This window comes from Jaculus jaculus, chromosome 2 (assembly GCF_020740685.1).
Source record: "Jaculus jaculus isolate mJacJac1 chromosome 2, mJacJac1.mat.Y.cur, whole genome shotgun sequence".
Lineage (NCBI taxonomy): Eukaryota > Metazoa > Chordata > Mammalia > Rodentia > Dipodidae > Jaculus > Jaculus jaculus.
This window is the reverse complement of record NC_059103.1, coordinates 161,518,133-161,806,490: the sequence shown is the minus strand read 5'-3', so window position 1 is coordinate 161,806,490 and position 288,358 is coordinate 161,518,133. Positions and strand designations below refer to the sequence as shown.

The following is a 288,358-nucleotide window of genomic DNA, read 5'->3' as shown; positions in this document are numbered from 1 at the left end:
AGCTATCAGCATTATTTGGTAAAGTTATGGTACCTTCAGGAAGTGGAATATCACTGAAGGAAGTGGCTCACTGAGTGAAGCCCTTGTAGTTTTATAGCTTGACCATGCTTCTTTCAGCTTCCCCTTACTGCTTCCTGTTCTACCAAGATGTGAGGTGGTAAGGAGTTCCAACTGTGTACTTCTGCCACCACAGAGTAGCTTGCTGCCATGTCCTCTGATCAATGATGGACTATATTCCCTCAAACTCTGAGCCAAAACAGCAATGAGAATGGTCATTAATACAAAGACATTAGGAGATGCTAAGCGGTTTCTTTATATTTATTTCTACTACTTGTTTCTGACAGCAGCATAGTTAATTGGTTAGGTGTTCTGTTTTTAAATGTGAATTGAATGCTGCGATAATTCAAGCTAAAGCACACCAGGGAAGAAGGGCAAGAGACCCAGACCAGAAGTTGTGCATGATTTGAAGCTAGAAAACAGAAAATATTTGCATTTTAAGAGGCTTGGAAAAATATTACACATGAACTTCTAATTTCCCAATGTAGGCTGGATTTTAAAAATATAATCTGCAGTTATATTTCAGAGAAAATGTGCACCTTGAAGGCCAGCTTTCCATTTTCCCGAATACTTATTCAGAGAGAACTTTATTTTTTTTTCATTTTTTGTTTATTTTTATTTATTTATTTCACAGCAACAGACAGAGAGAGGAAGAGGCAGAGAGAGAGAGAGAAGAGAGAGAGAGGGAGAGAATGGGCATGTCAGGGCCTCCAGCCACTGCAAACGAACTCCAGATGCGTGTGCCTCCTTGTGCATCTGGCTAACATGGGTCCTGGAGAATGGAGCATCGAACCAGGGTCCTTAGGTTTGACAGGCAAGTGCTTAACCGCTAAGCCATCTCTCCAGCCCTATTTTTCTAATGTACAAAAAACACAGATTTTGGCATTAAGTTCTGTAGTTCACTGGGTCTGTGTCATTAGTCCAGTATGTGATCTACTTGGAACTTCTGTTGCCTTATCACCTGAAAGGACATACAATTTGTGTCAGCTCCCTCTTACTGTGAAACAGATTATTGCAGTCACCAGTTGCATTCAGAAATCTATATTTATATTTAGGCTACAGCTGTAAGAGAATACTTGTCTCTGTGTAATGCAGCATCAGATAGGTGAGAGGAGCTGAGCGATATCTTGATACCTGAGACTGGGGCCATGTAAGAATTATGAATCATATGCAGTGGCTGCTGGGTGATGGTGGCTTTACAGTGCACATGCGGGTCCCTGTCCACACAGGTGATACTTGAGCTACCCAATGATGTGGGTCCCATCTCCAAAAGTAAGTTCTTCCACAAAACTATGCAAAAATGGGTATTTAAAAAAATAACTGTTTGCTATAGATGTTATATAATTTCTGCCACAGTCAGGGAGCTCCCCAGATACAAGGAGGAAGCATGCCTACCTTCTCCTTGGGAGAAATACACATTTGAAGAAGTTTTTGAGGGATGAGTATTATTGCTCTGATGATGATGATGATGATGATTTTTTTTTTTTTCTAGGTAAAGTCTCACTCTAGCCCAGGCTGACCTGGAATTCACCGTGTAGTCTCAGGGTGGCTTCAAACTCATGGAGATCCTCCTACCTCTGCCTCCCGTGTGCTGAGATTAAAGGCATGTGCCACCATGCCCAGCTGCTCTGATTATTTTTGCAATATACAATCTAACACAAAAGTAAATTCTATCATATAGCACAGATTGCTGTTCCAGTTTTTTTTTCTCCCCATGGAAAAATTGTTTACATGCCTTTATACATATTTTCAAACTTTTTTTTATCAGTTTCTACAAATAACAAATAATTTTAAACCACACTGAATTTAATTTCTAGTCCTATATCCTTTAACTTTTGAGATAAAAGTGTTATGCAGTTTCTTTAGTGCACTCTTATGCAAAAGGGGGAGTGACAGGAAAAGATCTCATCTGTTGTTGTTAGCTTAAAGTCTAAGAAAATGCTGTTCAATAAACTTTACTAGTGGGGCAAGGGGTGCAGTCTATTTGCCTAGATTGGGGATAGAGTTGAATGGGAAGCTCTTGACTAGCTTGTGTGAGGCCTGAGTCATATCTTTAGGAAACAGGATTGTTAAGACTATTTAATGAAAATATTTTGTGAATTAAACTCTGTTAAATCTTTCTTTCCTGAGTTCTTTTGTTTCCCATAAAATAAGACTACTAAGCAAGGGTTAGGGAAGCTGTTCTCTTGGGAAGGTATTGTCATATTACAAATGCCAGTGTGTATGAGGATTCTAGGGGTTTGACTGATAAAGCAACTATTTTCACATATAAAAATCAAATATCTTGAAATTATTTAAAAAAAAACTAAATTTATCAGTTGGTGTGTCAGTGATGCAACATTAATTTTTCATCTTAACAACTTCAATTCTGATCAACTGTGTCACATATAAGACCATTTGGAAGAAATACAAAGCTCTGGCAGAAACTTTCACCAAATGTCTCCAACTGTTTCCCCAAATGTTATAGAAAACCTCCAAAGAGAAGTTCTTAGATGTTTGTCTTCCTTTCAAAAAGCTGTTATAAAACTTAATGCCAAATATTCAAGCAATATAAACTACCAAACTTATTTATAATCTTACAATTTCGAATTTCCCAGCTACTTAATATCACAATGACTCAATTAAAATATGTTTACCTCCAAGTTTGGTTTTGGCATTGACTTAACTTAAACAAGAAACTGAGAAAGTCATTGAGAATAGTAGCAAATGAAGTGTATTATTGAACTGTCAGTAAAAACTGCCAGGCATAATTTCCAAATAGAGGAAAAGGAAATGTGAATAACAATGTAGTAGACTGTTTCTGAAACTTCCCTTGAAGTGTTGTGATTGTTGTTGCCAAACCACACTCCATGTGTGCACTGCACTGCAGGAGGGACAGCAACCTAGAGGCTCCACCTGGCAATACCTGCTTCACCCCACGGTGTAACTGCCTGCTTCCTTTCAGCTAATCTTTCTGACATGGCCATACCTACACTGTGTTGGGCTTTCTGTTGCTGTCAATAGAAATATCCCTAGAAGTTTACATTGGATCCTGGAAATAAATTTTGGTTTTGCAAAATGCATTTCTGTGGTAGTTTGAATGTGAATGTACGTCACCCACAGACTCAGGTGTTTTATTTAAGCTTGTAAGTTGGGTCTCCAGCTGTCTGCTTGGAGGAATGTCAGTGGGGGTGGATCTTTGGGGTCCAGCCCAAAGATGTGCTTGGAGGCGGATCTGATTCCAGGCCAGAGAGGTAGAGACCACTCTAAGCTCTGGGCCGCCTGCTTGCTGCCGGTTTGAGTTTGCTTGCTTCTTGTTCGTGGTGTTTGCTTGTGGCTGCTGGTTCATGTCTGCTTGGGTCTATGATGGGGGGGGGGCAGTTTCTTCCACTGTTCATGAAACTTCCTCTGGATCTGTAAGCTTGAAATAAATCCCTTCCTCCCATAAACTGGCTGGTTGATCATCCCAGCAATGTCGAACTGACTACAACAACCTCCAGTAATGAAAGGAAAATGAACCAGTTACATGCTATGTCTGTCATACAGTTTAGATAGCAAGACATATTTTACCAGTTTAAATATTACTACTGTGATGACAAGGCAATTAGTTAATTAATCTCTGTAAATATTTTAAATCACTAGATTAAAGATGCCACTTAAATGAACAGATCCTTATCTGGAGAGGACATGATCATAAAATAAAGTAGCTTTGGGAAATATGGCATCTGAAGGTTACCTCAATTTCTTTTTTCTTCTACTTGATATTTTCAAATCAGTTTCTGTGCCCCCTGGCACAAGTTAATGATGTGTGTTGATGGCTTCCGTAACTCAGTATTGAGATTGGGAATATGGAAAAGTGAAATGCAAAGATATTCCAAGATACCTCCTGGGGTTCTGCCTCTTGGGAAGAAGTTGATGCATGGATGCTGTAAGGTACCAGCTTAAGTCTGACCTGGGCTATGCTAACTGGTGCGTCCATGTGCCAGAACTTGATTCACATGAAGAGCAGGGCTTCTGTTAAGAGGAGGGTTAGCAATCTACTGCTGTGTAATAAATTACCAGAAATGTAGTGGCTTAAAGTAACATATTTAATTTAATTGTATGCACGTATGTATGTCTCTCTCTCTCTCTCTCTCTCTCTCTCTCTCTCTCTGTGTGTGTGTGTGTGTGTGTGTGTGTGTGTGTGTGTGTGTGTGTGTGTAGGTACACACATGCCATAGATATCATGCAGAAGTCAGAGGACAACTTTGTAAGCTGGTCCTTGCCTTTCCACCTTATGTGAGGTGGGGTTTTTTTCCCTCTGGATCTTACTCTGCTGCTGTACTTTGCTGCATATAACTGCAGAAAATTCTCCCATCTCTGCTTCCCAACTTGCCATCAGCCTGCTGGGACTACTAAAGCTCACCATGGCTTTTGATATTTTAAGTAGGGTCTGAAATGCTGGAGTAGCCATCACTTTACCACTAAGGCATCTTCCCAGTCCAAAAACACATTTATTATCTCTCATTTACTGTGGCTCAGAAGTGTTGGCTTAGCTACCCTAAGTCCTCTGTTTTGGGGAGTCTCACACAGCTTCTATTATAGCATCAGGCAGACCTGCCATTCAATCTTCAAGCTCAGGCTCAAGGATTGTCTGTCTAGTGGCTGGATTTTGTTCCTTGCATGTGGTCAGACTGAGCTCTTTATTTCCCACTGACAAGAGACTAATCCCATTTTTTGTTGTGTGGACCTCTCCACATGACAAGTTGCTTCATCCAAGAATGTAAGAAAAAAAAAAAATAGCAAGATGGAAGTCATGATGTTTACCATGGAAAGAATATCTCATTCTTTGTTATGTTCTATTGTTTAGATACAAGTCAATGTATCCAGCTCTCATTCAAGGGCAGGATATTACATGTGAAACTACATCAAGAGGTAGGTGTTTTGACACCATCTTAGATGTGTGCCTGCCTCAGAATGATTGTGGACAGAGGGATCAGTACTGAAGCAGTGTCTTGGACTTGATGTCAGACTTAGCAGGCTGAAGTTGGTGGAGTTTTCACCTGAAAAGGCTCAATATAACATCCCAGGTATGGCTTTCTCTCCTACATGATAGCATGTGAGTGGAAACCAAGTATGTGTCCATCTTTCTGCAAGCACAACAACATCACTTAGTCCTCACAGAACATGCGCTCTCTGAACCCAACTTGTAGTGTTGCTTCTTCAACAATGAATTACTGGGGATTATATTCTCTCTCTATCTCTTTCTCTCGCTCTCTGTCTGTCTCTCTCTGTCTTTCTCTGTGTGTATATGTGTATCTCTGTGTGTGTGTGTTTACAGAGCAGTAAGAACTGCAAATAGAAAGAATAAAGGTGAGGGGAGCAGCTCTGTTTTGCATAAATGTAAAAGAGAGTTTTAAACACTGCAGAAATGTAGTCTAATCCAAGCAGCTCTGTGCATACTAGATAAATGGGTTAATGTTAAATGGGTTATTCTAAGGAATGAATATGCTCTGCCTAACAATCCCTTTATTTTTTTACTTAGTTCCTTTGACTCAATGAACAAATTTTCTGGTCTCTATAAACATTCTAATGTATATGCAAAAAATAATAAGGAAATTTACATGTAACCTAATTCTCTAAGCTTCACTGCAGAAGACTAGTGGTCTGGGGATGGGGAGGACTCTGCATCTGGCTATGCCCTAAGATATGTTTGTAAGAATGTGTGAGGTATTGTCACGTTATTTTGAAATGGCAAGCGGGCATAAGCACATTAATTCTGAACTTTAGAAAGAACTTTCTGGTCACTGAAATGTGTCTCTCTAACCAGACGCATACTAGATACACAAGGAGAATGTTGTGTGTGTCCGTCAAGTCTCAGTAATCTAAAGAAGAATGCTGAGAAAAGAAAATAAAAAGAGAGAGAACAGCGGAATGAAAATGTGATAGAAGTATTTTTTAAATAAATTTTAACAGATTTCTTCTGAAAAAATATATTTCAAAGACTATTACATAATTTTCAGACATTTTTTCCTGTTCTCACTGATATACCTCAAAGTCTTCTCTGAATGAAGGGAAAGCCAATAGGTTGTATCACCATATCAGCTTTGTCTACTGAATTGGCACCACTGCTCCCTGTGTAAGTAGTTTCATAATGAGCTAAAGATGGGCTATTTGCTTGGAACGATTTAGGAACTTGAAGATTGTGTTTCAGTACCACCTTGTGTCTAATATTTATCAAAACTGTAGAGACTAAAGGATTAAGATGTCTAAACTTTATCATACATTTGTGCCTGCTGGCAAGACTCTAGAACAGTTGTGAATATTGAAAATGAGATGAAAGGTATTCTAAATTTATCTTATCAGCACTGTCTTTCAACATAATGAGAGTTACTTGACATTATCACTTTGTTTTTCAGCCAATTGAAGCTAAGTCTAAAGAGACACAAATTCATCAGAAGTCATGGCTCAGAAATATGGACTGTTGCCAAATGAAACAGATAAGTGTTCATTCACCTGGGAACCATATTTTACCTCACATAATGACACAAGTTGAAGAAAAAAAAGCTATGTTCACATCAACTAGACAAATACACTTAAAAGACCTCAGATGGAAACTATATATATTTCCAGTACCCACATATAAATTAATATGCACCATCTGGGTTGCATCTGGCAAAATAAAATGTTGTCTTATGAACACTCAAGGTGTGAGAACCACCAAGAAGCTCCAAGTTGATTTGGCATATTTGTTCACAAAGGATACAATAATTCATGTGGTAATATATAACCTAGACAGTAAATAGAAGTTTAAGAAATTCCAATTATACATAATTTTAAAAAGTATAAAGGTTGTGCATTAATATTGATGAGATATACATGCTACATGCTGTACTAGAAAATTACAAAGATAAAAAATGAACTTTAAAAGATACAATCTGGGGCTGGAGAGATGGCTTAGTGGTTAAGTGCTTGCCTATGAAGCCTAAGGACCCCGGGTCGAGGCTCAATTCCCAGGACCCATGTTAGTCAGATGCACAAGTGGGCACAAGAGTCTGGAGTTCGTTTGTGGTGGCTGAAGGCCCTGGTGCTCCCATTCTCTCTCTCTCTCTTTCTCTCTCTCTCTCTCTCTCTCTCTCTCTCTCTCTCTCTCTCTCTCCCTCTCCCTCTCCCTCTCCCTCTCCCTCTCTCTCCCTCTCCCTCTCTCTCTCCCTCTTTCTCTTGCTCTCAAATAAATAAAAGTGAACAAAAAAATAATAAAAAATACAATTTGTATTTGGATCTTTTTTTTTTTTTAATTCAGAATAGGCATTGATGGGCTGCAGGTATAGCTTAGTGATAGAGTGCTTCCCTCATATACATAGTATGATTCCCAGCACCACATGAAAAAGGATGTTGTATATATTGTGTACAGAAATTATGATTCTACAAAATGGGAAAACCCAGATTTTACCATCTGTTTGTCTTCAGACCTATACCAAGTATTCTGTAAACATTAAAAAGCAATTGCTATAGTTTGAGGATTACATAGACCCAAAAGCCCATATTGAGAAGGGTTGGTCCTCAAATGGGTCAGTACTGTCAAAAAGGAGGAAAGTTCAAGAAGTTAGGCAAGTGAGAAGTCTTTGGGTTATAAGGAATGTGCCCTTGAAGAGAACTGTGAGACCTATGAGGTTTCTTTTTCTTTCTTTTCTCCATGTACTTTTGACACAAGAAGCTACCTCACCTAAAGCAGTGGAATAATCTGTCATGAACTGGGACCTCCAAAGCTGTGAGTTAAATAAATGTACTTTTTTTCCTTTTCTTTTTTTTTATTAGTTATGTACACAATGTTTATTCAGCCATGTTGGTACCATCATTAGCCTCCTTCTCCCTCCGCAGGGACCCTTCTCTTTGGCAAGCATGGGCCGTGCATTATGGGTTAGCCATCAGTTATGGAGAAGAAGCAATGTCTCTATGCATAATTACCCAACTTGTGACTCTAACAGTCTTTCCTGCCTCTCTTCCACAAATTTCCCTGAGCCATGTTGGGTTAGTTTTAGGTTTACCTCAGTAATGAAGTCTTGGGAGCCTCTGTGTCTCTGGATATCTTGTTTAGTAGGAGTTGAGTGTTCTCTGGGTCTATCTCCTTCACCCTTGTGTTGGTACCAGGTTCACTAAGAAAGCAGTACTCTTGCTCATTTCCCCAATTACTCTTGGTTTCAGCTGAGGCCCTGGTTTGGTGTGATGGGTTGATTCTCTCCTCAGGACCTAAGTCCATCTGACAAAGTGAAGCAAATTCTCCAACAGAGAGTGAAGTCAGCTCCAGACAAATCAGATAACCATTATTATTGTAGAGAGAATTTAATAGGTGTAAGCCCTTTGTAGCCCACCATTGGTGGGAGCTTGATAATGGAGAGTAGGCTCATTTTCTGGATAAGGTTCTGACCTGTTTCCCAGCTCCAGCTATGGGTTCCATTCTACTGAGCAGATCAGTTAGCCAAATCAAGAACAGTAGGTTACCTACCATGGTTGTGTGCCACTATTGCACTTGTGTGAGCATCATGTCAAGTTATTTTCTGCTGAGTAGCTTAGACCACAAGTTGCTTGGGCAGATGTTGATCATTATCACCCAGTCATTCACATAGCACCTTATGGCACTAGACAAGTTAGCTGTCTTGGGAATGACTCTCTTCTTACAGTGTTGGTGATAGAACCCATAGCCTTGTGCATGCTAGGCAAGTACCCTACCACTAAGGCATATCTGTACCCTTTAACCTTTTCTCTTTATAAGATGATATCCACTGATGTTTGTTATAGTACCAGAAAGTTGACTTAGCTTCATATTAACTGACATTTTGTATGTTTATAAAAATAGAAAAAGCTCTACTTCCATCTGTTGCTTTATTCCTAGTACCAACATTAAGCAGTGTTTAGTATTAGGAAAGCAGAGATAGGAAGATCTTGGAGACTTGCTGGCTAACTAGTCTGGCTGAATTGGTGAGCTATAGGTTTAGTGAGAGATCCTATCTTAAAAAATAAGGTAGCAAATGATAAAAGACACAAAGCACAGATCTCAGTCTACCAGATGCATATGAAATCATGTGCGTTTGTGCCTGCATACATGTGTATTTCATAGTTATAAACAAACAAACACACATGCTTACCATGTACAATGCAAAAGAAAGAATCAAACAAACATAGGAAAAAAGAAAGACAAGTAAATAAAATTCTTTCCAAATGATTTCCTTGTCCTCTTTGTATTAATTTGGACATGGTTGTGCTTAACTTGGTGGTTTTATCCAGCCTAATTAAAAAATTAAATAGAGATAAACATGTATTTGATTAGATAAACAAATAAAATGGACTGAGCTAAAATGTTATATAATTCTGATTATTCCAGATTAGTGTGATTATTATGAATGGGGATATACTGGACTATACATAGAATAGCAAAATGGTGACCATAGTTTTAATTAGAAATTCTTTTTTTTTATCTTTTTTTTAAAATTATTTATTTATTTATTTGAGAGCAACAGACACAGAGAGAAAGACAGATAGAGGGGGAGAGAAAGAATGGGCGCGCCAGGGCTTCCAGCCTCTGCAAACGAACTCCAGACGCGTGCGCCCCCTTGTGCATCTGGCTAACGTGGGACCTGGGGAACCGAGCCTCGAACCGGGGTCCTTAGGCTTCACAGGCAAGCGCTTAAGCGCTAAGCCATCTCTCCAGCCCTAATTAGAAATTCTTATACTGTAGAACTGGCCAAATGATAAGAACAATATAAGAAGTTAATATATTCTGCTCAGTTCATCAAAGAAAATCACCTTCAGTGTATGCCTTAGTATTGGCCTCAGGATGTTGAGTGGCCAACTGGAGCTGTGCTTGCATTATGGGAGTGGAGTGAGGAGTAGAGAGAGCAAGAACCAACAGGTCTCAGGGAAGGATGGGAAACATAGTCCCTAGGCTTCCATAAATTAATGTTTATGGCTACATGGTTCTCTAGCCAGTTGGCCCTATAGACAAGGGCATGAATCATCCCCATGTACTTCCTTCTCATTTCTGTCACCTTAATTATTATTATTATTTAAAATATATTATTTATTTTGAGAGAAAAAGACAAAGAGAGTGAGGGAGAGAGAGAGAATGAGAATGGGCACACCAAGGCCTTGAGCCACTGCCGACAAATTCCAGATTCATGTGCCCTTTTGTGTGCATGTACAATGTTGCATGTTTGTGTCACTGTGTGCCAGGATGCATGGGACCTGGAGATTCAAACATGAGTTCTTAGGGTGTGCAGGCAAGAGCCTTAACCATTAAGTCATCTCTCTATCCCCCTAATTATTATCTTTTTAATTTATTTCAGAGAGAGAGAGAGAGGGAGAGGGAGAGGGAGAGGGGCAGATAGACAGAGAGGGAACAGGTGCACTAGGGCCTTCAGTTGCTGTGAATGAACTCGAAATCCAGATGCATGCACCCCTTTGTGCATCTGACTTATGTGGGTCCTGGAGAATTTAATCTTGGTCCTTTGGCTTTCAATTCTTCAACCACTAAGCCATCTCTCCAACCCACCTAATTATTTTCATACAATTTAAGTCACTTCAATGTATCATGGAAACTTTTTATATTCCTATTTACTAATTTTTATTTGCACATATGTGTGGGGGAGTGGGTATAGATGCATGAGGGTCTCTTGATGTTGAAAATGAATGTCAAATGGTTATACCACTTTTTGTGTCTGGTTTCACATGGGTGGGTGGAGTATTGGGCCAGTGTTCTACCCAATTGCTTCTATGAAATGACAAGTGTTGTATTTATTTATTTATTTATTTATTTATTTATTTATTTATTTTTAATTTTTTATTTATTTATTTGAGAGTGACAGACACAGAGAGAAAGACAGATAGAGGGAGAGAGAGAGAATGGGCGCACCAGGGCTTCCAGCCTCTGCAAACGAACTCCAGACGCGTGCGCCCCCTTGTGCATCTGGCTAACGTGGGACCTGGGGAACCGAGCCTCGAACCGGGGTCCTTAGGCTTCACAGGCAAGCGCTTAACCGCTAAGCCATCTCTCCAGCCCAAGTGTTGTATTTATTATTGTGCTTTCTTTTATTACTTTCCCTATTTTTTTCACCACATGCTGCTCATGGGACTGGGCCAGCCACTGAGAGTGTAGCCCTACTAAGTATATGTTGTACGTAAGGCCATTCAGCAGGAAGAGTAATACCCAGTAACAGATCACCTTGACAACACAGCCAGAGTGCTCTCAGGCACCTTGCCAGCTAGCAGCACTGAGCAAAAATGGCCATCATCTCAAACCAGCAACAATAATCCTGCCTTTCAAATCCTGGGTCAGGCTTTACCATTAGAAGAACTATCTTCTGAGATAGATTCACATGAACTAGATTTACAAACCTAATGACAGTCTTCAGTTCTTCTCAATAGTTGACACTGTTTTTCACAATGAACATTATTTGTTTGAACTGACCTAATACTTACCTTCCCCTGGCACACACACTGCTTGAATCAAGCTGCCCCCATGCTCTTCCTGAAACACACAGGCTTGCTTGCTCTGTTTGTCTTGAAATTGGTCCCATTCATTTAAGCCACATGTACCTTTGGCTCTGTTTAAATTTCTCATTGGCAATTTATTCACCTCTCTGTTTGAAACTCAGTATCAGAATAATGATGTCAGAAATATAATATGAAGTCTGGGGTTTCATTGCCTATTCCTTTCACTTTTGCTGAGTCACTCCTGAGTCCTTTCCTTCTGCCCTTTCAACCAATCAGCCTAGTGACTTATATAAACTATTCGCTAAGGCCTGTGTTTGCTGTAACAATTAAAAAGAACCAAAGTCAGACATCCAGCATTCACAGGACTGAAAGACGCTTCCCAGGAAGCTACTCCCCACTTGTATCATAGAGAGTACTAGGGGTAATGGCAGTACTAATCTGGCTGCAGTTTATTGTTCTGAAGAATAAAAGCATAAGAGTTTTGGTACTGACTCTATGCTCCTGCAGGAGAGGGAAGCATCCCAACAGATGGTAGCCAAGAGCACAGCTCAAGCACAAAGACAAATTGGTTGCTCTTGGAAACGTGATGGAAAATGAATTACTAGACAGCTAGCCTCTATAGTCAATATCCTGAGCGTACACCCCAAGGCTCTGCAAAGGCAGGGAGATGCAGGATATGCTACATTTCTGTAGAACATAGGAGCTAGACATGTCTGGCTTGGTAGTCTAAGTAATGAATTGACTCACAGTCTAAGACTTCCAAAGACCCGATCCAGGAAATGCCTGTGATGGTACACTTTTACAGACCACAGGGGTTAAATTTACCACACTTAGTATGCCAACCAGTGGCCTAGCCCAGCCTCAGGGCTTTTGTACGAGCTCAGGGAGGGAGATTGCAGCTACCATGTATTTCTTCAGAATATAAGGACTAGGTCTGCCTGGAACTCAAGTTTTCAACTTTGCTGTGACTGAGGTCATACTCCACAGCCCACTTAGGCAAGGAGAGAAACACTCATTTCTACAACAGCATAATCTTTGGACTCTTGTCTATGAGCAGCAATGCCAGTTATCCTTGGAATCTAGCCCAAAAGCCTTGACCGCCTAAAGAATTCAAACAGCAACACTGCGCAGAAATGGAATATAAACTCTATTCAATCAGAAATGATCATAGTGTAGAGCTTAGGAAATGGCTTACCAGGTAAGAGAACTTTCTGCACAAGCATGAGGACCTGAGAAAAGTGATCATGTCAAGCCAACAGAGCATCTAATTGCAAAGGCCAGACAGCAGACTTCAGCTTTTATAGAGAGAGTAGTAGTAAGTTCTGCTTGCCTAGTATCTTACCAGATGCCACATGTAGAGCCACAGTAAGACTTAGACATTAGACTTGAAACTAGAAATACCAGAAGAAAACATTAGGGCAAAGTTTCACAACTTTCATCTAGGCAGTGACTACTTCAGATTCATTCACGAAACCTCAGGCAACTAAAACAAAATTAAACAAGCAGGATCACACTCAGTGATACTGTGTCTGCACATAGTAAGAAACTACTGGCAGATTGAAGAGATAACTTCTGACAAAGGAAAAAGTATTTGCAAGACATACATCTGACTAGGTATTAACAACATCTCGCTTGTGTAAGTAATTCAAGCAACTCAATATCAATAAAAAAAAAAAAAAAAAAACTCATTCAAAAAAGCTCAGTGGTTAAGAACACTTTCCCTGCAAACATGAAGGCCACACACATACACAACACAGGAAGGCTGAGACAATCTGAGTACAAGTTCCCAACTCCCCAGTACCCATGTAAACAGCTGGGTGTGACTCATACATCTGTAATACTTGTCCTGTGGGGAACCACTGGCTCTTGTGAAAACAGAAAACTCTTACATCAGAAACTGTATGTCAGGGAAGCATGCAGAAGAATGAGAGGAGAATAGCAGTGTTTTCTTGTTTCTACATGCGTGCTCAGGGTTCATGAATCTGCACTCATTTTTGCCTGTAACACATATACACATATGTGTGAAGCAAAAAAACAGAATTGTGGTTATGGGTGGAAAGGGTAGGAGTTGTTAGTTTGGGACAATAGTAAAATGATCTGTCAAAGACAAAGTTTCACCAGAAAAGAGGAGTGAGGGCTTAGGGAGACCTACTGCTCTTCATGGTGACCACAGGTAATAATAACTAATCAGGTATTCTGAAATTTATAGGAATAAATTACAAATGCTGTTAATCACTGAAGGTACGTACTTGAAATATTACGTAAATTATCTTGACTTAATCATTACACATAGTACACCTATAATATCACTTTGCACCCTACAAATACACAAAATTTAATTTAAAATTTATAATAAAATTATATAGCATATAGATAATAAATAAAATTTAGTGTCTCCCATCCCACTCCAACTGATGATATGTGAATAGTTCTTGCTAATTTGATATGAATGAAAATGATATGTTTCATTTCTGTAGTATAGTACATAGTCCCTTATTCTATGATTTGGGGAATATCAATTGCCTATCTATTCCCCAATTCCCAAAACACTAGCTTCTTTGGAAGACATTTCTTCTATTTTGGTTTAGTGACTATATCATCTTTCAGGAAGCCAGCTAAACTCTCCCTAATTTGAAGAAGCAAAAATCTCTGTAATTATATACCATACATTCTCTCCAGGACTGTTGTAGAGACAGATAGAACGATTGTGTTTATATGTTTTAATAAATAAAAAACTTTAATAGTGCTGGAGAGATGTCTTAGTGGTTAAAGCACTTTCCTGTGAAGCCTAAGGATTCTTGTTCAACTCTCCAGGTCCCACATAAGCCAGACACACAAAATGATGCAAGTGCATAAAGTTGTACATGTATACAAGATATCACACATACCTGGAGTTCCATTACAGTGGCTGGATCCTGCTGTACCAATTCTCTCTCTCTCTCTCTCTCTCTCTCTCTCTCTCTCTCTCTCTCTCTCTCATTCTCTCTCATACAAAAATGGATATAGAGAATGAGGATCATATGCTGAGTACCCTGGTTGTAGAAGTTTTCAGGGATAAGGAAATATAAATAAATTAATATTACTCAGTATAAGGGTTCAGATAGGATAGTAAGAATTCAGAGTTCAGATCATAAAAGACATTTGTATTGGATGTTTGAATTCAAAGACCAAATTTTGGGTAAAAAGAGGTAATGCATTTCCAGGTTCTTCTGTGTAAGGGATGTAGTACATTTGCAGTTGATTAAAGAAACACTAAGCATGTTAGTGGTTATAGTATCTAAAGTTTTCCTATTCACTGGGAAATTGGAAGTCAATATAAAGTGCTAGGATTATCCATTTGTGTGCAAGATTAAGCAAATTTTAAAGATTGCCCACCTTTTAAAATGAGATATATTTCTTTCATTTAAAACTGGATGGAATTGCCTCACATGTGAAACTAAGACCCAGAAAGGTAAAACACTTGCCTAGGGATATTTTTCTTTGTACACAATGAAAGGAATATAAACAAATTCATAACTTCTAGGAAAGGACTATGAGCCAAGGAGCCACTGTCAATAATGGGAAATTTATAGTTGTTATAGCACATTAGATTGCTCCCCCAGACACATATGCACATACTTACATACATACATCACACAGATTTCTGCCCACTGGAAGGATATAGACATTTCTATCCACCCAACTCCCCCAGTACTTCATTTGACATGAAGCATATCAGGTCCCCATATAATAAAATGCATGAAGCATACTAGTTTTCTTTATTTTTAGAATGGTATTTGGTTTGGGTAATTTTGATACATGTTTAGAGACCTCAACAATTGAACTACCTTTTATATCAAAAACAAGTGAAAATTGAGACAACCAAATACACACACACACACACACACACAGTCTAAGCACTTTGAACATTCAATTAGAAAGTAAAAACAGCATCTGGGATGTTCATAGAGTGCTTGCCTAACATGAGCAAAGCTCTGGGTTCAACATTCAGCAACACGTGTGCTCACATATGTAGTCCCAGTACTTGGGAGAGTTAGGAGGATTAGGTTTTTTGAGGTCATCCTCAGCTAAGGCTAGTCCAATATACATGTAATCCTAGTTTTTATATATATATTTTTTTAAAGTTTAAATAATAACAAATTAAACTTATAACAGTTGTTAGTATGTTCAAGGTTTTGGTGCTCACTGAGTTCTTAAACCTGTGGTTACATGTCAATGCCGTCAGTAAACTTAAATAGTAGAAGTAAATTGAAATTCAATTTTGTTGCCCCAAATCCTCTCCTCAATATAGCAGTTACCACCTTAGTTAGCCAGTTACTGTCAAGGAATATAAAGAACCAGACAAGGCCCCCAGACTGAGTCTGCTGACAGTCTATTGGCTTGTACGCTCTTCTCTTGCCCACATTTCAGTGGTGCCATTTGCTTCTGTAATGTAGGATCAATATTACAAACTTTGGTGGCTAATCATGTGAAAGAAATGGCAGCAAGACAAAGAGGACCCATGTGAAATCATGCAAAACAAAATTCATGGTCCCAGCACCATGGAAATATCAAGAACCACACAGTAATGTCCAACAGTCCATTTCTTACAAGCATTCATGCTTTCCAGATGCCAATGTGCTCTGAAAGATGAGTTCAAAGGATACACGTTTATCATTATTAAATAGCTGTAGGAAGACTACTACAGACAGGCTGATTTCCAAGTATGATTTGATTCCTTCTCTCTCACCATCAACTTTAATTATGCCTGTCAACCATTTACATGGTACTTTTCATGCAAATGTTCTTATTAGAAGATACTGTATCACTACAAGAATGGATCCCGTTTCCTTTTCTGCCCATAGACTGTAACTTTTGACTTCAAAATGCACACTTTTCCCCATCCACATGTCACACTGCCTCCCATCACCATGAAATAAAATCTCTGAGCACATGAATGTCAAAACAATGTGCTAATGTGGAATCCAGCCACCCCAGTTTGCTCTCAGCATAGCTTTTGCAAAATCCAATCTATTTTATCACTCTGTCTTCACACTGGGTTTAGCAGCTTCATAATTCCACACCTCTGTCAACGATACCCTCATTATGCAGGCTTCTAAACATTTTACTGGAGGAAAGAATAAACAACATATTTAGTACTAATGAGGTGAGATATTGCTTTTATATTTGCATTACTGTTTAATGATTGTGATATCTCCAGCACTCTGAGCTCAGTTTGATTGATGTGGGTTTTCAGCAAGCAGCTCTCACAGACAGCTAGTCACTTGCACAGTGTGGCATGTCACATGATCTGTATGTATGGCTTCAGAAGAGTGGTAAAATGGAGTGCTCACCTTCATCTTTCTATGGAGGCATAGGTCACAGAACTCCTCATTTTTTTATGTTTCAGCATTAATAGTTAAAAGGAAGTGTTCTGTAACCATGGGAATTTTATCATAGCATTTTCCCAGAATTTTTCTCCCATCTTCCGCTGGCTTCATCATGTTGTATGACAATGATTTTAAATGTCTCCTGTGACCGTAATTCATTCTGATTCTTCCTACCATGGTGTCTTTCAGAGATCATCAAGAGCAACAAATGCTATGTGGCATCATCTCAACTTCTATTCTCTTACTAAGGATAGTTTGGGAACAACAGAATAATTACAAAGAGAATGGCAGCCTGGGTCAAATGCAAAGGCAAAATGACAAGAAGAGAATCTTTGTGGCTCGACAGTGATAGATTGAAATCACACCCATGCTACTCACTAGATTTGTAAGTTTGAGCTACTTCATTATTCAGTGCTCAAATTTTTCATCCATAAGTAGGTATTCGAAAACCTTAACTTCCATGTACTTAGCCAAGGATGATCTTAACCTCCAGATCCTAAGCCAAGTGTAGTGGCTCCTGTCTTGAACCCTAGCTCTAAGGAAGCTGAGGAAGGTGAATAACCATGATTTCAAGGCCAGCCTGGGCTACAGTGAATTCCAGGTCAGTCTGGATGACAGTGAAACTGCCTCAAAAAATCAAAATAGGCCAGGTGTGGCAGCACACGCCTTTATTCTCAGATCTCAGGAGGCAGAGGTAGGAGGATCTCCATGAGTTTGAGGACACCAGGAGACTACATTGTTAATTCCAGGTCAGTCTGGACCAGAGTGACACCCTACCTTGAAAAATCAAAATAAATAAATGAGAGTCAAGAATTGGTTGTGTGGGCTGGAGAGATGGCTTAGCAGTTAAGTGCTTGCCTATGAGGCCTAAGGACCTTGGCTCGAGGCTCAGTTCCCCACAACCCACATTAGACAGATGCAGTAGCTGGAGGCCCTAGCGCACCCATTCTCTCTTGTGTGCTCTCTCTCTCTCTCTGTGTGTCATTCTCAAATAAATAAATAAATAAAATACTTAAAAAAAGAAAACCTTAACTTCCTTAAGTTCCAAGGATAAATAGGATCATGTATAGAAAATGTTTTTTGTGCACGGCCTGTATCTTACACACTCAGTATACATTTGCTCTTGTTATACAGGTCTTTGCCACCAAGCAAGGCAGATACAGGCATAATGATAATCCTCTGTGGAAAATGGAAGTGGTCCTAAAGCCTGATGTTCACAGGATGACTGAATAATTTTCCTTCTTTTTAAGTTCTTGACCTTTGAAAACGAAGTTCATTCTCCAGTTGAACCTAAACCATTTGCACAACCAAGGGATATTGAAAAGTTTCTAAATTATTCCCATGACAGTGAGGAAAGGGTCAATTATGATAGGTAATCCTCAAACAAGAAAGTTAGATTGTCAGTGCCTTACAACATGCTAAGGTTTTAATCCATAAACCACATTATAAGCCACACTAGCTTCCCTGAGATACTCTTCCAAAGGGAGAAGTATGAGAGTCCTCAAACCAGATGGGAAACTCTGTGGAGATATTCAGGGTTTTTTCAACAGATACCTTGACTGCCCTTACTCAGCTTTGGAGTCTGAGTAAGTGGATGCAAGTTCTGAATCTTTTCTGATTTTTTTCAAGATAGTATTTCATTCTAGCCCAAGCTGATCTGGAACTCACTCTATCACACACTAATCATAAGGGAGAACACTGTCCCATTCCCTTCTAACAACTGTTTCAACAGTCATCTGGGGGAACTGCTGAGCAAATCCCAAAACACTTTAGATATACTGTTCTATACTCTCTAACTGAAAAGGACACAGAAAGATATAATTAAACATTCAATTTAATTTTACCTGTGTGTGTGTGTGTGTGTGTGTGTGTGTGTGTTTTGAAGGAATGAAAAAGTTTAGTTTTTGGCTTACTATGTCTAGGCAAAAGCTCCATGATGGTGATAAAGCATTGTAAAAGCTGGTAGCCTGTGTCATATCTTGATATCAGTAGGGATAAATTTGATAAGCTTTTTTCATTTTGTTGAACTGATGAATGTAGGTCTTAAAAGTAATAAATGTGGTTTTGTTTCTTTTGCACATGTGTGCCATGTGATGGGAACATCAACAACAGTCAGTGGTCTTAGGGCAGATGTTAGAGTGTACAAAGCATATACATCTGTAGATCTCTTTAGTGGCATTTATTCAAAACATCTCTACATCCCAAAACTACCAAAAGAGAAGAAAGGTGCTACTAATTGTACCTAAGATAGGTTTCACACTGCATTAGTAGAGTTTCTGTTGTTTGTTTGTTTGTTTATTTATTTATTAACTTTCCAGCGCTGGGACTCAAACCTAAAGTCTTGTGCATATAGGCAAGTGCTCTACCGTGAGTAACACAGCTAGCTCTGTACTAATCTACAAGAACAAGACTTGCTATGTTTGATGTCAATAAGTCCTAAGACTTCTTTGAAAGAAATACATGGTATACTTATAATACATGTTTCCATTTTCAGTCTAGAGTCACTCTGTGCCTACTTATTTGTGAAAGGAATATCCTCAGCTAGAAAATATTATGTAATGAAACATGCCAATCACCATTGCTGGAATAGAGCTCACAAGTATTTTTTTCCCTTTTTCTTGCTCAGCCATAACACACTCTTTGATTCAAATTGTTCATTGTAAACATATGAATCTCAGTAAGTTATCATACAGCACATTCTGCTTTTAGTTTTAAGTCACTATTGGAGAAGCACTATCAGAGGGAAATAAGAATTCCCTGTGAAATATTTTTTGGCTTTAGAAATTTAAAAAATATATAGTTGAAATTCTTCATCTGGTTAAGTGCTTAGTTTCATCATTAGCACATGATCAGTGAATCCCTTTTATGTTCTAGGCACTATGGAAGGTCTTGCTGATACAAGTCAGGCAATGTTGCTCTTGCACACAGACCCACCTGAGTACTTTCATGGACATAAATCATGCATGTAGTGTGAAGGGAAAGCAGCAAATGAGTTTAAAGTTTTGAGATTTGGTGTGGGTGAGCATTGATAGACAATGGGGACCAAAGGAAGAAATTGAAGAGGTTTGAGACCCCTCAAATTGTCCCTGAAAAGAATTTCAGTTGTCACTTACTTTCCATAAATAAATGTTTATAGGTGAACTTTACATTTTTATGGCTCCAAGGAAATGCCAAGTTTAATGTTTCATATTATGGAATACACAGTGAATTGTTCCATTAAAATAAAGATTGGCTGGAGATTTGAAGTTGTAAGAGTCTGTTTTCACATCTTTATTATGTTTTGCTATGTAGCAGTCATACTGCAGTGAAACAGGGTAAAACAAACCTTTCATAAAGCAGAATTAAATGAAAATTTTGGTGCTCAACTCTATAATTACAAAGGATTAGGTAGGTATTTGAGCTTGGGCACTAAGAAAATTATTTTCATTTATGCTTTGTTAAGTGCATGCAACTGCTACAATTTGTTGTGATGATAACCAATATGGCTGTAAGCTAGAAACATAGGTTGAAGTACCACTTCACTAGAATCTTAAACCTTTTTTTGAGTCAGTGAAAATGTGTTGTCAATTCTTACTTAAAGCAAGGTCAGGGGCAGGAGAGATGGCTTAGCGGTTAAGCACTTGCCTGTGAAGCCTAAGGATCCCGGCTCAAGGCTTGATTCTCCAGGACCCAGGTTAGCCAGAGGCACAAGGGGGCGCACACGTCTGGAGTTTGTCTGCAGTGGCTAGAAGCCCTGGCACACCCACTCTCCTCTCTCTCTCTCTTTCTCTCTCTCTCAATTGAATGATATTACTCATGCTTTATTTAATGTTATTGTGTTAAAAATACATCTTAGACATTGACTCATTGTATGGAATTCACTTTCTTTCTCCTGCAATGTTAGTAAGTTGCACAGACAAAATTTAGGCTGCTTTAAAGAAATATTATGAGTATATCTACAAAAAATTGGAAGAGGCTTAAAAATCAACTTTCTTTTTTTTTTACATTTTATTTTATTTTATTTTTTTTAATTTAATTTATTAGTTTTCTTTTCAGTAAATACAGGCAGATTGGTACCATTATTTAGGCTCATCTGTGATCTACCCCCTCCCATTAGACCCTCCTTGTTATTGAAAATGGGTCGTGCATTGTGGAGTTAGCCCCCAGTTATTAGTATGATAAATGTCTCTGCAAATCATGACCCAACATGTAACTCTGACATTCTTTCCGCCCCCTCTTCCGCAAGATTTCCCTGAGCCATGTTGGGTTCATTTTTGGTCTGCTTCAGTGCTGAGGTGTTGGGGGCCTCTGAGGCTCTGGCTCTCTGATTTGGTAGGAGTTGATTTTTCTCTGCATTGATCTCCTTCCCCTTTGTGCTGGTATCCAGTTCACAGGATAACATCACCCTTGCTTATTTCGCCAGTTGTCCTTAGTTTCAGTTGGGCCCCTTCTGAGGTATGTTGGGGCAGCTCTCTTCTTAGGATCTGCATCTATCTGGAAAAGAGAAGCAGATTCTCCAACAGAGAGTAAGTTAGCACCCGGAAAATTGAGATAACACTTACTTTTTTGATAGACAGTTTGATAGGTGTAGGCCCTCTTATACCCCGTGATTGATGGTAGCTTGATATTGTAGAGTGGGCTTGTGTTTGGGTATGGTTCTGACTTGTTTCCCAGCTCCAGCTAAGGGTCTAGTACCACTGAGTGGATCAGTTAGCCAAATCAAGAGCAATTGATTCCTCACCATGGCTGTGTACCACTATTGCACTTGTGTGGGTATCACATCTGGTTAATTGTTGCTACTTAGGTTAAACAATGTGTTGCTTGGACAGATCTTGGTCACTTCCCCCAGTCGCCTATGTAGCGCCTTCTGGCACTAGACATGCTGACTGTCTGGGGACTGACTCTCTCCTGGCTTCCAGCCATGTCATTCCATTTTACGTGTCAGCTGCGTATGGAGTCTTCAGCAATAGGGTCTTACCACTGGCCTTTGGTGGGTCATCAATTACTCTGACAGAAGTCTGTCATTGTTTTGGGAAACCTTGTAGGTTTCTCTGATCAAAAGCTCATTGTGGATTGTAGGCCCAAGCTGGAAGTGGGGGTTACAGGTCAGTGTCCACTAAGAAATTGAGGAAAAAGATAACTAATATACAAGTGTTAGAGAGGAGAGAGATAGAGGGGAGAGGGGGAGAGGGAGGGAAGGAAGATGTAGAAGATTTAGGTCAGTCTTGATCCTACCCTCTCCAGTGTCTTGTGGTCGTGGTGGCGCATGCCTTTAATCCCAGCACTCGGGAGGCAGAGGTAGGACGATCGCTGTGAGTTCAAGGCCACCCTGAGACTACATAGTGAATTCCAGGTCAGCCTGAGCTAGAGTGAGACCCTACCTCAGAAAAAACAAACAAACAAACAACAAAAAAAATCAACTTTCTTAATAGTACATTGCTTTTAACCTCCTCAACTTTCCTGTGCTGTCCTTTTCATTCATCATCTTTTTGCCCCTGTTTAAGGCTGCATCACAGAGACTGGGCGACTTTCAGAATATTTTTCATCTTACACTTGAATCTTGACAAATATGCCTACTTATGTCACTAGTGTCTCACGTCTTCAAACTGCTGCCCATTTTCTTTTCTTGCCTAGAATTCTCTGATCTTCTTTTTACCAACAGTGCTTACTAGGGCATACTTCAAAATGCCCATTTAGACTCAAGTTTGTGATACAAGCTTTTATTCATCCCACATTCTCTTTAATTCTCTACATACTTGAATACACATTGCATTTTACTTTAGGGAGAATGTAACCAAATAGTGAAAGGCCCATGGAGAAATGACAGATTCCCAGTGAAGTTAATGCAAAATCTGTTTGTCGATTATTACAGCCACACACTGTAAATGTGGAGGAAATAACAAATCTTTTGGGAGTTGGTAGTAATCTTTATAATACGCTAAATGTACCATGAATGTATTTCCACAAAACCATATATCATGCATTGGATAGAAAAGTGTATATTTTGCCATAATTTCAAAGACCAGTTTGTACAGGGATATATAGTTCCTTATAATTAAGCCAAGAGGGAAGAAAAACAGAAGTAAGATATAAAAGGTCATTTTGTTATGCATAGTAAGGGCATCATAAGTCTGAACCCATGAGGATTTCATCTTCTAGTATTTTCTCATACTGTCCTGAGTCTGCTGTCTGCTATTTCCATGACTCTTCTACTCTCAGAGGTCAATTTTCACAATAGTTATTCATTTCGTCTAGATTTGGGTGGATGTGAAAAAGTTTCTACATAGAAAATATTTGTAAAACCTGAATGTGAAGTGGGCATAATGGACCATGCCTGTAACTATACTTTAGAGGCTGAAGTAAGGAGATTGCCACAAGTTAGAGACTGCCCTGAGCATCATAATGAGATTCAGGCTATCCTAGGCTATAGACACCCTCTATCTGGAAAAAAAGAACTATAACAAAGAGGTGAGTACATATTTCTAGCTTTTTACTTTAATAACATTTAACAATATACTCAGATCTTGATTGAATTTTAAGACTTTTACATGAAAATCAATATATAATATATATGCACCATTGCATCCTGTTTTTTTATTTATATTTATCTTCTCCATCTCCTACTCACCTTATTTATTATTCATTCATTCATTCACTCATTTGAGTGAAAGGCAGAGAGAGGGAGGGAGAGGGACAGAGAGAGAAAGAATGGGAAAACCAGGGCCTCCAGCCTCTACAAATTCCAGACACATGTACCACTTATGCATCTGGCTTTATGGGGGTACTGGGGAATCAACCCTCATTCCTTAGGCTTTGCTGGTAAGTGCCTTAACTGCTGAGCCATCTCATCCTACTCCTCATATCATTTTAATGCTCAACTGATATGCAAAGGTGGATAGAAGAAGGCTTACTAGATATGGCACTCCAGTCATAAGCCATGGAAATTGGGAAATTAGCACTGAAGTTGTAATGGAGGGTTCCTACTTAAATAACACATGTTTCTAATAGTCATTTATAAGCAAAAGCCACTGAGATGTTTCACTATTGCATCTTAACATTACTGCATCTAAATATCTACAGATACAAGAGTATCAGTGTGTTATCACTGAGCCAAGGTGTCATATTGGGTAAAGTGGATTCAGAAAGACTAATACTATTGAGACAGGATATGCACGCCTTCAGGAATGTACTGCTGATATTCTTGGCACCCCGTAGCAGCTTAAACTGTAGATACTGTTTTCCACAGACTATGACACTGTCTTTGCATCCACCACCCAACATACCTAGAAATTAGAGCTAATATCATTCTTAGATTTGTCTACCTTGAGGTTGTAGGGTGAAAGCCAAATGGCCAATTAAAGAAAACAATGTGCATTAGATTTCATCTCAAGAGTAGGTATTTCTTATTTTATTTCACTGGGTTTTCAAATATTATTATTTTTATTTGCTAAGAGAGAGACAGAGAAAGAGAGGAGACAGACAGAAAGAATGGGCATGCCAGGGCCTCCAGCCACTGAAAATGAACTACAGATGCATGTTTAACCTTTTTGGGAAAAATGGAAGTAAGTAATGGATGGTTGTTTTAAGAATAAGACATTACAAAATGAAGTTAAGTTTCTACTCATTGAAAATTATCCTTTATCATATTGATTCATTCTGCCATGTGTGGGAGGGATATTCTGGGGCAAGCACAGAAAGGATTCAGGCAAGAAACAACATCAAAACAGAGATTTCTTGTTCTCTGTTTCAGGGAAATATAAAACATACCACCCCACAATCCACATAGGAATAACTGACATGCCCCTCAAGGAGGGTCCCTTTGGAGGGGAGGAGCAGGGATGAAGGTCAGGATGGTACCAGTACGTGCTGTTCACACACTTAGTATTACATAACTAAACAACAACAACAAAGAAAATAACTTACTATCTCTACTTATGAATCACAAAAGGGATCACAGATAGCTCAAAGCCTGGAGGGAGCTTCCCAGGACTTACTGCTATGCCACAGGGATTCTACATTTCACTTGGGATCTTCTGACCTGACATCATAATTACATCCCAGAGACTTAACTCTATTTTTTTTTTGTACCAATTCCTTATCATATTACTCTTAGATTAATTTGGTACCTTTGGTCATTGCTTGTTTGTTGTTGTTGTTGTTGTTGTTTCTTCCTTAGTCTCAGATGTCTTCAGCGGTCCTCAATAGTCAGAGAATAATGTTTTTGAGAGTTCTAGTTCTCTAGTATAATCATAGAACAACAATTCATATGTACAACGTTTTCACTTTAGGAAACACTTGGCAAGTCTGAACATTAAATATGCGATTATAGTTGCCTAAATCCCAATAGCTAAGCATCTGCAGAATGCCCACAAGATGAATGTGGAGAGCAGGTATGTAAACTAGGGTACCTACCTGCCACTCAGATATGCTAAATCAGAAACTCAGGATGGGGGTGGGCATTCACAAAGAACAAAATAATCTGTTTTGTAAAAGTTATCAGGTGGGTTTTATGCATAATTCTAACAGAATATGTGAAGATGGAAAGAACCCCACCTTCAGTAGCTTCTAAAACCTCACCAGAAACTCCAACATGCTTATGGGTTATTCTCTTTAAAGGCCAAAAGAAGCTCAGAAAGTGAATTACAAAAACCTATAATGCAAGACAAGGGCAAAAAGAAACTCAACCTATGGACATTGACTTTGTAGGGTTGCCTGGCTTGGTTAGTACCTTAATGTTTTCTTTTACCATGTACTTATACATGGGTTCTAGAACTTAATAATACATTTTTGATTGAATTGTTTTGCCCAATGGTTTTGAAATTTTAGTGATATGCTTCAGAATTATTATTAGCAATACTTTATTCTGACAAACCACAACCACAGTTCTACTTCAATAACCATTGAACTTCCCCAAATAAGTGGCCTTTGGAAAGAAAAAAAAAAGATACTATCAAAAACAGATAAGCAACAATCAATAGTGGGTGAACACTTTTAGTTTGAAAAGAAAAGAGTAAGCGCCATCTCTCTATTAAGATTATCGGGTAACCTATTATTTATTTTGAAAACCTGGTTACTAGTTGTATAATTCTATCAGATCTCCCTAAAAGTATTTGTGCTCTCTGTGGAAGCAGTAAGGGGCGTCTCCATGTTTCTAACACCCCTCTTTAATTACACAGCAGGCTGTTGTGTGCATCACATTCACCCACAGGCACCCCAACTAGTCCAACCATTGTGCTGAACACAGTGTGAAGCCTCTTCATTCCTGCCAAATAGCTTTCGCTCAGAAATTTCGTCTGTAGACTAATGGTTTTTCACTACAGATTATCTTCCACAAGTAGAAACACCACATTTTTGCTATAAAACACATTCTTCTTCCCTTCACCTAGGCCACAATCCTTTCCTCTGCAGGGAATCCCATGGAAGGAAAAAACAACAACAACAAACAAACAAACAAAACCCCAGCTGCATTACTGGAGCAGTAACCTCTGCTGGTAAGAAAGCTGCCACCTATGCTCACTGCATGTATCAGAAATGCCAGAGCATTTATGTTGACATCAAATTTTCAGATTTTATGCCTTTCAAGACCCTTTTTAATTTAAAGTATGGGAAGTCTTCTAGGATTTGCCTTTCTCACACATGAATTTATATTTAGATTTATTTAGGCTTGCAATCAAGTCTGAGTCAGTATTTTTATCATGAATTTATGGAAAGGAAACATTTTTTTTAAAGCAATTATCAGGCTGGCTTGAGTAAAAAAGAGTAACCTGTTTTAAGAGTTTTGTTCAACTCTTCAGTTTATTATCGGGAAAGATATTTCCATATTAAATTAATGTTTGGTCAATAAGTCATAAAATGGCATGCTGCAAGTGCCTGTGGGCAGTATAACATATGTAGAACCTTGTTTCTGTTCTCAGAAATGTACATGTTGTGGGAGGAATGTGAAAGCTCAGTAAAATAATGACATCAGAGTATGATGAATATCATAAGGGGCACATAACATGTCCTAGGGTTAATGGAAAAGAGAGCAAGTGCATTTCATTAGTATAGCTAGACTAAGGAACTTTCTTTTTTACATGTTTAAAATCAACAATCACATCTTTCCTCTTGAATATAGTTGTTGCAGTTACTCTCCCACTGCTGAGACAAACACACAACCAGAAGAAGCTTATGGGACGAAAGAGTTTATTTCAGGCTTACAGATTCCAAGGGAACATTCATCATGGTGGAAAAATTGGGTCACTTCCACATGTCCATAGCAGAGAGATAACTACCAGCACCAGCCAGTAGGAAAAGTCAGAGCTCACTCACACTGGCTGTCTACATATCTACTAGGACTGGACTTGAGATCTCCCTGCAGTGGCATACCTGTAGCAGGGCTCTGCCTGCTAGAGACTTAAGTAATCATAGTCAAAAGTACCTTAGTCTATGGGTCTATTTACATTCAAACTACCACAATAGTAAATAGAATGATTCTTCAAGTGGCAGAAGTATTCATTAAGTGTACTTCATAATTATTTTTCTTTGGAAGAAAATTAGCTTCCCTCCATAAAAAGTATAGGGCTAGAGACATTTCTCAGTGGTTAAGGCGGTTGCCTGAAAAACCTAACAACCTGGATTCAGTTCTCCAGCACCCATGTAAGTCCAGATGCACAAAGTGGCACATGCATCTGGAGTCATTTGAAGTGGCTAGAGGCTCTGGTGTGTCCATTCTCTCTCTCTTTATTTTCTCTCTCTTTCACACACTCTCTCTTTCTCTTCTGTCTCTCTCTGCTTGCAAATAAATAACTAAATGAATAAATAAAATATAAATAATAAGGTGAAAAACATGGCTACTTGGGTTCAGTTTCTCAAGTTTCTGAAGGAAGGACATGCATGGTTCCAGGAAGGCCGACCTACTGGTCTTTGTGCAGTACCACCAAGTAGCCACACAGTTTCTTGAACCTTTTAACATCCTTCCAGTAATCCCAAGAAATGAAGAACCACAAATTATCCATAGCAAATTAAATTCCAGCCTTATAAAAATAGGTAACTAGAGCTGGAGAGATGGTTATCAGTTAAGATGCTGGCCTGTAAAGCCTAAGAACCCACATTCCACTCTCCAGATCCCACATTAGCCAGATGCACAAAGGTGAGACAAGTGCAAGGTCACACCTGCCCACTAAGTGGAGTGTGATTACAGTGGCTGAAGCTATGGCACACCAATTTTTTTTTCTCTCTCCCCCCCCACCCGTTTCACTAAAAAGTAATTAAACACTATCCAAATTGTTCCTTCTATATTTTCCATACCACTATTAATCACAAAAAATTTCAACCAACTTGCTTTTGAAATCTGAGGGATATTTCCTATACAAATATATCCTTAGATCTCTCAAATTCACATGACTATATGAACTGATATTACAAAAGTGTACGCTATATGCAATTATGACAATTACTACTAATAGTAATCCATTATTTTGAATAACTATACAATTTGCCATATATTTTGCCTTTATTTTCTAATTTGCTTCTCTGTACATTTTCTTTTTAATTTAGAAAGAGAGAGAGAGAGAGAGAGAAAGAGAGAGATTGAGAATTGCCACACCAGGGCTTCAGACACTATAATCAAACTCCAGATGCTTGCACCACCTAGTGGGCATAAGAGACTTTGCGCTTGCCTCATCTTTTGTGCATCTGGCTTACATGGGATCTCAAGAGTCGATCATGGGTCCTTAAGCTTTGCAGGCAAACACCTAAACTGCTAAGCCATATCTCCAGCCCTACAGTTTTTTAGTCATGTAGATACTGTAATCTGTATTTCACAGTGGGGAAAATACACTATAATGACACAACAAGCAAGTGTGGTTGCCATTAATCAATTTTAGTCTTCTGATTTCCAATAACTGGACACATAGATAATGGTGAAAGGTTACTCATTTGGTCCTAAGAAAGATATCTAGAGGTTTCTCCAGTTCTTGAAATAATAGACTATAAGAACAGTAATTTATTTAATGGTCACACTTGGTGAACCCTTAATTAATTACCAGAGATATACAGCTTTCTAATAATTTATTTATACTATAAGTCTACTCTTTGTGCTTCAAAGCATTAAGCTGAGAAGAAGAGGAAACAAAACACTGCACAGAAAACCAGTATTTAAAATGCAAGACTGAAGAAGGATTTGGATGAATTAAGGGTGCCAAGTCCTATCTGCTGATACCCTTGCTGTCACTTGGAAGTTTTCTTAGGATCCTCCTACATCAGAAAAACAAAAAAAAAAAAACAAAAAAAAAAAAAAAGGAAAATGTCTAAGTTTAGCCAGAGCAGGACCAATGATGATTTGGAGTGTCAGAGCTTTCAGTGCATGGGATACAGTTTAGCTAGTTCTTGCTTTGGACTCCCATAAAACACATATGGAGCATTTAGTCTATGAATGAACCATGTGTGATGTGCAGGGAGAGCCGGCCAAAGTGCTAAAGTGCATGGATTTTAGATAAGTCACTGTGAACATGTGGTACTGTGTGAACAAAATGTGATAGTGCCTATCAGAATGAGCCTACATCACATCCTCCTCAGCACAGTAAGCAGAGCATTCAGTGCTGAGATCACTGATGATGGGATTTTGTTCACAATTGTTTCTGAGTGGCTCATTCCTGATTTTTAAAATGAGAAATTGTCTTCCCAATGGTAAAGTCTTAAAGGAAATGCTATACCTTTCTAGAGATTATGAATCATAGTTCTCTTTAAGCTAAAGACCTCAGCCTCACCAGTATTATAACTTGCATAGAGAACCTTTCCTTTATACTCTCCAATAAAAAGCCTCAGATCTCACAATCATATAGTTGGCCTGTAGCACCATAGTTCTGAATTACAATTCTTTGACCAGCCGAAATAAAAAAAGTGATTGTATATATGTGTTCAACAATGCATTTGTTCATATAAAGTGGAGAAGATGTATGTTTAAGTTTGTGCTTGCTTGATTATTTTTATTGTCACTGTTATTTTTGTTCCCTAGAACACAGAATGCGGAACAAATCACCTGTTCTAACTTAAAAAGTGTATTTGGAAATGAGAGACAGAAGAGTGCATTAAGTGAAGGAGAAAATAAATAAAATGATAGTGTCATAAAGTGGGGCATAAGAAATGTTTTTGTTAATTAAATAAGACTTTTTAAAGGACATTATAAGATATATTTAGAACATTGTTGTAAGTGTAAACATGAAGGAAGCTTCTACCAAGACCTCTGTCTCTCATCAAACATTTGTCCTTTGGAATACTTGCAGGTTGCACTTCAGTGAGTTAGACCCAGGAATATAAGGTGGTACAGGAATACATCTGATATATTTTAACATCCCTGACTCTTAAAATAAGATGATTCTTAAAATTCATTTGAAAGTCTATCATATGAATATTCTACTACTCACATTGGCTATTTTTCTACACCCCTCTCTCTATATAAAAACATCTAAAAATGTCAGGGTAATTCTCAGAGGCCCATTCCATCATGTAGATAAAATAGTATCATAGTTCAGTGAAGAAAACTTTTGGGGCAGGAGAGATGGACTAGAAGTTAAGGTACTTGCCTACAAAACCTAATGACCCAGGTTTGATTCCCCAATGCCCATGTAAATCACATGCACAAGGTGGCACATGCATCTGAAGTACATTTGCAGTAGCAGGAGACCCTGGCACCCATTTCTCTTTCCTCTCTCTCTCTCTCTCTCTCTCTCTCTCTCTCTCTCTCTCTCATAAATAAACAAAAAGGAATGTGGTGGGAAATATATGCATAATATATCATTTCAGGTAAAGATGCTGTTTAGGATCTACAGTGCTTGATAGGCCAGGCTAAGCTCAGAAATGTCTTCTTGCTCAAGTATTTCTGATTTGATCGATACAACTAGTATGAAAAGAGAAGCAAGAAAGTAAAGATCTGAGGGTGAGGAGTGGCAAAGGCAAGAGTTTCCTCATTGCTTTCTACTGTGTTTTGGAAACCCTCTTCCTCTCCTGGCACTGCCTCATAGACATCATGGGGGAAAGGGTTTGGAGGGAGGGGAAGAGAGGATGGGAGAGATATATACAAAACTAAAGCCAACATGAATTAGTACCATAGAAACCTTTCTCCTGGATAGCAAACTAAAAGATACAATCCTTAGTAGGAGTTGGGGAGGATCGTCTAGGCAGAGAAGCATCCACAACAGCAGGAGAAAGCCTAATCTTAAGAAACATTGGTTCTGGTTTGTAACTCTTAGTGCCAGAAATGGGTTATTCCCCACAGTGAGACCTATGAGGTCCCCAAAACAAGACAGGCTTCTGTCAAAACACCTGATTACCCACTTCTGCTAAAAGGTAAAATCCTATTGCTGAAAACACCATAGACTGCCCACACATAATACATAGAGGTCATACTGGAATTTGGAAGGAAGTCAGCTCCCTGATGGCTAGACCTCATAGCACTGGAGTAAAATGGACAGCAGCATTGTGAACAAGCAGGGAATCTTGCTAGTGATAAAATCAACCAGCTTGACAAGATGTACACACCTGTGCAATAATGGCACTTAGCCTAGGTGGGTTACTAATAGCTCTGTGATTGAATAAAAGACCTGCTCAATGAGAAGAAACTCACAGATGGCACTGGAAACCAAGTCAGAATCCTATGGATAGGAGGATTCATGGAATCCATTGAGAAGCTCCCACTAGTCTGTGGCTAAACTAGAGCACATATCATCAAAATCTCTCTTAATTAGCTATGCTTATTCCCTTTAACCTACGTGACTCTGACTTTCCATTGGATAATCTGCTTTCTTTTGTACAGAAAGCAGCAAAAACTGGGGCGGGGGGGGGGGAATACATCAACATAACATATCTTTCTCATGAGATGAGCCACCTTTTGCACATGAGCCAGAATCCTGGTGAGACCACAGAACTGGAGAGTTAAGTATGAGTGCTATTCTCACAATGAGCCTAAAATCCTGAACCTGGGAGATAGCAATAGACAATGAAGGTATCCAAAACAAATCTAAACAAAAATACAGAAGTTGCTGACAGCTTTATACTAAAGGAGACTTATAACACACCTGCCAAGGCTCAGGGAACAATGAGGACAAGGGGATACAAATATTATTAGATCCACAGGGTACTTAGAAATATCCAGAGGCATTTCCTCCTTCTAAATGACTGTTTGCTACATAACTTTTGACCCCATGGTGAATATCCCCACTAAGGAAGGCCCTCATTGAATGGTTGTGGCGAGCAGGGGAATGGAGCCAATACATGATATGTCCATACAACAAAATGTCTAATTAATTTTAAAAAAATTCAAAAAAAGACATCAAAGTAGAAAAGGCACTAGGTGGCAAGAAGGAGTTCAGTGGGAGTAAGGGGGTGGTAATATGAGGGGTATATGACAAAAATATATTACATACATGCATAAAATTATTAATAAATAAAATTAACTACATTTTAAAAGCTCTAATATTGTTGGGAAAGTTGCAAATCCATGTGCATAGCAAGGATTATTTGCATGCTCTTGAAAAACCTAACAAAGCCCTAGGAGATCACTTACATCTCATATGCAAGCTGTGCACAAGTTGGAAGTGAAGACTAAGCCCAAATTGTAAACTTTTTAGTTGAGTGTTGAAAATGTGCTGCCACATACACACCTTGAGAGCTTATCTACAGATACTAAAGGTAGGGAAGTTTTGAGTTTTTCCAGATATTTTATGTAATCTCTGTTCACATAGTTACTAACTATGCACTACTAAAGTAATGCCAATCCCCTCAACAAACAATTATGACTTCATAAATTTCATTCAAAAACACAAACACATGGTAATAACTATAATAAGCAACAAAACAAACTAGATAGGGTATTTTTCTGGAGTTTTCCTTCATAACTGCATAGTGTAAGGCACACAAATAAAAATATTTGACCAACGTGCACAGGAAAATCAATAGAATCTATCTCTGAGGAAGCCCATACAGATAGTTCTAAGAGACACCCCTAAATAATATATTTACATATGCTCAAGGGACTAAAGAAAACTGTGTCCAAAAAACTGTAAGAAAAATGTATCACCAAATAGAAAATAACAATAAAAATAAAATATACATAGGAATCAGACAGGAATTACTCATTTGAAAATTAAAAATAAAATGAAAAACTCTAGAGAAACTCAACAACAAATATCAGTTAAAAGGAAAGAGAGAGAGGCAAAGAGCAGCAAATTAGGTCAATTGAGTTTATTCATTCTGAGGAAAAGGAAGAGAAAAGAATGATGAAAAACCCCACAAGGCCCTGTGGGATAACACTAAGTGCACTAACATACATAATGAAGTTCATGGACAAAGAGGAGAGATTAAAAGAACAAAATGACTATTTGAAAGAAAAATGGCCCAAACCTTCTTAATCTTGAAGGAAAATCTTTAATTGGCACATACAAAAAGGTCAGTGAATTAAGAGATCCACACTGAAATATATTGTAAATAACTTATTGAAAGATGCACATTCTTTAAGTGCAGTAAAAATAAAATAACTTCTCACTTAAAAGGCCTACTCCCTATGATAACTGATCTCTCATCAAAACCAATGGAAGTACAAAAGCATTAGAATAACGTATGCAATGTTCTAACAAGGAAAATATTTGCCACATTCTATGTTTGACAAATTTGCCCTTTAAAAAGATCCATACAGAGTAGTATATTCCTGGGAGCTGCTCTGGATACTGAGTTTGTGAAAGGATCACAAGTATGATTCCTCCATGGGCAACAGAGTGAGATCCCATCACAAGACCGAGGACGAGGAAGAAATGAGGTGAACTTAGGAGGAGAAAAATGAGCAGAGAGGGAAGTGAGAAAGAGAGGTAAGAGAGAAAAAAATGATGATAAGAGAGAGAAGTAAAAAGCTAGATGTATTATTACTAGATCAACCCTACACAAACTGCAAAATGGACCTTTCCACATAATAGGAAAACTTCATGTAGAATAATGTAATTCACCACTAACAAGAAAGAAGACTGGTAAAAGTAAGGTCAATATTCAGAATTAATGTAATTCTCACTTTTAAGTCATCTTTCTTATATCTGATTTAAAACAGCTTCATAAAACAGTTATAATACATTTATCTTGATAGGCACATAGTGTACAAAGATGTAATTTGTGAAATAGGAAGACAGACATATTTGAGAATACGTTTGCATAGTATTGGAAATTAATTGGTAGACATGTGGATTAGATTGCTATGCATTAAAATGACAACTGAAATTTCTAATATAATCACTAAGAAAATAATTTATAATATCAGAGAGGAAATGAGAATAATAATGTGTTAGAAAAATATATTTAATGCAAAAAAGACATTGCTGAATAAATTTGAAAACAAAATGATTATGAATATAGAAAATTAAAATAAAATGACAAAAGTAAATATTACTATATGAGTAATCATGTTAAATTTAAATGTATTAAATTGCTTAAATAAAAGCAAGAGAGTTTTTAGAGTAGGTCAAAACTTTTTCAACTATTTTCTGTCTATAAGAGAGACATAGTAGTTTTGAAGATTCATAACACACAGAGGTTTAAAAGAAAATGATGAAAAAAAGGTATTGTGTGCAACCAAAACCAAAAGAGAGTGAATTTGTTAACTGTAATATCAGATAATGTAGACTGTTCAAAAAATGGCAAGCTATAAAGAAGACATTAAATAATGGTTAAAGGCTCAATCCACAAGGATGGCAATTTCAATTGTATATTTACCTAAAAGTCAGGCCCCTAAATCCATAAGCAAATACTAGCTTGAAGAAAAGGGATATTGAAAACTGATTGATTTGAAAATAAACAGTGCAACAATAGTAGTTAAAAACTTCCATACCTCACTTCCAAAAATGAATAACTCAAACTATTAAAAGGACTAAGCTGCTTGAAAATTATTGCAAACCACCCAGACCTACCAGCCAATATGGAGCAGTCCACCTCAAAACATATTCTTCTCAATTCACATGGAACATTCTCCAAAATAGACTACAGTTGATGCCACAAAAGTATCAATAAATTAAAATCATTCAACAAAATATGTTCTTCATCAAAAATGGAGTGAAATTAGAAATCAATAGGAGGAAGAGATTGAGAAGTTTCAGAACTATTAAAAACTGTTATGGTACCATTGTCATTTGGGTCTAGATTTGGGTTTTCCACCCCTCCGTTGCCCCCCTCCCTCCCCACCCATCCTATTGTCTAGTCCACAAGATGCATACTGGGTATGTAAGACATCTTGGGTAGATTCAAGTTAGGTGCTGTAGATGAGTGAGACTATGTGGCGAATATATTTTTTTCGGTGATTGGGTAAGTTTACTGAGAATGTGAACAAGAAGACACTATAGAGGGTATGATGAAGATTAACCTTAATCTTCCACAGCTTCCCTCCTTCCCTCCCTCCCTCTCCCTCCCTCCTTCTCCCTCTCTCTCTTCTCTCTAATTCTTGTATATTAGTTAGCTTTATCCTCCTTTTCTTAGTGGGCACTGACCTATAACTCCCAGTACCAGCATGGGGCTATCATACACAGTGACCTTTTGATCAGAAAGACCTACAAAGTTTCCTAAAAGAAAGACAGATTTCTGTCCAAATACTTGACGACCCACCAAAGGTTAGTGGTAAGACCCTACTGCTGAAGACACCTTATGCCATCAACAAGTAAAATGGAATGGCATGGCTGGAAGCTAGAAGACAGTCAGTCCCCAGACAATCAGTGCATCTAGTGCCAGAAGGTGCTACATGGGCGACTGGGGAAAAATGACCAAAATCTGTCCAAGCAACTCATGGTCTAACCTACTTAGCAGCAAATAGCCTGTTGTGATGCCCACACAAGTGCAATAGTAGCACACAGCCATGGTGGGGTACCAACTGCTCTTGAGTTGGCTAACTGATCCCCTCAGTGGTACAGGACCCATAGCTGGAGCTGGGAAACAAGTCAGAACCATATCCAAACATAAGCCCACTTTCCATTATCAAGGTACCATCAATCGTGGGCTACAAGAGAGCCTATACCTAATAAATTCCCTATAAAAAAGTAAGGGTTACCTCATTTGTCCTGGTGCTAACTTACTCTCCATTGGAGAATCTGCTTCTCTTTTTCAGGAAGATGTAGATCCTAAGGAGAAAGCCACCCCATCATACCTCAAAAAGGCCCTGGCTGAAACTAAGAAAAATTGGCAAAACAAGCAAGGGTGCTGTTTTCCTGGTGAACCTGATACCATTATAAGGGTGAATGAGATCAACACGGAGAAAAATCAACTCCTACCAAATCAGAGAGGCAGAGACTCAGAGACCCATAACACCTCATCACTGAAGTAGACCAAAAATGAACCCAACACGGATCAGGGGAATTTTGTGGAAGAGGGGGCGGAAAGAATGTCAGAGCCACACGATGGGTCATGATATGCAGAGACATTTATCCTACCCATAACTGTGGGCTAACTCCACAATGCATGACCCATATACCTCAACATGGAGGGGCCAAGGGGAGGGGGTAGGTCATGGATGAGCCTAATAATGGTACCAAACTGACTGTATTTGCTGAATACAAACTAATCAATTAAAAAAAAAATTAAAAATGAATTGTGCTGGATGTGTTGATGCATGCCTTTAATCCCAGCATTTGTGAGGCAGAGGTAGGTTTTGGAATTTGTTTACAGCAGCAAGAGGCCCTGACACAACCATTCTCATTCTCTCTTCTCTCTCTGCTTGTAAATAAATGAAATTATTAAAAATGCAACTGCATTTTCTTATCAGAATTATACATAAAAACCACAAAGTGCACACAACCAGGCTGGAGAGATGACTTAGTGGTTAAGTGCTTGCCTGTGAAGCCTAAGGACCCCGGTTGGAAGCTCGATTCCCCAGGATCCACTTAAGCCAGATCCACAAGTGGGCACATGCGTCTGGAGTTCTTTTGCAATGGCTGGAGGCCCTGGCATGCCCATTCTCTCTCTCTCTCCCTCTCTCTCTCTCTCTCTCTCTCTCTCTCTCTCTCTCTCTGCCGCTTTTTCTCTCTGTCTGTCACTCTCAAATAAGTAAGTAAATAAACAAAAAAAATTAAAAATTCATACAGCCTAACTGTACAAGGTAGGTAAATGGGAAAATAAAATTTGGGATATTCACACAACACATAAAATTTAGACAACTTGGATGAACTATGCGAACATTACGGTAAGTGAACGTGAACAAAGAGAGTCACAAATTGTTTGTCTTCCATATGATGTATCTTTTATGGTTTTGATCATAAATTTCCCTGAAGGGCTATGTGTTGAGAGCTTGGTTCCCGTTAAGTGCTATTGGGAACTAATAGAACCTCTTAGGTGGGATTTGGGTTCTTACGAGTTATGGCCCTTGAAGGGGTCATTAGGAAGCTACAACTTTTCTCTGGTTTTGCTTCCTGGAGTCTATGAGGTGCACAGACTTACCATGCCTGTTGCATGAATTTTTCTGGAGCAGGGTCTATTTCTATTCTCCCCACATAGCGAGTCAAATGTTCTTTGTAAGTACGTGATGGCAACTGATGAGTTCATTGAGACAATAAGCAGGAGGATGGGTATCTAGTAGCCGCATCACCAAAGAGCCCACATCAACATGCAGCTGACTCAAAGAAAGCTGTAGTACTGGGAGGCCCCAGTTACAAACAGCTACGCTACTAAAGGGTCTTGTCCTCCCGTCAGTTGCTTACTATAGATAGGTCCTTAGGCAAGGGGAGACTCCTCAGGAATCTTCACCCTCCTTGTGGAAATGTTAACAGGCTCACTTTCATAAGAGCCTCATAAGGATAATAAGAGTTGCTTTCATTCAAGATAGCAATCTTCATGTGAAACTGCAAAGTAACAGCCATACACACACCCACTCACTGCAGTGATGTTCTGCCTTTCCCTATGCTGAAAGCAGCAAGGCCAAATAACTATGGCTTGAAACCTTTGGAGTTATGATCCACAAAAAAATATTTCCCCATCATAAACTGATTTATATCATATGTTTTATCACAGGATTATAAAACCATGTCCATAATAGCCAAATCCATAGACATAAAAATAGATTTTGGTTTGCAAAGCCTGGAAGAAAAAGGGAATTAGGGTATAGTTGCTTAATAACTTTAAATTTATTTCAGGATGATTTTAAAACATAAGTTTACATATTAGTATTGACTGTACAACATTGTAAATGCATAAATGAAACCAACTGAATTGTATACTTTAAAATGATTAATGGTGCATTTTCTGATATATCATCTCTCTCTCTCTCTCCCACCTCTCTCATCCTCTCTCTCTTTCTCGTGTGTGTGTGTGTGTGTGTGTGTGTGTGTGTGTGTGTGTGTGAGGGATGTTTATGTTTTGTGTGTTACATGCATGGAATCACCTCAGGGCTTTAAGACCTTAAGCATTCTTGGCAGAACCTCTACCATACCCCTATCCCTTATAAAATACTTTCAAGTTTCTAGAGAAAATGTCCAATATTTATTTTTGAATTCTTGTCTGAACTAAAATCATATAAAGTTAGAGAATAATAAACATACAAAATCTCACAAATGACATAATTCTTCTTAATTTTGTAACAACTTGGTTTTTTTCTCCTTAAAGGAAAAGATGGGTTGTAAGATTCTATGAGAATTCCTTTCAGTCTGTTTCCTGGAAAAAAAAAAAAAGGAAAAAAAAGTGGGTTTGCTATTTAGTATGGAAACTAGGATATTACTTTGGATTAAGCAAATGTAAACATTTTTATCTCTAATCATTGGATTCTCAGGAATAATGGACTTTAACTATAGCTTCCAGTTATATTCATTTAAATTCAAATTTGTGGCTAAAATCAAAACTCTTTCAAGTGAATTAGATAGAAACACAAATTTATGTCTCTATCTCTACATTGGAGGTAGAGCTCCTTGATGTAATTAAATCCTTCATCATCTGGCGCCATTCTAAGAGCGCACTAATTGTACTCACGCTGAAAAGTTTCAGGCAATAAATCACGAGCTGAGACTTCCACCAGAATGATTACGCTCTACCTCAGCAGACATGTTTCCTCCTGAGGCTTCCTAATCCTTCAGTCATTGCACATACCAACTTCCCTCCAAACCAAGTCATAGGGAATGCATGCTGTATCCTGTGAGAATTGCCTCAAGGTGTTTGGGAGAAGGGGGCTGAAATAAGGTCAATAAGATAGGCACACCAATTTTGGTAGTGTCTAATACTAACCATTTTTCATTATCTTGATTAATTCATTCATTCACTTTACTAACATTTATTTAGTTACTAGTTATTAATATTATTTTAGTTGAACACTTTTCCTAATAAGGAAGTACAGTTAAACATTCCTTGTGTTTGGGGCAACTACAGATGGCTGGGGAGATAGCGCAGCAGTTAAAGGCATTTGTTTACAAAGCCTGCTAGCCTGGGTTAGATTGTGAGGCAACTATATAAAGAAGATGCACAAAGTTGTAGATGCATTTGAAGCTCATTTGCAGTGGCAAGAGGTCCCGGTGTGCCCATATGTGCTCTCATTTGCTTGCTCTCTCAAATAAGTAAATGTATTTTTTTTAAAAAAAAATAATACTTAAGCAAAAAAATAGTTAATGATAATTTAATGTAGCAAGCACAATGATATAGTTATGTCTTTGTGCAAATACAGAAGCTTATAGTCCAACCTGTACAATGGGAAAGGCTTCTGTATTAGTTACTTTTCTCATTGCTATAAAAAATACCTAACAAGAAGCAAATGAAGTATAAAGGACTAATTATAGTTCACAGTTTGAGGGGTACAGTCCACTATGGCAGAGAAAGTGTGGCAACAGTTTGAATCTCCTGAAACCCTCATATTTTGGCAGAACAGGGAGCAGACATGGTAAAAGAAGCAGGGATAGGGTATAAAAGCCCAAGCATCCAGTTTCTCCAGCTAGATTCCACATCTCAAGGATTCTGCAATCTCCCCCAAAAGTCTAAGCATCCAGAAACTGAGTGTTCAAACACACAAACCTTGATGATCATCTTACATTCAAACACTGATAGTCTATCTCTGGCTCTCATAGGTTCATGGCCAGCTAATTGCATACATTCAAAAATACTTCAGAAATCCCCATAGTCTTTAATAGTCAAAGCATTATTCAAAAGTCAAAAGTCTTCTCCAACACTCAAGACAGTATCTTATCTGTGAGGTCTTGTAAGTTCAAAAAATATATTAGGGCTGGAATGATGGCTTAAGGAATTTGCCTTTAAAGCTTAAGGACCCAGGTTTGATTCCCCAGTACCCACATAAGCCAGATACACAAAGTGGTGCATGTGTGTGGAGTTCATTAGCAACAGTTTGGGGCCCTGGCATGCCCATACTCTCTATTTGCCTCTCTCTCCCAGCTTAATTAAATAAGTAAATTAAAAAAAAAATTAAAAAAACATCACTGCTTTCTCAGTGAACCTGATAACCAGCACAAAGGTGAAGGAGATAGACACTGAGGACACTCAATATCTACCAAACCAGAGATCCAGAGACTCCAAAGAGTCCATCATTGAAGCATACTTAAAACACACCCAACATGGCAAAGAGAATTTTGTGGAAGAGGAGACAGAAAGATTGTTAGAGCTACAAGATGGTACATTATGCACAGAGGCATTGCCTCTCCCCTGTAACTAACTGCTGTCCCCACAATGCATGACACATAGTACCCATGGGAATGACCTGCTTCCCCAACAAAGAGGGCCCCTTTGGAAAAGGGGCAGGGATGAGGGGAAGGATGGTTCTAACACCTGTTGTTTACATCCTAAGTATGTCCTTAAGTAATAAAAATAAATTTAAAAAATACATTAGACACATTCAATATATAATGGCACAGTGTAAGTATTCCCTTTCCAAAAGATAAGAATGAGGCATAGCAAGAAAGGATCAGACAAATGCAAGATAGGAATCAGGAGGCCAAACATCAAACTCTATGGCTCCATATCTGGCATCTTGAACTTGTGGTGGCATCGTCTGTGCTCCTGTGGACTGTGTAACCGTTTACTCTGGTTCTGTTGTTTTGGGCACATGCTGCCTCTCTTCTGGGCCACCATTACTTGTACCTACAGCTTTACTTAGCAAACATTCCACATTTCCGGCTGCCCAATATCCTTGGGTCTCCAGTGCAACTTAGACTTTGCCCTCAAACATATCTGACTCAGGTGCTCCACACAGGAAATCCAACCTTGCTGCACCTTGCCTCGTTTGAACTGTTTTCTGGAAATTAAAGCAAACTCCTATGAGCCCTTCACTTTTGCATTATGTTTATCTGAAAAAAAAAATCAGAACCATGTGGACACCACCAAGTATTGTTAACAGTTTAAAGTATAGTTTTGTCCCCCATAGACAAGAGTTGCCTTTGGGCTGAATCCAGGAAAATACTTGAAGTGAATTAGATAAAACACAATTTTATGTCTGTACCTCTAGCCCTGGAGACTGAGCTCCTTAATTAATTAAATCCTTCATCATTTAGCTTCATTCTAAGAGTACACTAATTGTACGCATGCTGAAGATACTTCAATAGACAGCTACCTTTGTATATACCCTGAAGCTTGTATATACTCTCCTTCAAATGAATTTTCTTTGCGAAGTGGAACCTAGTACGATGAAGTAGATCTCTAAAAAGCAGTGATAGTTAATCTTCATTGCACAGTGGATTGAATAAAGAAACCTCTCCCTAGAACATCAGGGTAGCAGGAGGGGTCTTGTTCACATGGCATTTTTCCCACTGTTTCAATGTAAATCCCAAATTTCTGCTATATGTTTTAATAGTTTTAACCAATACAGAAACATTATCAGAACATGAATTTTACTTAACTTCAAGCCAGTCTCCTTTCTTTGAAAAACTGCATATTTTTTCTGTCTTTCTTTTGCACTGTAAATCTGATTAAGAGCAGTCACCAGAAACCAAGCCACAGCCTGGATGTGATGCTGACCTGAGACTTCTTCTTTCAAACTATGTAGTCCATTACTTTTTGAACTAGTACAGTATACATTTGATATGTTCAGAAAGAAATCAACAAATATGATGGCATACATAAGCATAAGATGGTTCTTTGTAAAATACATGGAAGTCCATTGCTGGTTAATTCTGCCTCATTTAGATTTTCTGGTCTTAGGTAGAGTGCAGTAAGATGCTTTGTCATATTGCAACATAAATGACCTCCAGTCTAAGTACTATTATCTTCCTTGTTCTCTGAAACTTCTGGAACCCACTGTCTGAATTTGACTCCATGTTCTGAACACCTAAACTTTTATCAGAATGTTCCATTAAACTCTGCTTATAGCATTCTCCGGTTTCTCTAACACACAGTTCCAAACTCTTCCATGTTTCCTCTTCAAACCATTTCCAGATACCTAATAGCCACATGGTCAAGTTCATCATAGCAATGACTCCACTTGTTGGCATCGATTTGTATATTAGATTCTTTCTTCATTCTTGTGGTAAAATACCAGAAATAAACAACAGAAGGAGAAAAGACTTTACTGTGGCTCATGTTTAAGAGGGTCCAATCCATTATGGTAGGAAAGGCATAGAGGTGGTAGCATGCAGCAAAGACTCCTTTGTGAAAGAGACCAGGAAGCAGGAGGAGGCTGGGCATTCAGCTGGTTCTCTATATTTTTTTTTCTTTTATATTCAGTACAGGACCAGAGCATATGAGGTGGTGGGGTCTGTGTTCACATGGATCTTCCTCCTTCAGTGAATCTTCTCTGGATAGTCCTTCCCTGATGTTATAGGGAGGGGTTTCTTGATTCAATTCACTGTGCAGTGATGATTAACTCTCACTGCTTTTTAGAGAAGTAAAGGCTATTCTTGTGAGTAAGGCAGGCAAAAGTAATTATAGACACAGGATACAGAATTATTGAAACACACAGGTTAATAGAATGTGGGTAAAATTGTAAAATATTTTTCTTAGAGAGACCTAGATCAAAAGGAACTTCATATGCCATGCTAAGGAGTTTAGATCTTGTGTGTTGGTAATGGAAAGCCACTGAATGTCTTTAAGCAGCATTCAGATTGATGTGTATTTTACACAGTACACTTTGAAGGGATATGGAATTTCAGGGGATTTACTAGAAAATTTTATAGTGGTAAATATTTCACGCATCATAATGAAAAGCTTTCAAATTTGTAGCATACATCCACTAAAAAATCTAGAGGCCTTTTGGCATACTTTCATATGGCTAAAAATTGATGGATAATAGCACTTGCAAATCTAAGTAATTGAAGGAATGTTTTCTGAGTCAGAAGCAGATGCCAAACTCGTGGTCAGAAATTCAGTTTCAAATTAGGGCTTGGGATTGACCACAGCTATCATAAAATTTGAGCCTTTTCAAAAACAAGGCAATGAACCCTAAATGTCATCTACTAGTTCCCAATATTTATCTCCCACGATAGCCACAGATTCGTCAACTCTAAAACAATATCCAGTCTGACACACAATGTCTGATGTGTTCAGTTTTTGAGAAACTTCTTAAAGAGTTAAATATATTATAAAACCAAGACAAAACAATCAATCAGGTCATCACAAGATCCAGTCAACATGGAATGTTTCTTGTCTTTCTTTCCTTTTAGGCAGCTTTTATTGATGGTATCAGATTGACCATCAATGTGGTTATCGTGAACATTGTAAAAACTACAATGGATTGTAAAGACCACAATGCACAACCATTTGGCAAAGCTATCAATTGCTCTGTAGTAAATCGTGAATATAGATATGGCCAAAGGACAAAGCAGAAAAGATTGAGATGAATCCCAGATAATGCATAAAAGCTTAGTTCTCTTTTTTCTGTCTCTCAGAACTTTCATCTCATAAGTTGAAACAGTGTCTTATTGTCCTGAACAAAATCCCTCTTTTCTCAGAGGAAAACACCATGAAAATTAATGTCCACTAACATCAATGTTTGTTTGAAGTAAAGAGTCTATTATAACTCCATTAGAAGAGAATTGCTGGTGGCATCAAATTACTGTGGGAAACCAGTCCATGCTCCGCCTTCCCATGCACACATTGCTAAGACCCCGTAGAGAATCCATTAGGAGGACCCAGAGTCATACCAGCCTATAATTTTTCTTTGCCTTAGGAAAACAGTAGCCTATAATTTTTCTTTGCCTGAGGTTTTAAAAGGGCTGTCCCTGGCTGTGTCTCAGGCATGCTGTCAGTTACAGGCAAAACTAAAGCCCTAGATCCCCACTTCTGTACACCTTCTCAAGAAAACATGACTATAGATGCAGCCTTTCCTATTTGATGCATATCTAGATGGCAAAAATCCCTTTCATCACTCTTTCTTGATTTTATAAGCTTGATTTTTTTTTTAATGAGACAAAGATTCCCAAGTATTTAGTTTTAAAACGTTTCATATAAGGTATATTTTGTCATTAAAACGTTTTGATCTCATTTTGTTAGCTTTATACCAATGATATGGAAATTTAACTAAAATGAGCTAAAGATTTTTATTTTCATCGCAGAGGGTAATATAGTGACCATGGTATAATGTTCAAGTATAATGAATTTTCTCGCATCAATGTTGTTTTCAAAGATAGCATTTATTTAGTGATGGACAGAAAAGATCAATGTAATTATCAGAGTAGGTAAATCACTCAAAGACTCAGTTCCTTTCCGCATTTATGTGTGCATATGTATGTATATGTAATATGTGTGCCTGTGTGCATTGATGTTACTATATATGTGGGTGCATGTATGTGGGTACATGTGTGTGGGTTTCTGTGGAGGCCAGAGGTTGATGCTGATTATATTTTTCAATTACTCTCCACATTACTTACTGAGACAAGTTTGCTTGCTTGAATCCCAAGCTTACAACTTAAGTGAGTCCAGCTAGAAAACTTGTCCCTGGGATCCCTTTTCTTTGCTTCCCAAGTGCTGAGTTCACAGGCAGGCTACAATGTCCAGCATGAAAATGCTGGAGGTCTGAATTCAGTTCCTTGCACAGCAAGCTCTGTTTTGATTTAAGCCACCACCCAGCTACAATTGCTTGATTGTCATTTGTTAAAAATTTTTCACTTATTTATTTTAGAGAGAGAAAGAAATAGTCAGGGAGAGAGTGGGAGAGACAATGGGCACCAGGTGCTGTAAACAAATCAAGACACAGGTGCCCCCTTGTACATCTGGCTTTTGTGGTTCCTGGGGAATCTAACCTGAGTCCCTTGGCTTTGTAGATGAGTGCCTTAATCACTAAGCCATCTCCCTAGCCTGATTCCTTTATTTTTAATCAAGGAAAAAGAGATATGAATCTTAGATATGGAGAACCTATACATTTTAAAACTTGGCAATTTAAAACTTTTCCCATAGCCTAAACCATGTTAAAGTTTATAAATGGAATGACTTGAATCTCACTTAGGTTAATTCTCTTATTTGGCTTAATGATAATAGTCATTAAATTAAAATTTTAAATTAAATTAAGTTATGATTTAACAAAATTAAATTAAAAATAAAGTCTTGTCAACAAAGTCTCATCATTTTATTTGAATATTATGATGTGACATGATGTTTCTTTTTCCTTCTATGATGATTTATTCTTTAGAAGAAATGGGATTTTGGTCAAACAAATAGGAACTCACACATGATACACTGTGTAAGGTGTCATACCTATGATGCAGGAGATAAATCATTTATTACCTTCTTCACACTTGGATCCTTTTGACCATGTGGTATTGTCAACCAGAGTAAGAGTCCTGATGATGGACATGGGCTAGCACAGATAGCAAACAGCCATGACAAGACATTGGAACCTGTACCATCATGACTCATCCAGTGAATCATAGGAACCTGACATAGCTCACCACTTCATTCCACTTGTGATCCTAAAAGTCCCTCTTACTTCTCCTGCAAATATACACATCTACAATTCTTTGATGCCTAAAACATCTCAAAATTTACTTTACTAAGGCTTACTCTTGGTTCTTCTTCCATTGACCTTACTTTCCTTCAATCACCCCATTCAATTTCATCTTCCACCTGTTAGAAAAAAAAAATTAAATCTCCATTGTTTCCTGCATTTAATATCTATAGAAAATCCCTTTGGTTCTCCTTCAGAATATTTTCAGGACCCAACCATCTTTTTCATTAATGTCATCATTCTACCTGGTACAAATCACCGTGGATTTTCATCTGGATATCAGTTGTCTATGGTCACCCTCCCTGCTTTCTCTGCTACTTTTTTAGATCCTATAAAACAAGTGGACCCTAATCATCACAAGCAATGTTCAGATGATCACCCTTCAGGTCAAATATTTTACTGACTGCCCGACCTTCCTCACTACAAGTTCCCCAGGTTTTATTATTACTTACAATTGACTACAAGCTCTGGTCCCCATTTCTTTCTCCTGACACTCTGAGTACTCTCCCTGCACCATTATACTCTACATTGGTTTCGCCTTCTTTGAATATAACAAGCACACTTCCAACTTGGAACTTTTGCAATTGCTAAGCACTCTGCCGGAGGAGCTACAAAGATATTCTAAATCTATATATCTTACCAAATGTAAATTTATATAACTATGTATCTATAGATAAATATCTCTGCATAGCTTCAAGTTAAAATTCAAACATAATCTTAAGAGAGATCTTCACTATCTACCTTAAAAAAGCATACACCTCACCATTTCTCTTCCCATGCCTGTATTTTGATTGCACAACTTAATAATATTTCAGAACCTACACATGACCCAAGTTGGTTTCTTTACTGTCTATTTCCTGCCATCTGGGTGTGTTATCTGGAAGGCAGATACTTCACTTTCTTCTCTGGAGATCGCAAGGGATGAGAGCAGTTAAATTTCTTCAGGGATGGGGAAAAACGGTGTCTCAGGCTATTCTCAGCCACCCTGAGCCTCTTACAATCTTCCCACCCCCTCTTCCTCGCTATTCCCTGAACCTTGATATAGAGATCTGTTCTAGTGTTGCATTCTCTGTAGCCTCTGGATCTCTGCATTGATGAGGTTTGAGTGGCCCCAGTGTCTTTTGGCAGGTCCCTGAAACTATCAGATTCCCAGATGCTGGCAGGGACTAAGTGAGATCTCTTGGCCACAAAAATGACTACCAATAACCCCACCTAAGACTTTCATCAGAACTGAGGCAGGAGAGAGGGGTGAGACCTTTTTATAAAAAAATCAATAAATAAAATCAGTAAACTTATTTTGCCTCACTCTAGGATGCATATATGCTCTCTGATTTCATGTTAAAAGATAACTTTAAAGTTCATCCAATTTGATGAAAGAAGCATAAGCCTCACAAGCTGCCTTTCAATTTCTCAAAAAAAAAAAAAAAAACCCACAAAAAAAACCCTTCTTAAAACAAATAAGCTGCTACTATGACAAAGAAATAACCATGAAATCTCTTACCATATATTTGGTAATGCTCACTTTCTTTTCCCTAAATCTACTAACTCTTTTTCTGATAAAATTATTCGCATGAACTGCCTCTCAGAAATTAAACATTTAATGTCTGGTCTATTATTGCAGTTATCTTGGTGCATAGCCACTTGCCCTTGAGTACTGTTAGAATAAAGCTTAAATATTCATTATTCAGCCAGACAATTGAGCTGCAATATTTAAGCCTCAGGCTTACATGTATAGATGACATAAATATGTGCTTCCATGATTTTAAGGAAATATCTTATTTGTGTGGGAATTAAGATTTAACAGTTCTTGGCTCCCATCTGTTGCTATAGTCTTTAAATTAAAAGTTTCAAGATAGGTCTGAAGAGATGAATAAGTGATTAAGTGTTATTCCTGTACAAGCATGAGGGCCTAAGGGGTCCTGAGACTACCTGAGTGCAAAGTTTTGGAATCCATATAAACAGTTGGATATGGTCGTGTGTATCTTTAAACCAGTCTTATGGTGAGTGGAGACTAGGAAAATCACTGGGGCTTCTAAAACACCAATCTCCAGAGTCAGTAAAACTCCATGTACAGGAAAAAAAAAATAGGCAGGTGAGTGATGGATCAGCATATCCCATAGTCTCCTCTGGCCATGACAGACAAGCCCGCAGAACAGGCAAGTGCATCAGATAGATGCAGCATTAGCACATATACACTTACGTACACCATATACCACCATGCCACATAGACCACGCACACATACAGACACACATAAACAAATTAAACACATACTTAATCTGCTTCATTTAAAGCTGTGTATCACTTATTTCAACTGAACAAAATACTTACATAGATGTCTCCTTCTGAAACACATATTCTGAGAAATCTCACACTGACTTGTAAGAATCTCCTAAAACCATTCAGAAATCCAATGGGAAAAAATATAAGGATACTAAATCTATGTCATTCATTCTTCCTCTCATTCAATACACTACCCCCATAAATTCTGCAATGCATTTAGGGTTTTCCTGTGAAGTGTCTTGTAGGATCCTTTTCCTGAATATTCTTTTTTCTATGTTTTTATTAATTAGTTTTGTATTCAGCAAATACAGTCAGTTTGGTACCATTATTAGGCTCATCCATGGCCTGCCCCTCCTCATTGGCCCCTCCTTGTTGAGGTATATGTGTCTTGTATTGTGGAGTTGGCCCACAGTTATGGGTACGATAAATGTCTCTGCATATCCTGACCCAACATGTGGCTCTGACATTCTTTCCGCCCCTCTTCCACAAAATTTCCCTGAGCCATGTTGAGTTTATTTTTGGTCTGCTTCAGTGATGAGGTGTTGGGGGCCTATGGGGTTCTATCACTCTGATTTGGTAGGAGTTGGTTTTTCTCTGTGTTGGTCTCCTTCCCCTTGTGCTGGTATCCATTTCATCAGGAAAACAGCACCCTGCTTGTTTCGCCAATTTTTCTTAGTTTCAGCTCGGGCTCTCTCCTTAGGACCTACATCTATCTGAAAAAGAGAAGCAGATTCTACAATGGAGAGTAAGTTAGCACCAGGACACGTGAGATAACCCTTACTTCTTTTTATAGAGCATTTAATATTCTTACGAACGCCATTCATACCTTTGATATGACAACTTCCTGCAAATCATAACATTAATAGATTTCTATTTTCCCAATTAACCATGGGGCAAAAAGCAAAAATAATTTTATTTTGAGAATTTAAACAGTGTATTACTGTTTGTCAACTCTCCAGAATAACATCAGGTTTTCCTCAGGTGTGTTTTAGTCAAGCACAGCATGTCTTACTGTTATTGTGCATTACCAAAAGAAAATGTACTTGGATTTTTAAAAGATTTTTATATTTATTGATTTGAAAGAGAAAGAGGGAGGGAGGGAGAGAGCTGGAGATAGGGGCAGAGTGTGTATGGGTGTACAAATTTCTCTTGCCACTGTGAAAGAACTCCAGACGCATGCCCATTTTATGTATCTGAAATTATGTGGAGAATTGAACCTGGGCCAGCAGGCTTTGCAAGCAAGAACCTTTAACCACAGAGCAATCTTTCCACCTGAGTACTTGGGTTTTTAGCTATTTTAGAATCAAAATTAAATTAATTTTGGCAAATGGCAAGTGGTGTATGTTCAAGGATTATTACAGTACTTATGGCACGAGAGAAACTAATAATACCTTCATATGGAATGTTTCTCAATTATAACATCTTTTTGGATATTCCCATTTAGATATTCTTTTCTTGAACTTATGTATAATGCATGAAATTTGCAATATACTTCAGTTTCTTTCTTCCTGTCTTTTGTGAGTTTTTGCCAATTTTTTTCTTTCACCTATAGTAATCTCCTTTGTACCTTTTTATCATTTTGCTCTATTCTTAATATATTTTAATAAAATTTATTATTAAAAGAAATCTTTTATGTTTTCACATATATTTACCTTTTGGGAATTTTAAGGAAGTAAAGGAATTTTAAAGAAAGTAATTTTTTTTTCCTTTGTTTGAATATGACTTTCTATTTGAAGCATTTACCTTTAAGCCAGGTAGGTTCTTGAACATATGTTTCTGGACATGGTTCCAAGTGACATATTCCTTCAGGTTATTTTATTCTGAAAAAATAATCATTTTAATTTTATTTTTGAAGGGCATTTATTTTTGCTGGATACAGAGTTCTAGGTCAATATTTTCACTTCCCAACCCATTATTCTACTGTGCTCTGCCTTAAATTATAAGTAATGGCAAGTCATTTGAACTTCTTCATTTTTTCTCTATATGTGTGTTGTATGTGTGTATATGTATGTATGTATGTATGAGTATATTCTATTCTCTGAAGACTTTCTCTTCATCACTGATATCTGATAGTGTCACTATGATGTGGGTAGATGTGATTTGTTCATATGCATCCAATCTTACTTTCACTGAGCTGAGAGAATGTGTAAATTTGTGTATGTATTTTCGTGAACTTAAGAAACTTTCACTTTTACATATTCAAAATTCATTTCATTCTAGATCTTCAACTCCAGCAAGTTTTCAATGGCATATGTTCTAGTTATCTTAGTAATGTGCAAACATGATGGAAGTTTTGTTTATTTATTTATTTACTTTATAAATCACTGTAGTCTTACTTTTCTATGTCCTGGTATACTGAACCACTGACATAGAATATTCTGTAATATCTAATAGTTAAGCCTACCTATTGCTTTTGTTGCCTAGGGTACTCTTAAGAATCCCATTTGCATATTCATTTTTAAACTATTATTAATTATGTACATAGTGTGTATACAGCCATGTTGGTACCATCGTTAGCCTCCTCCCTGTCCTCCCCCATCCACAGGGACCCTCCTCATTGGGAGCATTTTTTTTTGTTTAATTCAATATCGGTGCATCTGGGCACTTCAGTGTCTATTGAAACTGCAAGTTTGGTATATGGATTGATATTGGTGCTGGGGAACTTAACCCTGAGATGTCAGATAGTACAAGTTAGTACCTTTGACTCCTGAGCCATCTCCCCAGCTCTTCCTCTAACTTTTTTTCCTTCTTCTTTTTGACAGTGTCTCACCTAGCCCAGATTGGCTTTATACTCACTATGTAGCCCAAGATAATCTTGAGCTATTGCTCAAGTACTTAGGATTACAGGTGTGAAGCAAGGTACAATTTTGGTAGGATCCAGAGTCTTATCCATGTGACGCAAACACTATTCCAATTGAGCTATATCACCAGGCCAATTTTTCTTCTTCTTAAAATACCTTTTGTTTCTTGTAATTATGTTCATATTTTCCTTTAAATCATTGAATCTACTTATGTTTTAGTTTCTTCAATGCTCAATCTATCACCCTATATAGTGGCTCAGAAGGTTTTTATGTTTTGTGGGGGCTTTTATATACACATGGGAAAATAATGGTGTGTGTGTCCAAAGGATTGCTTACACTTAGAAAATAATATATAATAAAACAAAAAATATATGGTGAAGATCATATGCAATTTTCAAAGACTAACATACCTACTTTCTTTTTTTCATAAAAGGATACCTGACTCTTACATTGCTATTTTTTTTAAATTTATGAGTCCATTTCGGTTAATGGACTTATAAATAGATTTATCTCTCTACTTCACATGTATAGTAATTTTCATGTATGATATGTATTATAATACTGCATTATTGTGGGTGCAGATTTTATTATTTGAAAAGATACTGGAAGTTTTTGTTAGTAGCTTCATTATTTGAAAACCAGTGATCATTTGTGAAGCTTACTTATCAAGTTTCAGTGGTGAATTTTATATAACCTTTATTTAGCAACTAGTTAACACATCTTCCCTAAAGGTGCTAGCTACTTACTTAAGTTTCTCCATTCCAAGTATCACATTGTTCCAGTTTCCCAACTCATGATGATCCCTGTTATAGATGGGTTTGATTTTTAGTTTATACCCCACACAATTGTTTTTCATCAGTGTTGCTCTTTGCCTGGACTCTGACCCCATTTAGTAGACAGTCAATAACTTAGCCCAATTTATCCATGGTGACAGTATTTAAAACAACACAAATGACCTTATAGATTTGGGTAGCCCTTTGTTCACAGCCTTTCCCTTAATTACACTTTAAAATAATGAAATACAGCTATATTATCTAAAATAAACTTCTGTTAAGATATTTATGCTCTTAAAAGTATCCATCATAAAATTCTAAAAGTCATAAAATTATACCACAATATCTTTTATCAATCATCATATAAAGATATGATACATTTAGTCCTTAATTTACAGTAAAAAATTCATATAAGGTACTAATACTTTTAAATTTTGAATTGATGTATAATATTTGTACATACTTATAAGATACTATGATCATAAAATTTTTATATCTTTAGGTTGCATACATTAAAACATTCTCTCTTCTATGTTGAGATATAAGAAACATTCTGTTTTACCAAGATGCTATGCAAACACCAAATAATTCACTCAATTAAAGTGTACAACTCATTGCCTTTTTGAATATTCACAAAGGAGACTTCCGGTTAAGATGGCGGCATAGGTACCACGCCAAAGCAGCCTAGGGGGGAAAAAAGACCAAAAAAACTCAGCAAAACACAGACTTTTACTAAAAAGTGAGGTGTATAGGAAATTGAAGCTGCAGCAGAGAAGTAGAAGAGTTCCAGAGCATCCAGAGCCTGCACAGGCCTGAAAAGCGGCTCCGGCAGCTCGGCCAACCACTGCGGCCGCGACGCACCAGAAAGCCGCCAGGCTCGGCTCGAGCCGCAGGAAAAGCCAGGTGCGGGAGCTTCCCCTCACACCACGCTCTCCGCAACTCAGGAAACGTGAGGGAAGAGTGGCAGTGAACAACGGAGGAGCAGACTGCGAGGTAGAAGAACACGTGGAACAGCGAGAGAACCAGAGCAGCTACGGCTCCCTCCCCTCTCCCACCGCCTGAGCCCAGCTCCAGCGAACAGAGCAGCAGCCCGGGACCTGGCCACGCCAACAGCGGGACCCAAGCAGGAGCAGAGTTTGGCAGCAACATCAGCGGCTCCAGCACCGGTAACAGCGGCCCCAGCAGCAGCAGACCCAGGAGTGGCAGCAGCAGCAGACTCGGCAGCAGCAGTTTCAGGGGGAACAGTGGCAGTGGACACAGCAGCAGCAGCTTCAGCAGCAGTGGTGGCTCCAGCAGTGGCAGCTACAGCAGCAGCAGAGGCAGCAGTGGTGGGTCCAGTGGCAACACCTTCAGCAGCAGTGGCTACAGTCCCAGCAGGGGCAGCTTCAGCAGCAGCAGTTCCAGCAGCAGGGGTGCTGATCTGCAGGGACACACTTGCCAGGCTCGGTTTGGCCCACAGGAAAAGCAAGTGCCCAGCTCCAGAAATCAGAACAGCAGCCCGACGGCCCAGGCAGCAACTTGACTGAGACCAAAATCATCCAAGGTAACTGGGATTGCACCAGGGAAGGGTCTCACTTGGTCGCAAGCTGACTTGGATCCCTCAACAGACCAGAAATCTTAACCTCTTTGTTGATAGAGGATCTGGTCGTTATAATAACTACTCTTGCATACATACTCGGGGCTGTTTTTTGATTGAATGTGTACAGTGTTTAGTTAAATTTTAGAATCTACCTGTATTTTATTCCACTCAGCCTGCTTGAATACTCCTATAGCAGGGAAACTCAACCCCTAAGAACATCTTTGTAGATACTCTGAGAGTCTTAAGAGCCACACCTAACACCTTAAGGTCCTACCCTGAAAATATATTACATCAAATCAATTGAATATTCACAAAGTAGTGTATCCAACAATAATCAATCTCAGATAATGTCCATTACTCCAAAAAAATAAGTCACATCATTTAGTTGTCCTACTGAAAGCTCCTGAACTCTAGTCTTAGGCAGTCAATGATCTTGCTCCTGTTTCCTTCAACTTATGCTTTCTGCATCTTTCGTTTTAAAAGAGAGTGACAGGGATGGGGAGATGACTCGGCAGTTAAAGGCACTTGCTTCCAAAGCCAGCCTGTTTGGGTTCAAACAAGAGTCACAAAGTAGCTCATGCATTTAGAGTTACTTTTCAGATGCAAAAGGCCCTGGTGCATCCATTCTCCCCCCCCCCCCCAACCCACATTCTGTCTTTCTCTGTATGCTTGAAAATAAATAAAATTAAAAATATAAATTAAAATGAGTTATATAATATATAGTTTATGGCTACTTTCTTTCACTTTAGTATATTGATTTCAAATTCCATCTATGAGGTATTTCACTCATTTTCATGACTAGGTAATATTCCACTGTAAGGTTATACACATTTCATTTATCCAGTAATCTCTTGAGGAACATATGTTCTATTTCCACATTTTGTGTCTTGTAAATACTGTTGATAAAAAAAATTCATATCCAAGTTTTCATAGTTATATGTCTTCCCTTCTCTTGCATATATACCTAAGAATGGAATTATTGAATCATTAGGTAACTACATTGTATTAGTTACTTTTGCATGCTACAAACACCCTGAAAAAAGAACTTAAGGAAGAAGGACTTATTTTCGATTATAGTTCAAGGTTACAGCCCATCATGTCAGGGAATGTATGGCAGAAGGAGCTTGAGGCATCTGGTCCCTTTCAGTCCACAGTGAGGAAGCAGGAAGTAATGAAAATACCATCCAGTTTGGGTGGATCTTCCCATTAACCTGAACAAGAAAATCCCTCACAGACATTCCCAGAGATTTGTTTAAATGGTGTTCTTAAATCCTGTCAAGTTGTCAAGCAGAGATTAACCGTCACATAAATATTTAATATTTTAGCAACTGTCAAATTTATTTCTATCATGCGTACATTAATTTGAATATTAATTAACATTATATAAAAGTACAAATTTATCCAAAACATTGATAGAACTTGTTTTTTTTCTCCCTTTTAAAAATAAATAACCATCCTTGTAGGAAATAACCATCCTTGTAGGAGTAGTGTCTTATTCTGATCTACATGTCTTTGATGGTAGGAGAACATCTTTTTGTAGATATTTTGACCATTTATAAATTATCTTTGGTGAATTCTGTTCAGATTCCTTGGTCATTTATAACTGTATTATTCCATTACTTAGTTTTAATAATTCTGTATGCATTTTAAATATAAATTAAAAATTTCTAACTTTTTAACAATATTTTATTACCTCAATATTTTCTTAAAAGTAACCATTGGATGCCGGGCGTGGTAGTGCATGCCTTTAATCCCACTCGGGAGGCAGAAGTAGGAGGATCGCCATGGGTTCAAGGCCACCCTGAGACTACAGAGTTAATTCCAGGTCAGCCTGGACCAGAGTGAGACCCTACCTCGAAAAACCAAAACCAAAACAAAACAAAACAAAAAAAAAACCACAAAAAAACAACAAAAAAAAACTAACCATTGGAATCCAAACATTGTTAATTAGGAAAACATTGCCTAATCATAGGTCATGAGGCATTATACATGGTTTTTGTTCTAAGACCTTTTTATTTTAGCTCTTACATTTAGGTATTGAATCCATTTTATTTAATGTTGTGTATGTCAGGAGGAAAGATTGCTTGGCATTTGGATACCCAGCTATCCCAGCACCACTTGCTGAAAAATGTGTTATTTTCCCATTGAATTGTCTTGCTATCGTAATATTGTTATTTTTATTCCAAATCCAAAGAAATAGTCTCAATTCTCCTATAAATCTCAGGACTACACTTTCAGAACTGCTACAGAAAATAGGCATGCATTTGTATTTGAGTTTAAAGTTCTTCAAAGCCTCTAGAAACCAAGCTTCCATTGTGTTTTAACTCTTCATCCTCTTGAAATAGTCATATATACTCTTATGACCATCAATAAGAAAATGTGGCTCTATGCTAATGAATGACCTGAATTTCCTTCAAATAATTAAGCTTGACTTCATGATCTATTGCTCAATTTAGTCAAATATAAGACAATATGGTTTTGTAGGACCCAAGGGTCATTTCATACCATTTGGGTTTATGTTATGTAAACAAGCTTAAATTCAAAGTTATTCTGAAATTCTGAAAGTTATCAGTTTTAGTCCTCGGAATAGATTAGACCTCTGGATTTGAAACTTTTCTCTCCAACTTATTATGTAACCTTAGCATAAATTTTAGGGCTGCCTGATCACTGAACCTCTGTTTCCCCACTCTAAAAATGAAGACAATGTAAAAAGCATCATATCACTGCTATAAAGTAAAATTAGGGAATATGAGTAAAACATATGGCACAGGTTTGGAATTATAATGAGGACTGAATACATACTAGCTATAATCAATCAACTGATATTCTCTGACTATATTGCAGAGTACTATATTTTCACTAAACAATAAACATCTACCCTGGAGTGGTAGTACCTGCCTCAGGGGCCTATAGGAAAATCTCCATGAGTTCAAGGCCAGCTGGGGCTACAGAGTGAGTTCCAGGATATTCTGGGCTAGCGTGAGGCCCTACCTTTAAAAAACAAACACACAAACAAACAACACCCATCTAACTTATTGAAGACAATCTCTTCTTTTCCTTCATTCACCTTCTGTTTTCTTCATTTTGAGCATCTCAATGAAATCCTTTCATAACAGACCATAGTACAGATAACTCTGAAAATTAAATAAAGGAGTGAAAAATACAGTGATGCTTTGTTAAATGGCTTCAGTGTTTCTTTGTTTATAACACATGATGGATAACGCACCCTGATTTCAATCTCTTTAGCCATGGTACAGTCAGCACTCTGCTCCTAGGAACAAATGTCTGTGCTTCTCCTAAGGTTTCTACTTTGTATTTCACAGTGGGTCAAAGCAGTAGGGGAGGTAATATATGTTGTCAAGAATCCTAACTCTTCAGAGACTCAATATAAGTGACTAGAATGGTATAAATGTACTTGGGAATGGTAATAGTGGGGATGAATAAATGACTGTAAAAGAAAAACTACACACACTGATGTATCAAAGTTTCCAGGAAATAAGTTATCTGTTAAGTGTTTCAGTAAAAAAATAGTAATTTAAGATTTCACAAAAACTTTCTATAAATAATGTTAAATAAGAAAACTAGTTGTAGTGCTATTCTATTTTTATTTTGTATTAGTACAAAAGTGATATATATAAAATTAAGTGTATAAATTACTTGCTATAAATATTATTTGAATGCATAATTAATCTCTCTATATATAGTAATCATGTCTTATATTTTACCTAAAAGGTCTTATAATTTTTAATTAGAGGAAATGTAAATGTCACTTACCTCTTATCTTAAAATATTAATGTAGAATATAAAATATATCTATGAGCTCTTCAAATTTATAATTCATAGTTAAGAGTATATGAAGCAAATTATCTTGGATAATGGATTTTTATTTTTATTGTTAATTTCTGTCAGTTAAATAGACCTTGATGATGCCTGCCATTTAATGTTTTGAACTTTATAACCATTGAAAAATAAAATTTGTGGCATATAATGGAAACCCATGGATTAGTTTCTATTGGTCACCAATAGGTTAATGATAACTCCAGCATGTTGATTGGTATTATCAAATTACCCAAATAAGCTACAGTTTTAGGAATTAATTTCTGGAGCAGTTACAAATTTATATTTCAATTTCTTTTAAAGCAAAATTTTTATCTCAGTTATTCATTCTTTAAGTGTAAATTGAGCAAGGCAGTGTTGCTTCCTGAAACCAGAACTGATCCTACTTCACCCAAAAAGAATTTTTTTTAAATCTCAGAACATAAATAGTTTAAAGAAACTTTTTCCCCTACTGTAAATGGCACACAGATGGTGCATCACTGTTCTCTGAATCAATTCCAAAAATGTGCAACACCCTTAAGAGGGAGAGATGAAGAAGGCCAAAGTCCCATGGAATCCTTAGAACATGAGAAGGATTTTCTAGATTGTAGATTAAAAGTTTATTACCTATAAAGTTGTTTAGAAAAAAATCGTTTTCATAGGAAACGACTTTGAAAAACTTTAACAATGTGTAATAAATTGTTTTAATTTATTTTGTATATCATCGCAGGCATAGGAATAGTCTAAAAACCCAGATACTTCCGACATCACTCCCACCCTCTGGCTAACTTGTGTGTTCACAGATGGAGCCTTTAACAATTTTATGTGAATTTCATTCTTCTTTGAAAGATTTATCATTCTGTTTCCAGAATTCTATCTACATGTTGTATTTTCTTGCATTTAATTATTCTCCCTCTTCTTTCAGATTCCTTTTCATATTTCACACCTTGTCTTTATACTTGTCCTTACAACAGAAAGCAAAAAAAAAAGAGAGAAGCAGGTAAACTGACAGAGGAAAGAAAAAAAAAATAAAAATGAGCAAAGGCAGGGTCTATCATCATGAGACCATGGTTATGAGGCTCTGTAGAAGGCCTGGCACACACCTAAAAGCTCTAAAACAAAAGACGATTACAATATTCACGAAGAGATATAGCAGATATACCACTCTTATCTATCTTGGAGTCAAGGATGGTTCTGGTTTTGACTTCCAGGACAAATGTTCAATGAGCCCTGATTCCAGGAAATTGTTAGCTAACCAGAGTGACAAAGGACCTTTCTTACATGTTTTTGAGGAAGCTTTAAAGGTTTCATTCTTTTAAGACTATCATTTAAAATGTTAACATTTTTTTATATTGTCAAGGATTTATAGATACATGACTAGATAGGTAGGTAGGTAGATAGATAGATAGATAGATAGATAGATAGATAGATAGATAGATAGATAAAGACAGATAGATGATAGATAATATTTGATACATACAAATAGATTGAGTGTAGATTTCATAATACATCAGTACCATTTGTTGAGAAGACTTCTTTCCCCCTAAATTGCCTTAGATTGATCTAAAGATAATTAACATATATGAGTTATTTCTGCACTCTCTTCTGTCCCACTGAATGATATAATTTTATACCAGTCCTGCATTTTCTTTAATAATGTAGCTTTGTGTTGAATAAAGTTAGCTGTTAATTAACTGACCAATAACTCTGGCATTTTTAAGTACCCAGTTTCTAGTTACTATGGACTATTCTAAATCGTGGATATTTCTATGTATGTTTTTGGAACAAACTTATGAATGATCACAAAATAATACTGATTTTAAATTTGAATGATATCACATTAGATCTATGCATAAATTTGAAGGTAAATAATACCTTAACAATATGAAGCTTTCCAATTAATAAAGTCAATATATAGCTCCATTAATTTAGATCCTTCAGTGGTATTTTATAATTTTCAATGGACAAGTCTTGTATACATTTTCTTAAATTGAGAAGCATTTCATATTTTTATAGTGTTATATATGGAATAATCTCTTCAAATTTCCATTAACAACTATTAATTTCTAGTATTCAGAAGTACAGTTGATTTTTTAAAATAATATACTTTATGATGGTGATAAATTAATTTTAGTGCTAGTATATTTTTATTTTTTATTAACTATTTATTCCACTGCAAAGATAAAAGTGATCCAACTCTATTTCTAGCCTCTGGGCTGAAAAGGAAACCTGGAAGCAGTATAAGGACTCTCCCAAATGAACATCTGCTAGAAGTAGTCAGAGTGGACAGCAGAGCTCCATTGGATTCTCCATGCTCTGAAGCCTGCATGAAGGGGAAGCTAGAGAAATACATTAAACAAGAGGAGCAGGGTGCAGTAGCATACTCCTTTAATCCCAGCACTTGGGAGGCAGAGGTAGGAGGATCACTGTGAGTTCGAGGCCACCATGAGATTACATAGTGAATTCCAGGCCAGCCTGAGCTAGAGTAAGACCCTCCCTTGGAAAAAAAAAAAATTAAATTAAATTAAACAAGTGAAGAAGCACAAAATTGGGTATAATGCAGGAAAAGAAAAGAGAAAGTTTGAACTTTGAAAAGTATATTAAGGTCCATGATTTCCAAGGGACTGAGCATACAGGGCCCAGAACTGCTAGGTTTTAATTAATTTACATTTAGAATCACAGCTGTCATCTGGAATTGAAGAACTCATGATCTTGCTCCACAGTTAGTCTCCTTTTTTTCTGAAGTAAATGTATGTGGTCTCTAACAGGGGAGCAGTGTTGAGTAATCTGCAACTAAAATAGATGTGTCTGTTTCCCCTTGAGGTTCTCTCAGGGGACATGCCACTCCATTTGCAGACAGTTTTCTTTGGATGAAACAGGACAGAGACTCTAAAACTTTGTTGAACCGTTTAATAGGAACACTGATGAAAATCATGTTGTTGATAAAAATGCTAGCATAATTAGGTCTCTTTAGGTTTTCATCACCTCTAGCTCATCATTCCCTTCCTTATAATTTACTGAGGTATACTTCTTTAATATAGAAATGTTATATTTCCTTCTAGAAGTCTCTATCTTTGGCAGATTTCAAAATTCTATATCCTTAATCATTAGACCATTGCTTTGGTGTCATCCTGTTGTCTTCATTCTGGAGAATGTCTACCTACCATGGTGGTCCTAACAGGAGGCTTCTAACAATACTAAACATGTTTCCCTTCCCTTCCTTTTCCTGTCCTCTCCTTTCTTTTCCTTTCTCTTTATTTTCTTCTTTCCTTTCCTTCCTTTCTTCATTGGCTACCTACACACTTGATTTTTTTTTTATTTTTCCCCTTTAATTTTTTTGATCTTTTAAAGTTAGTATACAGAATAATAGATTTTATTATGACATGTTCACACTCATATATAATTATACTTTGTCCTTATTTGCCTGTCTACCCCACTGTCCTGCCCAACCCCTCTCCTCCCGTTTTGCTGATCCCCTTCCTCTCTCATAATACTCCTTGCTCCTACTTTTATTTCATATGTATTACATCACTCTCTTTTTCCCCACTCTCCTCATCCTAAGATCTTTTGGTTACATCTCTACTTCCATTACACACACACATATATACACACACACACACAATTGTAAATCTACAATTTGCATATGAGAGAGAAACACATAGTGCTTGCTTTCTGTGTCTGACTTATTTTGCTTAACCTAATTATATTCAGTTCTGTTCATTTTTCCTCAAATTTTCTGGTGTCACTTGACTTTATGGCCGTATAGCTTTTTAATGTGAATATATACATCTTATTTATTCAGTTGTTTGTTGATAAACATCTATACCAATTCTATTTCAGTACTACAATGAAGATAGATATGCCAGTATCTCTGCGATGTACTGACTTTAGTCCTTTAAATATGTATCCAGGAGTGATTTGGCTGGCTCATATTGTTGTTCCATAAAGTCATTTAATAGGTTCTCAATGCCTTTGGTTTTTAATCTCAGCTTCTTGAATCCTATAGAGGCTTTGGTCTGTTTTTTTGATTGCAGCCCAGAGTACTTGGACATTGTATTTATACCTAATCATTGTGTTTTTCATAGCCAACATTTCTGGTGTTTTTTTTTTTTTTCTTTTTCCCTCAGCATCTCAATTTCTTTGTTGAATTTTTCTTCCATATTGACTTTTCACTCCATATTTCTGGTCTTCTCACCCACTTTACTGACTTTCTTTTTCAGATTCTAGGTTATGTAAACACGATTATTTGGTAATGCCCCATCATTCTGGATACTTGGTTCTATTTTCCTTATTCTATATTACATTTTATCATTTCAAATGACTTAGTTCATTGATTCTTTTCTGTATGTAGTTTACTGATAAGTATACCAATAAAATTAATAATGATCTTGGATTTTTTTGACTTTTGTTGTTATTAAATTTAAAGCACTGAATAGAAACTGCTTCAAATTTGGAATTTTGACCTTTTCCTAAGCTACAAAATATGCTTCCACAGTACTGACCAACTTCAAAGATTAGCAACTTCTAGACAGCTATGTGTTCTTGACATAAACCACACATTGTATAGCATATAGTGCTGTAGGACAGATATATTAAATTCATTTTTAAATTAGGATATTTTTATTTTATCATGAATCCATCGGGATGCAACCCCATCATAAGTTGAGGAGCATCTGCACTTGTTTTGCAACCACATTTTTGATGCTAAACATTTTCAATACACTGTTAAATTTCTTCCATCCTAACGAAATTCCTCTTTTGTTATACATATTGTGTGTCTTTGCCAATAGATTCTTTTTTTGTTTTGTTTTGGTTTTCTAAAGTAGGGTCTCACTCTAGCTCAGGCTGGCCTGGAATTCATTATGTATTCTCAGGGTGGCCTCAAACTCTCAGCGATCCTCCTACCTTTGCCTCCCGAGTGCTGGGATTAAAGGCATGTGCCACCACGCCCGGCTAGATTCTTGAATATATTAATCACACTCCTGAAAAATCTACTGAATATTTAAAACATCAGAGAGACCTCTGTATCTATTTATGTTGGCTGCTTTTTTCTTATCAATGGGATATTTCCTTCATTTTATTTTTCTTAAAAAAATGTTGGTTTTAGGAGTTGAGTCAATCTCACTGGTAATTACCACAGTACACCATCAAACTCAGAGTCCTTCAGGAATGGACAACATATTTCTGTGCTCAGTGCTTTCTGCAAATGGAATTCAGGTGAGGGATGCTTAAAGTTTTATTCCGTGGTCCTGTTATAACATCTGCTTTCCCTAAGCCCTGTTTGTGATACTCAGAAGGTCTCTTTGAAGTTTTTCCCTTTCCCAAGACATAGATATTTATACTTGCTACTCAAGTCCAATACTTTTGACATACATGTTGCTTACTTGACATTGTTATGTATTAAAACTGGAATGAGACAATTCAACAGAGAAATAACTCTTATATTCATGGAGCATTATTTCAATCCAATGAAATAGATGCTATATTTAATTATTTAAATTAAAATGCATCACTAAAGCCAATCTATTATATATTAATAACAAAATCCTAAGGTTTTCATCCCTAATTTTTGATATTTGATGTGTGCTAATCCAGAAGTTATTAAGTTATATATACATTTAATGTTTATTTATTTATTTGAGAGCAACAGACATGGAGAGAAAGAAAGAGAGAGAGAGAAAGGGCACACCAGGGCCTCTAGCCACTACAAATGAACTCCAGACACGTGCTTCCCCTTGTACATCTGGCTAATGTGGGTCCTGAGGAATCAAGCCTTAAACCAGGGTCCTTGGGCTTCACAGGCAAGTGCTTAACTGCTAACCCATCTCTCCAGGCCTTAAATTACATATCTTAAGTTTGACAATAGATAGATTATTAAATTTAATTCTATAAAACATTTAATTTCTTAATGCATTAGGTTGGAGTCTGAAATGAACTGTCTTGGCATTTTCTGTGAAGTAGAACATAAATCCCCTGAGGTCTGTATAAATTCCTTCCTTACAAATCGAGGCACAAAGAGTCTCCTTCCTGGATTACTGCCAAAGGGAAGGAAAATTAAGGCAGGATGTTCTGACCCAAATGACTCCAATTTGCTTTTAGACATTTTGTGTTTTAACAAACAAAATGTCCATTAATTTAGGCCATCTGGGAAGTACTTCTGAGTTTGGGCCACAAAGCTAAGGACTTTTCTGCACTGCTAATAATTCAACACTAGGCAAAAGTCTCAGCCGATGACTTACTCACCTTTTTGGAAAATAGTCCTTTGATATGGTCCTTGCAGACACATGTTATCTTCATTTTCTCCCTTTATTTATCACCTTCACTCTAACATTTTTTTTTCTTTCATTCATGTTCTCATTTGTTCTACAAAGTAAATTCTTGTGAAATTATTGCTCTTACACTCCTACTTGGATAGCATTATTTTTATACTTCAGAAATTCAAATACATGCTTTATGATATGTGTCTTTGTACACACTACATATATACTTAAATTTGTTTAAAGTAAATTTAAATAGATTTTTATTTAGACTTATCTGAAGCCATAGTATTCATCAAACATTCTAGCACACAGTAGAGCATCTAAAGTTCAATGGCACCTCATCCTTAGGTCTTAGGAGCTGGAGAGATAGCTAAGCAGTTAGGGTACTTGCCTATGAAGCCTAGGAACCTAGGTTCTATTGCCTAGAACCCATATAAGCCAGGTGCACATGATCTTGCATGCAGTGGCAAGAAACTCTGACACACCCATTCTCTCTATCTGCCTCTTTGTCTCTCAAATAGATAAATAAATAAACAAAATAGATCAGAACGTTCTTGTGAACCCTCATTGTTTTCTCACTTGCATTTTGTTGCTGTTGCTGTTTTGAGGTAGGGTCTAATTTAGTCCAGGCTGACTTGAAATTTACTATGCAGTCTCAGGTGGCCTTGAACTCATGGTGATCCTCCTACCTCTCCCTCTTGAGTGCTAGGATTAAAGGTAGGTGCCACCATACCTGACTTCTCATCTGAATTTTTAAAAGGAGAACCTTCTCATACTCTTTCTGTTCTCCTAATGAATCAGTATTTATTTGGTTATTTTTACTTCCTCCCTATTTTTCTTTGATTATAAGCTTCTTTGACTATCATGTAATCTGATAGATAAAATGTCTGTCATATCCAAAATATATGGTACCAAAATATAAGAGTTTTCAGTTACCAAATAATTGTTTACCAAAGAAAACTTTTAAAATTTTATTTATTTATTTGAGAAAGCAAGAGAAGGAAAGAGGCAGATACACATAGAGAGAGATAGAATGGGCACACCAGGGCCTCCAGCTACTGCAAACAAACTCCAGATGCATGTGCTACCTTGTGCATCTGGCTTATGTGGATGCTGGGGAACTGAACCGAGGTCTTTTGGCTTTGCAGGCCAATGCCTTAACCACTAAGCCATCTCTGTAGCCCTGAAAGAAAACTTTTGTCTCAAGAAACACATGAAAATAGTTTTTAAATGTCCAAAAGGAAAAAAAAAATGTTCATAATATAATCTGACTGCTTTGAACAGTTTTTTTTTTCTAGTGTGTGTGCATTTTGCATGCGTAATATGTGCATATGGTGAGGGATGAAGTTGTCTGTCCAGATGCCCATGTGTGCAGAAGCCAGAGGAGGTCATCAGGTTTAGGTAACATTTATTTTAAGATTTTCTTTTAAAAATATATTTAGTTATTTATTTGCAAGGAGGGAGAGGGAGAGAGGGAGAGACGCCTCTAGCCACTGCAAATGAACTTCAGATGCATGGGCCATTTTATGCATCTGGCTTTATGTGGGGACTGGGGAACGGAACCCTGATAACCAGGCTTTGGAGGCAATTGCTTTAACAGCTGAGCCATCTCTCCAGATCTCATTCTGACATTTTCAAATATAGTTTGTTTTTGTTGATTTCTATCCCACTCCCATCCTCAAGTCCCCTTCCCACTCCAACACATTGCTCTTCTGCCTCACATCCTGGAATCAGGTCTCTCTCTGAACCTGGAGCTTGTGTCCCCCATCCAGCACACACACACCATTACAATGTCTGACCAGTGAGCCTTGACAATCCTCCTAGTTCCACCCTTCTCAACACTAGGGTAACAGGCATGTGTAAGCTTGCTTGGGTTTTTCTGTGCGTGTGAAGGATTAAACTCAGTTCCTCATACTTAAGCAGCAATCACTCTTACTCACTAAGCCATCTACCCAGCCTTTGCACAGTTTTTCTAACTCCACCTGTGGCCCAAGTGTAGCTGTCTTCCGGACCTCATTAATAAATAAATCCCCAAAGACCATGGCCACTTTATCACATTGCTTGCTAAATGTTTAAATAGCAAGTAATGGATTTAGAGAACTACTTTTAAGGACATTGTTTGTTGATATATGCTTATGCTAAAGACCGTAAGTGCAGATTAGACAAGTAATATGAAAAGTCTACTGAGATGCCATTATTATTATAGGCATTCTATTCTAACAAGCAGTACTATTTGTGCTCCAACAAGTCCACCAAGTACAAAATTGGGAATTAGATGTTTTCTAGAACCATGTCTAATTCATTTAGATTAAATAACTCAGTATTATTCTATGTTAACAAACAAAGGGAAAAGATTCACCCTGCTTACTGCCACCCTTAGGATTTCCCTCACGTTGGGGTTCTTATCCAGAATGTCTTCCTTTCTCACCTCTATCAATTCAGACTTGACCTTTGCTCTAAGGCTCAGCTGGAACACCACCCCTCTTGCAGAGCTCTCATTAATCTTTCATTCTTTGGAACACCTAGAGCAATTATAGAATGTGCAGTTTAGCACTTGTATTCTAATATATAAATGTATATGATATTTCTTAAGAAATGTTATTTTTCTGTCAACCAATTAGGGCAAATACAATTGATTGTATTTATATTTTAGAAGTTCCTAATGAATACCTATTTATAATTGTTTTCTTACCTAAATTTATCTTATTTTACTTGCAAACATAAACAGAGCCAAAATGTTATCATTAATTCATTATATTATGTACGTATAGCATACAGGCATAAGTATAAACTTTAGCTATTCTTAACTTCTGTTTAATTCAGAAGAGCAACTACAATATAACTTAATAGAAAGTAACAATATTAAATCAAAATCTTTAACAATAATTTAATATGTTATCAGTTGTCTAAATTAATGATTTCTTAATAATTCTTACTACTTCAAAAATCAAAGTCATACTTAATCCAAATTAAATAATCATGAGGAATTAATTATGAAGCATATAATTTCATTGGCCCAGGAAAATATTTATAATAGCATCAGGAAAAGTAAATGTTTGTGGCACAAACATCACCTAATAGTTCAGTTGCATTTTCCTTTTCTTAACAAGCCATGTTGGCATTAGATAGGCAATGTCAATATCAATATGATGCCAAAATACTTATCATATCATTCATCTGGAATGATGGGAAAATATCATCATGAATTCTTTTGTGTACTTGATAACCAATTATCCAACTTACTTCTAAAAATTAGAAACTGTCATATTAATCAATATTTTGATGGAGGTTAATATTATAGCTCCTCAAATGTAGTCCCACAAGGATCAGAGAAAACTCAAGTATTCTTTTTGTGTCTGGCAGGAGGCATCTGGCCTTTTAATGGAAGCTCAAGAGGACTCCTGGCTTCTGGATTTTGGTGACAGCTCTGACCACTGCCAGGCAGGTGGCAATTGGCTGAAGAGGAGGGAGAGATGCTTTATCGATCCCAGAGAGAAATTGTCTCATGAAGCTTCTACGTTTCCAAATAAAAGCTCAGCTGAAACTGGCTGTGGTACTGCAAGAACAACAAATTGATTTAGAGAAGGAAACAGAACACTTTTTTATCATCAGAAAGGCCCTCATTCAGCATTCTTCTTCACACACAGGTAGAGAAAATAGTATCAAAATCAGAAGTCAAGAGTTATCTTTTGCCATATTCTAATTGCAACATATTTTTCCTCACATTTGATAATAATTTAGATTCAGACTGTCTCCACTATAAGAGTAGTAAGTTGTTAACACTAACATGTTCCTTCCAAAAAATTCCTGTGGTGAAAACCTTTATCTAAGTCTAGAGAGAAACAAATCTGGGTACAGCAAGCCTTGGGTTCAAGTCTCCCCTGGTTCATTAACAGTTCTCCTTAGTAACTAACTAGCTGTACCACCTTGGGCTGGCTGATTTAGCTGCCTGAGACTAAATTCTCTAATCTATAAGGAAAATGCTAATACTAGTTTTATCCTTTTGTGGTGAGAACAAATAGCATACATATTCTTTTGTAAACCATAGAGAAGGAAAAGTAAATTAAAAAGAAATCAATCTTTACTGTTATTTGTAGCTTCAGCAATTAAGTACACTGCAGAGAGACCATGTCCTTTTACACACTCAGCGTAACTTCAATAATTCAATCACTGTCCCCTAAAATCATAGTGCTGTGAATGTTACTGTCAATTCAGATAAAGCACCTGCACACTGGATTTATTTTCTTTTGGATGTTAGTGATGTGTAGGCAGAATTTATGTTCATATAGTTGCATTTGGTCAAGCAAAAAGAAGTTTTACTTTTTCTAAAGTACTAGAAATATAGTGCCAAAAAGTTTTGATTTTTAGCAATTACAATAAGAGCCAAGCAAATAAGCATACTTCCACATAATCTGATACACAGTTGTAGAGACCACATTGTCAACTTCAAAGAATATTAAGTTCTAGAGGAAAGCTTAGAACTCAAACCTTCTACTTCCAGGTTCATGAAAGAATTTCTTCTGCAATTTTACAAATAATTTTCTTCACATCCCTACAAGAATCATCTTCTTTTCCACTCTCCATATCACTGCCTTTCCCAGCTATATTTAACACAGCCTGCCAAATTCTCCTAGGCTCTTTTGGAATCTTTTCTAGGAGGAGTCACATATTTTTAGTTACTCCCCACATGAAATAAGGAGAGGGATTGTTCGCTTAGGGGATCACTTTAAGAGCTCAGGAAGCTCTGGATCTAAAGCATTTTAGATTCCAGATTTTGCAGGTTGCAGATGTTTCACTCACATAGAGAATACTTCAGAGATAAAAAGAGAAGGCATTATAAATACTCATCTTTTAGATGCTGTTTAAGTATTTTCAAAAGTTATTTTATTATGCAAGACAAGTGATTTTAGGGCTAGGTGATGGCTCAGTGCTCACCAATCACAACTGGATAGTGGAATTCAATCCCAAGAACCCACATTAAAAAGAGAGAGAGAGAAGCCTTGGGGCTTATGTAATTCCAGCTCTTCACAGTGACATGGGAGGCTGACACAAGAACTTCCTGGGACCTTAAAACTCATGGCAGACACAGAAAAGAATTACAACAGAAAGAATGAGAGAGAAACCTTACCTCAAAATGTTGTGAAGACCGACTCCTAAAAGTTGTTTTCTGGTCTCCACTCACCAATCATGGCATGTGCACGTATGCACTCACACACACACACAAATTTTAAGTTATTTAAATCAAATGTATATTTACTCTAGCTATTTTTGAATATATGTTATTATTATCAATGGTCAATCTACTGTGACATGAAATAGTAATATTAATCCCTTCTGTTTATTAAGATTAGATAGATAGATATAGTATTTTGAGAAATTGGTTTATAAAATTATATGGTCAACTTTACATTGTTGTGCTTTACCTTTTTTAACATTTGCTCTCATTCTTGTCTTACAGTATGTCCCTAAAGGGCAATCAAGACTTTCAACAAATAAAGCTATACAAGTTTCCACACACAGTAGAGACATTTAATGCATTCGTTCTGTCAAGAAATGGATAGCTGAAATAAAAGTTGAACAAGTGAAATTTTGGTTTAACATTTGACTTTGAAATAGTGTAGCTTCCATTATCATTTTTGCTGAACTATTTTGGTGCAGGCATTCACCCACTTTGACTGAGGGCTACTGGTGTTACTAAGTTTCTTAGAGCTACTGGGAATCCTGTAATCACATGTTACATGTTTGCAAAATCTACTCTGGCCCTCCCTAGTCCCTTGAAATCAGACCTTATGCAGCACCATGTTCCCAGGTTCTGAGTCTAGCTTAATTTCACCTACACATCAAGGTGGAGGTATTGCCTACCTTCAGAGCTTCACCCTCCACCACAAACAGAATAAAAGCAGTTCCTCAGTTCTATGATGCACAGCTAGGCCTTAAAATATTTGACAAGGTTTTAGTAAAATAAACAAGAGAAAGGAACTATAGCACAGAAAACTTAAAGCTAAGCTTATCTGTGTTTTAATTGTATAACTCCATGCCTCATGTCAGTCATCTCCTGATACCTTTTTGTCTTTAGGTTTTCAGCTGATTCTCTGTGGTAGAAATCTACCTTAGTGTCAGACTTTTTTTTTTCCCTACTTCAGCATCCAGTCTAACCCCTGGAAAAGAGGTATTTCTTAAGTATATCTTTCCTGTAGTTTAGACCTCACTTCCCTAAGACCAGGGGAAGCAAATGACTTTTCCTGCATTTTTAACTTTCTCAGAGCCCCTCAATTTCTTGACCGATTTCAAGTCAAATTTCTCTGATTGGTTGGCTAGCCACAGCTGATTTCATGTGGATCATGCATATTTTTCAAAGAGAACACCACTCTGGGCTCCTTTCAGGTGAGTTACAAAATAAGCTACTTCAATGTAGAGTGCTGAGCACTGGCAAACTTCAAAGGAGACAAGGAGGTTTGGATTAGGGAGAAATTTTTTGAGCAACTGACTTTCATGTGAAAATAAGTATAACAAACACGTCCTAAAAGAACAAATGACAACACAATGATAACAAAAGGCAATCCATGACAGAACCAAGTGCCCAATGACAACAGTGACCGCCTCCACTTCAAATGTGTGCAGGTGGATTATTCTTCTGATTTCAGTATTCCTCTAGAAGACAACGTTACCATCACTGAAGTAGACTTAAAATGCTCCCAGCATGGCTCAGGGATATTTGTGGAAGAGGAGGTAGAAAGATTGTTAGACCTCAAATTGGGACATTTTGCACAGAGACATTCCCTTTCCCCCATAACTGACTGCTGCCCCCATAATGTGTGACCCACAGTCCCCATTGGGTTGACCTGCATTTCCAACAAGGAAGACCTCTTCAGAAAAGGGGCAGGGAGGAGGGAAAGGATGGCACGAACATGTAATATGCATGCAAAATATGTCCATATCAAATAATTAACAAAGAAGACAATGTAGTTACTTATTTATATGTCTGAATAACATTAAAAATTTCCCAAAGTTAGAAATTTCCAGAGTAAATAATAGATCCTCACTAAGGGGAAAGACAAAATAGGGAAAATTCCACCTTAAAAGCAGATATGATGTTTGGGTAACCTTTTCTCAGATTTACCAGTTTTCATAACAAAAAAGCACATATAATGCAGTGATCACTACATCTGCCATGTCCATAGCAACCACTGATAATATTTGTCTTCATTACTACTTTATGACTATTATTGCTAATAGTTAAAATATTTCTTAACATGGATTCTTTAAGTTTTAATGTAAGTTGTATTCGTATTCTGTTAAAACAATCCAGAAGTAGGTGGATTCTTTTTTCAGTAAGAATAAACAGTTATATTTTTTAACTCCAAGTCCATAAAAATATAGGTAAATTTAATACTCACCACTTCTTCAAACTTTTACTAATTTGTTAAAAATAATCTATTAAATTTAAATTTTTATAAACACTGGGTTTCTATCATACCTGCTTTGCAAGCAGTCACCAATTCTATGTTTTCTATTTCAAATTGAATACTGAAATTTGATTCTGTATCTGTGATTTAGAATATACATATATTTTTCAATATCTTATGGCCTTCCTAGTAGATGGCACTCCATGACCACACCATTATCTATTAACTTACTTGACTTTGGGCAAAATCTAATTAATTGAACCCTTGGAACAGAATGTAGATATCACAAACTCCTGCAGATCTTGAAGAAGTAAGCTACCAGGAAAAAGTTAATCCTTCCCATGGGCACATAAGTTGGGAAGAGGACACCAAGCCTCTAGTGATGATACTTTGAAGCCTTTTGAAATCTTAAGAAGAGGACTCAGCTATACTAGCTAAATACAGACTTAAAAATAAAAATAATTTATTTATTTTTTATTAAGAACATACTTTGTGTAGATACATAATGAATCGGTACCATCTTTTCCCTTCTTCCTGCCCCATATTTATGTATTTATTTAAGCAAGAGAGAGAGTGAGAGAGAAGCAGAGGCAGATAGCGAATGGATGCACCAGGGCCTCTTAGCCATAGCAAATGAACTCCAGATGCTTGCTCCTATGCATCTGGTTTTATATGAGTACTGGTGAATTGAAACTGGGTCATTTTGCTTTGCTAGCAAGCACCTTAACAGCTAAACCATCTCTCTAGCCCTATATTCAGAGTTTTCATCCACAAATCTATGAGAATATTAAATGATCAGTGTATATGCCTTAAGTCAACAAGTTTATTGTTATTTTATGTAAGAGTAAAGCAATCAAGTACATGTTTATTCAATAAATATTGAGCACTTGATATATGCTTGCATTTGGGATATAGCATTGTAAAAAATAAAAAGTGTACATCATGGTAGAAGTTTCAGAATGCATCACAAAGGGGACTAATGTTATGGACAATGTGATATAATTTATTTTATTCTCTGAGTGATGTCAGCAGAATGCTTCAGTTTTATTAGGCTGACACTAGCTCCCCAACAAAGCACCATATTTCTGTGGTTTGAAAATAAAAGAGTTTTCCTTACCAGACAATGAGAAATTTTGACATATAGCCTCCATATGATGACTCAGGCCAAAAAATACTTTCCTGAGTCTCTTCTAGGGCACAAAGATCTGGTAGCCTTATGCTTCCATTTGAACAAAAGAAAAAGTAAAAATAGAGAAGGCAAATCAGCTTTTGAAATCTGGCAATGTATGGATCTCCACATTCAGAAGCAGGGTAAGAATTTTATCTGCTGGGCAATAGCTTCTCAGCTTATACTCTGCTTGAGGAAGAAGAACATGCATATTTGATATATAGCTAGACATGCCTACCACATATGTAAGTTCATATTTTACATTTAACTTTGGGTAGACAAAACATATCATGATAATTAAATGAGTTTATTCCTTTACAATCACATGTCTGAATACATTATGTTGATTGAGTCTTTAGAGAGTCTAGTTAATAACAATTGTTTTCATTTATACATCATCCTCTTTCTACACTTAGTAGCAGATTTTTCACAGCAGGTCTCACCCCACTCCCATTACCCACCACTAACCAGGAGGCACAGTAAATAGTCATTCAGCTGGGCTGGGCCATTCCTACAAAACAATGACTGACTCCAAAGTAATCTTTGTCAGCTATCTTCCTACTGCTGGCACAAACACCCAACCAAAAGAAGCTTATAGGAAGAAAGGGTTTATGTCAGGCTTACAATTTCCAGGGGAAGCTTCATCATGGTAGAAGTTGGCTCACTTCATCATGCATCATTAACAGGGAGACTTCAAGCACCACCTTAGGCCTGGATTCAAGATCTGCTCTCAGCAACACACCTTGTCCGATAGGGTTCCACTTTCTGGAGAGTTAAGTAGGAAGCTGAATCTTAATAAAAATTACCCAAGGCTATGGGGACGTCACATTCAAACCACCATGCATGGTTTTTCATAGGGCTTCCTAGCTTAGTGGGTATAAATATGGAGCTGCTAGCAGCTATCATGCCCTCCATAAAACACTGTTTACTGGAGAAACAGAAACAAAATATACCACAGACACAGGAAAAGAACTACTAGTTCAATGTTATTTAATTCTGCTACCTTCCTTGGTCACACATCAATATTATATAACCCCCCTATCCCCATTAAAGATTGGAAGACAATAAGAGAAAACTGCTGTATAACTGTGGAAATGAATGTATAGGCAATGGAGTGGAGCATGCACCAGTAGAACCAGATTAGACAGCATGACAGGAACTACACAAGGTGGAGAGAAGATACAACTGCTGACTGATGTGTGGGCATCCTTCAGGCTGCAGAAATTAAGTATGGGGATTCTTCTTTGGGCACATAAGGAAATTAAGATTCTTGGTAAGAATAATGTGGAATCCTAAGACCAGAACTCTAAACCACAAAATTAAGTAAACACATATATAATTGACTTGAGATTTGGAGCTGGAGAATTGGGAAGACATATCTGGTAGGTTTGTGGGAAAACGACAAGTGGGATAACTCTCTGGTGATGCTAGGGTGGGCTTGGAAAGTGGCTCTGAGGAGAAAGGATGACTAGTAAAAGCAAACCATATGGAGGGAAAGCCACATGCACTGAGATTTCAGGTGAGGAAAGGGAGGGAGGGAATACCCCTTACTGAGGCCAGGCTGGAGCAAGGGTGCCAGTTTTAGGAAAATAGTTTGAAATCTATTTTAAATGTGCTTTTAGTGTAGCAATATCATCTAGGGAAACTTGCAGATCATGTCACCAGGAGAGAGGTGCAGACCTTACATTATGGGCTGAGAAGTAGAATAAGTTATTTGCAGATATTACCAAATTTTATCTCACAGTAGTTCTTGGAGTTTGTTATGGTTTTTCATGATCAGCACCTTCAAACGACTCATGTGTTGACACCTCGGAGAGATGAGTGTGTTATAAGGGCACTAACCAACAAATGGGTTCATCCACTGATGAGTTTGTAGTCTGAATGATACTCTTATGAGCTGATGGAAACTTCTGGCGGTGTGGAAAGTTGGAGGATTTATGTCACTAGGGGAGTTTATGTACTTGGGGGCTGTACCTTGCCCCGAGTCCTGATGACTATAAGTGAGAAACGTTGTTCCTCCATTGCTCACTGCCATGATATCCTACCTCACCATCATCCCAAAACATGGAGCCAGTCAGTCATAAATGGAATCTCCACAACCATGAACCTAAATATTTTTTTTTTTTATTTTTCCCAGTTGTTTCTCTCATAGTTTTCACAATGATGAAAAATTTACACAGATTCTTAACAAGATTTTTTTTCCTGTTTCTGCCTTTGGTACCACACCTCAGAAAGACCAGCACTGATGGCAAAGCCAAGGCTCAGCTGGTTCCCAGAGTCATGCCAGAAGCAGTGATGCCTTCTATTACTCTGGCTTTCCAACCAATGCACCTCAGTGGCTAACAGCATGAGGTCTTATTTCCAATGTAGGGATGCTCACATGGAATTTTAAATCCTTCATAGAGAAATGCTTGTGCATGCATTAAGAAAGGCCTACATCCTTGTGTTGTGATAACATAGTGAGGAAAGAGCATGAGACAAAACAATGTCTTGCAAGTTCATGCCTATATTATGAACCTTCAGAAAAGAAAAATCTATAACAGAAACTCCAAAAAGACTAAGTCTAAATATGGCAGGTTTTAAAATGGACAGTGTCTTAGAAACCATGGAAGTAGGCACTTAAAGAAGGATGTGGCTTCTTAGGGCAGATGCAATAAACACCTATAATTCTGAAAAAAATAGATTTGTCAATTAAAAAGGCTTTAACAACTTAAGGGAATATCTTTCAACCTGGAGTAGGGAACCAGATTATGTGAAATAGAAAAAGGTTCAGAGATGAGTACAATAACTTGAATATTGCATGTCACATGGGATTTCTTTTTTCACTTATTCTGCATCATACAGTCATAGCTGCATGCAGTCTACATTTGACTAGTCAAAATATTGCCTTCATTTGGCCTTTGATCCCTTGATCCTTGTCCCTTCAGTATTCTCTGGTCTTCCCTGAGTTTACTTCTAGTCACCTTAAAAAGAACATACATTGCTGCCTATTATCTGAATTGCACAGACTTAGGACAGGCAGAAATCCATTACAGGTAAGACAATGGAAAGAATGTATAGTGATAAAGAGGGCATCCTTGATAAAGCTTTCTCAAGACACTTTTCCCCTTGCCTACGGTTACTTGTCTAGCCACAGATCACTCAAGCCAGACAGAGCTGCATTTACATTTGCTGACTTTCCAGCACGGTCCAGACACATGCCACTTCTCAAAGGGAAAGTAGTCTAATCCCTGGCAGAGGAAGCCCTCCTTCCAGATTTTTAACATGGAAATTTATGCAGTTGGGCTTGATCTTCTTTGGTGTTATAAAAGTCAAGTCACATGAATATAGCTAGTATCTTATACCAGAAATTTATATTGAATTATACTTGGATAAGGTATTAAATGAAGGATATTATCAATGATATATTTTTCATAAATGAAACTCCATATGTGAATGGATTACTCTGTTCACTGTTTTATGAACACTGGCCTCTGGGAGAATTACAAATATAAATGATGCTCCTGAAAGGCAAACTTTTTGTTATATTTTTGGGTCTGTATTTAAAAACAATGTGAAAATTTTTATATAGAATGAGTTTCCTTTCCCCAAGCACCAAAAGAGACTCACAAAGTTTCATGAGAATACCCAGAGGTGCCCCTACCTTGTCACAGAAACAAGCAAAGGGGAGGTGGGCAGATGCATAAATGTGGTTTCAGATTAATAGAACTGGAGGATTCTTGTTTCCTTACTATGCTTCATGAAATTGTTTGGTAAAACAGCCTTTGGAAGTCTGATCTTCCTCTATGTGACGAATACTGCACAGGTCACCTACTATGCTTTTTAACAATTCAAGAAAATTAAGAAAGGATAGCAGTTTCCCCATTTCCTTCAGTTATTCCTTCTCATAGATTACATTTCTCATTGTCATAGTTGGGATTTATTTGGTGAATGGTCATATATTCCATATAAGACACAGTCCTTTCTGTTAAAATTCACAGTTGATGTAAAATGGAAAGCTGTTTATTCTAGGTGCTTTGCAAAACACCTATCTTATTGAATCCAGAAGACTACTACAAAGTAAGTGACACTATGATTCCAATCTTTCTCTAAGAAAACTGAGGGACACAGAGAGACTTAAATTGCCTAAGTGAATGTTTCTGCATTCTAGACTTTTATATTATTTAAATATAATTCCACATAAAGCATTTATATGATTAAAATTCCCCATCATGAATGTGCAGCAATCTCTGAGCTGGAAGAGCCCATCACCAAAGGCTCTGGGTAACAGATGAAAACAGAAGGAGCTCACCATGATACACCTCTTTGTGGAAATTCACAAGAAGTGTAACCAGAAGCTCCAGAGAAGTACTGATAAAGTCAAGAGGGAGAAAGACATAGTGTTCAGGATACAATGATCATAGCCATCAAGATAACAACCAGTTCAGACTGATGTTGCAGGATGTTCCCCCTGTTGGACCAGGAAGCACCCAGCCAGGACTCAGATCAAGGCTCTAGACAGGCATTGCCATCAACTCACTAACATACAAAAACTATGGCCTGTTTGTAAAGAAAATAAATAAAACCAGAGCTGCCTTAAAATCACTGGCTTGGGAAATAAAGAAACCAAAGATGAGGTGTTTCAGAATGAAGAATTAATGATCTGACAATGACTCCATGGGGAAGGAATCAAGAACTGGCTGAAGTAAAGAGAATGATATTTTGAGACAACAGTTGAGGGACATTTATCTTGTATGCCTGAGGTAACCAAACTAGAAGTGTATTTTAGATTTTTGTTTAAGTCACCTCCAAAGCATCTTATCTCTGACCACTGTGTTCTTATGGGTGATGCAAGGTAGAAAAGGAAAGGTGCTAGGAAACCTTCCTCCTCCACCCTTCCATTCCCACCTCTGTCCCATCAGATGAAGAAGAGGCTGATTCCTACATTGGGTCAACCAAAGTGAACCAGACTGAGAGAAGCTCTTGCTGTAAGTTTCTCAGTCAAGTATTTGTTGAAGGCTTTAAAGTAGAGAAGTGTGGACAGCTGTTACCAAGCAATCAAATCTAGAGTAGGAGGTAGGCCAAGGGAGCCATACAGAAACATGTTTTAGGTTGAGGGGACAGTTTGCTAAGATATAAGGAGATATTCCACCACAGAAATTGACATGAAATTCTGCAAGGATAAATTATAAAAAATCTCATTCAGAGCAAGAGAGATGGCTCAGTGGTGAAGGAACTTGCCTGCCAGGCCTGATGACCCAGTTTGGATTCCCCAGTATCCAAATAAAACAGATGCACAAGGTAGCACATGTGTCTGGAGTTTGTTTGCAGTGGCTAGATGGCCTGGTGTGCCATGCTCTCTCTTCCTCCATATATATGTATATCAATAAAAATATTACAGAAAAAATCTCATTCCTATTTGAGAAAAAGAAGGCAAGCATGGTGATACACATCTGTACTCCCAACACTCTGTAGATGGAAGCAGGAAAATTACAGTTTTCAACATGGGTTATCTAGCAAGATTTTATTTCAAAATTCAATGAATAAGTGATTTTTTAAAAATCCCAAAAGGTGGATAACAATTCAAAAATCATCACTGGAAGAGTGGATGTTCCACATGTGAATGACTCAATGTGAACTACTTCTGAATCCATGTCCAAATAAAGGCATTTTAGATGTTATAATATCAGAAGGTTAAGAAAATGCACAAAAGCACATGAATGGAAAAATTAAGTTGTACATCAAAATCTACCAAGCAAAGAAAATAGTAGAAAGCAAATGTGAATGCCACTTCAAGATTATTTCTGCAGTGTTCTACCTTGACGGGGAAGTAGCTACACACGTGGAAGACTGAAATCTCATCATTTGTTTTCTGATAAGTCGTTTAAAACCAGTCAAGATAGGACTGAAGAATGGAAGTGTTCACAGTGTAAGGGCTCCAAGATGAGTAGAGTGAGGAACAGGGCCAAGTCAGGAAATGAGTGAGCCATTCATGATCAGGTTCATGTCAGGTAACCAGTCCAATAATTGGAGACCTGAAGTAGAGTTTACTAAACTAGAGAAGACAATTTGTGTTCTATTCAAAATAATTTAATCTTAAAGATCATTCAAAGGTAAATGTCATTGACTTGTGACATTGGAATACCAAGAGCCAGGAAACAAAACTAAGAGTAATTTGAGTAATTTGGGGCATTTTGTCATCCACTCCAATATTGTATCAAATGAGCTGTTTTATGCTATAATCATGTGAGAGAAAGAATCTGAACTCCTGAAAAGTATAAAGTTATTCTGAATGCTCTATTCAGTATCATATCACCATGCTGCTCATTATTCCCACGAACTCCTGGCTAAGGTATTTTAGGAACATTTGTGTCCTCCTGAAGCTCATACACTGACCTTACCTCATATTTTAATGGCCTTTTGAATTGGAGTGGGGACTTTTAAAGTTAACTGAGTCAGGAAGATGAAGCCCTCATAAATAGTATTAGTGATCTTTATAACAGAGAAATAAGCTTCTCCCTGTGTCTCTCTGTGTCTAACTCTCTCCCACTCTTACCTCTTTCATCTCCTCTATCCTTCACCTCACCTTTTCCCTTTTTCCTCTTACCTCTCTCCTCTTTCTTCTGTTCTATCCATTACAGTAGGTTAGAATGAAAAGATGATCATCTGAAAAGCAGAACAAGGAACCTCACCAGACATCAAATCTGTTGTGATCCTAATCTTGGATTTCCTAGTCTCTAGAACCATCAGAAATCAAGTAAATATCTGCTTTTATAGCACATACAATACAGTATCTTTTTATATCACCATGAATAGACCAAGACAGACAGGAAGACTAATAAAGCCATTGATGGAATAGCTTGTGATAAAACTGGACATCATATTTTATATAAAATCAAATCAAGCTCTCTATATTATGATCTGATTATTGAAATGCAAGGGCATGGCATATTCCCCTCAATCCATATTCTGTTGGCTTTAGAACTCATTCATCTACACTTGGCTCAATAAAGTTGAGAAAGTTTAATGACATTGAGGATGTAAGGGCAAATAATAAGATACTTGTGAAGCTTGGTAGACTGCAATAGAAACCACTATATTTTAAACAAGAAAATTACTTTTACTCACAAATTTATTTAGAGCTAAACAGATCATTGAACTGTACTTGAATCCCTTTCCATAAAATATGTATCAATACTATACACACCAGACTCTGTGCTAAGAAGGTTGTACTGTGCCAGTATCAAAGATGACATGCAGGGGTGGGCTGAATATCAAAATGTGTCTCTCTGTGGACCATTTGTTATGCCAGTTGACTCACTCATAAAAAGGGAATTATTTACTTCATATCTATCTATTTAAAATATCACAGAAGCAATTTGATACAAGCTGTTTCCACTGAAAGGGAAATAGTGACATCTTGTGGAATCTTTTGATTTTTATCTTGAATTCAATATTCAACTTTCTTTACATGAATGTTAAAAATACACATCATCTTTTGAGAATAAATGTGCCTTAATAATTGGAGTGCCCCCCCCCGAAATATCATGATTTTCCTCTCAAAGTAAAGACACTGAAATTCTTTAGTTTATATCCACAGCAGTTAGGCCAAAAAAATAATCATGATTACAAGATTTTTTTCCCCTCCATCCATCCTTCTAGTTATTATAGTTATCTGAATAATGTAGACTGAAAATAGTAACCACAGGCTGCAAAAGAAATGCACATAAGTGTGTGTGTGTGTGTGTGTGTGTGTGTGTGTGTGTGTTTCCTCTAAGAACAGACATCATGGTGGAATAGGCAACTTCGTAATATGATGTTCAAGAGGACTTGCCCCCAGGCCTTCATGAGTTTTTAAATATTCACTTGCCTATGTAACATTTGATTTTTAAAATTAAATTATATATGACTAGAAAAATGTGAGCCTCAAAACGGTCATTAACTATAGCATTGAATAAATAGCTGATCTGCAGCTGTTAGGGTCTGTTCTAATCTGCCATGGTTTTTAATTGTCCCACCTGCCCTGGGTCATTTACAGCCCAGTGCACTGTAGATGCTTGTCAAAGAAGTCCAGCACCTGACCTACGTTACACTGAAGCCAGGCTTGAGAGGTAATTCCCATCCATCTTAGCTTAGATTTCCATAGCCCTGAGTTAGAAGCTAGCTGTGTATTTAGGTATATTTATCAGTAGGATCAAGAAGGGATGAACCTATTTCATTAGTTGGATGATGTATTAAAAATGTTTTGACAGAGTGACTAGAAAACAATTCTTATTCATCTCAGATATGATTTTTCTGTTGCTCCTTCTCCGTGTCACATACTGGAAATTTTTTTGAGTAAAAGTTTCTTAAATGGGGATTGTTTCAAATGAGTAAACTAAGAAGTGCCTCACAGCACCTCAAAGGCTGAAGTCTAGACCCTAACCAGCATCTAGATCTCATTCTTCACTTACTACCTGTGTGACCTTGAACAAGGTATTTACTTTTTCTGTGACCCACTTTCAACATTTATAAAATGGGGATCAAACTTTGTCTTCCTCTATACACTTCTATTATGAGGATTTAATGTGCAAATGCATGTAAAGCTCTCATAGCATTGTGTGACACAAAGCAAAAGACACGTTAAGCATTTGCTGTTAGCAGTGCATTGTCTAAAATGAAATAGGAATGAAGAGAACTCTTGGCATACTCACCAAAATGATCTTAGGGGTACGTGTGGGGAAGGATCTGTGTTTGTCTCACAACGTATGACTATCCAGAGGAGAATAATCAGAGACCATGCTTAATCTAAGGCATTGATGTATTTATGTATTTATGAATACAGAGACTTAACTTGAACTTAAAATTTATTTTACCTATTTATATAGGTTCTCAATTTGAACTTAAATTATGTTCTCCGCTAAGATATAGACATTTCTAGCCAACTTTGAGAGGATCCTATTTGTATAAGGCACTAAGACATGCCACAGGAAATATCCCATCCTAAGAGAGAAAGGAAACAAAAAAAGCAGATAAGTTTGCCCAGTATCAGTGTCTAAAATTCCTAAATAGACAGATGAGTTGGTCCTACAGTGGTTTCTAGTTCAGGTGGTTATTTACCCAATACTATTTGTTTGTCTTTTCTGTCTGTTTGTTTGATTGATTCTTTGAGACAGAGATTTCCTATATATTCTAAGCTGGCCCCAAACTTGCAAACCCCCTGCCTCTATCTCCCAAATACTAGGATCACAGTTGCTTATCCCCATGTCCAGATTCCCAGTACCCCTCTTATATAGCTTACATTTGACTCCTAGGAAAAAGAGGTGATCATCAAATAAGAGGTAATATTTTAAAACTCCAGAAGGTGAAGAAGTTCAAAGAAAATCCTGTTTTATAATGAACATGATAATGTGTAATACAAAGCAAGACAAAACTAAGGGATGATAGCCTGTGACCTCCTTCAGGGTTCTCTTGCTCTGTGTTACAGAAACAAGACAATGATGGCTTTAAAAGGTCAAGCAAAAGACTTCCTGAAGAAGAAGAGAAAAGGATTGATGAAACTGGTCAGTAAACAATAGCCATAGAATGCATGGAATCAAATAAACATGAAATAGTCCCAGAATTTTCTAAATAGGGATGAGTACCACAGAAGGAAAATTAATATTTTCCAAAAGTACCAAAAGAAGAAGGTTGATCATTGTTGAATGAAGTAGATTTTTAAAAAGGAACTCAAAGAGCTACTGTCATTTTACCCATGAATATGTAGTTAGAAGAATAAACAGGCTTTTGTAATTGAAGGAACATTTTGGAGAAAAATTAAAACATCTTCTCATATTTCCAACTGACTTTGATACTGATCAACTATGTATCATCAATCAATTCTCAAACGATTTTGAAGATGCTCAAATCCAGGTTCCTTATTCATCATCATTTATGAATTCATTCATGATTAATCTATTATTTTTGAACTTTTTAAAAATTTTATTTATGTATTTGAGATATATATAGAGAGAACACTGTTGTGACAGGACCTCTAGTCACTGCAAACAAACTCCAAATGCATTCCCCACACTGTGCATCTAGCTTTATGTGACTACTGGGGAATCGAACCATGGTCCTTTGGCTTTGCTGCCAGGTACCTTAAGCACTATGACATTTCTCCAACCCTTTTTTTTTTTAAAAAACAACCTCTGTATATTATCAAGAGCTGTGGTAGTCACAATGTGCAAATAAAATCTTCCTATGTTCAATATGCCTACAATGTTACAGAGAAACCACAGAAGAGGAGAAATTAAGCAAGACTGAAGTTACACACTAAGGAAGGCTCTGTGTAAAAGACTCTTGGACTCCATCTCTAAAGGAAGAGCAGAGGTCTTTATAGTAGTCTGGGTGTGAGCAGCACACGTCAAGGCCCTGAAGCAAGAAATACCATGTAATACATTTGGAAGCTGCTAGAGATTAAGTATGGCTGAACCTAAGGATGTACTTTGAGGAATGAAAGTGGAACCAGAGTAGCTGATGTAAGTCACAGCATAAAGGGCTGTAAGAATCAATCCCATCTATCAAATGGAGAGGTTTTGTGACTTTACTGATATTCTCTGACACCCATGTAGTATTTCTCTCATGAACACAAAATCCTTTATTATATAGTGTGAAATCACATATGCTCAAGAATAGACTTTAAAGCTTTTTTCTAATTCCAATATTAGGCAAGAATCTGCCAGTAGTCCTCTTGGGTGATTGTTCATTCTCTGAACGGTACTAGTGTTTAAGAATGTATTATGGGGGCTGGAGAGATGGCTTAGCGGTTAAGTGCTTGCCTGTGAAGCCTAAGGACCCCGGTTCAAGGCTTGGTTCCCCAGGTCCCACGTTAGCCAGATGCACAAGGGGGCGCATGCGTCTGGAATTTGTTTGCAGAGGCTGGAAGCCCTGGCGCGCCCATTCTCTCTCTCTCCCTCTATCTGTCTTTCTCTCTGTGCCTGTCACTCTCAAATAAATAAATAATTTTTTAAAAAAAGAATGTATTATGGAACATTCTTTTTTTCAGAAAATAACTTCTAGACCTTACAACCAAACATGGAACATCCAGTAATCCACTTATGATCTTTCTCTAAAACCTAAGTAAAGCAAATAAATAATTATTTTAAAATCTCTCAAGATTCTAAGAATGTCAATCAAATTTTGGCTGCTGATTTAGAAGAGTAGAAAAACTTGATTTACAAGCTTATATGAGATGAAGACAAATCATGGAAAGACTCAAGAATATCTAAGGTGTGAGACTTGGCAGAAAATGGGAGGATTTATTAAAAGAGATGACTAAGAAAAATCATACACCAAGATTTCTTCCCTGGTCATAAAAGACCAAGAAACTGTCATTCCATCTGAAGCTGAAGCATAGTGATACATTTTTTCAATATACGAATATACAGCAGCACAAGATGATCAACACCCACATTCCTGAAACAGTGAGTGCAGAAGTGGGAAGTGAAGCATTTTCTGAAAACGAAGGAATTATGTGTATGTCTGGGCACTAGACTTTAACCTCTGCTGGCCTTCCGGCACTCTGCTATCATCTAACCCTTTCCTCAACTGTGTCTGTGGAAGCTTACCTGCATAAGATAAATATTTCTGATATACCTAAAACGATCTCTCTCAAAATGATTACTTTGGAGGGAGGTTTATCATTCACATAACCTAATCCACATGATAAAATTTTAGAACCTTTCCAGCTGTAGTCTACTGTCTAGATTCCTCATTCAGATCAAAGTGATTTTATTCTTGGAAATGCTGGTGGCTCATGGATAATACTTGATTGCTCACAAGGAAGTTACCTTCAGATAAATAAATATTCTTGCTTAAGACTAATCAATCCTGTGTTGCAGGACAACCCAGTTCTAATAAAGTAAGTCCAGTTTCTTACTTTAATTTGTTATAATTCCAAGAGCCTTATCTTACTAGTAGAGCTTTTTCATGTTGCTATGGTTTGACGACATACCCCAGATATCATGTTTTAGTACCTAAATTCCCAGTGTAAGAGCCTGGAGAGGCTGGGACCATGAAGCAATGGTGAGTGGCTTTGTTGTAAAGACAAACTTGGATGTTTCTCATCCCCTCATTTTCTGTCTCTTACCATGAGACCTCTTTTACCCATTGTAATGTAGCAACATAGTCTTCACCAGATGCAACACTGATCATGGAATTTCTAGCCTCAGTAACTGTAAGAACTCTCTGGTCTTTAATTTTTTTTGGGGGGGGGCAGTTATTTATTTATTTGAGAGTGACAGAGAACAAGGCAGAGAGAGAGAGAGAGAATGGGCGCTCCAGGGCTTCCAGCCACTGCAGATGAATTCCAGATGCGTGCACCCCCTTGTGCATCTGGCTAATGTGGGTCCTGGGGAATTGACACTCAAACCAGGGTCCTTAGGCTTCACAGGCAAGCGCTTAACTACTAAGCCATCTCTCCAGCCCTCTGGTCTTTATGAATTATCCAAGCAGCGTCATTCTTTTGTGGCCATGAAATATGAACATATGTGATTGTTTGAGGATCCCTGCTTTCTACTGTAGTCACAATCTCTTTCTCTATGACTCATGTATTGATCCGAATGGAATGCCAAGTAAACTTGCTTCCCAGAGAAGCTGATTTTACTCATTCATTGTAGAACATGAAAGGGCATCACAGAATTTTTAAAAGAACACATCTAACATGACTGAATCCTAATAAATACATGGGGAGTTAATTTGAGATACAACATGGAGAGAATATTAATTTTCATATTAAAATATAAATTAATTCATAAAATTATAAATAGAATGCTTTAGAAGCATAACATTCAGCAAATAAGGACCAGTTCTGGGGGCAGGGGCTCAAAATATAGTCTTGGAAATGAAAAGTGGGAGATTGATTGAAAGACAAAATCATAGAACTCCTAGAATATATGACAATAAAATAGATAATATGTAAAACCACATGAGAAGTTTAGGAGATCCAAGTGGTACAACATAATAAGAGTTCTAGAAGAAGAATAAAAAAGCAAATAAGGGCATTGTGGCTCATGCCTTTAATCTCAGTAGTTGGGATACAGAGATTTGGGAGGATGGCCATGAGTTCAAGGCCACTCTGAGACAATATAGTGAACTCCAGGTCAATCTGGGCTAGACTGAGACCCTACCTCAAAAACAATGGCAGGCTGATGAGGTGAAAGGGAAGTTCCTGGAAGCATCCCCAAAAGGAAAGTAAATCAACACAGCATTTGTGAAAAGAATGAATTCAGTTTCTTCACAACACTAGACGTTTGTAAACAACAGGGTGATCAACCTTCACAACTGAGAGAGGATTATTGCCAGTCTAAAGTTCTAGATTTTCGCTTTTACAAACTAAGAAATAGATCTTCACTATCCCTCAAAGGCACATATGCTAAAGACTTGGCCAGCACCCAATAGCACTAAGGGAAGGAGGCAGACTTTTCAGAGGTGAGGCAGAGGGAGAAGAAGTTGGGCCACTCTGAGGATGTACATCAAGGGGTTTCTGGGACTCAGCCCTTGCCTCTACCTTTTTGTCTCCAAGCTTTCTTTTATGAGGAAATCTTTGCTCTACCATGTGCCTCCATCACCCCAACATGCTGCCTGGGTAGAAATCTCAGAAAGGACAAAGTTATCTGTTCTTCTTATTAAGTTGACTACCAGGTATTTTGTAGCAGTGGAGGAAAGCTGACTAAAGGCCAGGAAGGTTTCAAAAATTTTTAATTTTATTTGTCCATTCAAAAGACCATATTGGTGAAAGTGCTCCATTCACATAGAGGGCTAAGGGAAGAGAATGGTAACTACAGCATTCAGCAAAGAGGCAAGTAGCTTCACAAAAACCACAGCTGTTATCAGTAGGAGCCAACAAGCTGAGGGCTTCTGAGAAAATGTAGCTAAGAAAAAGTGATGTCATCCAGGCCTGATAATGCAGACCTATAACCCCAGATATTCTGGAGGTTGGGAGAGGAAGACTGTGAGCTCAAGGCTTGCCTGAGCTACAAATTGATTTTCGGGCCAGCCAACACAAGTTAGTGCAACACTGTCTCAAAATGAAGAATTTCAAAAGCCCTGGGGATTTGGCTGCAGAGTAGAGTGCTAGCCTGACATGTGTGAAATCTAGGTTCAATCCCCACTACTAGCAAAGGGGTTAGCGCTGAGAGATTGATCAAAGCTGGCTTACTGTAGTGGCTGAACTCTTACAATTCTAATGGAAAGCTCAGAGATGAATTCACAAGACAGACGTACCTAGGAGAAAACATAACAAGGGACAGTCATTAATTCTAAGGAAGGCAAGACACTGTGTGTATATAATACTTTGTTGGGCTCAGCTATAATTTATTTGTAGATGATACTTAACTATAAACAATTCCCTCTATTGGTTGAATAAAAGGAACTACAGGAGGGTGCCAAAGGAAGGGTCACATACTATTTAGAAAAGGGAGGGTGACACCAACAGAATGAAGGGAAATGTTCACCTGCTTGCCTCTGGAGAACAAGCATTAATGGGAGAAGCAGATAACTATAGATTTTAATGCATGCTCATCAGCATCACTTGCCTGTATAAACTGGATGTGTAGGTGTATATTTAATATGTTGATAAATATTTGCTTTTATAAAGGAAGACTCTCTCTCTTGCTAACATAATATCATCATACTGGCTGATGGCCCTGATCGTATTCTCCAGGGATCCATAAACAAAACCAAAGTCAACAGTGGTTTTTGTTCACAAGCCTGCTTCCCTAGGTTTTTGGGTATAGGGCCTGACATCTCACAGTGTGGTCAACACCACTGTCTATGAGATCTTTCCTTTCCCTTGCCTGAATACTTTTCTCTGGCTTCAATCAAGTACTGTCCAAAATTTAAGATACTTCTTTAGAGGCAAGCTGGGTTATTTACATCAGCATTATCACTTCTCTATAAGTTATATTCCATTAATGACAATAAATATTGTACTGACTTTCTTAGAAGTTAAACAAAATTAATAATTCACATTGTAACTTAGGTTCATATTTTAATCTAGTTTTTCAAGTCACCTGTCCTATAGATAGAATGTGGTTTGAGTGTCTTTTCCCATATTGATGGAGTGTTTTTGTTTGTTTGTTTTTATTTTGTTTATTTTTTTCAAGGTAGGGTGTTGCTCCAGTGTAGGCTGACCAGGAATTCAATATGTAGCCTCAGATCGCAGTAATTCTCCTACCTCTACCTCCTGTTTCTTGGATTAAAATCATATACCATCATACCTGGCTATATATCTCTATTAAATTCAACTTGCCACCAAATTAAAAAAAATGGCTTATGAATAATTCACAGATTATATTAGGTACTGCTATTCAAATTTGATGAAAATTCAAGAATTGAATAAAATTAGGGAATAACACCAACCCCAGTAAGGCCAAGCTCTTCAGCCTTAGGAAGACTCATTGCATGGTAACAACCATCTGTCAGCTAGCTTCAAGTCACAAGTTTTGCAACTGTCAGAGGTTCATCAAATCTGGTCCTGATATATCAAGATGACAGTTCTCAGTTCTAACTGATTTTTTTTTAAATACCACTGTGAAGATAAATGGGTAGAATTATATTTATTTATTTTTTCTAATATGCCTGATTATAAAATAATTTTCACCTTTCATTGTTTCCTAGTTCCCCAGATACTCAAAATTATTTCATGTGACTGGTCACTTAACTTGTCTTATAGTGACAGCTCTGGGATTCAGGTTTGATTTTTGCTTCTGACTTTTTTAGGAATGGATCATTGTCTATGGATGTATTTTGCATTATCTTAGTTCAAGGTGGTAAACCAAAGCTTTTTAACCTTACTTGCATGCCTTATAATTCCACTTGGATATGGGATAGCATAGTCATGGAGGTCATGCCATACAGTTTTAAATTGCAGTGGGCAAGCCTTGCTCTCTGCAGGCTCAGCTATTCCCACTTCCTTCTGACAACTGACTGTGGATTCAGCTTTAAGCCTTTGATATTCCTAGGCAAAGAGTCTGTGCTTTGACATTTGCATTTATCTCATTATGTTTGATTGGCATATTGAGATCCATAAGCTTGTGGTTAATATATTGCCAAGGATTCTTAATTAAGCTGGTTGTGCAAAAAAGGCATCAGAGTCTCTGGAGAAATGTATAATCTTTGCCAGTCATTCACTTTGAATTTGCCTTGCTACCCTGTTGGCACAGAAGCCTCCTGTGTTACAGGGAGTGCTGGGGGGCTTGACACAACAAGCAGAGGCTTTTATAAACCAGCACTGCCATTTGAGTTGGAAGGAAAGTGAGACTGTTACAATAGAGAGGAGAGATGTGCGGAATATCTAAACCCATCGTCCCTATGGACAAATGAAACTAAAGAACAAAGTATATTACAGGCAAAGCTGCAAGTTGTCATATTCAAGGAATTATTAAACATTAATAGGTTTGTTTACTACATACTTTCTCCTAGTAACCTTTTCATGAAACTCATAGTTTAGGAAGCTAATATGAAAACAAATACACAAAAGTATATATTAAAAATGAACTTGATTTTTGTGCATGGCAAGATGTGTTGATAACAGGGAGGAGGCTAACAATGTATTGTCATGGCTGTTATACACACTATGTATGTAACTAATTAAAAAAACTTGAAAATCAAAAATAAATTAGAAAATTATGAGTAAAAAATGAATCTCTACTGAGTTGCCATTACTTATAAACCCTCCCCATGTTCTGTAAAATAAAAAAGTATCATGTAGTTTGTTGTCTAGTCCAGAAGCATCCACATCACCTGTGAACATGAAAGAAACACAGACCCCCAGATCCACCTTGAATCTCTTAAATCAGAAGCTGTAAAGTTGTGGGCCTTAGAACCTGTTTCAAAAAGCCTCCCAGATACTATGATGTATAGTTGAGACTCAGAATAACTGCTGTATAGGAACCACAGAGATGGCCAGAAAGGGGAATTTCTCCAAAGATATGATTGAGGGATTCAGAGCAAGGAAAGGACACCTGGTTAAAACCTGCACATGCTTCCCAGTGCACTTTCCCATCTTCTGCATCCCTGGCTGCGCTTGCATGGACATGCTCCTTGAGGAAAATGTCTAAAAGAACCTCAGTGAATAGATGTCCTCAGGATTTCCCTTCAGGAATCAGTATTGTCATAAGGAAAGGCATGGCTGATTCTGATGCTCCCTGAGCCTCAGTGCTTTTCCAGGACACTTCTTCCTCACTGTGCCCCATCACCACGAGCCTTAAGAGAACATTAATATTGTTGACCACAGACACTGTGCATTCATCTCTTTCCTGCCTCCCCTCTACACCCTGTTCAGGATGCTTGCCAGCATCTCTCTATTGCCTGACTTCAGCAGCATGCTGCTGTTTGAATGTGGGTCATGCAATGGCACTGTGCTGCTGGGAGCGATGATGCTCTGCTTTCTGTGTGCCCTGTTGATGTCAAGCGAGTCTGCTCTCAGTTCTGTTCCAAACCTCTAGGTGACGCTTCCCTGGCACACGATAACTGAGACATCTCAACTCTGCTATGCGCACTGAGATTCCATTAAACACAGAGTTTGCATATTGGGCTGTAGTCCAAAAAGGGTTTGGTGACATTTCTCTTATTTGTCACATACACTAAATATCCCTATGGCATGCACCCCTGCACAGTGATTTCTCTACCAGGAGGCATTTGAGCACATGCTGTAACAAATGTCTTTACATCTTTTTGATCTGTGGATTCCTAAGTTGTTTTCTTTTGGCTATTCACTCAGTATGCCTAACCTTTGCCAAACAACTGAAGAATTATGTCCTATTCACAGGTTTTCATTTACTGCTATAGTCATTTTAGTTTCATAGGAGAAGCAAATACAAGGGTAAAAGTCAATGGAAAGCAGGTTTAGGTAAGCTCTGTCAGTCCACATATATTGCCAAAAATCATTGCATGTAGTAGAGGCAAGGAAAAAGTTTCTGTTCTCATTTGGAACACCATAAATCAAAGAGCTATGGTTCAGCCACCCTTAAGACTGCTGACTGGTTCCCTTCCAGTATTCCCTGCCAAATGTAAGGAGCTGAGAAATATCAATGTTACTCTGCTAGCTGCACCTGACAAATTATTTTTGATTTGTCAAAAAATAAAATCCAAGGGTTTGTTTTTGTGCTTGTTGTTAGCATTGTTCAGCACTTGTCCCTGTGCATATTGCTATGACATTCACATCCTAGGGTATCCTATGGGTAAAGGGTGGGGACTACCTGGAGAATGCTGAGAGCTATAGTATATGATTCTTTGTACTTTCAAGAGAGGCTTCCTCATCTGCGCTAGCTTGTAACCATCCTGTACTTGAAGGTGGCAAACAAGTAGGTAGGGCATATAGCATAGTTAAGTGAGTTGCCATTTTATGTGAATGAGAAAATAATGTGTTATAAAGCTATTTTGTGACTTACATTATAACCAGACTCTACTGGACACAGAAGCACCAACCATGTCCTTAGGAAAATTTGTGTCAGCACCATTGAGGAATAGCAAAGGGAGATTTCTTCCATAATATTTGATTTCAGGCATCAAAATGGGCATTTCTTATTGACAAATTCACTTAAATTCAGCCAGCCTTCTGTAGTACTGTGCTCCACATCAGTGAATTCAACCAACTACAAATATTAAAAATAAATAAATAAATTGTTACATACACTAGCCAGTTTTTTGTGTCATTGTTCCCAAATCAATACAATAGCTATTTAGATGGCATTTGAATTGGGTTAAGTATTTGAAGTAACATAGAGATTAGCTAAAGTAAACAAAGGGAATTTGTTGGGTCATATGCAAATACTATGACATTTTACATATGACCTGAGCATCTATGGATTTTAGTATTCCCTAAAAGTCCTGAGATCAATCCTCCATGGATAACAATGAATGATTGTGCTTAGATGTGTGGGTTGCTCTTAGCTATTACAGCTATTACATCTTGTTCTGATTCTTTGGGAGGAAGTAGTATTGCCAGTGTGGCACACCTTTAGGGTCCTATAACTCTTATCTGATGATGTAGCACTAGTAAAATGAACTAGAATACACTTCTCAGAGGGGAAAGCTTCCTCTAAATAGCTTCTAACAATAGAGTATCAACTTAGATTAAATCAGTACAAACCTAGAATTATACTGCTTTTAGTATAAGGCCTTTGTTACATTCCTTAGACCCACAGTTCTGTAAAATGGATAAATACATTTTTCTACCATTGTCTGAACCACATTGTACTCAATATGATTCTGATCTGCCCTAAAAGTTTATGTCTCCAAGCTCTGTAGGACTATATAATAATCTGGGATGGAATATTCAAGTGAATTCTTTTGCTTTAGTTTGTAAAACTAAATAAATAAATATAAATAAATAAATCTTCTGCTAATTCGAACTAACTCCTTCAATAACTTCCAAGTATAGCAAACTTGGCCCCATAATACTCTGAAAACAGTTCTTAGGTATCATGGAGTGCTTCTAGTTCCTCTTTCTGTTTCCACGTTTTGCTTCTGGAGAATAGCCTTTCTTGTTCCTTCTTATACTCTGGAGCTTTATTCAAATGATCATATCCTTTCCTATGCACAGGTCTTATGTTGTCACATGATTCTGACAGAGCTTTTCACTTGCACTAATAGGGACCAAAGGAAAACAGGAATGGAATCAACTGTCAGATTATAGGAAAAACAAAAAAGAGCCATGTAGAAATTCAAGCATTAGGTCGTATACACTTCATGTGCTCTTTCTATACATATGAAATAAGGAATCACTTACTCATATCATAAAGGAAGAAGATGAGTGGCAGACATGTTTTTAAAGAGCAGTAGTTTAATTTGATAATTTTTACATGTGCCTTTCTTATTGTTTTACTAAATCCCTAATATTAAAACTGATAAGGGCTGGAGAGATGGCTTAGCGGTTAAGCGCTTGCCTGTGAAGCCTAAGGACCCCGGCTCGAGGCTCGGTTCCCAGGTCCCACGTTAGCCAGATGCACAAGGGGGCGCACGCGTCTCTAGTTCGTTTGCAGAGGCTGGAGGCCCTGGCTCGCCCATTCTCTCTCTCTCCCTCTGTCTGTCTTGCTCTCTGTGTCTGTCGCTCTCAAATAAATAAATTAATTAATTAATTAAAACTGATCAAACTGGACAGCACCTGCACGCTCTGTGGACAGTAGTTATTTATTAGGAGTACATGGTCAATGTTGCTGTTATTGTTGTTGTTTGTTTCCTTTTCCACAGAGTGTAATTAATGCGGTGGTGATTTCTTTGAAGACATGTAGTAAGGAAATATCATACAGTAGTAGAAAAAGGAATGAATTGAAAGATAGAAACCCCTATGTGTTACAAGGTAACATCTCAGAATAAACATTTTCTCCAGGAAACATTCTTTTTACAACACTTAGTACACATATCGCCCTGGGTAATCCCCCATGATTTCTGTTTTCAAATGTTTGTTTATTTTTATTTATTTATTTGAGAGCCACAGACAGAGAGAAAAAGAGAGAGAGAGAGAATGGGTGTCCCAGGACCTCCAGCCACTGCAAACAAACTCTAGATGTGTGTGCCCCCTTGTGCATCTGGCTAACGTGGGTCCTGGGGAATCAGGCCTCGAATCCGGTTCCTTAGGCTCACAGGCAAGCGCTTAACCACTAAGCCATCTCTCCAGCCCAATCCCCCACGAATTCTATTGGACAGGAGAAAATTATTCTAAGCAAACAGCAGGAAACTTGTGCAGCCACACTAATAGCATTATTAATCATTAAACAGCTTAACAATTGTTATAAGATGCATGTCTTCTACCTACTATCCTGAACTATACCTTCTTTCTAACCAATCAAGGTTCCATCTCTCCCATTCTGAGATATGATAATGACTATATGACCCTTATTTTCCTATTAATTATAAATCTACAAGGTTTTCAACTTTGTAAAGAATATACTCACACTATGTAGTCTGTAATTTGAGAGATGTTGCTGCAATTTGTTCACCTTTATGATTCTATACTACCCATGTGTCTGTGTATTATTGTTAACCCATGTACACCCATGTTGCTCATGTACACCCATGTGTGCCTGTTTGAATTTGTGTGTGATTCATCATCTTTTTTATCTAGCCTTCTCCTCTCTTCATGATATTTGACCTGCACCTTGCACATATCTTTCCTTGGTGATCTAGGATTTTGTCAAGCTTTGTTGGAAGTGCTCTGGACAGAAACTGTACAAAAGGGACTTTTCCTTCTGTCTTTCACATGTTTCCTCCTTTAGCTCCTGAGGGTCACAGCAGCCAGCTGCATTTGGAACACTAAGTGACACTCACCTCCCAGTGACTTCAGCTGCACTTCAGTGGATAGGTCCCAAGGATTTCCAATCCACATAAGGCATCTTCTTGCCAGTTTCATGGATAACCCTCCTATGGCTTCTCCTTTCCAGTTCTGGTCTGTGTCCCTGAATAAGTCAGTTTAAATTATAGTGGGTTCCAAATAACCTCCTGTGAGGTCTGGACTTTCTCATGCTGTGTACAAGCCTCTCATGAATGTCTTCTTTTCCCGGGTACTTCCTCTTGGCTGTAGTTATAGAGAATTCGAATCTAGAGTTCTCTTTAGATCCCTGAGATTATTCTCTGCTACCAGTCAACAAACTCTATTAATTTTTTTCAAATTAGTAGTGTGGATTCTCCTTCTTTGTTGGACCTTGATTGATAAGGTTTCTCTTTTTGCCAGTTGCTTAATTGATAAATGTAATGATTTTCTTAAAGAATGCCTTTTGTCTTTATGATCTTTATTGTTCAGCTTTGCATAACTGACAGAATATTTACTGCATCTTTTTACTTTTTGGGGGCTTCTTTCTGTTGCTACTGTATTTCTAACTTGTGAGATAAAGGTTTAGTTTCTTATTCTGTTTAGAGCTTCGTTTTAATGGCTATGATCTACTCTCCATGAGCATTTTCAGCACAAATTTTCTAAATGTAATATTCTGCAATTATCCAGGCCAAACTATGAAAATATTTTTATTTCTATTAAGTAATGGGGATTTAATTTCCAAATTCTTGATATTTCCCAACTTTTAAAAATTACTAACATTTAACTTTTATTTACCTTTTTATCATAGAACATTGTGGTCATCATTTTTGAAATTTTTGAAATTTTATGTTTCAACAAATCAGCATTTTGTTTTATATACTGAAGCCTCAGTGATTGCATACAAATTTCACTTAATGTATCTTATTGAGGAAATTGATCATTTCTTTCATCCTTTTAATGCTCTCAGTGTATTTTTCTATCATTTATATAGCTACTAATGTTTCCTATGGATTAGTATTTTTCCAGGACACTGTTCTCATTTCTACTTTTTCTAATTGTCCATAGGCATAGGCTTTAGATATTTCTTTAAAGAGTATAACTAGAATCTTAAAAATTCATGCAAAATTTTCTAATTTAGCCGTTATTTATTCCCATTTACATAAGTCTGATAATTTTGGGATTTAAATCTCATCATGTGATTTTTTGTTTTGATAAATATTTTGGTTCTTTTTATTATTCAATACTGCTAAATAAATTCATCATTGGCCTTTATTATTCTAGTTTGAGTCTATCCTTTGAGTATTACTAAAGTTCAAACATGTACATAGAATGAAATCAACAAATACTTGTCCATCTTACAGATTACACAAACACCTAAAAAGTCTTAACTCCTCTTGAATCATATTTTATATTTTATCAGATATTTGATTCACAATATTAAAATTCATTAGACAGTACTATAGCTGTTTTATATAGCAAATATTTATTTACCTACATAAGTGTATTTTTTCTCATTTTATTTTTATATCCCATTCCTTCCATCTGTAGTCATTTTTGTTCTCTCTAAATACCTTTAGAATATTCATTAAAAAGAGAGTACTATTAATAATATTGAAAACAAAGATGTGTCATTACCTTCAGATAAGTTTGACACCTGCTCTCTGTTTCTGCTGTCACTGACTTTGTGCCTCTATGCCTACTTGCCTCTAATAGAATGATAATTATTTTGTCAGAGTATTCCTTGTTGACTCCGTAAGGCTCAGGATGAGTGTGTCTTCTACAAGAGGCATCTGATAACACCCCCAGTTGAAGATAGCGTCAAACGATGGGAAATATTTTTCTCCTGACAAAAATGTCCATACCTTTTCTCTTCTTTATATTCTCTTACTTCACTGATCACTAGGTATGTATGTCTGTATTTGGGGGAAGACCAAGATAGCTTTATATATAGGTTGCCTTAACCTCAGTATGTGGTGCTTTAATATACTATTTGAATATGAGAGATAGTCTCATATAAATTGTAGAGAATATTTTGACTGAAAAGAAAAACAAAAGAGCAAGTTTTAGCTTCAGTTTTTCTTAACCCAAAATGCCCAGGACTATGTTACTTCCAAATCTCCTCAGCACAAAACAACTTCAGTGCTCAGGTATCTTTTTGTCTTTATTCTGCTTTTCTCTAGGTATCAACTTTACCAAAATATTAATACATGGTATGCTGACATCATCAACACACACTCACCCACTCCACAATTCCACCACCACTTTTCACTATTTTTATCAAGGGACATAAATCCAAATAATCTAACACATCACTACCAGAAACCGAACTCTTTCAAACCAATTTCTTAAGAAACTTAAATCACAGAAGGTGACCGGATTTACTTCCTTCTTGGCCTTCTTTCAAAAGAGGCAGTGATTCTGTACAAGTATGTCTGCTATTCTGAAGACGAAATCCTCTCTGCTGGGCTGTTCTAAGTCCAGGTTCAGAGACAGTAGAAACATCATCGGGTTCATTTTCTTGCAGACCTATAGACAACTCTTTTGATCTGATTTTTCTATAAATCTTGTTTGAACTTCAGCTCTCTCCTTCCTGCATCTTATTTCTCAAATGCTTCCCAAACTTAGAAAGCAAGAAGGTACATATCCCATCTACCCTCTGACACCCCCCCCACACACACATAGAAAAAAAGCACATTATTCAAAAAAAAAAACCTGTTCCATTTAATTACTGGAGCAATATATATGAGGAAAAATGAAGAAACAGACAAGAAAGAAACAGTACAAGGCAAGACAAAAAAGGCCTGACCATTAGTTAATGTAATTTCAATGTGAAAGAGGACTACCTCCATCTTTTTACTGTCTGCTAACTGCAAAATAAATTGATGATCCCAACTGGCAGGAATTAGCAGCAAAGTGGCCCCTGCTTTATAGGTAATCATAGTTACAGGCTCAAAAAGAATAAACAGACATCTGTATGGCCTGACAGAGCTGACTAGCAATGAGGTGTTTGTTTGTTTGTTTGTTTGTTTGTTTGTTTGTTTTTGGAGGGGTTCAAGGTAGTGTCTTACTCTAGCCCATGCTGACCTGGAATTCACTATGTTGTCTTAGGTTGGCCTCAAACTCACAGCCATCTTCCTTTCTCAGCCTTCTGAGTGCTGAAATTAAAGGTGTTCCCCAACACGCCCTGTCTAAGCATGGAGATTTTATAAGTGTAGAAGGCAGAGTCAAGGCTCTGACATCCAAAAAGCCCTGATTCATGCTAATTTACCAAAAGGTCAAAATCCATGACTCGTGCTAACTCACCAGGAAGTCAGTTGGCTCACACATACAAAGTAACCAATCCTTTAATGCATAGCTTATAAGGTGCCCCACATACATCCATAGTATCCAATCCAGACCACCCTGACTTGATGCCTAATTTACATTGACAAGGGTAAGAAAAATACCTTCTATACCCCTCCCAAGTCAGGAGATTTTCTTCTCTTTCACTTTATTTTCTAGCCATGTCTACACTCATCATTCTTCAAGGGAGTCAAGACATCTAGAGAGCCACAGGCTAAGAACCATTGAGTATATGGCTCTAGAGCCCCAAAGTTAAGTCCAACCAAAGCTGAGAAAGGCTGCATTGCCCTCAAAACCCACAACTAAACTACTAAATAAAAAGTGCCCCCCAAATGCCTTGTTGCAAGATGTGGTTTCATAACTTGTGTGTTCTCAAAACACAAATGCTATTGCTTTCCTTCTCGAGACAACTAAGGTCATAACAGTAGGAACAGTCTTCTCTTTTCCTACCACTTTTATTCAGTAACTGCCTTAAGCCTTCCGTTACACATGCATTTGAGGACCTTTGCATTTGTTTGATTTTTTTTTTTTTTTTTTTTTTGGAAGAGGAGAACACCTCAGAAACAAGGTCACTGAAGGTAGATAAGAGATAACTTAAAAATGCTTAGCCCTTAAATAGACCTAAAATTATTAGTCTCTGAATCTCTGTATAAATTCTAAAATTATGGTTCTGGTGTCTATAGGGGCTGCATCATACCAACTCATGCTATAATTCAATTATCCGTTGACTTGTACTGATTACACACTGTGAGACATCATATTGGATGACTAAAGAGTCTGTGCTGGAGTATAAAAAAGTTAAAAGGTCAAATAGGTAAACAGAATGGAGGCCACTGAGAGCTTCATAGGTCATTAGGACAATTGTAAAAGCCATGTGCTGCTTTGGAGGCAGCCAAGATTGAAACAGCAAGATGGGAGAAATACAACCTGTAGATCAAGTCCTAGTAACAATGCTGGCGGCAGCAGCAGCAGCAGCATTCAAAACCATCTGTAGCCAGTTTAGCAAACCATCTGGAATGCCACCAGGAACAAATTAAAATAGTCAGTCCTGGAAGAAAAGAAAGCCTAGCATGAATGAGTGAAATGCTGCTTGCTAGAGGATGCAGAGGCTGTAATCATACAATACTTTAGAATCCATACAAAGAAGTTTTCACCACCAATGTAATATGGATATTTAAGGTTAAAAGAGAAACGTGCATGGCAGAACTACAATTGTGAGGCAGCCAGCATGAATCTAGTCACAATGATACTGCTATCAGAGTGCTGCTCAGAGAGGAAGGGCATGAGTGCAGTGGATATAAGGGACAGTGAGCACCTGGCCAGTCCTACACAAAAATAATGTCACATACAATTATCTTGGTGTGGAGCAGGAAAAAAAAAAGAAAAGAAAAGACAGAGAAAAACAATACTCCTACTCCTAAATAACACTGAAAGTGGAGATAGATCAGAAATGTATGAAGACAAAATGATTGGTTAACATTTTTTTGGAATGAACTCACATAATTCCGGAAACATATTCTTAAATAGTAATCAAATCCAGAAACTATTAAACAAACATGATTATTAACATTTACTAAATGATCACAGGAAGCCAATGCAATTCATGTGCCTTATGTAAAGTCTGAGGAAATTCTGACACCCTGTTGTACTATTAGCTTGTTTTCTTTCAGCTAAGTTACAGGAATCCCTATAACTCCACTTCCTTGTTAGCATATATTAACTATACAAATCAATAAATGTCATTGGGACACTTTCATTCATACATATAATATATTCTGATAATATTTACAATTTTTTTCTCATCCCCTCTCTTCTTTTTCTCTTGTCCTTCTGACCCCTTCCTCACTGCATATAGTACCCCTCCTGCTTTTACATCTTTAAAAGTAACAGCAACCTGGATTCCACATATGAAACATATGTGATATATATCTTTCTGAGTCTCGCTAATTGTGAATAGCATGATGATCTCTATCTAGATAAATTAAATTTCCTGAGAATAACATAGTTTAATCATTCTTTATGGTTGAGTAATATGTGTGTTCATGTTTTATTTATCCATTCATCTATTGATGTGTACTTTGCCAATCTTTCAGTAATATTGTCTAGATGGGGAAGGGAAAGGGCCATTCCCTATCCCTGTCCTTTACAAATATCAGAATTCTCATGGAATTTTATGTTTTTATTTTGTTTTGTTTTGGTTTTCTGAGGTAAGGTCTTGCTCTAGCCCAGGCTGAGCTGGAATTTACTCTGTAGTCTAAGACTGGCCTTAAACTCATAGCAATCCTCCCACCTCTGCCTACCAGTTACTGGGATTGAAGGGATGAGCCACCATGCCTAGCTCGTGGAAATTTTAGAATTGCATCATATGTGTAGAACCACATGGGATAAGATATGTCTGATAGTAAAACATTACTGGAAATATAATGTTAGGACCCTCACTTTATAAATAAGAAAGCCAAGACACCATGAACTTTAGTAACTTGTATTTCAATATGGTGGTAGGATCAAAATTTATACTGTACTGCCTAAAGTCATTTATAGAACTGTTACAGTCAGCTTCATGTTGCTGTCAGAAAGCACCCAATCAAGAGCAGCTTCTGGGAGCAAAGTGTGTATTTTGGCTTACAGACTCAAAGGAAAGCTCCAGAAAAGCAGTCAAAAATGATGAGCAGAGGGTGAACATCACCTCCTAGCCAACATCAGGTGGACAACAGTAGCATGAGAATGTGTCAAGCACTGACAAAGAAAAGCTGGATATAATACTCATAAGCCTGTCCCCAACAGAATATCACCTCCAGGAACCTCCAATTGCCAAATTGCCACCAGCTGTAGAACTAGAACACATAAGTTTATGGGGACACCCACATCAAACCAACACCACATTCTGCCACTGGCCTCCATAAACTGATTACCATCCATGATGTAAAATGCAATGCATTCAGTTCTATTTTAAAAGTTCTCTGGGCTGGAGAGATGGCTTAGCAGTATAAGCACTTGCCTGTGAAGCCTAAGGACTCGGGTTCATGCCTCGACTCCCCAGGACCCACGGTAGCCAGATACACAAGTGGGCGCATGCGTCTGGAGTTCGTTTGCAGTGGCTGGAAGCCCTGGCATGCCCATTCTCTCTCTATCTCTCTTCTCTCTCTCTCTGTCTCTCTCTGCTTGCAAATAAATAAATTAAAAAAAATTAAAAGTTCTCATAGCTTTTAACAAACTCAGTGATGTTTATACATTCCCATACTCCAAGCTCTTTTAACTGAGGCATAATACAAATAGAAATAATAATAAAATATAAAACAAACGACCATAATGACACAGGACCACCACTCACACTGCAAGAAATGGCATTAGGCACAACAAAGTTGGAACCAATACAAAATTTAAAACAAACAGGGAAAACGTCAAACTTAGTAGCTCCAAGCCTGACAACTCTAGTCAGTGACAAGTCCTCAAGACCAATAATTCTAACCAATGACAAGTCTCTCAGGTTCCAATTCTTCCCCTAAAGCTAGGCTACTCAAAATCCAGGAAAATTTCATCCAGTGTTGGCACTTCTCCTTGGCAGCCATCCCATAGCTCTGGCATCTCTATTGTGTCTGGACTCTAATGCAACTCATGGTCCATCCCCATGGCTCCATCAGGTCTCCATGCAGGTAATTCAACAAGCCTGATTCACACTGCCCATGGCCATTTCCCCCCCCCCAAAACAAAACTGTTTTGCAAATTTAATGATGCTCTCTTTTCTTCACTTGCTATACTCCATAATACCAGATGGGCTGCCAGTTTGTTAATCCAGGGGGAATAGAGCCGACTTTGAAGAACAGAACATTCCTTTAGCATTCAAGTCCCTTCAAAAGTGTCACATTCTTCCTGTTGTCCCAATGCAGCTGGCCCAAACTCAATAGTTGTAATCTCTCAAACAATTGCAGCTGAACAGGCAGAAGTTTGGGCCCAAGCATTTCAATTCTTTTTTTTTTTTTTTTTTTTTTTTACTGTGTCATATCCATCTGCTCACACCACTCCTTTTCTATGCAGCACTATCCTGCACAAGTTCTTAGGACACAGGCAGGCAGCACACAGCAAGCCTCTCACATAAACTGCTTTTAGACTATTCCTGACAAAGTTCTTACCCTCATATGCCAAACCTCTCAGTCCATAGTTCTTACTGTATTCATGTCTTTCAACTCTGACAAGAATAGTCCATCAAACTCTTTTTACAGTCTCTTAGGCTAGGGTTTCATATCCATCCACATTCTTCCTGCAAAGAAGTTCCAAAAGCCAAAGACATACAGATTTCTAGCAGCAATAACTCCACTTCTTTGTACCAATTTTACTGTTGTAGTCAGCTTCACGTTGCTGACAGAATACACCCAACTAAGACCAGCTTGTGGGAGGAAAGGGTTTACGTTGGCTTACAGACTCAAGGGAAAACTCCATGATGGCAGGGAAAAATGATGGCATGAGTAGAGAGTGGACATAACCTTCTTCCCAGTATCAGATAGATAACAGTATCAGAAGACTATGTCAAAAACTGGCAAAAGAGCTAGGCATGGTGGTGCACACCTTTAATCCCAGCACTCGGGAGGCAGAAGTACGAGGATCGCCATGAGTTCAAGGCCACCCTGAAACTCCATAGTGAATTCCAGGTCAGCCTGGGCTAGAGTGAGACCTTACCTCAAAAAACAAACACACAAACAGACAAACAAAAAAAAAAAAAAACTGGCAAAAGGAAGCTAGTGTAACACCCGTAATCCTACTGCCAACAATATATCACCTCCAGGAAGTTCCAGTTTCCAAATTGCCACCAGCTGGAGACCTAGCACTCAGAATGCACAAGTTTATGGGGAACACCTGAATCAAACCAGCACAAGAACTAACCAGAGTGGGTCTGGACTTAATCCTAGCATCCTCGTCCCATCTCACTCTGGTGATGAAAAACTCTCAGATAGGAATAGAATTCAAGAAATTCAATAGTAGTCATCAAATATCTCTTATTTATTTATTTATTTATTTATTTATTTATTTATTTATTTATTTGACTGGGAAAGAGGGGGGGGGGGAGAGAGAGAGAGAGAGAGAATGGGCATGCCAGGGCTTCTAGCTACTGCAAACAAACTCCAGATGCATACACCTCCTCATGCATCTGGCTAACGTGGGTCCTGGAGAATCTAACACGGGTCCTTTGGCTTTGCAGGTAAATGCCTTAATTGCTAAGCCATCCCTCCAGCCCTTACTTAATATCTCCTAAGGGTTATTCTATTCCAAGCCTCTCCTTCTTTTGTTACTCACACTATATTATTAATTGCATAAATATAATTCAGAAACATGAGATGTGCTTCATTATTTTCTGAAATTGTTTACAGCTTGGAACTTTTAAGAACTGTCTTCTACAGCAGGATTTCAGATTTACAGCCTTTTATCCTATCCATGTTTGCAATGTGTGAACTCCCATGCTAATTTTGATATGCCCATTTCTGTGACTTGCAGAGTACTGGCTTTTTTCTCTTAGCAATGTTTTTGGAAGTCAGGGCCATAATTTAAGGGCTAAATTTTACCAAAAAACTTGATATTTAAACTCCATTCTCAAAAGCTATATCTAGTGCATTGACTTGTGTAAAGCTCTGTTAGTATCTTCTGTGTTATATTCACAATTTATATTCCCTTTTATTGAAGGAGAGAGTTCCAAGGATCGACCACCAATACTACCCACTGTTATACATTTTATCTTCATTCTTTGTTACCTTTATGTGCAAGTCCTAAGAGAAAGGCAAACTATGAATAGTGAAGCTTTGAAAATATGCTTTAACTTTTTCAAAAACAGCATACACCCCAGCCCTGATGATCAGAAACACATAACACAAGGCAGTGGTATAAAATTATTCTATACAGCAACCAATGGAATGGTTAGTTCAATACATAAGGGTTTCTATTTGTTTTATTGTGTTTGTGTTTTCTAAAAGAAACAGCTACACAAATACCTCCCCACCCCCATGCAAAGAAGAAAGATATTACATGGCAAATTTTAAAATGATTTAAAAGTCAGATAAGATTTAGATATAGCTATAACATTTTTAAAGTAGAGCAGGTAATTTTTAAATATTGCTCTAACATGTAGGGCAAAGAACAGTATTAGACTGAATTTCAGGGGTATTCTATGAACATGGAAGGACATTTTGAAAGTCTTAAAACTACAAAGAAACAAATTTTATGATAGCAATTGGTAGCACATTATTTTAATGTAAGGCTGAAGATAGGATGGTGTTATTTTGTCTTTATTACATTTTAATATTTTATTTTTATTTAGTTATTTGAAAGAGGAAAGAAGGAGAGAGAGAGATTCAGAGAGAGAGAGAGAGAGAGAGAGAGAATGGGCACACCAGGGCTTCCAGCCACTGCATGCAAACTCCAGATGCATGTGCCACCTTGTGCATCTGACTTACATGGGTCCTGAGGATTCAAGCCAAGGTCCTTTGGCTTTGCAGGCAAGTGCCTTAATCACTAAGCCATGTCTCCAGCTCTTTACTACCTTTTTGACCATCAGACAAAATATAATTTAGTATTAAGTAATCTTTAATCTTTAGCTTTACTAGATAATTCAAGGGACAGCTTTTGATTATTTCTTTAAGAAAACAACTGATTTCTTAATTTATATAAAATTTCATAGCAGAGGAAGAAACTAAGAAATTAGACTGGAAGTGCAAAAGGAATCATTCAACATTTAAAGACACTTGCTTACAAAGTCAGACAGCCTAGACTCAACTCCGGACTACCATATAAAGCCAGATGTAAAAACAAAATGGTGCATAATACATCTGGCATTCTTTTGCAGCAGGAAGAGCCCTTTGTCCAACAAACATGTGCTAATAATTAAATGAAACCATTTTTTTAAAAAAGTAAATTAGGCTGTATTATAATGAAGAAAGGAAGCATGTGCCATGCCCTCAAAGCATACTAGTTCTTCAGTAATCTCTTAACTTCTTAATATTCAGTACCTAATCAGCTCTTGCCTAATAACAATCTTTTAGAGATAAGAGGTAAAAGAAATATGGGCACATGAAATTAGCATTTAAAATCATAAAGATAAAGCCTAAAAATGTCTTAGTCAATGTTTTAAGATTTAACATTCTTTCATACACTTTTGTTTCCATAATAGTATCTCACTTATAAAATTTGGAATTTTAGGGCCTGGAGAGATGGCTTAGTGGTTAAGAGCTTGCTGGTGAAGCCTAAGGACCCTAGTTCAAGGCTTGATTCCCCAGGACCCACGTTAGCCAGATGCACAAGGGGGCACATGTGTGTGGAGCTCGTTTGCAGTGCTTGAAGGCCCTGTAGTGTCCATTCTTTCTGTCTCTCTCCCTCTTTCACACTCTGTCTGTTGCTCTTAAATAAATAAATAAAAACAAACAAAAATTTTAAAACTTGGAATTTTATATATAGTTCAGGAAGCTATCAGCCAATATAAATTTAATTATAATATGATACTTATTATTATATGGTATATTGTTTGGCAATAAAAATAATGGAGAGTGACACATGTTCCAACCTAAATAAGCCTTAAAAACGTTAATAAAAGCAAAAGATGCCAGCTAACAAAATGTTATGCATTTATATCTATATGAAATATCCAGAGTAAATGAATTTAAAGAAACAGAAAATAGATTACAATGTCTAAGCACCAGGGAGTAATGCTAAAAGATTTGGGCATGTCTTGAAACTAAGTAGTGATGATGATTACATCACTTCAAGAATAAATCAAGATAATTTGAATTGTGTACTTTACAAGGAAAATCTGGGACTGGGAGATGGCTCAGTAGGTAAGAGCACTTACTGTACAAGTAGGATCAGAGATTGATCTCCAACACAAAAGCTACCCACACACCTGTAATCCCAACACTGAAGTGGATGGTGACAGGTGGATCTTTGAGGCTGCCTATTCAGCCAGTCTCACTGAATAGCTGCACAAGCTTCAGGCTCAGTAAGACTCTATCTTAGAGAAATAAGGCAGAAGAGCAGGAGAGGAGGATATCAAGCAAATTACCCTGGCCTTCATGTGTGTGCACACAGGGTGTTCACATATGCATACATGTGCATATGCTACACACATAGACACACACACTCTAAACAAAGTACTCATACACCAACAGAAAGAAACTCTTATGGGATATGAATTGTATCCTAATAAAGTTATAAAAAATGCAATTACAGTATCATTTAGAATAACATAAATTTGAGTTCATGAAAGAAATATACATCATCAACAGAAAACCATTATCTAGAGACAAGCTACAAATAAAATTAAGACAATTATGATGAATATCTAGCCTAAAGTTTATTAAATTTTAAGAGTAAATAATTGTCAAAAATTACCCCATAAAATCAAATCAGCTTTTGTAAACAAGTGATTTGCATTGTAGTTTGAAATTTGATAGTTATGTTAGTAGGCAATTAAAAGTATTGCTTATTTTCTTTATTAAACAGGACCATCCTTTTGTGGTATTACCTACAAAAAATTCTCTGGATTCAAAAATTAAGCTAAATATAGTCTTTTAATGTAAAGAGTCATTTTTCAAATGCTTCATTATTTGAAATAATTTGAAAGAAAGTAAGCACATATATTATGTATCATTCTTTTGAACTGGATTTGACACACATATAAGGAACTAATATTTAACTGATGTCATTGATATATATATTCTAGTTAAGAAAATAGTGAAAGCTGACAAAACTAAGTACCACAAACTGAGGGGCTGATATATTTTCTTATCATCCTAGAGGGTGGAGAGCCAAGACCCATATGCTAAAATGGTTGTTTTTAGAAAGTTCTTTCATTCTTGCTTGCTTGAGCGAGCTGCCTTCTTTGTTATGTGCTTACATGGCCTTTACCCCATTGATGCACACACCTGGTCTTGTACTATTCCTTATAAATATACCTGCCCTGGTGAATTAGGGCCTTACTCTATGACCACATTTAATCTTCATCATGTACTTAAAAGCCTTATCTCTAAATACAGTCATATTAGAGTTTAGGACTTAAACAGAAGTACCTTGCCAGTTCATAATAGATTCATATGTACTTTTACAAAGCACTCAATAGTACTACCGTGATAGGTAATTGTTGATCAAATTCTAAAAATTCTTAGGGGATCAATATCTCAAAATTCTTATTGATAATAAAGCAATCAGAATTGTATTGCCAAGTAGACAGAAATTTTAAAGATAGTAAATTGGTTGAGGATGCAGCTTATAATTCTCTGGGGAAAAAGAAAGCTGAATTGTTCAATAAGAAAGCAGAGAGCCTTGCACCTTCCCACAGTGCTTGCACTATCAGCTGAGGTAACTGCATCTTCATCCATCATTCTGTGTGGTAGAAATGAAGTTGCTATAACAGAACATCAATGCAGGCTGCTTTGAAACACAATACTTCATTTCAATAAATGTCTTGGCTGCTCTTAGGATTCCATCTTGCAAGGCAACATTATCTGTGGTTTCCATACTATGCCTCTCGTAGACTCTCTTAATTAAAGTTTAAGAACATTTGATTAGATGAACAAAGCAAAGACTTCTTCAAACAAAGAGTCTGTAATGCAAAAGTATATTCAATCATTGCCAGTTTATACTGTCCAGCTTTCAGAATGTGGGAGGCTGCTAGCTTGCTGGTCACACCATGCCTCCTGTGAAACCATGTCAGCCTGAGTTTCATGGATACCTACTTGTTCTTGATCCTAAAGACCTCACTTTTAGTCCATCTCTTTTAGTATACCTCAAATGCTTACGAACACCGAAGGATGCATGCATAGTATCTATCATTATAATCTCTAAAATGAGGATTTTCTGGCTGTTTTTATTAAGAATGTAAAATTTGATAAATTTTTTATAGGAAAGAATATAATAGAAAAATGCTATGTTTCATAATTTATTTCTTATGACTAAAGTAGACTGATATAACTGCCTTCTGAATGAATGATGATTTAGAGAAAAAATTAAGTTCTCCTTATGTATTTATTTTATTTGAAATATATTAGTGTATGAATATTTTATATAGTAGTGTGTAGTATGATCTGTATTACAAAATTCTATATGCACGAGATCGTGATAAGAACATCTCTCTATGGCTCCACCAGAAGTACAGCCAAAATTCTATTATAAGAAATAGGTTTGCTTCCTAAATAGTAGTCCCATCATCCCCTGTAGGCTGAGTTGTCCCCCAATAATCTTAACCTCCAAATGCCTAATAAACTAAAATTTTAAGACTCAGTCAAACTAACTAAGCTTAAAGTGCAAAAAAATAAGAAAAAATAAAATTAAAAGAGTAGGTTTTATTAAGGAAAGTTTCAATGCACAGCATCAGATATCTTTGATTCAGATAATTTCCACATGAACAGTAGTAAATTCATACTTGTGGAAAGAATCAAAAGACAAAACATCTTCAAGACATTCGACTCAAAGTTGACTGAAGTTGGAGTTAGCAGTATAGGTAGAGCACTTGCCTAGCCTACTAGAGCCCCCACATTCAATCCCCAGCAAGAAACAAAAAAGAGGGGTGAGGGAGAGGGAAAAATTCTTTGCAAGCAATTGAGATGTAACCTTAGCGACCAAACCAAGATGGTATGCATGTGTACCATGAAGACACTTGAGTTGACTCTTCTTTGAAAAGCCTAAAACCTTTGCTGGGAGGTTAACTGAGTGGTTAAAGGTGCATTTTTCAAAGCTTTTCATCACCTGTACCCACATAAATCCAAAAACAGATGCACAAAGTAACACATACATTTGGAGACCATAAAGCACTCTGTCTTCTTTCACAAATAAATAAATAAAGATATTAAAAATATTTTAAAAGAAAAGCCTACAACTATGCTCTCACCTCTCTAATATTCTTCCTGAGCACTTTCTTTCTCTTAACCCTAAAGCTTAAAAATGCCTTTTAATAAATTCCAACCATACTACATAAAATAATTTTATACACAGGTGAACATTACCTCATTATTTCATTAAATTTTAGAATATCATTATCAGATACTTAAATACTAAATAGTTGATTGATCAGTTTCTAGGAAATTAATTGGTCATTTGGAAATATCAGTATCAGATATTTAAATACTAAATAATTGATGGATTTAGTTTCTAGGAAATTAATTGATCCTCTTGGAAAGTCTTTTGAGACAGAGAAATATCTAACAGTATATATAAATTCCAATGTCAGGTAAATTGAAAGTATACCTTAATAAAAATTGTGATAAATTACATTAGTATTACATTAATTTATTCTGTAATTAATATTCAAAAAAATGAATTTTCTTTTGGTTGTTGAGGCAAGTCACACAGAGTGGCCTTTTTTTATGTGAGGGGGGAGGATTTCACTAGCCACTGCAATAGAACTCCAGATGAATGGGTCCTCTTGTGTGCATGTGCCACCTTGCACACTTGCATCACTATGTGTCTGGATTACATGGGACTGCTAATCCATCACTCCAGCCCTCAAAAAAAAAAAAAAAAAAAAGATTTTTCCTATTAAAAATGGCTACAATTTTTACCTTCAAATAGCAACGCCAGTATCACTATGGAATACCAATGATGTACAAAACTGAGAACTGTTTCTTAGTATGAATTTAAGGACCCATCATATAAAAGTTTAGAAATGGTAACAAGAAAAACACAAGACGGTTATATACTGCATGAACCTGATTTTCATCACTTACAAGCATAATGTCCTGAGGTTTTCTTTTTATTTATTCAGTGCTGCACGACCAATTGTAATTGTCAAGCTACTACTAGTACCAATTTTTATGTCACTTAGCTTTACAAGTACTGTTAAATATCAAAGACAGAAACCCATGTAGTCTTGCTTTTTTTCCTGAAGCTTATTAACTTTGGCTCACTACTTTCCATCTACTCCTAAATTTCCTGAGAAAGAAAAGTTGAAGGACTTAGCCAAAAGTATAAATACCAAGTTAGGAAGAACTTGTGCTCACATAACTCTTTTTAGATCCAGTAGCATTTCTCATACATCAAAAAAAAAAAAAAAAAAAAAAGGAAAAACAAGAAAGAGAAGGAATAAGCTAAAAGTCACTCCTCCATGATCTGGTAGTCCATTTTCCTTTCCTCTCTGTACCAGGAATTGAAGCTAGGGCCTCATTTGTGTCAGCAAGCACTCAATCATGGAGCTTTAACCCCAACCATAGAGTAGTTTAGAAGAGGAAAATAGAAAAGACACTCCAGGATATAGGCATAAGCAAGAACTTTCAGAACAGAACTCCAATAGTAAATAAATCCAAAATTCAACAAATGGGAATCCATGAAACTGAAATGTTTCTGCATAACAAAAGTAACCATCAACAAAGTGAACAAACAGCTTACTGAGTGGGAAAAGAATCTTTGTCATCTATATTTCAGACAGAAAGCTAGTGACCAGAATTTACAAGTAACTACAAAAATTAAGTACTGAAAAGTAGATCTACCAATCATCAAAGGGGTTAATGAAATGTATAGACAATTCACAAAGGAAGAATTTCAAATGGAAAACAAACATTCAAAGGTTCAAGATCCCTAGCCATCAGGGGAATTCACATAAAAACAACTCTAGATGCCATCTTACCCCAGTCAGAATGACTATTATCAAGAAAATAGAACTCTCACCCACTGTTGGTGGTAGGGCAAACTAGTGTAGCCATTATGAAATCAGTGTGGAGGTTTCAGAAAAAGTTAAAAATGGACATCCTGTATTACCCAGCTATACCTCTCCTGGGTATATATCTAAAGGACTCCAAACTACTGCACAGGTATTTCCACATCCATGTTTATTGTGGTTCTATTTAAAAGAGCTATAAATTGGGGTCAATTGACATGCCCATTAATACATAAATGGACAATGAAAATGTGGCACATTTACACAATGAAATTCTACTCAGAAGTACAGGAAAATAAAATTTGCAGAAAGATGGATAGAACTGGAAAGAATCGTATTAAGTGAAGTGACCCAAACAGAAAGGCCAACACACCATCATCTATCTAATATGTGGGTATTAGCTTGTAATGTCTATAAGTACGTATATGTAGGATTACGGGGAGATGGAGATAAAACTATCAAGGTAGAATGACAACCAGAAGAAAATACAGAGTGTAGAGCTGGATGAGTGCTAAGGGCAAAGCCAAACAACACATGACATGGAAACAGAAGGGGGAAGATGCTAGGAGGGAAGACAAATTATGGGAAGAGATATTCGGGAGGAGGAGGGATGGGAATCAACCAACACAAACTCACTAACCAACTACTCCAGCCTGAACTGATGGTATCTAGGCCCATGAGAGACCTTGTTTCAAAGAAGGTAGATGGTATTTCTGAGGATGACAGTAAATTTTATCCTCTGGTCCACACACACACACGTACACACAAACAAATATGAACATATATGCTTGCACACGTGTATGTTTAAAATGTCTCTAATATATTTTACTTGGTAAATGGCTTCCTATAAGAAATACTTGTCATTCACTGGTTCAGATAATTATCTTTCCTATAGGGCTAAAATCATATGGCTATAGATTATTTTTCTTGGCTGAAAACCTCAAAAACAAATAGAAGAGCTGTGGTGGTTGAGTACATATAAGAAAAAGTATTAGCTGTTTCAGGGCATTTCTGCAATGAATAAAGTTTTTTTGTTCTAATTCTAACAGACTTGGCACTGTGTTGTATTAACAGGCCAAAATATCTTTAGGCATGCTTTAAAAATTCAAGATTGTTGCTATTAGAATTAGAGTTCACTGCTGATGATTATTTGATCCTAATCTGGCTAACTTGAGGAACATAGAGATATTAATCAGTTTTAAATCAATTGATCATTATAACAAGTAGTTGAAGTATTAAAACTATTCCACTGGATCAATTACAGTGAACCAGAAAACAGAATCTGAGAAGGAAATGCAGTGTCTATGTCATGCAGTTTCATATGAACTGACTTCAAGTTCTGTTTAGAATCTTAGCTAAGTGATCTATTAGGATGCTACAGAATTATCTTTAAACATTTATAAGTACATGATGATTGTTAATATTTGAAGAGTATTGGTGTGAAGCTTAACACTTAGAGAGTGACACACAGAAAATCAAAAGCAGATAATGACCAGGACATTTATTGTAAACACTTTGAGTAAGGACTTGGCTTGGGCCCCTTTGGATTGCTTCATGTTTCTTATAGGCCGAGTCATAAAGTCAAATACTAAAGGAGATCTCTCAGTGTTATTCCTATTTCTTGTGTTAAACTACAGTTTTGACAGAAGCTATAAATGGCCATATTTTATACCTTCTATAAAATAGGAATGCTAGCACTTGCTCCTTTGTTCACATAGGAAATGCACGAAATGATGATACCAAGAACGCTAGCAAGAATGTGCAAATAGTAACAGACAAAGCTTCCATCTGAGCACAAAAATAATATCTCTGAAAACAGTACAAGCTATTATATCAAATTAATAACTAATAAATGTTAACTAATGAGGTCTTTGAGACATACATTGTTCTTGACAACATATACAAGATGGATAAGGAAGAATCATTTTCTCAAAAATATTAACGAGGGATGGAGAGATGGCTTAGCAGTTAAGGCAATTGCCTGAAGGGCCAAAGAACCCATGTTTGATTCACCAGGACCCATGTAAGTTAGATACAGAAGGGGGTACATGCATCTGGAGTTCGTTTGCAGTGACTGGAGGCCCTGGCATGCCCATTATCTCCCCATCCATTCCATGCCTCTCTCTCTCTCTCTCTCTCTCAACTAAATAAATAAAAATATAAATATAAAAATATTAAACATATAATAAGATAAGTAAATACAAAGTGGTAATTTCCATAGGAATAATGTGGCCCCAAAGCATAACTTAGTTATAAATGATTTCAATACAGTCATGAACAAATAATTTTCCAGTTCATTAACAAAAGCTTTTGAAGAAAGGTAAGATGGAAAGTTCAGTGTGGTGTGGTTTAAACAGTGAACGTTGGGGACTATAGAAGTTGGTACTGTTCTCATTGTAAAAAGTCAGACAGACAGCTCAAATGAAATTAATAATAAAGGAAAAAATCTTTTTATTTAAGTATCTACACTATAACAAAGTAGAGGTGGTCTCTAGGATACTGGGACCTGTTATAATTTGGATATCAAATGCTCCTCAAAGGACCCTGCATTGAAAGTTTACTTCCTGAGGTAACAACATTGGAAGGTGGTGGAGTCTTTAAGCAGAGGGGCCCAGTAGAGGTCTTCAGGCTATTGGGAGTATACCGTAGTTTTGGATTATGTTAATTTCCTCATCCACAATTTTGCTCCCAGTCATGAGGTGAGCAGTTTTGTCTTACCACACACTCCCTCCATGATGTAGTGCCTGACCCAAAGCAACAGGGACAACTGAGCATCAACGGAAGCCTCTAAAATTATCAGTCAAAACAAGCTTTTCTTTTCATCACTTGATAATTTCAAGTTTTCCCTAGAGGAAGGGAAGGCTGATAAACACAGAACTCAAGGGCAGAACTTCTTTTGGACCTTGTCTCCCCTCACTTTTCTGTCTGCAATCACCAGTTGGTTTGGCAGGCCCCTCATGGCTTTCTTTGTCCACTCCAGGGCCTTTTTTTTTTTTAAATAAAGTGGGCAGAACAATATCTGGGTGTTAGAGAATCACATCTTTCCTCATACTTTAACCAATACTGAAGGAAGGCTCTTTTTCTTCCAGTTTCAGAATGACAATTTCAAGGTAAGGACTAATAATAAAACACTCTTGGTATGAGTCTTATAAAAGAGAATGAATGCGAACCTCACCTCTTTCCTGAGCCATAAACTTAGATGCACAAATAACTACCTGCTGGGTCTCATCTTACTATTTAAAATTAACTTGACCCAATCAAAATGCTCTATAAACTTAATTGTAGTGTATAATAACTTTACAATGTGTCCAGTTGGCTAGGTTAAACCACATTTTCCAAATGATCATTTAATATTTGTTTGGGATATGTCAGTGAGCTATATAGATTCCTGCCAGAATTAGAGGGGTGACACTATTGGGAAACAAACGCATGTTGTTACTGATCTCTGACCTCTCCCCATAGCATGAAGCTGGGCTTATGATTGCTGTCCATCCTGGCCTGCATCCGCTTTTAGATTCCCTGACTCTTGGACCAGGTGCATTTATGTATAGCACTTTGTGATGAAGGATAAGGCTTTTGCAGAACTTTTCATTGCTGAAATCAAAGTAAACATGAAAACTACAGTATAAAGTCCATCCTGGGACAGTTCAGGCTTGTTCAATCTTTACTTTCTAAGTGTTGCCCATAGACTTTGGATTTCAATATTACACACAAAGATTACACACTTCAATTCTCTATAACCTGTGGACACATTGACTGTAAATAGAAACAGATAATAATATACAGGACTCTTGCTGGTCCTGCTGTTGAGCACTGACTCTGAGAGCCAAGGAAGAAAAGATCCCAAAACTCTTGGTAAGAGTGGTGGTGAAAGATAGAGGAGGAGGGGCTAGAGAGATGCAAAGCCCAAGGACCAAGGTTTGATTCCCCATTACCCATGTTAAGCCAGATGCACTTGGTGGCAAATATTTCTGGAGTTTGGAGGCTATAGGGCCTAGAGCCCATTCTCTCTTCCTCTTCTTCCAATCTCTCTCTCTCTCTCTCTCTCATAAATAAATAAATATCTTTTTGAAAGATGTAGGAGGACCAAGGGCTTGCAATTGCCACAGCCTCCTTGTAAGAGGAGAAGGTGAGCTTGCTAAAATCTGCAGAGAAATCAACTAAGTGCAATCTGAAGACTTCTAAATGGTTTTAGGAATTAAATAACAATGTTATTTTCTCAAAAGATGTCAGAGCAATAATTGGAACGGGATACTTTTCAAAAGTGAATTCAATAGCACATTAGAAAAAGAAAAATATGTTTTCTAAACAGTTCTGCTTTGAAGAAGCTGGGCTGAGTAGCTTAAGGGGTATGTTAGGATTCCTTTGTTGATTGGCTTATGTTATAGCTATAATCATGTAAAAAAATTATCCTCTTAATAATTTTGATTATGATTTACAGTGTTTAAAACTATATACATAGTATATAAAAGACCTCTAGAACTTTCCATCCTGGTGAACTGAAATGCTATTCCATTGAAAAACCAAGTCCATAGTAGCCATGATTCTGATATACTAAGGGTTTGATTATTTTATATCAGTATAGTCATGCATGTGATCTTTGTACTTTTGTGACACTTTTAATTTACTTATCATAATTTCCTCAAGATTCGGTTTTACTATAGCACAGAATAATGTCTCCTTTTATAAAGCTGGATGATATTCCATACTTTACATATACCACACTTTCTCAAATCATTTCTCTGTAGATGGACATTTAGGTTGCTTTCACCTATTGGGGTAATTGTGAGTAATGTTACAATGAACACAGAAGAACAAAAATATGTTTGAGATCTAATTTTCAGCTCTTTTGAATATATATCCAAAAGTGGAATTGCTAGACCATACAGTAATTCTATTTTAATATTTTGAGAATTGCCATACTGTTTTCCATAGCAACTACACAATTTACATTCTCACCAGCAGCACTAGTTTTTCATGTCTAACTTAGCGCTTGTTAATTTCTTTTTCTCTCAGTGGTAGTAAGTATTCATATTGGTGTCAAGTGATATTTCATTGTGCTTTTTTTAAATTATTAATTTATTTATTTGAGAACGACAGACACAGAGAGAAAGACATAGAGGGAGAGAGAGAGAATGGGCGCGCCAGGGCTTCCAGCCTCTGCAAACGAACTCCACATGCGTGCACCCCCTTGTGCATCTGGCTAACGTGAGACCTGGGGAACTGAGCCTCGAACCAGGGTCCTTAGGCTTCACAGGCAAGCGCTTAACCGCTAAGCCATCTCTCCAGCCCTCATTGTGCTTTTGATTTGCATTTATTAATAAGAGAAATTGGACATTTTTCTTTTTAATATTTTTATTTATATATTTGCAAGCAGAGAGAGAGAGAGAGAATATGAGAATGGGCAAACCAGGGCCTCCTGCAACTGCAAACAAACTCCAGATGCATGTGTCACATCTTACATCTGGCTTTATGAGGGTTCTGGATAATTGAGGCCAGGCCAACAGCAAGTAACTTTAACCTCTGTGCCATCTCCTTAGCCCCTGAACATTTTTTCTTATGTTGGGCATTTGCATCTCTTCTTTGGAGAACTATTTTCAAGTCCACTTTTAAATCTAATAGTTTGTTGTTGAATTATCAAGTTCTTTAAATATTCTGGATATTAATTTATTATTAGATCTATGGTTTGTGCATATTCTTTTTCTATTTTGAAAGTTTTCTCTTTACTCTGTTTCCTTTGCTGTGCAGAATCTTAAAGTTTGATGTCACCCAATTTATTTTTGTTTGAGTGTTTATGATTTTGTATTCATATATAAAAAAAAACATTGTCTCTAACAATCATAGTGTATTTCTCTCCTTGATTTTCTGAGAGGTTTGTAGCTGCCAGTTTCACAAAGCACTTAGCTTATCTTTCGTTTTATTTGCATATGGTATAAGATTGCAAACGGCTTTACTCTCTTGTATATGACAATCTACTTTTCCAACACCAATTGTCAAAGAAACTATATTTTTTAACATTATATAACCTTGAAAATTTTGTTGAACTGTATTTGACCATATGTATGACATTATATTTATGGGTCTTTTATTTTCTTACATTAATCTAAACATCTGATTTTGTGCCAGTAGCATATGACTTTGATTACTGTACAACTTAGCCTTGCAGACATTAGAGTGTGAGAGCAAGGACTTATCCAATGGTCTTCTATCACCACCCAAGTGACTGAGATCTACTTGTGTGAGTAAAAACCCTTCATATCTCTTATAGGATTTTATGGTTTAAGGCAAAAGGGTGAAACAGTCTTCAAAGATAGTTTCATTTTTTCAGTGTGTTTGCTTTCCTCCATCATGTTCAGTATAATTTAACATTAAAAATAGTTTTTCTTCTATATAGAAGACTATAGTAACCAAAAACTAAATATTTCTATGTCCTTTTATATTGTTTTTCACACTCTAAATTAAAGAATGGCTTGGCATTTGTGTTAATATATTTATGTAAACAGTTGTCCTCAAAAATTAAATTACCAGGGGCTGGATATATGGCTTAGTGGTTAAGGCATTTGCCTGCAAAGCCAAAGGACAAGATTCATTTCTCCAGGACCTATGTAAGCCAGATGTGCAAGAGGGAGCATGCATCTGGAGTTCGTTTGCAGTGGCTGGAGGCCCCAGCACACCCTTTCTCTCCCTCTCTTTCTCTCTCTCTCTCTCTCTCTCTCTCTCTCTCTCTTTCTCTCTCAAATAAATAAAAATAATTAAACTATCTTAGAGCAGATTAATACCTAATGTCCCTAGGCTAATAAACCCAAGGACCATGCAACAATTCTTCCTCCAACTTATTGCATTGGGGGTCAATATTTTAGCGTCAACCTGGATCCCCATGAGAGTAACTTTCCATCTTTAGTTGAGTTAGAGCTCAATGTTTGGTAAATGAAAGAGTGAGTGAATGCTTAATCAGCTAACAGCTTTAAGTGATCTTCAGTAGCACAATTTGGCTACATATTATGTTTGGAGATTCTTTGAGGGAAGAGTTATTTGAAACCAAGGATATTTAACTAAGTGGAGCATATAAGATGTTTATTTCTTTATTTCCTTGGAAATATTTTTCTGAAATTTTGATTATTTTATAGAGACTTACCTCAAACCCTTAGGCTTGGATAATACCACGTGCTACTTTGTTCTCCTAGTGTGGCATTACAGTCTTGCCTTACAAGTTTGAAATACAGGAGGCCAAAATGCTGTTTGCTCCAAGTTTGCAAGCATGTGTTAGTGACAGAGGGATTCATGAATTTATGGATTAGGTCCACCTAAGTATAGATGCTCCCCTTAACTTGGATGGGAGGGGTTTGGGGATTAGGTCCACCTAAGTATAGATATTCCCCTTAACTTGGATGTTAAGGGGTTTGGATTGACCAAAACAAGACATTTTACTCTTACATTTTTCATTCTATACATTGGTTTCCAGATATTTGTTTGAAATTTGTTGTCTAAGATGCCTAACCTGAATGTTCCATGAGGCCACATTGCATCCTGGAGGCAAAGAGATGACCCACCTAATTAGAAGCTTCCTTGAGTTACAGGGCTTGAGGCAAAAGAATCTATGTAACCTTTAAAAGAAACAATAGAAAACAGTGGTTTTGCCTGATCTCATTTATTTAATATCTTCCATATTCAATACAAAACCAGTATTAACTAGGATTATGGATGGATTTGAAACCTCTTCAGATAAAAATTCAAGTGTACACATATTTTGCAAACCTTATCCTACTTGGATTAAAGAAAATATATAGATCGGGCTACCTTAATTTTCCTGGTATAGTTCATGTACTCAAAGTAAGTTGGCATGGCTAAATTAATCACAAGCTTCAGCTAATTCTTTTTGTATTCTTATTAATCAGGTTAGGGTTTCTCTTCTATTAATGTAAACAGAAAAAGGTCAGCAATTTCGCCAGGGGCATGTTTAAGGGCATGGGAATTAAGTGAAAAGTCATTCTTCCTTTCTTGCTGGACTAAAACCAGCCCAGATCCTCAATCTTGCATATTAGATCATGTACTTCACTTGTGGAGCATATAGTTTCTGTGCAACAATGAAGGTCATTTATAACAGCTTTCCAAGTTTGCAATGACTCTTAGATTAGTGAAAAGTGGTTTTGCATGTTATGCCTTGGGATGTTTCTTTATTTTTTTCTCCAAGAGGATTTTTTTGGATTATATTAATGCTCCACTTAAGGATTTTTAGACTGAGCTTTGTTGCATGATGTGCCAAAGGTGGCCAACAATCGAGCAGAGAGTTTAAATTAATTTAGACAGTTTTGTTGTTGTTGTTGTTTTCCCTAAGGGAGTGATTGTTATATTCTTTTGGAAGCCTTGGTAAAGGCCAGCAGGGAAGTTGCAGAGCAAAAACTACTTCTTCATGATTAAATCTTCTTAAGATTTCTAGATTACCACATTTATGAACATATTCCTCTTAAAAGATTTTGGGGATACTTTCTCCTGGGAGTCTCATGTCTCTCTGACCACATTGCTCTCTCGGTATTTTTCCAAAATTGTCTCCATAGCATCCCCCAAACCAGAGCCCATGAGCCAATATGGGAAATTATTGCTTTCTAGTAGTCATGGGAAGAGTCTACGTCCTATTAGTGCTGATGGATTGCTCAGCCACTTGCCCTTCCATAGTTCTGAGTGGTTCCCGCAATTGAACCAAAGGATGCCTCCCTTCTCAAAACAAATCTCACTGAGTCCAAAATATATTGTCCCCAGTCAAATCATTCCACAAAGCCCACAGTTTGTCCAACAAAAGTTTTATTTTCTTTCTTTCCCTGGTTGTAAAAGATATTTTCATTTTTTCAGTTGCTCATTTATGACAGAATCTCGGCTGTAAGGGTACAAAGACACAGGGCCTGACCGCCCTCCTCAAGGTGCATATAGTTCAGCATACTTATGCGTGTGCTGTTGATGACTGTCCTACCTTATGCTGTTTTACACAGCTAGGTCTGCTTCCTACCTAGGTACAACGCCACACCCACTCAGATCTTAGAGTTGAACTGATGACACTAGAATTCTGAAAATTCATCCAATATTCTATATATGGCCAATATCTGATCAGAGGCTTTGGCACTGAGATTGGCATTGCAAAATCAATGATCCTATGTGGGAATGGACAACTGATCTTCAGGCTGGGCTACTGTTCAGAGTTTTAAGAGTAGAACATGACCCCTGGGATTGTGAGGCTTATGAAAGTTGTAAGGATCACACTCATACCTATGGAAAGTTTGAAGTGCTTGGATTCTGAATTCAGCAGAACTACATTTTGTGAACAAATTCTTTTGTAGTGTAGGTACAGAGGTATTTTCTTTTTCATTCAAGGTAATAAATACAAGAATCCAACCTGTTTCAGTTTTCTGGCTATGGCTCTGATATTGCCAGAAAACCACATATTTGGGTGAAAATTGTTTCATCAAATTCTAAGACAGCCTCAAATATCTGCTTTTATTTCCATGGACTTTATGAACTTGACACTGCAAGTAACCTGGCTGATGATGTCCCACAATCTGAAGATTGCTGCTGGAACCTTCTGCCACCTCCAGTTCTCAGATGATGAGTGACTTTGATGAGTTCTACTATGTCTGGAATCCTGCTGTGCATAGGCTTTTGAATAGATCTTTACAAGTGCTAGGGAATTCATTACCCCAAAAGTTCTATATTAAAAGCATTATTGTCTTCAGCTCATCAATGAAAATAAGTTTTAGACAAGTTAGGTATTTGCTTGTGATCTCTGCATAACTAGATAACCAATTTGCTTTACACATTGACTGCTTTAAATTGTGTCTAATAAATAAAGTTTTAACTGATACATTTCATGGAGTAGTAAACAGAATAAAATATAGTTAGGGAAATCATGTATGACTATTACAGTGGAAAATTAATTGTAGCATACCCCCAAATAAACTTCCCATGACAGGCTGGAGAGATGGCTTACTGGTTAAGCGTTTGCCTGTGAAGCCTAAGGACCCCGGTTCGAGGCTCGGTTCCCCAGGTCCCACGTTAGCCAGATGCACAAGGGGGCGCATGCGTCTGGAGTTTGTTTGCAGAGGCTGGAAGCCCTGGCGCACCCATTCTCTCTCTCCCTCTATCTGTCTTTTTCTGTGTCTGTCGCTCTCAGATAAGTAAATAAAAAATTTTAAAAAAAAACTTGGTTTAAACTTCTCATGATATCAAAGCAGATTGTTCCCAAATAGAAATAATAAATTAGTGCTCAATTTGTCTGAAAAATGTAATTAATGAAAAAGAATAAGGCATAGTAGTTGGACAAAAAACAGAAATTGCATGCTGATTTGACTAATGTTAATTATGCCAAAGATAAAATACTCAAAACAGTAGAATACAGTAAGGATGCCTATAAAAAATTGCCCGTGGCAGCCATTAACTTGAGGCCTTTAAGAGTAGTCACTGTACAAAAGAAAATGTGAAATGCTCAGAAGCACCTTAGCTAATCTGTGAAATAAACTTTGATCAAGGCATTTCCAACCTTGACAATGCCCTAAATATTCATTTGACCTTGCTAATACCAATCTGTAGCTCTGGAAGACTTTAAAGACTGCCACACAAAAATATATAGCTTATATAACCCTGAGAAAGAAGGCAATTGATTTTCTCATTTTAAAAAGTATTACATACTTGTCATATGGAGAGATGATGAAAGAGAAGGCAGGGGAAAGTGTTTATATAGAATATTATGGAATCCACTTTGGAAATTGATTAATTTGAAAGATTATTATTATTATTTTGAATTTAGGAGTTTCTGTGGCATTTTTCCATGGTATGTGTATTTGTTTTTCTTCATCTTAAGTAATCCAAAAACTTTTTTAAAATTTTTGTTTTTTGTTTTTACTTAGGTTTGGTTTTGTTGCTAATCTTTGCAGTGAGAGTTTTACTATGTCCCCTAGGCTGGTTTGAAACTCACAATCCTCCTGCCTCATGGTCTTTCATGCTAGAATTACAGATATGTGCAACCATGGACCTTTCTTTTATGAACTCAGCTCCAGGTTCCCTAGTATCTAGGCTGTTTTTTTGTTTCTTTGTTTGTTTGTTTTTTGCTTCACTCATAACCCCAGAATAGTTAATTCAGTCAGCCAGGCTGGCCCAGGGCACTTCCGTGCAGGGAGTATTTGTCTTGTGTAACCAATGCCCCGATTTCTATTTTAGGCACTAACTTTTTAAGTTAAATTGCTCAAAATTATTCCATTTTCATCACAGAGATTATAGACTCTCTGAAGAAAACTGGGAAGTACCCTCATTGTTTCAGTGAAGCCCACTTTTCTATGTCCATGATACATTTCAAACTTTTTATAGTGTATAAAATTTTAGCCTAAATACCAAAGAGCTGCAATAAATGTTCAATAACGTATTATCTTCATGCATGTAGATTTGAAGACAAAGTTTTATAAACATAATCAGACTAACAACAGAAGTAGCTGGTTTTGCCTTACTATTATTATTATTATTATTATTATTATTATTATTAATTATAGTAGATCCAATCAGTGGCATTAGAAATGAAAGAAAAAACCTCCCTATACCTAAGATATCAAATACAACCAAATGAGACTGTTCTCCTCCCTCTACTGCAGACCATCAGGTCTTTCATGTAGCCTAAATTAGATTAGTTTATCCATTACATTAAGGAGTTTGGCAACCCTAGATTCTATTGTACAAAAAGTGAAGCAAATTAAATACTGTGTTCTTTTTGAGTCAGATGCCCCCATAAACTCATTTGTTTTGAATAATTGCTAGTCATCTGGTGGAAATTTGTGAGGTAGAGCCCTACTTGAGGAAGTGGGTTTCTGGGGATGGGCTTTGGGGTGTTATAGCCAGCTCCCCTTTGCCAAATCTCAGCTCTCTCTCTTGCTATTTTCCACCTGCTGTTACAAGAACTAATGCCTAGTCTCCACTCTAGGACTATCCTTTCCCTGTCATCATGAAGTTTTCTCTCTGGATTTTAAGCCAAGATAAACCATTTCCTCCCTTTAATTGCTTTTTGTCAGGTGTTTTTTTTACCCGCATCATGAAGTTAATTACAACAAATACATCATGTTCAGTTTATTTAAAATAAGTTCAGTCTTTTAGAGGCCATCTAGCTTATGAACACTCAAGGTTTTATGTTGTTGTTTGTTTGTTTTTGTTGTTGTTGTTTGTTTTTCAAGGTAGAGTCTCACTCCAGCCCAGGCTGACCTGAAATTTACTATGTAGTTTCAGAGTAGTGTCAAACTCACTGCAATCCTCCTACCACTGCCTTCTGATTTTCAGGATTAAAGGCATGCACCACCATGCCCACCTAATCAAGGTTTTTTGGAACATATTACTTTATCTATTAGAAATAGCCCATGTCTCCAGATATTCAAACAAAACAAATTGTGACTTAAAATTCAAATGTATAGGTTATAAATTCATAGTAGTGGAGTTGTCAAATGAAAACAGTAGAAGGCCTACAGTTAAAGTTGTAAGACTATACTTCCAATGTTTTAATATATAAAATATGAATTAGATATGAAATTAATCATAAAATATGTAAAGCAGTCATTGGTTGTAAACAGATCAATTTGTACACTGAGAATATTGAATTTGGAATCAGACAACCCTGTGATCAAAAACTTTCCTCATGTGATAAAACAGCATAATAACACTGACTCCTAGACATACTGACACAAAAACAAGGATGAAATGCATAGTAAGCACCAATAAGTAAAAGATATTTTAAACTTGTTCTAGTAAGTGAGATAATGAATTTTACAAATTAATGCAAGGTCTACCTTACTTTGTTTATTACACTTTGTTAATAAACAGGTTTGCTTATTTAATAAGCTAACTTTGCTTATTACACTTTGTTAATAAACAGGTTTTAAATTCTAGGATCAAAACACATGTTTAGATCTTCCAAAATGTGTTTGTCAAGGATAGCCCCACCTTTATCAGTCAAGGGAAGAGTGAAACTGCTATCATTTATAGGTGCCATATTTATACAAGGTAATTTATTATGTAAGGTGAAACAGTGAGTAGTATTATTAGTACAGTGATGAGGGATCACAGTCAGATGCTGTATACACAATGTGTTCTACTTCAGTGTGAGATGACAGGCCCAGGAACCATCAGTTGACAGCAGACCAGCAAACAAACCCCACCCACTACACTAGCACTGATAGTCACCTATGGTCATGGTGACTTGTGTAGGAATCCCTGTGACTAGCTATGAATATTGCTCAGCATCATGGGACAGATATGTCCTCAATCTCTGCATGGGGTGGGAATATGCGGAGATGTTCAGATCCTCTGAGGACTGCTTCCTTAACGGTGTTATTTTCAATAAACAAAACAAACTGCACATATATTATTCATATACCCAGCTCTTATTCTGATTCACTGCTGTTAAAATTGTTCAAAATCTAGAATATTCCATCTCTTTACCAATTAAAGCTTCCCAAATGGTGAAAAATTATTTCTTCCCTCTCCACTTACTCATAGATATTTGGCAAATTAAACTTTTACAATGTAGTACTATGATATTTCAAACTAGAATATAATTCTCTATAGCATACTCTTTTACTCCAAATCAAACATGAAATTTGTAATACTATTTAACTATTTGCAATCCATGTAGTTTTTGCTTATTTCTGTCTTTTACTCTGCTGCAGGACGTTCTAACAGATAATACAAGAGTACAATACTCAGAAACAGTTTGCAAAGAATTAGCAATTCAAACCCCAGTAGGCTGCCTTTACATTCTCTCACAACCCCATGTCTTATAAGTTGTTGACAACCAGAAAACACATTTATTTTTCTGCAAACTTATTTAAGACTCAGCACCACTTTAAACTTCTAAAAAGCAAGAGATAAAAAGAGTATGTAAGATTATGCTAAGCACCACTTAACACCATAGATTTTCAAAAGATCAACTGCCTGATATGATGTTAAATATAGTTGAATGTGGTCCCACATCTCTCTGCCACTTTGCCAAGTTTCCGTCGGATGCAATTTACAACGAGCAACATATTAAACCCCCATAAATAGTCATTATAATGTAAACACTGAAAACTCCTTATTATAACAGCAAAAGCAGCCTCTCCAAAATGTATGAAACAGAAAACAAACCCTTGCATTTCCTCTCAGGGCAGAAGGTGGATTTGAATTTGAAGACATGCCAAATGGTAATTTGGGGCACAAATATTTCAGACAAAGCTGCTCTATTGTGAGTAATAACAGCATATGTTAGTTTCTAAATCAGTTTGCATATGTCACAGGAAACACACCCAATTAGTACGGGAGGCCATTTTACACTTCAGTAAAGTTATTATCAATAAATCATAACAAAATAGGTATGCTCAGATGATACATACGGTTGAAAATCACATGGAAATCAGAAACATAGTAGAACAGAGAAAAAGAGAATCTTATATGAATTAAATCAGCAACTTAACTTCTTTTTTTCCTATTCCTTCCTATTATTATGACTGCTTTCTTTTCACACAGGCAGATTCTGTGTCTCTTCACAGTTTCCGCTTGGCCAACAAGGCCTGGAAGGATTAGAGAAGACATTTGGCCTTTCTGGTGTTCTGTGACTGAGTGTGTATGTCCTGAGGAAAAACTGAGCTGCACAAGAAGCTATTAAGCATCAATAAGCTATCACGTGGAACATCTGAGTTATGTTCACTGTAGCAGATGTTGTGTCCCAGAATTCCCAGAGCTGCCTCAGGCTTTTACTGGTGTCAACCCTGTGGTAAATGGGTTTTCATAATGAATTTACTGTTAATTCTCTCACACACAAACCATTAGAATTACATTAAATGGCTGACTGAATGCCACCAAGGCTCATAACATGACTATCTTTTGTTCAGTTAAAAGACGCTCCGAAGAATCCAGAATCTGAAATTAGTAACCCATTATAGTTTGGAAAGATCAATAAACCACCATTGGTGGGGAAGCCGGGGGAAGGTTGGGAGGACTCTGAATCACACCAAGTAGAGCTTCCATGTTTATCTACTTGATCACAGTAATGATTACTATCCTCAATTCCAGATATGAGGTGTGTTATTAAACTAACCCAATTTTAAGTTGTTAGTATTTTCATTTCCCTTTTTAAAATTAATAAAAATGTTTTACTAAATAAAGAAAATAATAAATTTTTGTCAGAATCACTAATCCAAATATATTCAGGAGAAAAAAATATTCCACATGAGTCACCACGCATTTCTAAAGAATGCCTGGCTTAGTCGTGGCACTCTGAAAGTAAGAGTAAAGCACCAGTTGTGACAACAGTGACAGAAACACAGCTGGAGCAAGGCTTTATCAAAAGGAAGTAAATAAAATGTCATCTGCCAGTCAAGAGCGATAATACACACCACCAACAGCACAACACCAGTAATAGTGCTGTTGTGTAAACAACAAAAACAGTGGTCACTAATAGCAGCTGAGCACCTGTTGCTATTTCAAGCACAGTAACAACTACTTTCACATAGTATCTTTGCTCTTCAAACTTAAATTTGTTCCTTTTCTTTATATCCAAGAACAGCCACTGCCACCATGTATAAATGCCTCCTTTGTGAAGCTACGAGTTTGGTCCTGCACCTTCTACCCTGAACCACACAGTCATCCTGTTAGCATTTGGACTCCTGAGCTCTTTCCTACTTCTGAGACTGTATGCATAAAATTTCCTCTCCTCAAGTCATCTCTTTCTGCTTCCAACATATCAGTGTTGTTTTGCTTGTTTATTTGTTTGTTTGATTATTGATTGGTTGTCTTATTTGTGAAAACTCTGAAAAGTTCTCCTCCAATGTTGTCTGAGTACCTTACCCAGAGTAAAGGCCCAGTCTCTCACCCAACTACATCTCTTAACACTTCCTGGTGGTTCTCTACTACAATTGTACCTGCTTTCTCAGGGAACTTTCTCAACTTGTGTTTAGCTACACAATGTTTGCCTTATTTTCCTTTCTTCCAGTCAGAGTACACATCCTTTTCACTTGCCAGTGTATACCAACCACCTAGCAAAGTTTCCAATGCATAGTGGGCACTCAACAATTTTTTATTGAATGAAAGACTGTTCTTGGTGCTTTGCCTGGACTGGCTTTCTTTCTGGATTGCTTTCTATGACTTTTTGGGGGTCTATTTTGGACACATAGCCCAAAATAACATCAGAAACTAATTCAAAAGAACTTTCTGTTTCCATTTCACAGACCCAGATTGATGGTATCATTCTGATACATATTCTTTGGGATTGTTTTCCAAGAATTTCCCACAATTTTTAAAAAAACACAATCATTTGTGTTGCTGTACTGCTACTGTTTAAAGAGTCCATCAGTTATGTTTAGCTTAGTAGCTCCTCAGAAAACTAAAAACCAACAAGAAGGGGAAAGTCAAAAGTTTTCCCATTAAAACTAAGCTCTGCTGTGTTTAAGCCTAGGGAAAAAGCAATCACAACTTATTCTAATACCTCAAAAAATGTTACAGATATAAGTGAAAAAATGAAGCTTGTCTGAGCCTAAAGGGAATTATCTTGCTATTTCATTGGTAATTTCAGCTATATTGGTATATGGTTTTTAAAAGAATATGAAAAAATGTTCTTCCTCAAACTCCCAGTGTAACTGCCTGTGATGATTTCCCTCTGCATCATTTCTTTGGGGCTCTGGCTCATGGTCTTGGCCCATCTTCTTTGCAGGCATCAACATTTAGGATATTGAAGTAATGCAAAGGAACACCAAAACTACTTGCATGTTGAGTTCTAGATACTTACATAGAGTCATATTAGTTATCATGCCAGACACCAAGAATGTTTCCATGCTAGGAAAAAATAGTAAGTTTGCACAGATATTCTTAATATTTTATTTTAATTTATTTATTTGTAAGAGACAGAGGGGTTAAGAAAGAGAATGGGCACACCAGGGTGTCTAGCCACTGCAAACTAACTCCTGATGCATGTGCCATCTTGTGCATCTGGCTTACATGGGTTCTATCAAACTGAAACTGTGTCCTTCCACTTCTCAGGCAAGCACCTTAACTACTAAGCCATCTCTCCAGCCCCTACAAAATTTTTGATATGTCATAATATTGTCACATTATCTCCCATTTTCCTCCAATTCCCTTTAACTTTCATTAGTACAAGTAAGGCGAATAGGAGAGACCCCTGCATGCACATTATCTCCTTTGAAAGTCAGATATTCATCTCTGAACTATCACTACACTGTCACAATCTCAATGATTTCTAGGTCTTGGACATAGACCGTTTATATGGCAAGGAAGTCACAGACTTGCTTTAGTGAACTCATTTGTACATTCACTTACTTTCCCAATAGAATAATTAGAAATAAGACTAAAAGTGTTCATATTTTGTGATATCTCTCTCTCATCTTTGAAATGAACTCTGAATTACTTATCATACAGCAATTCTTTTTTCTGTTTTTCTAAGATTCTTAAACATTAGGTTATCAACCTTGGGTGCATCAGTACAGGTACGTAGTGATTCATTGAAAAATAATACAGAGAGAACTCTTACCTACAGTTAAGCCTATTCCCAAGTGAAGAATGCTTCCTTCTAAACTGTTTAATAGCCACAAACTCCTCCCATGCATGTGACTTTGGATCATGGAGCTGAGGAGATGGCTCAGTATTTCCTGTGTAAGTATGATGTCCATCACTCACTCATAAGACCAGGTGCTACAGCTCTAGCACTGGTAATCCCAGGTTACCCAAGGCAAGAAGGGAGTCAGGGACAGCACAGTCACCTAGCAGCTTGCAGGCCAGCTAGTCTGGCTAATGCCATAGCAATCAACATGAGCTATGAGAGATGCTTCCTCAAACAATATGAAAGCAAAGACAGACACACCTGAAGTTATACTCTGACTTCCATACATGTACCATGGCACTCACACTCACACATATGAACATGCATACACACATATTTACACATCTTACATGCACACACAAATTCATATAATTGTAAACTGCAACTCTGCCACATGAAGAAGCAATACATATCTAATAACTGAGTTGAAGTACCAGTTGCTTTGGACAATAGAATGTGGCAGGTGTGTGTGTGTGTGTGTGTGTGTGTGTGTGTGTGTGTGTGTGTGTGTCTGTGTGTGATCCACAGTCCATTTCTCAAAGGCTCACCAACTTCTCCCATCTTCCAATGCCCTAATTTATAAACTGTTGGGGTGGTTTGACATACAATGATAGATAAATAATTCAAAAATGAATTTCAGTGGGGGGCGTTGCCTTACAGAAAATAGCTCTGTGGGTCTCATTAAATAGAGGCATCTGGCAGTGTTGAAGGTACCAGTGAGTGTTCTGTTTGCTTTACTTTGTTGTATCTAATATAGTGAGGAAATAAATGAACTGAGAGAGCTGTTTAGTTTGAAAGCAAACTTTGGAATAACTATAAAGCATGTAGGAATCACTGCATAGAGAAATAAAATTCATTCACATTTACATCCCATAGGAGATTGCCATATAAGACAAGGACATAGGATTCATATCTAAGTATAGAGCTATAGAGCCCTTTAATATCTAGGAAAGCCTTGAAGCAGTGGATGGTTAGAGAACTGAACAAAATGCTTCTAAGAATCAAGACTGTGTTGTTGTCCTGCAGCACTTTTCTATGCATAAAGTGGACAGAAGACAATCCTCAAAAGAATTATGAGTGTCTCTTTTGAGGCATGGCATCAACTCAGGAAGTTTCACAACAATCTTGAGAAAATGTAATTGACACAGGCATTGACTCTTTGGACCAAATGGAACTGAAACAAAGAGAAAATAGAGGCCTCTGGGTCTTCCACTTCCTAGGAAAAGCAGCAGATGAATTTCAGCTGCAATAGCTCTGCCTGATCAAGAGATGATGCCATCTTAGGAGCAGAATAGAAAGACCTGTGGATGGAGCCAAAATCCAAGGACAATGGACTCATGAATCATTCCCAGGTTGCAGCACAAGACCCTAGTCAAGGAACATCCTGTACCCCAAGGGAGGGAAAAGCAGACAAATGTGCTTCTATCTTTGAGAATAAATACAAAATCAAGACTGCTGTGGGCTTCTCATTCTGACTTTTTAGAATTCAGAATTTAATTTTCTTTATTTCCTAAATCATACATCTACAGAAAGGCCACAAAACAGCATCCTATATATTCATCATCTAATTTCTCTTAATAACATTTTACAGAACGATAAAATGTTTGTCAAAGCTGAGGAACCACACTGAATCCCCATGATACCTAAACTTCACAGTTTATACATAAATTTTAGCACATTTTCACATCTTTTCCCCTGTTTCAGGACACCCTGCAGGAACCATGGTACAATCAGTCATCAAAACTTCATCTTTTTAGTTGCCCCTGGTCTGTGATGATATCTTAGTCCATTTTTAATTTTTTTTTTTGTAAAATGTTATCACTTTGCAGCTTAGATGTATTAATCTGGTCTGTTGAAAACAAAGAAAGTCTATATCGCAGCCTAATTTTTCTATTTATTTATTTATTCTTTCTTTTTTAGACTAAAGTGCCCTAATGCTAAAATCAGCCATTTTTTCCATGTGACTCTAGTTTCGTTTATTGACAAAAGTTTTAGAAACCAAAAATCAGAATCTCAGTGTGTTCATTTTTCCATTCTGACTTTCTTTGAAGGACTGGATTATTATGAGTATCCCATATCTCTCTTACCAAAGTGTGCCAAGGATGTGGCTGGGAGATCATTGGTGTTTCTAGTTTGATGTCTCATTATCAGAAGATGCTCTAACTATGGAACCTCTCCCTTGTCCACCTAAGTATTGTCCATAAGATTCTCAAAGCCTCAAAATGTGGTGTGTAATTAGGGTGAGACTTTGAAATCTTAAAATGGAGATGATATTTTGCATGTTATAGGAATGTTGTAGATTGACTCATGCCTATAACATGTTGCACAGAGTTGCAGGGTGGTTTGTTTCCTTAACCAGCCACAGGTAGAGTTTGGGTCTCTACACTCTTACAAATTGTGGCAGAAGAATAGAAACAATGTTTCTTTAGTTCTTGAGTGTGCTCCCTACAGGCCGAAAAGCTTTTTCTCCATTCTGTCTGAAAATTGACAACCAGACTAGTGAAGAAGCCAGACGAAAGATAACTTAGGTAGGGACATCAACCCTCTGTGCTGCCTCAGAAACAAATGAGCAGCTACTTCAGCAGCTGAACTCAGCCAAGGGGATGGCAGCCAAAACTGGCAAACCCCAAAATCATGAGATATAGTGAATCGTTAAGTTTTAGAGAAGTAAGTTAAGAAAAAATGAATAATTAATTGTTAATGAAACTCATCTTTACATTGAGCCAAATCTACCTTTCCCTTTTTGAACTAATTTTGTTTTACTTGTAGGTTGGTTGGTTGCTTTGTTGATTTATTAGATTTTGTTTCTTTTTTCTTTTTTATTTTTTCTTTTTTACTTTTTTCTTTTCTTTATTTTATTGTCCTTCCTTTTTTTGGAGAAGGTTCACATTCTGTATCCCAGACCATGATTCCTTTGCCTCAGTCTCCTGAGTAGTCAGATTACAAGCACGAGCTGCCATGACTGGCTCAAGTCTTCTCTGCTATAGTTTCAATGTACTCCACTGAGAGCTCTGTGTAGCTAATCATACAGAGTAAATTGTAATACTGGGTTGACAGCTGGATCCCTTTATCTCACTCTGCATTTTTATAGAAGACATGGGATTCATGCTTCAATTTGAAGAGATTTATCAACAAAAATTTTGAGAGTTGCTGCAAATCTGCAAGATACTTTCTAAATTAAAGTTTCACATTCTCCTCAGATGTCACCTTCAAAATATCTGTGTGGTCCATATGAAAATAGAGATTAGTTCCTGTTACCAAGACTGGGAACTACAGTGCAATTGTAATTAAAAATATGCATATGGCAGGCTGGAGAGATGCAAAGCCAAAGGACCCAAGTTTGATTCCCAAATACCCACGTAAAGCCAGATGCACATGGTGGTGCATGCATCTGGAGTTCATTTGCAGTTGCTAGAGACCCTGGCATGCCCATTCTCTCTCTCTCCCTTTCTCTTTCAAAAAAGAAAATAGTTTAAAAATTCTCATATGGGAGCTAGAGAGATTTCTCAGCAGTTAAAAGCACTTGCTTGAACAGCCTGACAGCCTATATTTGATCCCCTAGTACCCACTTTAAGCCAGATGCACAAAGTGGTACATGCTTCTGGAGTCAGATTGCAGTGGCAAGATTTCCTGGCATACCAATTTTCTCTGTCATAGGAAGATTCTTGTTCTAGCTTATAGTATTTATAATGCATGAATAGAAAATGATCAAGAGAGGGTCTATGTCCACTACTCTGAACACACCTGATCTCATCTGATCTTAGAAGATAAGCAGGGTCTAGCCTAGTTAGTATTTAGATGGAAGAAATGACCAGGCATGGAGGAAGGGAATGGGGAAAAAATGGAATTTTAAATTGCTTACAAAGTATAACAGATTTCTCATGGGAAGAGTTCTATCATTCTATCAATCTCTGCTGATTTCCCTCCAGGCACTAACTCCAGTGATTCTATTCTAAGTGTATTACTTGTGTGATATCCTGAAGATGCCAACCTCAGCTGGGCTTGGTGTCTTGTGTCTAATTCCAGCTAAGAATGAGGCTGAGGAAGGAGCAATATTTTAGGCCAGGAAGTTACTGAAATTAATCTAGTCAACATTGTCATCTCCAACTGAAACTTTTCTTCATTTGCATACTATGCTTCTAGTATATTCATATAGTTTTAATATTGATTGATTAATTGATCAAAAATGACATTTAATGGGCTAGGAAATTTGCAATGATATTCAATCAATACTTTAATAACTATATAAATATGTCAATAATTCTGGTAGAATAAAAATATGGTCAGTGTAACATTAGAAGAAAGAATGGGATGTGAGACTATTCAGTTTAGCTTAGATGCACCATCTAAGCTAAACTGAGTAGATAATAATAAAAAGCATAACTCCATCTATTGATTTTTGACTACTTTGGATGACTTTTTGTTTTGTGTTATTTTGTTTTGTTTTGTTTTGGTTTGGTTTGGTTTGGTTTGGTTTGTCGAGGTAGGGTCTCACTCTGGTCCAAGCTGACTGGGAATTAACTATGTAGTCTCAGAGTGGTCTCAAACTCTTGGTGATCCTCCTACCTCTGCCTCCCAAATGCTGGGATTAAAGGTATGTGCCACCACGCCTGGCTGATGACTATTTTTGATGATAGCTTTTAAACTGTCCCAGGTTTGGGCAAGATATGTTTCTACCTTTAGTGTGGTAAATTTCAAGCACTTCAGAAACCCTACCTCTAACCATACACTCAACCCCTATAAAACCTCAAGCTAGACTCCATTATTTATTCTCTCAGTAAAGTTTGAGACTAGTTTGTGATGTCTGCTCTGCTCTCTCCAAGTTATGTAAGTAACAAAACTTTACACAATCTCTTGGAATCTGTGTGACATCATGAGTGTCCACCCAGACTTTGGATGAATTGTCAATTTTACCCAATGAAGGTAATTATAGTCTGGGTGGCATCTAAAATTGACATGTAGCACGTGGAATTCTGATCTAAGTTTTACCGATGTGCCTTGCTCAAATGTCTTGAAATCCCTGTCAGGGCAAGTAATTACTTATTGTTGAATCCCTTTCAACCATCCAGATCCCTGAAAAATAATAAATATTAAATTGCTCTAGAATGTTTTGCAAATGCCTAGGGAATATAATTTGATGGAAAGGAAAGGTGTCAAACATACAGAAACAGAAGATCCACAAGCAGACTCCACAGGCATCCACTGGAAATTTGTAAGTGAAAGATATTTGTTCCAGAATTTCTTGAAAGTATGATAGAGGAAAAGATTAGGTTCAGAGATGTGTACATAAACAAGGTAACTAAAACTGTCACTTTCTCAATAACTTGGAATGGAAGTTATTCACAAGTGACTAAAGATAGATACACAGAGTCAAGAGGAAGAAAGCATGGCCAAGCTGTGTGGTGTCACACACCTTTAATCCCAGCACTTGGGAAGCTGAGGTAGGAGGATCTCCATGTGTTATAGGCCAGCTGGGGATAAAGAGTATATTCTGACAGCTTGGGGAAAAGTAAGACCCTGCTTCAAAAAAGAAAGAAAGAGAGAGAGAGAGAGATAAAAGAAATACAGCTTGGCCAAATTAAGGTGTTTTGAAAGAAAAAATAACATAAGATAACATAACATACATGTTGTAGCTATATTCAGCCCAGTGAAAGAATATAAATACTGGAAGAAAAAAATCAACAAAACTACAACAAAAACCATTTTTCAGTGCCTGGAAAAACAAGATGGACATTTTCATTTAAAATTAAGGGCTGGGGAGGAAGCTCCATGGTAGAGTGCTTGCCTAGCATGTGTGAAGACTTAGGCTTGATTCCAACTTTGGAAAAAATTTTTTTTTTTTTAAATATGAAACTAATGAACAAAGTTAAAGGAAACTAGTGTGGTCTTAAATAGAATAAAGGAAAGTTCAACCAATGATGTTCAAGTAATACATACATACATACATACATGCATAGGTATATTTATACCTGCACACAAACATATGTGTGTGCTTAGGTCTCCACTAGAAATTTCAGGAAAAATATTTTAGGGGGAGATTTAGGATATTATTGTAGGTTAAAATGGTAGAATACCAAAATGGCATAAAGATCATCAGATATGTAGAGTGAGAGTATTTGACGACAATACAGAAGGCCCACTTCAGGCTGGAGACCAGAGATTTTCAATGCCTCCAGTCTGTACAAAAGTGCAGGCCTCCCAGCTTCATCAGGTGGGTAACAAACTATCTGGAATCTGTAGATTACATAGATTGGGAGCTAGGAAATGAGGATCACAAAAGTCAGATGCCCCTTGAGGTTGTTTGGTTCAGGTGTCCGCATAAACTTAGGTGTTCTGAATGCTAGGTTCCCAGCTGATGGATATTTGGGAATTAATGCCTCCTGGAGGGAGTGTATTGTTGGGGGCTGGTTTATGGGTATTAAAGCCAATTTCCCCTTGCCAGTGTTTGGCACCCTCCTGTTGCTGTGTCCCACCTTATGTTGGCCAGGGGGTGATGTCCACCCTCTGCTCATGCCATCGTTTTCCCCTGCCATCGTGGAGCTTCCCCTCGAGCCTGTAAGCCAAAATAGATCTCTTTTTCCCAGAAGCTGCTCTTGGTTGGGTGATTTCTAACAGCAATGCGAACTGGACTGCAACACCCCTTCATGCTTATTCATACTGCAAATAATTTTTCTAACAGTTATTATGCCCTGTTTTGCTTTGTTCTCTCTTTATTACACAATAGCATTATCTTCGGTGGTCATTGCCCTGGCATGTAATATGCAGAGATGCACAGTGGGCTTCCTTTCAATTCTTCCAAGACTTGAGCACCAGAACACTTTAAAACAATTTCTGAACCTTTCTTTTTAGATTGTGAGTTGGAGCCCATAAGCATTTTTTAATTAAGCTTTTGGATCTTGTGGGCTCTTTATGCTTTTAAATTCATTATTACATTGTCCATCCTAAAAGAAACACTTAGAAAGTCAGTAAGGAGCACACCACACTAAGCATATTTCATAAAATGAAACTTAAAGATCCACACTCACACATCTGGCAGTGACTCTTAAAAGAATATCATCTTCTCTCTAATTGTAATAGTTCACATCAGCCTCAATCCCCAAACTGAAAGTAGCTGAGTAATATTACAGGCACCATATCTTTACTTCCTCTCCATATGTGCAGAATAAAACATGTAATAATTCACTCTGGTAATATTGTACAGAGATTTTTTTTTAGTGAAGGTGTTGATCAAAGTAATTATGCATGCAGCCTTAGGCTACAAGAGAAATCTCTTTCTTTTACAACATGCTTCTAATGGATAGATATAAGAAATAAGCTAGAGGATGGGTCTATCTATATGACTGACTGCAGCCATATCGGTTGAGAATAGTGGAAAATTGTAAAACAAGGAGGAAATTTGAATTTTCCATAATGAAAAATATTCAATATTGATTCTAGTGTAGATATTATTAGAATCACATTTCAAATAATATTAAAGAAGAAAGTGGTACCACCAATTTATTCAATTTGTGCATGTGTCTGTGTGGGTGTATGTGCGCCATGGTATGTATGTTGTGGTCAGAGGACACCTCGGGGTGTGTATCCTCACCTTCCACCTTGAAACAGGGTCTCTCTTGATCTTTTGCCACTGCAAAGGCCAAACTGGTCCATGAGCTTCAGGGTTCACCTGAGTCTGTCTCCCATTGGCATATGTTTGCTGGGATTGCAAACACATATGTTACTAACACCCAGCTTCATATGGGATCTGAAAATCCAAAATCTGACAGTCAGACTTAAAGGGAAAGTGCATTTTTTTTTTTTTTTTTTTTTAGTTTTTAGGAAATACAGGCAGTTTGGTAACATTGTTTAGGCTCATCCATGATCTACCCCCTCCCAATGGCCCCTCCTTGTTTATGTAAATGGGTCCTGCATTGTGGAGTTAGCCCACAGTTATTGGTACGATAAATGTCTCTGCATATCATGACCCAACATGTGGCTCTGACATTCTTTCTGCCCCCTCTTCCGCAAAATTTCCCTGAGCCATGTTGGGTTCATTTTTGGTCTGCTTCAGTGCTGAGGTGTTGGGGTCTCTGCTTTTTAACCACTTAGCCCTCCCCTGCCCCCAATGTATTAATTTTAATTTCTGAAATATTATTATACAAGACTCAGTGCTTCATTATTTTCATTGACAGTGTGAAAAAAGGTAATTTCAATAAAAAGGACCTGGAGCTAAATGAGACAAGATACTTATATCAAGTCTAGTTTGGCAGTAATACTGCTATTTTCAAATTTTGATTCCAGAGCCCAAGTAAAAGGCATAGGTCTAGACTCCCGGAAAAGTTGCTATGTGAAAAGAATTTTGTTTGGTTCCATGGATCCTAGTTATGACATGTCCTTGTCCCTGAGTTGGGGCTGAAGGGACAGTCTGGACATCTAGGCGTGCCCATGGCTTCCCAAGACATATGGCTCACTGTGGCTCACCATTCATTCCCTGTCCTCACTCCCCCACCTCCCTGACCTCAATAGCACACTAACCCTCCCAACTCTGTTCTTAGAAGCACCCAGGATATCCTTTGTCATCTTCCCCCAATAAAATTAATTGTGTGTTTTGTTCCTGTGCGTAGTCCCTGGTGACAATGGCTTATAAGATTATTTTCATAAGACCAATGTGTAAGAATAGTTTGAATGTGTGTTTCATTTTTCATGCTATTTATTCTAGCCCACATATATGGCTAATGATGCGAACTTAAGGCCCTTTGAAGGAGTGTTAGAGAATCAAATTCAGAGGAATGTGATCCTACCATGATAGAGTCCATCATGCCAGCCAACTTCCTCCTGAAATTCCTTCTGTCATCCTGCCCATTTTCCTCAGGCTTTGTCTCTCCTTCCCAAATCCACCTAGAACCCAATTGTTGCATTCACATGCACCCCATCCCAATATTTTTCATGGTTCATCAGTCTAAATATCAGCATATGTATCCCAACATTAAGTTCATTCTAAAAATTGGAAAGAAAATAGATAGCATATGGTTTGGAATGTGGCTCAGGTGGTAGAATTCTTGTCTAGCATACACAAAGACCTGGGTTTGATTCCCCAGGACCACATAAACTTAGTTGTGGTGACACATGCCTGTAATCTCTGCACTTAGAAGGTAAAGACAGGAGGATCAGAAAGTCAAGGTAAGGCTGGAGAGATGGCTTAGCAGTTAAGGGGTTTGTCTGTGAGGCCTAAGGACCTAGGTTCGATTACCCACTACCCACATAAGCCAGACACACAAGGTGATGCATGTGTCTGGAATTTGTTTACAGTGGCTAGAGGCCCTGACATGCCCATTCTCTCTCTATCTCCCTCTTTATTGCTATCTCTCTTGTTCTCTCTCTCAAATAAATAAATAAAATATTTAGAGCCAGGCATGTTGGTACACACCTTTAATCCTAGCACTCGCAAGGCAGATGTAGGAGGATCACCTTGAGTTCGAGGCTATCCTGAAAGTACATAGTGAATTTCAGGTCAGCCTAGGCTAGATGAAGACCCTACCTAGGGAAACCAAAAAATAAATAAGTATTTGTTTTTTAAAAAAAGAAAAAGAAGCTCAAAGTAATAACCAGACATATGGCAAATTCCAGGCCACTAAGATATAAGTCACTGTAAGAAAAAGTGAAAAGAAGAGTACTGAATGTAGAAGTTGATTTGGAAGATACAATTCAGCCTAAGAGAGGTTTTGTATCTCCTCTCTTTTTTAATTTTACAAACCCAGAAGTTGCATGAAAATTAAATACTTAAAAAAGTCAACTCTAAGACTGGAGGAATGGCTTAGCAGTTAAGGTGCTTCTCTGCAAAGCCAAAAGACCCAAGTTCAATTACCCAGGATACACATAAGCCAGATGCGTGAGGTGGCACATGTATCTGGAGTTTGTTTGCAAGAGCTGGAGTCCCTGGTGCCCCCATTTCTCCCTCTCTCTCTCTCTCTCTCTCTCTCTCTCTCTCTCTCTCTCTCTCTCTCTTTCTCCCACTCTCCCTCTATCCCCCTGCCTCTTTCTTTTTGTCAAGTAAATTAAAAAAATAATGTAATAAAATCAATTCTAGAGATGAAAAGGTGGCTTAGTGGTTAAGGCATTTGCCTGCAAAGTCTAAGGACCCAGTTTCAAAGAGCTAACACCATTACATCTTAAGCTTTTCCGGGAAATACAAAAAGAAGGAATTCTACCAAACTCCTTCTATGAGGCCAGCATCACCCTGATACCAAAACCAGGCAAAGATTGAACAAAGAAAGAAAATTACAGACCAATCCCCCTCAAGAACATAGATGCAAAAATTCTCAACAAAATATTGGTAAACAGAATACAAGAATATATCAGAAAAATCATTCACACTGACCAAGTAGGCTTTATCCCAGAGATGCAGGGATGGTTCAATATGCACACATCTATAAATGTAATACATTATATAAATGGGTTGAAGGACAAAAATCACATGATTATCTCATTAGACGTAGAGAAAGCATTTGACAAAATCTAACATCCCTTCATGATAAAAGTCCTACAGAGACTGGGAATAGAAGGAACATATGTTAATATAATAAAAGCTATTTATGACAAGCCTACAGCCAACATATTACTAAATGGGGCAAAACAGGAAGCTTTTCCACTAAAATCAGGAATAAGACAAGGATGTCCACTGTCCCCACTTTTATTTAACAGAGTTTTGGAAGTCTTACCCATAGCAATAAGGCAAGGGACACAGATAAAAGGGATGAAAATTGGAAAGGAAGAGATCCACTTATCATTATTTGCAGATGACATGATTCTATACATCAAGGACCCTAAGGACTCTACTAGCAAACTGTTAGAGCTGATAAAAACCTACAACCATGTAGCAGGATACAAAATAAATACACAGAAATCAGTAGCCTTCATATATGCTAACAACAAACACACAGAGGATGAAATCAGAGAATCACTCCCATTCACAATTGCATCAAAAAAAAAAAAAAAAAGCCGGGCGTGGTGGCACACGCCTTTAATCCCAGCACTCGGGAGGCAAAGGTAAGAGGATTGCCTGAGTTCGAGGCCACCCTGAGACTCCATAGTGAATTCCAGGTCAGCCTGGGCTAGAGTGAGACCCTACCTTGAAAAACAAAAAAAAAAAAAAAAAAAAAAAAAAAAGTACCTTGGAATAAACCTAACCAAGGACGTAAAGAATCTCTACAATGAGATCTTTAAAATACTCAAGCGAGAAATTGCAAAAGACACTAGAAAGTGGAGAAACATCCATTGTTCCTGGATTGGAAGAGTCAATATTGTGAAAATGGCAATCTTACCAAAATCAATCTACACATTTAATGCAATCCCTATCAAAATTCCAAAGGCATTCTTCATGGAAATAGAAAAAACAATCCAAAAGTTCATTTGGAATCACAAAAAAAAAACGTTGAATATCTAAAATAATACTGAGCAACAAAAATAAGGCTAGTGGTATCACCATACCTGATTTGAACCTTTACTACAGAGCCATAGTAACAAAAACAGCATGGTACTGGCACAAAAACAGACATGTAGATCAGTGGAACAGAATAGAGGACCCAGATGTAGGCCCAGGTAGCTATAGCCACCTGATATTCTATAAAAATGCCAAAAAATACTCATTGGAGAAAAGACAGCCTCTTCAGCAAATGCTGTTGGGAAAATTGGATATATATCTGCAGAAGGATGAAAATAGATTCTTCTCTCTCACCATGCACAAGAATTAAGTCCAAATGGGTTAAGGACCTTAACATCAGACCTGAAACTGTTAGAGGAAAAAGGAGGGGAAACCCTTCAACATATTGGTCTTGGCAAAGACTTTCTGAATACAACCCCAATTGCTCAGGCAATAAAACCACAGATTAATCACTGGGATCTCATGAAATTACAAAGATTTTGCACTGCAAAGGACACAGTGAAAAAAGCAAAGAGGCAACCTACAGAATGGGAAAAAATCTTCGCCAGCTATCCATCTGATAGAAGATTAATATCTAGGATATACAGAGAATTCAAAAGGTTAAATAGGGGGCTGGAGAGATGGCTTAGCGGTTAAGCGCTTGCCTGTGAAGCCTAAGGACCCCGGTTGGAGGCTCGGTTCCCCAGGTCCCACGTTAGCCAGATGCACAAGGGGGCGCACTTGTCTGGAGTTCGTTTGCAGAGGCTGGAAGCCCTGGCGCGCCCATTCTCTCTCTCCCTCTATCTGTCTTTCTCTCTGTGTCTGTCACTCTCAAATAAATAAATAAAATAAAATAAAATAAAATAAATAAAATAAAAAAAAAAAAGTTAAATAGGACTTCCTGCCAAATGGCAACCACCTAGCTGCGCTGCAAATACTGGGGAAAGAAAGGCAAGAAATTAAGGGTTATCAGGGTTTTCTTGCCAGTGGGAGGACACAGAGTGCGGAAAAACAGGGAATTGCGGATCCACTCACGGGTGGGTAGTCTACCCCCCCCTCATACAGCCCTGTGCCCAAAGCGGCTGTGCTCCAATTGCGTGCCTCCTCCCCCGGCCCACTACACTGTTCTCTGAACACACCCAGGGGGACCTACACCACTGTGCTCCATTCACACACCCACGGGGACCTCTTCCTTTGTTCTCCTATTGCACATGCTGGTCCACCATGCTATGCTCCATTCACACAACTGTGGGTACCACAACTGTGATCTGATCTGGCGGCTGCCAGACCTCCCCCCCCCCCCCCCCCCCCCGCCCCGCTGTGCTCCTAATGCACACCCGCCAGCCAGCCTCAGCTGTTTCCACATCCCATGCCGGCCACAGCTGCCTCTGTACTACAATTGCAAGTGCAGCAGGCCCAGTCCTCCCACAGCAAGAGCCACACAAACCCAGACTGAGTCACTAGTGCCAGCTCAGGTGCCATCCCCTACCTGTCCATCACCGCCCATCCCCCACAACCGTGTGGCGGGGGAGCTCAGAGTGTTTGCAGGTCCCAGTGATCCCAGCCAGAGTTTGGGAAGCTTCAATGCTTGCTACCTCAGTCCCCCTCCAAGCTCAAAGGCAGGCAGCTTTGGTGCATTACTGGCTGAGAATTCAGGAAACTTTGGCACCCCTGTCAGGCAGTAGATATGCAGCTTTGGCAAGAGAGAGCAAAAACCCAGTCTGCTTAGAAACTGCCCCAGGCTGCGTTGGATTCTCAGTGAGCTAGAGCCCAGGCTGGTCCACCCACCTACCACCCCATACACTGACATGGGTAGACCACAGCACAAAAGAAATAACATGAAAATAAAATGCAAGAAAATACAGATAGATCACCCAGTCCAACAAGGATTACATCTAACCAAAACATAGAAGAATGTTTAGGATCAGAACATCAAGTGGAAGCTATGAGCAATGCAACCCTGACCAATGTACTGCTAGAACTTGTAGGAAAGCTACTAAGGACACATAATCCTGTGGGTGCTATCATCACTTAGCTAGAGCAATATGATAAGACACTGGAAGGAATTCAAACAGCTAAGAGAGTTGAGGGAGAGTGAAAAAAAGAGGACCTTAAAAATCAGCTAGACACACTAAATGAAAACATAAAGGATGAATTCCAAGAATCATCAAGAAAATCAGAAAATGAGGTGAAACGGGAGCTCGACAGAGTGATGGAAGTGATACATAGGAGAGTAGTAGAAAATGCAAACTTAATTGAACAAGTCCAAAACTCACTAGAGGCTCTCAAGAATAGAGTCAGTGAAGTGGAGGATAGCAACTCTGATCTGGAAGACAGGATGGAAGAAACAGTTCAAGAGGTCAAAAATTTCAATAAGTTCAAAAGTTCCTGTGAACAGAACATGAGGGAATTGTGGGATACACTTAAATGTCCTAATATTAGAATCACTGGAATACCAGAAGAAGAAAAATTTAAGACCAAAGGCATGGAGAACATATTTAACACAATAATTGAAGAAAACTTCCCCAGTCTCTTAAAGAAAGGCCCATCAAGATACAAGAAGTAAACAGAATTCCTAACTGACTAGACCAAAGGAGAAACACCCCAAGACATATTATCATTAAGACTCTAAACATAGACACCAAAGAGAAAATCCTAAAAGCAGCTAGGGAAAAGCAGCACACCACTTTCAAAGGAAACACCATCAGATTACTTCAAACTTCTCAATGGAAACCCTGAAAGCTAGAAAAACCTGGAATGAAACTCTCCAAACTCTAAGAAAATATGGCTTCCAACCCAAACTACTCTACCTGGCAAAAGTCTCCCTTATATTAGATGGTGAAAGAAAAACTTTCCATGTCAAAAGTCAGCTTTATAATTTTATGAACACAAAACCAAACCTACAGAATGTATTCCAGGAAATTCTCCACAGAGAAGAAACAAATAACCAAACACAAATGCCTATAAGCAGCAGATCACAACAACCAAATCCACAGTAGACACAAAAATTTCAAATTCCATGAAAACACCTACACACCTCTACCACCACAACATGGCAGGGACCAAATCAAATCTCACAATCATCACACTAAATATTAATAGCCTTAATTCACCCATCAAGAGACACAGCTAACAGGGTGGATCAAAAAATTAGACCCCTCAATCTGCTGCCTTCAAGAAACCCACCTTACCACTAAAGGCAGAATCATCCTCAGGGTGAAAGGGTGGAAAACAATATTGCAAGCAAATGGGAATAAGAAACAAGCAGGTATAGCTATATTAATATCAGATAAAATTGACTTCAAAGCAAAAATAATGAAAAAAGACAAAGAAGGCTACTTCCTACTTATAAAGGGAACAATCCATCAAGAGGATATTACAATCATAAATCTGTATGCAAATCTGTATGCACCAAACACAGGGGCACCACAGTTCATAAAACAAAACCTACTTGACAATAAAACAGAAATAACCACCAACACCATCATAGCTGGGACTTCAACACACCATTATCAGTAATAGACAGATCATCCAAACAAAAACTCAACAGGGAAATAAGAGCTCTACGAAACCACAGAACACTAAGACCTAATGGACATCTACAGAACTTTCCATCCCAAATCCACAGACTACACATTCTTCTCAGCAGCTGATGGAACATTCTCTAAAATAGACCATATAATGGGTCACAAAGACTGCCTCCACATATTTAGGAAAATCAACATAATTCCCTGCATGATATCAGATCACAATGCTATATATATTGCTAGAAATCAACAACAAAAGACCCACCAAAAATCCCAACGGCAACTAGGAACTGAACAGCATACTCTTGAACAATAAATGGATAGTGGATGAAATAAAAAATGAAATTGCAAAATTCCTGGAATTGGATGACAATGAGAACACATCATACCAAAACTTATGGGACACAATGAAGGCAGTCCTCAGGGGAAAATTCATAGCACTCAATGCCTTCATAAAAAAAGACAGAAAGATCCCAAATAAATAGCCTAACCATCCACCTAAAGGCACTGGAAAAAACAAGAAAAATCCAACCCAAAGAGCTCCAGAAGGAAAGAAATAATTAAAATCAGAGCAGAAAGTAATCAATTGGAAACCAAGGAAACTATTAAGGCAATTGACAAAACAAAGAGTTGGTTCTTTGAAAAAATAAACAAGATTGACAAACCTCTGGGCAATTTGATCAAGCAAAAAAAGAAGAGGCTCTAAATTAACAAATTCAAAATGAAAAAGGAGAGATCACAACCGACATAAGTGAAGCTGGGAGAATCATCAGGACTTATTTCAAAAAGCTCTACTCCACAAAACTGGAAAATGTGGAGGAGATGGATAAATTCCTGGACGCATATCATCTACCAAAGCTAAACTCAGAGCAAATTAATCACCTCAATGAACCCATCACACTCATGGAGATTGAAAAAATAAAAAAAATAAAAAAAAACTCCTCAAAAGATGAGTCCAGGATGAGATAGATTCTCAGCCGAATTTGATCAAACCTTCATAGAACAACTCAAATCAATCTTCCTAAAACTGTGCCACACAATTGAAGAACAGGGAATGCTACCCAACTCCTTCTATGAAGCTAGTATCACCCTAATCCCAAAACCAGGCAGAGATGCCACAAGAAAAGAAAACTACTGGCTTATTTCCCTAATGAACATAGATGCAAAGATCCTGAACAAAATACTCGCAAAATGAATCCAACAACACATCAAAAGCATTATCCACCTTGACCAAGTGTGATTTATCCCAGGAACACAAGGGTGGTTCAACATACGAAAATCTGTCAATGTAATACACTGCATAAACAAGCTTAAACATAAAAACCACATGATCATTTTGATAGATGCAGAAAAGGCCTTTGACAAGATACAACATCACTTCATGATCAAAACATTGGAGAAAATTTGCAAGGCCTGTTCACATCTTAACATAATAAAGGCAATATACAAAGATCCAAAGGCCCAAATAATACTTAATGGAGAGAGACTGGAGGAATTCCCATTAAGATCAGGAACAAGACAGGGATGTCCTCTCTCACCTCTGCTTTTCAACATAGTTCTGGAAATCCTAGCTCAAACAATAATACAAGAGAAGGAAATAAAAGGAATACAATTTGGAAAGGAAGAAGTTAAGTTAGCTCTATTCGCTGATGACATGATTATGTATGTAAGAGACCTGATAGACTCCATCCCAAAACTCCTGAAGGTGATTAACTGCTATAGCAAAGTAGCAGGATACAAAATCAATGCACAAAATTCAGTAGAATTTCTGTATGCAAATGACAAAGATACAGAAAAAGAAATAAGGGACATAGTCCCATTTTCAATAGCAACAACAAAAAATAAATAAATAAAATACCTTGGAATAACATTAACCAAGGAAGTAAAAGATCTATACAATTAAAATACAAAAACTCTCAAAAGAGAAATTGAGGAGGACTTGAGAAGATGGAAAGACCTCCCATGCTCCTGGATAGGCAGAATTAACATTGTGAAGATGACAATCCTACCAAAGACAATATATAGATTTAACACAATTCCACTTAAAATCCCTACAGTGTTTCTTCACAGAGATAGAAAAAAAATGATCTTAAATTTAATTTGGAAAAGCAGAAGGCCTCGCATATCCAAATATATCCTAAGCAAAAGAAATACCTCTGGTGGCATCAACATACCTGATCTAAAGCTATACTACAAAGCCATAGTAATAAAAACAGCATGGTACTGGCATATAAACAGGAGTATAGACCAATGGAATAGACTTGAGAACCCGGATTTTGGGTCAAGCAACTATAGCTACTTGATATTCGACAAAGGCCTGAACAATATAGGCTGGAAAAAAGACAGCATCTTCAACAAATGGTGCTGGACAAACTGGACAACCACATGCGGGAAACTGAAACTTGATCCACACATTTCACCATGCACTACACTCAAGTCCAAATGGATCAAAGACCTCAACATAAGACCAGAAACTCGAATACTACCGGAAGAAAATTTAGAAAGTACTTTCCATGATATAGGAATGGAAAAAGACTTCCTGAAAAAAAACCCAGTGGCTCACGATCTTAAATAGTCACTCAACCAATGGGATCATATGAAGCTGAAGAGTTTCTTACAGACAAGTATATAATAAGCAAAGCCAATAGATTACCCACAGAATGGGAGATAATATTTGTGGGTTATCCAACTGATAGAGGCCTAATCTCTAGAACTACAAAGAACTCAAAATTCTAAACAATAAGAAGACAAATACCCCACTCACAAAATGGGGCGCAGATTTGAACAGGCAATTCACAGAGGAAGATATACAAATGGCAAACACACACTTAAGAAAATGTTCATCATCCATAATCATCAGAGAAATGCAAATTAAAACAACTATGAGATTCCACCTTACCCCAATAAGGATAGCCAACATCAAAAAATCAAATAAAAGTAAATGCTGCCGAGGATGTGGAGAAGCATGAACACTCATTCACTGTTGGTGTGAATGTAGGATTGTACAACCACTTTGGAAAGCAATATGGAGATTACTGAAAAAGCTGACTATAGAGATACCAACAGACCCAGTTATACCCTTACTGGGCATCTACCCTAAAACCTTCAAACCACAGGCCAGAGAGATTTGTTCAACTATTGTTATAGCGGCTCAATAATATCTAAAAGCTGGAATCAATCCAGATGTCCATCACTGGAAGAATGGATAACTAAGATGTGGTATATCTACACAATGGAATTCTATACAACAGTAAGAAAAATTGACACAAAGAAATTTGAGGAAAAATGGTTGAACATGGAACAGATCATTCTCAGTGAACTTACCCAATCACAGAAAAAAAAAACAAAATCGACACATAGTCTCAATCATCTATAACACCTAACCTGAATCTACCCAAGATACCTTACATACCCAGCAAGCACCTCATGAATTAGACACTAGGATGGATGGGGACGGAAGGGAGGGCATCAAAGGGGTGGGAAACACTAATCTGGACCCAAACAGCAATGGTACCATAAAATTCTACTTCCTAAAAGACAGACCAAATGGCTGAACCTTCACTAGACCCTTACAGGAAACACCTGAAACACAAGACACTGGAGAGGGTAGGTTCAAGACTAACCTAAATCTTCTACATCTTCCCTCCCTCCCTCTCCCCCTCCCTCTCTCTCTCTCTGCTCTCTAATGTATATTAGTAATATTTTTCCTCATTTTCTTAGTGGGCATTGACCTGTAACCCCCCACTACCATCATGGGGCTATCATCCACAACGAGCTTTTGATCAGAGAAACCTACAAGGTTTCCTAAAAGAATGACAGTCTTCTGTCAGAGTACTTGATGACCACCAAAGGTTAGTGGAAAGACCCTATTTCTGAAGACTCCATATGCAGCTGACATGTATAATCAAACAGCATGGCTGGAAGCCAGGAGAGAGTCAGTTCCCAGATAGTCAGAGTGTCTAGTGCCAGAAGGTGCTACATGGGCGACTTTTCTATAGCAAAGTAGCAGGATACAAAATCAATGCACAAAATTCAGTAGAATTGGACCAACATCTGTCCAAGCAATTCATGGTCTAACCTAATTAGCAACAAATAACCTGGTGTGATGCCCACACAAGTGCAATACTGGCACACAGCCATGGTGGGGAACCAACTGCTCTTGATTTGGCTAACTGATCCCCTCAGTGGTATGAGACCCATAGCTGGAGCTGGGAAACAAGTCAGACCATATCCAAACAGAAGCCTACTCTCCTCAGAGACCCCCAACACCGCATCACTGAAGCAGATCAAAAATGAACCCAACATGGCTCAGGGAAATATTGCAGAAGAGGGGACAGAACAAATGTCAGAGTCACATGTTGGGTCATGATATGCAGAAACATTTATCGTGCCAATAACTGTGGGCTAACTCCACAGTGCATGACCCATTTACATCAACAAGGAGGTGCTATTGGATGGGGTAGGTCAAGGATGAGCCTATACAATGGTACCAAACTGCCTGTATTAGCTGAAAAGAAAACTAATAAATTAATTTTTTAAAAAAAGAAAAAAAGTTAAATAATAAGGAATCAAACAAGCCAATCAAAAATGGGCTATGGAGCTAAATAGAGCATACTCAAAGGAAGAAATATGAATTGCATATAAGCATCTAAAAAAATGTTCTACGTCACTAGTCATCAGGGAAATGCAGATTAAAACTACATTGAGATTCCATCTCACTCCTGTCAGATTAGCTACCATCATGAAAACAAATGATCATAAATGTTGGCGGGGATGTAGAAAAAGAGAACCCCTTCTACACTGCTGGTGGGAATGCAGTCTGGTCCATCCATTGTGGAAATCAGTGTGGAGGTTCCTAAAACAACTAAAGATTGATCTACCATATGACCCAGCTATAGCACTCCTAGGCATATATCCAAAGGACTCATCTCATTTCCTTAGAAGTACATGCTCAACCATGTTTATTTCTGCTCAATTTATTATAGCTGGGAAATGGAACCAGCCTAGATGTCCCTCAACTGATGAATGGATAATGATGTGGCACATTTACACAATGGAGTTCTACTCAGCAGTAAAGAAAAATGAAGTTATGAAATTTGCAGAAAAATGGATGGATCTGGAAAGGATTATACTAAGTGAGGTAACCCAGGCCCAGAAAGCCAAGTGCCACATGTTCTCCCTCATATGTGATTGGGCTTCTGAGTGAGAAGGAAACTACTTAGTAGCAGAGGCCAGTAAGTTAAAAAGGAGATGTAAAGGGAAGAGAAAGGAAGGGAGGAGGGTACTTAATAGGTTGCTATTGTATATATGTAAGTAGAATGATTGAGATGGGGAGGGGATATGATGGAGAATGGAATTTCAAAGGGGAAAGTGTGGGGGGAGGGTATTACCATGGGATATTTTTTATAATCATGGAAAATGTTAATAAAAATTAAATTAAAAATAATGTAATAAAATCAATTCTAGAGCTGGAGAGGTGGCTTAGTGATTAAGGCATTTACCTACAAAGTCTAAGGACCCAGGTTCGAATCCCCAGCACCCAAGTAAGCCAGAGTCACATGGTGGTGCATGTGTCTGAGGTTTGTTTCTGGTGGCTAGAGGCCCTGAAGTGCCTATTTTCTCTCTTTCTCTCATAAATAAATAAACACTATAAAAAGCAGCTCTAGCAGCAGAAGGAAATAAAAGTTTAAGTCTAGTTTTATATGTTTACTTATTATTGAAAAATTTATAAAATGTAGTAACTTCTTCTCAAGTATGAACTCTCACAGAGGCTACTAATTACTCAAGTTATAAAAGTGAAAAAATAAAGCTGGGCATGGTGGCTCATGCTTTAATCCCAGCATGTGGAAAGCTGGTAGGAGGATTTCCATGAATTTGAGGCCACCCTGAGACTACATAGTGAATTACAGTTCAGACTGGGCTACAGTGAGATCCTACCTGAAGAAATTAAAGAGAGAGAGAGAGAGAGAGAGAGAGAGAGAGAGGGAGAGGGAGAAGGAGAGGGAGGGAGGCAGGGGGGAGAGAGCGAGAGAGGGAGTGAGAGGGAGAGAGAGAGAGAGAGAGAGGAACAAAAAAAAAAGAGATTCCAAAGATATATATATATATATATATATATATATATATATATATATATATATATATATATATGTACACATTCACACATACATGCACATATACAAAAGCTTCCAGCACCTAGTATGGAGGATAGATTTTATTTATCTTTTTGATGTTGATGTTGTTTAGAAAGCACAGGTATTTGACCAAAATTAAGTCCTTGTTACTGAACCAATAGAAAATGAGCAAGGATAATTTTTAATGTATTTTATTTATTTATTTGACAGAGAAAGAGGGAGAGAGAGAGAGAGAGATTGAGGGAGAGGGAGAGAAAAAGAGAGAATGTGAATGTACATACCAGGGCCTCCAGCCACTGCAAACAAACTCCAAACAAGTGCACCCACTTCTGCATCTGGCTAAAGTGAGACCTGGGGAATCAAACCTGGGTCCTTTGGCTGTGCAGTCAAATGCCTTAACCACTAAGCCATACCTCCAGCCCCAATCATTTTTTAATAACAGGTATTTTGAAAGATACAGTCTTATAGTGTTTACTCAGTGTGTAGCAACCAAGCATTATTTCCTGCTTGGGACAAAGCAAAATTGAACAAACAAAACCTCAGAGTGGAAAAGTATCAAGATTTGGAAGTATAACTGCCTTTATGACAATTGGCGGAGTGTTGTGGGTTTTTGTTGTTGTTGTTGTTATTGTTGTTAAAACATGATGACTTAGAAAAAAAGTAGCTAATGAAAGCTATAGTTTATTGTCAGGAGACCTCACTCGTACATGATATGTCTTTCTTGCAGGAAATTAGTATGTTCTAAATCTGATCTTTACCACTTCACTCAGTTTTTATGGCCTAGCCATGCCTAAGTAGCCAGGAAGTCATCTAGGCACCTCAGCAGAAGAAATGGGATCACACTCTCATTGCACTGCCACTGTGACCTCAGGAGCATACGGAGGGTATTCAGACTCTTAGGTTTTATAGGCTATTTGTTGTCAATGGGCTCTGGATTTATGTGGCTTTGCAAGAAAAGGGGAAGATGAATTAAAGGGAGCAAAAACCTCACATCACCTCATCAGATTCAAAAGGGAGGGACTCCAGCTGGATTTTATTTTATTTTATTTTTTTAATTTTTTTAAATTTTTATTAACATTTTCCATGATTATAAAATATATCCCATGGTAATTCCCTCCCTCCCCACCCCCACACTTTCCCATTTGAAATTCCATTCTCTATCATATTACCTCCCCATTACAATCATTGTAATTACATATATACAATATCAACCTATTAAGTATCCTCCTCCCTTCCTTTCTCCACCCTTTATGTCTCCTTTTCAACTTACTGGCCTCTGCTACTAAGTATTTTCATTCTCACACAGAAGCCCAGTCATCTGTAGCTAGGATCCACATATGAGAGAGAACATGTGGCGCTTGGCTTTCTGGGCCTGGGTTACCTGACTTAGTATAATACTTTCCAGGTCCATCCATTTTTCTGCAAATTTCATAACTTCATTTTTCTTTACCGCTGAGTAGAACTCCATTGTATAAATGTACCACATCTTCATTATCCACTCATCTGTTGAGGGACATCTAGGCTGGTTCCATTTCCCAGCTATTATAAATTGAGCAGCAATAAACATGGTTGAGCATGTACTTCTAAGGAAATGAGATGAGTCCTTTGGATATATGCCTAGGAGTGCTATAGCTGGGTCATATGGTAGATCAATCTCTAGCTGTTTTAGGAACCTCTCCAGCTGGATTTTAATAGGTCAGGCAGCCTCCAACCAACCAAAGTCTGCTAAACCATGGGATTGGGATCACACTGTGAAGCCTTGGAACAAAGACAGCTACTCTCGGGGATCCAGAAAGTGGAGCAACATCAAATTAAAAAAAAATGATTTTCAAGCTTTAAGATTTTTAAATAATTTCAGTTACTTATTTATTTGTAAGGAGGGAGAGATAGAGAGAGGGAATGAAAATGTTAATGGAAGGCACCTTGCTTAGTTTTGACTTTATTAGGTCCAATCAACACCTTTACTTTTATTTATTTACTTTGGATGGGAACTTCATTTCTATGTCTAGCTCTCATTCTGTTTTGGACTTACATAGCTTGTCTGCTTTTTACAGGTTTATAGCTGAAAAGAAGTTTCTCCAAAGGATGAACCCTGCCTCCATTCTCAGACATATATAGTTTAGATAATATTTAGGTGAGACTTTGTATGCTAGACATTAGAGTTGACTGAGATAAGAGCTTTGGGGCTCTTGAATGATGAGGACATGAATTTAGGGAAGACCAAGGAAGGAATGCTAAAAAACAAATTATGTTTGGAAATAATGCCCATATAAAGGTCATTAGCCAGGCTTCATGATGCATGTCTTTAATCCTAGCACTGGGGAGGCAGAGGTAGGAGGATTGCTGAGTTTGAGGTTATTCTGAGACTATATAATGAATTCCAGGTTAGTCTGGACTAGAGAGTGAGACTCTACTTTGAAACACAAAATCAAAATAAAACAAAAACAAAGGACAAAGAAAAAGAGAAGGTCATTAATATTAAACATTAGGTCATGAAGATGGTCCTTATAAGAAGTAGTTGAGAGTGTTCTGTCTCTTCCTCTCTTCCCACAGAGTAACACATCTGAAACCTGCAAGAGTACTAGCCATAATTCATATTAGCCCAACACTTCACCTTGGACTTTGAAGTCCATGTAACTATAAGACATAAATATGTTGTTTAAGCCACCTGGTCTAGAATTCTGTCATAGCAACCCAGGCTGAGTCACCATTGTGTCTTCTTACCTAGAGATACAAATCTCACCTTATGCCATGCTTCTAGATCTCTTTCCTTAATTCTTTCATCTTGTTGAAACATATTATCTTCTAACTCACAATAAGAGTATGTTAGATGCACCCTGTTTGTTGTCTGTCTTCTCCAGTTGGAATGTAGGGTCCAGGAGGGCAGAGGGTTTATATGTTTTGCTTATTGCTAATTGTCTCCACCAACTAGAATACAGCTTTATCTTCTTAGGTTTTGTTTTAATTTGGTTTGAGGTTCACCTGAAACTCACTGTGTGGTCCAGGCTAACCTTGAACTCAGCAGTGAATCTCCAACATCAGCCTCTTGATTTCTGGGGTTATAGGCCTGAGGCCCTACTCCAGTTTAATTCTCTTGTTTTCTGAGTAGTAATACTAAAGTGCTGAGGAATATTGAAATTATCCTCAGAACTCTGGAAGACAAATAAGAGCAGATGAGGAAGAATACCAAAAGAAGATTAAAATATACTCATTAGTTAAAATTAGAACCAAAACAATACAAGTCTGGTGAAAGAGGATGTGCAAATGTAGTCTTGAAACACAAAGTGCCTCAATCAGCAGCACATAAATCAAGGCCCAGCACAACACAAGCCTTAGTTGAAACTTTGTGGGAACAAATAACCAGGAATAATGAATACTTCCAGGAATTTTAACACATAATATTCTGTAGTCAATGAAAACAGCAATATGCATGGTTTGCTTTGCTGGAGAGTAAATACTTTGACATAATGAACACACATCCACGTCAGCATAATTGTTATCATATTTCAATTTATTTCCATGAAAATTGGTTGTTACATGCTGAGTTAGTACAATGAATTATAAAAACAGTAATTAAATGCATTGAAAAATATAAAAATAAGTGCAGCAAATTAGACTACATGATTTTTAACTTTGGGTTGTAAAAGCACCACTTAACTCCTTATTTGAAATCTGGCAACAAACTCTCTGCAAAAAAAGCATATTGTATATTAAATTAGATCATCATCACATAGAATTGAGAATGTGCATTTTAAAGGCATATGTATGTTCAACAACATACCAACATATTTTGGTAACCACCAAATGTCAAGCATTATTAATACAGGGTATTAACACATTAATGTTTTCATTAAAAAAGAAAGATCTCTTCCTTCATTACATTACACATTTCTGGATGAGAGACCTGTCAAATAAATTATTGCAAAGTAGTTTAAACTAAATTTTATGATACTTGAATTATATAATTGAGGGCAAATAACCTTTAAAGTGAAAGACAAATGGCTAAATTTAAAGGCATTTCATTTGCATAAATGTAACATTAACTGTCTTTTCCTGATTACAAATTTTAGGCTTATTTCATATATGTCACTGTAATTTGTCCTTCACACTTGTGTAGGTCAGTTTAATTTTTTTAATTCAGTTTTACTATAAGTGAGATGACAGTAGTATGTCATATAGGAACATTCCAGTTTCAGGGCCATAGAATTGCTTTTATATGTCATGAGTTTCTGCTTTGAAATAAACATTTAGAATTTTTGTATATAAAATACTCATACTCAGTTCTTGAACTTTCAGAAGTTAATTTAGGGAATATTCTTCAGGCTAACAACCATGGTCAATGTGCGAGGGAAAAGACATAGAGCAGGATTTATACAGAGCCTGGTTTGGTCTTTCTTGTCTTTGAATAACACATTACCATTAGATACCTAAATTATTGGTTTCACATTTTTATCCATTAAACTTCTAGTACAAACACATGAATGCATAAAAAGGCAACGTCTTAGACAATACCATGCCAGCATTAATAAAAACTTAAAACAAACCTTCTATCAATTCACTATAATGATTTTAATGTCAGCCAGGCCCATAATTTCCAGCAAATTACTAAATGTCTACAGTGCATGAATTCAATTACAGACTAAAGTTTCATAGGAAAATATAATCCATATTATCAAAATATATTTTCTTTCTTGGCTCTCTTTGAATCATGTTCATATGCCAGTGATCAGTGGTTTGGGGATGGTATGCATTATTAGTATATATCAGCGGAATAACTTAACTGAACTGTAGTAAAATACCTTTCTCTAAGGACATTGGAGTTCCAATTCTCATCTTGTATATTCTTTGGTGATGAACAATATTTGCTACTTTGCTCACTTTTATCCAAACCTAAATGGGACCAAAATTGTTCTTTATATCCTTTGTTTAGGTAAAAATTAAAATGACTAAATATGTTATAAGAATTTAAAACATTTTACTATTGAGTTGTTGTATTTATTATTTCATCCTACCAAAAAAAAAAAAAAAAAAAAAAGGTTCGTGTGAATGCTGACCACACATTTGCTAAGAGAATGTCAATCTCACTTGGACAGCACTTACAATTCACTCTTGCAGATGCCCATTAAAACCATTAAAAGGTTGATCTTTTATTTATTTTCAACTTGCTTCTAAAACCTTACTTTAACCACTTTGAAACACCTGGCTTTTTACTTATAATGCTGGTTTCTAGAACTGTTGAAACACCATTAAGAATAATTGCATGTATGTCTATTTTGAAAATGAAATAGCTTCTTATGTAAATCAATTTGTTAGATAAAATGTGGAGTTCTGTGCTCATATGCAAATAAAAATGCATGTACAAGCTTGACAACAATAACATATAGTTCAGCCATGTCATTGATATTAGTAATTACTCTATTGGTTTGGTGAATTTATAGATAATCATATCCAAGCGCTCCTCTTACAAAATTATAAAAGAATACAGTATCTAGTTATTTATCCATCCATCTTTCTATAGATTGAATCTCTGAAATAAGAAAACACACCATTATTACTATCTAATCTTTTGCTGGAATACTGTAAGGCTATTATAGTGGTAGTTTATCATTTTAAAAATCATACTTATGGAAAAATGTAAGATGTGAAGTTTCTATATTCTCTAATTGCAATAAAATAAAGCAGAAAACAGAACATCTCGTACGTGGCAATATAGAAATTAGAGCTAAATGACTTAATATCTGAAGCATTTACAATATTCACAATCAAACAAACCAATGTCAAGAACTTGGTTTTATTGAGATGCCAGTTTTCTTCCAAATATAAGAAAATACTTGAATACTTCAGGAATGATTGTATTGAAGGGTAACAATACCAATAACTTCTATTTACTGTGTTTTAGAGCTTCATTTCTATGAATTTCATATTCTACTATATAAAGTGATAACTTTACTTATGTTTGAATAGCTTTGAGGGAAATGCTATAGGAATATGTTCCTATGTACTATTTAGAGATGATCTTGAATTGTTACAAATGACTTGTATGTATTCTGAATCACTTATAGCAAAAGTATTTCTCAGGTTATAAAGTTAGCTCATAGCAAAATAGAAATAAAACAACACAAATAGTGTGTGACAAAAGCAAATAAAATTTTGTGTACCTTCCAGTCACTAAAGCTAAATGAATACTGGTTTCTACATGAGATAACTAAATGACTCTGCTTATTAAGAAAAATTAGGAAAAAATAAACTTGCCAGCAAATCTTGACCAGTGGCTATACAGTTATTAACTCACATCATTCTCATTGTAATAGAGGTCATGTTCAGGATCTATATGCAAAAATATGTGCCCTGATATTTGACCCTTTCAAAACGATAGCTAAGACATGATGTGGACTTTAGTAAGTGGGTCTCAGACTTCACTGTGATCGTTGAGTTTGCTCAGATTCTGAAATACAAGAGAAAGAGGTAATTTCAGGCTACTTATAAGACTCAACAGTTATAGAGCAGTAGTGACTGAAGGCAGCTGTCCAGCCTTTCTAAGAAAACAGACATTAAATGATGTATTACAATGCAATAATATACAAGGAACAAAATTCCAAGTCCAGGATCAAACGGTTGGCTTGAAAACCAACTCAAAGACCAAATGCCATAACTGCCTTTGGCGTCAGTTTCCCCATTTCTAAAAATCAGCTATATAGTGGTATCTACTTCTTAATGTTATGCTAAATTTGGCCAATGAGCATAAGTAATGCCTTTAGAATATCCCCAGAACACAATAAGACCTCAAGACATTGTAGACTTTAATAATAATAATAATCTCATATTATTATTATTGTTGGGTAAATACACACTGTTCTGACTGAATATGACAGGGATGACCATGGAAAGCACCAAGTGTTGTTCTAAGGATGAGGAAAGGCAAAGGGTTCAAAAGTCAAAGGAAAATTGTGAAATCACAATTGTGGCATTCATTGTAAAACTAAACCATGAAATTTAATATTTCGACAAGTAAATTCAGACTTGTCAATGACTACTAGACAATACAAATAATGTTTTGAAAGATGGAAATCAAAATAAGCTTAGTGGAAAGGGTATCTGAACAGAAAAAATGAAAACCCTTTAGTTCTTTATTTAGATTTTTTTTTTTTAAATTTCACAGGGATGAGTTCAAATTCCCAGGACAGCCAATCCTAGAAAATATATTAAAGCAAAGAATTTGTACTGGATGGGTAGTGATCAAATCTTCTAATCCATGGCATTGTTGGAAGGTACAAATTATTAAACAATTGCTCATAAATGACCCACTAAAAGAATAAAATAATTCCTATACTTAAAGTACATGTGTTAATTAGGGAGAGACGTGTTTCATAGAGTTTAGTTGCCAGTAAGGGGACTAATAGAGAATCCAAAGCCTTTATTCTGTATTTTAGCTTTTCTTACAATTGCATGCTAACTTAATCAACTCACCTTACTTGAGTGGATGTTACTTAGTGCAGCAGATATTGATTCAAAAAAAAGTGGTTTCTCTAAGTCTAGGTTTCCATAGTAAGTCATGGCTTTTATCAAGGAAGCTGAAAAAAAAAAAAATGAAAGAAAGAAAGAAAACACCCACAATGACTCATAGAGCAACAGAAGGTCCCACACACTGTTCGCCAAGGACACTCCCTTACCTGTGCAATTAACTAATGATACTTCCACGTTCCTGCTCTTACAGTCCATGTAAACCTGTGAGAATTAAATGAATATATTCATGGTTATTTAAGAATAGCTGAGGGGATGAATAAATCAGGTTTCAGAAGAAAGGAGAATTTCAAGGTGTAAAAACAAAAGCCTATATTTCTGGAGTCAAGCCACCAGAGGGAGGCATTGCCACACAATTGGACATACCCAGCAAGTTTCTATAAGATTTCTACAGCAAGGCATTTATTTACCTTTGCCAACACAAAATTTGGTTGCTATATTTCCATTTTGCTAAGTAAAACTCAGTACATTTCCTAGTAAGCATGGCATAAAAGTGTTCTCACCCTCTTTCACTGGAAGGCAAAGAACCCATCAGTGGAAATAATGAAGGCAGGTTACCTGCTAACTGTAATGTTTTATAATAATTTAAGCATACTTTACAAACTCTACAAATCCAACTCATGGGTAGTATGTTGAGAACTTCACTATAATCTAAACCAGTTTTCATTTCCTGATTTCCATTTTAAAGGTTTTACCAAGAGGGAAATCCAAACTCATTTTCTGGACACACATTAGTCATCTCTCTTAAATTGTAGAAACACTCAAGCAGAAACAATTTATGAGACTTTTATCTTAAACTCACCTCGCAAGTTAAATCATGAAATTCAATGCAAAGTAAATTCAGAGGGTTTTAGTCACAGTGGGATGGATTTAGTTACATGATAATGATGGATCTTGCATGCAAAGTATAGCAGGCTGTATTCACAATAGATTTTAATGTGATACATCCATAACTTCTCTTAACTTTATCAGTCAGCTGTTGTGTCTAAGTGAGAAGCATCTCCAAGTCCTCAGAGCCATATCAGTTTGAGCATAAATGAGAAAACTAGAAAGAAATATGTGCTTGTATTTGGAAATGAAAAAATATTATTCCTGCTCTGGTAAGTGAAAGAAACTAATTAAAGGTGACCTCTCAGTGTTTGACTTTTGCTTAAGCTCAATGAAGCACAAATATATTGCTGCAGGTGGTTTGTTGATGCTGATAAACATAGTCTCCAGCTCACTGACCTCTCCAGCGTCCCAAGTAAAAGAAAAAACAGAAGTCACTCCACTTCTCTTTAATATACAACTTTCTGACAAGGCTCTTTATACCAATACAACTCACTAAACAATCTAAAGAGTGGTATTTGAAAGCAGGGAGACAGGCATGCATGAAGAGTCCCCATGGATCTTTGTGCTGAATTCTTTTCCAAGATGGTTGGAACTAAGAAATTGTGTTAGTTGTAATTATATTATTTGCATTATCTTAAGACATGACTTTTGGGCTAGAGAGATGACTTGAGAGATGGGACCCTTGCCTGCAGAGCCTAGGGACTTAAGGTTGGCTCTCCAGATCCCAAATAAGCCATATGCACAAGGTGATGCTGATGGGCAGGGTCGCACATGTACACAAGATGGCACACAAGTCTAGAGTTCGATTACAGTGGCTGGAAGCCCTGGCATGCCAATCCTCTCTCTCATTTGCTCTCTCTCATAAAAAATACAAAAAATAAATTAAGACAAAAGGCATAACTGTTTTAAAGTGAGAAAACAATAATAGATGTGGCATAATAGAGTGTTTCCTAACTGCTAGTCATTTCCACATTTTGTTGGGTGCCCTTTAGCATGTAGCATCTCTATGAGCACAAATGATAAAGTGAATATGTTTACTAGTGTTTGCAGAAAGGCAAGCAAATCCTGTCACTCCATCACAGCATTAGTAGGACTGATACCTAGACCTGTGCTCTTAACAAATATCATAAAGTTACTGTAATCACAATAAAATAAACCACTTTATAATTGAGGGAATTAAAAGACTAAACTGATATAAAACTACTTTTGTATTTATAATGAAAAGTGCCTTGCCAAGTACAAGTATTGTTTTTCCATCAATTTAAAAATAAATTATATCAATGGTCTTTGTGGTGGTTTGAATCAAATGTTCCCCCATAAACTCACATGTTCTGGATTCTTGGTCCCCATCTGACAATAATATGGGAGGTGGGGACTTACCAGAGGAAGTATGTTGCTAGAGAAGGACATTGGGGTACTATATCCACCTCCTCTTAGTTTAGCTCACTCTCTTGCTGCTGTTCCACCTGCTGTGGCACAGGTGATGCCCAGCCTCTGTTCATGCCATGCTTCCCTTCAAGAATGCAAGCCTACTAAATCCTTTCCTCCCATCAGCTGCTTTTGGAAAGATGTTTAGTCTCAGTAGCACAAAGGTAACTACAGCAATCTTACTCCATCATTCTATTATATGAAACTATTAAACCACAAGTATGTCTACAAAAAAAAAATGACAAAACTTTCAACATGCCCAGTACCTGGATTTCTCTGAATTTTTACCTTTAAATCCTAAGATCAAGAGGAATAGGAAGCCATTTCTTCCTCTTTACTAACTCCAACTCTGGTTTTAAAATATCTAACAATTTCACCAACAAATTTAAGATGCAATTTAACAAAACATACACATGGCCTTTCCTACTACAAATAAAATCCAAGACTTGTCCTTCCCAGATGTGATCATTGTGCTACATGGATCATAATTACCTAGGAGTGTTTAAAATGAAAATTCAGGACCAGAACCAGTCTCAGAAGACTGCACTTTAAATGAGTGCTCTGGACTTTGAAGCACTCAAGTTTAAGACTGCTATTCCAGACCACAGGAACTGAGTAAATATCATGTCAAACACAAATTGCTTTCCAGTGAAGACAGACTAAGTATTCAAATTCTATGCACTCTTACTAAAAATAATCCTTCTTTTGCTTTTATAAAGGAATTTGAATTGGATTTGGACGATGAGAAAATTACCCAGTACAAAACCAACTGTTATCAGAGCCAGGACCGTACTCAAATCTTCATACACTAAGCAGTTTCCCTCCATGCCCTCCTACCCTCATCCACCTAAGAGAGCAATGGCTGCTATATTGTGAACATTGTATAATCTGCAGTTTGTAAAGCTGGACACTTCAAAGTCAATTTAAAATACAAATGAATAGACAAAAAATATGCAACACCACAGAAATGCAATTAAAAATGCACAGTATAAAACAGTATCAAGCCACCAATCTCAACTATTTATCTGTTTATTTATGTGTGCATGCCAGTGGCCACCATACTTCAAGTCTCTGATACTGACACATACACCTAGAAGCTTGCTGAGGTCTCCTATAAATAAACCTTCAGAGGTGGGAGCAAGATACACTGTCCTATGTTCCTGTGGAGAAGAAACCTTAGACTGTAGAAGTAAGATAGTGGCTAATAGATACCCTTGCTACTAAAGAGAAGGGAAAGAGTCAGGCCTAACATAGATGGTATAAATAAATACCTCAACGAGCATGGAAACTCCAGAATAGTCAAAAAAGGTCAAGCCACTACAATCCAGGATCACAGAACACTTCTCATGGAGGCAGGGCGGGGAAGCTTCTTCTGTCAAGGAGCAGAGACATGAATTAGGGAGAATTTGCAGAAATTTCTCTTGATGAACAAAGCATGAGCACCTTCATGATCCACATTAATTCTGAACACTTCTTAATTTTTAGAAATTTCATTTTTTACTAATTACTTCTGTTGTCTGATTTTTGAGGATTAAAATGCTATGTCAGGTTATATCACATTAACTGAGAGAAGAGGACTGGACTGCTTAATCACAGTGTCATTTCTCAGATAACACCAGTGAAAACCTGGGTAAATTTAAGCAAATCTGAAAGGACATCCAGCAAGTGAATGCTAAACAGAGACTAGAATCAAGACCTCTAGTCACTGTAAACAACTCTCTGCACACAGCATTCCTCTACTTCCTTTATGAACATGCCCAGAGGTGGAGTCCTGTTTTATGACTCCTGGAACATGAGAGTAAAGTAAAGGTCAATTGCAGGGAGATACCTAAAGATCAGGAGGAATCTGTGTGAAAACACTAAGTTTCTTTTCATTCACAGTAAATCTGTCCACACACACACACACACACACACACACACACACACACACACACACTTTGTGATCTCTTTTTGAATACATCTTCAGGGCCACAGTCATCTCATAAGTGATGATATTTCTAAAAGTGACAATCCCTACTTAGGGGCTCTAAAAATTGACATGGATCTCTGAGAAAAATAATGGATGCTTGAGAGTCTCCAAGCATTACTATCAAATAGACTCTACTTCACTAGTTATTAAAAAATGCTCTGAAAAATAAGTTAATTAGAATAATTTTGCCTTTTAGTATCTTCAGTGCTTTTCTCTATAGTGGACACAGGTATTTAATATTTTTTAAGAAGCAAGTTTTTTTTTCTTCTACCACAGTATATCAATTTCACTGTTAAATTTTATTCCCAATTTCTTTATTTTCATATTCTTATTTCATAAATTTAATTATGATAGATTAGTGTAAAATGTTTAGGCTTTATCCATAGTGATATATTTATTTCCTTTTTATTGTCTTAGAGTGTAGCCATGCTATTGCAGGTTTGTCTCTTATCTTCATATTTGAGTTTTATTTTTGGCTATTCTTTTAATTAAAATGTGAGTGTCTCCATAACACAAAAAATAAAATGCAATAAAACAAAACAAAATAAACTATGGTATACAATTGTGCATAATTAAGTTATTTTAAGAGAATCAATTTATGATATCCCTTAAAATGATGAAAATCCTAATATGGAACTTTCCAATTCACTCAAATGAAAACATGTACAATGGATAAAATTGCTCAGTTGTTAAAGGTGCTTGCTTGTAAAGCCTGCTGACCCCCATCCAAGTACCTAGCACACACTTAAAGTCAGATACGAAATAGTGCATGAGTCTGACATTTGTTTGAAGTTGCAAGAGGCCTTGGCATATCTATTCACAAACACACGTGGGAAAATATTTTTTAGAAACATTTTTAAAAAGAAAATTTAAACAATGGATATTTCTGAAATCTTTGAAAAATAAAAGTAGGTTTCTTCCAAACAGTGTCCCCTCCGTTCTGGCACTGTGCTGATTTCACGGATATAATCTTGTGTTCTAAACTTAAGGAAATCAGCTGGAACAAAAAAGACTCCCTTCTTGAGAGTAGCAAAAAGCAAATGCATAGCTAATATCCTGCCTTGAGCCAAATGAAGTCAGCTTGAAACACATGCGGAGGAGATAACCAATCTACACCCATGTGGGAAGTGGTGAATGATGGGCTTTATCTACAAAAAACAACATTGCAGAAAGAAATTAATCATCAGGTATGGGTGGGCAATTAGCTGCAGACTGTGGAAGCCAGATCTTTCCTGTGGAATATTCATTAACTCCTTTAATTAAAAAGTATTCATAGTTGCATAATTTAGTAGTACTTTTCATATACTTCAAAAGACTCATGACAATCTTGAGTCACTCATATTTTTTAAAGTATTTTCTGTTGGCATCAATTAACGTTTAAGAAGCCGAATTAGACCTCTAATCTCCACAATATAAAAGGACGAGAAACAGGTCAATGACATTGCCTTTGGAAAATGGACCCATTTTATTGAGCATTTCACTCAGTCATTCACACTAACAGTCAGTTAATATGGATGCACTGTGAATGTTTATGCTGAGCATTATCTTGGGAAATGTAAAAACAATAGTGATCAAATGGAAACTAATCATCAACTCATAATCTACAGAGTTATGAGAGCTGGAGAAGATATAATGAAGTATAGGAGACAGCTAAACAATGCTTCTCCCCCAAGATACCCACATCCCAAACTTAGTACCTATGAATTAATTTACAAGGCAAAAAGAACTTGGAACGCTTAATTAAATTAAGACAGTTAAGATCATTCCACATCCTCCAGGTTGTCCTAAAGTAATCATCATAAGATAAGAGGACCAGGGTTTGAGATGTGGTGTACACAAGGAGGTCAGAAAGAGACTTGGTGCGGCCTCACTGTTGATCTGAAGACAAAGGGTAGAGCATGAGCCACTGAATAAAGGCCACCTCTCCAAGTTACAAAGAGCAAAGGGGTTCCCTGTAGAAGCTCCAAAAGGAACACAGCCAGACCAAAACCTTGGTTCCTAAGACTCAGTTCAGACTTCTGTCACCACAGAGCTGTAAAAGACAAAATCTAGTGCTGTTTTAAGCTGCTGTTTGTGACAATTTACTATACAGCAACAGGAAGTTTATATACTTGAGCTATTGATTTAGGGGCTAAGGAGTTGCAGAAGGTAAGAGCTTGTTTAGACTTCAGGGTCCCTGATGGCACAAACCATGCCTACTTTCTTCTTCCTTGAATATGCAGCACTTTTTATTGTACCTGACAGGAAGCAGATGTTCAAGAAGTTTGAAAAGTATTTTCTGCATGAATAATGGATGAATGAATGTATGACGGGAGGAAGAAAGCCATTCATGAGCTGAGACATGAAGGATAACTGGATGTTGAAGGGAGTGGGCTACAAAGGGATTCCATGACAAGTAATACTGCCAGCGGAAGCCTCTGTAAGGTTCCTCTTAGCATTAGGCTATAGTGGCTACAGTGTTTGGGAAACCCAAACTAGCTACATCTGAGACCAGATTTCTCCATAAGTTGAACAGTTTTTAAATTTACTTATTTATTTATTTTTATTTTAATTGGTTTTTCAAGGTAGGGCTTCCCTCTAGCACAGGCTGACCTGGAATTTGCTATGTACTGTCAGGGTAGCCTTGAACTTACAGCAATTCTCCTTCCTCTGCCTCCCATGTGCTGGGATTAAAGGGGTGCTCCACCATGCCCAGCCAGTTTTAATTTTTAATCATAGAAATATCATGATTTCCATCTTCTAAATTTTGCATACTACTTTATTCATTTCGATTATTCTGTCATATGTCAACTATGAATCTTGTTGCTTCTGTAAAGATTGTTAGGGTGAGGGATACTTTTGGCTCATTTCTCCCTTAGCCACCAGTTCACCAGTTTGGCTTGACTTATGTTTTTTGTTTTTTTGTTTGTTTTTGTTTTTGTTTTTTTGTTTTTTTTTAATTTGATTTATTAGTTTTCTTTTCATCAAATACAGGCAGTTTGGTACCATTGTTTAGGCTCATCTATGATCTACCCCCTCCCATTAGGCCCTCCTTGTTGATGTAAATGGGTCGTGCATTGTGGAGTTAGTCCCCAGTTATTGGTATGATAAATGTCTCTGCAAATCATGACCCAACATGTGACTCTGACATTCTTTCCGCCCCCTCTTCCACAAAATTTCCCTGAGCCATGTTGGGTTCATTTTTGGTCTGCTTCAGTGCTGAGGTGTTGGGGGTATCTGAGGCTCTGGCTCTCTGATTTGGTAGGAATTGATTTTTCTCTGCATTGGTCTCCTTCCCCTTTGTGCTGGTATCCGGTTCACAGGAAAGCATCACCCTTGCTTGTTTGACCAACTGTCCTTAGTTTCAGTTGGGCCTCTTTTGAGGTATGTTGGGGCAGCTCTCTCCAAGCAACTCATTGTCTAATCTAATTAGCAACAAATAACCTGACGTGATGCCCACACAAGTGCAATAGTGGCACTCAGCCATGGTGAGGAACCAACTACTCTTGATTTGGCTAACTGATCCACTCAGTGGTACTAGACCCATAGCTGGAGCTGGGAAACAAGTCAGAACCATACACAAACATAAGCCCACTCTACAATATCAAGCTACCATCAATCATGGGGAACAAGAGGGCCTACACCTATCAATCTGTCTATCAAAAAAGTAAGTGTTATTTCAATTTTCTGGGTTTTTTTTGTTTTTGTTTTGTTTTTTGTTTTTTGTTTTTTGTTTTTTAACGTGGTAACTTCCCGGTCTATTCTGTATTCCTAAACCTGCTGAGGGTCTCCTAGATGCCCTCTTAACCCCTGCACCTTTGCTCCTCCATACTAACCACATCTTCACTTACAAACAAACACCTGTCTCCCTGTTGTTCCTAGTTCAACATTTTTAGATTCAGAATCATGATTTATTTTGTGACAGAAAAAAACTCTGGAAAATAATAGGAATTTACATTTAACATGATTAAATGTAGGATTAGAGTCACAGAAGGAAAACTGTAAAGGTAGTAAAATGAAGACTATTAAGTTTAGGGTGTGGGACATAGCTCAGACTGTAAAATGCTTGCTTTTTAAGCATAGGAGCCAGAGTTTAATCACAAAAACACATGTAAAATAAACTGGGTATAGCAGCATGCAATTGTAGACTCAAAAGTAGCAAATCAAAAACAAGAATTGTGAGCTTCATTCTATGTGTGATGTGTTTATCAGTGGGTCATTATTAAAGAAGATCTCCGAGTTATGAATTTCTGATTACCACTCTGGAAATAAGCATTAAGGTAAACAATTCTATTTTTTAAAAAAATTCGTGAACCTAGACTTAGCATAATGAACTCAGAAATGTAAAGGAATGCTATGACTAAACGAGAAACAGAGCAGAAAGAATTAATGACATCTTTGATTGTCCAGTAAACTGAGAAGCAGGACAGTTTGTTTTGGTAGCTATTTCTGACCAGCAGGAATATACATCCCCTTCCATACTACTGCTTTATCTATCCTGTGCTCACACATTTCAAAATAAAATTTCTTTGTGTGTTTGTGTGTGTGTGTGTGTGTGTGTGTGTGTGTTTTCGAGGTAGGGTCTCACTCTAGCCCAGGCTGACCTGGAATTCACTATGGAGTCTCAGGGTGGCCTTGAACTCACAGCAATCCTCCTACCTCTGCCTCCCAAGTGCTGGGATTAAAGGCGTGTGCCACCACGCCCAGATAAAATTTCTTAATAATCTAGCTTCTTTCTCGATTTCCTACTATGATTTATTCTTGAGACAGTGATAATTATTAATAATAAGTTAAATTAATACTAATAAATTCTTGTATAATTTCTATACTCACTGAGGCTTTGGGGTTATCTTTTTGCTGTAAAGTTCCTTCTAAAAAAAGACTTAAAGCTTAATTCCTAGAAAATGTGAATGTATGATTTGAACTATTTGAAATATGTTGAAACTTGTATTATGGCTCCAGTATATGATCCCCAGAGAAGCAGCCAGAGTCAGTTCTTTATCATTCCTTCCAAGAGAGAACGTAAATGTCAGACAGAGAACATGACAGTGTGACTCTGACAATGGCAAATATAACAAAGGAGTTCTTCAGAATAATTTCCCTCCTCAGAAATTCAGCAAGAGTCCCATCAGTCATTCTCACACATTCTCAAATTCACTGCAGTAGTTTTTTCTAACAATCTCTCTCTAGATTTTTTTCTCTTTCCAAAAATAAAGATATGCTTTACTATATCTCCCTAATTGGAAGGAGGAGACAGAAGAGAAAGTAAAGAAGAGAGAGGATAAGAAGAAAAGAGAGAAGAGAGCAGAGAAACAATGAAGAGAAAAGGAGGAAGAAAGAAGGAAAGGAGAGGGAAAGAAAAGAGAGAGAGAAAATAAAAGAAGGCAGCAATGGGATGAAGTCAGAAAGAGAAAATAAGTGGAAGGAGAGAGAAAAAGAGACTAGAGCAACAATGTATTTGTAAAGACAGCAGGAGGATAGTAGACAAAAGAACATGTTACATTCTGGTTAAAACATAGTTGCTGTATATTTCCTCCCTAAAAGTAAACTCACCATTGCAGTTGCCATTGGATAGAGAATTGAGCAAGGTATTCTGTTCACACTGAAATGAAAATAAATGTAAAGAATAAAAAATGTTATGACAATGTACTATTGTCTATGAAAGAACTCATGAGAGTTGGGGAGATTGCTCAGTCGTTAAAAGTACTTGTAAAGCCTGCTTCTAGGATTTGCTTCCCCAGCACCCATGTAATGCCAGATGTAAAAAGTGAAGAAAGAATCTAGAGTTCCTTTGCACTGCAGATTCTGATGTACTCATCCCCCCTACACACACACACACACACACACACACACACACACACACACACGAACACATAAATAAATAAAAATGTTTTTAAAGCAATTTTAGAGCTTTACATTTTATACTTCTCTATAATGAATAATAAAAAATTAATCTCTAGCAAATATTTTTCAACAATCTTGGTTTCAGATGTGATATACAATGAACTTCAAAATGACAAAATGACTACAAGTTCTAAGTATGAACTAGTCCAATAATAATTTATATTTCCTAAGTCAGAATGCCTTCTTTAGAACATTTCCTGCAAAACTACATTTGTTTTGATTTTAGTCCAGAAATCATTCACATGTGTTTTTCATGAGCATATCTAATTGGAAATTAGCCACATTAGCACATTATTCTCAGAGGGACAGTCACTATGAGTATATTTCCTACTTCACAAAAGTCATCTCTATAAAATCTTGAGAAACATTTCTGATTTGTGGAAATGTTGGGAAATGAGAATAAAAATTTTTCTGTAGGCTATAATTTAATGTTTCTTACAGCATGTGATGCCTCTGATAACATGCTATTTGCTTCTCAAATAACGCAACGTGAATATTTTTGTTATTGATGAGGATGATAGTATTTTTCAGTGCTTATTTTATATCTGGACTTGACATTAATCATTAATGGTCAAAAAAGTCCTATACAATTACTAATTCTATTTTTCATGTAAGGGATTCAAAGAAAATAAAACTTATATAACTTGATCATAATCTCAAATCTAGGAAGAGTTTGGATAGATTCTAAGCTTATACCCTTCCAACTCCTAATATCATACTCCCAGACACTAGTTTATCTGCTTCTTTCATGGATTTTTCATAGTTAAGGCTAGTTGAAGAATCTTTACTTTCTCTACTTGATACCCAGGAGCGCAGCTTACATATTTTAGGTATTGCTCTAATAGTTATCAGCTATACAATTTAAGACTTTGCCTTCCTTTTATTTTTCATTAGATAATGCCAGACACATTGTGTGGTTGGTAATGTTTATGTCAGCCTAGTTAAAGAAAGTGGCCACTGTGACACGTTTATCAAATGTGATTTTTCTTCCTTTCCCCTAACCTTGTCTAATATCTCCTATGAAGAAAAAGTTCAAATAATTTACATAGATTCTCAGCCTTCAAGGAGGTGGATCATAACACCCCACTTCCTATTGGGGTTACACACACTGACTTCCTTCTAGGATTGTATAGAAAGAGTGAAAAGAGAAAAAAAATTTACATAGAAATCTAGCCACTAAGTCACCCTGGGGAATTGAGATTAATATCAACAACTATAAATTGTATTTGTATCATATTCCTTTGATAGGAGGTGAGACTCAACCTCTACAAATCTTCTCAAACTTATAACCCCAGTCTTACTATGTGAAAAAATTCTAATATAAGAGCATTCCACGAAATATCAGAGTCAAAATGGCTTAAAACTTACAAAATCTTTAAAAATAAAATTTATCACAGCCAAGAGAAGACTGAGCATGAGGAAAAAAAATGTGTGAAATATTAGACAGAATTCTGGAACAAAAGAAGGGTATTAGCTATCTATCATGCCCTATATCTTAAGGGTTGGATAAAACGCAGTTTAGAATCTTGGTAAATAGATCTCTTAAAATGACTAATGGGAGGGGGTAGATCACAGATGAGCCTAAATAATGGTACCAAACTGCCTGTATTTACTGAAAAGAAAACTAATAAATTAAATTTAAAAAAAAAAGAAAGAAAAAAAAAGACAAAGCAAAAGCAAAAAAAAAATGAGTAACATGTTCTATTTATTATTCTCAGGTTAGTGTAAATGAATAAATGAACAATGAAGTGATTACCTGAAAATTGAGTATAAGAAACTTCATATGAAAAGTGTAATATTAGCTCTCTCTGAGGGCACAGGTCTATAACACTTTTATAAAGTGGAATTGTGCAGATAAGACAATGTTTGATGACACCCAGTTCCTTGCAGAATGACATCTTCATGAAACTAGTGCACCTACCTTGCTGGCATCATCAAGTGGCTGGTTGCTGTCACTGTCTTTTTGGATTATGTTCATGAGATCAGAATTAAACTTCTTTGCATTCAAGAAAACAAGTGGATTGTTTATTGAGATGATTTTTACCTGTTGCAAGGTTTCCTTTTAAAGGAGAAAAAGAATAGATTCAAAATTATGGATTAAGTAAAAGAACATGAAGATACCCAATGAGTCTACATCATAAAACTAGGAAAATCACTTAATTATAGAAGCAATATTAATTAATATTTCATTAGTAAAATTTATGTAGAGGCCTTAATAATAGTACCACATTTCTCAGAGAAAATATGAACTTCTGTACTGAGCGATATTAGCAAGTCCACAGCTTTCAGAGAAGCACTCTTATCCCTACTGATTAGGCTCTGGATAGGTAGCAGCCTAAGTATACAAATAAACCTGTCAAGGTCTCCATTCCTAAAGTACCTCTTGCAATTTATCATATCAATTAAGACCAATTTCTTTAGTTATCAATTTTATAGTGCTAGGAATCAAATCCAAAGCCTTTGTATTAGACAAGTGTGTTGTCACTAACCTGTATGCTCAGGCCTCCACCAGTAGTTTTAAAACTGAAAATGTGTCCCAAAGGGTAGATTTCCATCCATTTACCTCAGCTAAAATATAACTTTGTGGGCTAGAGAGATGGCTCAGAGGTTGAGGCATTTGCCTGCAAAGCCTAACAACCTGGGTTCAGTTCCACAGTATCTACATGAAGCCAGACACACAAAATGGTACATGCATCTGGAGTACATTTGCAGTAGCAGGAAGCCCTGGAACACTCATTAACTCTCTCTGTCTCTCTTTGCTTGTAAATAATTAATTAAATAAATATTTTAAAATACCAAAACTATAACTTTATGAATGCCTCATAGCTCTAATTATAAGAAAGAAAATAGGTTTCTTATCAGGGAATATAATTTCATTTTGCACAACCCCAGATTATACTGCATTGACAGGCTATATGTAAAAGATCCAGAAAATGAGAAGAAAAAAGTTCTGACACATTTGGCCATTTGCTCAGATATTGGCAGCATTAGGTGCTATCCAAACAAAAGTGCCTTCACTGAGGCATTGGGACAGGCATCTGATAGAGGGGCTGGTCTATTCTGCAAAATTATAACTTTTGGTCAACTAAGCAACACAATACTCTTTTCCACTTTAGTCCTGGCATAGAAGAGAAGCATCAACTAGTTGTGCATACAGGCAGAGGAAAGAAAGAATGAGCTACATTACTTGGGATAATTCATTTAACTGTTTCCTCATTTTAAAAATAAATGTTGAAACTAGATAAGCCCAAGGATAAGCTTAAGGCTATAAAACTGATTAACCTCTAGGAAGTGAGAGTATTTGCAAAAAAGAACTCAAGAAAAGAAATAAGGTTAAGTTGCCAAACTAATTTTTAATCAAGAGTAACTCTTGTGGAAACCAAAAATAAACCTTCAGTTATTATACTTGTCACTACTTAGTCATCACATATGATTATGCCAAAGATTTGAAGTTAATATGAAATAAATAAGCACTTGTTAAAGAACAGAGATTCATTTGTTACAATGGATAGATATGAAACTCTCAGTGGAGTTGAATTTGTGGAACAAGAAGAGAGCTGCAGAGTTGGGAATGGGTGTTTTGCCTGAAGAAGGTGTACTTGGGGAGTGCATGTATGAAGGAGGGAACGATATCATTTTGTTTTAAGCCACATAAAAACTTTTAATCTAACAACAAGTTTATATGAAAATTCTGTCCAATCTTAGTTGTTCCTCTTTTACTTTTGATAGAAGGCACTAAGTAATACTGGGATGTAACATTTTAATAAAATTAGGATTTTCATGAGTGACAGTTATTACTTGGATGGGTGACAGAAGAACCTACCAGGATTTAAGGACATGAAGAAATTTCTAGCATTTTCTTCTTTCCTACAAATCCCTCATTTATTGCCCCATATGTTTGGCAAGAAGGTAAAGATTAGACAGAGTTTGTTTACCATAGGTTTTTAAGTTGGAAAATAACCAAGCCAAAGTTAAATTCTGCCTCAAAACTAAAAAGATCACTGTAGGATGGATATTCACAGGACTACAGGGGCTCTGGAGTTAGCTTAGTACTAAATTACTATGAGAAACTTAAGGAAAGAAAAGAAATACAGAGTTGATGGAAAACTTGAGCCTTAGATACTCTCAACATCTCTAGACTCACATGACTCCAGAAAGCAAATCTTCTTATGCTTATTTTAAAAGAAAAAAGTAATTAAACAGCCATTCCCTTGGAAGTTACATGACTCCTAATTGTCACCTCCTATTTCCAGTTTACCTGGAAAGGTCCTCATTTAGGTTCTTCTATAGAGTGACTAATTCTCTGTATTCAGAGGGGAATCATGAGGTATTGAAACAAGTGAATATGAAAAGTAAAGGAAAAAGTATTAGCCAAAGATTTACTAAGCAGGTTCAAAGTGAGGGCAGGTTTTATAATTCAACAGAAATTATTTGAGTCAACATTATTTTCTTCCACTTTAAACTTATTTAGTCATTCCCATAAAACAAGAACCTATAACTCAAGCTCTACCAGTGGTACTTCTCAGCACGAGCAGTACTGGTAATTTACATACATTTTTCCTGTAAAAGTTGTCCACTATGTAAAATTCTATTGCTATTGACATTCTTGAATCAATGAATTTAATTATTCTCTACTTATGACATAGTCTCAGTGTAAAGCAATATATCACACAATTTTTTAAATGCCTTTCTCTATTTTCTTTCTTTATGATTTAATTCAGAAAAGATTACCAAATTGGATCAATTATTTCATGAAACTTAGCAATGGGAAAGAGATTTCCAAATGTCTGTACTATTTTGAATAATGATTCTGCTGTGACCTGCAATTCCAAGGAGCATGGTATGATTTTCTCTGAATGAGAAATTCAAAAGAGATAGTCTCTTTTCTATGGATGTGTTTCTATGTCCACTGCTACATGAGTGGTAATACCACATATTTCATTGAAACTTATGGTAATTAAAAATAGAATTAGGTTATCAAATGTCATAATGTGTGTACTTCTTATGACAATTTAAACTAGCTTGCTCACAAATATTAGTAACTGCACAAAGGAAAAAGGAAGTTAAACTTACATCATCCATTTCTGTCTTCACTTTAAATTCCATGTCTTTCATGGCTTTCATACTTAAAGTCTTTGCTCTAAATTTAAAGCAGATGGAAAATATGTCATTTTCTGACAACCACATTAACAATGAAGAAACAGAAGGGATAACTTGTTTAACTCTAACAATTACAAATTAACTGATTTAGATCATATAACTGTCAATAAGACAATGGTAAATTGGCATATTTCTAGAGTACTTATGAAAAAGAATATTAGCAGAATCATAAATCTACATATTTGTGGAATATTTATGGACAGAGAATATCAATAGAAATAACTAGAAAGTAATAAATACAGTGTATCTCGGTTTAATTTCCCCAAGTCTACATTTTCAAGCTACAAAACCTAAGTGATAAAGATTTATAAAAGAAGAAAGGCAGGTGGAGAACATATAGTCTTATAAAATCTTCTTTTAGAAGCATGCAAGGAAAGGTAATCAATGGCCAGAAAAGATAAAATGATAATGAATCTGTACTTATTGGTTCTATAAAAATGGAATTTGTAGAAGTGAAACTTTATGTTTCTTTAAAGCATCATTTCATAAATAATTCCAAGGAAAACATGAGAACTGAGCATAAGAATTATCCGATGGATTTTGGGAAAGTAGAAAAATAATTACAACAATGAGTTAAAGGTGTTTAGTAAAAATTTAAAAATGATGTTAATTAATCTCCTAGCTTCTGAAAATTAAAAATTTCTGAAATTATATAATTTTCTTTCTTTTCTTTTTTTGGTTTTTTGAGGTAGGATCTCATTCTAGCCTAGGCTGAACTGGAATTCACTATGTAGTCTCAGTGTGGCCTCAAACTCAGGGAGCCCCTCCTACCTCTGCCTCCCAAGTGCTTGGATTAAAGGCATGCCCCACCATGCTTGGCCTTGAAATCATATACTTTTCAAAATAATAAATGTTTGGGCCTGGAGAGATAGCTTACCAGTTAAGGTGCTTGTCTACAAAGTCAAACACTCAGGTTTGATTTCCCCAGGACAGACATAGGCCAGATGCACAAAGTGGCACCTGAGTTTAGAATTCGTTTACAGTAGCTGGAGGCCCTAGAACACCTATTCACTCTCTTTCTCTTTCTCTCTCTCTCTCTCTCTGACTAACTAAATAAAAAATAAAATATCTTAATAAAAAAAAAAAACTAATAATTGGCCAGGTGTTGTGGTGCACACCTTTAATCCCAGCACTCGAGAGGCACAGGCAGGAAGAATCATTCTGAGTTCAAGGCCTCCCTGAGACTACATAATGAATTCCAGGTCAGCCCTCTTTACAGTGAGAGCCCACCTCAAATAAAAAACTGATAATTTATGTCCCATTGGAAATGGTCTTTTGCTTAATTAAAAAATATCTATGATATACTATATCACAAACTGTTTAATTTTAATACATTTTATAAATTGGTCATAGTTTGGATTTCAAATGACCCTCCAATATCCATTAGTTCAAGGCTTGACTGCCAGCCTGTAATGGTTCTGCAAAGTAGTGGAACCTTTAAGAGTTGAGGTTGATAGAAGGAAGTTAAGTCACTGGAGGCATGCCCTTGAAATGGGTATTGAAACACAATCACTTTCTTTCTCTTTATATGATTCATTGTTCTCTATCTCTCTTTCTCTCATCTTCAAACCACCATGAAGTAAGTAAGTGGATTTTCTTCACCATGCACTTACACCATAATGTTCTGGGATGCCACAACCCCAAATCAGCATCTGATGTGGTAAAATAAATTTTCTTTTCTTAAGTTGGTTTATTTCAGGTATTTTTATAGTAATGGAAAGCTATCACATATTCTATTTCATGTTGGTATTTCTCTTCATAAAGATAAACCTTACTATATAGTATATGTACATAAAAAATTTTACTGTCTCTATTTCTTTGACAGCAAGTGAAACATGAGGCTGCAGTACTACATGCTGTGTGGAAGACAAAGTGAACTGTGACTCCATAGACTTGCTTCCTGGTGAGAATAAACAGAGTGCTTGAATAAAGGCTTACCTTGGGAAGCGTCCTATCACAATAGCTATGGTGCAGACAACACCAAACAGCAAGCCCACATTGGCAGCAAAGCATATAGTAAATATGTAAGTACTGATCCAGATGCCCTGAGAGAGAAATGGGAAGCAGAGATCCAGTTCTTCTATATTCTCATCTTTATCATGATTGCTAAATTCCTCAAAGTTGTATTCAGTAATATTCCTATGAACAAACATCTCAGCACGAGTATATGATTTAAGAAATGGTAAACAGAAGCCCATAAACAGAAAAGCAAATCCTGGCTCTGTGTGGTGTCAGCAGGAGGATCTCCCTTTTAGTTCTAAGCATTACCCACTCTTAGTTCAATCCCCAACACATAGTATATTTAAGATCTGTAAATAGTGTGTTGATATGCATGAGGTCAAAGGTACACCATCTCTCCACTTTCTCATTTTAATGTGATAATGCTATAAGCAATTGTTTGTAGATTTTTTTCATTCTCAACAATCTTGTGTTTTCTAGGATTACTGTAAAAGTAACCACTGTACTTAATATAACATAAGGCTCTCAATCGTTGGTGTTACAGGGCTTGAATCAAACAATACCATAGATATATTTAGATCAACCATTATAAGAAACACTGTAATCTTATCTACTGAAGGCCAATTATTGTGAAAGTTAACAAGGCAGAACCATTTAGTTCTTGGAAAGATGTCAAGAATTTTTAAGAAACTCTATTTCTCTTTTAATTGCTAATCTAAAGTACTCTAGATTCACTTACCACTTGAATTTTTAACTGTTAATAAGATACCACAGTGCATATAGCTGGTATTTCTAATTTTAATGATGCAAAAATATTTGTTTGTTTTTGAGGTAGACAGTCGCTCTAGTCCTGTCTGACCTGGAATTCAGTATGTAGTCTCAGGGTGGTCTTGAACTCCTAGCAGTCTTCCTACCTCTGCTTCCCGAGTGCTGGGATTTAAGGCATGAGCCATCACGCCTGGCCAAAAATATTTTTTTTGTTTATTTTTATTTATTTATTTGAGAGCGACAGACAGAGAGAAAAAGAAGCAGAGAGAGAGAGAGAGAGAGAATGGGCACGCCAGAGCCTCCAGCCACTGCAAACGAACTCCAGACACATGTGCCCCCTTTTGCATCTGGCTAATGTGGATCCTGGGGAACAAGCCTTGAACTGGGGCCCTTAGGCTTCACAGGCAAGCGCTTAACTGCTAAGCCATCTCTCCTGCCCAAATATTTTTAAAAGTAAAATAATTTATTAAATTCAGGTTAAATTTCTAAAAACAAAATTCTGCATTTGTAAGACTTATAAAAATTTCAATTTCTCTCTTTTCTGTCAAATAATAAATTTTGGGATATAATTTGCATACAATGCTACTTTTTCCATCTTTGTGCTTTTAAAATGTCATGATGCTAAAAATACCATTGGAGAATCTGCTTCTCTTTTCAGATAGATGCAGATCCTAAAGAGAGAGCCACCCTATCATACCTCAAAAGGGCCCTGGCTGAAACTAAGGAAAATTGGCAAAACAAGCAAGGGTGCTGTTTTCCTAATGAACTGGATACCAGCACAAGGGGGAAGGAGACCAACACAAAGAAAAATCAATGCCTACCAAATCAGAGAGCCAGAGCCCTAGAGGCCCCCAACACCTCATCACTGAGGCAGACCAAAACTGAACCCAACATGGCTCAGGGAAATTTTGCGGAAGAGGGGGCAGAAAGAATGTCAGAGCCACATGTTGGGTCATGATATACAGAGACACTTATCGTACCAGTAACTGGGCTAACTCCACAATGCATGACCCATATACCTCAACAAGGAGGGGCCAATGGGGAGGGGATAGGTCACAGATGAGCCTAACAATGGTACCAAACTGCCTGTACTTGCAGAATAGAAAACTAATTTAAAAAAAAAAAAAGTAGTTCAATTTTATGCACAAATAAAAGACTTGGAAACACTGTAATATGAAAATTGTATAAAACCTTGAAGAAGGGTGAATGGTGTTTGTGACTGTGTTCCCAGCACAACTACAGTCAGTTTCAAGGTAGAGACAGGAGAATCCTGCAGGCCACCTACCCTGAGATATACAGCAACAAACAAGAGAAACTGCCTTAAGCCAGGTGGATGGCAAGGACCAAACTCCAGGTTGTCCTCTGACCTCCTCATGCATCCCATGCAGATATACAAACACACACACACAGCATACACACACATAAACAAAAATATACACACACCATACACATGCACACACATATACGCATACACATAAGCATATAGACACATACATACACATGCATAGAAAATTGATATGTGAGCCTAAAACACAGAGACATTCAAAATATTACCTAACTTTGTAGACAGAGATTGAACTTCATTGAGCATTCATTTAGAAAAGCAAATTCACATTAAAAAAAAGAAAAAAGTCATGTTGACTACTGACATTTCTACTATGTCCATTACTACCTAAAGATAAATCCCAGTTTAAAAGATCCTGAGGGAGAGGATTTTAGACTCGGCCAAAAACTTCCCTTTAGTATATAAAATATTTTCTAAATAAAATAGCTGAGGTAATATAAATCACATTCTCCAAGTACTATTAGCAATGACATACAAAAACCAAAAGCATATAGAGTTGTAACTCATGAATAAAAACCTGCATCCTTTAAATGACTAAAGGTAATCACCCACTCCATTTAAACAACAGAATCTTACATTTTCTGTAACTCAGTGAATTATATCATCGTCCTGTCATGATGCTCCTAACTAGAAACCTAGGCTTCATTCTAAATACTTACTTTGCAGCATGAAGTAATGGTGAAGATTAATCAGCTCAACTTCTTGAATATTTTTCAAATCTACTTTTCCTCTTGAGCTTCATACCTTCAGTTTTGGTCTAGAGGACTGTTTTCATTTGTTTGCCTGAATTACTACACCAGTAATACAATTGTTCTTGTCTGATCCATGATCCTCAAATATTTCCAGTGACCTTTCTAATATGGAAATTTCATTCCTTATTTCACCTTACAGAGAAGTTTTACTGTGTTAAAAGTGAAGGGTTTGCTTTTTACTTTGCAGAAGATGAGTAGTTTTTCTTGAGCTAACTTATTCTTAACATCCCCAGCCTCATCTAACATGACCACCATCTTCATTCTATATGTTAACCTAAACTAAACATGCTCACATTCATCCCAGAATCTCTGCATACAACTTCCTCTTTCACTTTTCCTCAAGTTATATGTCTTCATTCTTCTATTTTATTTATTTATTTATTATTATTTTTTCATTCTTCCATTTTAAACTTAGGTATCACTTCCTAGAAGAGGCCGTCCCTAACATCATTCCCCCTCTGATAGGAAAACATGTTCTCTTTTATGTGATTAATGAAGTTTTCCATGTTATTAAGGATTGAATAATTTGACGTATTCTCATTTCTTTGCACATATACAACCACCTTATAAAGGCCATAAACCAGGCTGGGGAGATAGTTCAGTTGGTAAAGTGCTTGTCCTACAAGCATGAAGACCTAAGTTCAATTCCTAGTAGCCACATCAATAAACTGTGCCTGGTGGTGCTTGCTTGCAATCTCTACCAGGGAAGGAAGAGACAGGAAGGCCCCTGGGCCTTGCTGGTCACCAATCAAGACTTCTTGGTGAGTAAAACAGTTGTACATGGTTTCTGATGAACATTACCCAAGGTTGTCTTCTGGCTTCCACATGCACATGCACACATGTGTATGTGCACCCACACTTTGTACACCAGCACACACATAAGCATGCAAACAGACATATGTACACATTAACAAAAGGCATGATCTTCCTTCAAACTGGCTAATGTGGTCTCTTGACTTGCCTACCAAATATTATTCCTGAAGTGCTATTTCCTACTTCAGTTCTACTATTATCACCTTTCATATTTATCAGCTTACTTTAAGGTCAAGTTACATAATAACACATGTAATAACTTAGTTTTTTCTGTTATAACAAGTTTTTAAGTATCCAGGAATGTCACAGTTGTGTTCAGCTTTATATTCTTAATGCTACTGAACATGTTCTATGATAAGAGTTTAGTACTGCTGAGCCTCGGGGAGGAATATTGTCAAGGTATTATTACCAGCAGTAATAGCCCTCCACAGTTTCCTTGAACAAAGAATCTGAAGAAGTACAGAGGTCATTATGCTTCTATATAATGAATGGCCAGAAGATACTTGGGAAATATTTTACCAATAGTGGAGAGAAAGGGGATTTGTGATGCTCTTTTAGTGACAGATTTCTCTAGAATACAAGTATGCTGAATACTTCTGTTAGGTAAAACCACACTTCCTCTTTGCCCAGTGTAATTTAATCTGTTCCCAGAAATATCGCATTAACATAATCCTCCCACAGTATAATCCACTTGAGAGAGAAGTCATAAGATATTTTGTTTTTGTATTTGGAATAAAATTGTCACCAGTAAGAGTTTAATCAATGAGGTTTTATTAAGCTTAAAAAAAAATAAAATAAAATCTGCACAAAATGGATGAAACTAGAAAAGATTGTACTGAGTGAGGGAACCCAGTTGCAGAAATAAAAATGTTGCATGTCCTTTCTCATATGTGGATCATGTTTGACTTTCTAGTTTAGTGAGTATAAGTCAGGATGAGTGTCTGTAGAAGCCAGAAAGGTAGAAAAGCACCATGAATTGGGGTGAGGAGGCTACTTAGTGGAACACATAGGACACAAGTAGATGGGTAATACTGGGAAGCAAAGGAAAGGAAAGATGAGGGAGGGATAGAGATGGAGGGAACATGAACAAAATACCAAAGCATGTGAATAAACCATGTGTAAACTTATCACTTGGAAAGCAAACTTAAAATATATTTGTGTAAAAAGAGGATTTCAATGAAAGTCCCCTACATAGATGGGTAAAACTGCTCCAGGAAGCAATAGGAAGTTAAGGAAGTTAACTGAAAATCCATTGCTCTTGGTTTCTCAATAAAACTAGCCGGTTAGTCCCTATTGCTGAAGACACCATATGCTTTGGTTGCAGGATGTAAAGAATACAAGCTGGAACTCAGCTGGAAGCTCCTTCCCTGACAGCTAGCTTTCTTTGTGCCAGAGGCAAGCTGGTGGGGTGGGGAAGCCATCAACAGTCCTTCCCAGCTGTGGACCCTCTGTACTTCACAATGAAACTGCAAAGAAAACTATGCCCACTGGTGCAATAATAACAGGAGAGATATGGGAGTAGCCAAAGGGTAAAGGTAACTAGAAAGATGCACACTGTGCAAAGTTACCAAGAATAAATGACTAGTGTTTGCTCAGCCCAAAATATGACATCTAACACTCACTAACACTAACACTCAAAGCTCAGGAAACCTCACAGAAAAAAAAAAAAAGAGACAGCAAGAAAGTGAGAGAAGAAGGATTAAACTTGGGCCTGAAGAATGCTGTCTCCTGGATATGACAATTCTGCTACACTCATGGACTCAGAAAATGTGGTTTCCTACACAGGATGAGCCTGTCAACAATTCTTCATAGATGAGGGATGGGTCCATGAGACCCCAGAGTAAACAGTAGGAACTGATGATTGCTGGGATGGGGGAGTCACATCTTTTACTGATGTAGCCACTGTAGGATTGCCCATTCTCCAGTAAATAATCTCCTATCCATGACTATGCAGGCAACTCTAATTTAAATCAATGTGTCAAGAAAAAATAAAACACAAAGCAAGGCATGAAAGTATGATGGGAAAAAGAATTGTAGTGGGAGAAAAAGGGAAAAAGGATGGCAGTTGAGGGAAGATGGATCAAAATGCATTGCAGACATGTACAAAAGTGGAAAAAATAAATTAATTTAAATTTGAATCAAAAAGTTTCACCATATCCATGCAATACATACCTAATTGTAGGTTTACCATTAGTGTGTAATTTATTGTTGAGCTTTGTTTTCAAAATTAACTTATAACATAAACTGGGCATCCCTAAGCCCCCAAATCATCAGCATTGTTTAAAAAAAAATCTTGAGCTATATCACCATCAAATTTTGACAAAATTCTATGTTCCCTCTTTCATTAAATTTTTGAAAACAATAGCCAGAAGTTTTTAACACACACAGGTCTCAATTTGTTAGATCTATGGCATTCAAGTAAGCATCTCAAAGAGTATTTGGTAACATCTACTTAAGCCAACGAGGAAAATGTTTTGGTAAAGTTTCTACTTACCCAGTCAATTTTATCCACATTCCAATATTTTTTTAAATCCCGGAACTGTATTAACATTCCTTTCAGTCCCACAACAATAATGCTTGCAAGGACACACTATAAATGAAAACTAAGTTAATGAAAAAGCATATATGTATATTTTAATCTGAAGTTATTTGAAGGACTAAAATATTTCTGCTTGTTTTTAAAACAAAGTCTAGAGAAATGAATTCACCAATTAGACTATAGAAATATTCATATGTTCAAAAATAACTTATTTTATGCTAGGAATATAATATCAATTCTAGGAAAACATAGGACAACACTTACACAATTCTACAAACCAAAGTGAAAATACTAAAGGTAATGAATTATATAAGTGAATATTATAAGGCTGAATGTCTTAATAACAAGTATTCACTATGAAATGTGTTTGTTGCAATCAGTATACATCTATATAGTCCTTTATAATTGGCTTCAACATCAATTATCTGATTTCACCTAGAACTATTTGTGACTATTTTTAAAAACCAACTGGGAAGTATCCTGTGGAAATGATTTATTCTCAAAGCACAAATAAAGAATTAGAATAACAAAGGTCTGCAACTGGCATTCCTAAGTCTGAGATTTTAACTTGGGTCGCTTTGGTACATCAGGTTTATGAAAAGCAAAGTGAGTAACTGGTGCTAATGCTCTGTGAGAGTTCTGCTGATTTGCACGAGGACTAATACATAAAGGAAATGTCCATCATATGGAGACATACTTTGCTCCCCACTCTGAGTGAGTACTAAAGGATGTATATACGGTATAAACACATATTTTGCTCCCCACTCCCTTTCTATAACACACGTTTTCTACAAAGTTCTGATAAATTCTTCCAAAGTCTACTTTTTACAGGTTTTGGTCCACACATGCTAAACAAGTCTGACACACACAGTAGTCCACAAACTCTACTTTCTAATAAGATTATTTCTAGTTCCTCCCATTCCCAAGTAAGCACAATATAAAACCAGCTTCACTGTGTCATTTTAATATGAAAGCTGGAGGTTTAGAGGCCAGGCAAGAAGATATTCTCCCATTCCTCTCTCATCAGATGAGTTGTGTTTTGACCCCTCCTTCAATCAACCCTTACTGGTATAAGATGATTTTCAGATTTAGGATTACTAAATTGACCTTTGCATGGTATTGTAGGCATATTGATCTGCATTAAACATAAAGATAAGAATTAGATAGTGAAAAACCATTACGGTACCATGGGCAGCCAGTACAGCAGTGGTCCTATTGTATAGATGACTATAAGGACGAAAATGCAAGATATTAGACAAGCCACCTGTAAAATACAAAAGGGACAAAAAATTAAAGCCATGAACTCTCTTGATATTACAATGCTATGAGTGGTGTGGTACAGGAGTATTTTGGGCTCATCTTGATTAAAACAAAAAACAGTATGTTGGTGCATCTATATTTGGTAGCTGAGAGACAGCTGCCTTTACAGCTAACAAGCCATTGCAAACAAACTTAGTCAATGATGAGACAAAAGCAAATCACCAGAAAAATATGGGACATCATCATCTTTCCCCCACAGCACAATAATGCCTACTAAATAGTGAAAGTGACACACCAATGGAAAGGTCTTTAAAGTGTCATATAGCCTAACTCTAGAGGATTGTGTGTGTAATAACTGAATATGCAGTTTAAGATTTTTCTGTACTGGTGGTACATTCCCACTGATGCTCTTTCTCTCTAATGTGGAGTTGTTGCTGGTAAGGGATTTGGGAGTAAAGTGGTTACATGGGATTGCAAGAACTCTCTCCACCAGTGTAGCAGACTTAATTTTACTAATCCTGCAAAGTCCCGACTATCAAGTTCTAACCCAAGCAGCTCACTGACAAAGGACAAATCTAAACAGCTAACTCTCATAGAGAACCTGGTTTCACCCAAGCAAATGCTCATTACTTCATAAAACCACATGGTCAAGCTATCGTTCCAACAAGAGAAAAGAGGTTTTTCAGAAGTCATCAAAGAAGCCTGGGCACTTAGGTTGAAGATGGTAGAGGAAACCTTAATATGCTGGTATGGCTTAAATTTGTAGCAAATGCATAAATTATTTCAGGAACTTCCAAGGACTCAGCATCTGATGATCTAGGCACTGCTGCAGAAACAAGGCATGATACAAATATTGTGAAAAGAATTTGGCTGCTTCCAATGAAGTGATACATATACTTACCACAGGCCTTGGACTATTTTAAAAGAAATAAAAATAAATATCCTTATGAATACCTCTAATACAACACCTGTATTCACAACAACAAAATATGGAAACAGTGGAAATATGCCTTGATTGTGAAATAACCACATAATAAAACTCTATTCAACAATATAAAGGAACATAGATGAAATTCAAAGCCATGAGTGGCAGAAGTTAGACACAAAAGGCTTTAATATGATGATATTATGGCATTTTTAAAAATAAGTTTTTAAATTTATTTATAGACAGAGAAAATGGGCATGCCAGGGTCTCCAGCCACTACAAACTCCAGGTTCATGGGTGCAGGGGAATATGAATGTGGGTCCTTAGGCTTCATAGGCATTAGCTACTATGCCATCATTCCTGCCCCTGATGTCACTTTTCTTTTTCTTTTTTCTTTTTTTTTTAATATAATTTTTTTTTTTTTTGAGAGCGACAGACACAGAGAGAAAGACAGATAGAGGGAGAGAGAGAGAGAATGGGCGCGCCAGGGCTTCCAGCCTCTGCAAACGAACTCCAGACGCGTGCGCCCCCTTGTGCATCTGGCTAATGTGGGACCTGGGGAACCGAGCCTGGAACCGGGGTCCTTAAGGCTTCACAGGCAAGCGCTTAACCGCTAAGCCATCTCTCCAGCCCATTCTTTTTTTTTTTTTAAGGCAAACCCAACAGACTGGCCTTTTTTTTTTTTTTTTTTTTTTTTTTTTTGTGAGAGATTGAGAGTGGGAGAAAGAAAGAGAGAAAGAAATGATACTCCAGGGCCTCTAGCCACTACATTTGAATTCCAGATGTGTGGACCCCCTCGTGCACATGTGCAAACTTGCATGCTTGTGCCACTTTGTGCATCTGGCTTATGTGGGACCTGGAGAGCCAAACATGAGCCCTTAGGCTTCGCAGGCAAGCACTTTAACTGCTAAGTCATTTCTCAAAACCCCTGATGGCATTTTTACAAAGAAAATTATAGGACAATATGGGGTGGAGACAGGAACAAAGAAGTGACTTAAATAACTATGGGTGAATAATCAAGATGACATGGAGTAATAGAAATGCTTTATAACTTGATTGTGCTGTGGTTATACAAAAACGTACTTTCCAAAATTAAGTGAAAATTACACCTAACAAGTTGTTTATGATCAGGTATTTGTTACAACATGATGAGAAAGTGACTGCTGCAACGACCCTCTGGGTATTAATGTTCTCCATAGTTACATATATATGGCTGTGAAGAAAATGAGATTCCAGTCACTTCATTCCCAAGTAGAGATCCAAGAATATGTAACTTTATGGAAGTCATGGAATGGTGAGAGAGATGGAAAAGAGCATTAAAGAAAAAAAGGCTAGGCCTTGGATAACCAGGCTATATTAAGATAGCTTTAAAGAAGATGCAAACGATGAGCCAACTTTTCAAAGAATAAAGAACTACGGTTTTGTAAGTTAGAACCCAGAGGCAATCTAAGCATTACAGAAAACCATGCCAGCTGTTGTTTTCAGTTGTGGCTGAGAAGCCTCTGTGGCAGATGCTGTCTGACATCCCTAGGGGTTCTGTGATTCCTCCCAAAGCCCTCAAAAAGCACTGGTGCATCCCCTCCTTCGGAAGTGTGGGGAAGCATGCCGGGGAGAGCGCCAGGGGTTGTCTAGCTGCTGGCCATACTTAACATTCCAGTACAGAAGAAAGCAGGGAAGGAAAACATGCAACATTCGTTCATGTTGTTTGTCTAAGAGCACCAGGAATTTTTTAGCCTCTTAAGTGCAGACTTTAATGTCATTTTTAAAGGAGATCTCTGTAAAAAAGGTTTCTACATGTGGAGGATAGAAATACATATGCATCTTTGAGCCTAGCACTTGGTATTAAATAATCTTTTGTTATTAGTATTCAAGCATTTCAATTATTGGTTGTTAATATTGAAAGACCTTGCCATCTACTCACATAAAATGATCCTAAATTTTGTTCAGTATACCCTTGTGAGGCTGCTGAGAACTGTGTGTGGCTTCTGCTTATTACCATATGGTACAAATGTAAAATATACAGAGACATCTATGTCTTAAGTACAAAGAGTAAAGAATCAAAAAAAATTGTGAAGAGTTTTTAAACAGACACCATGTTGAAATGATGATAATTTTATCTCATTTAGGTAGGTTAAAATAGGGTATCAAAATTAATTTTTTATTTTTTGAACAATGTGGACACTAGATAATTTAAATTACTTGAGAAACTCAGGTTCTTTCCATTTGGCAGAGCTTCTCCAAAGTATGTGGACCAACACCTGACTTTATATGGGCTTTTCCTTCCAATTTATGAATGATACTGAAATATGCCTGGCCTGATTGTCTAATATTAGCAAAATTAGTAAATTGTTGTTGTTTTTGAGACAGGGTCTCATGTAGTTTACTCTGGCCACAAACTTACTGTGTAGCTCAGGATGGTTTTGAACTTCTAACCCTCCTCCCAAGTGCTAGGATTACCTGTGTGTGTGCTAAGGCTCAAACTCAGGACTTCCTACACAATAGGCAAGAACTCTGCTAGCAGAGCTACATACCCAGACAGAAGATCTTTAATATGCAATGATTGGCTACTTCCTTTCATACTGATTCAGTACCTCCAACATGGCCAGACCTGTACTAAATAAAAGAAACCAAGGATATAGTGCACTACAGCACATACAGGCAGTGTGCTCCAGTAGCTTGAAGTCAAGGAAAAACAGAAGATGTCAGTCATGCGATCGCATTAATGCACACTTAATGTCAGCTATTACTCATGACTGTGAAGAAATGCAACACAATCTATGCAGGAGTGGCAGTGAGACCTGAAGAATGGGAGAGATTGTTTAGTGGGGAAGAGTAGCAGCCTCAAAGACAATGGAGCCCACAGGGACAAAGGAGGACCATGTGCTGAAAACTGTATGGAGGTTGGAGACAGGCCAATAACAGGAAGAGGATAAATACTCAGAATCCTGAAGGGAGGCTAGAGATCCCAGTTTTATGACTTATGCAAAGTAATTTCTTGTCTGGAAGCAAGAAGCTGCATGCTAATGTTTAAGTTTAGGATCCTGTGTATGCTACATGAGTTCTGTATCATTAACCTACACCCTTAGCCTTAAAATGATAACTATGTAAAATTACTCTACCACTATGTTTCTTTCAGAATACTGAACATGTTTTTGAGCATCGGTCAGTAACTTAATTAACAAGGGTAATGTGGCTATAATGCATGTTTTGGTTTATATCTAGTTTACAAGGCTTTTATGTCATCAAGGTTAATTTGGTGGGGATCAGTCCAGGCCCTCAGAGAGTTAGAGCCATTTAAGGGATGGTTATGTGAAATCATTACACTAAAAAAAAAAATGCATTCATGGGCTAGAGCGATTACTCAGTGGTTAAGGTGCTTGTTTGTAAAACCTGACAGCCTAGGTTCAATTACCCAGTACCTATGTAAAGCCAGATGCACAAAGTGGTGTATGCATGCATTTGGAGTTTGTTTGCATCAGCAAGAATCCCTGACAACTCTCTCTCTCTCTCTCTCCTCTCCATATTTCGTTCCTTACAAATAAATAAATAAAATATTTAAAATGCACACATGAGTTTGACAGATGGCTCAGTAGTTAAATACACTTGCTTGCAAATCCTGACATCCTCGGTTCGATTCACCAGTACTCATGTAAAGCAAGATGCAGAAAGTAGCATATGCTTCTAGAGTTCATTTGCAATGGCAGGACATCCTGGTATGCCCATGCTCTGCCTTTATCTCACTCTCTTACTCTCTCTCTCTCTCTCAAGTAAATACATAAGATATTTCTAAATGCAATCATAAATAGCCTGCTTAGGGCAAAAATTGAAAAATTTGGTAGCGTTCTACATACCATGTCAGTTATCAGTTATACCCACACAAACTTAATAGTTGTGCTGTCGAAGGACTTGCCGACTAAGGGAAAGCACTCTGGATGTGGACAGAACACATTAAACCAGATTCTTTTCATATGTATTTGAACTAGAGTGGTGAGGAAGATTGGTCACCATTTCAGGAAGCAGGTAATCATGAAAATATTTTGCTACTGAGCTTTGGCATTGTTTCCCCTGAATTAGTGTTTTGTCAGATTTCTATAATTTCTTTGTAAGTTTGATGAATAAGATATTATGCAGGAAAACAGTCTTCATTAAATAAAAAGTCCTTAGAAATGTTCTATTTTTCTAATCATTCCAACATGTGCCTTCCAGAACAAAGGGCCTCTCTCTATCCCCACCCTATTAAACAAATTTATGTTCAGCTCACATCTTTCAAACTTTAGCAAAGTATTCTTTCTCTTTAACGCTCAATGTTGAAAGTTACAAAGATTAATCTGAGGGGTCCCCTGCCACTAAAACTGTAAGTAGAAAAGCACAGGAAATGCCTAAGGAAATGCCAGAGATGGAACACATCCAAGGTAGAACCCCCTCAGCCTCTAAGTCCACAGGACAAGTGACAGGGCTAACTTACTGGAGAGCCTTCAGCTAGGAGGAGGGGAAATTAGGACTGGAAAGCTGTAATGCCTTGTGCCAATTACACCAGGATATTTTAATATTTAAGTGAAATACAAGGCTCAGAAAGTATTTTCTTAGACTATTTAATAATAAAATCAATAATAATTGTTAACATTTAAAAACTATTTATTTGATGCTTTGGCTAGTACATAAGCATATATTCATTCATTCATTTAATCTTTATAATACTGTAAATCTACTCTAACACCTACTTTCACCACCTCAGCTAGAGAAGAGGAATTACCATGAGTGATGGAGGTAGGGTACAAGCCCAGGCTTTGGGAATCCATGCCCTTAATCATGCCCATTTATTGAGGCTGGGGATGAAATGAACAGACCTATTGTGTTCACTTTCATGAGAAGCCAGAGGAAACATTTGCACAACCCTGGAATTTGTGGGGAGAAGAGTAATCAGAATAAAGGGTAACATGTAAGCACTCGAGGGATTTAAACATTCAATTTACATCATACATATCCATGTAAAGTTTGTAAAAAGCTTTATGACAACACAAGGTGAACCAGTATTTGAAATCACTATCAAAACACATCACCTCAACTTGATGTCATGAAAACCAAGCCCGCCCAAGGATTTTACTTCTTTTCTGACAAGCATGGCAAATATTTGTCAGAGGTGAAGAAATTCCAGATTAAGTGATTTATCCTCTCTGCTATGCGGTGTATGTTACTCACAGTATTATCAAACATCTTAACAGCTATTTTCCTGCATTTCTCTCACTGTCAAGGTCACAAAATGCACTTTTGAATATATTGTTCTACAAAGTTAAAATATACTACTTTATAGGACAAGCTTTTATTATATTTTTGAATTTTCACATAAAATATTTTATATCTTATTTTACAAATAATTGTTTTAATAATGGCTAGTTGTCATAGGTAATCTTTTAAAATGTACTTGACTTTTCTGGCATGGGACAGCAGGTATGTATAGAAAAATTAGAAAAGTCCATCTGACTTTAAATCCCAGAGTCACCACTTGCTAGGTCTGAGGTATAGGTAAATCTCTTCAGGTTTTTTCCAACAACTTTCTTACATTAAAAAAAAAAAAAATAAGAACAAAAATCAGCCCCAATCTTCCACTGGGTTTCCTAGAAGGTTAAATGACTTCATTTGTATAAAAAGAATGAAACTCAGGGCCTGACACACAACTCACTACTGCTTCCACTGTCACCATCAGTACAATCAGTAATGTAACTGTTACTATTTCACAAATGCCCAACATTAATGCCAGACTCTCAACAAATGAATTAAGTTCCTAAAATATATAAAAATTGCTTGTCTTAACCCCAAATGTTCAGCCAGTGCCACTTTGAAACATTCGTTTGTTGCTATAGATATGATTACAGTGTCAAGAATTGATCTTACATATGATAGGTTTTTCTTCAAGTGAACAAACTGAACAAAATAGAAAAATGTCACAGTCTAGATGGATGAGGAAAAGTCAGATTGGCCACTAGAGGGAGCTTTGGCTTCAAAGGTTGTTGATAAATTGCCATTTGGACCAAATTTAACAGCTTGCTTAGTGAACTCACTCAGCCTTTGGAAGGAACACTCATAGAAAAGAGGGAGGGGGGAATAAGGAGACAAGAAGGGAAGAAGGGAGGGAAGAAAGGAGAGGGAAGAAGTCCTAGAAGCTACTAGAAGAGTTTAACGTGGGCTTTATAGAGAAGCCCATGCTTCTACTCTCCTTGAAAGATAATGAGAACCCAGGAGTCTCTTTGGCCTGCAGAGCCCATTACCTGTGTCTTGGCTCCTGTGCTGTACAGGCCAGCCGTCCTCCCCAAGGCAGCAGCATTTGGTATACAGAAGAAAAACGAAGGAATCGCATTGCTGAGGCCATGCGCCAAAAATTCCTGCAAGATTAATTGGAGGAGAATATCTCATTTCTAAATCACAATCAATTTTTATGTTGGCAGGTACAATTTGTCAAAGAATGAAGGTTGTCTGTGTTCAATGGCTATTCTCCCCCTCAGTGGATCTTTAACAACGTGTAATAAAACTAGCCAATACTTCTTGAGTACTTGCAATGATCCCAAGCTGTTCTAAGCTTTTCAGTCACTCACTCTTCATAAGGACCTCATAAAGAAACTACTCTATCCTGTCCACTGTCAGCTCCTATCTCCCCAGTCAGTCCAGTCAGACTTTGTCCCATGCCTTCACCAATGGCTGCTGCTGCTCTAACCCCAATGGCTCCTTCTTTTCTTAATTGGTCTAAAAGAAGCATTTGACAAAGTTGCTAATTTCTTCCTTCTTGAAAACACCTTCACTTGGCTTCTAGGACCTCACACCCTCTTAAGTTCTACCCTATCTGTGGTCACTCCATTTCTATTTCCTTTGTTATTGTTATCTAACCAAATGTAAGTCTTGGACTTTTTCTCTTGTGTATCTACATGTTATTTATTCAAATACACCGTTACAAATCCCAGATTTCCATCTTCAGCTTGGACCACACTTCTGAACTTCAGGCTCATACAGCCAACATAACACTTAGCATCACATTTTATGGCTGCCCAGTAACTCAATGGAACTAATCTGAGCTGCAGGTTTGTACCAATTCAGTCTGGTCCTCCCAGGCTGTTCCCCATCTCAAGTTCCAATGCTTAAGTTCAAAACTGTACAGGTATTCTTAACTCATCCTAAGGACCCTCCTTTCCCAAATAGCAACATGCCATCCAATCCAAAACCAATCCGCATAAATCCTGGTCAGATCAACACATTTCACCTAGGTTAGTACTAAATGTTCCTAATGGTTTGTCCGCCTTTGTTGTTATCAGTGAGAATAAACAAATATCCCTGCCCTTGGAAAGCAGTGGCTGTGGTTAAAAAAAAAAAAAAAAAAAAAAAAAAGATAACAAAGGAAAGTAAAGTGGGGGAGGGTGTGGAGAGATCTGGGGTTTGGGGATTCCCATCCCCAGAGAGGGCTTCCTGAGAAGTGAGCATCTGAGCAAAGGAGCTATGCTGACACAAGAGGGATTTGCAAAGGCAAGTGCCCTGGCAGAATCCTGACTAGTGGTTCAAAGAATGGGGTTAAGTATGGCTAGGACAGATGGTGAAAGGGATAAGAGATCAGAGATGAAACAGAGACAAAACAATAGTGCCTGGTTCCTTACAGCCTTGTCAACCCTAGTAAGGCTTTATCTGAGCATGACAGAAAGCCACTGGAAATTTCCCATTAGAGCAAAGATATGACCTGTGCTGCCCACCACATTTCCCCTGTACTTAGACCAAGGTAGAGTAAGTGTATGTGTACACATGTGTACAATGAGAAAATTCACATTTTTACAGAAGAAAAATGGGCAGAGAGGACTGAGGTCATGTAGCAGCAGACTGAGGTGTGTACACAGGTCGTTTGGTGCTCATAACACTACCCTGCAGCTTCTCCTTCAACTTGCACAGGACTAAGAGACTAGAAGTAAGAAACTGGCTGAAATAGATTCAGAAATATAACTAATGTAATATGCATTCTTGGATATTCAAGTAAGAGATCCTCCCATCCTCTATTTTCTTACTAAGAAGAGTAATTGTAGTGTTATACTTTGAAATGTGTAAGTTTTAAATGTGAGAATGTAATAAAAAAATATGTTTGGCCTCTCTCCTAAAAAACTGAAAAACAAACATCAAGAAATATTTTTTTTCTCCAAAAAATGTATTTACAAACAGTGAAAGCCAGATTATCCAGTTCCTAGCAATGATGTGCAGATTTTTCTGAATTTTTCTTACCCAGTCTTGCTATGTACTTAAGAAAGTTATTTTTTTTAAGATTTAATATTTTCAAGATCTGATAGTCCACAGAACAAGGAGACAACAGGGGTAGAGAGGGGTTGGTGGCACACTCCACCTGGTTGTCATCAACTGAATATTTGAATTTTTTGGCAGATCCTTGAGCAAGAGCCAATGAGGCCACATAGCCTACAAGCGCCACTCCAAAGGCTTCGGTGAGAACTGCAGAGAGGATGTTCAGGGGAGGCACTTGCGGTGGAGGAATTCTGTAGAGAGAAAGAGGGGCCACACTGAAGTTATCAGCCTCATGGAAATTTTGTGATAACTTGCAATGAATTCAACTGTGGTCATGACTGTAGTTTACATAGAATCAGTGTAAGACAAGAAAACCAAGCACCTTTGCCTTTGTTTTCCACATTATTTAGCAGAAAGCAAAACTGTAAGAAATGCCACAGGGACAGCCCCATGCATCGAATTAACACTTATGCCCGGGGAATTCAGAGTACACCACAACAACTTTGACTCGACAAAATTTCCTGTAAGGAAAAGAAAGCAATTCTGGAACATCCATTCATTCAGAGCTTTCTGAATATTCATTTGGCTGACATTGAAACTACTTTTTCTTCTTTGTGCCACAATGCTGGAGGCAAACATGAGTTTACTGTCAACTCAATTCTTGAGTTAGTTCCTCGATATGCCATTGTGTTCATTATCATAATTACATTTTTAACTGAATCCTTTCACAGTACAGTAAACTATGGCTTACACATGTTAAGAAAAATATGTAGAAAAAATTCCATCCATTTGCTCTTGCAAAATATATGACCACATTTAGCTCTATTTAAAAGAAGTATTTTAAATATTTCTCAAATAATACCCAACTGTTGTCATATTGTCCCTTGAAAACCACTTAAGCCAAATGACCACTTATGTGTCCCTGATAATTCTTTGGGAGACTTACCAAAAATAAATAAAAATATTCTTTGTGGGAAAAATTAGACTAGGAGAGAAGCGACTTCATATTGACTCACTATTCTGCATGTAAATAGAATTTTGTCCCTTTCTTACTATTTCATTTAATTCTCCCAACAACCCCTGAAGCAAGCATATTGTAACTACTCTAATGATAAGCTTTATATCATAACATTACATATTATATATTAGAAGGAGAAACTATTTTGAGAAAAATTACTAAGAGAACGTCTGAGGTGGGATTCAACGTCAGATCCATTCCTTTTCAAAGGCATACCCACCTTCTAATTCCTTAACAGGATAGTTCTGGAAAGAAAACTCAAATAGGGGTGGAGTAGAGTAGAGGAGAGGCATGACTCTTTGTTACCCACTTATTAAAGTTGACTTCCAAGAAAAATTGCCTTTTATGATTATGGGTTCTAAGATAATAGTATACAGAACTTAACTAAAGTGTAAAAACTCCTGCTTCATGAAAACTGAGTATAACTAATTAATAAATGATCTGACTTAAAAGAAAAATATGCTGTCTTTCAAAAGTGGAAAAGCAGAGGAAGCTTAGAAAATTCAAGCTGATTCAGAAAACCGTGACTGGACCAAGTCTATAGGCCAGCAAAAACAGTCTTTTCAAAATTATCCATTTAATTTCTGAGAAGCTTTCAGCTATTCCTTTGTCTCAGTGTAGTTAAAAACTAAAATTGAGGTCTGAAAGACAAAGAGGCTCGCTCAGTATCCAATAACTACAACTTCATCTCAAATTGCCATGTGCTTTTTATAATATATGCTGCCCTTAAAGGGGGAATGACCCACAATATACTCCTTCCTCCCTAATATGGCTTTGGTTTTGTTCAGCCTATTTTGGGAAAGAAACTTTTGGGGATTTTGTAGTGGTTGTTGTTTTAGGGTTACATATTCTCTTAGGGCCCCTTAGGAAGAATACAGGGAGGTGAGGAACTAGGCTTTCTCACTTCTACCCCTCTTGGTGAGTCTCCACCAAGGACCCCAGGCTTCCTATGTCATATGCTGCATCTATCTGTCTCATAATTTAAGTGAAATAAAATAGCTGTGAAGAATCTGTATGGGTGTAGGATAGACTGAATTCCCAAGTGTGGCTCTAATTTATACACTTAGCAACTTTCACTTTTTCAAATAAGTATCTTTGTTCAGGATATAACATGGCGATTGCACTCATGACCTCACAGCAGATGTAGCTACCTGAACAAGATTAAGTCTGCTGATACTTCATCATGGATGACGGAAGGGTCCATGAGACCCCAAGCCTTCCAGAATGAATCGTGGCAGTGGATGACATCTAGATGAGAGGGAATCATGTCCTTTAGTGCTGTAGCCACAGGTGTGTTGCACATTCTTCAGTGAACTACCTCCCACCCATGATCATGCAAGCAACCCTAATTTAATTTCATGTGTCAACAAAAATCAAACAAGAGGTAGGAGGATCACCATGACTTTGAGGCCACCCTCAGACTACATATTAAATTCCAGGTCAGCCTGGGGTACAGTGAAACCCTAACTTGAAAAACCAGAGGGGAAAAAAAAAAAGCAACAAATAAAAAACATCAAATAAAAGTGGGATTTATATCTAATGTGAAGAAGGGGTTTAGTGAAAGGAGTAGGAAGAATAATGGGTTAATTTGGGGAGCGGGATCAGAATGCAACATAGATAGATGGATAGATAGATAGGTATTTAGATAGAGAGATATGTGTGTGCCAATTTAAAAAAAAAATTCTAAATACTCCTGGATATTTTGCTCAAAAGAGTGCTGTATAAAATATCCACTTATTTAGTAATAAATGATATTGTATTCTAGAAGTTGTCATTCCTCTTTATAAATTAGGGTCTTTTATTTGTAATAGAATTTTGTCTCATATTAGCACAAGAAGAAATGAAATCCACATCTGGCAAGCCCAGTCCATTCCAGCATCAAAAACAAATGTTCAAATAAACATGTTAAAAGAAAAGACTACATTACCCTTTTGGAATATGACCAACTACTTCTAATCCGTACGTGTTTTCCATGTTGGTACAATAGCAAGCAAATGATGCCGCAATAATCTGTGTGGTTCCGTTCGAAAAAGAAATAAATATGAATGTTACTAGTGCTTCACACACTTTAAAACCATTTTAAAAGTAAGCATTATGTGTTCTATAATTACAAAGAGTAACATTCTAGGGGCATATATTTTTTAAATAGTGAAATACTATGAACTCAGCCAAGAGCTGCTATATGCCTTTAGTCCTAGCATTTGGGAAGCTGAGACAGAAGGATCATGAATTTGAGACTAGTCTGGGCTACACAGCAAGATCCTGTATGGAAAAAAACTTAAAAGCAGGAGAAGGGGATGGAGAGAGGAAGGTTAATAGGTACAGAGTGCAGTTTGATAGTAAGTACCCTAACCAAGAAAAGTAACTAACATTGACAATGAGATATCATGTATTTCAAAATAGCTAGTAGAAAGGATTTGGAATATACCCTATAAAAAGGAATGAACAATGGCTAAGAAATGGATATGCCAATTACTTTGGCCTGGTAATTAAACATTGCACACAGTTACAGTATCAATCTCGACTCTATAAATACAGATAATAACTACGTGTTAATTAAAAATTTTAAAATATAATTTTTAAAATCAAAAAGTCCCTCTGAGTTTTGAAAACATATTATTTACAGTTTCAAAATTAGATGACACCCCAGTAATTTGGCTTTTCCAATGCTCTGATTTATATTAATCCAGTTATGTTTATTTTTGAAGGCAAGTAAAATATAAGACATAAGGATGAATGTGTGTGTGCGTGTGCATATGTCTAGACATTGCAATCCAACCTAAATACTTGTCTCTTGCGGTATGAAAGGATGCTTGGTGAGACAACACATCTTCGTTCCATGAGGACAATCTCCCAGGAATGTATTATGTCAATATTTCTACTCAGGTCATAAGCAATGCTAAATTAGAGTTATGTCCTTGAATATTTTCAATTTGGGGGCTTAGCTATTTCTTGAAGTAAAATATGCCAGTTCATAGCCTGTTAGGCCCAATGCTTTGTAAATGACTCACAGGAGGTGCATATGCCATTGCTGAGACAATTAAGCAAGGTTGCTGCTTCTCTACATACACCTACAGAGCTAATTCCACCTTTGATTTATGACCCATGCTGTCCAAATACTTGCCATTCATTTCTACATTCTCATTGTTCTTAATAATTTTAACAGATCTTAGATTTTCACGTAATTATTGTATTAATTTGAAATGGTTTGTTTTGTTTAGAAAGATAAACTAAGTATCTACTTATAAATTCATCATATATATGGCAGAGATTACGCATAACAAAATCACATAAATAAATACTGAAAATTAATGCTCAATAATAAATATTATTTTATAGGGTTCTTTTTTCTGTCTGTGCATAAAAACTTGCAGAACTGTCTAAACTATCAAAAGAATTCTGCAAAGCCAAACATCCTTGAGGATTAAATAAAAATAAGTAGCAAAACTGCCCAGGTTATATTGTTACGCTATATAAATATTGTAGTATAATACTATTTTCTTTGTCACTGAATTAGTCATTCTGGCAATATTTTACTTCCTTCTGTATTTCCTTAATATAATTAAATTTCTTTCATCAGCTGTGTCATTGGTTTATCTTTCATATTTTGTCAGCACAATATGTACATATAAAGCCAGCACTTCCCATAGACCTGTGCAGGATCAAATTCTGTCCCAGACAGGTCCAATGCTACAGAGGGTTTATTTCTGGCCCTTGTCTAGCTATCCATTTCCTCATAAGACAGAAGCTTTGTAGAACTGAAAGGAGATGCACAGCTCAAATTTGTATCCCTCTTTCTTCATACTCCAGATACTCAGCAATATAACACTTCCTGCCTAAATGGCACCTATCCCGATTTTAGGGCATATTCCCAGGGTTTATTCTTCCAGAGAAGCACAAGGAAGGCCAAAGGAAGGACTATAAGGGTGCAGTGGAAATATCTGAATTTTCAATACTGCACACAGAAATTCCAGAGCAAGCCTAAACTGGATCATCTCATGGTGCCACATTCAGGCAGAGCTCAGAGACTTCTAACACAGCTCTTAAAGTTAGGTACATTAATGAGGGAAAAACAATAAAATCAAAGCTATTTAACATTTTGATCCATAACTTTTATGTATTTGGGCTTGCACTGGTACTCTTTCATGCCATCTTTCAAATTTCACACTGTACAAAGGATATCTTTCATTTTGTTTTAAAAATGAGCCAGGCATGGTGGCATATGCATTTAATGCCAGCACTCTGGAGGCAGAGGTTGAGTTTGAGGCCAGCCTGAGACTAACTCATGAATTCCAGGTTAGCCTGGTCTAAAGCAAGAGCCTACCTTATAATACACACACACACACACACACACACACACACACACAAATAAATAAATAAATAAATAAATAAAAATTCTCACAGTTCTGCAGAGAATGCCAACTGCTTTATTGCTAGCTTAGTGGATTTCATTCCTATTATTATTTTCAAATTTTGGTTTCATGAGACATATAATATAGCTTCCCAAAATGCAATAGGTCTTCCTTAATATTGGCAGGCTTTTGAGATAAGGTGCTACATTTCACGGCTGCTGTGATTATTGTAGTACTCTGTAATTCTATGGCTCATCCAAAGTGTGTGCATGTATACATTTAACACATATGGTACACGTATCTTAATAGACTGTCAAGATAGCATCATATGTGGTATAGCTATGGGGAAGACTCCCTTTAGTTCTACAGAAGTAGTTCATATTCTTTACAGACAATTCCCAATGTGGTAGCCTTAAATTGACTGTATTCCTATATTCAATACTACAAGGAGCTGTTTCCATCAATAAAATTATTTAAAGACCATTTGCATATGTAAGACAAAGACCATCAAAAAACTAAATCCAGTTAATGATGTTAATAGATGGTGACAGTGTTAACATTTCATTACCAATAATATGTTGAATTCACAATAAAAGCTCTCAAAATTGAAATATGTACTTTTTAATGACACAAGCCTTAGGAGCAGATATGATGTATTACTTTTCCAGGCAAAACAGAAAGAAATATTTTAAAGAATAAGCCTGGGCCAATGAAAATCATGAGCACCCTCTCAGTAAGTTTAAATTAGGTCAGCAACAAAAGTATCAAGAAACGCAACAGTCATTAACAAATATTTGTTAGGTGCCAATAATTCTTAACTTTATTTATTTGAGAGAAAGAAGCAGACAGAGAGAGAATGTGTAGTCCAGGGCCTCTAGCTGCTGAAAACCAATTCCAGATGCATGAGCCACCTTGTACATCTGCCTTATGGGGGTACTGGGAATTCAAACCTGGGTCCTTAGGCTTTGCAGGCAAGCAGCTTAACCACAAAGCCATCTCTTTAGCCCAGTTGCCAATCACTCTATGCATAATATGGTGGTGTCATATCAATAGACATAGCATCATATTTTAGGCTTTACATAGGCTCATACCCAAGATATACTGAAACTCACCCCTGCAAATATCTCCTTACAAGATCTCAGGCAATACATTCTCTTATTTATATAAAAAATTATAAGCATATGAGAAATACTTTATAAATTGAACACATGTGTGCTTCCCTTTTTAAATTATTGACTCAAAATGTTGCCTGTTCTTACATTAATATAGATATTGATGCAAATTAGTCCCTTATTAATGAGACACAGGAGTAGTTGTGGGTAACTTGTGCATCATATATGAGTATCTACATATTATTCCCCTTCCTCCAAATTGGCAAACTCTGTATAGAAAAAAAAAGCTAAATACTGATTTCGTACTTACCAAAACTAAATCAATAGGAAGAACAACTTTAATTTTCCTTTTAAATTGTTCATTCAGCTCTTTAACAAGGACAAGGACAGCAATGCTCAGTAAAGATAAGAGCAGGGCTTCCAGTTGGACAGACTTTATGTTCTCAAAGACATAAGCATAAATCTACAACAATAAGAAACAGGGTTATGCACTAAATGCCAGCATGGAAACCTAGTCCTATGAAAACTCAGAAATGGTTTATAAAAGTGTCCTAATGGCTGGGAGGTAAAAAGATAGGGTAGATGACAGTGTTTGAGAAAGCATGGCTACATGTTCATTTGCAAGCAAAACTGCTGTACCCTTGATACTTCTATCAATCTCAGGGTTTCCATCTTCCTACACAGAGACACTACTAAAGAGAGTGACTTTCATTTTAAATCTACTTCAATGATGAGGTCTTGTGAGCCTCTGTGTCTCTGGATGGCTCAGGGAAATTTGTGGAAGAGGGGGCAGAAAAATTGTTAGATCCACATGTTGGGACATTATGCACAAAGACATTGCCTCTTACCTATAACTGATGGCTACCCCAAAATGTACCACCCACATTCCCCAAAGTGGAAAGTACCTGAGGAGGGGGGATGACAGGGAAGAGGCTAATGTTGGTACCAACATGGCTGTATATACACTGTGTACATAATTAATAAAAAGAGAGAGAGAGAGAATGACTTTCCTGGCTCCACCCCTGTCACTTGAATGGGCAGAGATGCCCCTACCTGTGAGTCCCACCATGGTTCATGACTTTTCAGCACCAAACATATATAAATGTAATCACACACAAAAAAAGTCCAGATATTTCATTGACATCACACATTTGGCATGCTGTAAAATGTTACCATGCTATCAGCTATTCAGTATTTATTAATTTACCACAACATAGATATAGCAGTACTAGATTGACAATAGTAGACAATTTACAAACATCTCTAGTATTCACAGATGTTACAATGTAGGACATGTATCACTAGTGGGGTAATAAATGAGTGCAGTATGATGCTATGGGCATGAGAGCAGCATGTGAAGAATATGACTTGAAGTCATGAGTAGTTGAGGAATGGTGGTGGGAGGGGGGATCTTCACAAACCAGATAAACAGACTGGGCAGACCACAGACAGGAAGGGAATAGAGGAATGAGTCTGTACTAAGTGTTTGGCTTTAAGGTTACATTTATAAAATTTACAGCATAGACTATGAGGAAAGAAATACATTATTCGAGAAAGAGTAGGGTCAAAAAATCAATATAATGATGTAGGCATTTTAATAAAATTTAAAACTTTTTATTTATTTATTTGAGAGAGAGAGAGAAAAGAGAAAAGGCAGGTCAGGGCCTCCAGCCACTGCAAATGAACTCCAGACTCATGAGTTACCTTATACATCTGGCATACATGGATCCTGGGAGATCTAACCTGGGTCGTTTGGCTTTGCAGGCAAATGCCTTACCACTAAGCCAATTCTCCAACCCCTGATGTGTTTTCAAAAGCAAGCCTTAGGCTGGAGGGGTGGCTCAGAGGTTAAGAGCACTTTCTTGCAAAGCCTGGTGGATCAGGTTCAATTCCCCAGTACCCATGTAAGTCCAAATGCACAATGTCATAAGCATCTAGAGTTCATATGTAGTGTCAGAAGGATTGCATACCTTCTCTTTCTTTCTCTCTCTCTATCAAATAAATAAATATTTTAAGGTAATATAATAAAAGCAACCTTATTGGAAATTATGCTAACATAATTTGTTTGAATCAAGCAATAAGGTACAATAGTACATTAATGTTAGATACTGACACATGGTAACCTGGAATAATCTCATTTGGAAGAAAAATGAAATGATTTTTCACAGTAAGGTCAAGGAAAAGAGCTAAGCCAAAGACTTTTCTAAAACTGACAATGTATATTCAACAATTACCAGTAGCATGTTGATGCACAAACTAGGGTCTTATAGGTACTTACAGAAGCCTTGAATCTCAAAGTGAAAAAAAAGAAAGGACAAATTTTACCGAATCCTACATTGAGTGTTAATGAGAACAATAAGGTAAATCTGACAGCCTTGTAGAGATTTGTGCTTATCTGTATCTTCTATATCTGCATTTAAAATTTAATTTAAATATCGCTAAATAATTCCTGAATGGTTATCTTCAATATAAACATCCTACCTCCTCCCCTTCTTGTTTACACTGAATGTGGACTTTGTAATTTCATTTTTATTTGTTTACAGGTTTCTCAATACTTATTTTAGGTGACAAAACTAGGATTTTTCTGTAACTCAGAGATCATCCTCATACCCTGTAGCCCAACTTGTTAATGTTCTTTGTCCTCCCTATTTAGTATCTTAAATATAATTTGACCACAGCACAAAATAATGGATCAGTATAGACTATATGTCAAAAGAAATTGTAAAATTTATTGTTGCCACAGTTATGTTCTTGTTATTGGTACAAAGCATCTAACCTAAAGCTTCTTGTGAGAGGAAGGAAAGAATTTTGGGGGCTTATAGACTTGAAGGGACTCTCCATGATGGCAGGGGGAAACATGGCATGAGCACATGCTGGACATCACCTCCTGTCCAGCATAGGTGGACAACAGCAGCAGAAGAGTTTGCCAAACACTGGCAAGGGGAAGCTGGTTCCAATAGCCATAAGCTTGCACCCAAGAACAAGACTCTAGCAAGGCTCCATTTACCAAGTTGTCACCAGATGGGAGCAGAATATTCAGAATACATGAGTTTCTGGAACACCTAATTCAAACCACCAGTTATGTTATTTGACATCTCCTAAAATTTCTACTTAGGTTTCCTAACCAGAAGTCTTTGCCTGTCTTGTCTAGGTAGCAGAAATACATATAGAGAAAAGAGGAATCGCATCTATTTTTACACATTGAACATAATTATTAAGTTTCCAGCAATTTCAGCTGAACAAAATGAACTCTTAAAAGTAGAGCCTTGGGGGCTGGAGAGATGGCTTAGAGGTTAAGTGCTTGCCCGTGAAGCCTAAGGACCCTGGTTCGAGGCTGGATTCCCCAGGATCCATGTTAGCCAGATGCACAAGGAGGCGCACATGACTGGAGTTCGTTTGCAGTGGCTGGATGCCCTAGCGTGCCCATTCTCCCTCTCTCTCTCTGTATCTGCCTCTCTCTCTCTGTCTGCCACACTCAAATAAATAAAATAAACAAAAAAAAAATTTAAAAAAAAAAGAGAAGAGTCTTGGTGCTGGGGTTAAAAATTCCAGTATACATGTTAAAAATACCGAAACTATCCGGGCGTGGTGGTGCATGCCTTTAATTCCAGTACTCAGGAGGCAGAGGCAGGAGGATCGCCATGAGTTTGAGGCCACCCTGAGATTAAATAGTGAAATCTAGGTCAGCCTTGGCTAGTGTGAGACCCTACCTCAAAAAAAAAAAAAAAAAATACCAAAACTGCTGAGAGCTCAACACTAAAGTAGACCTAAAGCACACACACCGAGGCTCAGGAAGTTTTGCAGAAAAGGGGATGAAAAGAGTATAACAGTCACAAGATAAGGGGAGGGAAATATTCAGAGATATTGCCAACCCCCTACTATGACAGACCACTGCTTTCACAACTCAAACTCACAACTTCATGACGAATCCCAGCAATCCCATTAAGTAAGGGCCTCAGAGCAGTGGGGGGAGAGAGGAAGGAAATGATGGTACCAACACATGATGTATCCATACAAAGATTTTACTGAATAAAAAAGTGCAGTGAATTCCAGGTCAGCCTGGGCTGGAGTGAGACCCTACCTTGAAAAAAATAAAGAAAAAAAAAAAACTCCAGCCCTAACCAGGTATTCGATCCTACCACTTGGGGAGGTAGAGTTGGGAGGATAGCCATGAGTTTGAGGACACCCTGAGATTACATAGTGAATTCAAAGTCAGCCTGCGCTACATCATAAAACCAAAATAATAATGATTATAATAACCTGGGAGAGCCCAAACATGCTTGTTACTCCAGTCCTGGGAGGTAGGGCAAAGATAGGAGAACACTGGAGCTCACTGGCCAGCCAGCCACATTGGAAAATGACAGTTCCAGGTTCAGTGAAAGACTCTTCCTCAGGGAAATGATGTAGAAGAGTGATAGAGGACATCTGAATCTATCTGATGTTCTCCTCAGGCCTTCACACATGTGCACAGAGTTCATGCATCTGTACACACATGCATACACCACACATACCACACACTACATGAAATACACACATCACACACACACACATGCACACACCAAAAGAAAATAAAGTGCTAAGTAATGGCACATTGCACAAAGTGTGCTTGTTCTTACAGACAAGCAAATACAAATAATCACTAATTGTACAATCAATTACATTTATAAGTAACTTAGGAAACGTGTAGTTTTACTTGTTATTTATTCCTAATATTATATTTCATTACACACTACAGAGAAATATAAAGAAAATTAGGTATGATGACATCATAGTGACCTGAGATGCAGATACTATTCTTTTTTTCTTTTTTTAATTTTTGTTTCATTTATTTTTATTTATTTATTTGAGAGCAATAGACAGAGAGAGAAAGAGGCAGATAGAAAGAGAGAGAGAATGGGTGTGCCAGGACCTCCAGCCACTGCAAAGGAACTCCAGACACCTGTGCCCCCTTGTGCATCTGGCTAACATGGGATCTGGGAAATCAACCTTGAACCAGGATCCTTAGGCTTTATAGGCAAGCGCCTAACCATTAACCCATTTCTCAAGCCTTTCTTTCTGCCACGCTACACTGTCAACGATAGTTGCTCACAGCATTCCTACAAGTGAACGGATGGGATCCCATTCTCATATTGACCCATGACTTAAAGAACAAGATAAAAATATAAAATGCTTATTAGTGGGACATGTTCCTCAAAGGATGAACACAAGGAGGATGTCAAGTAATGCAACTTTTTTTTTGGTGGTTTGAGAGTAAGCGAGAATATTATCAAGATGAGTTTTCAAGAAAAGGCCAATTATCCACATGTTTTAAAGCACTGAGATTGTTCTGTATTCCTATTTCTATTGGATTAAAAGTATGCTATAACAGTGACTACATAAGAGGGAAAATATGGAAAACTTGCAATCCATACCAGATTCTCTGTAATGTGCATTTTGAGAACATGTGTTTGCAGTAATGAAAATGGCCACCCCAGAATGAAGGAATGAGAAATCCCTCTAGGGTTTTTATTTTCTGTCTGGGTTAAACTCTAGCTCATCAAGCAAAGCACGTCTCACAAGAAGCTCCAGAAGAGCACGGGGGAGGGGGGGTCAAGGCTCATTAAAATAAGCATGAAGAACACAATAGAAAGCTGGCTGGTGAGGGCTCATCCTAATGACTGTCATGTGGACCCACCCAGAGAAGTCATAAGCTAAACAGGCTTTCAGGGCATGGGTGACAAGGAAGATAGTGACAGGGACAGAGTTAAGGACACACACACACACACACACACACACACACACACACACACACACATGCACACACACAATTTATATAGGTTCACTTAATAGAGTTCTAGGCATTCTGAACACATATTCAACTTCCCAGTTGTAGTATAAATGCAGTTGTCTGAATATGTTCCCATGCACTCTTTACTTCATAAAAATCCCTACTGTAAAGCCGGGCGTGGTGGCGCACACCTTTAATCCCAGCACTTGGGAGGCAGAGGTAGGAGGATCGCTGTGAGTTCAAGGCCACCCTGAGACTCCATAGTGAATTCCAGGTCAGCCTGGGCTAGAGTGAGACCCTACCTCGAAAAACCAAAAAAAAAAAAAAAAAAAAAAAAAATCCCTACTGAGGATAATTTGCTTCCCCAATCTCAGAAGAAAAAAGGAGATATTTCTGTCTGTACAGATAACTGAGCAATTTAGTCAGAACTGATAAATCTGTTAAGTAAATTAGGAGTTCAGTGACTTCCGATGCTATAATACTAATTCTATAGGAGACACAAAGTAGAAATTATTGATATGCAAAAACAAATCAATTTTGAGATATTTCAAGGAATGAAAATCTCTTCTTCATAGCACATGCATTGCATACATAATACAATTTTAATAGTCAAAAGGCTTTTCTGAAGCACTTAATGAACACTTAAACATGTGCATATTTATAATTTTTATTTGTCCTAACCACTCCTTAAAGCTTGTCAATTATTTATAATGATGGAAGCCCAAAACCTAGAATAGTTTCTAGAAGAGATAGTCAACACATATTGTTAAGTGGTTTTCTCATGCACTACTTGGATAAGAATGATCAGTAGGTGAAAGCTTAAGATTTGTTTTCTCACTATCAAAAATCAGGCTACAACATATTAGGGAAATTTGTAGTTAGGTATGTATTCATTAGGTACTTGATTGAGGTTCTATTTTGTGTAAAGCAATGGGCTAAGTTTTAAAATTACAATAAATATAAACAAATAAAATAAAATAAAGTAAAAATTAATAAAAAATTTAAATCAAACAAAAAAATTGCAATAATTTTCAAGTAATCCTTCTTTAATATAGTCAATCTGATTCAAATAATTAGATGTTTAGTTGTTTATAACATTTTTTAAGGATGCAGCAAAATTGAAAGCAGAAAAACCTTATAGTTTTTACCAAAATTTGTGGGACACAATGAAGGCAGTCCTCAGGGGAAAATTCATAGCACTCAATGCCTTCATAAAAAAGACAGAAAGATCCCAAATCAATAGCCTAACCATCCACCTAAAGGCATTGGAAAAACAAGAAAAATCCAACCCAAAGAGCTCCAGAAGGAAAGAAATAATTAAAATCAGAGCAGAAATTAATGAATTGGAAACCAAGGAAACAATTAAGGCAATTGACAAAACAAAGAGCTGGTTCTTTGAAAAAATAAACAAGATTGACAAACCTCTGGCCAATTTGATCAAGCAAAAAAAAGAGAGACTCCAAATTAACAAAATTCAAAATGAAAAAGGAGTGATCACAACAGACATCAGTGAAATCGGCAGAATCATCAGGACTTATTTCAAAAACCTCTACTCCACAAAACTGGAAAATGTGGAGGAGATGGATAAATTCCTGGATGCATATCATCTACCAAAGCTAAACTCAGAGCAGATCAACCACCTCAATGAACCCATCACGCTCATGGAGATTGAAAAAGTAATAAAAAACCTCCCAAAAAAGAAGAGTCCAGGACCAGATGGATTCCCAGCCGAATTTTATCAAACCTTCATGGAAGAACTCAAACCAATCTTCCTAAAACTGTGCCACACAATTGAAGAACAGGGAAAACTACCCAACTCCTTCTATGAAGCTAGTATCACCCTAATCCCAAAACCAGGCAGAGATGCCACAAGAAAAGAAAACTATCGGCCTATTTCCCTAATGAACATAGACGCAAAGATCCTCAACAAAATTCTCACAAACCGAATCCAACAACACATCAAAAGCATTATCCACCTTGACCAAGTGTGATTTATCCCAGGAACACACGGGTGGTTCAACATACGAAAATCTGCCAATGTAATACACCACATAAACAAGCTTAAACATAAAAATCACATGATCATTTCGATAGATGCAGAAAAGGCCTTTGACAAGATACAACATCACTTCATGATCCAAACATTGGAGAGAATCGGCATAGCCGGTCCACATCTTAATATAATAAAGGCAATATACAAAGCTCCAAAGGCCCAAATAATACTTAATGGAGAGAGACTGGAGGAATTCCCATTGAGATCAGGAACAAGACAGGGATGTCCTCTCTCACCTCTGCTTTTCAATATAGTTCTGGAAGTCCTAGCCCAAGCAATAAGGCAGGAGAAGGAAATAAAAGGGATACAATTTGGAAAGGAAGAAGTTAAGTTAGCGCTATTCGCTGATGACATGATTGTATATGTAAGAGACCCGAGAGACTCCATCCCAAAATTCCTGAAGGTGATTAACTCCTATAGCAAAGTAGCAGGATACAAAATCAATGCACAAAAATCGGAAGCATTTCTGTATGCAAATGACAAAGACACAGAAAAAGAAATAAAGGACATAGTCCCATTTTCAATAGCAACAAAAAAATAAAATACCTTGGAATAACGTTAACCAAGGAAGTAAAAGATCTATACAATGAAAATATAAAAACTCTCAAAAAAGAAATTGAGGAGGATTTGAAACGATGGAAAGACCTCCCATGCTCCTGGATAGGCAGAATTAACATTGTGAAGATGACAATCCTACCAAAGGCAATATATAGATTTAACGCAATTCCAATTAAAATCCCTACAGTGTTCTTCACAGACATAGAAAAAATGATCTCAAATTTCATATGGAAAGGCAGAAGGCCTCACATATCCAAATATATCCTCAGCAAAAGAAATACCTCTGGTGGCATCACCATACCCGATATAAAGTTATACTACAAAGCCATAGTAATGAAAACAGCATGGTACTGGCATAAAAACAGGAGTATAGGGCTGGAGAGATGGCTTAGCGGTTAAGCGCTCGCCTATGAAGCCTATGGACCCCGGTTCGAGGCTCGGTTCCCCAGGTCCCACGTTAGCCAGATGCACAAGGGGGCGCACACATCTGGAGTTCGTTTGCAGAGGCTGGAGGCCCTGGTGCGCCCATTCTCTCTCTCCCTCTATTTGTCTTTCTCTCTGTGTCTGTCACTCTCAAATAAATAAATTAATTAATTAAAAAAAAAAAAACAGGAGTATAGACCAATGGAATAGACTTGAGGACCCGGATTTTGGGCCAAGCAACTATAGCTACTTGATATTCGACAAAGGCCCAAACAATATAGACTGGAAAAAAGATAGCATCTTCAACAAATGGTGCTGGACAAACTGGATAACCACATGCAGGAAACTAAAACTTGATCCACACATTTCACCATGCACAACACTCAAATCCAAATGGATCAAAGACCTCAACATAAGACCAGAAACTCGAAAACTACTGGAAGAAAATTTAGGAAGTACCTTCCATTGTATAGGAATGGAAAAAGACTTCCTGAATAAAATCCCAGTGGCTCAAGTTCTTAAACAGTCACTCAACCATTGGGATCATATGAAGCTGAAGAGTTTCTTTACAGACAAGCATATAATAAGCAAAGCCAATAGAATACCCACAGAATGGGAGAAAATATTTGCAGGTTATCCAACTGATAGAGGCCTTATCTCTAGAATTTACAAAGAACTCAAAAGTCTAAACAATAAGAAGACAAATACCCTACTCACAAAATGAGGCACAGAGTTAAACAGGCAACTCACAGAGGAAGAGATACAAATGGCAAACACATACCTAAGAAAATGTTCATCATCCCTAATCATCAGAGAAATGCAAATTAAAACAACTATGAGATTCCACCTTACCCCAATAAGGATGGCCAACATCAAAAGGTCAAATGAAAATAAATGCTGGCAAGGATGTGGAGAAGCAGGGACACTCATTCACTGTTGGTGGGAATGCAGGATGGTACAACCACTTTGGAAAGCAATATGGAGACTCCTGAAAAAGCTGACTATAGAAATACCAACAGACCCAGTTATCCCATTGCTGGGCATGTACCCTAAAACCTTCAAACCAAAAGCCAGAGAGATTTGCTCAACCATGTTTGTAGCAGCTCAATTCATAATAGCTAAAAGCTGGAATCAACCCAGATGTCCATCATTAGAAGAATGGATAACAAAGATGTGGTATATCTACACAATGGAATTCTATACAGCAGTAAGAAAAAATGACATTAAGAAATTTGAGGAAAAATTATTGAACCTGGAACAGATCATTCTCAGCGAACTTACCCAATCACAGAAAAAAAATTGACACATAGTCTCACTCATCTGCAACACCTAACCTGAATCTGCCCAAGATGCCTTACATACCCACCAAGCACCTCATGGACTAGACAATAAGGTGGATGGGAGGGCAGGGGGGGGAATCAAAGGGTGGAAAACAGTAATCCGGACCCAAACGGCAATGGTACCATAAAATTCTACTTCCTAAAAGACAGACCAAATGGCTGAACCTTCACTAGACCCTTACAGGAAACACCTGAACCACAAGACACTGGAGAGGGTAGGATCAAGACTGACCTAAATCTCCTACATCTTCCCTCCCTCCCTCTCCCCCTCTCCCCTCTATCTCTCTCCTCTCTAACTCTTGTATATTAGTTATCTTTTTCCTCAATTTCTCAGTGGACACTGACCTGTAACCCCCACTTCCAGCTTGGGCCTACCATCCACAATGAGCTTTTGATCAGAGAAAACTATAAGGTTTCCCAAAACAATGACAGACTTCTGTCAGAGTACTTGATGACCCACCAAAGGCCAGTGATAAGACCCTATTGCTGAAGACTCCATACACAGCTGACGCGTAAAATGGAATGACATGGCTGGAAGCCAGGAGAGAGTCAGTCCCCAGACAGTCAGCATGTCTAGTGCCAGAAGGCGCTACATAGGTGACTGGGGGAAATGACCAAGATCTGTCCAAGCAACACCTTGTTTAACCTAATTAGCAACAAATAACCGGATGTGATGCCCACACAAAAGCAATAGTGGTACACAGCCATGGTGAGGAATCAATTGCTCTTGATTTGGCTAACTGATCCACTCAGTGGTACTAGACCCTTAGCTGGAGCTGGGAAACAAGTCAGAACCATCCCCAAACACAAGCCAACTCTACAATATCAAGCTACCATCAATCATGGGGTACAAGAGGGCCTACACCTATCAAACTGTCTATCAAAAAAGTAAGTGTTATCTCAATTTTCCGGGTGCTAACTTACTCTCCGTTGGAGAATCTGCTTCTCTTTTCCAGATAGATGCAGATCCTAAGAAGAGAGCTGCCCCAACATACCTCAAAAGGGGCCCAACTGAAACTAAGGACAACTGGCGAAATAAGCAAGGGTGATATTTTCCTGTGAACCGGATACCAGCACAAAGGGGAAGGAGATCAACACAGAGAAAAATCAACCCCTACCAAATCAGAGAGCCAAAGCCTCAGAGGCCCCCAACACCTCAGCACTGAAGCAGACCAAAAATGAACCCAACATGTCTCAGGGAAATCTTGCGGAAGAGGGGGCGGAAAGAATGTCAGAGTTACATGTTGGGTCATGATTTGCAGAGACATTTATCATACTAATAACTGGGGGCTAACTCCACAATGCACGACCCATTTTCATTAACAAGGAGGGTCTAATGGGAGGGGGTAGATCACAGATGAGCCTAAATAATGGTACCAAACTGCCTGTATTCACTGAAATGAAAACTAATAAATTAAATTTAAAAAAAAATAATAATCAGGGCTGGGGAGATGATTCAGTGAACAAAATACTTGCCTCACAAACCTAAATCACCAGACCTCACGTAATAAACCAAAAGCTGTGGCAGGCTTCAGTAATACCAACACCCTAACAGTGAAATGAATGCAGAAACAGGAGAATTCCCTGGAAGCTCTCAGTGAACACATCAGAAAGATCCAAGATCTAAAGAAATCTGCCTCATCAGAGGTGGGATGGTGAGGGCATACCTGAGTAGTGTACCCTGACCTTCATGTACACAATGTGCACCCACACTTACACATAAACACATGTGTACAGGAAGACAACTATAAGATGCCTGCTAATAAGCTTCATCATGTGAAGAGAAAGATCTCATGCTTGGAAAAGCTACTACCAATCGTAGGCTACAAAAGGGTCTACACCTATTAAATTCTATATGAAAAAATAAGGATTATCCCATTTGTCTGGTGCTAACTTTGCTCTCTGGTGGAGAATCTGCTTCTCTTTTTCAGATAGACATAGATCCTAAGGAGAAAAACACCCAATCATACATCAAAAGGACCCCAACTGAAACTAAGAATAATTGGCAAAATAAGCAACAGTGATTTCTTTTGGTGAACCAGGTACCAGCACAAGGGTGAAGGAGATTGACACAGAGAACAATCAACTCCTACCAAATCAGAGAGCCAGAGCCCCAGAGGCCCCCAACACCTCATCACTGATGCATACCAAAAATGAACCCAACATGGCTCAGAGAAATTTTGTGGAAGAGGGGGCGGAAAGAATGTCAGAGCCACATGTTGGGTCATGATACACAGAGACATTACTCCTACCCATAACTTTGGGCTAACTCCACAATGCATAACCCATATACCTCAACAAGGAGGGGGCAGTGGGGAGGGGGTAGGACATGGATGAGCCTAACAATGGTGCCAACTTGACTGTATTCACTGAGTACCAAACTAATTAATAAAGAATAAATTAATTAAAATTAAAAAACATGCTACTATCTTAATCATCAATACTGAATTCACTAGAAAATCCATCATTAAAACTATGTTGTTTTCTAGCATTTTGGTTGCTGCAATAAAATGTATATGAAAACATTACTTAAATATTTGGAAGGTGTGATGATATCATTGATAATAATTCTTCAATATGAATAATGGAATACCTGTAAAGGGACCACAAGGAACATTTGGATATTGATTTCTATCCCAAAAAGCCATACAAACTCTTCAGTGTTATTGTTAATCATTCCTATAATTTGTACTAAGAACCTATCATCAATAAGATGATATTTCACTACCATATTTGCAAACTTTGGTCTGAAAATTCATTTGGCATAGCAGTGTACTATATGTTTAAATGCATGTACTTTTTCTCTAAGTATTGGGAACAATATCTTGAAATAAGCAATAATGAATAACCCATTTTACTCAAGTCACTAGGATAAAATCCTATAGTGCCTAAAACTAACTTGGTAAAATATCAAATTGATTCTTTCAATATTTGGTAAAAGTTTGCTTTTATCCATAGGATTCTACCATAACATTTTCTCTCAACCCTGACAGAGTGGGATTTCATATTCATTCTTTCACAGGCAGATGAGGAAAGACAGATACAGGAAGAAAGAAGGAACTGTTTAAACTTCATCAGTCTGTAAAAGAGTTGGGTAATTAATTAACACACTTATTGACTCTGGTCGTGATTTTGTATGCATTGAATCATTTAAGTTCTCATTTTATAAAAGATGAGAACTACTCTGTCTACTTAATATATGAGAAAAATGAGATCTGGAGAGGCTAGTTAAATTGTTTCAGGAGACTATAAGATTATAACAGTAGACTTGGAATTTAGTTCTTGGTCTGCCTCCTTGTCAGCATTTTGCTCTGTTGGCTACATATATGCAAATTCTTCTTTGTTCACAGTAAAGAGAAGAAATTATGATGAAAGCCCTATAAGAAACAAACTTTTACAATATTCAATTTCACAATATTCAACTAGATGTTTTATGTAATAAATGTTATTCAATAGCAATTATATGAGTAAAAAAGAGTTAAAAGATACTCTTTCTGAGACATAGGGAAATGGTCCATTTTGTTAGACATAGGTCTGTGCACAAATCATGCCAAATTTATTTTCAGATCAAAGTTCAAACATGTAGTAGTAAGCATATGTGAATGTTACCACTTACTTAAGTAGGTCTGCTCTCATAACCACAGTGTAGAGTTGAGGAAACAAATCATACAGTTTCTGAAATTCCACTCAAAAGGATTTTAACACTGAAATTAATCCATCTAGTCATCCATCACATCAAATTCATATTCATGTCTCTGTCTTTTTTCCCTTCTAATCGCCACTCAAAAGTCCTGTCCCTAGGTCAGATGACTATGATCATCTTGTATAAGCAGCCCCATCACATTCATTACCTTGTCTGCTTCATTAACACTCCATGAGAGTGTTTTGTCTAGTACTTTATGATGGTCTCCTCCCACCTTACTCCAATTATCTTCACAGTATTTTAATAAATTTCCATAGGAATACAGATATAATTTTCAACTGTACTCTAAATGCTTATAAGTTGGTCAATAAATACTTGTTGAATAAGTTCTTATGTATCTCCAGTCAAAGATACATGGTGATCTCTTCCTATTTGTATGTTGTTCCTAAAATCTCTCCATATGGTTTTGAGGGCTACTTAGACTAATATTCAGGACACTAGTGCCTTTACATGTTAGACATAATCAACCGAATGTTCCCTCTTCTGCCACAACTTCCTTTTGATCTGGTGACATAGGAATCTAAGCTCCTAACAAATCTAGATTCTTCTTCACAAATGCATAAAGTTATCTTTCATTATTCTCAAACTGGCATTTTTACATGTTAACCCTGTTCATAAAATTCAGTTGTCTTATATCAACTTTACACACCATAACATTATTAAATATTTTAGGATATGCTCCTCCATCTATAGTAGTAAAAGTAAATAGCATTCCCCTTAGTATAAATCCAAAAGGAAAGGGAAGGAAAAAATCATTCTATAAAATTTTTACATATTATATTAAATTTCTGATCATCAACTGCTTTTCACACTGGAAATAAATCCATTTCCTCTTGCTTCTAGGAGTAAATTAAGTTCCACACCAGAATGTCATCTGTGGAAAGTGTGGTATGTCAAGCAGCTAGAGACAACATGAGTACACAAAACTCACTTGGACCAAACATTTAACAAAGCATACCAAGGTCCATGTGGCACACAGCCAACCCTTGTTTAGAAAAATGAGCTTAATTCAAAATACTTGAGCACTGGGTTTTGTGGTGATGAATTTTTCAGTGAATTATGGGGGAGGTAAAGGGCTTATCCCAAGATGGTTAACTCACAAAAGTATTTTACTCCGCTTTAAAACTTGAAAGTAATCTTTTTCATAAATTTCCACAAAATACTTCTATCTCCAAATGAAATCTGTCATTCCATCTATCCCTGCTGAAGAGCATGCTGTTTCTCTCCCCTTAACTCATCCTGTTTATGTCTCTGGGTATATTGACATCCCTGAAGGTCAGAATAGAAATATCAGAATATCTGCAGAGAAAAGTAAAAGGCCTTTCCTAACTCACCATGTGTATTTTGATTTAAGATCCCAGAGGGCCCATATTTTTAAAGTAGATTTGTTCTCCACATATAAACTTCATTTGTACATATTTAATTGTGATCTCATTCTCTATAAAAAAAAATGTTTCATTGGCTCTTATTTTCTTTTGATGTTTTAATATTACTTTATTAACATTCCTGATTCTTGCCTTGTAGTCTGTGTGAAATGAACTAGAAAAGTGTTTTGATTTTACTTTGGGGTGTGGGGGAAAATGAAGTGGTTTCCCAGTTCTGAAGTGCCCCATTTCTCAAGGCCTTCAAGAAGGGTAGATAAATATATTACCACACTCCTTTTGTGCTTGGGTTTGATGCCCAGAACTGCTTCTTTAGAACAACACTCATGTAAAGCAATGCCAATGGATCAACTATCAATATCTCACAGGCTGCTGCAGGCTGAGACATTGGTGCCATCTCAAAGAAACCCACATGTGCAAATCTGATTGAGAAATTTTTTTTTCTTTTTTCTTTTTCTTTTTTGTTCATTTTTACTTATTTATGTGAGTGCAACAGACAGAGAGAGAAAGAGGCAGAGAGAGAATGGGTGAGCCACAGCCTCCAGCCACTGCAAACGAGCATGCACCGCCTTGTGCATCTGGCTAATGTGGGTCCTGGGGAATGGAACCTCCAACCTGGGTCCTTAGGCTTCACAGGCAAGCACTTAACCACTAATCCATTTCTCCAGCCCAGATTGAGAAATTTTTATCAGATTTATTGTGCTTTGAGGGGCAAATATCCTCTCTAGTGAAAAGATAATCATATCTCAACTAAAAAAATATTCTAATGAATTGAACTTTTCTTGATTATCTAAGTGATAGATATCTGATGAATCAGATATATGAAATATAAGGATGATGAGAACACAAGGATTTAACTGTTGAGATTGGACTCCAAATAGAGTGACATTGAGTAATATTATTACTTTTTCTTTTTGTTAAATATATTGCTGCATTATTTGTTCTTCATTAATTATGATTATAACTTCAGAAAGGATCTTGTAAATAAGCTAAAGAATACAACATTTCTTCAAGTCTCATTATTAAAAGCAGGAATACTCATTTCTAAGTTTTAAAGTCTTTCAGGTCACTTTTATTTTTAAATTCCAAAGAGATATGTAACTTTCTCTTTTTGTTTCATATTGTTTATCTGATTAAGAACTCTCTAGAGAGTGAATGTTTTAGCATTTATTACTTCAGTGGTTTTACGAATCTGTAAAATTTTATATCTCACTATTTGTTAGCAGTGAGAAAGATAATGGCTTGAGCTCAATGAGTATCCATGCTCTAGGGACTTGAAAAGAAACCCTTCCTTCTGGTATAATTGTCATCAGCTGACAAAAAGAGCAAGGGGACATTATAGACCACAGGTCACTTGCTCAGGCTGCAGTCATGTTTTGAGTCTAGGCCTCTTTGATTCTAAAATTCATTGCTCCTGTTGGCACTTCCTACAGAATACACACTGATCTGATCAATCAGTACCTGATTGAAGTCAGTAATAAAATCCCTAGAGCTAAAAGTTAGCTCAGAAAAAAATTAATTTTTACCCAAAACATAACAGAAGAAGAGTATATCGACATAGTATTCAGCATAGCCATGAAATGATTGTGATTTTAAAAGAAAGATAGTTTCATTAGAAGTATATGAATTTATAAAAAAAAATATAAAATTTATAAAAAAAAGTCTTGCACAACATAGAGAAAACCAGAGTTCTATGTGAAGGAAGTGAGAAATCAGAAATGTCACCCTTTTCAGAGATATAGGAAGGTTATTAGAGTTAGTCCAAAAGCTTCCTTTAAACATTAGGACCCTTGCAGTTCTGGACAAGGACTCAGAGCACCAGGGAAAAGCTGTGAAACATTAAAGTCTTCTGGAAGAAACCCTCTCCAAGGAACCTTGTGATCAACTTCCAGCAAGAAGAAGCATAGTCCAACCAGGGGCACTTGGCTGGAATTTGTGGTATGTTCTCATGTTAGGCAACTTTCCATCACTTTCAATCACCTTACATAGTCACCTTATAAAAGAGAAACACTTTGGCTCACAGTTTTAGAATTTCAGTCTTTGGCAATTGGCCAGCTTGCTTATGAGCCTATGGTTAGGCAGACATCAAGGCAGGAAGCAAAGCTACTCTGCCCCTTGGCCAGCAAGCAAGGAGTTCCCACAATTCCTTGTGATAACAGAATTCCAATGTAAAGAAACTCTCCCTCCAGGTCCTACTCCTTCAATGTTCAACCATTCCTTAGTAGTACCACAGGCTATGCATCAAGCTTTTAATACAGAGCCCTTTGAAAGACATTCTAAATCTAAATGATAGCATGTAGGAAAGAGGAATGCATGACACCTGTATATCCTTCTAAACAAGGTTTTATTCTATAATCTAAAAGAGAAAACTAAAACTATACAATTCTTCAGATCTGATTTAAATAGTTAGCTAAGAAAAATTCCACAGAGGCAATTGAACATGCCAGCCAAGTGCAACCAAGGGGATAGAGATGTTTGTTTGTTTGTTTTCTATTAATCTGGGATAACAAATTTCATAGCATACAATTAGCATGCCTCAGAATGGATACACTGTAGAGACCATCACCGTAGCATCATAAAGGTATACCTAAAGTAACCCTAAGCAAAGGAGCATAATAAAAGCCAAAGTCTATGCATTCTCTCAAAGTTTACAATAAGGATTGCTACAAATGAGGTGAATTAATAGACTTTTTAACTAAATTTGAATTTTTAGGAAGAACAATGAGTATCTCACCTGAGATTTATATTATTTGGAACTGTCTCCTTTTGAAAGGGTCTTAAATAGTCTATATATTACTTTATGATCTAAGAAGTATAAATTATATGTTTGATATGTCTCCATAGCATAAGTACCTTTCAGAAAGAATATAATGGTGAAAATGCAGAAATAGAAAGAAGAGACAAAAGTTGAAAATTCTTAAAATCATATGAACTCATTTTCCTTTAAATGCTTTGATCTGATGGGAAAGGGGTCAAATGCTGTCATTATTTTTACATTGATTTCATGTCTTCTCCTTTTGGGTGTCACCTTAAAGCACAGGTTCTCTCAGCTGAACTATACCAAAGTGCACTTTCAATTACCCCAGGATAATCTATTCATGGTAAAGGGTTTACTTCATAACCTAATACCCATCTCACCATAGTTTTTCCTCTTTAGACAAAGTCTCACTGTGCACCCTATGCTAGCTGGAAACTCAAGCTGTTCTGAACATATTATCTCAGGCTGCCCTCCATGAACCTCCTGCATCAGGCTCCCCAAGTGCTGCGATTGCAGGCCTCTATCATCACTCTTGACCATAATCTTTTTGCACTGCAGTGTCAACAGTCATTGATATGTTGGCCAAGAATAAAGCATTGTCTTCACTTAGTGTCCTAACAGCACAGTGTGCTATGACATGGTAAAGCAAGAGAAAAGTATAGTAATTTCCACTGAGCATTGTGTATAGAAAGTCTGCAGTCCAAACATATTCCTAAACCTGATTTCTGTTTCATGCTGAGGGTTTATGGCAGATCTCCATAAGTCACAGTATTAGTTCTGAAAGACCATAATGTAGCTTGTAGTTTATCTCATAAGAAAACAAAATGGAAAATAACTACACAGAATACTAATGTGGCATATTTTCACAGTGCCACCAGGGAAATGAACTGAAAGGTTGATGCCATCACCACAATGGGCTATCCTGCTCCTTTAGAACAACTCCTAAAAGCAAAGACTACAGAGGTTCAACTTCTACCACATGAGTTTTCTGTACCTCACATGTGCAGGTGCCCACACTACTCTGAGTCAGGTCAAGACTGCTTCTTCACTGATTTTTTCAACCCTGTAAACTTGGCATCAGATCTTAACTCTCAGCCAGTCATCTGACAGCTTACAGCTACTTTGGTCTGCTTTTGTTTGAGTAGGAGCTTGGAATTATGTTGCTTCCAGGCCCAATTCCAGTTTTCCTGTTTTGATTTTAAGCTTTCTTGCCATGAATGAATCACTGAGCCGAATATTACCTAAGCAACAAAATTTGAGAACCAGCTTGCAAGACTATGTCATTACTCACTTGATTAGCTATTGTACCCACTGATCAGTGCAAAACAATAAAAGAAAGAAAGAAAGAAAGAAAGAAAGAAAGAAAGAAAGAAAGAAAGAAAGGAAGGAAGGAAGGAAGGAAGGAAGGAAGGAAGGAAGGAAGGAAGGAAGGAAGGAAGGAAGGAAGGGAAAAAGAAAGATCCAGGCATTTTTACAATTAATACTATATCTTTCACACATCACTAGTAATAGTTTAGTGCAGTAATAAGCAGAGTTGACAATAAGATCCAAGTGAATGAGTGAAGTATTACTGTGCACACATTTCCAGATTGAACTTGGTAAAAATGTTATGCCATGTTAATGTGGAAATCCCAAAGCTAGAAATCTTTCCTAAAGAAATCTTCAGTAATATGGATAGTAATATGAAAATAAGATCCTTACAAAGCCATTGAAAATAGTGAAACACCAAAAACTACCTCAAAGACAGGAATCATATCAGAAAGTCATTCTCCCATGTATTGGGCAGCTGGTCAAACACTAAGCTTTAAGATTAGGATGAGGGCTGGGCAGATAGCTTATACAGTCAAGGGCTTCCTATACAAGCATGAGGGTTGATTCCAGCAACCATGTCAAAATGTCAGGCATATCAAATGTCTGGAATCCCAATACTAGGGAATCAGAGACAGGGGCTTGCTGACCAGTCATTCTAGTTCAAATGATGACTTTTAAGGCAATGAGAAAATTTGTTTCAAAAACAAAGGGGATTATGTTTCTGAGAAATAACACTTGAGGTTGTTCTCTTGTATGAGCAACCATACCATGAACACACACACAAGCACCCGTACATGCATGAACATACCCACATGCATTTTAAAAAGTTTAAGGGTGACAATATTGTTGTTACAAAACACTATTATTTAGTATATAGCAATGCACAAAGTTAAGAAAATTAATATTTCTGACCATCAACTTTATTAGCAGATTTATTCAGTGCTAAACATTCAGTTTAGGCCAACTTCCCAGGGAAACTAAAAACACTGGCATGTTGTTATGGAAATTTGTTGAAACTTATCAATTATTCTCAGGTTCAGGTGGCTAACTGTTTGCTACTGGGATCCAGTCACCAATTTTGACCAGGCCTCTGTTTTGATCCCTACTAGGGTTCACAATACTGAACAAATATGATAGAGTTGTCTGTTGTTATGATGGAACACAATACCAATCCATGGCTTCTATTAGAAATTGGCAACAGATTAAGCTAAAAACCTATCAAGCTTCTTTTTTAAATCTCATCATACCCCAGCATTATATCATACTCAATTGCTCATTATAAAGAACGAACTAGTTTCAGACTCTAAATCACATTTAAAATGTCCTAGATGGTTTTATTTAAACCCAAATTTCTATGATATAGAAAAATCTCTTTAGTATAATGACCTAAGTTCTACTTTGTGAAACATATACATGCAAATTATACAAAGACATTTGTAAAACTTACATAAAAGAATCCAAGTGGTCCAGATATATACGGCATTTTTATGCCCAAGAGATACTTGATTTGTGAAGTCACAACATGGGTGGCAGCTCCAGTTGTCATTGCACTAATCACTGGCTCTGTGAGCAGCAATGTGGCACTGCCCAGCTGTAACACAAACATGGCCACCTAGAAGGACAGAGCAAGAGCCAAATGACAATCAAGTAAACAAAAAAAAAAAAAAACTCAATACCATTTCAAACAAGTTTCATTACTATTTCACAAATACATAAAGAGCTGATGATAGTGGGTTCATTAAATAGTAGATGCTTAATATTTAGTTTTTTGAGAACATGACTAGGTTCTAAGACTTTGCCAATGATATTGGATGCACTATTCAAAGCATAATTAAAATTAGCTTAATATTTTTTCTGATTACTAATTTGTATCTTTTGTCTTTTTTTCTTACCCTCCTTCTGAGGTTCCAATCACCAGTTTTGATCAGACCACTGTTTTAATACCATTTAAAAATCACAGTGCTAAAAGAACATAATAGATTGTTTGGTTGTTCAGCTGAGCCAAAATACTTTGACACCTTAAATTAAAAGTGAGGAGGGGAGATAGACAAGATTCAATTAAGATGTGGCTCTCTGTGGAAGGAAACTCAAGTTTGCATTAAAATATATCTTTAAAAAATTTTAAGACTATGATTCTCTACTTGAAATTCAGTAAACTTAAAATTTCCAAGCACTGAAGAGATGAGGACTATTTTTTTTTTTCTTTTGAGTTTTTCCCAGCTTCCAAATAATGGGGGAAACTGAGTAGATACCATGGAGGAAGCTCTAAAGGCAGCCATGTAAGCAGAATCTTATTTGTGTGTGGGAAGACTGTCAGACAGAGATCAAGCAAAGTTGAATGCCCTCAGGGATACATCATATACATGCAGAATGAAAATAATTTTCCTTGAACAGTTGCTTACTGCTCTTAGCACCATACTCTATGCCCAAGCCATTCCATGACAAGGCAAAGTCAGCAAACTTGAGCGGAAGCTCTTTTTGAGCTTAGCTTGGCACAAGGTGACAGGAATCAAAATTCTCTTATCAACTTGGCCAGAGACAGAGCCTTTCCAAGAAGGTGTCTGTCTCACTCAAAGAATCAACAGAATTAACATTTACTACTTTGAAAGTTACAATTACATTGTGAGCATTCATGTCATGAAAGGGAAACAATGTTATGTATTAATTATCCTTGGGTCAGATCTCTAGCAAAGAAAAATGAGGGAAGATAATCAGCACCAGGGTGAGGAGACAGACCCTGAGGATACTCAACACCTTCCAAAGCAGAGATCCAAGAGGCTCCTAAGAGCTCATCACTGAAGTAGAATTAAAACTTTCCCACCACAGCTCAGGGAATTTTGTGGAAGATGGGGCAGAAAGATTGTAAGCCACAGGTTGAGACATCCTGCCCAGAGGCATTCCCTCCCCCCCCAAAATAACTGCTGCTCCCACAACACATAAACCAGCCCCATAGGGAATACATACAACCCTCCTGAGGAGCATCCCCAATGGAATGGGGACAGGAATGAGGGAAAAGAGGGTACCAGCACATGATTTAGCCATAAGTAATATGTTGCTAATAATAGCAATAATAATAAAAATAAAAGCGGGGAAGAACAGCAATGAGATTTACTTTTATCAAGTGGCTAGAGATGAGAACACAGAGCACAAAATGCTGACAGCACCAGAACATAAGTTGCAAAATATCTTATTTCTATATTGTGATCTTATCCTATGCTTGGCTATAAGTAGTGATGTTCTCAACTTATACTGAAGCAGCAGATTTTCCAGGGTCAAATCTGAAAGTCTAGGCTCAGATCCTATTTCTAACATACCCTGCATGTGTGTCTCTAGAAAACCAACTGAAATGGTCTGAGCTGCAAAATTATATATAATTTATTAGAGTAATGTCTTTCTAGTCATATTATAGTATTGCAGTAATGTGAATATAAAATGATACATTGAAAGGGCTTGAAACCTATAACTCATAAAACATAAATAATGCAAAAGGAATGCCATGAGATACTTTACATATGTACCCAGTATGTATGTAAAACCAGCCATTAGTTTGAGAATATAGACATGGCTATATCATACTTTCTAATTCTAGAAAATGAAAAAAAAAATCAGTCAGTGCCAAAAGACGTACAGTTGAATGGTTTGCCACTTAGTCACCTTGTATTCAATATATATAATAGCAAGAGAATATGAGTCATTTGTGTAGAAATCAGGCAAGCTCTTGCTGCTAACACAGGGAGTGAAAACTGCAACTTCTTACAACATCTGTTTCCAAAGCCCTGTGTCAGCCTGTCAAAGGAGAAACACTACTATGAGAGAATTACCAAAGCAACTAAACATACAGGCACAAATGGAACATAGTGATCTTTTTGGCAACTCAACATATTCTGTTGCTTTTCCTTCTAAAAACACAAGGAGTTAAGAAAAGTATTGAATGAAGTATCCCCAAGTACATCTGTATCATATTATTCCAGTCTATGGTATTAACTTTATAAATCATGAGGGTGAATTAGCATATTATTACAGTTAGCTGGGTCATTATTTCAGCTAAATGCAGCACACAAGTCAATACTGTTAAAGCTATGGGTGCTCTTTGCATATGCAAATTCCATGCAAACATGGAATGTTGGGAGGTTCTAATCTCTAGGTAAAGTATATTATTATTATTATTATTATTATTATTATTATTATTGGAGAAGCAAACACTTGGAACACTTTGTATAGAACATTACAATTTTTGTAAGAAGTTGGATTTATTTATCTTTATTTCTTTTCATTGAAAACTGCTGTACATGTACGTTATGTAATTTGATCATAGTTCCCTCCTATTATTTCTTACTCTCCTCCCCAGTTCTCTTCTTTTAAATTTTTCCTCTTCTATATTGATGTCTTTCCTTCTGCATAATCCATGATAACATCTTGATGGCCTCAATATTGTGCAGGTAATGACAATCACTGTGAGGTCAGGAATGCCACAACCACTTTACATTCAGAAGACAGTGTTCTACAGCACTCCTCTTCATCCTTGGCTCTTAGACTCCTTCTGCTACCTCTTCCATAATTTCCCTGCATCTTGGCAGGTGTGACAGAGATGTCTCATTTAGTGCTGAGCATTAAACTATCACATCTTCTCAGCAATATTACAAGTTCACAATTAATTTCAAGTTTTTGTTTATTTCTTAAATTATAAGATGGATATAAGAAGGGCTTGTTCAGATAGGTTAATGATCTGCTGTGCCAGAGTACTGGTCACCATCCATGTCGAGCTGAGCCAAAGAAATCAAGCATCTTCCTTGCCATTTCTATAACCTAAAAGTTATAAATAGAAATCTAGATCCAGAAAAAATATAAGATACAGTTCAACCATTTCAAGTGTTGATAGTATGGGAACTTAGCCTGCAACAGAAATGAGAAAAAAATGGAATATACTCATTCAACACACTAAAAGTTCAAACAGCACTTTATAATATTCTGTTTGACACAATTTTATGGTTTTAAAAGTCTTACTAGCATGAAAGATACCTAAAATGGAGAATTCTTGAATAAAAGTTCAACAAGCCCTACAGGACCTCATTTGCCAAAGACCTTCGGACATGCTGGGACTGATTACAAACATGTGGGGAGAAATTACTTTCTTCTGTAGTACAACATTCTCTGTAACTCAAACCGTGATGGATATTTTAAGAAGGAAGGAGGGAAAGAGTGTGATGGGTAAGAAGAAGAGGAAGGGAGAGTTAAAAGCAACTCCCTCAACCCATCGCCTACAGTTCAACAGTTTATTCATATTGGAATTGGGGACCTGGGATATACAGGCTTCTACACATGGAATGAAGGTAGTAAGTATGCAAAGAAGACAGGCTTTGGAAAGAGCTCAAAGATGCAATCACATCTATCTCTAAGCTTATGCATGTGAAATGAAGGTACTCTAACAGTAGTTTGCTTGGGGTTCAGTATTTAAGTTTCACATTAATTTCAAGGATTTCTTTATTTAGAAAATAAGGAAATGGCCAAATCATTTCCTCTTACTCATTGCAAAATACATGGAGAGAAGATAATCATTGTGTTCTGGCTAATCAACTCTCCCCAAACATCATGTAACATTTAATGAGAAAATAAATTCCATACAATATATTTCAGATGCTTGTAGCAATACTAACGTTCTGGGCTAATGTTGAGAACCTCTGACATACACTGTTAAGGTTCACTAGCATGGTGTTATTTGATAATGCTTGTATAAACACCATGTGTTCTACATAAATTGAATGTATCTCAGATTTCAGATTGTTTTTTTTAATAACCTTTAAATATTTGGTTAAATTCATAGAAAACAACTACAAAATGAATGCTTTGAATGATGTTACTTTTTCAGGAGTATGGTCTTTTTTTTCTTGCCACAGAATCTTCAGTAAATGTTGGGTCATGATATGCAGAGACATTTATCGTACCAATAACTGTGGGCTAACCCCACAATGCACGACCCATATACCTCAAGAAGGAGGGGCCAATGGGGAGGGGGTAGGCCACAGATGAGCCTAATAATGGTACCAAACTGCCTGTATTTGCTAAATACAAAACTAATAAAAAAATTTTAATAAAAATAAATTTTAAAACATCTACATTTCTCACCAATGTGAATGTGTGCACTGGGTCTATAGTGGTGCTGAGTCCTGACACATGGCCCTGGGAGGAAGAAGGACTCTAAGAGAAGCACAGAGCAGCTGGTGCTCACAGTTATGATATGTGCTCAGATAACCACACCAAGACAAAGACACTGACCATACACATGCAAGTGAGCAACAGAAAAATGCTAGGGAATTTCAGAGGCAGAGGGGTTGCTATAGGATAGGGTTAGAGATGCCTCTTGGCACCTTAGGAGGGGTTCAAGACAGAAATCATGAGGAAGCATTGCTGTAAGGAGGCGAGGGTGAGCAGATCAGTGTGAAGTGTGAAGGACAGAGCTGCTACTTTCAAAAGGAGCAAAACTAGCCCCATGGGAACAACAGAAAGAAAGCAGGAAACATTGACATGAGAACACAGAGCACTGTAAAAGCAGTAAGAAGGGAGTTTTGCAGGAACAAGTGACATCACTCCTCCATACATTTATTAAACACCTAGTTTTGCCAAGACCTATGCAGGCCTGGCTCACCATCAGAGCCATGCTTTGGTAAGACTCTGATATAATGGTACCATGTGGAACAAATGGCCATTTAAAATGTGAGCATGAGAGGAGCAGCTGGAGTGAAAAGGACCTCTGAACTAGACAGAGAAGAAAGAAGAGCAGAGAAAGAGTCATGATTCTCTAGAAGCAAACTAAGTACATGTTTGAGAAATAAGTATGATTTGATTTGGGCTTACTGTACAATATATCAGAAATTTACTTGCCTTAAAAATTGCTTTGTCGGGCTGGAGAGATGGCTTAGCGGTTAAGCGCTTGCCTGTGAAGCCTAAGGACCCTGGTTCGAGGCTTGGTTCCCCAGGTCCCACTTTAGCCAGATGCACAAGGGGGCGCATGCGTCTGGAGTTCATTTGCAGAGGCTGGAAGCCCTGGCGCGCCCATTCTCTCTCTCTTCCTCTATCTGTCTTTCTCTCTGTGTCTGTCACTCTCAAATAAATAAATAAAAAATATTTAAAAAAAATTTTTTTAAAAATTGCTTTGTCGAGTGTGGTGGTGCACGCCTTTAATCCTAGGACCCAAGAAGCAGAGGCAAGAGGATCATTGTGAGTTAGAGGCCAGCCTGGACTACAGAATGAATTCCAGGTCAGCCTGAGCTAGAGTGAGACCTTACCTAGAAAAAAAAAATTGTTTTGCTTTTATTTGCAATGTCATACAAAGGTGAAGGGGGTGCCATGCTTTCAGTTCTCAAACTTTTCCAAACAAACCTAGCCCCTGATGTGAGAGACCACTAGGGTTAGAACTAGAAATGCATGATTTGACTCATCTGCCATTCTTTCTTTTCCAGCTCAAGAAAACAGCACCATTTTAAAAAAGGATGATGGGAAGCATCATAGTATTAAAAGACATGGGAAAGGAAGGAGAGGGTAGAGAAAAACAAACCCAAAACTAAATCCAAAATGAACTGGTACCATAGAAACCTTTATCCTTGGAGATAGTCTAAAAGATATAACTCTCAATAGAAGAAGGGGGAGCACCTAGAAAGAAGGGCCCTGGGGAAGGTGGGATGAAATTAAGTTTAAAAGTTTAATTGCATTTTGTCTTGGGCCTGTAACTCTCAGTACCAGAAATCAGTTGCTACCCACAATGAGCTATGGATAGAAAAACCTATTATTTTCCCAAAACAAGACAGGTTTCTGTCAAAGCACTTTATTAACTGCCTGAGGCAAAAGGTAAGATCTGTTGCTAAAGGCACCATATGCTGCTGTCATAGAGCATGGAGAGACTTGGCTGGTATTGGAAAGAGAGCCAGTCCCCAGACAATTAGCCCATCTAGTGCTGGAAAGTGAGTGCTCCATGAGCTATTGGTGGAAAGTGGCCAGTAATAGTCTGAGCAACTTCTAAGCTACTCAGAAGCAAACACCCTGACAAGATGTACATACCAGTGCAATAGTGACACATAGCCAAGGCTGGAAACCAACAGCTTTCTGATTAGCTCAGTGTAAAGAATCTATATATGGAATTGGGAACCAGGTCAGAATCCTATGGAGACAAAGATTATGCTATCCAATGCCAAGCTCTCACTAGTCCTTGGGTAAAAGAGGGGTTACATGCATCAAATTCTCCCTAAATTAATAATGCTTATCCTATTTAAACTATGCTGACTTCACTTTCCATTGGAGAATCTGTTCTTTTTTTCAGAAGGTAGCAAGACCAGATATGATAAACTACCCCTCACACTTCAGCTAAGCCACAACTGAAACCACAGATAAATTGGGGACACAAGCAAGATTGTTGCTTCCTTGATGAACCTGATAATCAGTGTCAGGGCATAGGAGACAGACCTTGAGGATACTCAACACTTAACTAAAGCAGAGATCCAGAGGCTCCTAAGAGCTCATCACTGAAGTAGACTTAAAGCTCCCCCACCATGGCGTAGGGAATTTTGTGGAAGAGGGAGCAGAAAGATTTTAAGAGCCTCAGGTTGAGATATCATGCCCAGAGTCATTTCCTCCCCCACAAAAAAGCAACTGACTGCTACTGCCACGACACATAAACTACAACCCCACAGAGAAAACCTGAAACCTCACTGAGGAGGGTCCCTAATGGAATGGATGCAGGGACAAGGGAAAAGAGGGTACCAACACATGATGTAGCCATACAAAATATGCTAATAATACTAATAATAGGGCTGGAGAGATGGCTTAGCGGTTAAGCGCTTGCCTGTGAAGCCTAAGGACCCCGGTTCAAGGCTCGGTTCCCCAGGTCCCACGTTAGCCAGATGCACAAGGGGGCGCACGCGTCTGGAGTTCATTTGCAGAGGCTGGAAGCCCTGGCGCGCCCATTCTCTCTCTCTCCCTCTATCTGTCTTTCTTTCTGTATCTGTTGCTCTCAAATAAATAAATAAAAAAAATACTAATAATAAATGAACACAGGAGTGTGGAGAAATACTGTGCTTGTATTTTTACCTTTCATTGGTCTGAAAATAACTGTCAAAAGGACATGTTTTATTCACATAGATAGGCACATTTGATCAAGGGGGATATAACAGTATAATGATCAAATTGGAAAATGCTGCTTTATTCCTTCCCATGCATTAAGAACTCTAGTATAATTTAAAGGAATATAGACAGAGTGCCTATCTTTTGATGAAGAATGAAGGGTGTTTTAAACTGGTAAATCTGAAAAGTAAAAAAGAAAAATCTTCATTTAATTTTAGTTATTTAACATAGCGATGCCACTAACATTTAATTGACCTTTTTCCTCTTTAATTTCTTTGACTCACATTTATTAAGTACCAGCTGCTGGAATCAGAGAGATAAACAGTCTCTGATCCATAGAGAGTCAAAGTTTAAAAAGGAAGGCAAACATATAAAAAATGTTTCCTGATACATTGAGAAGCCCTGAAAACAAAGGGAAATAAGCAAAGAATTATGGGAGCTTTATAAATAATCACTTATACCCACATCTGGAGGCAACATGGAAGTACTCCTGGCCACTAGGCTCTGTCTGACTCAGACAGGACAAGGAGGAGCCATATCAGTGGCCGTGAAGTGTGCAACCTTGACACCATCCACAATATCCATGTCCTACAACATGGGTGCTGGCGGCTGCCTAGGAAGCAAATTAAGAATGAGCATGGTTCCTGGGCCTAGAAGATGCTGAGTTAAGTTTTCTTACTTCCTTTCTTAATATCAATTCATGAATCTGAACCTGATGATACACATCTGTAATCCCAGAACTAGGCAGGTTAAGGCCACATATTTAGTTCAAATCCATCCAGCACTATATAATAAAAGCCTGTCAAAAACTTAGGTTATAAAGCTGTGCAGTATAGCAGTTATAACCTGTGTACTGCTGTCCACCTTCTATTCTCTCACCTTCTAATTAGAGTTTAGATAAGCTACTTCACCTTTCTCTATCTTCGTGCACATAATGGGAAATGGTATTACTTATTTCAGCATGTGAGTGAGGATAGAGTAGATGAATGCCCGGGGTAAGGTTAGAGCAGACCTTGGCATATTTTTACCCAAAGAATTATCATTTTTATAATTTTAAGAATGTTGTAATCCTAATTTTATTACGATTATTCCATCTTAGCTCTCCGTCAGGTACGAGCACAGCTGGAAAGATTTATATTAAACAGAGTAATGCCTTCCCATCCGAAATGGTTGTAAAATCATGAAACATTATCAAAAGAGGAGTGAACCTGTCCTCTTTTAAAAGAGCTGATTTTTTTCGGAAGATAATTATGATATATGGAAAAGAAAGCTAAACTCATTTATAGCCTAGGTCTTTCCTGAGTTACCATCCTCTTATTTACTATGCCAAAGGTATTTAGTACAAAATTAAAAGTAAGTGGAGAATCTTCTCTTTAGTTCTGCAGTTTATGTACTATCTTGAAGAAATAAGACCATGGGTTTCTAAAGTGCTCTCTATACTCATGTCGAGCTCTGTCACTAAATACCCCACTTTGTGTCTCCCAGGGTTGAATTATGTAATTGTCAACCGAGGAGCCATATATCCTATGTGGCCCAGAGCAGAAATATTGTCATGTGGTTGCTTCACAGAAGCAGAGATTGGGAAAATTTCAAGAAATAAATGGGCAAGGAACAATACCAGACCTCTCTAATTCTTGGAAAAAGAAATGGGCAAAGTGTGCATCATGGAGAATAATGAAAGCTACAGGGAGAGCAATGGCTCTCAAGAACAGTGACTTATTGAGTGCTTGTTTCCCTAGCAGATATGAATGGATATTGCAGGTCCAAAAGTTCTACCTTGCCTTGAAAGTAACAGCTTTTTGCTGTCCATGTGCAATCAATTCCTTCCTTGGCTGCCACTACCTCTTGGCTAGAAAAATTTGTCTTTTCTTTTCTTTTTTTTTTTCCTCTCTCTCTCTCTTCTAATATAATACTACAATCAAAAAATTGCATCATTTACACTGAAGGAGCTTTTTTGAAAATTACATTTAATGTGTTTTAGAAATAGATGATAGAAACCAGAACAAAATATCAGCATACCAGTCAATTAATTGAGTCACTGCATTAATTGAGCCACAGTTAAATGAATTCTAATAGCAGAAATTCCTTATAATGTTGGGAAGCTGTTGCCATGATCTCAATGGCAGTGAAGTGGTGCTGAGTGAAAACGTTAAGAAGGGACAAAATAGTCTTTAAAAACTTGATGAGTGGCCCCCATGGAATAAAAAGTGAGAAAGTATGTGAGAAAAGGAAGCAATTACTAATGTTCCCAACAACATGGAATGTGATAAATATTATAACTATCTTTACTATGATTTTATGGGCCTGTATAGCTGTCAAAGTTATCAAGTTTTACATTTGAAATATAGCATTTAATATTTGACAATTTTACCTCAATAAAACTGTTTTGGAAAGTCCATAATTTAATTTATAAGAAGGACACATATCATATAATGTTATGAGCAACTATATAGATATGCTTTATTGATACTAGTGGTCTGAGGGGAGAGAGAGGAATAATTTATTTTGCTAGAATGACAATACTTAAGAAGTATTTGATTGCATTGATATTTATCACAGAAAGAGAATTTACCTATATGCTAGTCAAGCAACTACAAAACCATTATTCTCATGGAAATAGCCTGCAATATAAATGCATCGTTCTCAGTGCAAGAAAGATCAAAGAGAAAAAGTGAATGGTGATCTCCAATTAAATAGAATTTATACCTTTAGCCTCTGAGACTAAAAGTTTTCTCTCATGTGTTCATGGAACATTCATAAAAACCAACTATTGGGCTGATGAGACTACCTACTTCTTTTTTAAAATTTTTTTGTTATTTTTATTTATTTATTTAAGAGCGACAGAGAGAGAGAGAGAGAGAGAGAGAGGGGCAGATAGAGAGAGGGAGAGAGAATGAGCACACCAGGGCCTCCAGCCACTACAAATGAACTCCAGACCATGAGCCCCCTTGTGCATCTGGCTAACATGGGTCCTGGGTAGTCAAGCCTCAAATCAGGGTCCTTAGGCTTCACAGGCAAGCGCTTAACCACTAAGCCATCTCTCGAGCCCGAGACTGCCTACTTCTTAAGTGTGTTTGCCCCACAAGACATAGGGCCTGAGACAGGATAAGTTCAAATCTCCAGAACATATTTTAAATATGTGACATGTGTGCCAGTATTAGTCCTACAAGGTCGCAGGGACCAGGGATTCACACACACACACACACATTCACACAAACACACACACACACACACCAGCAATCTCTGGCATTAGAGGCTTAAGTTCAAAATAAGAATGGTGAAAGAGCAACAGAGGAAGACACCTAATGTTCTGTAACAGCATGTTCTACTCCAGCCACTGCAATGAGTGCACCCCACTGAAGGTAAGTTCATGAGACACCATAAGGGCTCATAAACTACATGTGCATACACACACACACACACACACACACACACACACACACACACACACGTAGTGCATGTGTTCATGCACATATACACAAACTATACTTCATTACACACACACTAAATCAAAACAAAGAAAAATTGATCATACAGAAAACATTATAAATTGGGTAATGGGCTGGAGAGATTGCTCAGTGGTTAAAGTGCTTACCTGCAAAGCCTAACAACATAGGTTCCATTCCCCAGTAACTACGTAAGTCAAATACAAAGAGATACATACGTCTGGAGTTCATTTGCAGTGGCTGAATGTCCTCGCAAACCATTTCTTTCTCCCCCTTTCTCCCTCCCTCCCTCTCTCTCTCTCTCTCTCTCTCACTCTCTCTCTCTCTTCTCCCTTATCTCTCCTTGTTTGCAAATAAATAAATAAAAATATTCCTGCAAACTACAAAACCAGCCAGCCAGACAAAATGTGCCCACTAGTACAATAGTGGCACGATTGTTATGGCAATAACCAACTACTCTTGGGATTTGAGACTGCTCCATCATGGGGCATTCAAACCCAGTACTAAAAACTTTAGTCAAAAGCTTTTGGTTGGAAAGGTCAAAGTCGCCGGTTGGAAGCAACTACTGTTTGGCTAATTGCTCTCTAGATACTTTTTGTTTTGCCCATATATTAGTGTGACTTTCACCTTTGGTCAAGGAATCTTTTTTCTGCAGATGATAGTGACTTTGGGCAAGACTCAGTGCTCGTCAAAATGCTGAGAATAAGTGACTGTTAAGTACTCAGTGCTAAATGAGACATCACTATCATTCCACTGTTCAGGGAACGTATCAGAAGAGGGGAAGGAAAGAATGTAAGAGCCTTAGGTGAGGAATGCTGCCTTCAGAAGATGAAATGGCCGTTGTATTGATGATCTCGCAGCTGGTGGTATTGCCTCCACAAGACATGCACAGGGTTGCGCCCATCAATATTTCATCATATATGATTGAGGGTAACAAAAAATAAAGACATCAAAATAAAAGAGTGACTAGTTGGAACAAAGTCATTTGGTGGAAGAAGGACACAGGTAGGGAAAAGAACAGAAGGTAGTGGGTGGGGATTATGATCAAAATATATTATGCACATATATGAACATTTTCAATTAAAAAGCTTAAGGGTCTTTTTGCAAGCCAAAAAACTGATAGTTCAAACTAGTTTTAAACATGTAAAAAAAAGTGACAGTTTTAGAAACAAATTATGCTTGAATACTATTTCCCATCCAACCAATTAAAGGTAGATATATTCCATGGGAGAAGCTAAGGGTATTCTCCTACATTGCTGTGGAAATGAAAACCACTGCAAGTGCTTTGGACAACAATTTATAATATTTAGTAAAACTACATTTATTGTGCTTCTCATTTACTTCTTGATCCATCATAGCCATTTTAAGAATTTTCCTTAAAAAGTTACTGATAACAAAATGAAAATACAATTTCTTGTGTTGAATCAATGTAAATGCCCAAGTAGAGGAGACAGAGTGAATGTCCACACAAAGCACATATGCAGCAAATTATGCTGAAAACTATAAGGAATGTGTCATTTCCAGAAATAACTTCCAGGATGGGAACAAATGAAGAAAGATGAATACTACCTTTCAGGAAAGGAAGAAGTGCAAGCAAAACAAATGCACATATCTTTTCATTTTGCCAAAGGTATTGCAGGAAGTAGAAACCAGATGTGAATGAGACAGGCTACCTACAAGGAGCAAGTAAGAACAGAATGGAAAGGATGAGAAAACAACAGGCAAAGGGAGGGAAAAAACAATTCTGAGTGAGTTTTACTTAGTTAAAAAAATTAATTAAAATTGCAATAGCACTCCTTACAACGTCCTCCCTCCAGACATAAAATGCCCTCGATATCTATGACCTCACACATCTTGACACTACCTACACAAGTCCATCATAAGTGGAGGGAATGATCACGACATCAAAATAAAAAAGAGAGACTTATTGAGATGGGGAGGGGATATGATGAAGAATGGAATTTCAAAGGGTCAGTGGAGGGAGGGAGGATATTACCATGGGATATTTTTTATAATCATGGAAAATGTTTTTAAAAATTGAGAAAAATAAAATAAAATAAGATTACAAAAAAATTACAATAGAGTCAATCCTTCAGAATTATAAAATTATTATATGAAGGCTACTACTCTGTTCCCATATTCATAAACAGATAATTTATCTGCTTTTTCAATTTTTCTGAGAATCTACCACATATAAAGTGATATGCTTGATACAAGTAAAACTTTAAAATGGGTTAAGATACTATAATTACCTTCAAGGATTTTGTTGTCTCATGAAACTTTGATATAGTAAAGAAAATAAATTAAAATATCATAGACATGTCTGGGGAAATGGCTTAATGGTTAATATGTTTGCCTGTGAAGCCTAAGGACCCCAGTTTGATTCCCCAGGACCTATGTAAGCCAGATGTACAAGGAGGCACATGTGTCTGGAATTCGTTTGCAGTGGATGGAGGCCCTGGCATGCCCCTTCTCTCTTTCTCTATTCCTCTTCCTCTCTCTCTCTCTCTCTCTCTCTCTCTCTCTCTCTCTCTCTCAAATAAATAAATGTTTTAAAAGAATTTTTAAAAAATCACATACATAAATTGTGAAGAAAAACAAAAATATGCAAATCTCAAAACTACTGTCAGTATGTCTGGTGGTTGCCAATAGAATTTTTAAAAAAGATTGAGAAATTAGTTATTAAAATAGTTTGCTACATGCATAGATTTTGGCCTCATTCTAACTCATAATTTTATGTTATTATTTTCTTCTAAGAATTACATAAGGCAAGTTAAAATGAACAAAAAGATACATTCTACTATCATGTTAATAAAGAATGTAAGTCAAGTAGATATGGGCAGAAACAGTTGTGGAAGGGATAATTAGACAAATGAAAGCAATAGTTTAATGGGAAAATTCTCTTTGTCAACCACAAGAAAAAGAAAATCCACAGTCAGTGTTCTTAGTATGTAAGAAAAGAAGATCAGTTTGTTAGATGTGGTGACATTGGTACCTCATAACACTCCATTTCTTTTTTTAAAAAAATTGACATGTTCATACATGTATACAATGCATTTTGATCCCACTTTACTTCCCTTCCCTCATTTATACTTTTTATTCCCCTTTCCTTTCCCATTAAAACCTTTTTTTTTTTCCAATTAGATCCCCGTCCTATTTCCATGCCTTTTATTTGGTTGGTTGTTTTTGTTTTGTTTTGTTTTGATCCACTGATGTAAATAAGGTCACTTGTTTGATCATGGGTAGGAGATCAGGCACTGGAAAGTAACTAGGCAATCTTCAGTGGTTACACCACTAAAGAACATGATGCTACCTCTCCCAGCAATCACCAGTTTCCTATATTTACTCAGAGATATGAAGTCTCACAGGGCCCTCTTACTCTGTGATAAAATATTGTCAGACTTTGTCATGCTCAGAAAACTATGAATATGTCCTTGAGTCAATTCCTCATTTCTACCACTCCCTGGAATATAAGAAGCAACCTAATGTGTTTATGGTCTAAACCCTAAGCATTGGGTCTGTGACTTAAAACTGAGAGCATTTCACTTGTACACTCTTGGAATCAGGACTGTCTCAAACAACTTAAAAATATAATCTTGTTACCCTGAATAATTGTATTAGATATAGACTTTTATATTAAGGGAAAATATCATCATAAAAACAGGCAAAACAACCTAAAGAAGCTGAATAAAGTACGATATAGAAACTGGACACATTTCCCCTTGGAGTCAGTGGATTTCACATACAAAGGTAAAAGGAAAAATGACTGAGGAGTTGGATCCAATAGATGCAAAAGCCTCTAATATACATGTTTGACAGTGGACAGATGAGTTTGGAGGTGAAATAAAGTCCAGCCATCTGTTTTAAAACTGACTAAAACATAGGTTCCATATCGAAGACCTGTGGTACAGAGGAAAGAGAGCAGATGTCTAATGAATTTATGAGTGAAAACATGCAACTATCTGAATCAGATTTCACATGCAATAAAAGACCCTGAAAATGAAAGTATTTTATTATGTTTAATAATATCCTGCTTTATGTTTATAACTCTATGAGTTTCAGACTGGAAAAATGAGACTTATTTTTGTGTTGTTAGTATTCTGGTCTCTACTTTAATATTTTAATCTTTAAATTCTTAATCAAAATATGGTAGATAATAAAATGCCTGATTATTGTTTTAGTCTGATAGAAAACGGTTTAAATTTGACTAATCAAGACATTTCTAATATTATTGCCAATGGTATATTCTCACAGACTTCTAAAAATACTAATATACACCTAAATATTTGTCCAATGTTATATAGAATAAGAGAATCATAACCTTAGCAAAAATAACTTCTAAGAGAAACATGGGAGGAAAATAGAAGGGCAAGGAAAAGCAATGCTATATTTCCTGTGTGGTGTGAATATAGAGATTTTCATGGTACTAAGAGAAAAGCTATGTCAAATCCAATGCAGCATATCCATGTTCAAGTCACCAGTTCACATGGATGATTATTTCTGAGATAAAGGTAGATGTCAGATCCAGAGCTTCAAACCAGCTAAGAAAAAGAAAATATCACAAAGACTACCTGTGCAAATCTCAGAATATAGTTACCTCATCCATATTCAATAGAATGCCTTAGAAAAGACCTCCCTGTTTGTTCAGCCATCTTGGCAAAAACACTGCTCAATGGTTTGTTTTCCTCAGAGAAATGAAGATTTCAGTTCCCATTCCATTTCATATCCTTCCTTGTTCAGTCCTTTTTATATGACTAGAAGGCAATTTAACTCTAAGGATTTTAGTGTCTTTTTTCTAGATGACACTTTTTGTCCCTTCCATCTAAACTACATAATCAACTATTCTTTCTCCATTTTTGCTGTTCACATAATATTTGATCTTATAAATGTGACACTGTAACAGAGAGTGTACCAAGCCAGATCACATACATGTAGGAAGTTAAAGTTCATATACTTCCATTTAAAGGAGAGAATAAAGCAAAAATGATCATTCAATAGATTCTGTATCTAAAATTCAGCTATCTAACATATATGTGATGGTCCATATCAATTGTCCACTGCAAGGAACCTTGAATCAGCTGTAAGGTATCCCTTAGAATAGGTTAGCCAACAGGCATGTCTGTGAAGGATTCAGGTAGGAAGACTGTGGGCAGAATCATCCCATCAAAAGAGTTCCAGACTATATTAAACCTAAAAAACTGGCTGGGCATGGTAGCACACACCTTTAATCCCAGCTCTCGGGCAGCAGAGGTAGAAGGATCGCCATGAGTTCTAGGCCACCCTGAGACTACATAGTTAATAGTTAATTCCAGATCAGCCTGGACCAGAATGAGACCCTACCTCAAAATACAAAAACAAACAAACAACAACAAAAAAAAAAAAAAAACTGGCTGATTGCCAGCATTCATCACCCTCTGCTTCCTCACTGTGGACTGAACATGACAGCTACCTCAAGCTCCTGCCACCCTGTCTTCCACTTACAATAAAGCATAGCCTGCAGTTTTAAGCTAAAATAAACCATTTTGCTTTATGCTATTTTTTATGGCCAGGTGTTTTATCTCAGCTACAAACAGGTAAGATATGCAGCATTTTTGGAGGATTTTTGGTACCAAGTAGTATTTCCATAAAGCACATATGCCCATTACCCATATGGAGCAGCAAACCCTTGAATAAGAATACAAATGCAGTCCTGGTTACCTTTCCTTTGCTGATATTTTCCTTTCTGTGTTTTCCAGCCCCAGGATTACCTACCTGGATCACACCTCCTAAGAAGGACACTGCTGCAGCAACACCAATCCTCTGTAGCTCAAAGTCAGAGAAACCCAGCACACTTGAATTACTCTGTGTGGTAAGGTTTCGGCTGCTTTGTGGGACCAGCCGTTCCACAGCATTGGCTGAAATTAAGGAAGTCAAAGCAGAGGTTCCTGAAAGTAGGGACAGTATAGAGAATATTCTGTTAGTAACTTGGATTCCAACATTGGATTCTACCAATAATGTTGATGCTACATTGAATTAGAAAGGTACTCCCGGGGCTGGAGAGATGGCTTAGTGATTAAGGTACTTGCCTGCAAAACCAAAGGACCCAGGTTTAATTCCCCAGTATCCACATAATGCATCCACAGATGCACAAGGTGGTTCATGCAACTGGAGTTCATTTGCAGTGGCTAGAGACCCTGGTGCACCCATTCTTTCTCTCTCTATCTCTTTCTCTCTCTCTTTCTCTTTGTCCCTCTCTCTTTCTCAAATAAATAAATATTTAAAAAACATATACCCACTCCACCATTCCACACTTTGCACCACTAACCCCACTCCATAAAACAGTTACCTTGGTAGACACACATTCATTTGACAAGTTGCCATACATTTTTCTGCCTCTCTGACAACTGGCATAGAGAATGTCCAAGTCACATGTATTGTGATTTTTGCCTAGAGTTAATTCCAGTCCTTCTATGTAGCAATAATTTTAGTTGAAATGCTGGCTCCTCCAACCTGCTAGTGACAGCCCTACTTGTCTTCCAAAGTATGGCTCAAAGTCTACACTCAGAACTTAGAAGACCCAGGAGTAAAGTGCTTGCTGTGTAATAATGAGGACCTGACCTCAGAATCCTAGCACCCATGATAAATACTAGGTACTCCTGGCACTCGGGAGGCAGAGAAAGGCAGATCCCTAAGTCTTATTGTCCATCTAGTCTAGCTGAATTGGTCAGTACTAGGTCTACAGAGATACTTGGTTTCAAAAAAAATAAAAATAAAATAAAGTAGAAACGATTGAGGTCAACACCCAACATAAACCTCTGACCCCCACACATGTACAAACAAGCCAGCATATGAGCACCTATACACGTGTGCCCACACTCATATGAACATACATGTTCATAAGAGCATGCATAGCGTACATATACACACAACAATAATGACAGAAAAAGTTACATACACATAAGAATCTATATCAGTTTCTTCGGACCAGACTATGTATTTTCTACATGCTATGAAGTTTTTTGAGGTATGCACAACAGACTGGACATTTTTTAATAGAGAGAGAGAATTGGCATGCCATGGCCTCCATCCACTGCAATAGAACTCCAGACAAGTGCACCACCTTGAGCACATGTGCAACCTCACATGCTTGTGTCACTTTGTGGTCTGGCTTACGTGGGAGCTGGAGAGTCAAACATGGAACCCAAAGCTTTGCAGGCAAGCAATTTAACTGATAAGCCACATCTCCAGCACCTGCTATGATTTTATAATACAAGTTCTACCTACTATGATTTCATAGCTGAGTGTACCTTTATTTTTGGTAGTAACATGCTGGCCCATAAAATGAGGAAACATACCATTTCTGGCTACTTCTATGAGATAAGGTTCAATGGTGATTTCCTAGGAGTTACCACAGCCTCAACATAAATGGGACTGCATTCTGTGTGTTTCTCTATTTGGGAAAAGAGCTCTCCTTTTCTCATGCTGGCAAAACTTGCCTAAGCATTCAGCTGCATGGATGGGAAATGTAGATTCCCACAGAAAAGATCAGGAAACTCAAGTTAAAAGAACATAATGATTGAGTAAAGGAAATGTGGAGGGGGGGCTTATCAAAATCTAAAAGGATATAAATAAGTCACATGGAAAACTACTTCTTTGGACAATGGAACACACAGGAGCCATAGATTGTTATTAGAAAATTTAAGTGCCAGGTATGGGATACCTTCCAGTGAGTTATTGGCCAGGGATGTCCCTGATGCTTCCAAAACATTACAGGTAATTAGCCAGGCCTTTGATTTCTCACCAGGAATAGATGGTAAGAACCTATTGTTGAAGAATCCACATACTTGGGCTGCAAGGTACTGAGAAACCCTGCTGGAGCTGAGCTGAAAACCTCCTCCATGTAGACCAGCTGACAGAAAACTTGCAAAAACAACACTACATGCAGTTCAATGGGAGAAAGAGAAATCACCAGTGAAGATACTCCACAGTAGACACTGGAAGCCTTATATTTGGCCAGTCAGGCCAAATGACCCAGTGGGTGCAATAGTGGCATGTCTGTTATGGGGGAAACCAACTGCCCTCTAATTTGACTGGAGGCCCACTCCATGTGAGGGAATACATCCCTGATCCTGAAAACCTAAAACAGGTTTTCATGTTAGACAGGAGCCCTAGGGATTTAACATCTGCTGCTGTCTGCCTAAATGTATGTACTATGCTCACCAAAATGCCTAGTAAGCACTTCTCTTAATATTCATACCCATGGGCTGGAGAGATGGCTTAGCAGTTAAGCACTCACCTGTGAAGCCTAAGGACCCCGGTTCGAGGCTCGGTTCCCCAGGACCCACGTTAGCCAGATGCACAAGGGGGCGCACGCGTCTGGAGTTCGTTTGCAGAGGCTGGAAGCCCTGGCGCACCCATTCTCTCTCTCTCCCTCTATCTGTCTTTCTCTCTGTCTCTGTTGCTCTCAAATAAATAAATAAAATAAAATAAAAAATTCATACCCATATATTAATGCTACTTTCACTTTTGGTTAAAGAAACTACTCTTTTCAGATGGCAGTGACCTTGCGATGAATCAGAAGGCACCATGGTGCTAAGAAGAAGTGACAGAGGAGCGCGCAGCACTAAAATATCTCAGTCACACCCTTCATGGCTCAGGGTCCATATGCGGAAAAGGTGGCAGAAAGAATGTAAGAGCCAAAGGAAAGGTAGGACTCCTTACAACGTGCTCCTCCAGACACAAAACAGCCTGGATATCCATGACCTTGCAGTGCCTGACACTGCCTACACAAGACCATCATAATAGGAGGAAAAGATGATGACACCAAAATAAAAGAGAGACTGATTGAGAGCAGGAGGGGATATGATAGGGAGTGAAGTTTTAAAGAGGAAAGTGGGGGGAGGAAGGGAATTGCCATGGGATATTGTTTACAATTATGGAAGTCGTAAATAAAAAGATTAAGAAAGAAACATAATGAAGCACTATATAAACATCCCCCTCAAGTCCATGGTGTAAAGAACTTAACTTTCTCCAGTAAATACCCAAGGCATTGTGAAAAGAGCCTTGTGCAAGAGGCAGGCAACTTAACAGAGCATGAAGCAGCACAGGGCAGAATGAGCTTAGCAGAGACTGCATTCAGTAGAAATCTAGCAGCGTCTTCTTGTCTTCATAAGGAAGAAGGTGTGGCGAAGAGGGGCAGTAAGTGCTGTGAGTTCAGAACAGTGTGTTGAGAACAGACACCGAAGCACCTGGCTTTAGATTCTGCATTGCCACCAATCTGTTTATAAGCAAGTTGCATTCTTTCTCCAATGGGGTTGTTAAAAAGACTTTAACTGAGAATATGGAACATAGCACATGTTGCACAATGATCATCTACTGGCATGCATTTGGTACCTAGTAAGTTTTAGCTATGAAGGTAATTATTTTTAAAAAATATATTTATTTATTGATTGATTGATTGATTGATTTGAGAGAGATAAAGAGGCAGGGAGAGAGACAGAGAGAGAGAGAAAGAGAGAAATAATGGGTGCACCTGGGCCTCCATCCACTGCAAACAAATTCTAGATGCATGTGCTCCCTTGTACATCTGGTTTACAAGGGTCCTGGAGAATTGAACAGGGTTCTTTTGGCTTTGCAGGCAAACACCTTAACCACTAAGCAATTTGTCCAGCCCCTATTGAGGTAATTCTTAATAAGAATAAGATAAGAATGTTCTGTTATGATTATTCTTTGGTCTTTGTGAGGTGATGGTATACAAATATATAGAGAACATTAAATGTAGTTCTCTTAATGAGTTAGATCATTCTAATAAATCAAAAATATTGATCAGGGCCTGAAGATATTGCTCAGTGATAACGAGCACTTGCCTGCAAAGTCTGAAGGCCGGGGTTTAGATCCTCAGTATTGATGCAAAGCCAGATGCACAGAGTGGCACATGCATCTGGGGTTCATTTACAGTGATAGGAGGCATGGGATTCCTATTCTCTCTCTCTCTCTCTCTCTCTCTCTCTCTCTCTCTCTCTCTCCTGCCTTGGAAATAAAAAGTATATAATTGGAAAAAAATTTTCATCATGAAAAGTAAACTCATCATAAAGAACTAAATTAAGAATCTGTCAAGGAACTGATGTATAAAATGGTAGGAGACAAGTCTCTGGTATCTGTGATGGGCAACACCAAGAATATTCACCATAGTGCCTTGGGTTTTTAATATTTTATTGATTGAATGATTGATTGATTGATTTGAAAGAGATAAAGAGGTAGAGAGAAAGGGGGAGGTATAAAGACAGAGAGAGAGAGAGAGAGAGAGAGAAAGAGATTACATCATGGCCTCTTGCTATTGCAAACAAACTCCAGATGTTTGTGCCACTTTGGTGAGATTGTATGGTCTTGATTCTTTATGTTTCTTGTATTATAATGTTGTGATTTTTGCATCCTGAGTTGATTTGTTGCTTGGGTTTTATAATTATCTGTGGTGCTTTTAGATTTGGAAAGCAAGTTTTATGTACATTCAGAGTAGGAGTTTAAGGTGCCAAAAAGTGTAGCTCTTGTATTCCAATCCAACCATAGAAGTAATCCTAGGTGTTGAGTTTGCCTGCTATTCAAGTATTCTAATGGGCTGGGTGGAGCAATTTACTGGCAAATTCTAAAATTCAACTGAGAAATATGCACATTCAATAAAGACCAGCACAGAATATGCAAGTGTGGGGATTGAAACAAACATAATCATATAAAGCCAAAATCCCTAAGGGTGTGTATTGTTCTATACCCTAATCCTGTCAGCTGGAAGGTTGAGATTTTGGTTCAGAAATGGGTTCCAGGTCAGCCTGGGTCTGAATCAGACCCTGTCCCCAATAATGACAGAAGAAAAAGACAAAGGCCCTATGAATATGAAAGCATCAAAGACAATAATAATCAACCCCCAATTACAGCTTAATTGAGAACACTTAATCCAACCAAGAATATGTAACTCATAACCTGCCCTGATATGGAAAGAGAGATGAGCACTTCCAGTGCAGACCGAGGTAATTGCTTTTTTGTCAGGTGGCCTCCTGAGCTTCTGGGGTGGCTTCAAATATCACCAATTCTGAGTGCCCACCTAGATCCCTCCATGTTGTGCTGTGAATTTGGTGTTCTAATCGGCTGTGCTGGATGCCCTGCCACTGGGAGCTGAATGAGCTCTCTGCAGGGTTGCCAAGCTGTTGGTTGGGGGATGGAATAGTGCAGGAAGCCTCCCATTGTACTGGAACTGCACAACTAGTCCAGCCTGGTCAGCAGGTCCTCATCTAATCTCTGCTGTCTCCCCTTCAGATTTCTTGACTTTGCAAGGAGGCTGATGAGGTTGGAAAATCACCTTGTTTTGTCTCTGCTCCTGCAGCTGGGCACAGGGCGATCTAGGTTCACAAGCAATTCAGTGGGATTCTGGCTGGTTTCCTCCTTTTGTTAGATCATAGTCTTTCCTGCTTCTCCGCTGTGGCTAATAAAAACCTATATACCTTCACTTTTCAGTTGAAGAGTATATTTTGCTGCAGTTTTGCTTAAATCCCTCCATAGGCTGGATTGGTGTGACTTCTATACATCTGGCTTATGTGGGTACTGGGGAATCAAACCTGGGTCATTAGGTGCTTCAGGAAAATATCTTAACCACTGATCCATCTCTCCAGCCCTAGAATCTTGTTTTGAGGAGACACATTTTTCAGGGTATGCTACCACAGAATAGCTATGATATCTAATCAGATACTCAAGAGTCAAAGAGTGAATCTTGAGATCTTCAGATTTTTGCACGAATCAGAATGTTTTAATCAAAAGCTACTGAACAAATAACTGTTAGTTTTAAAAGAGATGTAAATGAGTTAATTTGTTAATTGAGGCCTATCTTTCCTGGGATTCTTTCTATTTCAGATAAGAGGAAATTGAATGATAGGAAAGAGCCACCTGAAAAGTTTTGCTGGGACGCAACAGTGTGCATCTGCAGACAGAGCTCTGTCTATAAGGCTGCAGCTTTGCTGCTCTGAAGCAGAAGCGCATCCTACATGTTACAGCACGGTGCAGATAGTAATTTAATGTCTTTGAAAAGTCTTACCTTTGTCTTTATAGGCTCAATGCCACTTCTATATTTTTTCCTTTCTTTTTCTCAAATTGTTTTCTGGTTAGTATTTATGTCTACTAGTGGAACTCTTAGGTATCACTAGACCATCAGGTATTGCTGTGGATAGCAGGGTCCAGTAGGAAGCGAATTCAGGTGCCACATTCAAGTTGAAGTCCCAGCTTCTGATCTTGGCCAAGCTACCTAACTTCTTTCAGCTTTAATGTGACAAAAAACACCTTAATATAAAGTATGTACAGAAAATAAATAAGATTTCATAACTAAAAACATTTACCACAAGGCCTACCATGTTGAAGGTTTTCAGTAATTATTTTTAGCTCTTCAAAAGTTTACATTGCACAATTTTACTAAATTTCTATAAATTACTGAACAGACCTTGATATTTCAAAGAATTTTAAAAGAAGATGAGCATACTCCCAAAATTATCTTGTATTGGTCATCTTCAATAATTATGTTTTCATTGGAGTCATGCCTACATTTCTTCTTCTTTTCTAATTCCAAGGAATGAATTGGTTCCTTTCTTTGGCTTATATAATTTTATTTTTAAATGTGTTTATTTTGGTTTTTGTTTGTTTGCATATGTATGTGTATCTCTGTGTGTGGTGTATGCATGTATATATGCAGATGTGTGTGTCCCATGCATAGGAAGCCAGAGGAGAGCATCAGATATCTTACTCTAGAGCTATTAAAGTCTCCTTGAGATAGTTTCTCACTGAATGTAGACCTGCAGGTTTTGGTCAGACTGGCTAACTAGTGAGCCCCAGCAGTTCTCCAGTCTAGGCCTTCCATGTATGGCCATGTCCAGATATTTATGTATTTCTAGGGAATTGAACTCAGGGTAAAGTGCCTATATTTTAAATTAAGAAACCTGTAAAATAGCACATTCAATATCTTTGTACTCTGGCTTTTTAAATAACTTTTTTAAATGCTGCTTCTAGCATAATATTTCAATATTTTCAAACTTGAAGCTTGAAGGTAATTTTTACCATTAGATACCATTATATTACTATTTTATTTAGCAATTCAGTATTGCATGATGCACACTTTAAGAGAGAGGCTAAAACTCCAGATAAAGGATTTTTTTCTTCACAACACTAACATTAGCTTCTTCATAACATGGGCATAAACATGGCCCCATATATATGATCAGATAAGAGAAAAAATATGCTCTGGACATTAAATGTTTGTGAGAAGGTTTGGTGATATTCAATTTCCCTTATAGTAAAGATAATATGAAGGTCAATAAATAATTTATTTTTGTAATTCCCCTGACATTTATATTGTACTCTGAGGGAAAAGTATTACCTTCTTGTTACTGATGATAAATATTCTAAATATTAGGTTAAAAAATGAAGTAAGAGGGTTCAGCTGGTTCTGTGAGTAATAAATTCAGTATTAAAATTCCATTAGCATTTATTGTACAGTGTGGTAACTATAATTAACCTTTAAGTTATATATATCTATTGAAATGACTGTGATTTACTTAATAGACCACAAGTTTCCTAAAGCTGATAATAATAATTTGCTAAATAACTTTAGTTATAGAGTTGTATGTAAAGGGTAATTTTAGAACTAAGCAACCAGTAAAACATGTAGGAAGTAGACATATATTTAGATATCAAATAGTGTATTTTATTAAGACAGGGTCTGACTCTGAAGCCCAGACTGGCTTCATGTCTGTGGCACTCTCCTCTCTGACCTCAGCCTCCCAAGGGCTGAACTTACAGGAGGGAACCATCATGCCTAACATTGTTCTCTTAATGCAATTGTAACAAAATGGGTACTTTTTGCCTTTCTCTTTTAAATTATATTTAACAGAGGAGATACTTGTTGTGTCAAGTCTAAAAGCATTAGCTTTGTCTTGCTCATGACATACTTAGATGTTCTGGGAAATGTAAAAAAAGCTGTTAGAAAATCATGAAGCAGGAAAATTAACAATCAATAAGCTAGTGGGGTGTGGTAATGCATATCTGTACTCTCAGTATTTTAGAGGCTGAGGCTAGAAGGTCATGAGTTCAAGACCAGCATGTGCTATGAGTTTGACATCAACCTGGGCTACTTAGTGAAACCTTGTCTCAGATAGACAGATGATATATTAGATAGATAGATAGATAGATAGATAGATAGATAGATAGATAGATAGATAGATAGATGATGGATGGATGGATGGATGGATAGATAGATTAAATACATGGATTTAGATAGATGATGGATGAATAGCAGACAGACTGGTGATTCGAATGCAAAATGTCCCCCATAGACTAATGTGTTTGAATACATAATCCCTAATTGGTGGGCACTGTTGGAGCAAAATAATGGTACCTTTAGGAGGTGGAGCTTGCTATAGGAGGTGCCAAGTGGGTGACCGTTAAGGTGTCACAGCCCAGCCATGCTCATTCTCTCTGCCTCGCTGCTAATGTGATGTTGTGATACTAGCCTCCTGGTATTGCCGTGTTACTTGCCATGATCCAGTTTCCCTTGGAACTGTAAGCCAAAATAAACCCTTTCTTTTCTTAAGCTGCTTGTTATTGGGTATTTTGCCCTAGCAACAAGAAAGTAACTGAGATAGATAGATGATGATAATGAAAGAGTAAAATAGAGAGAGAGGGAGGAAATAGATAATAGACAAATATTAAAGGAAAAGAATTTCTAACTTTCTCTTGTGTTTTCCTCCTTCTACATCTGTACAAAAGAGAAGTGTACTATAAAATGTTTGGTTGTCATGAAACAAAAAAAGGGCAAAGATTGGGCTTTAGAGTTGAATATATCAAAGTTGTAAACTGTGTACCTGTAACTTTAATCTGTGCTCTCACAAAAGATAAATTCTGAACTAATGAATCTCAGAGTTTTGGGGTTTTGTTTTAACTTGAAGTGTACAAATAATGATGTCTATTTTAAAAGGCTATGTTAGTATGCAGTAACATGCAAAAGTTTTTTAAAGTCCCAAATGAAGCTGTCCATGGTGGTTCATACTTATGATACAAGAACTCAAAAGACTGAGGTATGAAAAGCACCATGAGTTTAAGGCCAGCCTGCTCTACAGAGGGAGTTCCAGCTCAGGTCAGGCTAGAATGAGGCTCTTTCTCAGAAACTAAAGTTCTTTTTTTTTTTTAATTTTTTGTTTATTTATTTATTTATTTATTTGAGAGTGACAGTCATAGAGAGAGGCAGCTAGAGAGAGAATGGGCTTGCAGGGCCTCCAGCCACTGCAAACAAACTCCAGATTCATGTGCCCCCTTGTACATCTGGCTAACATGGATCCTAGGGAACCGAGCCTCGAACCAGGGTCCTTAGGCTTCACAGGCAAGCACTTAACTGATAAGCCATCTCTCCAGTCCAGAAACTAAAGTTCTTAATGAGTACTATATTCATAGTTCTAAAACATAGAAACATATATATCAACATATGTAATATTATAATATGTATTTTATGTTCTTCCATGTGTCTTTTACTAACAGAAACATTCTGAGAAACTCATTACGACAATTTTGCTATTAGACAAACATCATAGTATACTTATGCAAAGTAAGACAGGTATGATGTCACTAGTGATATAATATTTTTGGGCCATGGTCTTATATGCTATCTGTTATTTACTGAAATGTCATTGCATGCCACTATGTCATGAGTCTATATAAAACCAATAGAACGTTTTTAAGCTGATTATATTTGATAATTGATTCGATAATTGAGTATCAAAGCAGAAGTGAAGATTTTTACATTTCTAAGAACTTCCCACATATTTCATGGTTTACATGTTTGGTAGTAACATTTAAATGACTGCTAACTGCTGATCTGTCCTCCATAGCAAAGTGAAATTTTATAAAAGAGCCAAGTCTGCACAAACAAAAAAAAATAAAGAAGTTATTTATGAGAAAGTATGTTCACATTCTAATCCCCAGAATCTATGATTATATTATGCTTGTTAACAACAAGGGGCAACTAATGTAGTAGGTGGAATGAAGTTCACTAATCAGCTGACCTTAAGACAAGGAGATGATCCTGGATTATCCAGGTACATCCAGTGAAATCACAAGATCCTTTAAGTATAGAAGACAGAAGCAAAAGTTCAGAGTCAGAGGGAAATCTGAAGATGCCATCAGGTTGATGAAAGGGCCATGAGACCGGGAATGCAGGAAGCCTGTAGAAGACAGAGAAGTCAGGAAAATGTTCCATCTATCAGAGCCTACAGAAAGAAAGGAAGGCCTGCTTACACCTCAGTTTGGGCACAGAGAGACTCAGATCAAACTACCAACCTCCAGAACTATGTAATTGTTTTTGTTATTTCAGGCCTTTTAATTTGTAGTAATGTGTTACAGCAACAATAGGAAACTAATATAATCAATAATACAAACTGACCACTGAAGACAGAATCTTAAGTGGTATTGCTTAGAGGCTGAGATTTTGCATACACAAAATGAAGACAAAACCTCAATAAATATTTCCATTTTAAAGTATTTTTGTTAGTTTAATATTTCAGGTTATCATTTTTTAATGATAATAGCTAGCCATATTAAATCATATGTTATTATGAAGTGAGAACTAAACAGCACACATTAATTATGTAATTCTCATTATGACTTCATGAAATAGGAGAGGAGTCATCTCACTATCAAGAAAGTGACAAAGAAAGCTTTAAAACATTGTCCAGGCTCACACAGATACTAAACAGCATATCAGACATTCATTCAGGTTTAAGTCACACTAACTCTTTATCTACTCTATCATCATGACTGACCACACATTCGCATTTTTGGATTTTGGAAATGCAGGTAAAGTAACATATGCCAATTAACAGGTACTAAAGAAAGTAGGCTAGAAGAAGCCTAGGAAATGACTTAGTCCAAGCATCCAATGCAGAAAATATGATTTAATAAGTGAGTACCTAAGTTTGATAGTCTTTGCTTTCTTTAAAATGTTGATATCCTCTTATTTCATTATAAGCTTTAAAAAAATTAAGTACGCCAGGGCCTCCAGCCACTGCAATTGAACTCCATACGTATGCATCACCTTGTGCATCTGGCTTATGTGGGTGCTACAGGATAGTCCTTTGGCTTTGCAGGCAAGTGCCTCAACCAATAAGCCATCTCTCCAGCCCCTCATTATAACCTTAGAATAGTATCTTCTTACATGGTCTTTTGGTAAACTTAAATGCAAAGAATCAAGCCAGGAAGATTGCTCAGTAGTCAAAGGTTCTTGCTTGCAAAGCCTGCCAGCCTGGTTTCAATTCCCTACTTCCCACATGAAGCCAGATACCCAAAATAGTGCATGCATCTAGAGTTCATACACAGCAGCAAGAGGCCTTAACACGCCTATTACCTCTCTTCTCTCTCTGTTCTGTCTCCCTCCTTTCAAATAAAAATAAAAATATTTTTATGGCAAGGAATCCATAAAAAGTGCCATGATTACCCAGCAGTATAGGATCACTCACATCGTGTATTGACAATCTGAAGAACAGGAATGCCTAGCCCTAAAATTGCTGAGGTTTTCAGCAGTGTTGGAACTGCTTTGAGGATCAGTAACTAATGATTATTCTGAATCCCTCCTGTTAGTTATATGAGAAGCTCAAACATAGGTAGGAAAACTTACCTGTGGCAACATGACGTCCCATTCCAAATATGGCATAAATGATGGGAGGAAACAGAGACCCATATAAACCAAACACTGGGTGCACAGATGAGAGAACAGCAAAAGCCAATCCTGCAAAGAAGCAAGAATAAGTATGACCATCTTATATCACTAAGAAACACTCAGTCCCAGAAGAGAACAGCTGTTGGTTTAATGAATTATAATTAAATCATTTTACTTTTCAACAAAAACCTAACATTATTGTTCTAACTAATAAAATAACCCACTCAGTTATACATATATTTCAATTGTAAAATCCACTGTTTGTGGACTACAATTTTTTCTCTTGATTACACAGATGTCTACAAGAAGATAATGATTTAAAGTGCCATAATGATAAAAGTAGATGTGAAAATATCATAACAAAGCATCTCCAAGTACACTTAGAGTATCAGGCAGATTCAGGTTGGCTGAGATGAACTTCCAGACCAGGGACAGCTATGGAGGAAGGGATTTATTGAAGCTTACAGATCCGGGGGAAGTTCCATAATGGCAGAAGTAGCTAGCCTGCCTTCACAGGCCCAAGCAGAGAGAAAAAAGCACAAGCCAAATGCCACATAATACAGCACACTTCAGGAACTCCTGCTAGGCACACACTTTGCATATCTTTAGATTGAATTCTGAAGCCCAACACCACACCTTAAGATCCACCCAGTGACACTGCCTCCAGCCAGGTGGCTGCAGATGCAAACTATAAACAAATAAAAAAACTGAATATATTGGGGGCCATCTATTCAAACCACCACACTTAGATTTTAGAAGCATTTCCACATACATCACTTTATTTGCGCAATATATCCTGGAAGACAGGCAAAACCAATAGCTTTATCACTGTACCAATGAGAAGCCTGACATGGAATGGAGCTTTGGACTGGGGTACAAGATGCATACTTAGTGTCAACTGGTTGCTGGCTTCCTGGCTAACTATCCTAAGACAATGTATTATAGTGGCAGAGCCAATGATTGAACCTATCTACTTCCCACTTGCTGGAGTCCATGCTACTTATCAGGTACATGTTCTTAAGAGTGGAAAAAAAAATTAATTAATTCACTGACTAAATAAACAGTAACCAATAACTACTCATTTTTCTTCCTCATGAATACTACTTCCTATGAAATTTATGCATTACATGTATATTAAATTTTTCTAGGCATCCCAAATGATCACTGATATTTTATTTATTTTTTTTTAATTTTTTCTCAATTTTTATTAACATTTTCCATGATTATCAAAAGTATCCCATGGTAATACTCTCCCTCCCCTCCCTACTTTCCCCTTTGAAACTCCATTCTCCATCATATCCCCTCCCCATCTCAATCAGACTCTCTTTTATTTTGATGTTGTGATCTTTTCCTCCTCTTATGCTAGTCTGGTGTAGGTAGTGTCAGCCACTATGAGGTCATGGATATCCAGGCCATTTTATGTCTGGAGGGAGCACATTGTAAGGAATCCTACCCTTCCTTTGGTTCTTACATTCTTTCCACCACCTCTTTTGCATTAGACCCTGAGCCTTAGAAGGTATGATCGAGATGTTACTTAGTACTCAAATCACTTCTTTCCAGCACTGTGATACCTTCTGAGGCATCCCAAGGTCATTGTCATCTGAAAAGGGAAGATTCTCTACCCAAAGTCAGAGTAGCATTAATATAAGGGTATAAATATTAAGAGAAGAGCTTACTGGGCAGTTTGATAAGCATAATATATACATTTTTCCAGACATCAGCAGATGTTACAGCCCTAGGGCTCATGACTAGCCCTGTTTTAAGTTTTCATTATCAGTGATGTGTCCCCCCCCCCCCCCCGCCCCATGGAGCGGACCTCCAGTCCAATTGGAGGTCACTTGGTTTCCATCATGACAGACGTGCCACTATTGCACCTGTTGTCTCATTTGGCCCAGCTGGCCAATTATAAGGCTTGCAGTGTCCACTATTGAGTATCTTCACTGGTGGTATCTCTTTCTCCCATTGAACTACATACAGAATGGCTTCTTCCATCTTTCTTTCAGCTGGTCTACATGGAGGAGGTTATCAGCTCAGTTCCAGCAGGATTTCTCAGTGGCCTTGCAGCCCAAGTATGTGGAGTCTTCAGTAATAGGGTCTTACCATGTATTCCTGGTGCGAAACCAAGGGCCTCAGAAATAGCCTATAATGTTTTGGGGGCATCAGGTTTCTGTATGAGAAAGAAAAACTCAGTAGCAGAGGCCAGTAAGTTAAAAAGGAGATATAAAGGGAAGGGGGGAGGGTACTTAATAGGTTGGTGTTGTATATATGTAAGTATAAGAATATATTAACAGGGGTGAAAAGGCCCAAAGTGAGGTCAGGGGAAGAGATTGAGTAAAGGAAAGGTGGAGGGAGAGCTAATCAAAATCTAAGAGGATGCAAATAAATCATAGGGAATCCTCTGGTTTCAGACAATGGAACACTCAGGAGCCATAGATCGTTGTTAGAAAATTTTCAGTGCAGGGATGGGATCCTCCAGTGAGTTGTTGGCCAAGGAGATCACTGATGTTTTAAATGTGACTAAAATATGGGTTGATGCAAGCTCTTAATTGGTCCTTGGCAATAAATGCTACTATTATTTGGCAGATTCTGAAACCCCATTCAAGCATATCAATTTAGTACTGGGCAATTAAATGGCTGTAAATAATCATTCTATAATTAAAAGATGTTAAAATTCTACCAATAATTATTGACTTCTTTAAAAGCTATGAGAATTTGTTATTTACTTGTAATGTACTCCTGAAAATCTAATAAAAGTGATGATGGAGAGTCATTGGCAGAGGCTGCTCTGGAAATTCACATAAGTATAGTGCAGGGTGCTGGACAAGTTTGTGGGAAAGGTAGATTTCTAAGACAATTTTTGAAACTAGACTGACTTTGGAAGGCTCAAAAATTCCCACTGTGCCATCCATCACCTTTTGGCATTTTTAGTGTAAATAACAGTAAAATGTACTGCATTTACAGTCATCACGTGGATATCTAGAAAATAACTCATTTTCATTCATTTTCAGAATAGCTTTTGGTCATCCATTTTGTTACCTGATAAACTATCTATAAAGAAACAGAAAGTCAAACAGAAGTGTAGCTCAGTTGTGTAATACTTGTCTGCCATGTGCTGGGAGTGGGAGTTCAGATAAGAAAAGAATGCTATCCACATTGTACCAGATGACATAAATCTTAATAAACAGTGGGAGGAAAAGAAAGAACATGAAGTCCATGTAACAAAAGCACTTTGGGTGAAATCAAATGTATGATCTGTCTGGCACCTGTGCCTTATACTGAGAGGTATCTGAATTGGACTGAGGTCAACCCATTTGGCTTCATTTTTGCAAGCAAATGTTAATGCCAAACTGGAAGAAGTCTGGTCCTCTCTCTTGCCTGTGAATAGACACCTCTTTTTTTTTTATTTTTTTAAATTATTTATTTATTTGAGAGCGACAGACAAGAGAGAAAGACAGATAGAGGGACAGAGAGAGAATGGGCGCACCAGGGCTTCCAGCCTCTGCAAACGAACTCCAGACATGTGTGCCCCCTTGTGCATCTGGCTAACATGAGACCTGGGGAACCGAGCCTCGAACCGGGGTCCTTAGGCTTCACAGGCAAGCGCTTAACCGCTAAGCCATCTGTCCAGCCCTAGTCACCTCTTTTTAATCTGTCTTCATAATTACAATAATACCCATCTCTTTCTTTGGCTCAAGGTATGTAAAATTTATAAAATTAGTTTTACATGTTAGGGATTTATCATATATTCATATGATTTAAGATGAAGATAATCATGGAAAATGTATTTGTGCTAAAGTTTCATGGAGTATTCTGTTTGTTTGCTTATTTTGAGACAGGGCCTTGCTATTTAGCCCAGGCTAGCCATGAACTTGAAGCAATCCTCCTGCCTCCTGAATGTTGAAATTATAGTCATGAGCTACCTACCATGCTCAGATTAGTCAAAAGATATTTAGATCTTTTATAATAGCTTACCAAGTAGTAGTTTTCCATGTGACTTGTTCATATAATTTTATGCATTAAAAAAATTTTTCGTTATTTATTTGGAAGACAGGAAAAAGGCATGGAGAGACAGAGAGAGAATAGGCCAGGGTCTCTAGTCACTGCAAACATTCTCCAGATACATGTACCACCATGTGCACCTAGGCAATGTGGGCATTGGAGAATTTAACCTGGGTCCTTAGACTTCACAGGCAAGGACCTTAACTACTAAACCATGTCTCCATCCCCACTTTTTAAAGTATTTGTATAAATGTCCCCTACATGGATGGGTAAAGCTATTCCCCAGCATTGGAGTGTTAATAGAAAATTCCAAGGGATAAGATACCTACAAATGGTTCATTGTTCAGGGAGGACACAGAAGACCCTAAAACATATTAGCTATTGCCATTGGTCCTGACTGACCCCAAAGCTAGATGGCAAATCCAAACTGCAACTTAGCTCTCTGCATGCAGAAGGTATTATGCGACAAAAGCTGATAGAGAAAAGTCAACAATCCTATCTAGAAGTGAACCCTGTGTGTATCACAATTGATCTGCCAGCCAAAATGTATTGGTGTAATAGGGGCATGAAAGTTATCAGAGTAACCAAATGCTCTCTAGTTGAATTTGAGGTCAGGCCCACAGGAAGGAAATCATGTCTGGTACTATGAATCTTCACAAAAGCCTGTGGCTAGGAACTTAGGTTCTAGAATAGAACCTAATAGTATGCTTACACTAATTGGACAACATGTCAAATTGCCTTCAAAATATCTTTTTTTTCCCCCTTACACTGATATTGTTCATGGCCTAGAGAAGTATCTTTATTCAAAATACAGTGATTAATTTAAAATGCATATCTGGCAAAGAGAATAAGCAAGAAGTGTGTACTTACCTGTCAACATGACTTCTAAGCTACAACCCCAAAGCTCAGAGAACCTCATAGAAGAGGGGCCAGAAAGAACCCTCCCCCCCCGCCCAACACACACACACCTCCCAGAAGAGCCGGTGTCAGCTGATGGCTGCTGGGAGGGGGAAGTCATGTCTTTCAGTGCTCTAGCTACTGGTGGGTTGGCTGCTCTTCACCCATGATCATGTAAGCAACTGCAGTTTATCTCAGTGGGTCACAAATGCATGTGAGCATAAAGAGGATTAAATGTGAATATAAAGGATTTTATTGGGATGGAGAGGAGAGAGCAATGGAGAGGAGAAATCAAAATGCATTGTATGAAAGTGTCAAAAAATTTAAAAAATATTTAAAGCATAGAAACCAATGAAAAATATAGCTAGATCTATAAATTGAACAGAAAATATCATTTCTGTTGATTCTATATGAACAACCTCAAGGACCAATATTGATGTACACATTTCTATACCCAATGTGACACTAACAATATAAATGAAAATCTTATTCACAGTCAGTGGGAATCTATTTCTCTGCTAATATGGAAGTGAACAATGGCCACATTAAAGGCAGAATGAGCTAATTCAATTATGCAGAGCATTAGGGCTCCAATTACCCTTTCCACCTTTCCACAAGTATAAACCACAAGTCCCATACACACACCTCAAAGAAGAGAGAGAGCTAGATAAATCTTGCTTTTTATGACTCAGTTATTATTCTTGCTCATAACATAAGCTATAAATACATTTACATACTAGCATAGACACATTCTCACAAGGCAAAATCTGCAAAGTCTTCTAAAACAAAAACTTAGCCCATTAGTGATATTCATATTTAACAGAATTTTCTGCTTTCTTTTTTTGTTTTTGTTTATTTTTATTTATTTATTTGAGAGCAACAGACAGCGAGAGAAAGAGGCAGATAGAGAGCGAGAGAGAAAATGGCCACGCCAGGGCCTCCAGCCACTGCAAATGAACTCCACATGCGTGTGCCCCCTTCTGCATCTGGCTAATATGGGTCCTGGGGAATCGAGCCTCGAACCAGGGTCATCAGGCTTCACAGGCAAGCACTTAACCACTAAGCCATCTCTCTAGCCCTGCTTTCTTTATATTTAAGAAAAATGGTAATAAATACAAACATGACTAGATTTTAAACTCCAGACTTATACTATTTAGAAAAGCATTGCCAGTGATGCTGAAAGAGACCTGTATTAATCATAGATAAGAGCAAAATCAACATAAATAAAAATATCAAATAATGAAAATAAAATTAGTAGTACACCAAAAATACCACAAAAGGACAGGGAAGAAAAGAAAGAGGAATAAGAGAAATGAATAGATGATGATATAGCTAGAGAGATGATGCACAGATAAATAGATAGACAGATGACAGAAAGAATGGAAAATCATCTACGACAGATATAACTACAAAATAATGTAGAGGCTTTGGAAGTAGAAATTCTTAAGATGTGTTTTGTATGTGTAGTGGTGGTTAATTATAGTAAGAGAGAAGAGATCCCAGTTTCCACATCCAATTCTTAATTGCCTCATTGCTTGGGAACCCTACTAGCCTTTGGAGAAGCCTGTAAGTTTGAAGGGAAATATTCACTACCAGCCACCTTCTACTACAGTGCAGGCTGCAGTGAGAAGGGCTTCCCCAAATATATCTGAGCCCTGACCATGAAAGACCTGAAGGCCATCAGACAGCCCAGTCTGTGCCTGTGCCCTTGAACTATGGTCACTAGAAAGTGACCCAAGCACCACTGGTTAGAAGGGGAAGTCATGCTTTTGCTTTCGTTTCAGACTAATTCACTTAGATTTGTGTGAAAGCAATTATTCATTGACAAAAGATAAGTCATGTCTTAACACTTTGAGATCCTTGAAGGTCTTACACTTGAGATCTTTAGATGTTGGTTAATATTATAAGATTAAGCAACTAAGACCAGGATGATGGAGAAAGACACTGAGGATACTCAAAACATACCAAAGCAGAAATCTAGAAGGTGCTGGGAGCACAACATTAAAGTAGATTTAAAACAGATTCACCACAGCTCAGGAACATTGTGCATGAAGAGTGGAAAGATTATAAGAGCCACGGAGTAGGCAATAATGTCCAGAAGCATTGCCCACCCCCGTTACAAGACTGAGTGCTGCTCTCACATCTCATAACCCACTACCCATGGTGAATACTAGCAGTCCCACTGAGGAGGGCCTTCAGTGGAGTGGGGACAGGGAAGAGGAAAAAAATGGTACCAACACATGATGTGCCCATACAAAGTTTCTATTTAATAAAAAATTTAAAACTATCATGTTAAAATATTAAATATTAAATATGCTTGAACAATGCTTTTCTGCTATAAATGTTGGACTCACAGATCAATTATTGCATTTGCCTATGGTAGTAATGAAGGTATAGGAGACTTTAAGAAATGTTGTAAAATCAAAGTTGTGATTTTTGTACCAACAAATCATATCCATTGCTAAATTAAAACACTAGTGCTATAAGATGCCACTCAGTAAAGACATTGTGTATGAATAAAAGTTAGTCAATGACAAAAGTGTGAGTGTCTTTGAAATACCTGGAGTTTGGGTAGGGAGAGAGTGCATTCAACGCTGAACATCTGAAGGATTCTATAGAATTTTGTCCTGAAGCCAGGCTGGTACTGGAAAGTTGAAGATTTTCCCAACCCTATCACCAGCATGTTTATAAAAGGAACTTTGTAAAAAATACTGTACTGAGCCTAGTACTTTAATGTTCATTCCAAGAAATAAGGGGCTATGTACCAGTGATGATAGGAAAGAGAGTCTGCAGCTTGGAGAATATACTAACAAGAAAGCCCAAAGAAAGAAAATGCAAGACTCAGTCCAAGGCCACATTCCATAATCACTGATTTCAGGTCCTTCTGAACAACATCATGATTACAGCTTGTATGAACAGTGGAAACTGAAGAAAAGGTGAGCCTACAGATGTTTCCTACATTAGTAATTAGGAAGCAGAAACGGCTACCTAGTGGAATAGAAAAAGGTTAAACAACTCTGGAACTGCTTCACCACTGCCTCTCCTCTCTTTATGTTTTACTTTTGCCCTCTTCCTGCCCAACCTTCTCCTATTCACTTTGTTTTCAGTATATTTCATATTGGTTCTGACTCAAAAAGAGTTGGAAATATTTGGAAACCCATACCATTATGGTAGTGGAAGATAAGTATCTAGATGCACCACAATTGGCCTGTCAGCTGAACTTTCATTTCCTCCCTGACATTCCATTCTTACCCAGCACAACTTATTTATCCAACCAATTAATTTCTTTCTTAACTGTGCAACATTAGATGTGTTTACATCACATAAAATGAGAGCTTTCCAAGTGACATGCCTCTAGGATTTGAATTTTTCTGACAAAAAATGCTAGAGTATTTTAACTCACATTTGTGGACTTATGTGACCAAACATAATTTTTTTGAATTTTATAACTAAACATTTAGCCCTATAATGAATGGTTGGATCTCAAAAGGTTGAAAGCAGAAGAAATGCTTACACTTATCACTGAACGAAGAGAACTATATGCATAAATAGAATGAGGAATAAATATTTGAGGAGTGATGTTGAAATCACTTCACAAAAAAATAAATATTTTCAAAACACAGAGTTCTGACAAATAGCTTCTATAGTTGCTGGAATAGAAAGTTCTTTAGCAGGCTTACATGACAAAGTATTGAAATAAGGAAAATAGTGTTTTAGATGATACAAGGTCTGATATAAGGAGTTGGGGACAGGATGATGGCAGCTTGAACCTTCGGGATCTCCTCTCCCTCCAACTTCTACTGTGTGGAAATAAAATAATCAAATTAGAAAATTTCTCTGAGCTAGATTTCCTCTGTGGTCAACATTCGGAATGCCTCAATCATTCAATGTTCATACACAACTTCATTCTCTTTGGTACTAAATGAGACATAACCTATCTCACTGAAAGCTAGAGCAAGAAGTAGAATTATCTGATGCTTGTGAAAAAAAGAGGATGGTTTAATTAGCAGAAACAGTTTCACATAGAATAGCTGCTTCACTGACCTGCTGTGGCTCTGGGAAGGCCTACTCCATCTTCTAACCTGAACCAGAACTCAGTGTGCTCAGAGCTCCCACAGGGGGAATCTACCTGCTCTTGGCAAGGTCTCTTGGTACCTTGACTGACTGGACTCTACCCGTAGACAGAACCTGCTATGACTTTAGAACCCTCTGTGACTTTCATTGCTTTTTGTTTACTCCTACTTGAGATCTTAGCAGCTATGTTTATAGATGCTAAGAACCTAAACCCTGACTAGAAATAATGTAAGAAATCTCAAAGTGGCCTAAGGGGGGAAGATCAAACTGAATACAAGAGCTAACTACTCCTGAAGAAAAAAGGAAAGATGGGCTCAGAGAAGTGAAAAGTTAGAAACAAAAACTGACATGTATCTTTTTCTCTAACTCTGTTTTTTTTTTGTTTTTTTTTATTATTTTCTAACTCTGTTTTTTTAAATATGCAATTAGAACTTGAAAAGAAATGTCAGAAAATACTAAAACCATACAACTCTCTGTGTTGAACAGCAGTAAAAAAAAAACAAAAAAAACTGTTTTTGAAGAGATATACCTAAAATTCTCGAATTCCTATGTTTAGAAGTATAATCTCTAATTAGCTAGACCTGGAACAGTTCCCATTGCTCATAGCAGGTGACACTGAATGTCAGGCACCAGTGGCCTGAGAGTGGAAGAGGAACGATGGTCCACAGAGCCAAAAAGAGAGAAGAAATACATGTACACCTGCAAATGGTGACTTACACAGTAATATCCCTCAACATAAGGATATATGCCCAATACTACATATTATAGCACATTTCATCATGGTTAGACATGGAAACACCTAAATACACATCATTATAGAAGGGTTAGGTACAATTATACTGCATTATATTATTAAAGCTGTTAAACTGACTGAGTTGGAATTATTTCCAGGAATCTGGAGGCATAGCTGTAATTGTATGAGATGTGAAAATAAGTTTCAGGATTTTATGATTTACATGGCTTTATTATTTATCTTTTTAGCTATTATTTATTTGTTTGGTGTGGGTGTTTATATGTGAGCGTAGGCCTGCTGTGCCACAGCATGTGTGTAGAGGTTAGAGAATTGTCGGGACAGACATTTCCACCTTGTTTGAGACAGGGTCTTTTAGTGTCCACCACACCCTGAACTTGTAGGAAATTCTCCCGACTCTATGTCCCTTTCCCCTGTAGGCATGCTGGAATTACAGAAGCCTGTCACCACTTTCAGCTTTCTACAAGGAAGGTATGGATCTGAACTCTGGGACTCAGACTTGCACAGGAAGCATTTTATGCAATAAGCCATATCCTATCTTAGCCCAGGCATCTCAAATTTATGTTAAAATGCAAAAAGAGGGTGTTTTCCACATATTTAATGTGAGCTCATCATATAATAATGAGTTCATGCAGCATCAACAATTTAAACACTTTTTTATACTTTATTTATTTATTTTTTTTTTTTTTTGAGGTAGGGTCTCACTCTGGCTCAGACTGACCTGGAATTTACTATGTAGTCTCAGGGTGGCCTTGAACTCTTAGCAATCTTCCTACCTCTGCCTCCCGAGTGCTGAGATTAAAGGTGTGTGCCACCATGCCTGGCAATTTAAACTCTTTTGATGAAAACATTTCAAACAATATAAGCATTATCCTGAATTTTATGGAAGTTATTAATTTTTTTTCTGATGGGATGTTTGCTTCTAAGGAGATGACAATGGAAGTTACATGGAAGATACTCAAATTGGGTAGAACAAAGTCAGGAAACTTCCACATACATCCAGGAGAGACTGCATTTCATAATGGATTAATAGATGTTGTAACCAATTAACTCCATGGTTTGGGGATGAAGCACAGAACACTCTCTTCCTAGTACATCTCACGAGGTCAAAAGCAGACAGCTGAATACAAGCAGTTCATGCCAGGAGCCACAAAAGGACACCATTAATCTTAGATGACATCAACTGAAGAGTTAGATGGGCAGAAGGCTGGTTAACATCAAACTCTGAGAAGTGTGATGCAGGAAAAAATAAATGGAAAAAAATGGGAGGAGGAAGCTGGGTTCACAGGGGTGAGGCAGCTCCATGGAAATTATGCACCTTAGGAAAGCCAGACATACCTTTGAATATGACAGGGGACCTGAGAAAGATCACTTCCTGAGGAATAAATGATGTAGGAACAAGTAGGAGCAGAGAGAAATAGATCTGAGTCAAGGCAGCACAGGGGGCAAAGATAGTGTGGCCTTTGAAAATCAGTGGTGGAGGGGAGAGAGAAACTAATACCAAACTGAAACAAGGGACCAGTGAAAAGCTGAGTTTGTTTTTATTAGTTTTAAGATAAAATAAACTTGAGCCTGAGTCCTAAATCTTACAAATTTTGAGAGACTTTATTGAAGCTATAACACTACAAAAAGAAAATACAGAGGAAAAGTTCTTTGGTGAAAGTCGGGGCAGTGATATTTCTATGTGATCCCAAAAGTATAGGCAACCAAATAGAATAGACAAAAGATATTAGGTCAAAATTCTGCATAGGAATATAAGCAATATGCAAAGGGACAACCTATGGAAGGAAGAATATACTTGCAAACCATAGTGCTTAATATTCAAAGTATATAATAGTTCAATTCAATACCAAGGAAATCCAATTAAAAATTAGCAAAAGGGATTGGAAAGATGGTATAGTAAATAAAGAGCTTACAGCTCAAGCATGAGGACCAAATTTTAAGCCCCGAGTAGCTACATAAATGCTGAATGGGCATGGAAGCCCACCTGTGATACCAGCACTCAGGAACAGACACAGGGAATCAGACATGCTGGGTATCTAGTATAAACAAACAAGCTGTGAGTTCAACATAGTGACCCTGCTGCTGTAATGAAGTACAGAGCAATCCAGGAAGACACTGGAAGTCAATCTCTGGTCTCCACATGAACAAGCACACATGTGTGCCTTCACACATACATGTATACATGCACACCACACAAACACAATATAAGTGAGCAAGTGACCTGCAATTTCCTAGAAGAAGATATACATTAACTATTACTTGGATTTCAGACATTAATGAAAATTTCACAAGGGTACATGAACATGAAAATAAGCATGGCTCTGGGAGAGGCACCAGCAAGCAAGCAGAGATAAGGTATTGTACAGGAGAAAGACTGAGCATGTAAAGACAAGAATAATGTTTTTATACATGAATTGTGAGTAGTGGGAGAGAGAAGGATTAGCCTTCATTTGAGAGTAGTAGTCAAGAGAGAGCAGGTTCTAAGAGATAGAATATTTTTATTATCGCTAGAAGTACAGAGTTGTTCCCTAATAAACATTCCTTCCTAAGGGGCCATGATCAAAAGTAGCTATGAAGACATTATCTGGTTTAAGCCTGGCCAGAAAGCACTTGTCACAGATTAAAACAATAGAATTAGAAACTTTAGCAAATCATGGCTTTGGCTGAGATCTTCAAGTAGATTTTGGTAAAATAATTGTTTCTGCTTCAGCAAAGTTTATTCCAAGTAGAAGGAAGAACAGTCAAGCATGAGTCCTGACAGGTGTACTAATGCAGCTCTAATCTCAGGAAGCCCAGTTTACTTGGAGGAGAGAAAAATGGCCATGTCACGACAGATATAAGACCAAAATGAAGACATAAACTTAGCCACCAGGAGGGATGCTTTAGGAGAATTTGGATGATTATCTACTCCTATTGTCTTTTGGAATTTTTGCTGTAGTTATAGAATTCGATGTTTATAGATACCAGTGGAATGCATAGCATTATAATAATCATTAGTTGCTTCATGGTAAAATAAAACAATGTCATATGAATGGAAGATAATACATTAAATTAAATAAATAATAAAACATACAAATGCAAGTTGGTGGTGCAATTATGTTTCTCAAATGACTTTGAATCTCAGTAAATTATTGTTCCAAAATCACTCATAAAAATCATTTTCCTCTCAACAATTCTGTCTTTTAATAGTTTAATATTTCTAGTAGATATTATATTATTGCCCTTGTAAGTAAATAAAAATTTTATTCAAAATTGCAATGAGGGTGTTAAAAATAATCCCTTACGTGCAAAGGAGAGAATTCTATTAAACATCAGACCATGCATGTGGGATGGTAGTGCTTTTCAGTGTGAGATGCTTTAATTTGTTTCAAAAGAATGGATTATGTACAGCCATCCTGCTCTGAAAGAGTCAATTCACTCCTTGAAGATAATCTAGCTACCCAGAGAGGATTAGTTAGCTCATGGGCTTCAAATGGATAAGTGTGTGATACCAAATACTATGGCCCTTGGGAAAATAAGAAAATACCAAGCAAGGGAAAGGCACAGAGCTAATCTCTTGCTTGAAACAAGACTGAACAGCACTAGAATGCTGAGATCAGAACATGTAACTGCAGCCTGAGCTGGCACTGGGTTCTCACAGTGAAGTCTATGAGATAGCTGCTTATACACCCACTCTCATATGAAAGCAATAATGATGCTTCTCTCCACATGGTGCCAATCTCCAGCAATATATCAAATAGTTTATATACAATAAACTAATGGAAATGATCATGAAGTCATGGAATACAAAAAGTGGTAAAATGTTCTTTTGACCAGTTTTGGGCATAGTCTGGCTTGTGTGCCTAGAGACCCTAAATGAATGATACATCAAACCTAACATGCTAATTGTGACATATAGCCTCTTTCCTTTTAGATTTGTTAATGGTTATTTTCTAAGTGGGCTGGGGGCAATATGGAAGAGATAGGTGCAAATTCATTTATAGGCTCCCTGCAAATAGGAAACAATAGCAATCTAAAAATTGACAATAATAAGTAGATATAGGTTTGAAGTGCCTGTGTATGGTATGTTTTATGGTGCCTATAACTTGTAAAATTTTGGGGGAAGATTTCTCAAAAGGCAAATATTTTCCATATATGTATCCTCAAGTAACAGAGCTAAAACCTACAGGTAGGGAAACATTTGCCTAGAATTAAGACCTACTATATGTCAATTATATCAATTACACCAATTAAAACAAAATCCCAAGGCTGAAGCATGCTTCAGTGGATACAAATGCTTACCCCTTATACACGAGGACCTGAGTTCTGATCCTCAGCACCCATGTATAAAGCAGGCATAGAGGCACAAGCTTGTAATCCAAGCACTGGGTAGGCAGAGACAGGAGGATCCCTGGAACTCACTAGCCAAGTAGCCAAAACAGTGAGCTCTTGGTTCAGAGAAAACCTTGTCTCAAAAACAAAAACAAAAAGGTGGCAAGCAACAGAGGAAAAGACCTGACATCAACCCATGGCCTTCACATACACGTGCACAAGTGTGCACAGACATATAAACATGAGTACACATACACATGCAAAATAAATCCCTACTGTTGGGAAGTTTTTCAAACTATAATCTCTATACGGACTTATATTTTCTAAGGGAATAGATGATATATTAATGCCATAGATTATCATATGTTAATCTTATGAACAGTATTATCATAATAGCATATATAAAATGCTTCACTTATACTAGATCCTGCCCTGAGTACTTGCTCTTATTTTCTCTACAAAGACATTTTATACACCATTATTATCCCTATTTTACACACTGGAAGACTAAGTCTAGGGCAGGTAGCCATCTTGTCTAAGTAATTTAGGGATAATTTAAACTGAGGCTTATCTTGAAGCTATTCTCAAGCACATGTAAACCTCTTACTGAATACTCAAATCAATTTTAAAATCAATGAGTGTTATAAAGCAATGGAACAACCTAAGCATCTTTCAACTTATAAATTAATAAAGAAAATATGGCTTATAAATAAGGAATATTATCCATCCAAAAAGAATGAAACTTTGTGACAACATAGATATGAGTGGAAATCATTACATTAAGGCATATACTGCATGATCTGAATCATATATGGAATATAAAAATATTGATCTAGGGCTGGAGAGATGAATAAGTGGTTAAGGCACTTTCTGGCAAAGCCTAATGATCCAGGTTCAATTCCTCAGTCCCCACATAAAGTTGGATGCACAAAGGAACACTGGCTTGAGGTCCTGACATGTCCATTCTCTCCTTTCTCTCTATCCATTTCTGCTTACAAATCAATAATATTTCATAAAAAGAGCTAAATGTGAGTTATTCTTTTAAAAATATTCATCTAATGAAATTGAGAGCAGGTTGATATTTACTAGATAGTGAGGAAAGTAAACAGGGATAGGAAAAGGTTGAACAATGGGTATTAGATGATAGCTAGATAAGAGTAAGAAGTCTACTGACTCTTGGAGTAGGGAAGACGAGAAGGAAGAAAATATACTAGGAAGGTGGAAGAAGAAAGAGACCTCAAAGTATAACATTGTGCTCACCCAAAGTGGCTGGCATTTTTTAAATTAATTAATGTATTTATTTATTCTTTTGAGAGTGGCAGAAAGAGAAAGAAAATTTGCATGCCAGAGCACCCAGCTACTGCAAACGAACTCCAGATGCGTGTGCTACCTTGTGCATCTGCCTTACATTAGTCTTGGGGAATTGAACCTGGGTCCTTTGGCTTGGCAGGCAAGTGTTTTAACTGCTAAGCCATCTCTCCTGTCCCTGTGATTGTCAATTTTATAGTTCTTAGATGTCACTGACAACCTCTCTATACAACCTTCCAGAAACACACCTCTCTTTTCTATGGCCATGAAGTCTTAAAGATGCCCTCTAGAGAGAAAATGTGCTTATACTTGGGTTTCATGGAAGACTTTCCTTCAAAAAAAAAAAAAAGAGAGATAAACTGAAATCTCTTACTCATACTCTGTGCAATAATAGGCCCCATATAATGGTGGAAGTACTTATATCTAAAGATCAAGTGCCATAAAGTCAAGACAACATGGTCTGACAAGTTGTCAGAATACCAGCAATGTTGCACACATAGAGAAAGCTATACACAAATTGTTGATCTCTCACTGTTCACATCTTATTTTCAATTTTATTCAGTGACCTGTAGAACTGAAATAATACATTTGTGTTGGCATATCTAAGTATAGGTTTCACACATACCAGAAAATTACCTTTCAGGTCTAATTTGTCTCTGTAAAAATGACAATTCTAAATGATCATTGGTAATTTTTCTGACTTTCAAAACTAAGATAGAAGTGGTTCAGGCACAAATCACATTCATATATTAGATTATTAGCTTCAAGGTAAGTTGCTACATATGGGTACACAAGTTTTTATTAATAATTAATTTAAATTTGTCCTAAAGTAATGGTTCATTCATTTATTAAATTCTAAAAAGTTGATTTTACATTATGAAATGTGTAAATTGTGGAAAAACATTCATCAGATTCATACTATATTAAATACCCTTCAAATCTTCCAGTTGAACTACCAAACTCATCTTACAGTCAATAAATTAAATGTCAGTGAATCCTCCCATCTCTACTAACCTAAGGGGCATGAGTAATTGGATAACTATACTGTCTATATTAAGACTTTTAAAGATATTTTATTTTTATTTATTTATTTCAGAGAGAGAGAAAGAGGCAGAGAGAATAAATGGGTGCAACAGGACTTCCAGCCACTGCAAACAAACTCCAGACACATGCAGCACCTTGTGCTTAGCTTAAGTGGGTCCTAAGTAATCAAACCTGCATCCTTGACTTTTCAGGAAAGCATCTTGACCACTAAGCCATCTCTCCAGCCCTATTAAGACATTTTTTTAGAAAATTAAGAAGTGCCACCATGGGCCTAGAATAACCAACAATAAGGCTAGAAGACCAATCAGCTATTCTGACTTAAGGATGGGGGATATATACATAACCTTCAGTGATGGCTGCTAGCAGCTGTCTTCTTCCCTCATGTCTCTTACCAGCTGGGCCATCTTCTCACAGCCTTCCATAGGCTCAGACTTCCTCACTAGAATCTAAGGTTTACTCACTTTCTGACTAGAAACTCAGAATAGACAGCTTTTGCAATGCAGATGGTCCCTAGATTACAATTTAGACCACTTTCATCTTGAATATTAGACCTGGGGTCTAGTCCTACACTTTAAGCTTGGGTAACTTTACTTATAAATTTTACCTATTGTGTCCTAATCCCACAAGATGACCCTCAGGTGCTAAACTTTACACCCCACCTTATCTCTGGAGACTGAGTTTGTATGTCTCAACTACCTTTCCTGAACCTGACCTCAATCTTAGGCTTCCTCTCATATAGTGCCTCCTGAGAGCCCAGGCTACTGGACAGAAGGTTTTCTACCCCTTTATCCACTATCCCCTGCATCCTTCACTCTAGAGGAGTACATATAATGACACTCTAAAACCACATATCCTGTGGGAGAAAGGGATTTGTGTGCAAGATTATATGTTTTCCCTCTCCTAGTAGTTCTTAACCTATTCTATGGGCATGATCAAAGGACCAAGGCTTTCCTTCGAGTAAGATCTCACACATTTTGTACAAGCATACTCAAATCTTAGCTTTAAAAGCAGAGATCTAAAGTCTACTGTTTTTACTCCAGTCCAGCTTCACTAAAGCTAGGCTTTATAGACTAACTCAGCTAGTAAAAAGGACACTGGTTGGTAGTTCCCTAAATGCCTATGCTAAGCAGTTCCCTAGAGTGCCCTTCCAGGAAAAACATGATCAATATGATCAGGTTGTGTAACTCCATATGTCTATATCTAATCAAATCCAGATACCTTTTAAAGACTGTCAATTTGTTCTCTATATTGATCAATTTTTTACCACCAACCATTAATGTAATGTTATATTAAGTACACAAGATTGTACTAGTTTCTATGTTCTTGAATAAAAACAGAAATCTTTGGCAGGTCCTTGGGTTATACAATCTATTCAAGGCAAAAAGTGGCTGAAACCAATACTCCACAAACTTTCATTAAGAAAATGTCCCCACCCTTAACATACCCACACCAGAATGATATCTTCAAGGTTGAAATAACAAGATCATATTCTCATATACTTTGGTACACATTTCTTAGGAAAGAAAAAATAATAAGCCTCTTGTGTGATGGATTATTGTCTTATACTTTTATGTGTCTTTCCAAGAACATAGCAAAGATTATATATTCTGTTAAATATTTTTAATAGAAATGATTTTTTAAAAATCCTAGCAAGACAGATTTCAGTGTTCTTGAAAACAAAATAGGTTGTGGTAGGCACTTCCAAGAATTACACATACAAAACTTAAACCCAAGCTGTGTGGGTAATGATGAAAGTTATTTCCATCTGGCAACTGATTTGTGGTGGTGTTGGCATTGTCATCAGCAAACCACAGTATAGCCAGCTGTCTGGTTCACACTATCAGCAGACTCAGGGCTAAGTGATATTGTAAGAGGGTCTCCCAGATTAAATGTACATATTTATTCAAGAACCACAACTGTGTGAAAACAAAGTTCCTATAAATGCTCATTCTTTTCTTCACAGACAAGTGTTTAATCAAAGGCTAATGGTTCTAATCAGTAGAAAGGTTATATAAATCACATCATGCATTTGTGGCATAATTGGCTATACATGTGAGATCTGGTGAGCATGAAAATAAATAATTTTCATGGTCTGGAATCCTCATGATCAACAGACCTAGAAGCATAAATATTAGCAACATCATAAACTCAAAGCTTCTCCACACTCTCAAAACTTATACTTTTTGAATCTGAAAATAGATAACAGAGGAGCAAAACGGCACATGAGAATACATTATCATGGGCAAAGAATGAACTTAAGCGCTTTCAATTAAGACAGAAGCACAGGCTTAGGAGTCAAAAAGTACTAGTTAAATACTCCCTCTGCTTTATAGAGTTAGTAGACATTAACAATTTCAAGCTCTGAAGGTTGTTATGAAGAGTAATATGCAATATATTTGAAGCATTTAGTAAAATGTTACTTGTATATACTATTACCAAGGCAATCACCACAAAGGGGATGGGCATCAAATGCATTAGAGTCAAATTCATAGGGCAGAATTTACAGCTTGATTAATAGAATATGGCTGATAGGGGCAGAAAGATCATTCTCAGATCTCTGGCAAAGATCATTGGATGGATAGGGGTAACTTTCATTATAATAAAAAATAGAGATTAGGTACTTATTCAAGGAGGGGAAACAATGTGTATTCAGTTTTAAGTGGGTCCATAGGAGACATTCAGATGAAGCTCAATAGGCAGATTGATGTTTACATCTAGGTCTGGGAAGAGAAAAGTAAACTAAAAATGCATTTGTACAATTCACCAGCAGAAAAGAGACAGCTGAAGCAGTGGGAATGGACTAGCTCAAGAAAACAGAATATACACAAAAGAAATAAAGACTATCAAGAACAGAGAATGGAGAAGAAGACACCATTGCATTTCTTATTCAGAGAAATGTGTTACCATGAAATGGAGCTCTGCTGCTAATGTCTACAGAAAGTGGCAGTAGAGTTCAGCCTGGAGAATGGACATTTCCAGTGTTAAAAAAGTTCGGAAAGCTCAGGTGCATGTTGCTCTCATAAGCTCAGAATGGGAGACAATTAAGGTCTGTAATGATGCTCTTACTGGACTGGTCAGGGTAGGAGATTGCATCTTCTCTGATAGAGGAGAGTAAAAATGAGACATAAGGAGCCAAACAAAATGAAGAGGAGTTTCAGATGCACTGTAGTGCTTATTGATTCTTTGGTGTTTTTTGCCTTTTATTACCTTCTAAGTCTCCCTCAGACCCTTAAATCCTGTGTTGTCTCTGCTAAATCACATCTCTCCTCTCCTTCTCTCATCCTCAGCTATTTATCAGAGGCTGTGACAGTCTCATAATGGAAAGAGGAATAGCTCATGGTGTATTTATTCTCTCTACCAGCATAGCTTTTTCCTAATTTCAACCATATACTCTGGGCTTTAACAAGGTGACATAATAGCACAGAAAAGGGTAGCACAAAGAATTGTTGTGAAGACAGCCTCAGTCTACCCTACCCCACTTGGTTGTACTTGCCACATTAAAAAGAAAAAGAAAAAAACAGGGGCTGGAGAAATGGATTAGTGGTTAAGGCATTTGCCTGAAAAGCCAAAGGATCCTGGCTTGACTCTTCAGATCCCACATAAGCCAGATGCCCAAGGGGGCACATGCATCTGGAGTTTATTTGCAGTGACTAGAGGCCCTAGTGTGCCCAATCTCTCTCTCCCCCCCCCCTCTCTCTCTCTCTCTGTTTCTCTCTCTTTCTCTCTCTATATATATAAAAAATAAAATAATAAAAAACAAGATAAAATAAACAAGTAAGAGAAGGTCACTTGGGATGAAGACTGAAGCCTAGCAGAATCGTACTAGAATTGAGGGCATTTCAGCTAATGTTCTGATCCTCAAAAGTCCTTACTTCATGAAAATACAGAAGATCGAAATACTTTTCCTAGTGGCTTCCTAAGATTGAAATGACTTACTCATCACCTTTAGACTGCAGCAGCACTTAAATGTGGCATTAATGATTAGAAGAAACCTAACAAACCTATGTAAGCAAAGGAAACAAGGTGTATGGAAATGCAAATAAAAAGTCAAGAGTATCTTGAGACTTGCTTCTTTGCTCCGACCTTATTGGGCTGGCTTCCTTTATTCATGCTGTGGAGGGACCTAGGTAGCCATAGAGGGGCAATACCCTTACTGCCCCTACTTAGCACAAAGGAAACTGTCTCTTCCAAAGGCAAGTTGTTGACTTCCAGGACCACAGGGGTCATTACAAAGAAACAGTAACAAGACTGTCAAATAGTGTAGTAACCCCTAGACAAAAGCTTGTGTGTAGGAACAAAGGGGTTACTACATAGAGGGCAGCTCTCATTCCTGAATCAGACACTGGCCAGGTATTTGGAGTTATGAAATTACCAAGTATTGGGCCATAAGTTTTCACCCAATCTCTGTTCTTGGGTCCTGTTCTTCAGGCCATTGTACATTATGATCTCAAACAACTCTAAGAAGAAAGAGTTAAAAGAGAAAAAAATATAAAAGAAAGGAGTAAAGAAGAGAAAGAAGAAAAGCATGGGCAGTGTATCTAGAAAAAAAAACAGTAATTTGATTACTCAAGATGGGTCCTGGTGCCAGTGTTTGCTTAAGTCCCAACATGATTCTCATTGGCTCTCCAAGATGAGAGTCCTGCTTTTGGAGCATTTAGGCTTCTGATAAGCATGGACTATGTTACTAGAGCCAGAAGTAAAGCCTCATTCAAACTACATGTACTGAAAATGAAAGAAGCCTTATTCCCCAAAACCAAGCAGAGCTGTTGGTACTAAAAGCACCAGGGATGGATCCCAGCCATCAAAGACAGACACACCAATCATTACTTAGTAGTACCTATATAAGCTTCACACTTCATCCTCAACATACTACTAGTATTATATAATTTGCTATGTTTTCAATGCCAGAAAAGGAAAATCTTAGCCCTTTCATGTGGATAGCTTTTAATATTACAAATATCATCGCTCTGATAAATGTCCTTTAGTATCTGAGTCATCATCCTTTTATACTGAAGAAAAATAAAATTTGAAATACTAAATGAAACTTGGAACTATAATTTGGGCTTGGGTCATAAGATGGAGGGAATGGAAAGGGAAAAGCCAACAAAGTATCACTGGTTCCTCTGTGTATTTTAGAGGGTCATGGACAACTTATAAGCCTTGCTGCTGTTGTCCCTGGAGAAAAAATTCATAGTGGAAGATATAGAGACTGGGGGCTAAAGCATGCAGGCAGGAATTCCCAGACAAGCCTTTTGTCTTCATGGTGCAGTGTGCTTCAGGAGGTTCCACTTATTGTTCCACATGTCACTAAGCTGCCCTCGGCAGAGCTGTAAAGCCAGCTTCTACTCATATGTTTTGGTGCCAGCCTTGCCACACTTCGGCATAATTATAAAAAACAACCATCTTTGGCCTGCAGCCCAAAGCACTGTGGTTTGGCCATCAGGCGACTCTATGGCAGCTTAAATGCTCATTACTGGGGGAAAAAAATTAGGTGATTATTCAATTGCTAGGCAAAACTCTCATGTTCCTTCTCAGTGGCTTTGGTTCTTACTGAACAAGTCATGCATTTTAGCTTCCACCCTCTCTCAAGGCTTGCCTTTACCTGTTGGAAACAAAGTTACCCCCAACTGGTCATGTGGGCTGGAACATTAACTAAAAGCTTTACAGACTAGTGTTATATCAATTAGTCTGCCAGTCATGCTGGTAACTATTCTAAGTTGATGGCATTCTGTATAAATGCTTGCTCATCTATTAGACATTCAATAGTGAGGTCTTCCAGATACCACTTAAAGAATATTGTGTTAGATACTACCCCCATTTTACCTGATAACAGTAATAAGAGCTCCTTCATATTTAAAATGTTTTAAAACTACAAATCATTTCTAAGAAACATGTGTTCATATCTTTAAAATGAACGCATCTCTATTTCTATTTACTTTGGGGAGGTAGGACTAGCTAGCACTCCCTAGAAATCTTATAAAACCTATAGAATCCTTGCCTTTTTTAAGATAAATATGGCAATGTACAAGATTATGAAGGCATCACTGATATTAGAATATATTGATCCAGATTCATAGCCCCTGAAGGTTCTGTAGATCCAGTGTAAGAACTAAATGTTATATAATCTCTCTGTAAATATTTTATTCAAGTAGAAGTCCAATACAGCTTATCAAAGGCATGTGAGAAAGTATGTTGGTAGAAGACAAATTCAGGTACTCATAAGGCTTGGAAGTGGATGGAAATGCTGGTAGAAGGGACAGCAGTGGATAAGGAGTGGCAGAATTAAGTGCTACCCTGTCTATGGGCATGGTATCTAATGAGGTGAAACCGATTTTTTTTCTTTTTTTTTAAATTAATTTTCTATTCTGCAAGTACAGGCAGTTTGGTACCATTATTAGGCTCATCCATGGCCTACCCCCTCCCCATTGGCCCCTCCTTGTTGAGGTATATGGGTCTTGCATTGTAGAGTTAGCCCATGGTTATTGGCATGATAAATGTCTCTGTATATCATGACCCAAGATGTGGCTCTGACATTCTTTCTGCCCCCTCTTCCGCAAAATTTCCCTGAGCCATGTTGGGTTCATTTTTGGTCTGCTTCAGTGCTGAGGTGCTGGGGGCCTCTGAGGCTCTGGCTGTCTGATTTGGTAGAAGTTGATTTTTTCTGTGTTCGTCTCCTTCCCCCTTGTGCTGTATTTGTCCTGGTGCTAACTTACTCTCCATTGGAGAATCTGCTTCTCTCTCTTTTTTTTTTTTAATTTGTAAAGTTTTTATTAGCATTTTCCATGATTATAAAAAAAATCCCATGGTAAGTCCCTCCTCCCCACCCCCCACACTTTCCCCTTTGAAATTCCATTCTCCATCATATTACCTCCCCATCACAATCATTGTACTTACATATATACAATATCAACCTATTAAGTACCCTCCTCCCTTCCTTTTTTCTTGCTTCTCTTTTCCAGATAATGCAGATCCTAAGGAGAGAGCCACCCCATCATACCTCAAAAGGGCCCTGGCTGAAACTAAGGAAAATTGGCAAAATAAGCAAGAGTGCTGTTTTCCTGATGAAACTGATTTTTACCATACAAGAATGTAAGCTCTATACAGTCATGCACCCCTTCTTTTTTTTTTTTTTAATGTATTTTTTTAATTTATTTATTTGAGAGCAACAGACACAGATAGAAAGACAGAGAGAGAGAGACAGAGAGAGAATGGGCACGCCAGGGCTTCCAGCCTCTGCAAACGAACTCCAGACGCGTGCGCCCCCTTGTGCATCTGGCTAACGTGGGACCTGGGGAACCGAGCCTCGAACCAGGGTCCTTAGGCTTCACAGGCAAGCGCTTAACCGCTAAGCCATCTCTCCAGCCTGATGCACCCCTTCTTAAGAGAAGCATTGTAGGCCAGCATAGATGAATATACGGATCTCAAGTTAAGAAGAAAGTTTGATTAGCATAGTGATATTAGCCAGAATTTTTTACATAGATGAAACTGTCTACAATGCTTTTGGGAAAAGCAGCCAGTATGTGAGTCTATAGCTCACTGACACTTGGTAGGAAGAACAGGAGGCAAAACCTTCAGAGATTCATAAGATGTATCACGACTTTTATTTGAAATATCCATATTTCTAATGTTGGTTCTAGAAATCAAAATTGGAACAAAAAAAAACAGTCTTTTAACAGATTTATTTAGAGAGTTACAAGTTTGTAATTTCAGGAAAGTAGGAGAATTAAAAAAAAACAATTAAGTATATTTTAATACATTTTCATAAGCAGTATATTTTTATATTTATTTTTAAAATGTAAACTGTTGGAGCAAAAGTCAGTAGGAGAGGCCTGGAAACTAGAAGGAAACTATGAGAGAAGGGGAAAAGAGGATGGCTTAAGGGTGAGGTATAGTAGAAACATAAGTAGAGGGGAAGAGTACTGAAGGAGAAATGGTCTAAGTGGAGTCAGGGAGAAGATGGAGGAGACAAGCGGTTGCGATGTTTAATCAAAATTTAAGATTTATTAATAAGTCAAATGAAATATACTTCTTCACTAGCTAATAATATACAGAAGTATCCCATGGAGATAGATAATGTTGCATCCAGGAGCCATATATTGTTATTAGTAAAATTTCAGCACCAGGGGTAGGATATCTTCCAGAGAGTTGGCCAAGAAGACCCCTAATGCCTGAAAAACATTATAGAGTATTACCAAGGCTCTTGGTTTCCCACCAGAACTGGTTAATAAGACCTGATTGATGAAAACTCTACATGGTTAAGCTGCAGGTCCCTGAGAAATCAAGCTGGTGATGAGCTGGAAGTCTGCTCTTTGTTGACTAAATGTCAGGATGCTGGAAATATCCAAGCTTCCAGTTAGGGGAATATGTCAAAAGGTCTTAACCACAGTGGACCCTGAAAACTTCATGGCTGGCCGTCCAGGCCAAATGTACCAATAAGTGCAATGGTGGCATGTCTGTTGTGGGTGAAACCAATTGCTCTCTGATTGAACTTCAGACATACTCTAGAGGAAGAAATTCCTGCCTGGTACTGAAAACACAGTGAAAAGCTTATGGCTGGGGAAGTCATAAGCCCTAGCAGGAGAACTATTACTGTTATCTGGCTAAATGTATGCATTATACCCACTGAATTACCCTCTAAATAATTGTGTTTATGCCCATATATTAATACTACTCTCACTTTTGCTTAGAGAAGCTTCTCTTTTCAGGTGGAAATGACCACTTGCATGACTCAAAAGGTGCCAAAGTGCTTAGAAGAAGTGACAATGGAGTGTTCAATACTAAGTGAGACATCTCTACCACATCCTTCAAGGTTCAGGGTCCACTGCAGAAGAGGTAGCAGAAAGAAGGTAAGAGCTAAAGAAAGGGGAGTGTGTTTATGATACTTTCTTCCAGTGACTGCACAGTGGCTGATACTAACCACCCAAAACCTGCAAAATAGGAGGAAAAATTATGACATCAAAATAAAAAAAGAGATTAGGGGCTGGAGAGATGGCTTAGCAGTTAAGCACTTGCCTATGAAGCCTAAGGACCCCAGTTTGAGGCTTAATTCCCCAGGACCCACGTTAGCCAGATGCACAAGGGGGCACACGTCTCTAGGGTTCGTTTGCAGTGGCTGGAGGCCCTGGCACACCCATTCTCCCTCTGTCTTTATCTGCCTCTTTCTCTCTCTGTCTGTTGCTCTCAAAGAAATAAAATAAACAAAAAAAAATTAAAAATAGATTAGTTGGAAAAATAAAATAGAAGGGAATCAGTGAGGGATTGTGGAGATGGAAAAGAGAAGATAGTGGCAGGAGATAATGATTATAGAACATTGTCTATATTTTTGGAAGATATCAATAAAAGTTTAAAAATAAATAAAATATAAAAATTAATTTAACAGCCTTGTTACCATGACAGCATGCTGCAATAGAATAATCAGTGGCTTAGAAATCTTGCAATATTTATTAAAAATCTACTTCTTTGAGCTACAGAATATACAAGTTGATAACAATATAAATATGAACACACTGTCTTTATTTTCATATCTTAATCCAATGGAAAAAGAGCTGTATCAAAAGTGTTCAAGACAATGTATTCACTGAAGCTTATCATAGAGATATGTGAACAGTACAAAGGGGGTAGGAGGGAAGAAAACATAAATCTTCCCAGGAGCTTGAGAGGGATTCTCCAGAAGGCTTCTCTTTTAGAAGAGCATTAGCATGAGATGCTCAGATTATTTGCTAGCTAATAGAATACACTGAAGTATTGGATTTTGATCCTAGAGGAAACAGAGAGCCATTAACACACTGTGCATATGGAAATAATATGACATGTTTTTTGTTGCTATTATGGCTACCGTATGGAATAATAACCTGCAGAGAAAAACAGCACAGGGTGTGAATATCAGCTAGACAATGATTTTAATACTTCAGCTGTCAGGACAACAGCAGGGCCATGAAGAAATGCTTGCTACTTTGTTGGATATGCAGAACATGATAACTGAGTTATTACTATAGGGGAGGGGGCAGAATAGAGGGAAGAATTTAGAATTGATTTAGAATCACACCACTTCCCATGTTCAAAACAGAGATAGCATTCTCCCTGGAGCCAGGTTGCTTGAATTCAAATTTAATCTTTTCATTCATTTGTCTATGTGACTTAGGGCAAATTATCTATCATATCTGAATTTCTGTTTGTTATATATGTCAACTGCTTTCTTTACAATATGTACATTTGTGCCTAAAAGTTCAGTTATCATTAATTATCATAATGTTGATTAGGATGATGTCATTATTCAGTGTGTTTGTTTTAGAGCATCAAATGTTTTATATGATGTATTTCTAGAACAGCCTAGCTAGATCTGTTAAGATAACATGGATGTCATGTCAAAAAGAAAATTCCACTACAATATTGATGGTTGTTAGAGTCTTATAGGCAGATGAAATTATCCATAATGCTTTTAGGGAAAGTCAGAGTGTAATGAACTCCTGTGCACTGATGTTTGATAGGAAGAGTAGAAAACAATCTGCAGAGGATCATAAGAGAAGTCAGACATGAAGTAAATTTCCAAACAAAGAGAAAAAGAGGAATAGAGCCTTCATGGGAGATGCTATAGAGCAGTCAAGTGTACAGGCCGATCAACATCTCTATTTCACAATGAGGTAAACTTTAATAAAATAATTCAAAATTGCCTATTAGAATTCCTATGTCAAAAACAAATATGCCAGTTTCCATTATCCTTCTTAGTTTTAAATGCATTTCTACAGATAAAATGTTAAAAAGTCTATGAATCAAATCATATAGAATTTTTAGGTATATATATTAAATGACATTGAATTCGAGAATTTCTTATTATTGAATTCAATAATTCCTTAGGCTTATTGAATTCAACAATATGCTTAGTGGTTGAAAATCTGCTTTCAATATCAGTAAAGTTACAATATTTACACTGAAGTAGGTTTTCAATAAATATTAAACACATAAGCCAATTGGATTACCCTTTTTTTCTTTCATTTTTGCTAAAGCAACAGGGTGGATAAAAATCACGAACACTGAGCTGGGAATATGGCTCATCAGTTGAAGGCACTTGTATACAAAGCCAGCCAGCCCCTGTTCTATTCCCCAGTACCCATGTAAATTTGCAGTGGCAAGAGGCCCTGGCAATGCACCCCTCTCCTCTCTTCTCCTCTCCTCTGCTCTCCTCTCCTCTCCTCTCCTCTCCATTCCTCTCCTCTCCTCTCCTCCCCTCCCTTCCCCTCCCTCTCCCCTCCTCCTCCTCCTCCTCTCCCTCTTCCTCCTCCTCCTGCTCCTCCCCCCTCCTCCTCCTCCTCCTCCCCCTGCTCCTCCCCCCCTCCTCCTCCTCCTCCTGCTCCTCCCCCTCCTCCTCCTCCTCCTCCTCCTCCTCCTCTTCTTCTTCTTCTTCTTCTTCTTCTCCTTCCCCTCCCTCTCTCTTTTTCTCTCTCTGTTACCAACTGATTGATTAAACAGGAGATCCTGCCAGTTATAAAATCAACCAGCATGATGTACACACTTGTACCACAGCGGCACACAGCTGATGTAAGTAGCCAAGAGTTCACTGATTGGACTTAAGACCTGCTCAGTGAGGATGAACCAATATCTGGCTCAGGGATCCACACCAGATTCCCTAGAACAGGAAACCAATAGGCTCCAGGAAGAACCTCCACTGCTCTCTAACTAAGACAAAAAATATACACATAAAATATATCTTTCAAATGACTAGGATTATCCCTTTTTCTTTAAGCTGTTCTCACTTTTGGTTGGAGAATCCGTTCCATTTTACAGATGGAGCAGAATATGGGGGAGAACAAGGATACATCAATACATCAAAAAGAGACAGCTGACTGTCTACCAGGATATGGGTCACCTCCTTTGCCCTGGCCCAGAAGTCAATATAGGGGAGCAGTGATGTGAATACTGCCCTCATGACTAGCCTGAAAACCAGTTTCAAAGAATAGGAAACAGATACTATGATCACTCAAACATCATAAAAACAGAGATCCAGAGTCTACAGAGAAAGCAACATTAACTCAGTTCTCTGACTTGCCTATGAAGGCTTACAGAGCATCACAGAAGAGGAGGCAGGAAGATTGTAAGATCCTCAGGGTGGGTGGGAATAGACTGAGACCCCACGTTTCCCAATTCCCACAGAGATTGACTGAGGCCTCTTGGTCCCCACAGTGAATACCAATAACCCCACCAAAGACTTAGCAGAATTAGGGTGAGAAAGAGGGGATCTATGTGTGTAACCTCTTTATTAGAAAGATCAATAAATTAAACATAAGTAAGTAATATTTTATAAAAATCACCAAAATAAGTGATTATGTCTAAATGTCTCCTGTCTCCCTTACTCTGCCTACTACTGGAATTATTTTTCTTGTTGCTTCATCTTTGTCTAAAACCTCAGTGATAAAACCTTGAAATGAATCCCTAATTTTGCAGTGTTTTCAGCTCAAGCTGTTATTACTGTATGAGATCTGCACAATATCAGGCCCGTCAATATTACAATATGGTTGGACTAGAGAGATGGGTTATCAGTTAAGGTACTTGCCTGCAAAGCCAAAGTACCCGTGTTTGATTCCCTAGTACCCACATAAGCCAGATGCACAAGGTGGTGCGTGGGTCTGGAGTTCATTTGCTGGATATCCTGGTATGCCCATTCTCTTTATCTCTCCTTCTCTCTCCTTCTCTCTCCTTCTCTCTCAAAAAAAATAAATAAATAAAATAAAATACTTTTAATATATACTACAACATAGATATGATGGAGGAGGACATACAAAAAATGACATCAGGGCTGGAGAGGTTGCTCAGTGGTTAAAGACACTGGCTTTTAAAGCCTAACAGCCTGGGTTTGATAGTTCAGTACCCAGTACCTGTGTAAAGCCAGATGCACTACTTGGCACATGTATCTGGAGTTGCTTTGAAGCAGCAAAAGGTCTTGGCATGCTCACTCTCTCTTCCTCTCTCTCTCTCTCTCTCCCTCCCTCCCTATTTTTTTCTTGCAAACAAATAAATAATTTTTAAATGACATCAAAACAGAAAAGAGACTAGAAAGAATAAGGGTTTCAGTATAAGGAGGATGAGTATGGGGAATAAAAGAAGGTAATGGGAGGGTATTATATCAAAACACATTATGTTCATGTGTGAAAATGTCAATAAAAATGTTTTAAAAAGAAAAATCCAACTTGAAGAGAATGATATCCTACCTTTCCAAAGAAATGTCTTGTATTGCAGATAATATTGGCATGACAGAAAGTCTGGTTATTTTGGCAGCATAGAGGATAAAGTGAGAATGTTAAGTGTGTTGGCTTTGGAACCAAGTCCTGACTCCATCATGTCTCAGGTATAAAGTTCAGGGAAGCTTCCTTACCCTTCAAGTCCTCCATTTCCTCCTATGGTGAGGATGGGGAGGCTTACAATAAATGGCAGTCTTATGATATTACACTTTTGAACTTTTCAGAGAAGAGCATGACAATGGGGGTAATGCATTTACAAATACAGGCACTTTTAGAAAGATTTGATGTTTTTATACTGGCAAAAACCTCTAAGGTCTTTGTAGCATTTTAACTGTCCACTTACAAGACAATTCCAATAGACTCCAAACCACATCCGCACATCCCACCCCATGACACGGGAGCTGAGGAAGCACCATGCTTATCATCAGTTGGCACAGAACAATAGACTTTTTCTTAACCAGTGAAATTCATGACTCATAAAAATCTCTCAAAAGTCAAACACCACTAACTACCAAAGGTTTAGAGATAAGGCCTAATAAAACCTCAACAAGGAGAGGTCAATGGCGAGGGGGTAGGTCATGGATGAGCCTAATAATGGTACCAAACTGCCTATATTTGCTGAATAGAAAACTAATTTTAAAAAAAAGTAAATAATAAAAGCATATTTTTTAAAAGAGAGAAAAAAAACTTTATCATACTCCCAAATTTTCTTGTTCACCTGATAATTTTCAAAACTGAAAAGCAAACATTGCTAAAAATGGAATTTTCTTCATTTTACATCAAATTGGAGCAAAATAAAAACACATGCTGAAAGTATCTGCTGGGGAAAAAAAATGTCCCTTTTAAGTTCATCACCTAAGTTTTCAAATTACATGCTAGTGTTTCATCTGGAATTCAAAAATAAATAAAAGCAATGCTGAAAATGCCCTAACTTGTTATTAACTTTGCATTTTTGTACAAATTACTATGCTCTGCTATTGGCAAAATGATCATTAAAAATGTAATGTAAGACTATGCTGTGAAACTGCATCCCATAAAGCATGATAGAACTGTGGGTTTGAAAGTAAAGCTCCAGGGCAGATGTTCCTAATCATACTAAAAACATAAATACACAAACCAGTTTGTTCCGGCTAGAAAATAATTTAATTAAAAGCATGCTTATAATTTAACAGAATAAATAATAGTTAAAGTCAAAAAAGTAGTGAAACTACAAGGAAATAAATATAAGTCTTACAGACTTTGTCAAGAAAAATATTCCAAATCCTTAAGGCTAAGAGACTGAGAAACTAGTTTCTTTCTTGCTATAGGTAGAAAATGATTACTGAATTACCCAAAAACTATGATTGATGAGAGCACGTGCATGCACGCACACACCACACACACAGAAAGAGAGAGAGAGAGAGAATGTCACTAGAGTCTGGAGTCTGCTTTGGGAAAGTTAGAGACAGACTTCTTGCCAGGTTAAATTTATCATTGAGATATAAACCCAGAAGGAAACATGATACAGAAGTAAACAGGCACACACAGTAAAATGCAAGCTCTAAGGAGTTTCAGGATTCTCTTTACAAATAAATGATCTTGGCAAAGAGCCTCCTCTATGTACAGAAAGCTGTGTTCCCATTTATAGTAACTCCCAAGGCTACAACAGGTAATTGTGTGGTGCTAATTAGGTTTAAAAGTGATTGTATTCAAAACAGGAACTCTTTTATAGCATGATTTGGTGACTGTAGGAAATTATGTCAGCAAGAGTAAGTTGTAAATGCTCATTTTCCCATAATTACTGATCTTTTACTCAGAATTAGTATAAACCTTCCCATTGCAAATATGTAATTTCATTCAAAGTTTCGTGCTTAATTGCTTCATTTCTAGCTCTAAAAGAAATAGCCAAGTAATTTTAAAAACAATTATGCAAAACTAGTATGCATAGCAATATACTCTGTTTATGTTCCTGAAGTTAGCTTCCATTTCATTAAATATCCATTTCATTAGCTAGGTTGTCACTCTGAAATCATAATACTCTTCCAAGGATCAAAGTGACATCCATGCTGCAATAACCTTCAAACCCAAACACAGTACATTACCTTGTGTTACCTGTTGAACTGCCAGCATTATCCCAGACACAGTGTCCGGAAGCAGGTTTTCTTTCAGACTGTACTGTGGTGCCCAGTCCAAAATAGGGAGCCGCCTTTTGCACCACTGTTTGATGTCTTCACAGTGGGGAGTATGCATCCTGCTCCACCGCATGCTTTTCTTGTTCCTCTTCGCTCCTGTCATCTTTCAGATTCCCTCCTGGAGTAGTCAACTTCTTTAAGCAAGTAAAAAAAATTGTTGCAGAACACCTCCCTTCAGTGTTGAATGCCAGGCTCCAATTCGTCTGTGGTTTACTATGTCAAAGCTACCCAGCAGAGACAGACAGAGAGAGAGAGAGAGAGAAGAGAGAAGAGAGAGAATTAACAGAAGTATTTAAATGGATGCAGCTTGGCTGCATGTCTTACTATGCTTCAGCTCATTATTCTAGATAAAAAAAATTAGAGTTGAAAACCTTGAATTCTTATCTGAATGAGGAATGGTGCCTGTTACAGTTAATGTTTTCCTGATCTTGGAAAAGTAATGGGTTCAGTGGTAAGTTGGTCTACAGCTCTCTCCCCAGTAATTCCCTTTATATTCACTGTAGTCTTGTTTTTGGCTGCAGTCCCAATGGTTAATGAGGTAGTTCTGGGCGTGTGTTGGAAGTGGGCTGGGCTATGCTAATGAAAGCAGGAAGCATCTAGCTAGTTCAGTCTCCCTACAAACTATGCTAAATTATAACTCCAGGGGATCTGTTATGCAAAATGTGTTCAGAGAATCCAGCTTTACTTCTTTGGGTGTTTTCAACATATCTGACAACCACCACTTCTACAAAATTCAGAAATATGATAGTACATTGTAAAGGTCCTTATCATTTTTATTCTCTGTGCATGAGGTTTGCACTCATACAAAAACATTCAGATCACCACTGATCATCTGGGCAAGGAGTAGCTAGGACTTATAAACAAACTGAAATTCCATTTCCTGGGATAAAGAAGTAACTATACCAATGAACACATATTTGTGGATGGAGTTTTCTCCCAGTCCCTGAAGCTGTCCATTCATTTTTCATGGTTTCTAAATTGTATAATTAGCACACTTAATGCCACTGTAGCTAAACTTTATTGAGTACTAGTATATCCTTCAAGCTATTGTTTAGTGTCCCTCACTTTGTGTGTAATGCTATCCTTTGTTAATATAAGTTTTATCTGTTTGTTGTTGTTGTTTTAAGGAGTATTACATTTTACAACAGAAGAGACACACTAATAAAGATTTTTATTGTATTACTGTTTCCCTCAGCCCCCAGAAGGAAAAGCTCCTATTTATTATCTGTACCACTGGAAATGAACCAAAAATACAATATCTTAACTAAAATTCTGAAGCCAAGAAAAATAATTTTATGCATATAATTTGTTGTAACATGTTTAATCCTCATCCATCCAGTGACTAAACATCTTATATGTGGAAGCCCTTAGAACAGCGAAGAACGTTTACCCCTTGACTACTTCAAAGGACCCCTGCTCTGCATTCCTCGCATTATTTTCAAATTAAAGTGAATTGCTACTTTCTCATCTCTCCAAAGATGAAATCACTTGCTTTGTATCTATATAACAATGCCCTTTTTCTCCCAAAATTCAATGACTCCTAAGTATATACAAACAGGGACATATTATTTGTATGTAGGGAATAAGGTTTGCTTTGTGCTTTTTTGATTCTTTACATTATGTTTAATTTTAGTTCAGATTCAAAGTTTATAGAGTTTCATTCAGGGCTGGGGATAGAACTCAGTGATAAAGATTTTGTCTGGCATGCATAAGGCCCTTTGTTTAATCCCTAATCAGACAGAAAGAGAAACAGAAGAAGAAAAGGGGAAAAGGAAAGGAAAAGAAAGGAGAGGAGGGCATGGGATGGGACGGGATAAGGATAAGTCTCATTTAACAATTAAGTTGTAAATTGTGACATTTTAGCCTTATTATCTTGGTATGAAAATAGGATCCATGGCAAGATATAAATCCACTCAGTAGGAAAGCTATGTTTCTTTTCCTTTACAAATGGGAATCTTTAACACTGTTTGATATATGCTTTCTAGGATATATCCAGGAAATACACATGCACTGATTGTATGTTACTTCCTTTATAAAATCAACACTAAAATTTTCAAATATATATGTTATAACTTCAAACTCAACTTGACAAAAATAAGAAAGAAATAAAAACTACAGCAGTCAACATTTATTTTATATAATCTCAATCAATTTAAATTTTGGTTAAATTTGGTGACAAAAAATTCATATGAACAGGCTTTTCAGAACTCAAGGTGAATTTTTATATATTTCTCAAACCACATCAGTGTCCATAATTGTTCTAAAAACATCTTTGTCCTGAGAGGGAAGAAAAATTAAATATAATAACATTGTTCTTAGGTCTCTCAATAAAACAATTCTTAAAAATTAGCATAGATACATCCTAAAATCTTTTTTAAAAGTTTAAATCTAGAACTTTAGTTTCATGTTTTCCATATCCATGTGCAGATACAATTAAAGCTTGCCAAGATCTCAAGCTTGAACCTATCATTTATTTATAATCAATATAAAAAAAAACCCTTTTGAAGAGTTTCTTCACACATGAAATTCTCAAAGTTGTTTGACTAGCCCATAAAATTCAAGAAAAATAAATCTGTTTATTGATAAGTTGCAATTGCTAATGGTAGCTTAAATTTCAACGCTTCATACCATATGAGCAACTTCTTTTTGTACAACCAGTAATCACCTATAGAAACCACAAGATGCTGTGATTGTCTCCCACCTCATACATGGACAGGAAAATTCTTCTTAAAATATCATTTTGGGACTTGAGAGAGGACTCTGCAGTTAGTTTCCTGCTTACAAAGCCAGATGGCCCAGATTTGATTATTACCCACATAAAGCCAGATGCACTAAGTGGCACATGCATCTGGAGTTCATTTGCAGTGGTAGGAGGCCCTGGCATGACCATTCTCTCTGTGTCTCTCTCCCTTTTCTGTGTTTCAAAAGGAAAAATTAAAATAAAAATAAATATGAAATAATCTTAAATATATATCATTTTGATCACAACATTTATACATTTGAATTTCCATTATCTTCAGAATTAAACTCAAACTGATTAACAAAGCAATATGATTCTTCTTTCCTGTCCTCCCTTTTGACTAGCTTCCCATCAACTTTATTTAATTCAATAAGTACTTTTTAATATTTTATTTTTATTTGATAAATACTTTATTTATTTGAGAGACAGAGTCAGAGAGAGGGAGAGAGAGAGAATAGGCAGGCCAGGGCATCCAGCCACTGCAAATGAACTCCAGACACATGCACCATCTTGTGCATCTGGCTTACATGGGTCCTGGGGAATCAAACCAAGATCCTTTAGCTTTGTAGACAAGTGCCTTAACCACTAAGCCATGTCTCCAGCCTTCAATAAGTATTTCTTAAACAATCATATCTTGCCGAATTTTGGGTAAGGAACTATAGATGGAAGGTGGAGGGATGATATTGACTATATCCTAGAAGTTATTTACTGAAGAAAATAGGAAAATGTATAAATAACTAACTAGGCAAAAATGGGATGAACTGATAATGTACACAAGGAAGCTCAGGAGACAAGAGTTTCATTACCACTAAGAAGAAAAGGCTTTCAAAGCTGGGCTTTGGTAAGAGGATCACCATGAGTTCAAGGCCACCCTGAGAATACAGAGTGAATTCCAGGTCAGTCTAGACTAGAGTGAAATCCTACCTCAAAAATAAATAAATAAATAAATAAATAAAAGAAAAGGCTTTCCATCCCTCCTGGATCATGGATTATAGCAAGAACATATATTCACTGTCTGTCCATATACTGCTCTGACTTTTCAGTGTTATCTATAGTAGTCTTGTGGTCTTTATTATTTAGTATCTATAGTTTTCCTGAAATGTTCCCTGGATTTTCCGAGCTGTGATCATGCTACATAAGCAACTTTCATGTGACCTGCAGGCTTTGCACAGGTATAGAGCTGCAGTCATTTTCATAGTTTTTTGATTTTCTTCCTCTAGGTGTATGTCACGTGATTTAATTTCATCTTCTCAACACTGTAAATTCTTTACAGTCGGCCCTATGCACATTCTTTGCTTTCCCTCCTCCACTGGGGTCTGCAATCGTGGGCTCCACTGGGTAAGTGCTGACGTCATAGTCATCCTCTGAAGTATGCTGAGAATCACTTAGCTGTCCCAGAGTAGTTCCACTCTGTGCCCTTGAAGTGTGTGGGAAGGTACAGCGAGAACAAAAATTAGAGATAGTGAGGGAAAATAGGGAGCGATTTAATCTTTGATTGCAAAACTTCCTGTTCCTTCCCTCTCTAAAGAAGGTTCTTTTGACACAGGTCTTTTTCTGTGATGTTATGGTAGCTGGAGAGTAGAAAGAAGGAAGCAGGATGGGATATGCAGGAGAGTGGGAGAAGGCACAAGAGGAGAAACACTCATGGGTGGAGGCTTCACAGTTTTAGGAGTTGGCATGAGAGCCTTTGGGGCACTTCTGAGGTCTAAGAGAATCAATCAGGCGAGACTGCAGTGAAGTAAGAGTCCTCTGGGAAATATTGCACAGGTTGTAAACTGGATCACATTTCATGGTCTTTGAGAGACACAACTAAAGACTGGCATTCTTCTTTTTGACTGGATTCAGGCATGATGCTTCACCTGTGCAGAGACGGGGACAGCTAATGCATTGATTTACATCCAGGTTACACTTGAAATATAGACTCATAAACCACAGATAACATCAATTCTACAGTGCTTCTAACAATGAGACATAGTACAGGGCCAGGCATGGTGGCCCACGCCTTTAATCCCAGCCCTTGAGAGGCAGAGGTAGGAGGATTGCCATGAGTTCAAATCCACCCTGAGACTACATAGCGAATTAAAAGTCAGCCTGACCTAGAATGAAAATCTACCTCAACAAAAAGGGGAGGAGGGAAGAGAAAGAGATAGCACAAGGCCTCCATCTGCATGGTAAAAGTGTAGACTGAGATGAAAACCTTTTTCTGTCACTAAGCCACACAGCCACACAATATATACATTGAGTTACATCAAACAGAGAAAACAACTTTTATTAAGTCTACCAGACATGGAAGCACCTTCTACTTTACCCAAATTGGGACACATCCATACACAATAAACAACTTTTTTAAGTATACCAAACAATCATTTCCTACCTTACCCAAACTGGTACATTCATAAAATGGTTGTAACTTTCATTAAGTCTACTAGATCATTCCTTAGTGTACCCAATTTTTCATGTAGGCTGGTAAAACCCTGGATACAACTTCAGTTCTAATTTTTCCAATGACTAAAATTAACAAGAGCTTATAAAAATAGCCTATTCCAGTGTTCAGACATTCTGATTCTTAGAACAGATTTTCCTAATTGCTAAGCCAAGAACTACCACTTAAGACTTCTATTTAGTTTGAATGCTCATCTCCATGTTATATTATACTCTTCAGCTTCAAGTCTAATTTATTCAGTGCTACTGTCTCGCAAAATATTTTTTCTCTGATGCTGTTTATTTTCCTAAGTACTGTTACATTTAAGTATGGGTGCACATATACAAGTCGGTTGGAGTCTTAAAGTTTGTAGTTAATGCATGACAAACCAACCAGTATAATACAAAAAGCAAAATTCTACTCTCTCAGCAATAGTTGCCAATGTAGTTAATTCAATTTCTTTGGATTACATAGAACTTTGCAAGCTATTTATTTACTGACTTTTTTATTCTGCCCATATTTTATATTCAGTGATATATTTTTTACTCCAAATAGAGCCGAAATAGTAATAATTCTAATAAAATGAAAAATGACTAGGAAAAGAATCACTGTATCTTCAAATGCACATTTTACAGTGACATAAGACATTTTTTTTAATTTTTTTTTTGGTTCATTTATTTATTTATTTATTTGAGAGTGACAGAGAGAGAGGGAGAGAAAGAGACAGATAGAAAGGGAATGGGCGCGCCAGGGCTTCCAGCCACTGCAAACGAACTCCAGACGCGTGCGCCCCCTTGTGCATCTGGCTAACGTGGGACCTGGGGAACCGAGCCTCGAACCGGGGTCCTTAGGCTTCACAGGCAAGCGCTTAACCGCTAAGCCATCTCTCCAGTCCAACATAAGACAGTTTTAAAGATACATAATTTAAAAGAAATTTTTTAAAAGTGAGAAGAAAAAAACAGAAAAGGAGACAAAAGAGGAAAATAGGAGAGAAGAGGGAGAGAGCAAAGAGAACCATTTTTTAAAAAAAGCCATTCACTTACCTTCATCCAAAGCTCTCAAATCTATGTGCTTACATCCTTTAATCAGAGCTGCTTTCACCTTTGGTTGGAGAATGTGCTTTAGTTTACAGATGGCAAAGAACACGGAGGAGATCCAAGATCAATCGATTAGATAAGAAAAGACCGTCGACTGCCCACCCAGAGATGTGCCACCTCTGCCATATTACCCAGAGGTCAGAAGAATCTGCGGAGGAAGCAGGGACAAGTATTGCTCCCAGTGCTGGCCGGACCCACCACCTCCAGGAAAAGCACAAACACTACAGTGAACTGAAACATATCTTAACAGAAATACAGAGACCACAAAGGACTCGACAGTAAAAACAAACAGCTAACACTCCCCCAAAGGCTCAGGGAATGTTGCAGAAGAGACAGCACAAAGACTTCAAGCACCACAGGGTGGGTAGAAATATCATGGGACCCAGTGCCACCCTCCTCAGAGTGATGGAGGCCCTAGTTACCCTACAGTGGGCAGCAAGGGTGGGTCCTCAGGGAAGTGGAGAGGCAGAGAGAGAGTGTATGTGTGTGTGTAGATACAAGACAATCTACTACTATAACCTACATGTATACACACACACACACACACACACACATATATCGCAAAAAAGCCACTCTCTGAAATTAGATTTCAGACCTATTTCTGACCAAAAAAAAAAAAAAAATTCTAATGAGTAATTAAAATTAACTATAGCTAGGAATATAACATAACCTAAGATTTTAAGATTCTAGAAAGATTTACTCAGTGCAATGTTGGAAATTCACCACTCTAAGGACCCACCATTGTGTTTTGTTTTTTTTCCTGCTGCTTTACCACTCCTATTTCTAGTGACCCACCCCCAAGCTACAGTAAATGTATACACATGGGAAGATAATGATTGTGTCTCTCTAGTGTATGCTTATTTCCAGCCAGATGTCCTGTGGTTCTTCAGTTATTCTCTATATTATATTTTTTCACTTTGTTTACTTTTACCCTATTTCTGTCATTTAAAGCAAATATGTTATAGATAGCATGTAGTTGGGTTGTGACATTGTGTTCATGATTTAGATCATTCACATTTCAAATATTTTTATATGATTGGGTATAAATTAAACATCTGATTTGTAGATTTTTCTACTCTGGTACTAGAAGCAAAAAAAAAAAAAAAAGTGAAGTGAATTTCTAGGATCAATTCTGCTAACCATTTCACCAATATCTATAATTTCTCCATATATATGTGCTAATCTTTATTTAGCTGGATACTCTGTATGTGTAGCTTTATGCAATTCTTATTCTGTGTAGTCCCTCTTTCCCGGCATACTCTTCCTGGTTAAAATTAGCTTCTCCAGAGTTTTGTACTACAACTGCTAGTCTCCTCCTCCAGAGATCTCCTCCACCCAATGGTCTGCTCCACCCATGTCTGGGATGTCTCCTAATAAGTTGGTTTAAGCATAAGACTCATTTTGCTTACTTTTTATCTTTCTCTGTCCTATGATCACTGATATGCAAAATCTTAATGCTAGAGTTCCATGAATTGTGCCAGTGTGCATTTATTTCAGGCAAGATCAGTCTAGTGCTTGTTACTCACAACTAGCTAAAATGGAAGTGTTTGTTTTACATGGCTCTCAACGTCTATCCCAATGATCACCTTCCCTTTAACCTGCACTAATGTTCCAACTTCATTTTTATAATGTGATATCAAAATTTTATTTCAATTAATTTTATAATGTGATACCAAAACCATTACTTAGAGACTGGAGAAATGGATTAGTATTTAAGGCACTTGCCTACAAATCCAAAGGACCCAGGTTTGATTGCCCAGAACCCACATAAGCCAAAGCAGAAGAGGCATACACATATAGGGAGTTCGTTTGCAGTGGCTGGAGGTCCTGGTGTGCCCATTCTCACTCTCTCACTCTCTCTCTCTCTCTCTCTCTCTCTCTCGCACACACAGACACACAAATAAGTAAAAAATAACCTTTAATTTTAAGACAAGAAATAATTTTTCTTAATTTGATTCTGTTATCAATAATTGCAATAATTATGATTTTGTCCCAACATATTAACTATTCCTTTAAATGCTTTAACCTGTATAGTTCAGATTGCCATAACAAAGTCCTATAGATGAGGGGATGCGCACCAAGAATTTATCAACCATGGGTTCTAGAGCTTGGGAAGTTCAGGATCAGTGTGTCACTCAGGTCAGTTCCTGATGAGGGTTATCTTACTGGCTTTCAGAAGGCTGTCATCTCATCTGTCTGCATCGTTGAATGACAGAGAAAAACAAGCTCCCTGTTTCTCTTCTTGACACAAACCTCACCTTTAGAAAAAGTCCTTTTGTCTTTATCTAATCCTCATGACTTCCCATGGGCCCTATCTCCAAATATCATCATATTAAGTCTTGTACCTTCAACATACAAGTTTTGGAAAATCAAAATTCAGTTCACATGTCAGGCCTGATGGCGCATGTCTTTAATATCAGCACTGGGGAGGCAGAGGTAGGAGGATCGCCGTGAGTTCGAGTCCACCCTGAGAATTCAGAGTGAATTCCAGGCCCGCCTAGACTAGAGTGAAACCCTACTCAAAAACAACAACAACAACAAAAATTCAGTTCACAACCTTTCCAAAACCGAGAAAGCATGTTATATAAACATTTATTCAAGTCACTAATAAGTAAGAAATACCACACATACCTACCAGTACTTATACTTCAGATTGAAATTCTTTAATAGGAATTTGAGAACAGTCAAATATGCTCTTTTTTATTAGGTATAAAAGTTTTCTTAAGAGCCCATATCATAAACTATTGAAACCAAGTATAATATTTTCAGCAGTCGTATACTTTTGCAATAAAAACTTCTATTAAGAAACTGGATGTAGTGGTTTAAACCAGGTGTCTCCCATAAACACATGTGTTCTGAATGTTTGGTCCCCAGCTGATGGCAATCTTGGAGGTAGAGTTGTGTTGTTGGGAGTGGGTTTAGGGATGTTATAGCCAGCTCCCCCTAGCCAGAGCTCTGCTCACTCTCCTACTGCAGTGGTCCCCTGCTGTAGCAGAAGCGATGCCCAGCCTCTGCTCATGCCATGCTTTCCCCTACCATCATGGAGCTTCCCCACAAGACTGTAAGCAAAATAAGAACTTTCCTCCCATTAGCTCCTTTTGGCTGGGTGCTTTGTCCCAGCAGTAAGAGGGTAACTGGTACATTTGAGAGTGTCTAATAATTTTATTAGAAGTATGATGATGGCAAAGAAAAAACAGACTGTTTGGAACTGCTATATCACTCAGAAGGAAAATAACTGAAATCCTCCAAAAAGCCTATTTTTTTCAATAAAGATCAGCCCCCTCAAAATGAATTCCCCAAAACATTACTAATAGTGAATTACTAAAGTTTTTATATTTAAAGGAAATTCAAAAAGCATAAACCTGGCAATGTTTGCCTTGTGCATTTGAAATTAGCATAGAACTCAGAAGTCACCTCTAATTAAAGGACGTTAGCAATGTGGTGATTATTTTTGTAGGATTTCTGAGAGATGGTCATTTGGATTTTATACACAGAGTTGGAGAGACTGTTCCAAGATTCAGGGCTTGTAATTCTTTTAAAGGTTCTCACTTGCATCAGCAAATAGTTTTATCAAAAGACAGTCATCAGACAAAAAAACAAACAAACAACAACCAAAAAAACAAAAAACCAGGGATGTGCTAGAGCTAGCCCTCCTCGCCCATGAGAGTAATGGTGCTCCATCTCCCATAAAAAGGCTGGGTGTGGTGGCACACACCTTTAATTCCAGCACCTGGGAGGCAGAGGTAGGAGGATCATTGTGAGTTCAAGGTCACCCTAAGACTACATAGTGAATTCCAGGTCAGGTTGGGCTAGAGTTAGACCCTACCTTGAAAAACCAAAATACAAAACAAACAAACAACAACAACAAAAGACAATCACTGGGCTGGAGAGATTGCTTAGTGGTTAAGGTGCTTGCCTGTGAAGCCTAAGCCATGTTTGACTCCAGATCCCAGGTAAGCCAGGCGCACAAAGGTGAGGCAAGCACAGGGTCACGCATGCCCACTAGGTAGCACTAGAAACTGGAGTTTGATGGCAGTGGCTGAGGTCCTGGTGTGCCAATTCTCTCTCTTGTTCTCTTTAATTTTTTTTTTTTTAAATAAAGACAATCATCATACCTATTGCAGGACATACTTCAGCAGTTGAAATGTAACCAAAATGCTTTCACATATATTATTCAACGTATTTTATTGACAAAACTAAATGTAGTAGAGGCTGTGCAGGGACATGCCTGTAATCTCAGTTACCCAGGAGACTGAGGCAGGAGGACTACAAATTCAATTCCATCCTGGGATACTTAATGAAGTCCCTTCACAAAATAAAATGTGAAAATGGGGGCATGGAGAGATTGTTCAGCAGTTAAACATGCTTACTTGCAAAGCCTGCCAGCCTAGGTTCAATAATACAAGCATCTGGCATAGGGTTTATACTTGTAATAGGCTTTGGTATGTGTGTGCATGCATGCATGAGTGTGTGTGTGTGTGTGTGTGTGTGTGTGTGTATGTGTATTCATGTGTTCACACACACACAAGTAGACAAATACTTTTTTAAAGTTAAAAGAGGACTGGGAATATAACTCAGTTGTAAACAGGTCACCTACCATATTTGAAGCCCTAGATTCAATCCCCAATAACTCAATTAATTAATTAATCACGATAAAGCTCAAGTTCCTACTTAGCCATGACTCTTACTTTGAACTTCATGTCTTTGTACTCTTTATTCAGGATAAATAGGGCAAAATTCATAACACTTCCAATTTATTAAGACTTCAGATACAGTTTAATTTTGCAAATATTTTTCTATTAAACCATCAAATTATTATAATAAAAGAGATGATGGAAAGTACAGGAAAGTGTTGAAGATACATATGTTCCAAATTCATACTCTTAATTTAAATTTTAGTATTGTTACTTTAATTTCTTCTTGAAATGCCTTTCTTGACATAGTTTAGGCTTTTGTTTATCCTATATATTTAATGAGCATTATGTCAGAAGCCTTTGTCTTACTACCAAAGGCCTTTAGAGAACAAAATTTTTGATAGGCTGTACCATATGTACTACAGTATCATTCTTTTCCAAAGAGTAGACAATTTGATTGTTTTTAATGTTTTCATTATTACTGACAACACTTGGTGGAAGTCATGGCTTAAGTGCTTATCTAAATTTCTTATGACTTCTTTAGCA

The 288,358-nt window shown here is 37.4% G+C and overlaps 1 protein-coding gene across 3 annotated transcripts; it reads right to left on the bottom strand.

Annotated features, from left to right (window-relative positions):
• Positions 1 to 152,690: 152,690 nt before the first annotated feature.
• Positions 152,691 to 277,405, bottom strand: Slc26a7 (solute carrier family 26 member 7). 3 transcript variants are annotated; one of them, XM_045144569.1, is made up of 19 exons: positions 277,291 to 277,405; positions 276,830 to 277,143; positions 245,088 to 245,198; positions 233,168 to 233,340; positions 216,307 to 216,471; positions 195,875 to 196,027; positions 192,028 to 192,110; positions 189,186 to 189,333; positions 187,087 to 187,200; positions 179,822 to 179,899; positions 178,591 to 178,686; positions 172,398 to 172,504; positions 170,373 to 170,439; positions 167,221 to 167,358; positions 164,949 to 164,997; positions 158,719 to 158,819; positions 155,338 to 155,392; positions 155,135 to 155,238; positions 152,691 to 154,112 (listed from the first exon to the last, which is right to left on the bottom strand). In XM_045144569.1, the coding sequence occupies exons 2-19, from the start codon at positions 277,020 to 277,022 to the stop codon at positions 154,077 to 154,079; spliced, it is 1,971 nt and encodes a 656-aa protein (XP_045000504.1). In that variant the 5' UTR covers positions 277,023 to 277,143; positions 277,291 to 277,405; the 3' UTR covers positions 152,691 to 154,076. The 3 variants fall into 3 exon arrangements, with proteins under 3 accessions (XP_045000504.1, XP_045000505.1, XP_045000507.1); XM_045144570.1 differs by having other exon boundaries at positions 158,719 to 158,816; XM_045144572.1 differs by lacking the exon at positions 277,291 to 277,405 and having other exon boundaries at positions 276,840 to 276,957.
• Between the last annotated feature and the right edge of the window lie 10,953 nt (positions 277,406 to 288,358).

Excerpts from the sequence above, each read along its gene's own strand:
- Slc26a7 (XM_045144569.1), bottom strand. The coding sequence starts at position 277,022 with ATGACAGGAGCGAAGAGGAACAAGAAAAGCATGCGGTGGAGCAGGATG. Across the intron at positions 178,687-179,821 it reads TGCTGTACTGGCTGCCCATG|TGTGTCCTTGCAAGCATTAT; the intron begins GTACCGTAATGG and ends TTTCATTTATAG. Across the intron at positions 167,359-170,372 it reads TGAAGACAGAAATGGATGAT|GAAACCTTGCAACAGGTAAA; the intron begins GTAAGTTTAACT and ends CTCCTTTAAAAG.